The sequence below is a fragment of the Astyanax mexicanus genome, chromosome 17, assembly GCF_023375975.1.
Source record: "Astyanax mexicanus isolate ESR-SI-001 chromosome 17, AstMex3_surface, whole genome shotgun sequence".
NCBI classification, from domain to species: domain Eukaryota; kingdom Metazoa; phylum Chordata; class Actinopteri; order Characiformes; family Acestrorhamphidae; genus Astyanax; species Astyanax mexicanus.
This window is the reverse complement of record NC_064424.1, coordinates 9,931,028-10,174,820: the sequence shown is the minus strand read 5'-3', so window position 1 is coordinate 10,174,820 and position 243,793 is coordinate 9,931,028. Positions and strand designations below refer to the sequence as shown.

Sequence of the window (243,793 nt, the reverse complement as noted above, 5' to 3'; positions counted from 1 at the left end):
CCTTGAAGTGGCTGTGGATTCTCTGGGCGTGTGCGTGCTTTGCCTCTCTGATGGCTCTTGACAGGTCGGCTCTCGCTTTCCTCAGGGCCACCTTGTCACCCACTCTGAAGGCGGAGTCGCGGGTCCTCAGCAGCGCACGTACCTCAGCAGTCATCCAAGGCTTCTGGTTTGGGCGTGTGGTGATGGTCTTGGAGACAGTGACATCATCAATACACTTGCTGATGTAGCCAGTGACTGATGCTGCATACTCCTCCAAATCAACAGAATCGCCTTCAGTAGCAGCCTCCCTAAACATGTCCCATGCAGTGCACTCAAAACAGTCCTGAAGGGCAGAGATGGAGCCTGCCGGCCAGGTTTTCAACTGGTCTGGAGCGTCTGATGAGTGGTGTGTATGTTGGAGTCAGCCACACACACATGTGATCCGAGAAAGCGAGGTGGGGGCGGGGCTCCGCCCGGTACGCGCTGGGGATGTTTGTGTAAACAAGATCCAACGCGCTCGCTCCTCTCGTTGCAAAGTTCACATGTTGGTGGAATTTAGGGAGCACTGACTTGAGATTTGTGTGGTTGAAATCTCCGGCGATAATAAACAGTCCGTCTGGGTATTTGTTTTGCAGATCGCTGATAGTCCGATAGAGTTCACACAGAGCCTCTTTAGCATTAGCACCAATGCTAGCGCTGGGTGGAATGTAGACAGCAGCTATTAGCACGGCGGAGAACTCCCGTACTAAATAAAAAGGTCTGCACTTGACTATCAGGAACTCCACCAGCGGAGAGCAGTGTTTGGCGACAGTCACAGCGTTGTTACACCATTCCGTGTTGATGTAAACACACACGCCTCCACCGCGGGTCTTCCCGGATAGAGCCGCGCTCCTATCCGCTCTGAACGCGGTTAGCCCGGCTAGCTGAATGGCGCTATCCGGAATGTTGTCGTTAAGCCATGATTCCACAAAAACCAAAACACAGCAGTCTCTGAACTCACGCTGGGTAGTTCGCTGGAGTCGGATGTAGTCCAGTTTATTGTCAAGGGAACAGACGTTTGCAAGAAAGAGCGATGGTATAGCCGGCCGGCTAGGACTAGCCTTTAGCCTCGCACGGATCCCGGCTCTCTTTCCGCGCTTCCGCTTACGCTCGCACCGCTTGCGATGGCACTTCCGCTGGGCTCCGGCGTCAGGAAACACCGCGGGCTGGCGGCCTGGGTCTCTTAGCAGGCTAAGCTCAAGTAGCGTCTGCAGAACCACGTCCGGTAGCGTGTTTTCTGGCTGGTTTCTCCACTGTAGCAGGGTCTGGCGGTGGTAGAACATGTGCACGGGTGTTCCGATGCACATATTTGCAGGAAATAAACGGAAAAAACGACAAATAGTAACACAAAAGCACCATTTAACGGACCCGGAGCGGCCGCTGCGTGTTAACGCGCCGCCATCTTGGGCCATCCATAGTTTTTACCTGAAAGCTCCACATATGATCTGAACAGATGCAAATAAACATAAATACAGTAAAACGTAACAAGGAATTCTCATTTTAACTAAGTATGTTATATCCTGTGAGCTAAAGCTGTAGAACAAGGTGTAGAGGTTCCAGATTTCTCCTGGATGCTCCTCAGCCAGCATGTGTACATTATGTTCAGTTCCTTCAGCAGCTCACCTGATTTACCACATTTAGCAATTTAAGAAACCAGGTGTTGATTAATATGATGAGAACTAGAAATAACTCTATTAAACTCAGATGAAGAGATATTAGGAGATGTTTTAAGGAAAACAGGGCTGTAAAAGCTCTGCTTTTTGTAAAATAGCTGTTTTTATTTATTGTAATGCTAATGTTTTACTGAGCTAATAAACACTTAACTTCACAGATAAGAGGCTTTTTCTTTGCTACAATTTTCCACAGGTGCCTAAAACATTTGCACTGTACTGTATAAGTGTGGAAAACTAACCAGTTGGCCTGTGGATGGGTCTTTTGAATTAACCTCATCACTGATTAGGTTCTATGGAGAAGACAGAAAGAAAGATAAAGGTATGAGCCACATTTTCTGTGATAAAACTCCTACGGGTCCTTTCATTTTTCTTCAGCCAATCACTGCTCAGCAAACAGGTACTGCTAGAAACACCACACCCATGCTTGGGCCCATGCATGTGGGAGGAAGAGAGAGAGAGAGAGAGAGAGAGAGGGGGGGGGGGGGAAGACACATTGAGACAATTCATTTCTGGAATGTAGAAAAGAATTCCAGACTGCTTCACAAACACTTCATAAAGGGACACAGTTTAACTTGAACTCTTCTTGACTGAAAGAGTCATTAAAAGGAAAAGGAGTGAAGAAGTGAGGGAGGTGAGTTAAGCAGTTAGAGATAAGCAGTGGAGAATGGAAGGCTGGCTGAGTGACGTCCAGAAATGGCCAGCCCTGTACTTGGGCTGCAGCGTGCTGGCCTTCAGACTGATCCACAGACTGCTGAAGACGCTGCCCAGACCAAGAACACTGGACAATAACTCCTGGAAGAGCTGGAGATGGGAGAACCTGTCAGTGTCCCTTGTCCACTCCCTGCTGAGCGGAGCCTGGGCTGTCTTCTGGTGAGTGACCCTGAGCTGAATACTGTAAAATTGCCTTAAATATATATTCTGTGTCACTTTTACTAAACTCTAATCTTAAAGGTGCAGTATGTATTATTTCCTTCAGGTAAATGTTTTTGTTTACTGTTTTTTTGCAAACCATATGTCTTTTTATGAAAGAAAGGCATTTTACATCTAATAAATTGCATTGTAATACCTTTGTAATATGACCACTATATAAGATGATTTATCAGTGATTTATATTTCTCCATAATATTTTTGGTCACTTGATATTCATTATACAGGTATCTTAAAGAAAATAAATTACGTATTGTACCTTTAAAGCTTATTGTCCAATAACTCCTATAGAGATACATGAAATTGTACAAAGATACAAAGTTGCTTTCCCTAAAAATAAAACGCATGTTTAATTAATGTGAAATTATTCTAAAAAATAACGTGCAGATCTGGCAGGATCTTAAAGCATGTTCTCAAAGTGTCTTTAGGCTCTCAGGTTTGTATGTGTGTCAAAGAGAAAGGTACAGTGCCTTAGTCATGCACAGATTTCAGATCCAGACTCTACCATCTTGATAGTAAAACTCAACAAACAGACAAACCCGATGGTAAAACTGATTTCATACATGAGCATTCTGAAGCTGAGTAAGAGGGCAGTGAAAGTATTGCATGGTAAATTTTAAAAGAAGAAGGACAGGTAACTGGCTGATCATGCCTGAAACTTACTGCACAGTTGAAGATTGAAGTTTATAACAATAAAAACCCAGAAAAACCTGTCAGACAGGCACGAGTCACGAACATTGTGAAAGAAGGCTCATCTGAGGATACAAAAGCTCTGCACTGTTGATTTCATGTCATGTTTATCTCTAAGGTTTCAGAAGGTATCCAGACCTTATTTATAATTAGTTACTTCCACTGTTTTTGCTCTTATTGTGGAGCAAAGTTTTCAACTGCACATAAACACACTAAACTTATTATCTTCATAGAATGGAAAGGAAGAAGGAGATGAGGTTAGAATTAGTTAGTTTGTTAGAGGTGTTAGGAGAGTAAGTGCTCTTTGAAGAGCTCTGTCTTCAGGAGTTTCTTAAAGATAGCGAGAGATTCTTCTGATCTGGTAGTGGAAGGTAGTTTGTTCCACCATTGGGGAACTCTGTATGAGAACAGTCTGGATTGCTTTGTGTGAGTGTTTGGCAAAGCGCAGAGCAGGAGAATCTCTCGCTATCTTTAAGAAACTCCTGAAGACAGAGCTCTTCAAAGAGCACTTACTCTCCTAACACCTCTAACAAACTAACTAATTCTAACCTCATCTCCTTCTTCCTCTTCTCTACTCCTCTATCCCATTATTTCCCTCTGACCTCCTTAAGGCCCTATCTATAGATGCTTTATTTTTAATTTCTATTATTTTTGTACTTTACCTCTTCTATTATTTGCACTTCAATATTGTAAGTCGCTTTGGACAAAAGCGTCTGCCAAATGTAATGTAATGTAATGTAATGTAGAATAGGAGGCTCTGGAACAGCCACGCATATTGTTAAATGGGTGTGAATGGGTATAAAGCTGCTTAACATTGGGTGCCTTGTGTTGCCTTCAATGAAGTGATAAGTTCCATCTTCAGTACCTCCCCTCCTTACTGCTCTTGTGGCTAAATGCAATAAAATCCTAACAGCAAGGTTCTAATGTAAAGTCTTCATAGAAAAGAAATGGGGGGTTGGAAGGACTACAAACCTGTAAACAGGTGGTGTATTTGATTCTTATCATGCTGGCTTCTGACGTTTTTATCATTTACTACACCAATGTTAGACCTAAATAATGTGTTTTAATCTTGTTTTTTTTCTTGCTGGTCTCAGTGTACTTCAGTATCCATTGATGGTACATGACCTGCACTCATCCTTCACCCCATTAGCATACCTGCTTGTTGTCATCTCAACAGGTTAGTCATGTTCTTCTTCTTCTTTAGCTGCACATCACTCTAAAAAAACATACCCTCTACAGCCAACTTAACACTTATTTGCTGAAGTGAAAAACAATGTAATGAAACATATATAACATGTATGGTGGATTTATATATATATATATATATATATATATATATATGTTTTTGTTGCTGTCAATTCGTAATTTGTTATTAATATTTAGAATGTTAAATTGACTGGGGCAAAAAAAATATGTTATATGTGGTTTTATAAGCCTGTTTACAACCATGCTATTTTAACTCACACCACTTAACTGTTTTCCTTTTGTGAAGGTCTTTTGAAAAAAAATAGTAACGCTTTTATTGCCTGATTGACACCATCACAACATTTTACTTCCCCATAGCAACTCCATTGTGTTGCCATTTTCTATTTGTCTTTATGCTTCAATATTCTTCCCAAGAAGTCATTGCATTTCGCCTTACAATACTTGGTACTACTTTAAAATAAGACTACCTTTATGAAGGGTTTATAAATGGTTTACAATTAGTTTATTAATGGTTACTAATTAGATTGTAAATTCCTTAAAAATCATTAATAATCAGTTATAACACATACGTAGAAAGAGCAACATAGATCTTTTGTTTGTCAAATAGTGAACCCACAGCCATATGTTTTGTTGCCATGTCTACGTATGTGTTATAACTGATTATTAATGATTTTTAAGGCATTTACAACCTTATTAGTAACCATTCATAAACTAATTGTAAACCCTTTATAAACCCTTTATAAAGGTAGTCTTATTGTAAAGTGGTACCAAATACTTTCATAATATATTCAACAATCAGAGTCAAGACTGATACATAACAGTTGATGGGTTCTGGAATTGCCACATTTGAAAGCTGTTTAACTAATATGGGATTTTTGTATGTACCAAACTTTACTTATTTATTATTCAGCAATGCCTCATTATATACAGTTTGACAGTTGTATAATTGTACCAATGTATGGGGCAGTAATATGTAATAGTTTAGCACCATCACCCATTGAAGCAAATTTATCCAACCAGTTTAACAACCACGTGATTTTTTAAATATGGTTTAAACAAAGTGTTCCAACAGAAAATCAAACTGCACAGCTCTGTTTCTCCTTGCACTGACTTGTAGATAGGAGTGGTAGTAGTTAAGAGCCTGGGACTGTTTGCTTAGTGTTACCAGGGCTATAGTGGTAGACGTTGAGTAGCGCTGTTTGACAATAATTAACTCTATCAGTTCTAAGCAGTATTCTTTTAAACATGCTAAGATACTTTATGTAGTGTTTATTTAATGTTTTTCTTAACAGTTCTATTTTTAATGCCAGACAAGAGAAAATAGGGGTTTTATTTGCCAGATCAACTATAAAGCCTCACCTCAGAATATAAAACATTAAGGACAATGACATCAGTGTTTCAGGTGTTAGGAGTGGATTTTAAGTACACTACATTTTAAACACAGCACATTAGTATGCATGCTATCATTTGTATGTGATTTATATGTGACTTTTGACAAATAAAAAAAGAAAAAGAAAAAAGAAAATGAATAGAGTAAACTGAGTTTAACCATCTGGAATTCTGAACTTTCTCTTTTAGGGTACTTCATTCAAGATGCTGGTGACATCATCTTCAGTGGACATGCCAGGGAGTCATGGGAGTTCCTGATTCATCATGTTTTGGTAAACCAGACAAATCGTTTAGACTAGCTCGGTTTATAGACAACCCCTTAGTCAGATTCTGCTAATGAATGGAGAATTAGTAAATATGACTGTTGTATAGGAAGAAAATGTAGGACTGCAAATTCTGTACTGAGTTAGAAAGCTGGACCCACTTTAGTCACTGGATGTTGGCAAGACAGAACTGGCTTAAGGGGATGTTTGGAGTGATGATTGTGATCTTTATTGTAAGATGAATGATAGAGATGGTCATGAGGCGGGAGCATGATCCTCTGTACCAATATTTTACATTTAGAATGTCAGGATTAATAAAGTAAAAAGTAAAGTATCTGTACCTTCTGTATCTTTAACCCCTTTTCACAGTGGCCATTGTTCACTATTTGGTAAATTAAATAACCTCTTATTAATTATATATTTTGATAATCTTGTTGAGCTACCTATAATGGTTTTCATTTTATTAAAGATTAACCAAAGAGTTCCAAAAATGTCTCCAATTGTCCCAAACTGTATCCAAATGGCGCAAAGTTTCCCAATATCCCAAAACTTGCGGAAAGGTGAATTATTTTGTAGCCTTTTGATTTGGCACATGTGGAGTCCCACTGGGCTCTATTTTGGGGCCTTGAAAAATTATATTATTTATGGTGTTACAGGACTGACAGAATTGTGGGCTTACACTGAAGGTTGGTTGCCCTGACAGGGATTAAACCTAGTCATATATTTATATCTATAGTTTCCTATGAATTGAAATTCAATTTAAAATTATTTTTTTTATGCAAAACTAGGCCTAAGGTCTAACTAGGTCTAAGAAACTGATCCATGGGGCTTGAGGGGTTCATTCTAGGAAATCAATTGTAAAATAGCACTGTACCAATAAATCACCTCGGTTTCTGATGTATAAAACCAAAGAAATGTTTAATTTAATGTTTCAGGTTTAAAACAACACACATATAGGCCAGGATATATGCTGTGAACTGTGCCAATATTTAACATTTAAAATGTCAGTATTAACAAAGTTAACAAGTAAAATTATGTAAAGTAAAAGAAAATGAGATGAAGTTTGATTAAACAGCACATATTATGGAAAACTGACATTTTTATTATAGTATGTAAACACAGTTAAAAGAGTCACTTCTCAACAAAGTTTTTGTGACGTAACAAAAACCAAAAAAAAAATATTTTAGCTTGTAATATATTTGAATGAGGATTAACTCATTCGATGGGCACCTCTTCAGAACAGAGGTCCCTTATATATACAGCTCTGGGAAAAAATTAAGAGACCACTTTGGTTGCCCTGACAGGGATTATACCTAGTCATATATTTATATCTATAGTTTCCTATGAATTGAAAATCAATTTAAAATCCGTTTTTATGCAAAACTAGGCCTAATGCCTAACTAGGTCTAAGAAACTGACCCATAGGGCTTTAGGGGTTCATTCTAGGAGACCAATTGTAAAATAGCACTGCATCAATAAATCACTGCGGTTTCTGATGTATAAAACCAAAGAAATGTTTAATTTTTAAAGGTTTCAGGTTTAATACAACACAAATATAGGCCAGGATCTATCCTGTGAACTTAACAAGCTTTTTTGTTTCGCAGGTGATTTCAACGTTCATGTACGCTTTGATAACGAGTGTCTATGTGGCAGGGGCTGTGATAGCTCTCTTCGTTGAAGTAAACAGTGTATTTCTGCATCTACGACTACTGCTCAAACTGGCTGGAGTGCCCAGAGACTCTCTCCTCTACACAGTTAATAAGCTGATCAATGTAGCCACGTACATCAGCTTCCGGCTCGGGGCTCAGTTCTATCTCTCCTGGTACATCATCTACAACTACTCCTGGCTGGACCACGCCCTGTTTTTCCTGGTCTGCATGATGCTGATGAACATCATGATCCTTGTATATTTCTACCGTCTTCTGCGAACAGACTTCTTTACACCACGCAGTCACCAGAACGGAGTGAGGAAGTTTGCCAATGACTAGTTTCCTATAGAACACGGCCAGCAATCTTATCAGACATTCTAACGCAAACTGCACTGATAAACCTCACACTGGACAAGTGAACAGTTCTTCACTACAGTTACATCACACACTAAGTTTATGAATTCTGCACAGCTGTATTTCTCCACACAATGAAATACAAAACATTGTCCTGTATAATGGTGCTAACTTTTTACATATATATAGATTTAAGATGAATGTATTATGTTTACCATACAGTGCTCACAAACAAATGATTGTATGATTTGTGAAGTGGATTTTTTTTTTTGAGATTTTGATCCCAATGACAAGATCAGCTAGGCATGAGCATTAAAATATAAATGAATTCATGCCAACTTGCAAAACCCATGACATAGTAGCCCTTTATTAAAACGAATACATCTTCTAAAATCCGTTCTTGATAAAAGTTTTAAAAATGTATAAAAAGATTTTAAAGGCAAAGTCTGTTAGATGCATGTGTTTTAAACTTCAGAATTGTCTACAGTTCTGTTTTAATAAATCCCATTGTCCTGAAATAAAAAAAAAAACATTAGAAATAAGAAATATTGGAGGATGTCAATATTTAAGAAACTTGTGTTAAGTGGGTGGTGAATAAGTTTCAGAATATTTCGAGGTTTTAGCACAATTTCACACAACATACTGACCGGCAAGTATGACAAACATTTGTATACAATGATTAAAATAATTAGAAAGCACCTTTTTTTAGACCCATATCGGTTCATGTGAAAATTCTACCATTTTTAAGATTCTACAAAGTGATGCCCTTTAAATAATAGTCCCCTTATATTTTCCAGCGCTACTTTAGAGGTTATACACAGACAGCTGGAAGAAGAAAGCTCTGGCCTCCATTGAACAGCAGTGAGTTCGGTCTCTGCTGCCCTCTAGTGAAGTCATTTGTGTAAGTAGTGAATTCAACCAATCAATTTACAGTCATAAGCAGCTATTGTATGCTGTTCACTAACAAAATAAAATGCCATTCTATTGGTTACTTTAATTACAATGTGATCATTCGTGTGTATGTTTGTGAGATCTGGAACCAGGAAATTTATCTACAAATAGTATTGAGCTTAAAAAAAAAGGAAAACAGGACGTTTTTACATAAAAATACCTGAACAGTAAACAGAGTCAGGAATAGGATTGAACCATGTTTAAGAGAGGTGAGTGAGATCCCATTTAGAAAATATCTTTTTTCCCCAGTTTTCAAAACTAAAACTTAAACTAAATATTGAAGTTTTAGCACCTTTGGTGGCTGAGGAATTTGATTTACTACCACATACATGCTGTACCGTTTAAACTAAATATAGCTCAAAACACTTGGGTAAATCTGTTATTGATCACAGTTTAAAAAAAAAAAAATAGAATATATATCTGCCCGAACAATAATAAAAATAGGTAAATTTTTAATAATGCAACACTTTCAAAACAGCCAATCTATGAATCAAAGAAACTGACTTTGTCCAACATCTTTTGAACCGATATCATGGTTGAAGATTTGTTTTCTACTTGTTTACTTCCCAGGTCAATTAAACCAAATAATCCCTCTGTTAGAAGCCTATTCTACACAAAAATACGCTATATAAAGTACTTTACAGCCAGCCTTACATTTGGGCAATGTGAGATCTACAATACATTGTGTTCATCAGATCAAGAACTTTTTTGTTTTAGCCTTAGGCAGTAGCTTATTATTTAAATAACTGCTAAAAACTTGTTTTCAAGAGTGCAACTTGTCCAGAGTAATTGTGAAATAAATCAAATGGCAACATGCATGTTTTTACAAACATTTATTCTTCTGTACACTTCAAGAGCAGTTTAGATGATGCCAATCTGAAAGAGAGTAGAAGAAAGAAAAATTACACTCAAGAAACACTAAGTGAAAACAATGCATTGCAGAACTAGGATAGCATCAGTGGTTCCTTTGAATGCATCATTGATTCAGTCAGAAACATTTACATCATGTGCTCAAAATACTTCAACCTGTTTTGTTATTCATGCTGTACATTTATCCAGGTTCATAACAGAAAAGCTTACAAACTTGATAAACATAAGATGTACACATTTTTGCTGCTCAAAGCTCAAATACCCCAAAAATAATTAGTTGCTCAAGACTGCTTACCTTGTTTGCAACATCCAGCGCATCGTAATCTGGTGCCAGACGAACGTATGCCTTCTTTTCACCATCGGGCCTAAAAAGCACATTAAATACTTTAATATTCTACCCGTCATCGCATTCATCACATCTCTCAATTAAACTACACCATGTGAATCAGTGGTTCCTTTGAGAACATCATGAATCAGAGTTCACAAATAATTTACATCATTACACAGAAAGCACACATTTTCTACTACTATATTTTCCATTAAAAAAAAAAAAAAAAAAAAAAAAGTAATACCTGATGAGTGTGTTCACTTTAGCCACATCGATGTCGTACAGTTTCTTCACTGCATGTTTGATCTGATGCTTGTTGGCCTTGACGTCAACAATGAACACCAGAGTGTTGTTGTCCTCAATTTTTTTCATGGCTGACTCAGTGGTCAGGGGGAACTTGACAATGGCATAGTGGTCCAACCTGAAGAAATTAAATAAAAATAATTAGAACACTAAATCTAGGAAACATGTTGAGAAAACAAGAATTCAAAACATGTTACACAAGATGCATCAGCACTGAAAAAAGTGTAATCATAAATATCATGCTTTGATCGCAATTACCATCATGTGCATCCTGCTACTGTCCAACAAAATGTTTGGTCTCCAAGTAGGGCTGCATTTTGGTATTAATCTGTTGTCAATTAATCTGTAGATTATTATTGTACTTAAGTTTTGTACTCAATTATTTCTGCTATGCCCTCCAACTCTCCTTCCTGTGGGAATGGCTCCTTTTCCTCGCTTTTACTCTTACTTTAAAACAATATATTTGGCTGAAGGTGGGATTGAAATGCCCTGTCACAGAAGACATTTTTAAAAAGCCTAATTTGTTGTGTCACATTTGGGAGCACTGTGTAGTCCACTGCTGTTAAAAATTAATGAATTAGTTGACTTTTTATAACAGACATTGTCGACTATGTTAACCATTTGTTGCAGCCCTAACTACAAGCCAAACAATACTAAATAAGAACCACAAGGACCACTGTAAATAGCACTGACAATGGTAAACTTACTTGTTCCTGCGTGGCGCGCTCTTTCTGGGGTACTTGGGCTGCCTCCTCAGGCGCATAGTCTTGGGCCTGCGGAAAGTAGGGCTGGTCCTCATCTTCTTCTTCCTTTGGCTGTGGACACCTTTCAACACAGCCTTCTTAGCCTTCAGGGCCTTTGACTTGGCCTCTGTCTTGGCTGGGACAGCTGTGGGGACATGGACAACACTGTTAAGCTAAATGCAACAATAGTGATCACCAAGATGGCAAAGAACTGATAGTATAATAGTATATTACTGTGTGGCAGAACTTGTGTATAAAACCAACTTATCTGCAACAAATGCCTACAATTAAGCTAGTCACATTATTAGATCATCTTATCACAATACATGGACATAACCTCAACGTGTGTATCAATGTGAATGAAGCAGTATCATAGCTAACTTTTTATATAAAAATAAGTCTGTAAAATATCAGATAATTGTACAATTTATAGACTTTTTACATATCACTGATATCTGCATGGTTTTATTTATGATTCAGGTTCCGTAGGATATTTTTAAATGATGTTTTTCAATGTTTAAGTCTAAATATTTGTAATATAATTATAATTGAAACTTGATTACTCTTAGTATATTACATATGTAGTCGTATTATGCAATTACATTTATTATTTAAGAAGGGAAAATGATCTTAAACTGACTACCATTTACCTCAACTATCTATGGGACTATACCCTCAACACAAAAATATAGTTATAGTTACTACAAGTAGGACAGGGGCACCACTTACACATATTAAAGTCTTAAAACACAATAAGTGACAAAAAACACATTTTTCCAATCATTACGTCACACGTGAGACCCAACAAATACCCAAAATTACAGGTTAACAGGGACATTCACGTGTATGCTAGGGAGATACGTAAGTCAAACTTGGGTTTATAGCTTAAGATTCGAATCAAAGAACTTATCATGGAACTGGTTAAATTGGTAGGCCAGCTAATGATAACTACACATTCCATGTAGATGAACTGGGCCTGGGAAAATGTCTTATGCAGAGTCAACACACAGTTTAGCTAACTTGGCTAACGTTATAGCTCACAGGGCCAGTGAAGAAACCTTGTCTCTATTGCTAGCATAGCATTCACTAGCTAACTGTGCCCCAACGTTTTTTAAACTTTAAGGTATTCTAGTCAATAAACCACAATATTACACCGCTTTTAAAGCAAATTCAACGTTATAAAAGCTCACGTCTCTCTAGCTAGTACACTCGGCCTGACACTAGTCAGTTAAACTTGTAGCCTAGCTAGCTAATCCAACAGCCGGCTAGCTCTGAGACCCAGGCTCAGTAACGTGTGCGGGAGCAGTGTGGACATGTTTCAGCGCTGCGCCACTTTAACAGATTAATATCGTCTCCACAGACCCTTTTCCAACCTCAAAACCCCACATACACTACCACTACACCTTCAGACAACCTCACACCAAATATCCCGCGTCTATATTCAGTCTAACAGCGACTTTTAAACCAAAAATGTTGAAAACGAGCGCACCTTCCTTCTTCGCCTTCGGGGCCATGTTGAGAAAGGAAGAACAGAGGGGTTTCCTGCTCTATTTCGCAGGGGCTCGGTCGCGCGCTGTCCTCGCGAGAACACAGCGCGGTGCATAATGGCTCTTGTAGTTTCGGAAGCAATATAGCTAGATCATAGACTGTATATAGCTAGATTATAAATAATACTATCATACGTTATTTAATCATTCGTTATTTAAACTCAGGCTTACATTTCAATAGGAGAACATATTGCAAAAAAAAAATAAGACAAAAAATATCATAGATAGATAAAAAGAAAAAAGGATAAAACAATAACTACAAACAATTTCAAATAGTACTAAAATAAGTAGTAACATTTTAATTAATATTTTATATTTACTATAAATAATACTGTATTATATAAGCAAGAAAATGTCTACAAATATAAAATTAACATATATAAAAAAAATAACACTATCAATGCAGTGACAAATAAAAGAAATGTGCAAGAGGTGCAGGTATCAGCAGATAGTAAGAATACTATATAAAATGTGCATACATAGGTATTTAATAAAGTGTCTATAGTAGAATAAAGTATTTTACTAATAAACTAAAGAAAAATACCTGTTTATGTCCAAATTTCTACAGTAAAGGGGTAAAAGGTTTGGGGGAGTAAAGATGCTAGCATCACTGCTGCTGTGAGCTGACTGGTTGGTAAAATAATGCTGAAATTACAACCAGAGCAGGTTTAAAGGTTTTAAGGTTTAAAAAATGTGTCTTCGGTATTTAAATATTTGATACTGTTCTATATTTAGATAGGGACAATGTTTTGATATAGAAATGAACAAACATTAATAAATTATGTTTTTTTTTTTTCAATTGCTTCATATACAATTTTTCATTTGGGACTACAAAAGATTATTTAGTGGGTTTTTATTCTCCTGTCGAGAAGTTTTCTGGTTAAGCCATATCCATCCTCACTCAGAGAACTCACTCAGCAGCGCCCTGTAGCGTTTATTACTCTTTATTTGAGCTTTAATGTGAGGAATAAGAAGTGGCACTGTTGAGACTATTTATCACCAGTAGGAGGCAGAAATATGGGCGTTAAAACTCACAAGTCCAGCTGAAGACTGTCACAGATCTGATCCTGCTTTTACTGCTCAGGGAAATGAATGGGATTTCTTTAAAATCTTTTATTAATATAAATTTATGCTGTATAAGAAGAATGATCTGTTTCAGCCCTGCAGACTGAGAGAGTGTTCAGCCCTGTGAGGAGTGATTTCTGACTCTGAGGGAATGTAGGAAGCTGGATTTACTGAGGATAGATATTCTCTTGTGGTATGTACTGTTTCCCACAGCTCTACTGATTGCATGTAATAGTTTTGGGTGTTTTACCAAGATTTATATTTTTTCTGTTTAAAATTAAGAGTTAGATCACTTATTTACAGTATTTAATATGTTTCTAAGAAGTACTAACTCATACTTTAGCTCTATCGTTTAAAAGCTGCTTTCTGAAACATGTCTGGTGACTACAGAGCCATTACTATTAAATATGATACTGTGCTATGATACTGATTTATTTATTTAATAAATGTAGACTCTAAATAAAATGTACTTTTATATATTTGAAATTAAAAATGCAGAACAATGATACTAGGAAATAAACATACATTTTAGCATAACAGGTTTGTAGTGCCAAAGGTTTTGCTCTTACAGATTTGTAATATATAAATACATAATCAAATATCTGATCAAATGTAAACCTTTGAGTGATGCTGAATTTATACATATAGCAATTCTTTTTTGATAATGATTTTAGAATCATTGTGCTCATTTTTTTTTACATATCATATTATATGATATTATTTAAAAATATATAATAAGCTATTTGATGAGTAAAGCAATAAATAATACAGTTAGGTCATACGTTTTTTTTTATTATTTAGTCTTTTATTATAAAATTTGCCTTGTTGACACTTTTTGACAATCTGCAAACAGCTGAATTTGTGTTTGTGTGCTCTTCTGTTCGTTAGACAACTTCTCATAGATCCTAACTATGAGTTCTCTACCACCCATACGAGACGATAGGATCATCTGTGAGCTCCCACTGGTAACCCTCCAACATTTTAAAATGAATATTGATACTGTCCAGTAAAAAAAACACAAATCCCCTTATTTTTTAGTTTGTTTTAACCATAAGGATTTACATGCAAAGTAATGCAAACTCTATATGATATTCCTAAATTGTAATAAAGGGGAAGTTCAGAGAAGTTCCAGATATATTTAAGTATTAATAATATTTAAACACTGAAATGGGAAAAGATTTGACATACTGGCTCTTTTATGTCAATAAATTCCCTTGCTCAGTACCCACAATATGCAGCATTTAGGACAGCACATTATATTGTTATATAAGTTATCTCCATATATCATATACTAAATTGATAATGTGATTACGGTGACAGGCCTATTGGTAATCTGAACTAATAACTTATATTTGTATGATCAGGAAAAATACATTATACTGGATTTATGTTTAATACAGTACTTCACCAAGGATGCTGCTCTGCACACCAAAGACGGCTTTCACGTTACCGTCCAAAACGCATGTCAGACTCAGACATCAGACCCCATGGGGTAAGTCCTGTTCTCTGTCTGTTCATTGTGCAGTCTGGACTCTTCACTGGTCATTATATTTAGATTGAATTTTGTCTATTTTGTCCACAGATTTAATGTAGCCAAGGTAATAGTCGTGGGTGATGTTGGAGTAGGAAAAACATGTTTAATTAACAGGTGAGCACTGCATCCATTATACTGGGTTGCTATACAAATCATACTAATATAAAGTATAATGAAAAGCTCATTATACCAGCTGTCACTGACGGAGGAGGGGTTGTTAAAAAAGTTTAAAAATAAAGAATTTCACCTCGATTTAGGAGCTGAACGGAGCAAGATCATTCCATAGAACACATATTGCAGAAAGTCAAATGCATGTTTTTTTTTGTTTTTTTTCCATCACAAAAAATGCATAATTGTTTTATTGAGTTATTTACAGCTATAAAATGGTCTGTAATTGTATTATTATCATTACTACAAATGTGTTTTTTTTAGTTAAATATCTGAAGATATCTGACTTTGTTAGTTGCATTCAAATGTGTTTTGATGTAGAGTGAATTAGAGCTTCACAATATATCACCATATATTCACCATCACCATCGCAATGTATGATGCATGTGCAAATAGCTAAAAAAATGTGTCGCAAAATTAAAAAGCAAATTAAACCATGCACATCATTTACACTGTTCAAATATTTATAATTGTATAAATTTCACAATGCTCTGGAAACAAATAAGAGACCACTTAAAAATGAAGAGTTTCTTTGATTTTACCAAATTAAAAACCTATGGAATATAATCAGATAAAGAATATAAAGATGGATGATCACAAGCCATCAAATTAAGCTGAACTGCTAGAATTTGTGCACCAGAAGTGGCATAAAGTTATCCAAAAGCAGTGTGTAAGACTGGTGGAGAACATGCCAAGATGCATGAAAAAAACAGGGTTATTCCACAAAATATTGATTTTGGAACGCTTAAAACTTTATGAATATGAACTTGTTTTCTTTGCATTATTTGAGGTCTGAAGCTCTGCATCTTTTTTGTTATTTCAGCCAAATGTTGTCCGTAGTTTATAAAATAAAACTATGAAAAGAATGTTCATTTTACTCAAACTTAGACCTATAAAGAGCAAAATCAGAGAAACTGATTCAGAAACTGAAGTGGTCTATTTATTTTTTATAGCGATTTTACCATTAATCTAAAGTGTGCTAAATAATATCAATAATACTGTAACACTAACACTAATAATATGGTGCTGTATGCCATAAAACTGCTGTGTAGCACCTCGTATCGCATTTGGGACTTCTCAACAGAGATGTTTACATTTCTAATAGTTTTGAAATTAATTCCCTGAAGGTTTTGTAAGGATACTTTTGACAAAGGCTACAAAGCCACTATTGGAGTGGACTTTGAGATGGAGAGATTTAAGGTCCTAGGAGTGCCTTTCAACCTGCAGCTGTGAGTCATGATTCTCTATATAGAAGAATAAACAGAAATGAATGCTCTAATGAAATAAGTAGAGATGTAATAATAGTTACTATTGAATGGTTGTTCTTACTGCAGATGGGACACTGCAGGCCAGGAGAGGTTTAAATGCATTGCGTCCACCTATTACAGAGGGGCCCAAGGTAATAATACAGTAACATTCTGACTGACTGGTTTGGATGTGCCCAGAGGTGGACAGTAATGAATTACATTTACTCAAGTTACTGTAATTAAGTAGATTTTATGAGTAATTTGTAATTTTTTAAGTAGTTTTTAAAATAGGTACTTGTACTTTTACTCAAGTACATTTTGACACAAGTAATTTACGTTGCTACATTGGAAAACTCCCAATTACTGAGTAAAAATAAATAAATAAATAAATAAAAATTGTCTAAATAATAATAAAAAAAAATTGTCACGGATGCTTGCCCGTAGAATAACGAGGCAATAACGTCCTCATGCAATGCAAAATGTGCCTCGCCGCACAGAGCTGTCAGCTTTCAAAACTTCCACATCAAACCTGAGAAAGTATGTGGTGGTATATATTTTATCATTAAACAATCTGCTTAAATGTAAAGAAAAACATGTAAAAAGCAGTTAAAGCATAGCAATGGCAAGTTAATAAAAAAATAATAATGAAACTGTGAAACTATAAAAATACAGTTTATAGTCACCTATATGACCATAACTTTTTAATAGTAAAGAAAAAAATGGATCATAGAAACCTATACTACTTGTTCTTAAAAACAAAAAAAGTTTTATAGGGTGGTGTGAACAAATACTGCCTGAAAGGTCCAAATTATTATGTGGAATAATAGTTCATTAAAACCAATTTAATTTATGATTTGTTTTTAATTTTTTACATCGAATAATTAAAAGTAACTATGTAACTTTTACTCAAAGTACATTTTATATTCAGTACTTTTTACTTTTACTCAAGTAGATTGTTAGATGGGTACTTTTACTTTTACTTGAGTAGAATTGTAGCGAAGTAAAGGTACTTTTACTTAATTACAATTTTTCAGTACTTTTTCCACCTCTGGATGTGCCTGACTGTATTCATGCTAAAAACTGGCATTTTTTTGTTTACTCTTTTCTGAACTGCAGCCATCATAGTTGTATTTGATCTGAGCAACTACTACTCTTTGGTTAATGCAAGGTAAGTCATGCTGTTGTCACACATTCTTGTAGTTATCACGTTAGACACACCTAGATGCTGTTTGGAGCTTAATTTAATTCTGCTGTGTAAGCAGCCCTGTTTAATATCACTGGGATCTGCATGTTGGGTAACTTCACAGACAGTGGCTTGAAGATGCCATGATAGACAACGACCCTTCCAGTGTGCTTCTCTTCCTCGTGGGGACCAAGAAGGACCAGAGTGTGAGTTCATGTTCAGATGAATAAATCCTTTACAGTTGATTGGTGCACTCATGTTTACTGTATGTGTCAGCATCCAGACCTGCTGGCCCAGATGGAGGAGGAAGCCATTAAGTTGTCAGAGGAGATAAAAGCTGAGTACTGGGCTGTTTCTGCTCTGTCAGGTAGGACTGGTTAAAGTAGGTAGCTGGCATATGCTACAAACATGACATCATGACTTATTTTCTCTTGGCTTTAACTTCGTAACTGAAGGTAATGGTTCTGTCACAGCAATAGTACCACAGTGCAATGCCTCCATTTTCCTTGAACAGGAGAGAGCGTGAGGCAGCTGTTTCTCCGGGTTGCGTCACTTACCTTCGAGGCTTCTGTTTTAGCGGAACTGGAAAGGAAGAACACGAGACATGCAGACAATGTTGTTAGTAAGTAGCCTTTTAGTATTTTAGAAATTGGCACATCAGATTCTGAGATGCATCCAGTTTATCATGTGGGCAAAATGTGGCATTAATTTGCCTTCTAGTGGTTTTTAGAATTTAGCATAAAACATTCCCTTGTTCCTGCCATGCATGGCTCTAATACACTCAGTTCACCTCAGGAAGGCCTTTTAAATGCGTGTGGTATGGGTATGGCTTTTATTGGCAGATATGTTGACTTGGTGGTAGGAATGTTCACATTTCTTGCCCACGAGTCAAAGTCTGAATCATTTATCACCCATAATGCAGTGACAATGCAGTAAAAAAAGAAAGAACATATAAAAGTTGCCCCTTAAGTTAAAAAAAAAATCATCTTTAATTGGTATTGAAACAACAGTATCAGAACATACTTTTATTAATACTTATGTTTTATTAATACTTATGTTTTATAGAACGTACTATTATTATCACAAAATAAACACATATTAAATAGTATATAAACAATTTTCTTTTATAACAAGCGTCTTTTCTTAAATATCTCTGAGTTTCATCCCCTCGCATTTAATAAAATAGCTATTTGTCCACTGCCACGCACCATAATTACACTCCGTGTGCACGTTTCCATGAAGATCCACATAAACACGACAGCGAGTGGAAATGGAGGAGCTACTGAACGTGATGTCATGTGATAGAGAAAGCCAAAAAACTCACTGGTGCTCCTGTTTTTTTCAATTGCAGTCTGGTTTTATCACTGAGTAGAAGTGTGAAATATTTTTCTCAGAAGTTCCATTGAGATACTAATCCCGTCCAGATAGGACTTTATATTCCCCAAACATTACATGCTCATTATGAATGTAATGAACAGCTTGAAGCTTTGCCCTGGAATTAATTATATTTTTTTAATGCTTTCAACAAAAACACATTAATGCACACATTTCATCCTGAAACTTTGATGCATTATTTTTTTAATTTAACACAAAATAATTATTATTTTTTTAAGTTTGGCCCCAATATAATTAAGTTTGGCCCCAATTTTCTCCCAAATTAACTCTTTTTATGAACTTAAAAATGTCTAAAACAATCAAAAATCAGACAGAAATACCCTGTCACAAGTACACTGAGGAAGTCCTCAGAGTACACTAAGGAACTCAGTTTAAAAACAAAAAAACTCTTAACTTGCACTGTGCAAAATTTTGTTAAAAAAATATAGTGGCAGTGGACAAATAGCTAGGTGATGAAACTAAACTAAAATTTACCACGGAGTTCAGCGAAAAACAGTAGATAATTCAGCCTGTAATTTTGTCAGAAGATGTCTGAGAAAAACACATACATGGTCATTCCAGATGGGAATAAGATCACAAGAAAACCACCATAAAAGAGAAAAAATGACCCCAGGACTCCCTGAGAAACTAATCCTGTCCGGATATGGCTTTAGACAGCAGCTAAAAAAATACTGATTATGACAACTAATCTTATTTACCCGCTTCCTTACAGAAATCACTGGAGATCACAACGACTTCAGGAAGAAGAAGCAAAGCAACTGCTGCAATTAAGTGTTAAGTTGAGAAGTGTGATGTCAGCAAACAGTAACATCACGTAGTTCACCCGGCAGCACCGACTGCCCCTAAAGAACTCCAGCTGCACTGGACTGCCCAAACAGCTGACGTCAAAGCTGATGGCTGTGTGAGAACCTCAGAAATGCTCTTTAAACAATTAAACAGTGAAGAACAATGAAGGATCTTACTGCGCTTGTGCTCAGCGTCCCAGACACGCATCTGCAGGATAAAATGATATAATTGTGTTGCCAAAAGAGGCTTTATGGTGTATTTATCATGTGTTAATGATTGTGAAAATGTGTTAATATGTGTATTACATATTTAAAGGGATATAAAAAGGATAATATATAGAAAAGAAATTCCACATACAGCACCAGTCAAAAGTCTAGACACTCTACACACTTTCTCATTCAAGAAGGTTTTTTATTTAATTCCTACACTGTATAATAGTACTAAAGTCATCTATGAAGGAGCACATAAGAAAGCATGTAGTGACTTAAAAGTGTTAAGCAAACCAAAATACTCATAAATGTAATATATTATATTACGGTTTCTGAGGTTGGTAACTCTGATGAACTTATCCTGTGCAACAGAGGAAACTCTTGTTTTTCCCTTCCTGGGGCAGTCCTGATTAGAGCCAGTTTCATCATACCGTTTCATTGACTGACCTTCATTTCTTAAAGTATTTTTTCTTTACTTAGTTGAGTAGTTCTTACCATATAATGAATTAGAACATTACTCAAATATGTATATTCACTGTATACCAACTCTACCTCTTCACAACTTTACAACTATTGCTCTCAAACAGTTATCAGCACAGCTGTTAACTGAAATCTAGCCAAGATGTGCAAAACTGTCATCTAAGCAAGAGGTGCCTACTTTGATTAATCTAAAATATAAAACATATTCTGGTCAGTTTTTTATGTAGTAAATAATTCCATATGATTTTTCTTAATAGTTTGGATGACTTTAGTATTAATCCACAATGCAGACAACTTAAAAATAATGAAAAAACACTGAATTTATTTAATTCAAAAGATTATTTTATTTAATCTTTTGACAGGTACTGTATATCTTTATTGTCTCTGAAAAACCTTGTATCTCCAAAATACTAAGAAAAAAACATATGAACATATGAACAGCAAACATTTTCAATAATTTTGTAGCACCTCTACAGTTTCATTTATTGTGACATTTTGAAACGAAAAAAACCTGCCACTTTATTATTACATTATTATTATTAGATTATCATGAGAAGAAAAACAGCAAAATTGGAGGTACATGGTTTTTGAATTACTCTAGAATTCTGAACACAATTATGAAGGGGTTAATATGACTGTAGCAGTTGTGAATAGTGCCTTAAGAAATATTTTATTGAATAAGAGTCTATTTTATTGAACTTAAATGATTGACTGAACTTTAATTATTTAAGTGTGTGGAGACACTGTTCTGACACAAGCTTTTATTTACTTTTCTTATTCATGTGTTTACAAGTTTACAAGATGTTTGAGGTGCACTCACTTTTGTGTGTTACCTTGTTTTAGGAATTTTATGAAGGAAATCATTTTAGTGTTTTTTGGGGATTTATCTGAATATTGGTGCACCTACTAGCCTTATCCCTATCTTTATGTTTACTGCCTTGATTAATATAATTGCCCTCTATATTCCATAATCTTCTGCTGTAATAAAAGCATTTGTTTTAATGATCCAACATCCAGACTACTGTGATTATGTGCAGCCTGCCTAAGAGATCACACCGTTTTCCTCCCAAACCCTGCAGGCTTTTTTCTAGCGTTGATTCTTCTTAAGTGTAAGTGGAGTCTTTGTTCTTCCGCCTGCATCATGTGTTTCTACTGCTAATATGATACATATGCCAGCACCCATGACCAGAATCTGCATGGCCATCCGGATCACTGGATTCCCAGCCTGAGCAAAATGGTGGGATTGTTTTCCTGAGTGTGGAAGAAGAGTTTCATTCAGCCTGAAAACCAACCGAATTACAGTGAACTGCAGCACTGAGACAAGGATCTTCATTCATCTGTACAAATTCCCTCTCTGGAAACAGAGCCTCACATTCCCTTAACCCTCATTTCAAGTGTGACAGAGTAGTAATATCAGTGATTACAGGAAAAATCATATTACACAATTTACTACTAACCTGAACTGTCATTCGTTTCTTTACTGCAGTTCATTAGATTTGATCTGATGATTTGAACTCTTTACCAATTAATATTCATCAGGAATCGAGTGTTAGTAGGTTTAAAAGGCAGCTAAAAACCTTCCTGTTTAGTATAGCTTTCTACCACCTTTTGTTCTGCTTTTATATATATATATATATATATATATATATATATATATATATTATTTTTTTTCTTTTTTTGATTGATTTTATTTTTTATCATTTTTTAAATCTATTTTATTCTCTGTTTTATTTTAATATAAATGTATTTTATTTACTTCTATTTATTAAATTGTTATATTTTTATTATTTGTTTTATATTACTTTAACATTTTGCTTATTTTTATTTTATTTAATTTTATTGTATGAAAGGTGCTATATAAATAAGGTTTTATGGTATTTTGGAGATAATGATACTCGTCAATAAAAAAAAATATTTCTAGAATACCCTACTGCAACAAAATAAAACAAATATATATATATATATATATAAAAATTATGATATTATGATATGAGCACACCCCTGAGATATAAAAAAATACAAGAATTTTGTCAGATTTGTAACAGAAGTCAATGATCCAGAATATCATGATACTAATAATGCACTCCAAATATCTCCATATATCTAGAATGAAAGTAAAATAAATGATACTGGACAGATATAATCTGTCTCTAATAGATATATAACAGGAAATGAGAACAGTGTGATTTTTTCTTTTGCTAAAAACAGCAAAAAAGTAGTACCCTGATGTGATAATTAGAGGCAAGTGATATGGCACGATATTTAAAAATGTTGAAAATATTATTGTATACGACACAATATGGCGCTCCCCTACTTAACATACCAGCTCTTTACTTTTTGCTCTCTTTTAATGGGTTCTTTTTGTAGAACAAACTACCATAAATAGACAATAAGTCATCTGTATAAAGAGTTAATTTTCTCAAACATATATAGGTGTTTTTTTTTTTCAAAACATACCTTTAAATAAACTTTTCATTTATTGTATAATATTCCTGTATTGTAATTATTCTGGCAGGCCTAGTGTGGCATTACCTCACGTTCCTTATGCCTCTAGAAATGTTACTTACAATATATTAAAGAATGCAACATGTTTAATAACATGCTGTTTTACTGTTTGCTGTCACCTTCTGCTTTCAGACAACTGGAATAAAGACACTTGAGTCCACTGAGCTTTTGACAATTTTATCAAAGGAAAGAAATGAAAGCAATCTTAGCAGTGAATTACACTGAACAGCAATCACATTCTTTTGCATTTATATCCTGCCATCAAGGTCACACAACAGCCACTCAATATGACCCCCAGTACAAAAAAACACATGACTGGGCAAGTATACAATTCCCAGAATTCAACAACACAGTGTGAGGGAATGACTACGCTACTTGGCAGCTTTGGGGAATAAGGATAAAAACAAAACTATAAAAAAAGGCATTTTCACTATACGTGAATAAAGCATCAACAGTACCACGTTTAACACAAGGATTTGCAGGTGGTCACAGTATAAAAAGAACTTGTCACATCCGGACTCTGGATTCTGCTTTTGCTTTTATCCCAGTGTAAGGAGGGAGGGCACATTCTGTTATTACAGGAGTGTAGTGAAAATTAAACCAATGTGCTTTGTGTCTTGCCTAAAGAAAATGAATACATACATTTAGGTGCAATCACAAACAATATATTTGCTATTAACCAAAAGGTAAATATCTAGCTTAGATGAAGCAAGACAAAAAAATTAAGTCACATATTAGGAAAGAAAAAACAATGCAAATTCATCCTAATATGAAACAGAGGGGAGTCCACTTACAGACTAAATTAATTCTTTACTCAGATCAGAAACCCAAAACGAGATCAATGAAAACTTTCGAAAAAGCCTGCAAAAGCATAAAGAGCTCCTGATGTTGACGGGCTTCCTCAAAAATGCTCTTTACAGCCATTATTTGCTTCAGCAGGTTAGATAAAATACTGGTATAGAACCATTTACACTCTTATTTCCTAATAATTGATAGTTTTACTCAAGTCATCCAAAGACCCATTACTTATTTTTATGAAATGTGGATTGTATAATGAATAAAGCATTCTACAACATTGTCGATTTACATAGGGGGTCTCCTAAGTGCATTTTGAGCACGCTGTCTGAAAGTGGCAGGAAATGCAGAACATATTATTACACAGGATATGTAAAATACAGTGTTATGAGTCATACTGAAGTTCAGTTTTATTTATTATGACAGATGAATACTAAAAAGGTGAGCAAGTCTCTATTTACTGAACAAGATGGCCTGTCAGTAATAATCCACATTCAATAGACATACAGATTTTTACACAAGTTTAACAGAGTTCAACACCATCAGCAACGGCACAGAGACCATCAGGCATTTGCTTCCACCCCCCAGAGTCTCATCTTAATTTCTAGTTTTTTTTTTGTTAAAACCAAAAGAAAAAGATACTAAAATAAAATAAAGAGAACTCCGTTGGGACAAACTTCTCCAGAGGTCCATTTCCGTTTTTCGTCAGCTCATTTGTGTAGAGTCTGTCGCACATCACACAATGACCCATGATCTCAAAATTAAATACTTTGAGCAGTAAATGCGTGTGCAATAACGAGAGGGGAATTATGCAGCGGCCATTTTTATTCCATTTTCTTGGTGGGTTTGAAAGATGGTTAAAGCAAGCGATGATGACGTAACTGCTCTTCTGCTCACTCCTATCGGTCCATCTCATCCAGCAGTGGCGTGGCATCTCCAGGAATGGACATGGGCGTGCTCTCGATCATCGGGCTGGGTGATGGGCGGGGCGTCATTCGAGGGGTCTTCTGCTTCCTTCTTTCTGCCTCTTTCTCCTGCAGCCACTGTTCAGCCATCTTACCCCAATCCACAGCTGTGTGGGAACTTGTTCTGGTGGGGGAAATCATTCAGAGAGAGAGATTAGGGGAAAAAGAAAACAATGGCTCTTTAAAATCTGGTCTGGAACAAAGAAGGGAATTGGTAGTTAAAATTATCGCACTCCCGCCCCCCATAATTTTATTTCTATTTTTTAGACCATTTTCTCCCCAATTTACAAAGGCCAATTACACAACCCACTCATTAGGACTCCCCCTATCACAAGGAAGTTGAAGATTAACACATGACTCCACTGATACATGTGAAGTTATCCACCGCCTCTTTTCGAACTGCTGATGATGCAGCATTACCGAGTAGCATCACAGCGCTCTATAAGAAAAGCACAGCGACTCAGTTCTGATACAACAGCTCACAGATGCCTTCTGCTGATTGACATCACTATAGGAGTGATGAGGTGAGAGAGCACCATCTACCCACTCAGAGAGAACAAGGCTGATTGTGCTCTCTCAGGGCTCCGGCAGCTTATGGCAAAGCTACATGAACAGGATTCGAACCGGCAATCTTCTGACCACTCAGAGCCCACAACTGTCGCACTTTGAACGTGTGTAGCAGTGGTTAAAGCAGAGAAACCAATTAAGATGATACTTTTAAAAAGAAAGAAACTCCGCTTGGTTGTTTTAAAAGCTGTATTCTCGAGATCCTCATTCTAGTGATTTGGTCTGGTACTTACTTGGGCTGCGGCGTCCGAACCCTGGATGACGAAGAGGACGGTGTGGAAGAAGCGTGCTGGTGGTGTCCGTGGGACGACTGTGGCGTGCTGCTGGGATACTGTGGTGTGGTCATGGCCTGCTGCTGGCCTGGGGTGGTGTACGAGTAGCTTGGTGTCATCATGGGCGTGGCCATTGGCTGTTGTGGCGTAGCAAACACCTGCAGGTCAACAAACGAGGGTGAATAAAATCAGACTGCACTTCATTAATGAGGGATGTTTATTAATCACGGCTAAGCAAATATTGCTTCAGGGTGTGATTCACGTACGTGATAAGCGCTGCTGCTGCCGCCTCCTCCGGCACTGCTGCCACCACTATATCCATACTGGCTGGAGGCCCACTGAGCTGGAGTAGTGTTGGGATTCTGACTTTGACCTGTCACTGCAGCAATGGCATTAAACATCTGGGATGTCATGTTCCTGGGTAGAGCATTCACTGCTCGGGTTAAATCTAAAAGCAAGAAAAGAATAAACAAAAACAAAATGAGAAGAGAACATTGATGATTAAGAGAAACTGGCTCTGACCAAGGCTCTTTATATTTTAGTTTCTGGGTGCATGACTGACCTGCTATGTTAATGTTGGCTGGAGTTGCATTAACAGATGCTGGAGTTCGCGTTCTGCTACTGCTGCTTGGCGTGATGCCTTAAGACACAAAAAATTTAAAAGGTGAATAAAACAGCTCTAAAACATTAAGTAATGCTACAATTTTATCAGATTTAAAAATACTGGCATTAGTTTCAATGTAATGGCAAATGAGCGCTTCCACTGACCTGGCACAGGCTCTTGGTAGTGGTCCTTGAACCAACGGAAGAGGCCATTGACTGTCGGGAATATCTGAGAGCGGTACCTGAAGCCATCTGGGGTGATGGTTACATATTCTATCCTGCAGACACACAGGACAAAAGGGAGAAAAAAAAATCATGCATCTTCAAAAGGCCTTTTAAAAACAAGCATTAGTCGTTATAAAGAAAACCAATTACGGTGCTTTCCACCGGCATGGTGCTAGTGCTAGTATTTTCACCTAATTTTTACCTAAGAGCAGCAGAAGCAGTTAAAACACCCACATTCACATAAGTAGTGAGAGCATGTGCTGGTTCTTAAAGGGTTTGCAGGAACCAGCACTTTATTGGTGGAAAAGAGGTATTAAGAGTCTGTTTAATTGGAGCTAAGCTTACCTTGGCTTCCCTCTAGGCTGGTATCCCAGCAAGAACTTTCCCGGCAGGTCTCGGCAAGCAGACACGAAGTACGGGATAAATGTCGGCTTCTCTTTCTTGCACCTAACAAGAAGTTCCTCCATTTTCTTCGATACAAAACAACAAAAACATGTTACAAAATTAAATTTGACTAAAATAATACAAAAAAAAGCATAATAATATTCAGATAATGGACAAAAGATACCACACCTTTCTGTCTCCACCATTGCACTCCTGAAAATACTTGTGGCTGAGCAAATCACGAGCAAACGCTGCCATAGGCTGCACATAACGAGCTGTGATCTCATCAAGATCCTCAAATTCCTGCAGGTAGTATTGGATAAAAATTTAATTTCAGAAGATACCAATTATATAGCAGTACTCACCTGGCTTTTATAACTTGATATAGGACAATTATTAAAAGTCACAAAGAAATATATATGAAACTCTTGTCAGATGAAGACTAACCTCAGTGTTAATCCACAACGTGTGCCCAAGGCTGAAGGCGTTCTCCTTGCCTTCCTCCCGAACGTCCACATGCTGGTAGATCCCATCCGCTACCTTCCAGGTGACGGTGAGGTGGTTCTCCCCCTTACTGCTCGGTCTGATTACAACATCTCCCTGATCCATCGTCTCCATCATCTTCTCTGCTTGCTTGAAGTTAATATTGTGAAAGGATGGGTGAGCGATGACTCTCTTTATATAAGCTATAGAAACAGAACAGAGCAAAATGAAATAGAAAACGTTAATGAGAGAGATCTTCAAATTCAAATACATTTCAAATGTGTAATGTGTGGTTGTGAGGTTTGTGTACTCACTGGTTCTTTGCTGTTTTTTCTTCAGTTCCTCCTCCTGTTTGACATCGTCAGTCTCAGCATCGAAGTCGTAGTAGGTGTCCTTAGGAAGCTTCCACTCGTTGTTTTTGTCAGCCAAGTCCGACGACCTACAGGTGAGATCCACATTGAACTTCTCGATGTCAATCTTCATGATGCGACAGTGTACAGTCATGCCAACCTAGAGGGTAAAAACAGGAGCAATTATGATGAATACAGGTGTTAGCCAGGCTCATACAGCAATCAGTGTTGATACCTTCCTCTGGACATCTGTTACACTCTCTGCACCCTATTTTTATATATATTTTATTTCGTTTTATTATTATTTATGGCGTCTCATTGTGTGTTTAGTATCGTGAGCAAGCAAAAAAAAAATAATAATAAAAAAAAACAACGAGCTTTGCAATGTGCAGAGTGTAAAGGCCAATTTATACTTTTGTGTAGAACACACGCTGTGGCCTATGTGTATCCAGGCGATGAGTGTTTATACTTGTGTGTGCGCTTATCAGCGGCTCTCTGCAGTTGAAACCGAGGGAGTGGAAATGTGTGGGTGGGAACGCGAAGCCCAGTGGACCAATCAAAGCTGTGGCTGTCTGCGCTGCGTAGTTACATTTCCAGGGAGGTCCGCGTCGAGCTACGGAATAGGCTATTGTGTAGGCTATGACATAGGTTTAATGCAGAAGTATAAAATTGGCCTTAAGATAGGGCCTCTCTAAATCGCTAAATGTATTTAAAATGTTAAGAAGCCTCAAAGTCAACTGAGATCTTATTTAAATCCCAACTTTGCATGAAATAAAATAATGTTTAAAAACAGGGTGGTAAACAAATATATAACTGATGAAAGAGCTGCCTATATATACATATATATTAACTTTTAGATGATTAATGATTTGTTATTTTGTTTTTTGGTCTTTTTTTGTCACTACACTTTGTATAGTGACTTGGTATAGGTATTTTTACCCAACATATGTATTACTTAGGTGGTCAAAATAAACTTCAGCCTATACCTTTTTATTTTTTATTGATTTTTTATTATTGATTGCAAGACATTTAATTGCAAGACAATGTTTTTTTCCTTCCTTTTATTTATCTTTTTTTTAACCTTTTCTTATGTATATATATGTTTTGCAAAACCAAAATAACCTAAACTAAACTTAAAAAATAAAATAAATGATGACCTCACCTTGACCCTCTCTTCAGGGTGCTTTACCACTTTGTCTGAAAGAAATTTGGTGGGGATGAAACCCATGACAGCATTGTCCAGACGAGTTCTCACACCTATTGCCTGACCAGGACAGGAGCCGCTGTCAAAGTGGTTCCAGACCTGAGGAAATAAAAATAATAATTTTGATATAACATAACAACTACAACCAAAACTACAATAAAAGCGTCTGTATGCCTATTAAATAAATTACATTTAATATCTAAATATTAAACACCCTAGATATAGGCAAAACTGTATTTCTGTTACATGTTTCTGTTAAAAAGAAGAAGGATGTGTCTTACCTCACTGAGCTCAGGGAAGTTGTCCTGCTGACAGAAAGGACACTGCCACAGCCCAGTCTCATCATTGCGAATAGCCTGGTCATAACTCTCCCCCTGTGGCCTTCTGTGAGCTATGCCAGTTACAACACTGGTGATCAGCTTGCCTAGAAAGGGCAAAACGAAATAGGAAAAATATTTAATCAAAAAATATGACACTAGAAATAAATCATAAAATTCTAAAAATATGAGGAGGTTACACAAAAAGCCTACCGATATAGAAAGTCTCAGGGGTCTCCTTAGTAAGCAGATTAAACACCTCCTCTGTGTTGGGGGGTCTGTATGGGGCTCGGAGATCTTTGTACCGACAGCTGAGCTCCGCTCGAATGTCATACAAGGTGATCCCTTTATTACCATAACCCTGGTATAGAACAAAACAAAAATATAAGGTATGAAAATTCTAACACACTTATTTTACACACTGAACTGCAAATGATACGTAACATCTAAAACAGTATGCCAAATACAAATAAGTAAATCAATACAACAAATAAAACAGCTGTAGTGCAAAACACTCAGGCACAACTCAACTACAAGGTGCACCATGTCTGAATGATAAAGCAGGTCTGCTTAGTTGAGTAAAAACTCACCTGTCTTTCCAGCTCCTCAGCAAAAGCATCTAGATCAAGATCTTTCAGTCTCTCTGGATTCTCCAGGATCTCCTCCAGAGCTCCAGCAGGATTAGCATCCTCAGCTGACTCGTCATATTCCAAGGCATCCACTGCCATTTTACGTGCCCACTCGTAAGTTTCAGGATGCACACGAGAACCATCTAGAACCTCTATGTAAGAGTCAGTGCTGACAGAAAAAAAAAAAACACAGAAAAAAGGTATTAATTCAGATACTCTTTAAATCAACCAGGGAAAGACAAAAGATCAAGCAAATTCACAGCCATGTTATCGTCATTATCAGACTGCTCACCTGTCTCCAAGCGAGGCTGTGTCAATCTTGATGAATCCTGCACAGTTGATGAACACTTTGGGTCCCATGTGGCACATGGTGACCAACTGCGTCCGATTTTCCAGCCGAGTGTTGTTCTGTTTTAGGATCTGGTTGAAATTTTAAAGAGGAGTCATTTTAACCTCATTTTTTTTTCTTCTTTTATTAAAGAAGTCTGGCCCTGGACCATATTAAAACATAAATAAATATCTATCCATGGGCTGCATTCTGCCCCAGAGCCAGACTATGACCAAGTGTCTACATACCGTACAATACAGATATATTTTTCCTGTTGGTTCACATTTTGCACAAGTTTCCATATGTTTCGCATTTAAAATCCTTTAATTTTCCCAAAAATCCTGCGTCAGTGCGCCTTATAATCCGGTGCACCATGTGTATGAATTCTACCAGTCAGGTCTGAAGTACAGCGTTATACAGGAGTTTCAGTTTAGTTCTCCAGCATTGAGACTGGAGCAGCATTAGCATTAGCTGCTAACCGTGCTAAATGCTATCTCTCTTACAGTTTAGTAAGTAGTGAGTAGTATTGGCCTGTAGTCTGCTGCTAACCCCGGCTAGCACTGCTGGAGCGGGATTAGCATTAGCCACTAACCGTGCTAAGTGCTAGTTAGCTATTTTGCCGTTCATAGGGAGCATATCGGACTGTAGCCATCCCGTTTAGTGTGTTAAAACAAGCTATGTGTGATGACCCGCTAGCTAATATCACCCTAGGTTACCGGACACTTAGGCTAGCCAGACAGCGCTACACTGAGGAACCCTAAGTGGAAATCTGGAATCCTAAGCTTACCGCAAATAAACAAAAGCACATTACTCATTCAAATGAACAGATTTCAGGAGAGAAATCTGTGTAGATTAACATCCAGCACTCGCTTGACTCTAAACATAATGTGCTTTGTAATCCGGTGCAACTTGTGTATGAAAACAGACCAGAAAATAGACGCTTTTTGATAGTGTGCTTTATAATCTGGTGCACCTTATAGTTTTTTTAAGCTGGAGACAGTTATTTGACGATCTTGGTCAAATACAATCATATAAAAAACACGAACAAATTCAGTTAATATGGTGGAACTTTACAAATATGGTGGAAAATTTCATTATAAACAACATTTATAATTACATTAATTACACCTGCTAAATAATCTGTCGATGTCTTATAGAAGAGTCACAGGGAGGGCTGCTTACCTTTAGCAGATGTGAGCCTTTTCTTGGACCCAACCCACAGACATACTGGACCAGACTCTGGGTGTAAGGATGAGCAATGGCTCGATTCACATCCACGCCAACCTCATTCACTCTGTTAATGAACTCGCAGTAGAGAGCTCCTAGCAGCTCCTCCTTCACGACATGCTCCTGAAAATATACAAATTAATAAAAATGATTATGACCATAGACTAGACTGAACCTCTAAAAGCAGCACAAATAACTGAACTTGAGTGTGCCAATCTAAGAAATATACAAGAAAACAGGAGAGGGTATTGAGGAGGTATTGTACCTGTAGGGGGTGGAGTTTGAGGCAGAGGATATCCTCATCAGTGCTGCACACCTGGGCAAACTCAACCAGAGGGTCCTGGATTTTGCGGGCCACTGATACAGCCTGCCGGAGCAGAGGAGGGTAATCCCTGAAATCCGTCTGCAAAAGAGAAAAAAAATTGTTACTCCAGTAAAGAGCTCTTTCAGAGTTATTACAATAGCAGTTGTTTAATTTCTGAAGTTTTAACGGACATCTGCTATAAAGCAATATATTAATATATTACCTCAGACTTTTTGCTGTTCATGTACAGTGTTGCCAATTCATTGTCCACTAGTTCAACTCCCACTGCAGGAAGAGATGAATCTTGCTCAAGCTCAGCGACTGTACGCTTGATGTCCTCTATGAGCATGTGGGCGTCCCTACAGAGAATAAGGAAAGGTGTAACTAAGTGCAACAAAAGCATAAAAAATTTGCCATTTAAACATTTCCAAAATATAGTTTAATCACTAGTGATGTGCGATACGGCCCTAAAATAATGATATTTCATGGTATTTTCATGATAACGATACTCTTGGAAATATATATTTAAAAAAAAAAACAAGAATTTTATCTGATTCGTAACAGAAGTCAATGATATCTATTTTACCTTAATCCATATATCCAGGATTAAAGTAAAATAAAATGATAACAGACAGATGTAATCCTTCTCTATTAGATATATAAGTGGAAATGAGAACAGTTTAAATTTTTTTTTGTTAAGAATAGTAAAAAAAAAAAAAAAAAAAAAAAGTACCCTGATGTGATAATTAGGGGTGGGTGAAATGGCACAATATTTTAGGGTATATCGTACACCATATGCAAAAATTTTGGAAATATTATTGTGTACGATTGTGTACGTCACCTCTATTTAACAGCAAATATGACTTAAGGATCTGCCTGGTAAAAAGCCCTTAAAAAGCTTACCGATTTTCACCTGCAACAGCCACTACATGTGGTTTCTTACTGAGAAGAAACTTTTTCAGGTTCTCAATGTCTTGAAGCTGTAGAGAAACAAAAGAAAATTAATTAGTTTAAAACATGAAATTAATTGGTAAAGAATTGGGAAAAATGTAATTCTTATCGAGATTTTAATGTTTTTTTTTTTTTAACCTTCTTTTCTCGTTCTTCTTCCCTCCATGCATTCCTCCTTTTCAGGAAATAAGGAAGTCTAAGGAAGTCCACAACCTCTCCTTCACCATTGATGAGAGCACAGAACACAGGGGTGTCTCTATGGGAACACAAACGCAACACAAGCATGCATTTTAATTGAATTGTAAGGAACTCAAATACAAAATGCAGAACTGAGATATTAGTAGAAAAGTTGTATTAGTAGCACTTTATAAAAAAAAAGACTCTCAGTATTTCTAAAAGGGGTTTTACTTATGCATACCTGCCAGAGGCAAAAGCTACTCCCAGAACTCGGATGCCCTTGCCCTGAGACTCATCCATCAGGTCGTCGTCATCTTCTATCTGCTGGTCTGGACGATATGGAGCCACCTTCAGCCAGTTATACAGTTTCCTGCAGCATGACTGCACAAAGAAGCAGTAGCAGAAACATAAAACAATTTGAATGCCATTGTATTACTATATTAGCTACACAGCAAAAAGCAATAAATCATTTAAAATATTTTTTAAGTGTTTTTCTTTTTAAAAACTATGAAAATCTAACCTTGACAATATTGTCCTTGGCTTCGGCAACAAGCTTATTTTTGAGCTCTTTGGCCATCTGAGGGTACAGAAACTGCTGGAGGGCACGCTCAATAGCCAGCATTCGCTGCTTGTTCCATTCCTGCACCTGGTGGCTGAACTCATCTCTGTAATAGAACTGCTTGATCTCATCGAAGTATGTCTGATCACCACCATAACTGCACATGAAAGAAAAAAAAAGTTTTAACTAAATTATAAATTACTTTACTGTACAAGTACTAATTAAATCAACCCACTAAAGTAATCCACTCTTATTAGTCAATAGTGTAAGACTCAGATATGCAACATTTTACAGGATAGTTTTACCCTTTAACTCCAACCAGGTCAATACAGATGTCTATAGAAAGCAGTCCTTCATCCTCTGCCATGCAGATCTTCAAGAACTGATCTCCATTCAGTTCTTTCACAGGTTTGTTCTTCAGGTACTTGAAGGAATAGGCATAGTGTGCTTCATCAATGTCCTAGGGAACAAAAAGGTATTTAACCACAAACAAGCACAAACTGAACTGTCTGAACTAACTGAAACTAACTGAAGAAAAGCTGATATCAAAGCAATTATGCGAGAGCAAATGTAGCTCTTACATCTACCAAACAACAGAAGAACATAAGCAGAGCCTGCTATATTTACTAACGGTCTAGCAGAAACACTATGGCAAACAGGATCAACATCTAGAGGGGATCCAAATGGGACTTAAAATGTACTATGCTGCCAATACCCTTTCCTTCAGGACAGGCAAAGTTAAAATAGAACACAAAGCAGAATGAAAAGTTAGGTAAAGATCAAATTAGGACCAAAAAAAAAATGCCACTTAGGCTAAGTTCACATCACCAGGCTGAAGTGATTCAAATCAGATTTTTTGCTCAATGTGGCTCAGAACTGTTTTTTTTTTTGGGGCTGTGTGAATGTGCCAAATTCGATGTTTTTTAAATCAGATTTGAGTCACTTTTATATGTGGTCCTAAATCGGATACGTATTCAATCCACAGACATTTGACATAAATGTAAAGAGTCATATCTGAATTCATGTCATTTTTTTTCTTCTATGCATGCGCTACGTGCTTCTCCCTCGTACTCACAGATCTCTTGGTGCAGCTAAAGCTAAACCGCCTGGCCTTGTTTCACCTCCTCGACCTGAGCATGTACTTCAGACCAGCTGTTTGCAGTTTCTTCACTCCAGCAGAAGATGCTCCACATATGAGCTGCTAACGCATCCATTTTTCGTTTGAAAAGCTAAGAGTCGTCTCTCAATGACATATAACGTTTATAATTGTATCAATGTCAGCATGTAAGCCGTTTCAGGGACAGATTCGTTCACATTACACACAGAACTTACATTTGTGAATGTGAACCGTTAAGATCTGAGCAAAAAATCGGATTTGAGCAATGTGGCTTGTAATGTGAACGTAGCCTTAGAATTATTTCCTGTCCCTGACTTTAAGGTATCTCTGCACACTTACCTTCTTGCCCTTTTTAGTGGGTTTGATGTTGATCTTGGCCCTTTCCTGGAAGGTCTGTCTCAGCACATGCCTGACAAGAGGTTCACGGGCAATCTGCATGGCAACCATGTAGCGGGTGCCTTCCAGAACAGCTTCTGGAGTGCTGAACTGGCTGTAAAGCAAAATAAAAATCATCAGGATAGAAACCTTTATAGAATACAAAAGCAACCCTCACCCGTTCCATAAAAAAAACAGATTACAAGGATGTCCTTAGAATAATTTTATATCAGATTTGTCAAGAGTAACTCCAATAAGCACTCCATTACCTGCAAACATAGTCCTTAGCCAGCTCTAAGGGCTCTGCAGGAAACTGCTCGGTCTCGTGTCTCTGGTAACTGTCACGCAAGTTCTCACCAAACTGTTCAGGAGTGAGACCAAACTTCTTGGCCAGCCCATCTGTATGAGAAAAAATAAATCATCATAAGACAAAACCACATACTATGATGATGCTTATTGTGTTAACTGAATGGTGACATACCAAGTCCAGCACTCTGGCAGATGCTGTACATATCTCTGCGTGAAGCCTGTTTCAGATCTGGACCCTTCTGCTCCTCCTCCTCTTCTTCTTCCTCTTCTACTTCAGCTTCCTCACCTAGATGCATAAAATACAATACAAGGCATCAGATCACCTTCCTGTTCTAGTTATTAAACATAAGCCCTCTCCGGACAGGATTAGTTTATCAGGGAATCTCGGGGTTAATTTTCTCTGTGATTTTATTCCAGTCCGGAATGACCATGTATGTGTTTTTCCTCAGATGTCCTCTGAGAAAATTAAGGCTGAATGACTTACTGTTTTTTGCACGTTTAATAATAAAACAAAATTGTTCACTGCCATGCAAGTTTTCACAGAGATCCACGTAAACACAACACCGAGTGAAAATGGAGGAGCTACTGAACGTGATGTCACGTGACTAAGAAACCCAAAAAAACTCACTGGTTCTCTTGATTCTCCTGATATTTTCACAGACGTCCCCCTGAGAAACTAATCCCGTCCAGACAGAGATATAGAATTGAATGGGAAACCTTCCATAAAACATAAAACAAATTTACCATCTTCCTCAGAGACTTCCTTGATCTTTTTCAGCTTCTTTTTGGTGGGTTTGGCTGAATTTTGCATCCTGGGAATATCTCGTCCATAGTACAGCAGGAAGTGGTTGTAGACATCACTGAGCTCATCCATAGACTGGACGTCTTTCAGTCTGCCGTGACAAATATATCAGATTAATACAAATACAGTCTTTATACTTGTATACTTATCTGGTTTAAAGGCTTAAAATGAGAACAAAAATAATCAGTATTCTACAATTAGTAAATGCTTTATTACATTTCTGTCCCCAGTCCATTGTGTGGTGCATCGGTTACAAATTAACAATTACTCAATACTGAAATTCGGAGTCTACAAATATTTATATCCAGCATTGGAGTTTACAATGACAAATCGTTGCAGCCCTAAGCTTGAAGATAATATTTAATGTCCACAAATTAGGATAAAAATCAGAAAGAGAGTATCGCTCATGACCACTTCCATTCTTTTATCTTCTAGAAAATCACTAAAAACAAGGTTCTTTAATCCTTGTCCTGGAGCCCTCCTTTCCTTAGGAGTGAAGAACACTGACCTATAACATATCAAACATATAATAAATATCATATCATAAATAAGAAAGCTATCTTTAAAATATCCCATTTCCACCCATTCCACGCCACTCTACCTTTCCATATCAGCGGTGTCCAGCGGGCGGACAGCATCTGCAAGTGGCTTATCAGGGTCAGCAGAGATCTGTTCAAACTGATAGGACTGCATTTTCTGGAAAAGACGAGTCAAGTTCTGCTTGCGAGTTTTTAGCTGGGTCCACTAAAGGGTACAAATGGAAAAAGAAAAATATTGTTAGCAAGGCAGGTATGCTAAGCTGAACAATCAAGATTAAATATAATGATCACACCTCACCTTCTCATCCCACTGCCAGACCTTCCACAGATCATTAATGTTCAGCTCTGGCTCCACATATTCCTTCCTGTAGAAGGCAATGAATGGAACCTAAAGGGGAAAAGATGAGAGGAGAACAGAATACACACAGAAGAAGGTTACATTATGTGAATCTTCCTAGATATGCAAAAAAAGGTACAAGAGTTGACAACAGTATAGTGTAGGGGTGGGCGATATGGCTCTAAAATAATATCACGATATTTCATGGTATTTTCACGATAACGATACTTTTGGCGATATGACAAAACACTGAATATTTTTTTTTTATTATTTTCATATATATATATATATATATGGCTAACTGAGATATTTAAAAAAAAAAAAGTTTTTTTTTTGGATTTGTAACAGAAGTCAATGATCCAGAATGTCATGATACTAATAATAATGCGCTCCAAATTTCTCCATATATCCAGGATTAAAGTAAAATAAATGATACTGGACAGATATAATCTGTCTCTAGTAGATATATAATGAGAAATGAGAACAGTGTGATTTTTTCTTTTGATGAAAACAATAAAAAAGTAGCACCCTGATGTGATAATTAGGGATGGGTGATACGGCTCGATATTTCAGGGTATAATATCGTTCACGATATTCAAAATCTTTGGCGATATAATCATGTACGATACGATATGGCACACCCCTAGTATAGTGTAGTATAAAAGGAATGTACTGGACTACACAGTCACTGCCTTTCCATAAACAGGATTCATATCCTTTTTAACCAATATATTTCCAAGATTTTTTCATGGCTATTCCATGCCTTCGAGGCAAATTTTCATGACCATACAATTTTTTTAAATATCAGTGCATACATGGACAATAAAAGCAAAAAACAAATAAAACTAACCACTGATACACTGAAAATGAATCTGATACAAAATAATGACAATGTTTAATAATAAAATGTGTATCAGATCCTGAGAGCTCCATTGTGTAGGCTTAAATTACTGAATTAACTCTAATATATATTTGCTGATGTATGTTATCTCAAAATAGATTTTCTCCATCAATAAACTAAAACACAAAGATTTGTAGACCAAATTTCCATGACTTTTCCAAAACATTCTGGGTATTTTTATTTTTCCAAAGCTTATCCAGACCTGGAAATTGCGATTTTAAAAATTCAAGGACATTTGCAGGTTTTTCATGACCGTACAAACCCCGCATAAACAACATAATAGTTCATGCATATTCTTAAGTTACCTCAAAGTGCTGGTTCCTCATGAAGTTGAGGGCCTCTTTGATCTTTGCAATGGTGCTGGGGCCCCTTCTGCTGAAGTTAGTGGTGGTTCCACGGTCTAGGTAATCTGTGCTCTCCTGGAATAAAATGCAAAGGAAAGACAAACATGGTCATTTCAAAACATCCATGTAAAAAAGAATGTCCAATGCTTAAAGTAATCATTGGTAACATGCTAATACCTGCATTGAAATGGTTGGTGTGGAGAACGCATTCCTATAGATCCATTCTGCCTCTTCTTCCAGCTCATCATCCTCAGCAGGCTTCACAGGTATGGCACGCAACTAGAAACAACAATCATAGATGATAAACTTTAAGGGAGAAAAACTGACAGAACTTTGAGAGCTAACGGTCCAGCTCAACTCATGCCCCTGTAGGTTTTATTAAGGCCACAGTATTTCACACACACCTGGAACCTCTCAGGCATGTCTGTGCTGCGAATTTCGTTATCCTGGTCAGTCATGTGGCTGCTCTCCAGCTCACTGGGCTCATAGATCTCGAAGATGCTGCGGCGGCCCACTCTCCTCTTGGTCTGCTTCTTCGGGCGATCCCATGCTTCATCATCCTGGTCCTCCTCTTCCTCCTCAGCACGATCGTAAGCCTCAGTGTCAAACTCCGCAAAGTCAAAGTCTCCACCGAAAATCTCTTGAGCCTCTTGTAAAGCGCTATATGGGAAGCGATCACAGGAGATCAAAAACAGTTTAAAGCACTAAAGGAAGAGGTCTGCTTTAAGATTGCATAAAAGCGTTTTTTTTTAAGCAATTGTTTTTTTTTTTACTACAGAATCTGGGCGAAAGCTTTCTTTTAAAAATATATTATAAATATGATTACTCACGCATCAGTGTATCCAGTAAATTTCTTTCCCTTCTTTTTCGTGAGGGGTTGTCCATCATCATCCACAATGAAATCATCTATGTCTGTTGAGATGTAAAAACGTGGTCTATTGTGTGAACTTGACAATGTAACAATAATACAACTATGTCTTTCAAAGACCAACAATTGTTATGAAGTATAGTTTAAATGTCTCATCTCTCCTACCTGATTCCTCCTCCTCTTCCTCTTCCTCATCATCCCCTGGGTGAGGCCTTTCTACAGCTTCTCCTTCCTCCAACTCTCCATCACCATCTCCAGTGAAGATCTCATCAGCAATTAGATCTTTCTCATCATCTTCACCTTCATCATCCATGGTTTTCACTCTGGAGTACTTCTTTTTCTGTAGTGAAAGAACAGATCATTTGCACCATTCGTCTTGTCAATTAACAGCATGAAACAATAATGAGGGCATCTCCACTGACTGAGTAGGAAAAAGGCTTTAGCTGACTCACCCTCCTCTTAACTTTGACCCCCAAGTTTTCTTCAATAAGATCCAGATCATCATCATCCAGAACGTCGTCATAAGCTAACAGAGACAAACATATCATACAGATTTACCTTCTGGACAAAGCAATATAGAAGCACCAGCAAAAACGAGAGTTCAGGATTAATTTAACACTATTTCCGGCCATTGCAGACTATCAACACCAGAATCTTTGAGAAAAAAACAAACAAACAAAAAAAAAGCAATATATCCTTTCAAGCAAATCTGCCTCAGAATTCATACGGCACTTACCGCGCTTTCTGCGCCGATGTCGGACCTCATCTCCAGAATCACTGTCTCCACCTCCATCACCACCGCCACCGCCACCACCTTCACCTTCACTCCTGTTTTCATCTGCCTCCTCTTCATCCTCCACTTCTTCATCATCATCATCATCATTGCCATCATCAATCAGGCCCTTCAGGTTTCCATGTTCATCTTGGTCCTCAGTGTTCTCCTCTTCCTCTTCTAAAGACACAGTTTACAAATAAAATACCTAAAAACATACACAAATTGGGGCAGCAAGCCATTTATTTCCAATATGCCCTTTTTTGACAAATGCAAAACCCGATTGCTCACCATCTTCATCATCTTCCATAAATCTCTGAGTCTTTTTGGGTTTCAGATCCTTCTCCTCAAACTCCTCCTCAGACTCCTCAGCCTCGCTTTCAATGAAGTCAGACATGTCTGCAAGGGCTTTTGAAACAGATACAAATTGGCAGAGGTCATCCACTGGAAATTATTTTATCATCATCATTTTGTCAGCTCATTAAGAGTGGAAAATACAATACTACACATAACAGTGAACATTATTTAACCAGTCATGCAATGACCAATGCTTTAATAATTGTGACTCCAGATAATTGTGACACACAGTGTGAACTGCTATAGGTAAAGAAAGAAGTATATAAAAGGTTATAAAAATAACTATGCTTAATAAAAAAATTGTTTTCTTTAAAATGCCAATCTATTATTGTGTCTGTGGCATTTAACTATATGTTTTACTGCAATAATTTCTGGGACAATATATCATCCACAAAACTTGGGTCGTACTGATGATATCCTTAATATGCTTACCGACAATACAATAAGAAAAAAATCACAACAGCTAGAATAAAATACCTTCCAGCTAAAGGTGCACATTTTAACCCTGGAGAGACAAACTTCTAGCTAGCTAATCTAGCACTAGTAGAATTTAACTAATGCTCAAAGTAGTCTGTCCCCTGTAGATGATGTTCTTTGAATTAACCCATTATAGCATGAATTATACTTTCGGGAGAAAAACTGAGATTCCATGTGGATATAACAAACTAAATTTAAATGATCAGTTTGTTATCAAAGGTCAAAATCTAAAATTGTGTTTTAGAGCAAGGAAGCGTCTGAAACGTGAATGGCAGAAGTAGGTCTTCAGAATCAGAGATGAGAACCACTTCATCATGATTAATCTAACTGGAAGTCCAACTGCACAACAAACAGTTAACAGTAAGTTTACAACAAGAATGTAAGAAAATTGACAGACATATACTTCTTTTCATATTTATATTTTTGACCCACTTGCATGCATTGTGTATTGAAGGTAGATATGCCATGTAACATTATACAGACAGAAAGTTGTAGTAACCAAAAATGTTGTTTGTTGCCTAGGAGCAACACACTATGCCACAGGTCAAGACCATTTCTTTGTTAACCCATCTTTAATATTTAGCCAATACTTAGTCTACCTAGGTCTTACATAATGTCAATGTGGGACTGTTAATAGCTAACCTATCTAGCTAAGTTAACTAACTAGCTAACCGTGCAGCATTTATTAGGATCTACAACATTGGGATCTCCATAATACCAGTGCTAAATTAGTTAGATCATCTAGAAATCTGTCTCTCCAGGGTTACAATTATAGCGTAGCTAGTTATCTTATATAACCAGGTTAACCCCTACTGCTCCTTAACATGCCTTGCCCCATATACAGGCTACAGGTGTTGGTGATACACAACCCTTTTTCTGCAGTAAAATATCGTATTTACATTCTGAAAATTTGAGGGCATTGAAATCTCCTACAGGACAATTTGAGAAGCTGCCTGTTCACTTTCTACTCCACTTAATAATTCCAGATCAGTAACAGGAATCAACCCAAATTCTGCATGTTTGAAAATAGACATAAAAACTAGACAAACATAACGAAGACATGGACTGTTTGATTTGTAAGGAAAATATTAATTTTAAAATGAAGTTCAGGAAAGAGCCAATTTTATGATTTTATACTTTATATTTTGACACGAGATTTACCTAAATATTTTTTTAGATTTTCTATTACAATCACAATTCTGCTTTTTAATAACGTTCTTCATTAAACATGAAAGCTTTTTATGTAATACTTGAATAGAAATCCTCAAGATTTAGTGGTGTAACAACTGACAATAGACAAAAACCCTGGCCTGCTGAGAAGTTAAAGCCGAACCGGCGTTCTCTTTAAGTACTGATATTTATTTAGCACTATAGTATTTAGTTCCCAATATTAGCTAGCTAACATCCAATGCTGCAATAAGAGTCTTAACTAAATAGATAGCTAACCGTTAGATAGACCTGTAGCAGACGTTATATGGATTAAGAATAAATATATAGGACAAACAGCTCAAGCTTAAACATGAGATGAGGTAGTTAATTAGTTAAACAAGCTAAAACACTGCGTAGATGTAGTTAACCTATCTTTGATTAGCTTTGTGCTAGCATAGCGCTAGCGAGGTAAAGCCATCTAGCTTAGCTTAGCATAGCTAGCTAACATCCCCACATTGACATTATGTAGAAGCCAGCAACCCTAGCTCAACATTATAGCTAGCTAAACACGAAATATAAGCTAACAAATGAAAAACAACGCCAATTAAGCCTTTACCACAACTACCTGAATAAGCTATCTTAACTCTTAGCTATCTGCTATGAATGTAAAATACCGTTTTTGTGCGTTTGAGAGAGAGAGCTCTACTGAAAACAAGGCCTCCAGCGCTCAACGACAAGGCTAACGTTCACAAAGCTAGGCTAACGAGCTATTCAGCTTTTAAAAATTATACATTATAGATCTTAACTAACGAGTTATCCACCTCGCCTGACCCCTAAAAACTCAATACACGGCCACGCTTACCTCTTCCCGAGACGCCTCTCGATTAAACCCTGAGAAATCTCGTCAGCGATCCAGAACCGCTCCGTTCACAGCAGCTAACAACAAACCTGCTGCCCGAGCCCGGAGCGGGACTTTAATTCCGGTATGGAGTTAAAGCAACGTCCGGTCTGCACTGACAACTCCCAACCCAGCCGTGATTCAGAATAATTTACACCTAAAACAGAGGAAAAATAGAAATACACACCGACTCAGATGTATCTAATATAAAACGTGACTAAACGTGAGCGAAAAAATGGCGATCAGACCGTACTGTGTACCTGTTTTCCCTTCAGAAAAGTCCCCTCCGAGCCGCACGCAGGCGCTGCACTCCAGCCCGCCGCTACACTGCGCTCAGAGCATGCGCAGTACTCATAATGTTTATTATAGATGGATCATAGACTGTGTATATCTTTTTACAGTATCTGAGATAGATAGATAGATAGATAGATAGATAGATAGATAGATAGATAGATAGATAGATAGATATCAATGAATTTATCAAGAAAAGAGAGAAAGAAAGAAAGAAAGAAAGAAAAAAGAAAGAAAAAAAGGAAGAAGACAAATGTAGACTGTATTGACAGAGACAGACAGACAGACAGATCAACACAATTAACTATCTGACAAAATTATGACAGGAAGCCATTTGAAAAAATTAAGCAGAAACTGCCATGTAATAAAAACTATTAATTAAATGAATAAATAAACCAATAGGAATACAGTCATAGGAAATGTATTAACAGTTCAAAAAGATTTTTTTTCATAATCCTAACATCATAGTAAAACAAACAAACAAAAAAAAAACTCTAAACTGATGAAAACTCTTAAGATGATGTAAATGTTTTGCATACAATTATACTATTTTAACAATATGCATAATAGCATAATAAGCATTTTAGGCTCTCCATAAACCACACATGGAAGCTTTAATTAATTAATTAATTAAATTAAAAGTACTAAATAATACACATTAGGTAATAACTGAGAACACATAAAACATAAAATAACAGAATATATATAATAGAATAACATAAAACATCATAATCTTATGTTACACAGTATTTATCATATTTTGGCTTGCACTAGGGAAAGCATTCTTAAAAATTCCTTTAATGCAGAGTACAGTGATTTACATTTTTTGTTGTACATCTTTCCATTTAATAGGATTTTTATACTCTCTGTAATAAAATGTACAGTTGATTCTGTGTTACTTTTTTATGAAATTGAGAAATTTAGTTTAGAAACCGAACACCAAATATGAACATAGGAGAATATGTGTACCAGAAGAGCCCCTTCTCTAGAAGAGACTGCAGGACAGCAGGATTCGTTTAGGAAGAAGGACTCCGACCCACAGCGAGGCGCTGCGCTCCAGCAGAGCGGCCCTACGGCACTGTGGTGTTACGTAGCTCTTACCCTGCTGTGTTGGGTAAATCTGGCTGTATGAAAGCTACAATAATGGAGAACTGCGCTCTTTCTTTAGCCTCTCTCTGGGTTTCAGTCTTATTATCATCTATGTGTCATTTCTCTTTAGGCTCAGAAATACGCTTCGTCACCTGTGGCTCGGTTGTTAAGCTGCTCAACGTGAAGCACAACGTAAGACTACATTCACACGATGTTCGGTACGGCTCTGGTGAGTAAATCCCTTTCATTATTTTTTACACTTCTCATATCCATTATAAATAACATTGAAGACCGAGAAAAAGTATATTAATTCTCATTCAGTGTTTTTCCCTACATTGTAAAATAGTACTAAATTCACCCAGACTATAAAGGAACACATAAGGAATAATTTTAGCACATGTAAAAAAATATTAAACAAACCAAAATACTCTGTAAGGCAGCATGTATGTGCTCTTATCTGGGGTGCTGTTAATTTGTGGTTTCGGAGGCTGGTAACTCTAAAGAACTTATCCTGTACAACAGGAAACTCTTGCTCTTCCTTTCCTGGGGAAGTCCTGATGCGAGCCAGTTTCATCTTCCTGTTTTAGACTGACCTGTATTTCTTAAAGTATTTTTTCTTTGCTTAATTGAGTAGTTCTTGATATAATATGATATGGATTAAACATTACTCAAATAGAGCTCATCACTGTATACCAATTCTGCCTCTTTACAACTTTACAACGGATGCTCTCAAACACTTTAAGATGGGAAAGAAATTCAAGTAATTAACTCTTGACGAGTTAAGCACAGCTGAACATTCCAAGTGACTCTACCTCATAAAGCTGACTAAGAAAATCCAGCCAAGATGCGCAAAGCTGTCATCTAAGAATCTAAAATATAAAACATATTCTGGTTTGTTTAACACTTTTTTGTTTACTTATTGATAAGTGTGGATGACTTTATGATAAAACCACAAAATTTAAGACATGTCCAAACTCTTGACTGGTAATGTATTTCTTAATTTTGATTGATACAATATAATTCAAATATCAAGATAAACAAAAAGAAGCCAAAGAAAAACAACCAAGAACAACACCCACATTTAAATATCAATAGTGTGAATTGTGTAAAAGTCACTTTTTATTGTAATATATTGATCGTAAATGATTGGTTTAAGCATTTCTGTACCTGCTGATCTTCTGATCTTCAGCACTACATCCTCTAGACATTAAATGTTTTTATATATATATTAACTTTTTTGTATTTGCTACTCACAAATGTTGTTGTTATTATTATACCTCAGGTAGTGGTCAGCAGTCAGTGACTGGAGTGACCACAGTTGAAGACAGCAACAGCTACTGGAGTGTCCGTGGGACAAGTGGTGCAGTGTGTCACCGAGGGACCCCTGTAAAATGTGGCCAAAACATAAGGCTTACACATGTTAACACAGGACGAAATCTGCACAGTCACTACTTTGCATCTCCACTCTCTTCCAACCAGGTTTGCAAGCATTAACTTGTTAAGGATGCATTCCCTAATCTGAACCATGGGTAGTCTAACATGACTTTCTCATTTAGGAGGTCAGTGCCTTTGGAGAGGAAGGCGAGGGCGACAACCTTGATGAGTGGACTGTACTTTGTGGAGGATCTACGTGGCAAAGAGACGAGTCGGTGCGTTTCCGCCACACTGCCACAGACGCTCTGCTTTCAGTAACAGGTGAGCAGTATGGCAGACCCATCCACGGCCAGAGAGAAGTACATGCCATGACCAGCACCAGCCAACATAGCTACTGGAAGGCCATGGAGGGTATTTTCATGAAGCCCAGTGAGACAGGGCCCAGGGACTTCAGCAGTCTTCCACACACTGAGTTTTGAATGGTTTCTTCAACAATCAATTTGTTTGACAGCACAGTATTTTCTTCATTTGTAATGTTTTATTTCTGCTACAGAATACTTGTTCATTAAATTATACCTCATATCAAAACACTTGAAATACAAGAATTTCCTTGTGACAATTATTCTTAAAAATATATACATCAATATCACTACAGAATGCCTGGGTTACATTAACTCTGCAGTCTATGATTCGTTTTACCATGCCTCTGTTTCTGATTGCATCTACAAGGTGGACAGTGAGTGGACACAATTATCCGTGGAACTGGAAAATAAATAATGGTGTAGGAACAAGGAAAATATTATGCTTGAACTGTCTATTCCTGCTAAAAAAAACTTATTCTGCTAGGCTAACTGGTAAATTAGCTCTTTTCTTCTCTGGATGACCAGCTAGTCTTGAGCTGTTTTTTTTAGCAGTGATGATTGTATGAGAAAACTAGTGTCTGAAGCAACAAGCAACATGTTTTCACTGTGCTTGCAGTGGAACATCTGTTTGTAAAACATTATTCTGTGATAGTGTTCAAAGGAGGAGATGCATTAAGGTAACAGACAGTCCTGGCTGGACAAGGCAATATGTGGGAACTGCAAGTAATGTAGGATATTTTCTGTTATTAAGAATTTCACACAGATCATTTACAGGGTAAATACAGTGTTTGATGTTTAATTCATTGTGCTAATCAAGGCAACGAGAAAGCAGAAACATACATTTACAGATTTACAAATAGACTTAATAGAAATATGTAGTATAGACATGTAACATTTCCCATACATGTATCCCCATACAACAAAACTTACTACACAACTCCCAAAGAAAACCCTCAAACCCACAAAACATTTCAGTGCAAAAATGCAAATCAGTATGCATATTCATATCTATATATACTGTAGTAAATTCTTAAACAAAACAATTTTTTATTGAAAAATAAATCAGCATAATGCATGTTTTATAATCCATGATTAATCAATGTTCATACATTTGACCTAAGCTAATGAGTTGGAAAAAAACAAAACAAAATCCCAGTCTTTCCTTAACTGAAGGCAAAATGACCAACCTGCTGCTGCCTTCCTGCTGTCAACCTCCTACGCTAAGGGCTAAGAATTACAGTATTTGTTTTTATTTTAGATGTAAAAATGTATTTTATATCAAAATCTGAATGCTGACTATGTGGAAGGGACTAGCATTGGACACATTTGCTCATGTAAGTCTCCCTATCCCTTATTTAGACATGCTGCTTGCAACAACAGTTCATCGATAGCAACTGTATTTTAAATCAATGACAAATCTGAAGCTGTGCTACTGGTCAAAGGTTTAAAAATCCATGATTTAATGTGTTTTCTATAATTTTAATCATAGGCTTTTATCTTTTAATTTCGCATTATTTATTCATTGAGTTTTGTGCTGAAATGCTTAAAATGAGTTTGAAAGACATCCTCAGTTAATTTAAGTTCAGTAGTGCTCATCCAAGCACTCAGCAACAAGGTTGGTGTACCTGAACATTTGACCAGTAGTGTATATCTCGCATACAAAAAAAATGAAGAAAGCTCAGTATTTCTTTCTAAACATGTCTGTATACTTTGCTGTATCTTTCTATTGTTGGATTTTCAACCATTTAACATCAGTATTAAAATAAAATGATTTTTTTTTGCATTTGTGTTTTTGTGATGAATCAGTTACACTTCCAAATAAATCTATGTATTGCTATGCAATAGACAGAGGAAGACCCTTTCCATAAAATCCCTGCCTACTACATGGCCTAATTAAGAGGTGCCAAATGACAAACATCTAGGAAAAAAGAATGTAAAGTGTAAAATGAAACACTGTAGTGCAGTATATCTCAGTAATATGTGGAATCATTTGAAAGTTGAGAATAAACTGGTTTATTTTAAAGCAAGGCTTCATTGATTAATTGACAGATGCTATTAATCAGAACTCAGCATTGTACATAATCAGAAGTAGATTTTATGCTTGCAGTGATCTTCATTTACTCGTCATTTGGCCAGTTCCTACTGATCGGTTAGACCTGCGCTCACTTTGTCAATTGAAGACTTGATACTGTGAAAAAGGAAAAAAAGGAAATCAAAGCACTGGTTATTATGGGATGGGACAGTTAAAAATGCTTGAAAGGTGATGAACAAATGGTTTAATACATTTTTTAAATTAAAGGTATTTTGCTCTTAGGCACCCAACAAACACTCCGTTCAGAACACCATATATTAATGAATTTGTTTTCTTGTCAGCTAAGTGTATTGATATACTGGTCAGCAAATAAATATAGATGATGAAGTTGGAAAATGTTTTAAGCAAAAAAAGTGTGTTTAATGGTTATATACACTGACATGCCAAATGTCAAGGAACAGGAACTAGTTTCTGGTGTGTCCCATGAAAGCTAAATAATGCTGTCATGACCTGCAGAAAGTGTGTTTGGCCTCCTGCACTTATTGTGTGATTTCTGACAAAATTGCAGAAAGCTTTCTGTTTGCATGGACAGTTTTATTCTGACACCACCGTCACAAACATTACCACCCACTAGGGCTGGATGATACGGCTAGAATTTATATCATGATATATTTCTTCATTTTGGTTGATATAACAATTTTGATGTTGTTATGAACATTATAGCCAGCCATCACCCTTGGTGTACATAATCTTTCACTAATAGAGCTGAAGCTACTCTTTCATGTAAAGTATAGTGATTTACCTGTAATTTTTGCTGCAAATCTGATCCAATTTAACAGTATTTTTAGTCTCTGTAATGAAATGTTTGGTCAGTATTCTTTAAGCGCTGATGATATCCTCGATATTCTTATTAAAGCATATTGTTGATATGCTAAAATATAGATTTATTGCTTAGCACTACCACCCACTGTGCTGACCACTGCGAGGGGTAATTCCTATTATACCATATTTCCTGCAATATGTTAAAGTGTGGATCTAAAACACCTGCACAAATTTGGAAATGGGTACCAGCTGGATGGGACATTTATTCCACCATCACTTCACCTTCCCATGAGCATGGTGGCCACAGAACACCTTACAAGTTATACCGGTGAGGGCGCTTCCAAGCAGTCTCCTGAGGTACCACTTCATGGTTAACTTACATACTGTTATCCCATGATCTTTGGCATGTCCATGTATAGCATCTAATCATTTTCCTTTACCTCAGTTTTCATATGGAACACTCAATTGTATAATTGTAAAGATTGAATGATCTTCACTCACATATAAGAAAATATATATTATAATATAAGAACAGAACATATTACCGTTCCACTGGCACTTTCGCCTCAAGCAGGTTTGAAAAAAGATGCAGGTGTTGTAGTAATGTTTGATACTGTAAACAAATATGCCAACAAATGTTAAAAATGGTAATACCTAGTTGGAGTGAAAACATATGCCAATGAAAACGAGTAAGAGATTATCACCTTTGGATTATGCCAGTCAAGAGAGTGTTCTCTGAAGTATTCAAGAACTTCTTTATATTCCTTGGTGGAATAGGCAGTGCTTTTTGCATGTAGAACTTGCTCATATTCCTCAGGAGAGTCCGTGCTCTTCTCCACAATTTTGTGCATAACATCTCGGACTAATTCTCTTGACTTGAAGGAAAGACAGACCAAACACATAATTAGAGTGAAAACATTAACAAATTTCAGCAAGGGTTTCAGCTTGCACTGAATTGTTTCAGCAACCTCACATTAACAATTCCTGTGAAATTTATACAGTACATTAAAAGATTACCTGCATGAGTTCTGCCATTTCCTTCTCATATTTTGCTTTATCCTCTGCGCTTTTGGCTGAAAGAATCTTTTTCTGTAAAAGGGCCACTGCAACATCTTGATTGGCAACACAGTCCCGAGGCTCCATAATGGCTGGGAACAGAACATACCTTGGTAACAAGATTCACATACACCCTTTTGGACATTCTGTCAATTCTTCAGAAATCAAGGTTTGCTTGATTTTAGAGCATTGCTGTGATTATTTTTCTGCATTCAACAATAATTTTGGCGAGGTCAGAATGTCAGACATGACACCAAAAAGTTAATTGTTTATCTGCTTCAAAAGTCCAATTCTATGGCTTGTTCTTCTCAACAGGGACTAGACAAGTTGCATGTTGGATTTGCACATCTGTGTAAGCCTAGTCCTGGACTACAATGCATGAGTGTATAAGTGGATCAGACACTACAGCAGTGCTAATGGAGTTTTTAAACACTGTGTTCACTCACTATCCTCAACTTTATTACACACTCCTACGTATAGCTGTTTTACCTAGTAGGTGTAATCTGTTTTTGCGCAGTTTTTATTGGTCTCCCTTTAGTTCTTCATCAGTTTTGACTGTTGCTGGCTGGACCACTCTTCTCAGCATGTTGTGCTCCAGCAAGCCATGAGAGTTACCAGAGATGTGGTCTATGATGGCATCTTCACTCAGTTTTCACTCACTGATGCATATTTCGGAAATAACCAAAAGCTTTCTAACAAGGTCTTGTAGAGAACAAACCAAAAGTTTTCTGGCTCCCCATATGGTGGAGTAAGAGAAGGTCACGTCTTATTTGCAAAACTCATTCTACTTTTTAAAACTGCACAGCCCTGGGTTACCCATAATCCAAATCCATTCGCTTTATATATTTATATAGAGGCACTATATAACAGGAGTATTAAGCCTTGTTCAAACATCTTCAGCTTCTGGTACAGGTCGTTTTTCACAGTGTTCCTGCTGAGAGCCAGCAATTATATAAAACGTTTCTGGGAATGTTAAACATGTTCTGAGCTCAGTTCAAGGCTGGACAGGTCAAAGTATACTAAAAGACTAGATCCCTGCATTAGAGCAGTATGATAAATCATATGTTTAACAATGTGAATATCAGTAAACTTCAGCAGATCATACCTTAACAGAAGTTAATTGAAGCACTTCCTATCTGGCATCTCATTTGTTCACAAAGTGTGTGAGGATGTCCTAGTACCAGGGAGCTGGCAGAGGATTTGAGAGTTTAGTTTGTGTTGGATGACTGATTTAAATGTGCTGAGACTCAGGAGGACGCCCAGTGTCTCAAGCTGCCGAAGCGTCATGCTCTGATTACCTTTGTTGGGGTCTTATGACACCAACTGTCACTGTGCTGCATCTCTGATTGCTCTACATCCAGATATGATTCAGTGCCTAATTTAATACTCAGCGTTTTCACCTGGTTCATTAGTGCTGTAGCCTGGAAAACGCTTCCACCTTAATTTGGTTTATTATGAGGCAGCTATAGAATTCCTATAAGAATCTTAAAGTGAATCCAGATGATTAATTTACAAGTTCTATACTGCTCCAAATATACATTATGTCCAAATGCTTTATGAACCCCATTTTAGAATGCATTCGGCTATTATAAGTTGGATCAATTGTTGACAAAGATGTGCAACATGTTGTGTAGTCCCTGTAGAGATGTATTTCCCACTGAAAAGAACCCTCTGGAACAAGTAAACATGAATCGATTGGCACTATGCCTAATGCCAGGTATGGGCATGATACCCATGATACCTTTGGGATGAGTTGGGGAGTTGGGGACGTGGTGGGGAGGTAAGCATCCAACATCCTACCCCTGCCTGAACGCAACCAAATTCTTACAGCAATGCTCCAAAATCTAGTAGAAACTCTTCTCTGAACAGTAAAGACTCCAACAAAAGCAGAATAAATCAACTCTTTTTTAAATATCCTTGACTTTTTTATAGAGCTACACAGGGCTCAATATTAAGCATAGTATAGTATAGTAAGTTAAGTACAATACCAGTCAAAAGTTTGAACACACCTCTTCGCATTCAGTGTGTTTTCTTTCTTTTTAGGATTTTTTCCTTTAAGATTTTTATAAGTAGCCACATTAAGCTTTAATGCCAAATTTGCATTCTTGGTATTTCTTCAGTGTCTTCATGAGGAAAAGTCACCTGGAACAGCTTTCTTGAAAGAGTTTAACAATACAACAATAGTTGCTGTATTCCCTTTATGGAGGCCAAACACTTTTTTTATTTACTACACAATTCCATATGTGTCCCTAAATGGTTTTAAGAGAAAATTAAATAAAAAAAGAAAAATACTGAATGGAAAGGTGTGTCCACACTTTTGACTTGTACTGTACTCTGTACTCTCTCTCTCTCACAGCACATTTCCAGGTTGTTAAAGGTAAAATATACAGTCACACTTGTTTATTTAATTATTAAATCTATCGGTTAAACTCAGTGTTTCCCTCCCAAACATACAGGAAAATACCAGCATTAAAAGAAGAATAAAAAAATCATGATTTTAATTATGTTTAATCACAGAAAAATATTTGTGATTTGTGAAAAGTAATTTTGAAGTGACTGACACCTCTAATTGAGTGGATTTGTACTCATAATATTCAAGATTGGCAGGTCTGCAGGTGTCATTTAAGAAAACATTGTTTCTAGCTACTTGCATTTCGTTTTTTAAAGACAAAATATAGACAAACCTGCACAAATGCAGAAGAGCAGTGGTAGTGTGATCAAATATCGCATTTAACTGGACTCGAGAATCCGGTGTTCTGACAAGTTGTGCTAACTTGTCAAACCCTCAAAAATACAAAAAAGCACAACATTAGAAAATGCTCCCGGTCGAATTGGCTAATTGGAATAAAATAGGCTAAATCACTGTATCAGGGAAATGTAAAGTCATATAGGTGATTTAAATCTGTATTTTTTTTATTATTTTTTTATTTCCTTTTTTTAATTGTCATTTAGTTTTGCAACATTCAAGCAGGTTACTAAAAGCACTCAAGGAAAAGCACTGTCAATAGGTAGCATAACTTGGCACTGGCATGATGTACCAATCTTGATAATTACTTAGGTAGCTACACAAGATAGCTAGTTAACTATGCAGTGTAAAACAGACTCTTTCATTGGATTTGTGAATATGCATAAATTAACTCAATTACCCACTGTTACTTATGCCAAATTATGCTTTTTACCAGGTCCCTCATATAACTAACGGACACAAAGGCTGCATTCAAAACCCCCAAAACTACCTCCTTTTTCATACCAATCCTCCTCCTCTCCTTCGGGACTTAAAAAATTATTTAGTACTGCTATACATTTCTTCTAAAGCTTCTTCCAGCAGAAGATACACCAGAGTATCCTACCACAGAGCACACATTTGTTTAATTATTTATTTATTTATTGAATTGTGTGACACATTGTGTAGAAATAATAAAGCATTTTAAGCTAGAATTCCAAAACACTCTATGACTGTAGAACATATACAGCTCTGTAAAAAAATGAGACCACTTCGGTTTCTGGATCAGTTTCTCTGATTTTATTATTTATAGGTATGTTTGAGTAAAATTATCACTGTTGTTTTGTTCTATAAAGTACGGACAACATTTCTCCTAAATAAAAAAAAACTAATATTGTAATTTAGAGCATTTATTTGCAGAAAATGAGAAATGGCTGAAATAATAAAAAAAATATGCAGAGCTTCAGACCTCAAACAATGGAAAGAAAATAAGTTCATATTCATAAAGTTTTAAGAACTCAGTAATCAGTATTTGGTGCAATAATTCCGGTTTTAATCACAGTTTTCACGCATCTTGGCATGTTTTCCTCCAGCAGTCTTACACACTGCTTTTGAAAAATGTATGCCACTCCTGGTGCAAAAATCCAAGCAGTTCAGCTTGGTTTGATGGCTTGTGATGATCCATCTTCCTCTTGATTATATTCCAGAGGTTTTCAATTTGTTAAAATCGAAGAAACGTATAATTTTAGGCGATCTCTTATTTTTTTCCAGAGCTCTATTAAATCACCAAATAAAGAGATTTATAAAATAAACAACACACAAGGCTTCCACCTTTATCTGACTAGCAAATATTTCATAAAGCTTTAGAAATGTTGTGTTTAAACATCTGTTGGCTCAGTTTAAACATTGGTTAGGTTTATCAGTGGTCAACATTGTTCCTCCGCCTTCTTCTAGGGTAGGAGAGGAGGAGGAAGTGAAGAGGAGGAGTGGATGAGTAGCAGAAGTTTCTGGACGCAGCCAAAGTAGAAAAATAACTAAGGCAAGCTCTTTTGAGTAGAAGATACGGAGACGTTAGCATTTGGTCAAAATAACAAAGCAGTTGTAACATGGACAAAACCCGAATGATACCTCATTTTACCGTATAAATATGAAACACTGAGCCTATGGACACGCCTTCATGGAAAATAAACACATCATAAGGAAAGGTAGATGATTATATCAGCTTAAAAACTTTAGTAGGCTAACCTAGGTTAGCTTTAGGCTAGTTATCTTGATAGCTAAAGCTGTCGTTAACCGTTCTTCTAAAACAGTAGCCAAGCTAAGCTAACTAAACTTAGCTGTCTGTCAGTTAGTTAATTTGACCAGGGTTAGCAAACAGAGTTAGCTCGCTTTAGTGTTCGGTATTTTTGCCCAAGCTGCTGTCTCATACCTTTATCCGGATCACACGGGCCTCGGTTCAGTAGGTGTTGTTTTTGTTTTCGAGGTTCAGAGTGAAACTGAAAGCTGCTGTTCAGTCCGAGACCTCGCGCTGAGGCGGAGGCGTGGTCACACAATGCTGCTCCAGGATTGGATGGAATTTCGGGTTCACAGTTCGCTCCACCAATCAACGTCCTCACATGTCCCCAAGCTTTTATAATTTAAAAAATAGGATATTTTAATGGGATTTAAAGTCGCTATTTTAAATATACATACACATATATATACTGCGTTAACACAAATTCCAAATTTCAATTTCAGAACTAATTTATGTCTCAGTGAAAAATATAAAAATGCTGTTTTCTGTCTGCAATTCACACATAAGAACACTTATAGTCTAAAGCAGGGGTCACCAACCTTTTTGAACCTGAGAGCTACTTCTTGGGTACCAATTAATGCGAAGGGCTACCAGTTTGATACACACTCGTGAAATTACAAATTTTCTCAATTTACCTTTAATTATATGTTATTATTAATAATTAATGACATTCATCTATGTGAAGACACAGATATCAATAGGCAACACTATTATTATAAATCTCTGCAAGTGTTTACATTTTATATTATATTTTAATATAATATTACATATTATATTACATTATATTGTATAATAATATATAAACTATAGGCTCTAAGCTAATATTAATGTAATATAATCTAAAATTACATCAATGCAACTGTGATTTAAAAAAAAAAAGAATAGCAACAAAAATGCTATTTTTAGACCAGGCCTGCGGGCTACTCATAAGGTCCTTGCATTGACCACGACTTATTGAGGCTAACATAGAACCTAATGCATGGGAGCAAGATAATTAAGGCATGTGAATGAGAACCTAATGCTTGGCAATGAGATAATTAAGGTGTGGCAACGACTTATTAAGACGTGGGAATGAGTTAATTAAATCGCAGCCAATAAGACATGGCCACAAGGTCCTTTTGTTTCACAGCAAGCAGCTCTCAGGGGTTGTGCTCAATATGATTGCCTGAGGAAGGTAAACGAGTCTGCATCTGAGCCAATCAGCTTTTATTATGAGAATGAATTGTCTTTTACTTAGAATTATGCCGTGTCTCACTGCAAGAGACTTCAAAATATCACCATAATTCATTCAGAGATGAAAATAAAAAGAAACCAATTTTTCATAGGCATTGATTTACAGAAAAGCAAGCTAAATAATAAGAATAATACATTCTCTGTCTACGGTAATTATCTCATTCCCTTGCATTAGGATCTCGTTCTCGGGCCTTAATAAGTCATGGCCATGCCTTAGGATCTCATTCCCACACATTATTTTTTTTACCTAATGTCACCTTAGGGGCTCCGTGCTGCACTTCATCCATCAGACCTAATTCTTCTCTTCACTACTGAAACTGAGACTTGGGCCCAATCCCATTCCTCTTTTGTAACCCCGGCCCCTGCCATGTGGGTCAGCCAGACCTCTTCCTGTACCAGTTTTCTCCAGTTTCCAAGAGTCTTTTGAAGGTGTAGGAATCAGTACTCACCGCTCTCTGGCTTCATTTGTAATTTTTTGGAAGAAAATACTATTAATAGTTACAGAGTTCTCTGTGTTTTATCTGTATCTTTTTCTAGTTATTATGATGGAAGTGTGAATGTGCTGTGTGTAAGTGTGTAAATGCTGCAGTAGAAAGTTAAGAAACACCATCTGTTCCAGAGCTGCTTTACTACAGACAAAGGCTTTGAAAATAGACATTTTTAAAAATCAATTTCCAAGGCTCAGTTTATTTTAATTTCTACTTATCAGATGTAAGCTGTTAATCAGTGAATTGTTTGCTAATTGTTTCTTTTTAAACAATATAATAATAATTGATTTCCTTTAATATTGTGCAGATTTCTTAATTTATGAAAAACATAATAACATAAATAAGGACAAAATAAGTGATACATAATTATTCACTAATGCTAGGCAGACTAGTGTCACCTAACGGTCATCAATTCCATTAGGTGTGTTTCACATTTAGGTGTGTTTGGCATTTCATTCAACAATGTGTAGTCAGTGTTCACACTGTATTTGAGAAGCTTTCTTGCTTCATATGAATATCTGTGTTTAAATGTATTTTAGTTAGTGTATTATGTATATCATGGTACGGGAAAATGAAGGCAATGTAGGCCAGCCCCACCAACAAAAAGAATAAATAACAATATCAAATTAGAAAAATATAATAAAACAGTATGCCAGCTCTTCTATTACGTTTCAAATTGTGTTTAATAGTTTATAATCTACTAGTTTATCTGCTGTTGAGCACTTAAACACAGTATTAAAAAGACAAGTTTCTCTTTCAGCTGCTGGTCCTTAATTTCAACCAACTTCTAACCCCAGCTAGCTCTGAGGTTAACGTTTCTGTCAGCATGAAGAAAGTAATCGACCATAGCCTCATTGTGTGACACATATAAGATGTTTATTTCCACGTTCATCATAGCTAATATATTAAATATACAAATAAAACATTATTGATATTTTCTTCCAAGCTTTGTTTCTATTTAAAAATCATATTGCTATAATTTTACTGTCAATCCATACCCTGCATGCAAAGTGTATATTGTTTTGCATATCAGTAATCCTTCCATCTATACTTCATAGAAATATGTACATAAAAAAAAGTCTATAATTTCACTTGGCATGCTAAAGAGAGGATTCTGGATTGAGAGCAAATTCAATTCAAGACTCCATTGTTTTTTTCTTTTTTCGATAAAAAATAATTATAATAATTAATAAAAATAAAATAAAAACAATACGCATAATAGAAACAGTAGTAAAGAAAAATGTTCATGCAATCAAAAAACTCATGTAGTCACATATAGAAGTTTACAAATTTGAGACTGAAAACTGTGGTAGAAAGAAGTAGATTAATTAAGGTGATATAAACAGACATTAGAGTACAGAGCACAGTAGAATGAATAAACAAACAACAAACAAACAAACAAACATGTTGTTTATGGAGTTTTGGTGTTTCTGTCCAATACTTGGCCTGCTTGGCCGTTAGTGGGAAATCAGACAGAGGAAATGAATGGTACACTCCAAAAATTGCATATTTATGTTCATATGTTCTGCACTTCAATTGGGAGATATTATGCAGATTCTTAATTAGTTTATATCTTCTTTTTAATTCATTTAATCATTCTAAATGCGTGCACACACCCACACACCCAAACACCCACAAACACACACATTTCCAGTAGTTTCTGTTGATTGTAGGGTCTGTTACAAATTCTGTAGTGCAGATTAAAAAAGACTCACTAGATGGAGCCACAGACTGAAGACATATATATTTTTTAACTGTTTCCCACCATAAGCACTGAGAATGCTGGTGTAACCACATAGACAAGTCTGCAACAGCAGAACACACCTGTAATGGTCCAGTTCCTCCATGTGCTGTTACATCTTCCGTTTTTGTATGATTATGATACAAATACATCCTCTCATTCTTGTTCTTTTTTTTTTTTGCTGAAAAAAAAAAAGGTTCCCACAGAGAGACTGGGGGCGACAGACGTTTACGGTTTTATCAGCTCATAAAAAAAATAAAAATCAATCAATGCACTGTCTCACATATAAGTGTAGGATCAGTGTCTGGACATGCAGGGACAACACGGTCAGGTACACAGCCTTTAGACTCCTACAGGGAGTTACACAGATAAACATGCATGCAGTAGGCTATATGAGAGAACATGACATACAGCTACAGTTTTACACAGAAACACATGAAGAGTGAACACATGAAGGGACATCTGATGCTACTGACATGTTTGCTGACACCTGACGTGAACAGCTATGATATTTACAATACAGATTACAATGCAAGTTACACACAGTAACAGGAGATGGACAGACAAGGTTTTTTTAGTCTTAAAGGTTAGAAATGGCCCACCACCATGTTTAACAGAATCTTGAAATGGAAAGATCCCAACATCAGAAAGTAAAACATACAGTATTATGCAAATGTTTTAGGTACATGTGGGAATGTAAGTAAAGAGTAAAGTGTTTATTAGCTTAGTAAAACACTAACTAAGCATTACAATAAATACAAACAGCAATTTTACAAAATTGCTGTTTTCCTTAGAACATCTCCTAATCTCTCTTCATCTAAGTTTAATAGAGTTATTAATAGTTCTCATCATATTAATCAACACCTGGTTTGGTAAATTTGGTCAATTTAAATTTGGTCAGGTGAGCTGCTGACGGAACTGAACATATACACATGCTGGCTGAGGAGCATCCAGGAGAAATCTGGAATCTCTATACTTTGTTCTTCATGTGGTGCTTTTTTCAGGTAAAAACACTCATATTGCTGAGATTAATGGATTAGTGTAATTTGCTTTGGTGCCTAAAACTTTTGCACAGTACTGTATCACTATGGAAGCTGTACACCCAGGGCCGCCGCTCTGCATACGCAGACAACGCAGCCAGCGTTAGGCCTCAACCATTTTGCAGTTGCAGGGAGCCAAATTGACTGAGAATGAAATGTGTTGAAATTATAACATTATTAAATTTAAAACCCAATGTGAATTATTTATGATACGCTCATCTTTTTTGTCTTTAAACATTGCATGGGGCACCTACTCTACTACTTAAAAGCGGCACGTTATTATTTTTGCGCATAATATAATGCCCCCACCCCTATTGCCTGAAATGGCACGGCTCGGTTTGCTCTGTTGGTTGTAGCCAGATGTGACATTTTCCAGTCAAATAAATAATCAAAAAATGCATGGAGGCGCTAAATCTTGCGCATGTTTAACAATTTTTAAAGTGTATGTGGCCATTCTATACAAAAACTTGTCCAGTGCAATATTTGTGTAAGTTAAAAACTTAAAATAAAATAAACAAATAGGATGAAAAATCGTAACTTATCTGGCAACCTTAGTCCTAACCAAAGTAGCAACGCTACTTGAGTTTGGCAGGAGACAAGTTCACCGCGCGAAGTTGCTACTAAATGGTAATTCAACTATGAAGCGACGGTTTGAGTCTGGAGCTGAGAAGAAGAAAAAGAAGCAGAAAGATGAGGCCCATGCATCCCTTTCTGGTGAGTAACTTCGATGATAAAGGTTTAAATAGTTTTGATTACTTCATGTTCAGTGGTGTTGCCTGAGCTAGTTACGTTGGCTTTGCTGATTTGGTAGCTTTAAACGCTTAACTAGAAACTAATCTGGGTATTGCAAGGCACGTGGTACGTTTGCAAATAGTAGTAGTGTAGTTTGAAGATTTTTAGTGACTTTAATAAAAAATTAATAAACAGAGTAGCCTACCTATTGACTAATGCCGTCAGTGCACTATCCAAATGGTCTGTATGACAGCAGGATCAGACAGCTCTATAGATTTTGACAGGCTGATATAAATACACCACGAATATAAACGATAATTTCATAACCTTTAAGGCTGGCTTGTGTAAATGACGTGTCCACTGCTTAAAATAGACATGCATCGTTTCATTTATTATTTATACATTATAAATAGTACTCTTGTGCTGTTCTTCACTGTTATTGGCCTTACTTATAACGTTGTAAATATTCACAGTTACATGTGTAATTTTAATAAATAGTACAATTTTGCGTGAACCTTTTGTGTTTGTGTGTGTGTGTGTTTTTTTTTTTTTTTTTTGGGGGGGGGGGGGGGGGGGGGGGGCCTCCCTGACCAGTTATGCTTAGGGCCTCCAAAACCTTAGCAGCGGCCCTGTGTACACCAACAGGGTATGAGGATTATCATTAATTATGGGTCATTTTTGACTAATCTCTATCTGCTATACCTGTAGCCTGTGGTTGATTTATTTATTGTTGATACGCTGTATTTTCTGTAAATCTCTATACCTGCAGTAAAAAGAGCACTAAAGGCCAAAACCCATCCATTTGGAACACACTTACAATAGAAGTCAATGGACAGGTGCTGAATCATTTTCCCAATGGCTTTTATTAAAAGGGTGCTTTGAGGCAGCAGTGGGCTTTCTGTTCTTATTGTCTATTATGTGTCAGAACGACTGCCCGTGGTAATCGAGTCTACGCTGCAGCTGCAGCAGATCGAGATTGAGTTGGAAAATGCTGGAGTATTCCTTTAGGACACAGATTGGTTTATTCCAGGTGCACTAAAGCACCGAATGCTGCATTCGCTGGTTCTGAGCATGAACTGAAATGATCTTCAAAAGTGGACCAAAAAGTCCAATAATTCATCATAGACACTTCTGGAGAAGTTAGTCGCTAATGTTAGAGAATATTCATGCAATCACCTAATTAACATTACATATGCTTATTTTTAAAAAATAATTTTCTTCCCAATTTGCACGACCAAATACCCAACCCGCTCATTGGGATTCCCCCTATCACTAGTGATACCCCAACACCAGGAGGGTGAAGTCTAGCACATGCCTCCTCCAATAAATGTGAAGTCAGGCTCCGCCTCTTTTTGAACTTGCCAAGTATCATCACAGCACGCTCGGAGGAAAGCGCAGCGACTTAATTCCGATACATCAGCTCACAGATGCCTTGTGCTGTTGTGCTTGTGCTGATGTGGGGAGAGAGTGCCATCTACCCACCCAGAGAGAGAGCAAGGCCAATTGTGCTCTCTCAGGGCTCTGGCAGCTGACGGCAAGCTACATAAACAGGATTCAAATTATGCTAAATAAGGTGAGCAGGTGATGAATTGAAGACATAAATGCGCTGGCTGGGGTCTCAAAATACATTTGGATCTTAACTCTTGCTACTTGCAATTGTTCTAATGTGAGATGTTGGTTTTATAAGTAAAAACACTCTTATGATTGAAAGAAACGGTTTTAAATAATGTGCTTAATGCCTACAACCTTTGCACAGTACTGTAAATCTGGATGTTGGGATTCACATTATTTAACTGATATGCAGGTTGTGAGGCTCTGCAGGTTGTGAGTACATTTTCATGCTATAAAAAAGCAAGACATCAGGAATCCTGTCGTTAAGTGGAATTTTTCCCACTATTAAATTAAAATACTCCATGATCATGTATTTATCATGTTAAAAAATGGCTTGTTTGTGTTAATTACGCTCTCACCAAGTGCTGCGGTCTTGATTTGGACAAAAAAGTAAAGCAAAATGAATGCTGGCATTTCTTTCTTTACATATGTGTCAACAATGTATCACACCATGGTGCAGAAATCATGGAACACTGTATGTGTAATGTTACACATCGCTAACATGTACATATGCAAACATACTAGCAGTCTTAAAAAAATTGCTCATATTGTTTTTTTTTGTGGATGGGCTAAGGGGTGAGGAAAGTTCAGCAGATATCGCGCTTGAGGTTGAGTAGTTCTTACCATTATATACAGGGGTTGGACAATGAAACTGAAACACCTGGTTTTAGACCACAATCATTTATTGTGGTGACGGACAGTTCTGGTGGAAACAGGAGAGTTGAGGTGCACATTGAATTCTGTCATGATTTGATCAGCCGTGGTTTTATGTTTTTTGGATACAATCCGGGTAAGCACCCGAACATCCCTTTCAGACAGCTTCCTCTTGCGTCCACGGTTAATCCTGTTGGATGTGGTTCATACTTCTTGGTGGTATGCTGACATTACCCTGGATGCCGTGGCTCTTGATACATTACAAAGACTTGCTGTCTGTCTTGGTCACAGATGCACCAGCAAGATGTGCACCAACAATTTGTCCTCTTTTGAACTCTGGTATGTCACCCATTATGTTGTGTGCATTGCAATATTTTGAGCAAAACTGTGCTCTTACCCTGCTAATTGAACCTTTACAATCTGCTCTTACTGGTGCAATGTGCAATTGGCCACCATGCTGCTCAAATTTAGCCATGAAACCTCCCACACTAAAATGACAGGTGTTTCAGTTTCATTGTCCAACCCCTGTAGATTAAAACATTACTCAAATAGGGCTTAAATCTTCTTTCATTTTATTGTGTTTTTAACAATGACTATTACGTTTCTACATGTATACCATATAAAAGCACCACTTAAAAGCATATGCATATTTAAGCCTGATAATGTTTTGTAGCTTGTTTTTCATTTTTTTAATTTCCCTAGATATAATTTCAACGCAGGATTATTATTCTAACTTCTAGCTTGTGTATGTTAAAGTCAGATCTGCGTTAATATTATCCTAAAATGATTTAAGAAGGTAGCACAGACTTTTAAAGCACCATATTCAGCCTCTGAATGCACATATTAAAGCTCCTCCAGTGGATATTAAACACTTTCCAAATCTCTACACAACAATTTTCTAAAATAAAAAAGAAAATCAACTTGTGATTTTATTGCCATATGGATGTAAAAACTTGTTGAAGACATGTAAAATCTAATCCAATAGAAATGGGGCTTTAGTTGTCTTTTAGTCTGTTTGGCTTAGTTTGTTTTGGTGTTTAAGTGATCCTTACATACTTGAACAACACTTGAGCAATTCTTTCTGACTGCCAGTGTACTTGCACTGACATACTTTAGCTATATATATATATATATATATATATATATACTATTACTATACATTCCTAATTATAAATCAGTTTATTATTCAGTGTGCTTTAATACAGAGTTCCCTTTTCTTTCTTCAAACAGTGTGTTTTTTATTGTTACCAATCAGTTAGGATGAAATACTTACACAAGCATGCTCGTGCCTGATCACACAGAGACAATGAACTGAGCTCGATGGGAGATGTTCGCAGGAGGCCACTGCCAATCAGTCTCCTCCTCATTACTCACAGTTTGGATGATGTGGTGTCTGGTATCATCCAGACAGATGTCTTTGCTTTCACAGCTTGAAGAGACATGTAGAAATGTAGACACGAATGCAGGTATAGAGGCCCTGGGTCTTATTGCATTGAAGGGACACCAGGGAAGAGCCCTTGTGTCTCTCTGTCAGAGAGATAAAGGGAGGGTAAACACCTCTTAGGTGAAGTTTCATTAGGTCTTCTTTTTGTGTCTCATTTATCACATCCAAATGGTGGCTCCAGTAGAGTTGATAAAGTGGTACTTCGTCCATGCCTGAAAATCTGGAGGTTCTAGAGTTCAATAGAGTTCTTACCACTCAGTGCATTACATCCAAACGCTTCTTCTCCTCAAGCTCGCTCTCCGCGAGCCTGATTATGAACAGATTAATATAATAAAGTGTACTTTTCTTGAATGACTAGGTTAAGTAGAGCACAGGTAAGATTACCCAGAGTTCACAGTGGGCGGGGCTACTCCATACCATTACGCAACATCTGATTGGCCGCAATAAGCATGACGCTGATAATGAAGGCCATCGCAAAAGCGCAGATGAGGCTCTTGCGGACGCATGTCTGGCGATTCTTCTTTTTAGAGTGAACTGATTGATGGATTCACATAGAAGAGAAGAAGAGAAAAAACACAAATGTGAAGCTGCAAGCGGTTACTGAAAGAGAGCAGACAATTGGACATTGTGGCGGGAGCACACAGTATGCATAAGCGTAAGCCGTCGATCAGGCAGTGCCGCTCACTGCTGTGCATAATAAGCCTTTGAATATGTTGAACAATGGGTTCGAAGACATACAGTAATACACAATGGTCCACGGCATGGTCTCACTACACTCTATAAACATCACAATTTGATTATAATAACCATTTACCCTCTCCTTCTCCCCTGTGTATACATGAATATATTACTGTACGAGGAAGACGGCTGCACAATTCCTACGCCACTTTGCTCCATGAATTTGAATAAATTAATTACAAATAAATGCAAATGTGGATTGTAATAAACTGTATATTCTGAAACCCTGTCTATTTACCATAGCCACAGATTATTATTGCCTATTAACCCTTACCAGGCCAGGATTTTTGTCAATTTTTTGCTTGATATTACATACCTAAATCTTTAAGATTTCTATTTAAGAATTGCATAAAAAGGTTTCAAGTTTGACAATAAACATTACTACAAATTTTAATTGTAATTGTAATAAAAATTATTTAAAAAAATGTATGTAAATCTAGAACTTTAAAAATATAATGAATAACAATCATAAAATTGGCACTTTCCTAAACTTTATTTTAAAATCAGTTAATGTTCTCTAAACATTTCGTTTGTTATGTTTGTCTAGTTTTTATGTCTATTTTCAAACCTGTAGAATTTGGGTTGATTCCTGTTACTGATCTGGAATTATTAAATGGAGTAGAGAGAAAACAGGCAGCATCTCCAAGTGTCTTGTAGGAGATTTCAAAGCCCTAAAAAAAAAGTGAATAACCTATTTTACTGCAGAGAAAAAGGGTTTTATATCACCTAAACCTGTAGCACGTATATGGGACAAGGCATTTTAAGAAGTTAAATGGGCAAAAATATTCGGACACCTGCTCATTAATAGTTTCTTCTTCTGAAACTGTTCTTTATTTCTTCAATTTTTTTCCCATTTTCTCCCAAATTAGTTAGGCCAATTGCCCAAGGACGGTGAAGACTTGCACATGCCTTCTTCAACACATGTGAAGTCAGCCACCGCCTCTTTTCAAACTGCTGCTGAAAGCACATTAGGTCTTTCTAATATCAACCTAGGAGTGTTGAGGGGAAAAGGTGCCATCTACCCACCCAGACAGAGCAAGACCAATTGTGCTCTCTCAGGGCTCCGGCAGCTGGAGGCAAGCTGCATAACCAGGATTCGAACCAGCAATCTTCCAATCATAGTGGCAGTGATCAGCTCGCTTGACCATTTGGCTTTGTTCTGAAATCAAGGGTTAGTGAAACTTATCTCTACTGTCCAGGGAAGGCTGGAGCATTGCTGTGAGGATTTGATAGCATTCAGCGACATGAGTGTAAGTGTCAACTCATCCTCAACATCCCCAAATCTCCAGCTCATCCCAAAAGTTCTGGATGAAGCACCATCCTTCTACTGTTTGTGCTGGTGGGGATTATACTCATATATGCCACAGCTGATCCTACTTTATTGGAAATTGCACATTTCTATTGGTATATATGCTGGTCTTATTAATAGTTTATTAACAGTTTTGTACAATTTAATAATTTAATTTAATAAGCTACTCTGTGCTAGCAGCTTTTTATTAAAATGGGATAAAGGCACAGTAAGTGACGCAATGATAGCTCTAGGTCTTCACTGCTTACCTCCTTCAAATTCAGTCTGGCAGTTTCCTGAGTTCTCCTTTAGGCTCTCCTCCTCGTTCACAATGATGTTTTCTATGTCCTTCATGGTCAGGTGGTCCCGAAAAGCCTGGAACAGGACTTGTTTCAGCTCCTCCAGAGACATCTGCTGCATGTCAAACTGCGGGGAGCAAGCACAGGCGTACGACATTACAGCACTTCACAGCCAGGTGCTCTGTTTCCTGTGGAGGGGGCATCAACTCCACAGGAACACATGGAGAACACGATGCTGGTACACACCAACACACTCGTGGCCTTGCTGCTGTGTAGAAGAGTAGAAGAGTAACTTGCTACTATCTAATCCTAACCCTAATCTAATTAAGATTACTAATTTAGTGATCATTCTGACAAAGAAACTAAAGTCGTTTTACACAGTAAAAGTCTGGACCAGAGTTTGCACCAAGGTTTGTGTGTTTGATACGTTGTGAACATTTGAATAAATTAATTGAAAATAAAAGCAAATTTGGACTGTAATAAACTGTATATCCTGAGACCCTGACCATTTACCATATGTATAGATTATTATGTGATATGCTATATGGGAAAAGTGTTGGGACACCTGCTCATTAATTGTTTGTTCTGAAATCAGAGTTCAGTACTGCTCAGGGAAGGCTGGAGCATTGCTGTGAGGTTTTGATAGCATTCAGCGACATGAGCGTAAGTGTCATCTCAAGTGTCATCCTCAACGTACTGAATAGAGCTCCATTATTTGGAGCACCAAGGTTTGCGTGTTTATTACACTGTATATATTTACATTACATTACATTTGGCAGATGCTTTTGTCCAAAGCGACTTACAATAGTGAAGTACAAAAGTAATAGAAGTTAAAGGTAAAAACATCTTTAGATAGGGCCTAAAGGAGGTCAAAGGGAAATAATGGGATAGAGGAGTGAAGGAGGGGAAGAAGGAAATTAGGTTAGAAGTAGTTAGTGTGTTAGAGGTGTTAAGAGAGTAAGTGCTCTTTGAAGAGCTCTGTCTTCAGGAGTTTATTATTAAAGATAGTGAGAGATTCTCCTGAGTAGAAGGTAGTTAGTTAGAGGTGTTAAGAGAGTAAGTGCTCTTTGAAGAGCTCAGTCTTCAGGAGTTTATTAAAGATAGTGAGAGATTCTCCTGATCTGGTAGTAGAAGGTAGTTAGTTAGAGGTGTTAGGAGAGTAAGTGCTCTTTGAAGAGCTCAGTCTTCAGGAGTTTATTAAAGACAGCGAGAGATTCTCCTGATCTGGTAGTAGAAGGTAGTTAGTTAGAGGTGTTAGGAGAGTAAGTGCTCTTTGAAGAGCTCTGTCTTCAGGAGTTTATTAAAGGTAGCGAGAGATTCTCCTGATCTGGTAGTGGAAGGTAGTTTGTTCCACCTTTGGGGAACTCTGTATGAGAACAGTCTGGATTGCTTTGTGTGAATGTTTGTTTGGTAAAGCGAGGCGACGTTCATTGGAGGAGCGCAGCGGCCGGGAGGTAACGTAAGCCTTCAGGAGTGATCAGTGCAGGTAGGAAGGAGCTGTTCTGTCATCACCTTGTAGGCGATTGTAAGAGCTTTGAATTTAATGCGAGCATCAACTGGTAGCCAATGGAGCTCAATGAGCAGTGGGGTGACATGTGTCCGTTTTGGCTGGTTGAAGACCAGACGTGCTGTTGCTTTCTGGATCATTTGGAGTGGTTTTACTACACAGGCCGGGAGGCCAGTTAGCAGGGCATTGCAGTAGTCGAGGCGTGAGATGACGACTGCTTGTACCAGGAGTTGGGTGGCCTGTTGCGTCAGAAACGGTCAAATTTTTCTGATGTTATAAAGCGTGAAGCGGCAGGATCGAGCAACTGAGACCACATGGTGGACTGGTTTAGACTGGACTTGGACTGGTTAGTTTTGATTTCACACTGCAGTTTAGTAAGCAGACTAGAAAATTATTTCTTTATTTTTTTATTTAGAGCTTTATCAAGGACCCAAAGACAAACAGAAAACTAGCAAAGAAAACTTGACTTCATCCTGTCATCATTAGCTACGTGGGTGGAGTCTCTCTATACTTTATATTAATTGGTTTGTAGAATGTTAGTTATGAATTCAACAATTTGCTTTGCCAGGTGTTGTGACAAATTCTAGCTCTCTGTCAGAATCCGACTCCCCTTCAGAATTAGTGTAAAAGATTAGATTACATAATGATTACTCTGCTAGGCTGTTACAGTAAATAAATTAGTTCCCAGTCTAAGCATTTGTGTCCATACTGCTGCAACAACTACATACAGCTGAACAACAAAAAAAACACTCCCAAATCAGGACATTCAGGACATTCTGTGGGAACATAATAGGATTTACACGTGTTCTTTACAAGAAACTTCCCCTTGATTTTTCAGCAAATGCTATTTTTACATTCCCAAACATTTACTAACAAAATCCCAATTACATTACATGAGAAAATATGCTGTCTACACAGATAATCCCACTGTTTCTCTGAGTGTCTGTTCAGCTGATTTATGAGATCAGTCTAATTGGCATCACAAAAGAAACAGGAGACTCTACAGTCTGGCGTTTTATCACATTACACATTCACAGACATATTCCTCTGTACAACTGTCCTTCTCCCAACTTCTGCTTTGTCCTCTGATATTATACGCTATCACGGAGCAGCTGCCCCAGAAGAATAAAGTATTTATAGAAAAACGTCAGATACAGTGTCCTGCAGATCACAGAATAGAGATGGAGATGGTAAAAAATCAATTGGATTGGAGAGATAAAAAAAACAGAGAGTGGGAGGAAGAGGAACAACATAGGAGCAAATTAAAGAGGATTGTACAACAATTTAATAATTTAATACCACAGAAAAACAGACCTCAACCTCTATATCTCTTCAGCAATGTGATATCAAGGGATCTCACGAAATCCTTGAGCCAGCTTTTTGCACCGATTTCAATATGATGGCGTTAGTCTCTGCCCAGTCAATGAATTATTGAATTGCAAGAGACAGGGTGCACACACTGTGGGAAAGAGTGTCATGTCTTAAGTCTACATCATCCACTTCATCATCCACAAACAGAACCGTGGTACAGGAAACACTGCCAATGAAAAACATACAACATGCAGGAAAGCAGGGGTGGAAAATACTTGCACAGTTAATCATCACAGTATAGCACAAAGTCAGATAAACTTCAGAGACATCAATATGCTCAGTTAGGAAGCAGTTCAGAGACAAATAAGCATTGGCATGATGTCCAAAAATATCAAAAATATGCTTTAAACTTGCTAAAACAACATGTTTGATGTGTAGTTTAAATGTATAGTTTGCATTCCTGTTGATGTTATAGTATTGTATTAGACATTTCTACCATTTCTAACCAATTAAAGGTTCACTGTTCCTTTAAATTGTCAAATGGTGTAGCCACTAAAGCACGAAAAAATAAATAAATAAGTGAGATAAATAAATAAGTAATGCAGTGAGAAAACTGCTCCAGCTCATGAATGCAGTAAATGTTAATGCAAGCTAAAAACTAATATGAATACACTAATATTACATTGTTTTGTTCAATTTCAATTACTGTGTCAAAGTACACATTACAAATATCACTATCACAATAAGAGTAGCAAAAAGGGGTTAAAACAGAAATTCTTTTTGGTCTTTGTTAAATACAAAGTGATCTGCTGGGATAAAACCCCTTGGTTTTATTTTCCTCAAGTATATGTTTGCTTTAATACTAAATACTTACTTTTAATCAAGTACATTTTAACATAGTACTTATTCCCTCACCCCCAAAAGAGACCAATAGACTCTAATCCTTTAAGCACAACCCGCTTTGAATGTGCAGAGAAGTCAGAATGTTCCCAAGGCAGCTCTTCTTCCAGGATCTGTGAGGTAATTAACAAATATTACATGGCAGAAGTAATAGAGCAGTAAGCAGTAATATACACTGTTCTAGGGAAATTACAGCTTGTTATAATGAGACAATCAGTACATTAGCTCTCCCTTAACACACACACACACACACACTATAGATAATGTCTAATTCACATTACTGCAAATTTATACGCATTTCCCTTCAGTCCAAGCCTCTAATCTCCCATCATATTTTGCAAAATACAGTAATCATCCCAAAAGTAGGGATGAACTAAACAGTTACCAGACTGATTGTTTGATATAATGCCCAAGAGAATCTGAACATGAATATCATTAGAGTCATGTAAAACCTCTAAACTCCAAAATGTCAACTTAACTTTTAAAAGATGTGTGGGAACTTATTTTATTCATTTTGGAGTAATTCTGAAACATTCTTATTTATCTATTCATCATAGAATTTGTAGACAGAGTACAGAAAAACTCTGAAATGGCAAATTATTTAAATATATACAGTCATATGAAAAAGTTGGGGCACCCCGATTAATCTTAATCATTTTTAGCTGTAAATATTTGGGTGTTTGCAACAGCCATTTCAGTTTGATATATCTAATAACTGATGGACACAGTAATATTTCAGGATTGAAATGAGGTTTATTGTACTGATAACAGAAAATGTGCAATATGCATTAAACCAAAATTTGACCGGTGCAAAAGTATGGGCACCCTTATCATTTTATTGATTTGAATACTCCTAACTACTTTTTACTGACTTACTGAAGCACAAAATTGGTTTGTTAACCTCACTGAGCTTTGAACTTTATAGCCAGGTGTATCCAATCATGAGAAAAGGTATTTAAGGTGGCCAATTGCCAGTTGTTCTCCTATTTGAATCTCCTCTGAAGAGTTTCATCATGGGCTCATCAAAACAACTCTCAAATGATCTAAAAACAAAGACTGTTCAACATAGTTGTTCAGGGGAAGGATATAAAAAGTTGTCTCAGAGATTTAACCTGTCAGTTTCCACTGTGAGGAACATAGTAAGGAAATGGAAGACCATAGGGACAGTTCTTGTTAAGCCCAGAAGTGGCAGGCCAAGAAAAATATCAGAAAGGCAGCGAAGAAGAATGGTGAGAACAGTCAAGGACAATCCACAGACCACCTCCAAAGAGCTGCAGCATCATCTTACTGCAGATGGTGTCACCGGTCGACAATACAGCGCACTTTCAACAAGGAGAAGCTGTATGGGAGAGTGATGCGAAAGAAGCCATTTCTGCAAGCACGCCACAAACTGAGGTATATATATATATATATATAAAAACGCATATGCAATATTTTCTGCATGCTAAATGTTAATGTGATTTTAAGTATATGCAGGTAAATCACATTAACATTTAGTAATCAATATACCGGCAGTGTGTAGTGTGAGGATAGTATGAGATTGTGGATAAAAAATGCTTGGAACTAACTCGCAATATAAATTTACTCTAAAAGCAAATAGAATCCTTCTCTTTTAGAGCAGCACTATGCAGAACTGTTTTTCCTTCACCTGGGGAAGGTACTTTATAATTCACAAGGGAAGTATAAAGGTGGTCATACACTGGACACGACGTATTGCAAGTGTAATGGGCATAACAGACAACATTTTGCAAAATCAATATTATTTATTATCTAATAAGTACACATCTATGATCAGGCATCTCCCACAAATGAGTTTCTTGAGAGCAAGATGTGAAAATAGCCTGACTACTCCTGGTGAAAAGTGAAAGGACGCACATTTCTGGACAAGCTGAAAGATACACGACCTTTGCTGAAACCTGAAGAAGAATGTGGACTGGTAGAGTGGTAGAGGTAGGGTACAATTATGGGATTTTACACAAATATGACTTGGTTAGGTATCGTTACACAGTTCTTGTGAGCGTTTTCTTGTCTGCTTCACCAGAGTTACCAAGTGCAGGGTGCAGTGTGCCAAGCCTGGCTACCATACCTATTACAAGTCAGTGGAGCCCCACAATGATTTCGAAGGTAAAAATGCTACGTAATATTGCTTTAATGTTACCATTTGGAAATGGAGTTTCAATAAAGCAGTGATGAAACTCCCCTAAGGCTGTCTGTCTTTCAGGTGGGGGTATGGGAGGGGGGTTGGTTTGGGCAGTATTCAGGTTTTGTTTCTCGCCTCTGCCCCCTAGAGGCCAGCTGCTGAAGCAGTGGCAGTCTCTTATCACTGAGGGCTGACAGTGTCTGTCAGAAAGCAGGGCTCTGTGTCTCTGTGGAATAGTATCTGCGAGGCTGGCTCTCCGGAGCTGGGAGAACGGGCTGGAAGTGTCTGCTTCTTTTGTCCAGACAGAAATCAGACATCTGCCCCCCCACTTACTCTCACCCAGGGGACCCTCTTCCACTCCAGCCAGCTCCATTTGTTCTGAGCGCAGTGAAATATAGGAAAGCAAGAACTATTTATGTGTCCTTTGTGAAGGAAATTATTAAATTATATGTTTTCCCCTTTTTGTTCGTCATTCTTCTGTCTCTGTCTTCCCTCCATGTTTGACCTAGTTTGCTTTTTTATTATCTACTCCAGTGACCTTCAGAGAAAAAAGCAAGGGCGCATGTGATAAATTCAGCAGAGCTGACTGGTAGTGTAACAAGGAGGGATACAGGGAGTACACTGGAAAAACACTGACACTACATGCACTTAAATGTGCACATCATTTACAAATGTATAAATTCTATAACAAGATGATTTTGTCTTTTGGTTAACTTACATTTCCCAATGTAATGCAGTAATGTGTTTAGCAAGTGTTTTAGAAACATTTAAACCACCACAATTGCCATATTGTTCATTAAAGAATGCAGTGGACTAAGAATTGAAGAAATTAATATAATAATATAATATATTATAAAACAACTGTCCTTATATTGTTTCTCTCTTGTGTACTTGTTCAAGATATCACAGAACACCATTATATGTACACTACCAGTTTGGACACACCTTCCTATTCAATGTTTTTTTTATTTCTTTATTGAATTAATTTTTTACATTGTAGATTAATATTAATGCATAAAAATAATTAAGGGATATATGGAAATATGGAATTACGTAGTAATAAGTAAAAAAAAGAGTATGGCCTCCACAATCCCCTGATCTAAACCTGATCAACTGAGACAGTGATTTGAGGTGAGCTGAATCTTCACAGCATGAAGGAAAAGCAGTAACTATGGTTTAGCACCCCTAGGAACCCCTTCAAGTCTCTGAGATTAAAATACCAAGAGTGTGCAATAATGAATCTCTATTTGTACCATGAATCCCTATTTGTACAGAGTGGCATGGTAGCCTAAATTGGTCTGGTAGCCCCTTCAGCTTTAGTCTGACTGACAATTTCAATACTCTAATGCTCTAATATGTTCTTACAGGTTTCAAAAAGTTAAGTCAAGCACTGTTAAGTGAGAACCTAAAGCACAAAATTAATTTTCTTAGATTTTCCTGTGATTTTGTTTACAGTGTGTAATGTTGCATAGTAGTAGACTAGTTTAAAACAAATCCCTGAGTTTTGGGAAAGCCAGTCAGCAACAGCGGCTTGACAGATGAGATGCTGTGTGGGAGGAAATGAAAAAAAAAAGAAAACACTCTACAGTGAATTACAGTAACAACAGGGCATGATATGTTATCGTCGTTTCCAGGGGCCTGTGTGTACAAACAGCGCTAATCTTGGCACAGGAGGGATTTGATCTCTGAGTGCACTAAGATGTACTTCAGCATTCCTCCCAGCATTCTTAATACATTACTCATGGACTTACGCTCAGATTGCTTTTCACTCAGAGTGCTCTTGGGAAAAACTTTTCAGAAGTGAATATTTCTGCTGTTTAATTTGCTCCTCTTCGGGATGTCTCAGTGCTGTCAGTTCGAAAAGTTAATAATGTGTAGGTTTTTATTTTACTTGTGCTGAGAATTAACATGCTGAATAAGCAGAGAATATAGGCCATGCTTACTTTACCTTGAATTAATGATAAGCCTGTATTCCTCAGAACTGAATTCTGAATATGTTCAGACACTTAGTCACATACAATAAATCTGTCAGTGTATCCAACAATACAGGAACATCATGCTTATTTTACCTAGGTTCTTATATGGGTACACAATATACCTTTCATTTTAGTGTGGGAGGTTTCATGGCTAAATTGGAGCAGCCTGGTGGCCAATCTTCAGTAGCTGCACATTGCACCAGTAAGAGCAGAGTGTGAAGGTTCGATTAGCAGGGTAAGAGCACAGTTCTGCTCTAAATATTGCAATGCACACAATATTATGGGTGACATAACACAGTTCAAAAGAGGACAAATTGTTGGTGCACGTCTTGCTGGAGCATCTGTGACCAAGACAGCAAGTCTTTGAGATGTATCAAGAGCCATGCTATCCAGGGTAATGTCAGCATACCACCAAAAAGAACAAACCACATCCAACAGGATTAACTGTGGATGCTGTAAGAGGAAGCTGCCTGAAAGGGATGTTCGGGTGCTAACCCAGATTGTATCCAAAAAACATAAAACCACAGCTGCCCAAATCACTGGAGAATTCAATGTGCACCTCAACTCTCCTGTTTCCACCAGAACTGTCCGTCAGGACAATAAAATATTGTGGTCTAAAACCCGGTGTTTCAACGTCATTGTCCAACACCTGTATATATATATAATATATATTTTTTTAGAAATTGATAGCAGATCCGTAAAGCAGATCGCTTAAGACTCCAATCCAAGTAACGTTTGACCTTGAGGAATCAGAAGGATAATCCCATGACTGATATCTAGTCTTGTCTGACCTCTGTTTTGGATTAAGTGAGGCCCAAATCTCAGAGCAACACTTCAGACTCCTCTCTGCTAAAGTAACAGATGACCAATTCTGATGCATCAGACAAGACACTTTAGCCCCATCTGCTTCAGGGCTGCTGCTGCAGGATGGCTGACACTACATAATCTGTGCTTTAAACTACTTTAAAATTGGCTAGACCCCAAAGAAGAGTGCAAACAACAAACAACAACCAAACAGTGCTCAGCTTTAAAGAAAAGCTTGAATAGTTAGGGAAAGGTTGTCTGTGATGAATAGGCTAGTAGCATGACACAACTAGCATAATAATTAGCATTAGAATTGGCATAATATCGGCTACAACTGTATACTCCTTTTGATCATAGCAAACAACAGTTTGGATGTACTGTCCAGTACATAAAACTCTTTGCATAGTTGCTGATTTCTCCAGGTAATAAAATAAATATGCATTTTCATTAGCTGTTTCTGTATTTGCAAATCAAGATGCATCGTTTACAATACAGTATAATATTTTCAAATATGGGAGAAGAATTTTAGTGGGAACCTATCACTAACATATTAATAAATAGTAGGTCAACCTTTCTGAAAAATACAGCTCAAGACCAGCTTTTGCTGATTGCAAATAGTCTAAACTGGATTTTAATGGCCAAGGTAGCTGGAAAACCATAACATTTTATGTTAGTAGGTCTGTTGATTAACCAGATTAGCCTTTGACCAGTTTAGCATAGTATCATTTGAGTTTGCTGTCATCAAGATGATTATTTTGGATGACAACTCTTAAAAAAACAAATTATTGACTTAACAATTCATAATTATGTAATTTAAGTGTCAACATAAGCACTTGAGTTTTATCTGTACATATATACAGCAGAGACCACTTAAAAATGATGAGTTTCTTTTATTTTACCAAATTGAAAACCTCTGGAATATAATCAAGAGGAAGATGGATGATCACAAGCCATCAAACCAAACTGAACTGCTTGAATTTTTGCACCAGGAGTGGCATAAAGTTATCCAAAATCAGTGTGTAAGACTGGTGGAGAAGAACATGCCAAGATGAACGAAAACTGTGATTTAAACCAGGGTTATTCCACCCTAAAATATTGATTTCTGAACTCTTAAATATTTATGTTTTCTTTGCATTATTTGAGGTCTGAAAGCTCTGTTTTTTTTTTTTTGTTATATCAGCCATTCTTCATTTTCTGAAAAAAAAAAATGCTCTAAATGACAATATTTTTATTTGGAATTTGAGAGAATTGCCATGCTATCCGTAGTTTATAGAACAACAATGTTCATTTTACTCAAACATAAACCTATAAATAGCAAAATTAGAGAAACTGATTCAGAAACTTGAACACTCAGGTCATTCTGGTTGGCAATAACATTCAGGGCGGGTATGTTGGTCTAACTATGGTGCGATCCTGATGAGAGCCAGTTTCATCATAATGTTTGACGGTCTTTGCGACCGACTGTTCTTGAATTTTTTCAGATTGACCTTCATTTCCTTAAGTATTTTTTCTATAATTAGTTGATTAGTTTTGCCATAATATTGATTAGAACATTACTCAAATAAGTCTGAAAATCTTTGAAGTTCAGAGTCAGTGGGTTTTATTTTATTTATCTTTTCTCTGTGTCCACCAAATGTTAATCTCAGTGATGATCAGAAACATGGCTAAACAAGTGGATCTGACACAGTCCCCGTGAGCTAAAACAAACAACGGATAACCAGAATAAAAGCGTGATCTCATTAATAATCCTTTCACACGCTGTTTTCCCAGCACTTCTCCTGTCTGATCTTATGACAGCTGGTGTGATAAATAGGGGCCAGCTTACATGATATCATCAGTAAATGACACTGCAATAAAGGCTGTATGGTACACATTAAATCTGATAGACATCTGAGAGGCTCTTGTTAAGTAAAGATTTACAGATCTGACGTGTCACATGTAGTGCCAGAAATGCTGTATTGATTCTAGTCATGCGGCACCCCATCAATCCTGCAGAACACCTCAGCAGTGCAGCTGATTTACGCTTCAATTACTCGCATGCTTGCATGTTCTCGGTAGGTGGGAGATTAATGTGAGAATAGAAAGTCCTCTGCAAATTGATTTGGGAGCCCACATAGAGGGCACCAGATAAAAGACAATACAAAGACATGATAGAAAAATACAAGGAATACAAAACCCACCACAAATAGTACATATAACAGAGACCACTTTAGTCTCTGAATCAGTTTCTCTGATTTTGCTATTTATAGGTATATGTTTCAGTAAAATTAACATTGTTGTTTTATTCTATAAAGTTCGAACAACATTTCTCCCAAATTCCAAATTAAAATATTGTCATTTAGAGCATTTCTTTTAGCAGAAAATTAGGAATGGCTGATATAACAAAAAAAAAAAAAAAAACAGAGCTTTCAGACCTCAAATAATGCAAAGAAAACAAGTTTATATTTATAAAGTTTTAAGAGTTCAGGAATCAATATTTGGTGGAATAACCCTGGTTTTAAATCACAGTTTTCATGCATCTTGGCATGTTGTCCTCCACCAGTCTTACACACTGCTTTTGGATAACTTTATCAGTATCAGAATTGCCTTTATTGTCACATTGTCACAAGTACCAGCGAAATTAGCCATCAACCCATCCATGACAGGACAGGAAGACAGGGTAAGCCGCAGCGTGTGCACGCGCAGCCATCACCATGGTGCACAAATGTAAGCAGTTCAGCTTGGTTTGATGGCTTGTGATCATCCATCTACCTCTTGATTATATTCCAAAGTTTTTTAATTTGGTAAAATCAAAGAAACTCATTTTTTAAGTGGTCTATTATTTTTTTTCCAGAGCTGTATATTACACAGACTGCCCAATTTGGAAAAACTGCATGTTTATGTTTTTATATATATATAAAAAAATGTATTACAACTTTAAATATTTTGTTTCCAACTTGTAGTCTATCTTACGCATCTACAGTGTACAGTAAACTACCATGGAAAATAACGGTGACGCTTCTGTAAGCTTTTTAACATTTGTAATAGAAAGAAACCCCTTTGAGCAGCTGTTGGATGCAAATTTAAAAGAATGCATATAGTTTTTAAATTCCTGAATTAATTAAATGTTATACTCAACGGTACATGTATTTATTAAATTAAATTGAATCTACTTTATTTATCCCCCTAAGGCAATTCATATTAGGTTCACAAGACAACAACAAACAAAGAAAACAAATCAACAAAAATTAGCAAAGACTGTTTTACAGTTTTAGGATTAAAAAAAATAATGTGTTAAAAAGTTCAATTTTGCTTATACAGAGTTTCAGTTTTTCACATAAAAACAACACCTCCATGTTCCCAAACTCTTACTTACTTATTTTACTATGCCTAGATAAATACCGTTTTCCATGTAGTTAGAATGTAATCTAAATTTTCAGGGTCAACAGTTTTTTTCTGGTCTTTTTTCAGTACAAGGGAAAAAAAAGCATGACCATGCTGGTGACTGCTGCTACTCGACAGAAGAGGAGATAGGGATTCGGTTGAATAAGGTCAGAGGATTGCTTTAATGCACTGACATCAGCTTCCACAGCAGCCTGTAAACCTGTTTGTGATCCTAAATATCAACACTGTTTGAGACAGGCTCCTCCGCATGTAACGAGTCAGAGCAGATCTGACTGGGTGGAGAGATGGAGCGTGAAGAGAACTGTCAGAGGCAGATGTCTTTGGCTGACCTGCGGAACAGGGGATGAGTGCGGGAAGTGTCATGTTGAAGGTGTCCAGACACATTTATCAGCGGGAGATAGCCCTCACGGTCCTTCCCATCCATTCCTGCCTTTTCTTCCTCATAACTCAGCACCACACTCGAGCGTGGCCATGGACAGATACATAAAAACAGAAAGGGAGCGGTAGAAAATAGGATTGAAGCTCATGGAAACACATTATAATATATAGAATTTTTTTGTGTAATATTAAACTTGTTTGTTAAGTGAATTACTTAGTAAAGTTGCAAAGTACAAAGCATGAATATAATAAAACACTAATAAAATTGAATACTCTAAATTGATCTGGTGTGTATGTGTAAGTGTGTGGTGTGTATGTAAGTTTGTGTGTGTGTAAATGGACTGTATGTATTCCTGTGCCCTGATATGGATTAGCACTCTGTCCTGGGTTGACGGTTGTTTCCGGTTGAGAGTACGCTGTGCTCTATTGGCTGCCACTTCTCACCAGTGTGTGGATAAGTGCTGAGTATGAATTGTTGTGTTTAAAATGTGTAAATTGTAAAGTGTCCTTGGGTTTCCAGAAAGGCGCTATACAGTGATGTCAGTAACGCGTTACTCTAATCTGACCCTTTTTTCAGTAACGAGTAATCTAACGCGTTACTATTTCCAATCCAGTAATCAGATTACAGTTACTTATTTAAGTCACTGTGCGTTACTCTCTCTCTCTCTCCACCTCATCTCCTCCACACACACACACACACACACACGCTCCCTTACCCATTCCCCCTCCGCTCTTCCCCAATCACACGCGTCTCGCTTTCTCCCCTGTCACTCTCTCTCGCGCTCGGCGTGTCTTTAGTTTCCGCCCGTTTTCGTTTTCCGCCAGTTCTCGGCGCCCTATCTCTTTATTAAAGCGTTTTTCTTTTTGCGGCCGAGTCCCAATTCACTAGCCAGGGCAGCGGTCTGCCACAAATTTGATTGGCAGAGGAGAGCATTTAAAGATTTTACACCACACGTGATTGGAAGTTCACTGCGCGTATACCGTAAAGACAAGAAAAGTTCCGGTGCTTTAAATGAACACTGTCAGAATTAAATCCTTCTCAGTAGTTGGGTCCGGTATGGGTCCGTATTAGACAACGTCTGGGTCCGCACCCGGACCCGAGTCTGCAAATATGTGATCCCTGGTCTAGACCATATACACGGTTCTGTTTTATAAAACCACTCCTTGCTGCCCTGCTGAGAACAACAGGTTCAATGTTCAGTTTTACAGTGTTAAATATGTCAGGTCAAGAAAGACTTTCTTTATTTTATATATTTTTTATAAAAACAAGTATTTATGTTTAGTAAAATCAAGAAAGACCATATTTTATTTTTTATAAAAATATATATTTATGTTAATTTTTTTATTAAAAAAAAAAACGTATTTTTTTAGGAAATAGTTCAACATAACAGAGATAAATTGTTGATGTTAAAAATGCATTTTCCAATAAAGGGAGTATTGGCAAAACTGGTTATAATGTTAATGTTAAGGCGGCGGGAGGTGGTGTCTGCAGCTGCTGAAAATAACTAATAAAGTAACTTGTAAAGTAACTTAGTTACTTTTAAAATCAAGTAATCCATAAAGTAACTAAGTTACTTTTTAAAGGAGTAATCAGTAATCAGTAATCGGATTACTTTTTCAAAGTAACTATACCATCACTGGCGCTATATAAGTTGAACTTCATTCATTCATTAATTCATAATAAAAATCACTACAATTCACTTATCAGACCTTTTTTATACGGGTGTGGGTGTGTTTTTAATATTCTGCATTTTAAATGCATGTGCGTGATTGAACTGTGAATTGTGCTTTTGATTTGTATTACTTTTTGGGTAAAGCTCATACTCATGAGTGTTTATAAGTGAAGTAAGGAAAGATTTGGTTTAGTTAAACATGAACAGACCAGGATGCTCTTAGACAAACTTTAAAAATGGCTAGATAAATGAGATTTGCGTCCATTGATGCAGAAATCTAACAGGATCTCATTACAAACTTTACGCCATGTACATCCATACACAGTCAAGGTGAAACCTGTGAAATCTGTTCCCATAACACTACACTGGCAGCATGAGTCCCATCTCAAATGTCCCAAAATGTATCGTACAAATTACTGACACTCTGCACAAGGAAATAAGGTGCTCCACAAAAACACAATTAGCAAAAACATTTACTGCTGGAATTGCAACTGACCATTGGCTTCAATTATATGTGTTTTAGAGTCAGTGCTTTCTGTTCTTTTCTAAGCACAGAAAACCCATTAACAACATTGTTTGTGGTAACCGAACAAAGCTGCAAATGGAGCAAATAGAAATGATGCTTTTTTTAAATGCTGGAACGTTCCTTTAACCTTTTCATTTCTGCACTGCAACTATTTGGTAGAGCAGATTTAATTCACTAAATCTCATTAAAGAAGGTGTTGAACTTGAGTCAACCTGATTGTGCCGTATCTTCTAATGATCGGAGGAACAGTAGATCAGTACAATTTGCACAGTAAACTGGTTTCTTTGTCTTTTATTATCAATGATAGTATTAATATGTGGATTGTTTTCGGTGGAATTTTTAAAGGTCAACATATACGTTTCAGCGTTGTATAGTTTCATAGGATATGGTTACTGGAATTATGTAACTTTATACAACATACATCGTATTATATTACTATAGTATACTATACTATACTATGTATTTGTGGTTAGTGTTTCGATTTTTCTGTATTACCTCAAACATATAAAAAAATAAAGGGTTACAAATATATACTAAATTTACAATATTTTGATTAAACTGCTGAAAAACATCTAAACCATTTTCCCCTTAGGTCCACCTTCCATTCCTGACTATGAACACAAAGCACGCATTAAAAACACACTTATTAAGAAAGAATTATCATATAATCATCATGCTACATAGCTTCTCAGTATACTGGTGGAGCTTAGCCAGTGCAATCATCAAACTCCCATATCTGAGAGGTGTAATAGTGTTGGCATTTCACCCTGATATGTGATGCCGCTGCCCACTTTGACACGTTCTTGATAGTGGTTGAATTTGATTGAGTGTAAAAACTGTGATAAGAGAACTCTAAGAGAATAGTCACATGTATTTAATGTCTGAAATTTCTCTGCAATGGGCTCCCATGAGTTTATCACTCACTACCTGTGTTAGCTTGTATCATTATATGCTTGCAAATTAACTCTTCGCATACAGTTTTTCTCTGGAGAAGCTTTACCTAACTGGGTTTAAGTGTTAAAGGTTCATTAACTCTATTTGTCCATTTGCTTGTGTAGCCGCTACACTTGTCATAGTTTTCTCCATTTTGGAAAAGCACTTCCATTGTTAATTCACACTTTTCCTAACATGACAGTGTGTTATTTAACAACAGTATTACAGCGTTACAGTGCAATTACAGTTGCTTTAACCAATCAGACAGAGATGAAGATGGAGTAACTGGATGTTGAGGAGTTACATACAGTGACTGACAGAAGCTCAGTGTAAATGTAGACAAGGAGTCAGAACAGAACATGTTTTCTCAGGCACCTAATAAACATGCTCATATACATGTCATTGCATGTATAAAATACAATTAAGGTTCAGAAGTTATACTTATTTTTTGTCTTTTTTCATCCCTCTTTCCACTCATTCAGCTGCACAACCATTCTGTTACCGTTTTCTTTGGGAAATGCACTTTACTTTTCTTAGTTGTCATTTTAAGGTTCTACATATTTCAGAGTTTTTTTTTTTTGTATTTTGAGCAGTAAGAGAAACACAGCTTATTCTTCTTTAAAGACTCACTGTGTCCATTTTAGTAAATTTCACACTATGCAGTGTTTCAAGTTGACAATTGTACTCTATTTAAAGCCCCACTAGGTAGGATTGAGATTTTGTGCTCGTGGGCTCCCCCTACAGTTGTAGAGTGTAATAAATGTTTCAGGCTGATTAGTTTCTCTTTCTCGTTTTCTGGCTTTTACAGACATATATTCGGTCTCTTTCTTGCTTCTGCCAGATTGTCTGTAGGTTAGTTTGTAAAGAATGAACCAAGTAGTCTTTGTAGAACTGTTAGAACTAAAGGCCGAAAAGCAGGTTGCAGTTCTCGTGAGTGTTGGTTGCGGCCGCCTCGAAAAACTTAAAGAGTCTGATTTGAGCTGAGAGGAGCCCGGCACAGACACGAGAGCACCTCTATTCCTCCTATTACACCTCAAAGAAGCGCTGCAGTGAGTTTCAAGCTGTAATTTTATGTCTTTAAAAAGATTAAAAATCAAGACAATCCTACCTAATGCTGCATTAAATAGAAGCAGTTAGTCAGATAGCAGACAATAGATACAGTATCACCCCTCTGTACCTTTCTGTTCTTTGACAAAACTGTGGATTTTAGGTAGGACAGATTTTTAATTCAGTCTTCTATCGATACAGATAGAGCCAAACACAGATAAGGTAATATTGCATCAGATGTAGCAGTGGAGGATGGTGCAGAGCTCCTCATATAGAGAAGACTCTGCTCCTAATCTCATCAGACGATCAATACCACATTATTCCTTGACGATATCAGAGGGCACCAGCTAGAATAGGCTTATCAGAGACATTGACTCAATGAATGAATAGTTCATTTCCATGTGGTACCACACCGATATGTTCTGGCAATAACTTAATCTTTGACCTTGAAAAATACACACATACACACACTTATAGACACAAGCACATGCACACACACACACATACATAGGCACATTTTCTAGGAATCCATTTCCAAAGCCATAACAGCCTGTAACTCAGTCCCCAGTGCTTCAACTGTCACTTGGGGAAGTGTGAATTGGACAGATGGCGTTTCGCAGTGAATGGTGTGTCTGGGAGCAAGGCAATTATAGCAGGGAGTCTGGGGTTTATCGGGCCGCCATAACACTGCATATTCTCATTCTCATTCAGCGATACGCTCGTCATGACCATTATTACTTCCACTTTCTCCCAGTCAGATCTGCTCACTGCACCCTGACCTGACTGCTGGCTCCTGCTAACCGCTAACTAGTGATGGGCAGATGAAGCCTCATTGTGTGTATGGCACATTTCCCAAACTGTATCGACACTGTGTTGAAACTGTGTTGCTGTATCACTTAATGGCGACATCTGCTGGACTAAGAAAGTCATTGCAAGCAACTGCGCGAGGAAATGCATCGGTCACGTGGTTTTCCTTAAAATGATACGCGGCCCGACACAGGGGTTCGCCTTGTTTGCTCGGTGCATGCGCTGAAGTTTCAGTGTCGTCAGACCCATCGCTACCAAAGGACACAGGAAGTGTATCGGTCACGTGGTTTTCCTTAACTTGATACACGCACCGACACGGGGTTTCGCCTTGACAGCTCGGCGCATGTGTTGAGGTTTCAGGGTCGTCAGACCCATCACTACCGCTAACTATCTGACACCTGACACACTCCCACGTAGCCACGGCATTACGAGCGCGAACACCAATCGCTAACACATTAGCACGTACATGTAGGCACAGATGTACTGCAATGTTAATGTCACCATTATCATGCTCTGTTAATGAACCGCATGCATGTTTGTTGACTGAGAACATACTAGCCTATTTGCAACGTGTGCAACTGGAGGCTTCCACTAGAGGGCAGAATGTAAACATGGCAAATGACTTCCGGATTTAACCCTTGTGTGGTGTTCATATTTTTTGTTACTCGTTTACTTTGTTACTTGTATTTAATTCAGCAAAATTAAGCAATTTTACATTAAAATGCTTTCCACATGCTTGCTTCACCTAAATTGCAAGCAATATAAACAGCTTAATATTTGCCCTTTACCTTTCTTATGTTACATTTCTTTCAAAAAGTTCTACTCTTTTTTTTATTCGTTTTTTAATAAAATGTAAACGAAAATGAATTAAACTCAAGATATGAGTAGAAAATTTGTTTAGTTTCAAATTTACAAATGAAGCAATGTTTATTAGCCCTTGGCCAAACATACTGTATGTAATATAAATGTGTAGGGGGGGTGGTGGTCCGGAGCTGGATTTATTTACAGGACACGCGTTTAACCACAGAGAGCACTGAACTACAACTCTGCACATTTTTGTTGATGCCAGAAAAACTTTCTCGCTCTTTCAGGCGACACGCCCCAAAGCGGCGAGCGAATTGCGGAGAAAGCAAATGGTGGAGAAAGCTATTGGCTGCTACGCCGCAGTGCAAATGTTATGTAAGTAGACACCGTGTTTAAAAACTCCAGCAGCACTGCTGCATAGCACACACTAAGGACAGAAACATACTTCCTGTTTGCCCATGCGTTGGCATAGACAACCAGCTGCATTGTGAATGTGACTCTGAACATACTAGCCTATGAGCAACGTGTGTTGCTCAACTGGAGGATGATCATGATGATGATAATTCTTTATTCAGCCAGTTCTTCATCACATAATAAAAACACTACAAATATTGACAGCAAATTAATGAGTGAAAAGGCACAGGCGGAAGCACTATTCTTATAATTATGCCTTTCAAACATAGCTACCATAAATCTACCCCTCCGAATTCATACATTATAAAAAAATTATAAAAATGAAAGAGAATAAAGAAAAAAAGAAAAAAACAAAACAAAAACAATTAACACTTGTAACATTTAAAAATTGTCCTACATACCACTGGAGGGCAGAATGTAGAAAGGACACATCATACAGATGCAGTTAGCTCCGAACTTGGTCACACAACTGCTCCTCAAAACTTTCCGCCATTTTGATGCTGGTTAGCAGCTACACTGCCCCAAGCGGTTTTGTGTGTATTGCACCCCACGTACATGTTGCAAAAATACATTTTTGAAGGACGTGCATGACCTACACTCCAAACAGACGGGGGATAAGCGAAGCAGCCATGATGCTAGTTAACGCGTAGTTAACAGCAAGTATATCTCTAACTTAACACACTAATCGCCACCATGTCCGTGTCACTGCTGTGCTGAGAATGATCCACCACCCGAATAACAGCTGCTCTGTGGTGGTCTTCTATACAGTATACTCCAAATCTCTACATTTGACACCGCCCAGCCTTTGTTAGCTCTGCTTATTACTGCCACCACTAAATCTCCTGTGACACCATTTTCCTTTCGAGACGTTTTACAGACAGAATCAGTAATAGGCTTCTAATGATCTGCTTTTCGCTTTCAACCACGACTACAGCAGCCACCCTAATTGATCTGCTGAATTTACATAAAACTGAATGGCGTGTCTTTACTGTTTTATTAGACAGTGACGGTTGATATGAGTGTCTGTTGTTTGTAGCATAAGCTTCTGTATGCAGGGCTTGAATCCTCCGGTCATGCCCAGCGGTCTGTAATTACCCTGCTAATTGCATTCTTCTCCAACGTGTTTTACAACATCAAATGAAAAGAGAGTTAAAGTCGAGAGCTAGGCGAATACTTTTTTTCCAGGTCCTTCATTAGCATAAGTCCCTACAGCAGAGGTGTAATGAGAAAGAGAGAGTCTCGTTACAGTATTTCTCACCATTCATTCATAGCTGAGCTGAGTGAGGGAGCACAGGCTCACTGATCTGACTTACTGATTATTAAAGACAACTCATCACCGTAAAATCTGACTATAGTGTAAAAAAGGGTTTGGAAATTTGCATTTCTATTACTTAGATCAGGGGTGTCCAAACTTTTTTTGTTGGGGGCCAGAAGAAGAAATATATTTGAAGTCACGGGCCACAGACTCTGTAATAAAACAAATAATGTTATATATACCACTTTAAATAATACTTTTTTTCCTGATTATTTCATGTACACACCATTTTACTTGACTTACTATCTTTATCTATCTTTGACAGTGTTGTGTAAACTAAGATTTTTCAAATTGATGTTTAATTTCATGATGTCTCTTAATATTAAACTCCTTAATTACGGCAACTTTTAGACTCTGTTTTTCTGCGCTAGAAATGCGCACCCTCTCCGCTTTTAGACTCTTTGGCCCGATTTTCTGCGCTAGAAATGCGCACCCTCTCTGCTTTTAGACTCTTTGGCCCGATTTTCTGCGCTAGAAATGCGCAACCTCTCCGCTTTTAGAGCGTTGGCTCGTTTTTCACACCTATCGTTCAAACTTTGAATCTCACATTATAAAAACCTGCTTAACAGAGGGCCATATCAGTTTATACACAGTACATAAATTCAGTCCTATTGTACCTGGCATCTAGCATCAGATCCTTTACCCTGCTCTCAGATACGAAGTGAGTGCAGATGTGTGCAGAATGTTGAACAGCGCTGTTGAAGTTGCTTTAATGCAGGGGTATCAATCTCAATTGAGGTAATGAGCCACATTATATGTGGTCGTCAAGAGGATTGATCCAATATTTTATGTAGAAATCCAACACTGTGTCCATTGCTTGTAGAAAGAGCCTGGCAGTAAGGATTTATACACTAGTTTTACAATTTGGCAACATCTGGCAAGATTAGTGGGCCACTGTCTGACCAACTAACTAACTAAGTCTTTACTTTGCCTTTCCAAAAGGCGTGTTAGTTTTACACATTTTACAAAGCTCTGCTTGAGTTTAAGGCCCAATCCCATTTCACCCCTTAACTCTACCCTTCTGTTTTCCGGATCCTGATTTTTGTTCTGTTTTTGTTAGGCTTTAGGGGTTGGTTAAGGGAAGGGATAGGGCTTGTTTGCCCTTCAAACTGACTTTTTTCAGATGCATACTTGTGTCAAATGAAGGGGTATGAGAATCACTGGTAAAAAGACCACAAATAAAGTAAGTATTTTCCTTGTTAAAAGTGAAGATTAACATGATATTACCATAGTTTAATGTGTAGTTTCAACGTTTTATGGCCAAACTCTTTATAACAAGCATAAAAAAGATTGCTAGTAGTTTGTCTTAGTAGCTAGCTAACTAACTTTCCCATTCCACCTTAAATGGTGCAACAGATGGCAAGGGCTGCAGCATTTAAGGCGTAATGGAAAAATAAAATAAAAGCTAATCAAACCTAATTTCAGCTTCTCTTTATAGAGAAATTAATAAATACACAATAATAATTCATTTCTTTCCCCCGTCTCTCCCCTTTCTGAAGACATACAATAAAATACGCCCTAAAGTTAACTAGTTAACCAGCAGCAGTTAGGTTACTGAACTTTAGCGCTCCTGATGACGTATCAGGTGTTAAAGGATTGTCCCAGTTCTTAGTGGGAGGATTTCACCCCTTCTTCCTGTAACTCTGTTCCCAGGGGAAGGGTTACCCTCGAAAACAAGGGATAGGGCCAAGGGGTAAAATGGGATTGTGCCTAAATCATGTAGGATAAAAAGCTGAATGACTAATGACATATTTTAATCAGAACTACAGCAAAATTAAATACAGTGTTTCAGCAGCTGTCAGGCTCGACATTATGACAGCCCGTAACCATCCCATGACACTTATTTTACACAGAAGCAGCACACATGCAAAAGCGCTTACAGATGTCATTGAATGGCTTGATTGAACATTGTGAAAGACTGCAGCTTTCAAACTGTGTTCACTGTATTTCACATTATTGTGAACTATTTTCTGGTTATTAGACATGTTTGGGCTCCGTTATTGATGTTTTGGTCACTGCACTGCACTCATTTTCTACACAATAGACGTCACTGTTTGCTCACAGACTCACAGTCCTTTCCCCAGAGAGACAGAGAGCAAACCAAAAAGCGGACAGCTCGACTGACAAACATCAGCATCTCTATTAAAATACATGCAAATAAACACAATGAAAAACATATTTTAAAATATTTACTGGATTAGTGAGCTGCAGCAGTACTAACACATACAGTAGCAAGTGATTCTTGGGCACATATAGCCCAGTTAAGGCTCTTTTTTGTGATGGGCTGTGCTGCAACACGGGCTGCCAGCAGGGGGGTTGATAGACACAGGGGAAGAAATGGTAGAGTTGGATCTCAAAACTCCAACTCCCAGAATCCCCGGGTGATCAGTGTCAACCAGCTGCACCTGTGCACTACCCTATATAAACCTCAGTCAAACTAGACCTCACTGTTGCACCTTTGCAGAGGGGTGAGCGATAACAGGGTATACGAAAAGAAAAGAAAAGAAAAGAAGAGCAAAAACGAAAGAAAATGTGATCTCAAAAGGAAGAAGGAAAGAGATTTGAACAGAAAGTCACACAAAAAGAAAAGAGAGCATTAAGAGAGGACTGATCAGTGCTCAGACAGTTTTAAGTTTGGTTGTGTTTTAGTTTGGTTTATTTGAAGTTTAAAGCTGTCTTTTGTTGGTATATGCCATTTTGTAGCATTTCCTTTGTTCTGTTTCCCGCCTTTTTCACATCTCTTGTATGTTTTTTTCCCACTTATTCTCCAGTCTTTTTAAAGAAACAGTTGCTTAAGCACAACACCTGTAACATCATTATTTTAAAACCATTACTAGAACTGAATAATAAATAATAGGACTATATTCATATAAATATATAACTACATATATGCATTATATATTTATTATATACATCTCCCTATCTGCTCTGCACTTCGATCCCACACCTACCCCAGAAGTAACACTTACAAATAAGTGATTTTCTTTTATCTAACCCTAATCTAACTTTAAATCTAACCCTAAACCAAATGCTAACATGTTAAGATTAGAGTTTGGGATAGAGATGGATGTAGGTTTACATTCAATAGAGAATCATTTACTTTCACCTTTCAGTTCAAATGCATTAAATAGACATGCAGTTGAATGTTAGTTAAATGCCAGTTCAGCATCAAATGGACCATCCAAGTAAAGTGTTTCCAATAAAACACCTAAAGCATGCTTTACTGCCTAATGTAGAACATTTCAGTGTTATACTGTGCAAGTTATTGCAAGACAAAAGAACGTAAAATATGAATATCAGTGAGCAGTTTAAACGGTGAATGAGACACTAAAGCTTCCTGACGGTTTCTGCAGGTGCTGTGGAGTATAATGCCTGCAGTTGCGAGTGTCAAACAGCTCTGAATGTTCCTCCAATCAGTGCGCTGCCACCGCTCCCGCTCTGTTGATGCTGAGGGCTATGCGAGCGTGGGAGTGTGGCATTAGGAACTGGTGTCATTCGTCTGGGTGGGGCAGCGACGCAGAGAAGGGAGGCAGATATAGAGCAAAACTGACTTATTAGCTTTTCTGTAGCAACACAGGAGCAGAAATCAGATTTCTGCTGTCTCTTTTGAGATTTCTTTTTGATATATGTTACGACATCCTTTCTTTTCTCTCCCTCCCTTTTTTTCTCCACTTCACTTAGTGTGATTAGCTTTCTCAAAGGAAGACAGAAAAATATGTTCAGTACAAGTTCGGTATTTTGCCGGTTGTTATTAGGGTTACCGTGCACTGTAGCTAATACTATGCTAATATCAAGAATCAGTGGACAAGTGCAATAATTATCAGTATTATATATATATATATATATATATATATATATATATATATATATAATATTATAATTGCATAAATGCAGTTTCCAGTGGTGTAATAACATTTTCTGATTAGATATGGTGATTAGAGGTGTAGTGCATTTTGTCATATATATATAATTTAATAATCTATATGTGCAATGCAAAGAGTACTTTGGCACAGATAAATATTATATTTTTTATCTAAAAAAAAAACTTATTTAAAGCAACGATCCTTAAGATGTTGTCTTTTAAATTGAAAGTATTAGTGTTCTTGGGTGTGGGGAGGGAAAAATATTAAACAAAATTAAATCAGCTTGCTTTTGCTATCATTCCTGCCACTTCAGTTTCTGAATCAGTTTCTCAGATTTAGCTGTTTATAGGTATATGTTTGAGTGAATGTAATATTGTTGATTTATTCTGCATTTATTTGCAGAAAACGAGAAAAAGATGCAGAGCTTTCAGACTTCAAATAATGCAAAGGAAACAAGTTCATATTCAAGTTTAAGTTTAAGAGTTCAGAAATCAATATTTGGTGGAATAACCCTGGTTTTTAATCACAGTTTTCATGCATCTTGGCATGTTCTCCTCCACCAGTCTTACACACTGCTTTCAGATAACTTAATGCCACTCCTGATGCAAAAATTCAAGCAGTTCAGCTTGGTTTGATGGCTTGTGTTAAATGTAATGTGAAACCATAGAGCACAGGCCTAGAAAAAGCACAAAACTTGCTTTGCTTTCTCTTTCTCTCTCTTTCTCTCTCTCTCTCTCTCTCTCTCTCTCTCTCTCTCTCCTCTCACTCACTCACTCACTCACACACACACAAACTTATTAATAACTTATTGTGAAGAATTAGGTTGTCACACACAGAACCTGTACAATCTACTGACCCAACAGACAGTGAGAATTTTCCCCTCAGAATAAAGCATTTGGCAAATTCAGCGGATTTTCATTATTGTAAAATGTTCTTGTAGATTAATATGGAAACATATGGAATTATGCACACTAAGAAAAGTAAGTACAGATTTGTACTTAAAAGAGTACAAAGCTTGTCGCTGGGGCTGTACCTTATTTTGAGGTACAAAAAAGTACTTTTTAGTGAAAGTCCTTTTCTGTACCCATGTTTTTTTTTTGCCAGTAAAGATTATAAAGATTATAAACATTATCATCAACTAAATATGGCTCAAAAACTTGATGATTCAAAATTGTCTGGCTTTCAAATAAAAAATGTGCAATTAAAATATATATTGTTTATTAGTACAGTGATACAGAATACAGAATGTACCCTTTGGCTGGTTAAATGGTACAAATTTGTACTTTGGACCAATATTGTACCTTTGAGGGTACAATTATGAAGAGTGTACTCATATCATACCTCTGTTTTTTAGAGTGTGTGTTAAACAAACCAGAATATGTTTTATATTTTAGATTCTTCAAAGAGGTTATGATGAAACTGGCTCTCATCAGGACCATAAGGAACATCAAGAGTTCATCAGAGTTACCAGCCTCAGAAATTCCAAGTTAACAGCTCCTCAGATAAGAGCACCTAAATGCTTCACATATTATTTAGGTTTGTTTAACATGTAGAGTATTATTTTACAATTTAGTGAAAAAAGGAATATGTGGAAGTGTGTATATACAGTGTATATACAGTATACACCTCCCAGTCGAAGCTTAGCCAACTATTAATACAGCTCTAGTGATGTCCCTGGCAGGCAGGCAGAATGTTCCAGTGGTAAGCTGCTGCTGTTAGTTGGGTTTGTGCTGACCTGCATGTCTCCAGTCATTTCTGTTGTCAGAGAAGACCGCAGGAAAAGGCTGTACAGACCGGCTTTTCAGCGTGGGCAAAAGCAAGCCTGCTTATGTGTGTGTGTGTGTGTGTGTGTGTGTGAGAATGTTCCAAAAAGCCCTGATGACTGCCAGTAGCTGCTGGCTCTTCTCTCACTTCCCCTCTGACGAGCTTGTTAAGAACTTTTTGAAACCCCCCCCCATTAATAAGTGCTAAGTCTTTCATGTTCCGCGGAGTGTGTGAGGTGCCCCGGATCAAACATAATTTTTCCAGCACACACACATAAAGGTATAAAAAAATTATACCTGCCCAAGCACATGCATAAATATGAGGGCTTATACACACTGACATACTCATACACAACTGCGAATTACTGTATATATACAGCTCTGGAAAAAATAAGAGACCACTTCTGTTTCTGAATCAGTTTCTCTGATTTTGCTATTCATAAGTATATGTTTGAGTTTTATTCTATAAACTACAGACAACATTTCTCCCAAATTCCTAATAAAAATATTGTCATTTAAAGCATTTATTTGCAGAAAATGAGAAAAGGCTGAAATAATGAAAAAGATGCAGAGCAAAGAAAACAAGTTCATAATCATAAAGCTTTAAGAGCTCAGAAATTAATATTTGGTGGAATAACCCTGTTTTTAATCAAGGTTTTCATGCATCTTGGCATGTTCTCCTCCACCAGTCTTACACACTGCTTTTGGATAACTTTATGCCACTCCTGGCGCAGAAATTCAAGCATTTCAGCTTGGTTTAATGGCTTGAGATCATTTTTGTCATCAGTGGTCTCTTATTTTGTTTAGAGCTGTATACACACTTTTACACACACACATACATGCACATTTTGTGGGTTTGTCTGTCCATTGGGTGATATGAAATTAAAATACTGACAGGCTTGCAGAAACATATATGCACACATGCATATATGCATTCACATATTCACATAAAATATGCACTCCTGGTGAAATGTTTGTGCATGTGTGGTACTTGCAGATAGATATACAGTCATGAACACACACTCACACGCACACGCGCACACACACACACACACACACACACAAACACACAGACAGACAGACAGACAGACAGACACACAAATCTCAATATCAGTCATGCAGCCACATGCACTTAGCATATGGACAGATTTACAGCCAGACACACCCAAGGACACACACACACACACCTACACACACTCTGCAGAATTCATCCCATGTCTACCAGCATATCACGAGCCTATCAATGAGTTCATGTGTAAATTTCATATATTTCAGTGAAAGCTTTTGGTTCTAATGAATTTCAGCCTCACTAAATTGTTTATGACACTGTACTTTTAAGGAAGACTCAAAGTCAGAGTACAGTATCTGTTGAATAGAGTGGTTTAATAAAGAAAACAGCTCGTAATGTAATTCATTTGGTAGGAACCTCATGGGTCTCCAGCAGTCATGTCAGAACAGTCTGAATCTGTTATGGCGTATGACCTTGCCTGACTTTCTGTGATGACTATGAATGAGAGCTGGGCAGTATTCAGTCAATGTAGTGAGACTTGAGACTGCATTTTACGGTGTTCTGACTCCACAAACAAAAAACGCTAAGGAAAACTAAGTACATAAAAATAAATAAAGAAAAGAAATCGTAGTTCAATGTTTAATTAATAGTTCCTTTCATTAGTTTACACTAGATCTGGAACATATAGAAGAAATACAACCATACAAAGAATTAAAGTCACGTTGCCATGATATTCATACAGCTTTTTAAACGATTTTTTGTTATTTATTATAAATTATTTATTATTTATTTTATTATTTTACCCCATTTTATCCCCACTTTGGAAGGCCAATTGCCCAATCCCCATTCACATGAACTACCCCTATCATTAGTAATGCCTTCAACATTAGGAAGGTGAAGACTAGCATGCGCCTCCTGGGAGTGATGAGGAGAGAAAGCATCTTCTACCCACCCAAAGAAAGCAAGGCCAATTGTGCTCTCTCAGCCTCTTTTTAAACAGGTATACTTCTGTCTTATGCCAAGCTCAGACTACACAACATTTTTATCCCTCACAATATTCACTATGTCAGATTAAGCAGCTATCTTCGTTTTGCGTCGTTCTCAGGGGACTGGCAACACTACACGTTAGTCACAGACCAATCATTGTCCACGTCCTAATGTGAGTACGTAGGTCATCATGGGGGAGAAGCATAGAATCTGACAATCACGGCTATAGAAGCCCTTTGTGTGATGGAAGCGCTTTTGTGCTGAAGAAACTAAAAATGGAGGAAAAGCGACTGTGGGCTTATTTTTTGGGTGACCCAAAACATTACATGTTTTTTGTACTACAGAGAGAACTTAAGGTATGGTATGGTAAAAATCGTTTCACACAAAGCAATCCAGACTGTTCTCATTCAGAGTTCCCCAATGGTAGAACAAACTACCTTCTACTACCAGATCAGGAGAATCTCTCGCTATCTTTAATAAACTCCTGAAGACAGAGCTCTTCAAAGAGCACTTACTCTCCTAACACCTCTAACTAACTACCTTCTGCTACCAGATCAGGAGAATCTCTCACTATCTTTAATAAACTCCTGAAGACAGAGCTCTTCAAAGAGCACTTACTCTCCTAACACCTCTAACTACACTGTAAAAAGTGTAGCCCTGCTCAAATTAAAAAAATTGATGTCCATTTGTTGCATCTAAACTATTTGACTTCACTCAATCTAAATAAAGTCAATTGTTACAACCTGATTATTTTATTTTGACATAAACCATATTACTTCACTCGACCCAATATTAATTATTCACCTTGATCCAAGTTAAATTCTTTACATTTCAGTTTCGGAACCAAACTAATACATTTAAATTGAACCGAACTTTAAAAAAAAAACATGGCAGCATATTCAGAAGTTCCAGAAGTTACTGTGGCGTGGAAGAGGACAGATTACCAGCGAGATTCGTTTCAGTGCTCTCTTGCTCTTTTTATTTTGCTCTGAGGAGGACACTAAGAGCTGGTTTTACATGGGATTCCACTTTTGAAAGTAAAACTAACTACAGCTCCAACGCAGCTAACCCCACTCCCACACACAGAAAACACACAAAGGGTGAGGCACAAAACAACCACATAACTGATAACTACATGAATAATACTAGAACAGTGATAATAAATCATGAAACTCTGGGATAAACAGTAACATAAACACGCAGAAAAACACCCACTTCCCCCAACAGGGTGAGCTCCCATAATTCCTTCCGCCCCCCCTCCAGTCCCGACGCCACAATACCATAAGCATGCGTTGCTATCTCGCGAGCGCGTTCAGGCACTTTCTCCCTCTCTCATTCTCTCTCTCGCGAGCGCGTTCAGGCACTTTCTCCCTCTCTCCCTCAGTGCTCTGAAGCACTTCTCTACAACTTCTCCCGTGCTCCACAGTGCGCATGCGCAATTCATGTTTGATTCAAATTAAAAATATTACATCCTTATCTCTTTTCTTCGAGTATGATTTCAGTGGAACCAAAACATTTGGTTTATTTCCTTCAGAATTGTAATTAATTTAGTCTGAATCAAAATTGACACATCAAAATTCAAAAAGGTTGAGTTTCACAATAAAGTCAATAATTGTACTATGTGTTCAATCATATTTATTAGCTTGAATGAACAGCTCCATGCTTCACTTTTTACAGTGTAACTACCTTCTACTACCAGATCAGGAGCATCTCTCACTATCTTTAATAAACTCCTGAAGACAGAGCTCTTCAAAGAGCACTTACTCTCCTAACACCTCTAACTAACTACCTTCTACTACCAGATCAGGAGCGTCTCTCACTATCTTTAATAAACTCTCTTAACACCTCTAAAACATCAACTACTTCTAACCTCATTTCCTTCCTCCCCTCCTTCACTCCTCTATCCCATTATTTCCCTTCGACCTCCTTTAAGCCCTGTCTAAAGATGTTTTACCTTAAACTTCTATTACTTTTGTAATTCACTATTGTAAGTCGCTTTGGACAAAAGCGTCTGCCAAATGTAATGTAATGTAATGTAAAGATGTAGCTACTTAGGTTTCAGTGCCTGTAAACAGAATATCTCATGGATGAAATAGATTATAAGATGATTATTAGACTATTCATCTGTTTCTCTGGTCCGGAGAACTGCAGGAGCACCGTCCTGCTTTCTTTTCCCGTGTTTACATCTGTGCGCCACAGATATTGGTCAGAGTCAGGGAGCACGTCGCGGAGCATGTCAAACTAGGCAATAAAACTATGCAATAAAATACAAAAAATTCTAACATGTTAGTCTTTCCCTCGGATGCTCCGACGGCTCACGTCAAATTACTGATGTTTGACTGTGTCACACTACACGGATCTTTGTCGCTCGTCACAATGAAATTCGGATCCGACAAAATTGGGTCAAAACCGGGCTAAAATCGTGTAGTCTGATCCGGGCATTAGTAACATCACCTCACAGATATAGTTTCTGACTCATTTTATTGTGACTTTTGTTGCATACAAAAGGATTACTATTGCAATGCTGGAAGTAGATATGCAGAGATATATAGTAACAAAGTAGAACTACTTCGCCGTATTACAATTATAAAATGATAGAAATCATTCCAAACCCACATTATCATTAAAACCAGAATGGTAGATGATCTTTACTTTCACCGGGTTTGATGAAGCTGCTCATCATTGAGTGAATCAAGTTATAGAGCTGATCTTATAAGAAGATCTTTCTGCTCCCATTCTGCCTTTTGTACTTGTACTTCTACTTTCAGTTCTTTAAATACTTCCACCTAAGTGTGGTGAACTCTGTAACATCTACTCCTACTCAAATTTAACCTCAAGTCACTTTTTTGATGGAGCACTTGTACTTTTAATCAAGTCTGAGTCTCTAGTACACAGCACAAGGGGCATGGGGTTGTGGGTGCAATTTCCGCTCTGGTCACTTTCACCTAATAATTAGGGGTAAGTTACAGACACAGTGTAAACCTGTGTGTTCATGTATTGCCCCCTTAAAAACATGAAACATGTGACCTCATGTTTAATCATGTGACTTCACCTTCGTCCAATCTAAGGCATGGAAGCAACATGGAGGAGAACTGAAATACTAAGTGTAAATTGTAAAAAAGAAGCTTGTAAGAAAAACACAGTGTCCATTGCTTATTAAACGTAATCAAGTTAAAATGTTTAATTAATCATCACAATATAATTTGAGGTCAAATTGTCCTGCATTAACTTTGGCTTTCCCGACAAATCATATAAACTGACATATCTTAATTACCAAACTTTTAGAATTGACGGTTCACCAGGGTTTAACATTCAACAGAGGCGCAGCTCTGCTGTAAATTCTGAAGGGAGAAAATCTTAATCAGGGAATATTTCCTTCCACAAAAAGCCTATAATACTTGTCAGTTTGATGTTATTAAACCCATATGGGAGCTTAAGCAGCAATAAAAGATGCTGTGTGTTTGTGTAAGAGTGTTGGTGTGTGTGTGAGAGAGAGAGAGAGTGTGTGTGCGTGAGCTGTGGCCGCTGGGTGATTGGTATGCCACTCAGTGGTTGTGATGATATTCACAGAATTACGCTTCCATTCATGAGTCATTGTGTCCCACTAGAGGTGCGCTGGGGTGAGCATCTAAATTACCCTGGAGACACACGGTGTCTGCGACCTTGCTGAAGCTATGAGGCTATCCACCCGTTATCACCGGTTATAACTCTTTAGTTACATGACCTACTCCACCTGCCTAATTACCAGACATTTGCCTCAATAGTTTTAAACAGACTTTCCTGTGATTTTTCCATTTTTACAAGTAAAAGTTTCATACACACATGCACTGGTGTAGGAACCGGGAGAGATATAAATGGATAGGTCAGAAATAATCAGATATAATCAGATATAATCTGTCTCTAGTAGATATATAATGGGAAATGAGAACAAACTGATTTTTTCTTTTGCTAAAAACAGCAAAAAGTCGTACCATGATGTGATAATTAGGGGTGGGCGATATGGCACGATATTTTAGGGTATAATATCGTTCACAATATAAAAAATCTTGACAATATTATCACGTACGATACGATATGGCACACCCTTGGTCGCAATAATGTCAATCTGGATCAGAATCACGTAGGAATGTTTTTAACGTATAGTGAAATTTATGCCATGAAGAAGAGAGGCTGGTTTTTTTCAGAGCAAAAGAAAGCTCTACCCAGTTTTAATATAATGGTCCTAATAACGTGTGATGTAAAATAAGTTGTAGCAGTTAGAGCTTAGATCGGGCCCAAAAAATCCGACCCGACCCGGCCCGTCCCGTGCACTTTCTGCAGGAGCTGCGTGATTATAACATTCTAACTGGTGCAACTTTCTTTAAACAGTTTAACTTGTGACTTACAAGGTTATAATAGTATTATTATATTAATTCGTTTTTATAGTGGGTTTGCTAGTTTTTATTAGTTTTTACACATCACATCAGAGAGCTCAATCTGAGAAACACTCAAAAACTCAATAAACTTTACAGGTTTCACTCATTTTTACCTAAATTATTAACTATGAATAAGTAAGAGAGAGAGAGAGAGAGAAAGAGAGAGAAAAAGAGAGAAGAAGAGATTTATCAGTTCATCCTTCCATGTGGGGTGTTCAGGTGTATGAGCTACTCACAGGTACTTATAGTTGTGTGGTGTTTATTCCACTGTATCTCCTGTTTTATTACAGAACACCTGCTTTTTCTCCCTCATGCTCAGGGTTTTCTGTTGTTATTTCGCGGATAGCGCAAGGTGCCTCGCGCTGCAGCTGTTGTGCCGAATCTGACTCCCCGCAGAATCCAGCTTCGCGTGCACGTGTGGCACAACACCGCGCGCAGTAAAACTGCTTGAGTGGAAACAGCGCTTATTGATAAATTCACAGACATGAAAACGAAGGGTATTCTATCAGTAATTTCAATTTGTTTTAGTTAGTTTGGTAACACTTTACTTGGATGGTCCATTTTATGGCCTTGTTGATGCTCAACTGACATTCAACTAACACTGAATTGAATGTCCATTAAATTTAACTTAACCCTATGTTGAATGTAAATGGCTACACCTATCCCTAACCTTAACCCTAAATCAACCATAAAATCAAACCCTACACCTAACCCTTACCCTAACCTAAACCTAAACATAAAATCTAACCCTAAACCCAATCCTAAAATATTAAGATAAGCGTTTTAATTAGAGTTGAATGTAGGGTTACATTCAATAGAGAATTATTTACTTTCACCTTTTAGTTCATTTGCATTTAATAGACATGTAGTTGAATGTTAGTTGAATGTCAGTTGAGCAACAAAGAGGCCATCAAATGGACCATCCAAGTAAAGAGTTACCGTTAGTTTTATAAACACACAACACAGTTCCAGTTAGTTTTGTTTTTTCCTTTCATTACTGTTTTTATTAGTTTCAGATAACAAAATAGTTTTTTCACTTTCAGTTTTCGTTATTTCGTTCGTTTTCGTTAACGATAATAATTGGTTACTTAGCTACATTGTGATTATCATGCTAGAGCTTTATATAAAATAAAAATATAACTAAAAAACAGATGCCTACATCTCAGACTATTTTCTGGAGCCCGACCCGACCCGACCCGGCCCGAGGAATGAGGTGGGAAATCTCGGCCTGACCCGAAGCCTGATCCGGACTCCGGTCGGGTTCGGGCAGAGAATCTAAGCTCTAGTAGCGGTGGGATAGCTGCCACAACAATAATAATAATAATGACTAGATTAAAACTACTATGGAGTCTTTGTGAATGCAAATCTAGAGGAGGGAAACTATTGCCTTTAATCACAAAAAAATAGACCACTGATCAAAGCCAACCTGAAATCCAAACCCAGATTTAGAAGCTACAGCTGAATCCTATTTAAAATGCAGTGTGCTTTCCTTTTAAGTAACAACACACACTCAATTAATACGCCTTCCTCAAACCATTGAAGCTCACTCTAAAGAATTCTTGGCATTGAAACAGACAATCTATATCTAGATGAACTTCTTTCTACTCTGTAATGGTGCACTCTGTCAAGGCCTCTCTCACTTTGAAGCCCACAGTCAGGAGAAGAATCCGTTTGGCTGGCCATCACGAGACGGCGGCGGCAGGTAGCAGGGCCAGAGGGTGTGCCATAATCCGGAGAAAACAGGCTTTTAGGGAGGAGTGATCTCCTCCACGTGCCCAGAATGCAAAGGCATGCCCCAATAAAGGAAGAGGCAGAAAAGGAGGGAGAGGCAGAGGATGATAAAAAGGAGAAGGATACAATGATGAGAGAGGAGGGGATGAGAAAACATAGGACAGAATGAATAAAGGGTCAAGGTTAAGATGGAAGGGATGTAATGTATGGAACAAGAAGAGAAGAAAGGTATTAAAGGTGTAGTGGGAGTGTAAAAATCTTGTCAAATCATTTTAATTAAATGCAGTGTCATGGAATTATGTTCAGATAACTGACAACAGGTTAAATTAACTTGACATATTTAAATTCACCTTTCTTAACCAACTTTTATAAAACCAACTTAACAATATTATGTAAAACCAACATTACATTCACTAAACTGCTAATAAACTGATATAATCTTGCAGTAATGCAAGTTGAGTGAACACTGCCGTACTTAGATGCCCCAGAGTCACATTAAGTAAAACAAAAATGGCAACTTTTATATTTAATTCTATACATATATAATGTTTTAGCAGGCAGTCTACCATTATATAATGTAAAGCTAAATATCTGAGGGAATGTAGTCTTGAGGAACCGACTACACACTGATGGTGAGACATTTGCGACAATATATTTTTCATAATAAATTCATTATATTTTAGTTAAAATACATATTCCAGCTGTTCCCCTGGGCTTTACTTAGTCCTGTTACCGTAACACATTACCCCATCTAAAACATCTGGAACATTCTACAAGTGACACCTACAACAGGAAGTGACATCAGTTGGTTCTTCTAAAGAGCATGGGAAGACCAAAATTAATTAGCTTATTTTTTTTATCTGTAAATTTGATCTTATTGTAACTATGACTGAGGAGGAATCTCAACACTCCTAAATTAATTCTTAGATCTCATTTGTTAATTTATAAAATACAAATTTTGGGAAAACCACTAGAATGTGCTCAGTGTCCTCATGCTATTAGCATAGCTGTCATTTAGCAATTTTTCATGTTTTTGCTAAGTCTTTGCTAAAAACTCATTCCTGTTACTCAAAACATAAAAAGTAACATGAATGAAAGTCAGTAACAGGAGTGAGTCTCAGTAACAGGAGTTACTGCCAGAAACAGGAGTGATTATTTGTCATAAATATCAATTATTTGAACATGCAGTCAACCATTTCTTTAAAATAAAGACTTTTTCACATGAGTTTTGTAACCATCTTTAGCTTAGAAACTTTGTAAAAAATTAAGTAAAGCTGCTTGAGTTTGCCAAGTACATGTTTAGAATAGGTAAATACACGTTATTAGATTCAAGAAGAAAAGATAAAAAAATAAGATTAATTCAATTGAATTGGCCCAGATATGTGTTTTGAGAAAAAAGTAGAATAGTATAGAATAGAATAGAAGAGAAGAGTGAAGTGGAGAAGTGAGAAGCAGACAAAAAGGAAAGAAGAAAAGTAGAGAAGACCAGAAGGACATGAAAACATGGATGAGAAAAGATGAAAAGAGACTAAAGCCTAAACAAGAAAGGTAGGAGGGAGGGAGAGAAGAACAGAAGGCAGGAAAGGAAATAAGAAAAAAAAAAGAGTTGATTTATCCTCACCTGCCAGAAGATGCTGTCTATAGTGCTGCCCAGGAAGCCTTCTCTGGTCTCGTTTGATAGAAGCTTAGGTCCCAGTATTGTCATGAACTCATCAAAGTCCACCTGTCCATCACCTGCAGTGTAGAGGGAGCATTGTGATGAACCCTGGTAAATAATGTTAAAGGGTTTTATTCTGATGGTTTAGGCTGTAGATGAGTATTTAAAAACCTCAGAAATCCACACGTTTCACACGCTTCGTTCTTTCGAGACGGTTGTTTGCTACAGAGAGTGTTGTATAACCTAAAAGCATCTTTCACGTGGCTTTTAATATTTCAGCACAACTCTGACACCACAACGGTTTTCTCCTTAATACAGCTTGTTATTTCAGACTCCAGCATACAGACGCACATCACGATCCCATCAAACCCTTGAACCCAGTGTTTACCACACACTTCTAGTGTAGAACTTTATCCGTATATGAAGCTTCTCTAAGCTTTAAGAGGGTTGTTCACATTTACACACATACAGTTGCAAGGAAAAGTATGTGAGGCCTTTGGGATTACTTGGATTTCTGCATAAATTGGTCATTAAATGTGTTCTGATCTTCATCTACAGCACATCAATAGACAAACACAGTCTGCTTAAACTAATACCACACAAAAATTATATGTTTGCATGGTTTTATTGAACACAACATGTTAACATTCACAGTGAGGAGGAAAAAGTATCCAAGAACCTTTGGATCTAATAACTGGTTGACCCACCTTTGGCAGCAAAAACCTAAACCAAACGTTTCCTGAAGTTACAGATCAGTTCTGCACAACAGTCAGGAGGACATGAAAGTTTCATCTGTCCGCTATGGGTGTGACGAGACACTAATATCCTGAGATGAGACAAGACACAATACTGGGTTCACGAGAACGAGACGAGATTTAAAAATAAAATTTTAAAGAAAACTTCAAAAATGAAACATGGCTAAAAATCTAGAGTTTTATTTGACAAAATCATATAACGCACTCTTAACAGACTGGTTTCTCTCTCACATTGATTCTATAAGAAATAGAAATAAGAATAAAAAATAAAAATAAAACTTTTCTAGGTCTTATATAGTGCAAACAATAAGTGCAAACTACAACCAGCCATATTAAGCCTATGGTTTGTGTTTTTTTCTCCTAAATCTCTTGTAATTTAACTATGCATAACCATAACCAGTCATATTAAGACTATGCTTAAGTGCAAACAGAGACAAAACATTTTTTAAAATAAGCTTTTTAACTGTACCGCGGAGCTCAGCTACTGTCGCGCAGAGCTTTTTAACTGTACCACGGAGCTCACCTACTGTCGCGCGGAGCTTTTTAACTGTACCACGGAGCTCACTTACTGTTTTTTTTTCACGCGACAGGTTTAAGCTTGATGAGAAATATTGTCATGTTTTAATCTCGAGAGGGTCTCGTCACACCCCTACTGTCCACAGTATATTTTGCCAGTGCTGCTGTGGAACATCCATGTGCTCTTTTGCAAACTTCAAAAGTGCAGTAATGTTTTGTTTTGGACATCAGTGGCTTCCTTTGTAGTGTCCTCCCAAGAGCTCTGAAATTCTTGTTTGATGTTTTCCTTACTGTAGATGCACATGCCAGAGATTTCTTTAAGTCTTCAGCTGACACTCTAGGATTCTTCCTCACCTCATTGATCATTCTGTGCTGTGCTCTTGCAGTCATCTTTACAAGACGACCACACCTAGGAAGAGTAGCAACAGTGCTGAACTTTCTCCTTTTGTAGACCGTCTGTCTTATCGTGGACATATGAGGCACATCAAGGCTTTTAGAGATGCTTTTGTAACCCTTTCCAGCTTCATGCAAGTCAACAATTCTTGCACGTGGGTCTTCTGAAAGCTCTTTTGTGCAAGGCATGATTCACATCAAGCAATGCTTCTTAAGAACAGCAAACTCAAAACTGATGTGTGTTTTTTATAGGGCAGGGAAGATTAAACCAACACATCCAATCTCATCTTATTGATTAGACTCCAGGTTGGCTGACTCTTTTTTGTGTGTGGTATTAGTTTAATCAGACTGTGTTTGTCTATTGCCATGCCATAGATGAAAATCAGAACACATTTAATGACCAATTTATGCAGAAAGGTAAGTAATCCCAAATGGTTCACATACTTTTTCTTGAAACTGTATACACATACAAATAGCTAGAAAAAGTACATATCCTAAAGAAAATGACGAATGGTTATGCAGCTAAATAAAGGGTGGAACAAGGGATTAAAAAATGATAAACAGACGAGTGCAGATCAGAATGGCTGTGGGTTTGCAGCTTGGGGACCTGCCCTAAAGGTGTACATGAGGTTTGCTGGCTGTCAGGCAAATTGGCATTAGCCTCTAGGCATTGGCATTAGCCATGAACAAAATAATGAATGGGAGGGAATGGGAAGAACATGGGATTAAAAATGAAGTAATGGGGTGGGGAGCAGTAGCTCTCCAGCTCAGAAGGTTGTAGGACCCAAGTGCAGAGCAGCAGATCTCAAAGCAGGTAAACCCAAGAAAAAATAAAAAATAAAAATTGTAATAATAAATAATCAGTAGTATATATAAATATATATATATTTATATTATATATATATATATATATATATATATATGTATATATATTAACAGGATATATAATAATACTATATAACTATATGTATATATATATCTATATATATATATATGTATAATTTTTATAATTTAACCCCACCCTACGTGGGGATCGAACCCGGGCTGCCGTGGTCACGGCCCAATGCTCTAACCACTGCACCAGCGAGCGGATTGGGACGCGGCCGCTTTAATCACCCTTTAGAACAGCCGCTGAAAGGGGCGGAGCAACAAAAACGGGCGGAGAATAAAAACGAGCGTAAAACAAAACCCGGAAACGGGCGTAAAACAAAACAAACCCAAGAACGGGCGGACAAACACAAAATGGCGCCGAGCGCGAGTGAGGGAGAACCGAGGATCGCCTGGGAAGCGAGGCTGCCCCTTACTGCTCTACACAGCCACACCAAACTCGAAAGAAAAAGGGATAGAAGAAAATACTTTGGCGGGAGAGGCACGCCAGCGATGCTGAACAATGCTCTCTCCAAAGGGAAAGGCAGGAAACCGGCTGTTGCCATAGATAGAGCAGGGAGGAAAAGAAAGAGCCGAGGCTCGCTCAAGAAACCGGCATAGATTCGCTCTGATAGCATCAAAGATCCAGCACCGAGTGGCTGGTTGGCGTTGCTTTTAAGGTGTAGATAGCAGGTGTTGGTAATTAAATTACTGTAAATTATAACAGTTTGGTGATTGTTATAAAAAAGAAGACATTAGAATTGGGTAAGTGCAATAATTAATGTGAGACAATTATAATTATTAAGCAACAAGAGTAAAAAGAAAATGAAAAATAAAAGATTATGGGTCAAAACAACAGTGAATCTGTTCTTGGGAGCCTGTTTTGAAATATAACATCTGAAATAGTGTGTATTGATTGAGCAGAGGTACAGTGGATAGGGAGGCACGGTTGCACTCGATTCATTCTTAATGAGAAAAAAAAAAGACATTTTTGTTATAGAAACATTGATTTTTACCAATTTTTATAGGAAAACTGCGTGACCAATCAAAAATCTGTGTACAAATGTGTGCCTTTATCACACAATCAGATTGAAAAACTATAGGATCAATAGGAAGTAGAAAATAAATCAGATAAAAAATGTGCAGTTCCCAATACACAACCACAACCCATTAATTAAAATATGCATTGTTCATCACTGGTTCAAGTCCTGTTTATGTAGCTTGCCATCGGCTGCCGGAGCCCCGAGAGAGCACAATTGACCGTACTCTCTTTGGGTGGGTAGATGGTGCTCTCTCCCCCCACATCACTCCAAAGGGTGATGCCAATCAGAATAAGGCATCTGTGAGCTGATGTATCGAAAACTGAGTCGATGCGCTTTCTTCAGAGTGCACTGTGATGTTATTTGGCAATGTTACATCAGCAGCAGTTCAAAAGAGGCGGTGGCTGACTTCACATGTGCTGATGTACACCCTCCTAGTGATAGGGGGGGTCCTAATGACTGGGTTGGGTAATTGGCCGTGTAAATTGGGAGAAAATGGGAAGAAAATGGGAAATAAAATTATTAAAAATATGCATTGTTGTGTGGATGAACTTGGCAATTTTAGTGAGGACTCTGCTGAACTCTTTTAGCTTGCCAGCTATTTCTATTTCTAATTATGCATGAATAAGCAGAAAAAGACAAAAGTTGCCTTCCTGATAACTCCATGTTCGCAGTAGCTACTGTCTCAGTGCCATTAGCAGCACTGCAGTTGCTCAGGGAGCCAGTAAAAAAAAAAATGTCATTTTTAAATTTAAAAGTGAAATTGTGTACACTCTTTAGGAACTGAAGAATGGGTCCACATACAGATCTTTCAGATAGATTTTCTGTACAAGGATTACACCTACTCTAGGACTTCATAGCTCTAAAAAAAGCTGATTCCTCACTGAAAAGGAAATGTAGTCAATAATTTAGTTTAATCAATGTCTTGGAAACTGAACTTTACTCTTTAAGGTTAAACACTTTCCAACCAGCCAATCGCTTATCCTCTCAGTCCTGTACTTCCAGAGGAAGAGTCATGGCTCCAGGATGAACTTGCCTTGGGTAAGGCCTAAAGAAAAAACCCAACCTCTGACTGACAGCCGAACCTAATAAAATCAACCAGATATAACAATTTCTGCACTAGAAGGTCCTCACCAAAACCTCAGTGTAACCTCCAGTCCTCTCCCTGCCTTCACTGAATACTTATTACTTCTGCTACATCTGAATTTGACACCACGACTGCATGAGCAGAATCCAGAAACATTTACAAGAGAGAGCAGATATTTATATATTTTTAAAGATTAATATTTTAAAGACATTTTAATGGTGAAATTCTTATGATTTGGAAAGTGTATTTGAGATACACTACATTATGAATTACAGCAGACCACCACAACACAGTAAAATCAGTATAACTTTAAAGAAACATTCAATGACAGGTGAAATTAAGGCAGTGATGCAATAAATGCAGATTCCACCTCAGAACTTTCACAGGATTTACTAGCACGTCTCCTAATATCTCTGATCTAGATACAACAGAACACGGATGAGATGAGTTTCTGATGGCAGGAAGGGGATCTAAACAATATTAGCTTTTTTGTTGGTTTTACTGTGATTTAATGTGATTTTGTGTATAAAATGCACTAAAATGAAGGTTCTTAAATGATTCTTGGCTTTGGCCATATAAATAACCTAAAATTGGTGTAGAAGATATGTTTATGTATTTTCTGTGTATTAATCTCATACCTTTAGAAGTCTCAAAAGTGTTTCCCCCCGTTGGTTTGGTTTTATACAGGTGAAACAAAACACAACGGCAACAAAATAATGTCACAGCGAACTACTCTGCTTATTGGCTCATAGGCCCCGCTTAAAAGCTCTTTAGCTTCCTAGGGTGTCCCTTTTCCCATTACTTAAATGTCATAAAACATTAAACATTATAAAATTAAAATTAATTAAAAAAAAATAAAATAAAAATTATACATTTTGTTTAAATAGATATGTGAATAAATGATGATGATGATGATGATGATGATGATGATGATGATAGTTTCTATGATGATAGTAAATACAGGAAGAAGTTCCTGTGTTCCGGTAGATATTTAAGTGCAGTTTAACAAGGTGTAGCAGCAGAGATGGAATTACCTAATAGCTCTAGTAATAAATCAGGTTAAACTGCACCTGAACAGCTGTTAAGCTTTTACATGAGGAGTATATTTAATAGTTGGTTCAAATTCAGGTCGGATCACATTCTGGCCACAATCAAACGTCTCCAGAGTCTGTTTGAGATCGGACTGGGACCACCTCCTTTCACGGGTCCCGGTGCAGTCGTTTTAGTTTTTAGTCCTCACTGTTTTCACACCTGCTGAACCAAACTGCACCAAAAGTGTCTGAGAAAACGACTCTTTTAGATTTAGGATTTAAGATGTTTTTTACATCTTAATCTTTTACGCACTTCCAGTGTGTGCTAGTAATAAACAGCATATCCTGTGGTCTATTTTAGTGTCTTCCAGGCTGCTTTCTTTCTGTCCCATGTTCTAACACAGCAGCTGGGCAGTGTGCAGTGTGCCGAAACCACCATCCATCTCTGCTGTCAAGAATGATCACCTGCTTTATTGAGTGACAAGACGAATCAATGCACTTTCCATTCATGGTGTCCACATTGATCTGCCCTTGTTAAAGCCAGGAGCTCGATACACACTTTCTCAGGTCTTCCGGAGTTGACCTTGGCAAGTGCTGCTGATAATGATAATGAATGCAGCTGCAAGCAATCATGTTTAAAATGAGTGTTAACCTGTAGAATTGAACAGATACTTGTACTGAACTGTCCTCGTCCAAGGCCACAGTGTTAATAGCAGAGGTGGAAAGTAATGAATTACAAGTTATTGTAATTAAGTAGATTTTTTTAAAGTAGTTTTTGTGAGTAATTTGTAATTTTTAAAGTAGTTTTTAAAATAGGTAATTTTACTTTTACTCAAGTACATTTTGACTTGTAATTTACTTTGCTACATTGGAAAACTCCCCGTTACTAAGTAAAAAATAAAATGCTGGGGGAAAAAACAATTGTCTGAATAAAAAAAATAAAAATTGACACGGATGCTCGTGCATGGAATAACGAGGCAATAATGGCCTAATGCAATACAAAATGTGCCCCGCCAGACAGAGCTGTCAGCTTTCAAAACTTCCACATCAAACATGAGAAAGCATGTAAATAGCAGTTAAACATAGCAATTGCAAGTTAAAAAATAATAATGAACTGTAAAACTATAAAAATACAGTTTTAAGTCACTTATATTACCATAAATATTTAACAGTAAAGAAAAAAATGGATCATAGAAACCTATACCACTTTTTTTTTAATGTTTTATGGGGTGGTCTGAACAAATACTGCCTGAAAGGTCCAAATTATTATGTGGAATAATAGTTCATTAAAAAAGATTTAATTTATGATTTGTTTTTAGTTTTTTACATCAAATAATTAAAAGTAACTATGTAACTTTTACTCAAAGTACATTTTATATTGAGTACTTTTTTACTTTTACTCAAGTATATTTTTAGATGGGTATTTTTTACTTTTACTTGAGTACAATTTTAGCAAAGTAAAGGTACTTTTACTCAATTACAATTTTTCAGTACTTTTTCCACCTCTGGCTAATAGTGAGGAGACATAAGAATAAGAACAGAATAAGGCTAGATATAACAGTGGTGGTTAGATGGATGGGACATTCCAATTCTGAAGTTATGAAGTTGTGTGGGCATTTAATATTCCTCGATCCAGAATGTTGTGTTTGTTTTTATGTATGGTTGGTAATGATTGTGACTGGCAGCATCTGGCTAGTATTGTCCATGCAAACTGAAAAGGCAATCTGGTACCAGTGGTGTTCAGTTAATATAGTGGGTATCCCTTCTGCAACACCCCACCCCCACCCCCGTCCACCTACACATAGATGAATATTACAATAACTACATATTCTCTGTCTTGACTTAATTATATGAACTTAATACACAATAAGATCACAATAGACCACAACAATCAATGCTTAATTTTCCTACAAGTAGTAAAGCCATTCAACAAAGATTTAATATTTATCACTCATTTATATGCCTACAGTATGTCAGAGCAGCCAAAACATTAAGTACACACTAAAACTCACCAGTCAGACGGTCTATAATTGTGAGTTAGTTTCACATTGATGTGCATACTGAAAAAAGCTTTTTAATTAGATACGACACAATACCTGCCTTATTTGCGGTCGCAGTTCTATGATAGTTCGCTGATTTGCGACTAACCAATGCGTAGCCCCTTTATCAGAACGCTGAGAAGAGGTTAGACAGCCATGGCCCCGCCCTGTAGTGAAAATCATGAATCTGATTGGTTAGATTAATTGGTTAGATCTTACGACTATGCTAATAGCCTCATTACCACACCCTTCACAAATTCAGTAAAGGGGCACGCAGAAGCCATTTTAAAAAGCAGTTTTGATTGGTTAGCACCGCTGTCAGTCAGATATGAGTCTTATAGCAACTGAAAAACGCAGACTTATGCTTTGAATTAGTTGCTGTTTTTTTATTTTAGTTAATTCATGAAATATATGCTTACAATTTACAATTATAATTTACAATAACTATAATATATATATTTCCTTATTAAATATTATGTAATGATTTACATGCACCTGCACCTATTGTCCCCCCTTCTTTAAAGGGTTGGAAGGGCTTCACTGCACACCACTGTCAGGTACGTTGTAGCTGAACTAGTGTGTTTAAAGATTAAAAAGAAGATATTTGTTTAAATAATGTGGTTTAAAAAAATGAATTGTTGCGGCGCTCTTGCCCTTTTGGAAAGAAAAATGTATTATCTTAGCGTAATAAACAATTAGCGTAATTGTAGCATTTGGCTCAGTAATGATGTTATTATGTTAAATATCTCTAGACTTCTGAGAGGATTATATTAAACTATGTTTCAACAGTTGCATAATGGCTTTCTAATGGATTTCCAGCACATTTTGTGGGCAGACACGGTCTGGCTGCTAAAGCACGTTGTAGAACATGCAGTATGATTTAACCAAAATGTGTAAAAAGACACCCAAAAGGGTCATACTTCCTGCTATATTTGTAGCTCAGTAGTCTCAAGACTTCCGCTGAGATATTAATACGATAAATGTAGTCCGTAGCGTACTGTGAGCGAACACAGATCAGAGGGAAGTATTGGCTGAAGTGAATATACTGAATGTGTGTATTATAGCAGAGCAGGCCAGTAACAGTACTGGTACTGATAAAAGCCTCTGTGTGTGTGTGTGTGTGTGTGTGTGTGTGTGTATGTGTGTGTGTTTGTGCGAGGATAGAAAAGAGAGTGGGAGGGCCTCAGAGAAACAGAAGAGAGAGAGTTTGAAAAAGGATTAGAGAGAGAAAAAGAAAGAGAGAAATTCACCGTCCATGTCCAGCCTCTGCATAATGATGGCCAGCTCCACCTCACTGGGCATGTAGCCCAGCGAACGCATAGCCATGCCCAGCTCCTGCTTGGAGATGAAACCGTTCCCATCCCTGTCCAGCACCCGGAACGCCTCCCGGATCTCTGCATGAGAAATGAGAATATATAGAATATTTATTCCAGATCTTTAACAATATTTAACTCTAAGAAACATACTGTCACTGATAACCCATATATGTCCAAAACTGGCCAGCATGCTCATGGCAAGGAGATGAATCATGAATCGTGAGAGTTGAAGCGAGGCCAGACTACAATATTATTTTGAAATCTCAGTCCATTAGATTATGTAATAATTACATTTTTGTGACCCTGTCAAGGGAGTACGTCCCAATTGTGTTCTACTAATTACTAAAACTAATACTAACTAAAAGTGTAAAAGCTGAGTATACTCAAATATCCACTATACATACTAAGAACCATTTGTTTTTGAAAAGTATTAGAGATGAATGGACACTATTATCCCACAATGCAATGCAAAACATATACAATACCAGTCAAAAGTTTGGACAGAGCTTCTCTTATTCAATGGGCCCTATATTACCCCCTACGCATAGTGTGTCACAATGCTTGTTGCTATCTTACACCCTCTCAACAGTCTATTTTCACACCATCTGCCCCTGCTGTTAAAATAGAGTTTGAGCTTAGGAATATATTTACAGAAATGGGTGTCATAGTCTGGAAGTGAGGTGTGTTCAGGTAAGTATCCGGCGTGTTTCTATCTTGGCAGCAGGAAATACAGGTGCGCTACTGATTGCTTAAAACCCTGACAACAGTCAAAAGGCAGCCGCCCAATCCTATTTTCTCCATGCATGAGCGCTGTGCGCACTCTGCGCCCTCATCTGTACACTCTTGGTATTTTAATCTCAGTGTCTTCATGAGGGAGAGTCACCTAGAATAGTTTTCTCAGTATCTTAAAGGAGTTCCTGAAGGTGCTGAAGAATAGTTGCTGCTTTTCCTTCACGCTGTGAAGCTCCAGCTCATCCCAAATCACCTTAAATCACCATCTCAGTTCAACAGGTTTAGTTCAGGGGATTAATGTGGAGGACTAACACTTTTTTTGTGTGTCCCTTAATTTTTTAATAATAATAATAATAATAATCTACAATGTAGAAAATAAATTACATAAAGAATTTAAGAAAAACACTGAATGAATGAATGCGTGTAGTTCAAACTTATGACTGGTAGTGTATCTTACGGTATTATTTGTATGTAGTGCACAACTGGAATGCATTCTAAGTCTCAGCTTGAGACACTTTCAACCCATTCCCAACTAATGATCAGTAATTACCAATTACATGTAAAATGCCTTTAGATAGTAACACTTAATTTGCAGAATATTTGCTGGCTGTACTCGTCCTCACACAGCATACGGCTGTTAAATTTAAGTTTAGTGCAGGAAGTGTTGGGACTCATTTTTCAGCAGACTCTCTAAGTGCCACCCACAAGGCCACACACATCTCCATTTCTTTTCCTTACTTCCAGAAAGCATTACTCTTTTTTTAGGGCCTCTTAAAGAAGCCCTACGGGGTGCTTGTGCAAGTAGAGCAGCAGTGACACTGTGTGCTATGAGATGTGATTATGAGAGCACTTCCTGCTGTTAACAAAGCCCACGGGCCGCTCGCCCCGGCTCAGACGCAGCCGCAATTAGAGGCGGCCGTGAGGTGAACTCATCACCCTCTACTACTCCTCCAACTTCCCATAAGCCTCTCTGCCCAGGACTTAATGAACTGTCAATCATCGGAGAACAGTTGACCACTTTTTATTATACTTGGGTTGGGGATGTTTGAACATCTGGTGAAATTTAGTGCATTATTCAGCACCACTTTAAAATAATAGTACGCTTTTAAAGTGTATATGAATGGTCTGATGTTTCTTTAATACTGGTTCTTACTTGGGTCATAAATGTACCTGTAAAAAAAAATGTGGAAGTCATTTATAAGAGAAGAAGGGAAGACAGAATAAGATAACCAGCAGTAACCAGCAAGCTCTGAGCTTTCTATTAGATTCAATCAGGGTGGTCTCATAATATGAAACACGCAGGACCTAGTTGTCCCTTTAATTTAAGTGTTATGCATTGGAATAATCTTATTTTACAGTTAAAGTCTTTACTATAACGTGTGTTCACTCAGTGGTCGTCTTGGTAATGTCTCCAGACAGTTATCACCAGCTGTATGAATCTATTGTTTTACATTACCAAATGTGACAATAAGTCCAAGGGTAATACAAAATAGGTCAATATTCTAGAGGGCAGGCAAAAATCAGGGTAGAAAAATACAAAAACAGGGTTGGATACACGAGAGCTAACACAGGCCATGGACAAGCGCTATAGCCATATATATAGTGATCGTACCAGGTGAAATCAATAGTCAAGTGATTTGCGTCTTTGGGTTTTAGAAAAGCGCTATATAAAAATAAAGTATTATTATTATTATTTAGGTGATTCAGCTTCCTGGTTGTGCCATGCGATTATGAACGGGAGTGAAGTTAGTATGGTGCATTCTGGGTACTGTAGTACGGAGACTATCGCAGCTAGGGTTGAGTGTGGTAGAGACAGGAGTGCCTTTGGCGCCAGGCATGACACATTTTGTGGGTTTTTTCAGTGCTTTCACTGCCATTTCAGTTTCAGTAAAATGCAGAACACATTCAAGTCTTGAAAAGTCTTAAATAGTCTTGAATGAAAAATATAAACACTTCAGAATAAGTGTGACAGGTAACAGTACAGAACTCAGACAGGCGCAGATGAAAAAATCAAGACAAAGGCAAAGAGAAAACGTGTTGTAATGCTAGACGAACCGAAACAACAGTCTTAAATACCTGGCTCACCAAGTGTTAATACTCAGGCGAATTACTTCCTAAAGGCATCACTTGAACGTAGAAGCCACTGAATGGTGTTACAATGGTGAACAATAATTTTTGAAACAGTTATTAATTGACACTATTTAAAACATTATTAAACATAACTAAAATGTAATACTTCAGAATGTTGTAAATAATAATAAATTGAGACATGAGATAAAAAATGTGTAATGATTAAAAATATGTCTAGTGTCACTAGTGTCAATTAATAATTCGTTGGGACATTCTGACCAACATACTGTGTAATTAATATGTCCTTATTTTAAAGTGTTACCAATAATATTAAATATTGTGATAATTATTTTGTATCATGCAGGAGTCTTTAAATACTTTAAGAATATTTTACTGCTACTTTTTCCTGTTTGGATCTAAACTGAATTCTTCTATGTCAGAAACAAATATGATTCCAAACTTGATTGAAACTTTTGCCTGAATTGTCTCAGCATTTCTCTTGAATGCTACACCAAAACCTCTCAATTACAAGTCTGATAAAGAGCCAAAAATAGGCTAACGCTCCTGAGCATTACACTGCAGTCAGCTGAGAGAGCTGAGTATGAAACTTTTAACACTGTTATATAATACCAGCCACCTAAAATGTACTCCACAACTGCCAAAGAAACTTAACTGACCTCATTTATCAAATCTTTTGGGGCTTGTTTGGGGAATTTTCTTCAGGTTGTCAGTGTTTTAATGTCAGCTCGGTGTGCATCAGTTTTAGCTCACATATACACAATAATTTACCAGTGTTACGTCAAAACCTTTAGGGTTAAATTAACACTAATTAACTCTTAATAAAAACAAAATCTCCTTAATGTCTCTGTAGTTTTTTGTTCGTAGAAAACAATACGATCATATGGAAAATCAAAGAGACTTTAGCATTGAGTGTGTCTATGTCTCCAGCTGCTTAAATGTAACTCCTGAGATGAACAGCTCAGTAATCTTACATGTATCTCCTCTGTTTCTTATGCAAAACACCTAATGCAATGATATTACCAGTTGAATCATTATCAGTATTATCTAATTGGGTAAACACAAATCCTAGTGGCTTCCTAATTGTTATATGATGCACATTCACACATCACAAAGATAACACCTCCACATGTAACACTCTTTTTGCAGACGGATGTTTTTTGTTCTTTTCTGCATAATATGATAAAGCCCTTTCACACAGGCATTTACATATGAAGTGTAGGTTGCTTTATCTCTGTCTCCCGAGGACTGGCTTATAGGCCTTCAAATACATCTCTGAGACAAGCTTTATCCTGTGGTCTTTCCACTAGTGCCAGTTGGCTAATTTAGGACATCTGTCTTCCCTTTGTGTGCCCCTAGGCATCTCTGTGTTAAATGGCTGGGGATAGATATCAAATAAAATGAGATTTATGATTTCAAAAAGTGGAGAAAAGCAAAAGCTGTGCAAAGAAGTTTCATGCAATATCATGCAATATTCCAGTCACCCAATCCAGTGTCAGTGCTGGAAATAGCTTTACATATTCATACAGATCCTCACTGACAGTGTTTTCTCATCTGTCTTCTGATGTTTTAGGGTCTTTTTACACCAAAACTTAGGTTTGTAGGTTTGTGTGTTTGTTAGATTGTATTCTATACTGTAAATCTTGAAGAGTTAGTTTTGGTTTCACGCTGCAGTTTAGTGAGCAGACTAAAGAACTGTTATACATACATATAGATGTATAACAGTATAACAATGTATAAGATAGATAGATAGATAGATAGATAGATAGATAGATAGATAGATAGATAGATAGATAGATAGATAGATAGATAGATAGATAGATAGATCGATAGATAGATAGATCTACATGTGCTGCGTTTGCAGGGTTACTCTGGGATTCCTTTTTTTTTATTAAGGGTTAATCTACAGTTAGAGTAGATACAGGAATCACTGGTATAAATGTTTGTGTCTATTCTGCTGTAAGACTCCAGAGTCCTATTTAAACGGGACAATACTTGAGATTGCCTTAAAAACGCAGATGCTATGCCATCGCCAGCCACATCACCAGTCCTGTATCTTCTAATTAGAAGGCATACGCTATCAACACTCTACTATTTATATAGTGTATATATATTTTAACATTTTTGTTTCTGGTAACTTTTATCACTTTTAGCACTGCAATTTGACATTATTTATGTCATAATGGGTGTATATACAGTACCAGTCAAAAGCTTGGACACACCTTCTCAATAAAAAATATTTTTTTCCCCTACATTGTAAATAAATACTGAGTCACTCAAACTATGAAGATAAACACAAGGAACTATGTAGTCAATTTAAAAGTGTTAAACAAATCAAAATACTCTGTGAAGCTTTTATGTGCTCTTATCTGGGGAGCTGTTAACTTTCTGAGGTTTCTGAGGCTGGTAACTCTGATGATATTCTGTGCAACATAGGAAACTCTTGGTCTTTCTTGATCTTGATGAGAGCCAGTTTCATCATAACGTTTTTGTTGGTCCTTGCGACTGCACTTGATACTTACAAATGTATGGATTATGGATTAGAACATTACTCAAATAGGCTAATAGCAGTATACCAACTCTACCTCTTCACAACTTTACAACTGATGCTCTCAAACACAATAAAAGGATTGTTGATAGGAACACAAGCTGTTCTGAGCTGCTAATAGAGTATAAACTCTCCATTATCTTTTTAATGTTCACCTTATTCTTAAGTGAGAAAAATATTTTGGTTTAAAGGTGTAATCAGGATTATTTGTAACACTATTATTGACCTCATTTGCCAGAGCCATTTTTTAATTGGCCTGTGGACTCTGTAGACCAGGGGTCAGCAATTAAGTTCACTACATACTAGTAGCTCTCCAGCCCAGAGGGTTGTTGAACCCAGTTGCAGAACAGTTGATCACAAAGCAGGTAAACCCAAGGATAAAGAAAAAAAAACAAATAAATACACACAACGCTCCTCACGCAGGATCGAATCAGTGTCGTCAGGGTCGCAGTCCAATACAGTATTGCAGCCCAGGCTAGCGAATTGGGACATGGCTGGGAAAACGCCCTTATAAGGAGATAGGGAGCCCAAAATCAAAAAACAAGAGAAAGGGCGGAAACTAAAATCACGACAGAGAGACAAGGGAGGGATGTAAACAAAAGCTCGGCAGAGAAGAATTTTTACTTTTAATTTTTTTCATTATTGTTCATTATAATTCAAACAATCTCACAGGCCAGATGTTTCATACTTGCCGACCCCTGCTGTAGACCCCCGGCAGAATGTCAGTGACCTCTGGGGTTACACAGACACCACTTTGAGTGTACAGCACCTGTTTTATTCTGACTGTGTAAAATGGATCATCATTTCTGGTGCACAATTTCAGTTTTTATCATAGGACCATTTACTGTTGGCTGGACATTTTTAGGAAGGACTATTCTCAAACCAGCAGTAAACCACGGCCTAAAAACACCAGCAACACTACTGAGCCTGAAACACTTACACCAACGCAACACACACTAACCATGCTGCCATCACTGCTGTGCTGAGAGTGCTCCATCACAGCAATAATACAGAACACGGTCAGCAGCAGTCCTGCAGCGGTCCTGTTCCACTGATTTGTGCAGCAACAGATGACCTAAAGTCAGTAATGGTACATCAACAAAGTGCTCTTACAACTGCCCTCTCTGAAAAGGAAAAAACACACACACAAACACACACACACACACACACACACACACACACACACACACACACACACTAGCACTCACCACCCAGCTCTTCAGTGGAGATGCTGGCGAGCTGCTCCTCGCTGATTTCATCGAGCGAGTGGGTCAGGAAGTTGTCCGTGTAAAGCAACCCTGCTCTCACATGATGAAAAGGCATCTTCTCTCTAAAAAACAAACAGATAATTTCAAGGAATGGACTACAAACACCTGCCCGAGCCCCGCACAAACACAGATGCACACCCACATGCTGTGCCAAAGAACATAAGAACACAGACGGTGCCAGAGCCACGGTGCCTCATTTGAAGCTTCCAAGCCGAGTGCTGGACTTACCACCGCTTTCAGAAAAACAAAAGCAAACCACTTCAGGCCATTGACACAGTGAAGCAGTAAGCTGTCAAAAGGCATTTAAAAACAAGGTTGCTGTATTGTTTCAAAATTTCTTTTATTTTACCAAATTGAAAACCTCTGGAATATAATCAAGAGGAAGATGGATGATCACAAGCCATTAAACCAAGCTGAACTGCTTGAATTATTGCACCAGGAGTAAAGGCATAAAGTTATTCAAAAGCAGTGTGTAAGACTGGTGGAGGAAACATGTCAAGATGCATGAAAACTGTGATTAAAAAACAGGGTTATTCCACCAAATATTGATTTCTGAACTCTTAAAACTTTATGAATATGAACTTGTTTTCTTTGCATTATTTGAGTTCTAAAAGCGCTGCATCATTATTTCAGCCATTTCTCATTTTATGCAAATAAATGCTCAAAATGACAATTTTTTTTTTGGAATTTGGGAGAAATGTTGTCCATAGTTTATAGAATAAAACCTCAATGCTCATTTTATTCAACATATACCTATAAATAGCAAAATCGGAGAAACTGATTCAGAAACTGAAGTGATCTCTTAATTTGTTTGTTTGTGTATATATATATATATATATATATATATATATATATATATATATATATATATATATATATATATATATATATATATATATACACATTCCTTCTTCTTTTATTAAAATGTAAATTAAAGAATCAACCAATATTCCATCTTCAACAACTTGGAAAGGAATGGTGTGAGTGTGTGTGTCTGTGCTTGTGGAATTTATTCCATATATCAGCATAAATAAAAAGTAATCTACCTTATGAACTCAGCAGTATTAAACAACGTCACTTAATACCACTAATCACCAGTCTCTGTCAAATGAGTAAATTATAGAAGGAGGATGCATCCAAACTTGGTAATTAATCTGTGTTAAAAAAAACATCAACACACTAAAGTTTTGCTATTAATCACACACGGTCATGTCTAATTGACAGCACTAATTATAACTTTAAGCAACTCCAACTTTAACAGCAGCTCAACTAGCAGCTACATTATATAACGTTACTAACACCAGAGAAAAAATTACACCTGTAATCATACCTCAACATTTCCTACAGTCATTAGCCCAACATGAGCAAAGAAACTGGCTTTTTTGGTGATATATTTCTATTGATCCATTACTTACAAAATTTGAAACGTTTACTCCATCAATAATGTTTCAATGACCAACAGATGACTATATTTAGCCTATATTTAGATCTTTTCAAAGTAAACTGGAAGAATCTAAACAAAGGTCCCATTTACGCCTGATCACTTCATGCCTACTTAAGAATCTCTCTCAAGTGAGTCCAAAATGAATGATTGGAGCAACTGATCTAAATTATTTGTTTATAAAAGTTTAATCATGTTTATACTGAAAGTTGTACTAATTTTTTAATCTCAAAACAAGACATGACTTGTTACTAAACTGTTAAACTCCAAGTAAAAGCCTCTTAAATGTGTTCTGTCTGTATGTCCAGCAGCAGCTCATTAACCAGCTCACAGTAGCAGTGATGCTACAGACTTTACTGCCTAAAACCTATTTGCTGCAGAAAAATGGAAATTTACATAGAAAATATACATTAATTCAGCTCTGGAAAAAATTAAGAGACCACTTCAGTTTCTGAATCAGTCTCTCTGTTTTTTTTATATTTATAGGTAGATGTTTGAATAAAATGGACATTGTTGTTTTATTCTAAAAACTACGGACAACATTTCTCCTATTATATTTCAGAGGTTTTCAATTTGGTAAAATCAAGGAAAAACATCATCATTAACTGTTCTCTTATTTTTTCCAGAGCTGTATATTAGTTTTCTTACATTTTTTAGCAAAATATTTAATTCTATATTCCCAAATTTAATGAAATATCTAGTTAGTTACTATTTCAATTTGAGTTTTAGCTGTTAAGCTTCATTTTCACCTATTTATTGAGGACTCATTTTAAAAAAAAAATCTTTTTAGCTTTATCTAATTAAACAGGGGAAATGGGAGGAGAGTAGTCTCTCCATAAACCGGTTCTGAATTCAATACCAAGTGTAAATGTCATTAAAATCTAATCAGGATACAATCCAGATACTACTCAAACAATAGGAACTAATAAATAACTAATTAGCTAATGCTAACCCAAACAGCATTCCAAACGCTAGCACAGTAGCTAGCTAGCTAATCTGTCCATCTCTCTTTTACACCACCATTCATCCATCCAGTGCTTCATCTAGCTGTACTCAGCTGTACCTGAATTTCATGTATGAATTCACCAGAGGTGAATAAGAATGTTGCCTTCTTTTAAGCCTCTCCACACAAAAGCTGAATAATATTTTCAGTCAGTGAACACAGCAGGGCGTCCAACCCACCTGTATAATATCTACAGCCCATTTCAATCATTTCACCCTGTCTGGGTTTAGGTCTGCTGCCTAGCAGGCTGGACATGTTGGACAGAGGGATGAAAATCTAGTTACATTTATTATTAGAATTTTAGGACCATGATCTAATTTATGATTATTAAGAGTTTTATTAGTTTTCTATCTAAATTTTGATCTATATTGAGGTGGAAGGTGGGACAACAGAGAGTAAAACTCAGGCAGAACCCATCAGAATCTTTATTGTAGAAATGGGCAGAATTCGTAAGGGAGAACTTAACACAAATGCAGTCAAAGCTAATTAATCCAGTAAACATTTTTTTACCACAATGTACAAAATAGTAATACTACACTGTGTGGAATTTAATAAATGTCAACCACAGTATTTTGTTACAGCTACTTCACAAATGTTAGCTAGAAGTATCAGAGCACTATGTAAATTGACAGACTGACAGACTGACTGTCTGTTAGGGGTGCAACAATTAGTCGATATAATTGGCAACGTCGATTATTTAAAATTTATTGTCGACTACTCGTTAATTTGTAACAGTACCACATTACACAAAGTGCTGGGGACAGAAGCACAATGGGAGATGGGTAAATGGTTCCTTCACACATGTTACATTCATTTTAGTCCGTGCCTCCAAAAGTGCCCAAATACAACAGATTAGATATTTACTCACTAATTAATCAGTACTTTCCACATTTAAACAACGTCAAGACATTTTAATGCCTTTTTAAATGTCATGTTCAGCTCTTTCTATTGTTTTTAGATATGGAGGACAGGGCAGAAATAATAGTTGATTAACTGACTACCAAAATAATCATTAGTTGCAGCCCTACTCTCTGTGTATGAACACATTTATTGGGACATCATAGGGGAGACCAGGAGAGTTACACCATTTTATGGTTGTAACACTTTGAATTCCTCTAATTATAAATAAGCGAGAGTGATTACCCTTACTGTGAACATGCTCAGTTTGGCTAACAAAAAACAAAGAAAAAGTGTCCCATTTGAAACACCTGGAGAAAAATAGCACCAAAGAAGAGTTTTTTGGGTAAAATTTTTAACTTTTCTATTAGATGTATTGTCCTGAGATCAAATGTCAAATTTGATTGATTCATTATGCATATATAAGACATGTTACAACCTTCCCTGGCATGTGTTACAAAGGTGGGAGCATTAGAGTGACTGTGTTTAAATCAGTTTTGCAACCTGTACATATTTCATAAAACCACTTTCTATACATTGTTTCAGTAGTTGACACACTGAAATTTATACTATAGCAAACTTGCTATTATAGTGTGAATGTTTTTTAATTTATTGGAAAAAAAAATCAGTGTTAAAAAGTGTTACACCTGTCCCTGGTCTCCCCTACTGTAAATGATAATATGGCTTAGGTAGGTTCTGTAGGTAGAACTGAAAGTTAGCGTTGGTCTTATCACCAATAAATATTGGACTGTGTGTAATGTGGCACATTTGCTAAGGTTCAAAACCCCTGGTCTAGATGTTCTGTTACTATTTGTAATGCCCTCTATTACTTCTATTACTAACATCCTGTATTTTCTGTCATTATCTTTCACAGTTTACCAGTGTTGTTTGTATGTGTATATTAGCGTGTGTGTATATATGTCTGCTTTTTTGTCTCTATACAAAGGATGTGTGTGTGTGTGTGTGTGTGTATTTCAGCCAGAATTTATTTTCACGGTTACGTCTCTGGAGACTCCAGCCGAGCGTCTTCCTCCTACCCGCTTTACAGCACAGCATAAATTCACAACGCTGCTTAACAAAGCCTTCCGAGCAGCTACTGTAAAGATGCCTCACAGATGATTAGGAGACTGCCAAGCTAGCAATAAAAGCATGTGCAACAATAGAGCTTGTTTAACACACACACACATTAAACACACACACACACACACACATCAAACACACTTCTCACAGTAGCTGGCATACTGGCCAAGAAAGAGGGGAAATAAATAAAGAACAATAGCCCTGTCACTCTGATTTATTCAGCCACAGCGGAGGAGTGTTTCATTGAGTGACTCTAAACTCTTGTCTCGAATGTCGATAGTCCAGACAGAAGGCTTAAGAGATCTCTCTTACTGAGAGCGAAAGATAAATGTGAGCCTTTTCTTTGCACTGCTTTTCTTCCCTGAAAAACACAGAGTGTAAAGTCAGTTTTTCTTCATTTATTTTAAAGCTTGCAAACATAACGCTTAGACACTTTGGCGATCAAGTAAGAAAATGTAGACGTTAAAAAAAAAGAAGATTGTTCCCTGCACTATGACACTTTCTAAAAATAATTTATTTCTCTGATTGTTTCCCTTTTCTTCTCCCCAATTTGAAAAGCCAATTACCCCACCCATTAATAGCAATACTCCCAACACTGGAAGGCAGAAGATACGTAAATGTCTCCTCCAATACTGGACAGGCTCAGAGATACAGAGTTGACATTACAAGTAGAAAAAAGTATTTTGACTGACATTGTACAATAATTATTATTATTACAGGATTTTACACAAATACAACTCGAGTTATGCAGCATTATGCAGTTCTTGTGAGCACTGTCCTGGATGATTTACCAAAGCTACATAGTGCAGTAAGAAGCACTAATAATAGCAAAGAGACATGCTACTCCCTTTTACACATCAGTGGAGCATAAAACCCCAAATATTGTTGCTTTACAAGAGCTCTGTTCTGATTAACTTCAACATTGATGGACAGAAATGAACTGCCATTGGCTGAATACAACAAGACCAAAAAATATGCATCCACCCACATCTTTCACAGTTGGCAAGATATAGTACAATTTCATGAAAAGCTTCGTTTTTCTCCAGACGTACCAAATATATATTTTTTTGACTAAATAACTTCATAGTACTTGTGTGTAGAATCCATCTGGCCAGTTTTATTTGTCATTTTAAAAACAGTTTAATTTGAGAAATGCTACTTATAACTGAAGCATAAAGCATAACAGAACTTCCCTGCAGTATGAAGAAAAGGCAAATGTTGGATATATGAAGTCAGCCACCACCATTACTGAACTTCCCCTGATGAAGCATCACTAGGTAAGGCCAGTGCGCTTGGAGGAAAGCGCAGCTCCCCAGCTCTGATAAATCAGCTAACAGAAGCCTGTGATAGGTAGAGAGAGATAGAGTGCCATCTACACACCCAGAGAGAGCGAATAACCAATTGTGCTCTCTCTGACTCCGGCTGCTGATGGTCACACGACCTTAGAATATTTGCTGTACTCACAAGAATATAAATAAATAAATCTTGTTTTTGTCTTTAGTATTTAAAACCTATTTATTTATTTCTTTAGTATTTCTTTAGAACCTGAATGCAAGTCCACATTTCAGTACTTCACCCTCTCAACTACAATACTCTAATTATTAACATCAGTTTTATAGGCCCTAGAATACAATCCTGTGGGACACCACAATTGTCCCAAAAGTTCCTGCATTATGATTAATAGCTGAATAATTAGCATACAGTTCACGGGGATGCCATGTAGTCTCTGTAGTCATGTAGTGCACTAGATCATCTCTCACTTCTTTTATTGTCCACAGGCCAGTAGGCATTGCTGCATTGACCATAAACAATAATCAATCATTTTCAGAATAAAAAAGTGGGCAAGGCCCCACTGTAGACCCGGTAAGAGGTACTAAGAGGTTTTAGTTTGACCGTGGGTCGTATACGGTCTAAAAGGTTTAAAATCCATTGCTCCAAAGTTATCAACAAAAGCACATTTGTGCCCTATGATTTGTTCACACACACACAGAGACACAAAAAGCCGTCTGCTCCAAAAACGTTCCTTCAAAGCCCTTTCACATCTGAAAGAAAGGAATGTGAATCAGCTTGTGCCAATTCAGCCAGCTCCCCACATTCAATCTAAAACTAGGATGTGACGGAGAATTACTGAATAAAACTGCTTTGAAAGGCACAAGCCTCTGTGGAGCTTCTGTATACATCAAAGAACCATTAAGAGATGCTGACAGAGACTCTGCTAATTTCTGGTGATGTTCACCAAGGACACACTGTACAAATGTAATTACCATAGATATTAACAGCCCTGCAGGCATGTAATGTTAGCTTTAAGTTTGATTGATACAGAGCTCAGTCATGGCCTCTTCTGTTTCAATATGGAAACTCTTCCCCAGAAGTCCACTTATGATCTCACCCACTATGTGGGTTTCTACACTAAAATCAGTCAGAATGATCTTTCACACCATTTCAACTACTATTTTGTTGTTATCATAAAATCTCCATTGCTGGACATGCTCAGAGGTACAGAACTTACTTATTGTCTGACACTGTACAGTAATTATTATTATTACAGGATTTTACACAAATATGACTTGAGGTATGCAGCATTATGCAGTTCTTGTGAGCACTGTCCTGCATGAATTACAAAAGCTACATTGTAAACCTACAGCAAAGAGACATTATACTTCCTTATATAAATCAGTGGAGCATCAAAACGATTTTGAAGTTGTTATATCAAACCCTATCAGGATTCTCTCAGGGGTTCTGGGGTAATTCTCTCTTTTATGGGGGGTCCTCTGTGATTTTATTCCAATCAGACGTCCTCTGAGAAAATTACAGGCTGAATTATCTACTGTTTTACGCTGAACTCTTTCCCAACCTCTCGTTTATTAAAATAGCTATTTGTCCACTGCCACACACTGTAATTACACTTTGGGCGAGTGTTTCCACGGAAATCCACGTAAACCCAACAGTGAGTGGAAATGGAGGAGCTACTGAACATGAGGTCACGTGACCGAGAAAGCCAAAAAACTCACTGGTCCTCCTGTTTTTTCAATTGCAGTCTGGATGCAAGAGTTTTATCACTAAGTAGAAGTGTGAAATATTTTCCCAGCCATCCCCATGAGAAGCTAATCCCGTCCGGATAGGGCTTTAGGGGCAAAATGCAAAGATGTGTTGCTTTACATAGGCTCTGTTCTGATTGATAGGTGTATACTGCATGTCATTCTTAAAAAAAAACATAGTCCAGACTGAAACACTGCTTATAACTTCAACATTAATGGACAAAACTGAACTGCCATTGGCTAAATACAACAAAGCCAAATGTTTCACAATTGGGAAGATGTTGTATCTTTTCATGAGAAGCACTGTTTTTCTCCAGATGTATGAATGTATGAATGCTGAATAAGACCAAATTTGTTTTTATGATTTAATAACTTCATAGTACTGGTGTGCAGAATCCATCTGACCTGTAATTTTAATCAGGAAACACTGCTTATATCTTAAAGTGGCAGTCTGTATTATTTTGTTTCTAATGCATGCGGCTGGTGGAGCAATGGAGACTGCAGAAGGGGAAACTCAGGCCTTAGTAGCTCATTCACTCATAGCAAAAACAAAGTGTATAGTTGAGGTGAAGTTTCTGACTGAGGGTGCTCTCTATCTCTCTCTCTCTCTGACTGAACATAACCTGGAATCGAATTTATCTGCTCTGAAAGAAGACCGCATCACACCCGCCCAGTTTAAAATGATTCTTCCGCATGCTTGGTGCAATTACCCATTCTCACCAGAGAGGCTAAATCCCAAAACTTACAGACATCAGCTTAACAGAACTTTCCCTGCTGTAGGATAAAAAGGCAAATACAGACAATGCAAACTTAATATATGTTTTTGAAATAGGATAATTTGATGACTTCCGAACAGAACAGGGACTGGATATTCTCAAAAAAAAAATTGAAGGTGTATGGCAGGTCTGACGATTGGTGAGCTGGGACTTTCTAGTGCTGAGTAATCAGTACCCTCACCAATGACAAGGTGCATGTGGCTTTATCATGCACAAATTAAATTTGTTTATCCGAGTGAAAGCTACTGTAACTACAGACTGAAGTCTATCTAGCAAAAACTAAAGCTTACCCAACCAAGCAGAGTTAAACCTAGCTCTTTTTCATCTGTCCTCCATTAGTTCATCCAACCAGTCAGAAAAAAACAGCATTCTGTGAATTCATGTGAATTCAGTGGAGGTTTATCCAGCAGTAAAGTGAATAAGAATGTTGCACCTCCGCACAAAAGCTGAACAATATTTTCAGTGTGTGAACACAGCAGGGGGTCCAACCCACCTGTGTAATATCTACAGCCCATTTCATTTAGTATTTCTCCTGTCTGCACAGTTGTGCTCAGCTCTAACTCCACAGCAGGTTTGGAGTGTTGGATAGAGGGATGTAAATAAAGTGAAACAAAGTGTACTTTGAAATATTAGGGCCCTATTCTCAGCCAGATCTATCTAATTTTTTTTTTTATCCAATCTCTTGTAGTATTTTTAAAATGAATTTTTAAAAGACTGAGCTAAGCGCTGCTAATATGATCAGGAGATTGCCAGTTCGAATCCTGTTCATGTAGCTTGCCATCAGCTGCCGGAGCCCTGAGAGAGCACAATTGGCCTTGCTCTCTCCGGGTGGGTAGATGGCACTCTTTCCCCTCAACACATCAAAGGGTGATGCCGCTCAGCACATGGCGTCTGTGAGCTGATGTATCAGAACCGAGTCGCTGCGCTTTCCTCCGAGTGCGCTGTAATGCTACTCGGAAATGCTGCATCAGCAGCAGTTCAAAATGAGGTGGTGGCTGACTTCACATGTATTGGAGGAGGCATGTGCTAGTGATTGGGGCATCACTAGTGATAGGGGGAGTTCTAAGGAGTGGGTTGGGTAATAAGCCATGTACATTGGGAGAAAATTAACAACAAATAAAAGACTGATTGAAGGACTGAGGCACATTACGCTAAATAAAATACAATGTTAATTTTATAAAAATATGTGTAAATGTGTACATTTCTGAACTTACAATGATTTAAGTCTGTAGAACTGTGTAGAATTAAGTGCCTCATGTTTTTTTTCACCAGGATTTAAGAAGAATATCTTGTGATATAAGCCACTGGATTATAAATCAAACTGTTTATTAAAACAAAATGCAACATACAATGCTGTTCCTTTTTTTTTTTTAGCAGATTAATGACTAAGGACTTATTCTCCACCAATCAGAGATGCTTCCTATGGTTTCAAGTCACCTGACCTTAAAGCTCTACGCCTGTTAGCCCTTTGTATAAATACACCGCTCTGTTATTTAGCTGTTATTTCATGCAATAACAGTCTCTTGTGTACTGATTGACCATTGTCCTGTCGGTTGGTTTACATGTTTGTTAAAAGGATTAATGTCTGTTTGCTCCTTTACATCAATTTGCTTTTTTGTTTGTATTGTCTGGTTTTAAACTCTCTGTTCAGCTCACAATTATGTTTGTATGTCTTGCCCTTGTCTGGACTTAATAAAGCTCATTTTATAATATCTATAATATCTGAGAGTCTGGCCTGTGTCACAGCTATTCAGTAGCCTTCGGCCAAAGTAATGCACTGTTTACTATTATAGCTGTAATCAATTGTAATAACACAGTCCATGCAGTTAAATTCCCCCCTTCAGATCCATGTACTTAGTTGCAGCCAATGATTTTCACACACTTACTTATTACGTTATTGGTGTGACTTGGCATCATTATCAATATGGTGAATTCCTAGTTAAAATAAAACTGATACAAATACACTGCCTGGATAAAAAAAAATTGCCGCCTGAAAGAATGAGGTCAGCTGACTACCTAAAAATACTGAATATAGACCAGGTTGTTCCATCAATGGATTTTTTCTTCCCTGATGACACAGGCATATTCCAAGATGGCAATGCCAGGATTTATGGGGCTGGAATTGTGAAAGAGTGATTCAGGGAGTGATTCTTTCCTTTCTGTTTTCTCTATCTATCTCTTTTACATGTATGGAGATGCCCTGTTCCTGATGTTCCCAGCCTGGCTCTCCACTGCCCGCTGTGTTTTACTCCGGCTCTGCAACCCTGCACTGATTAACATTAACACACTCAGTATCTGTTTCTGTATTAGCCATAGCGCCATAGTTTGTGCCCATCACATTTTTTCATTCATAAATTAGTACCTGTTATATTAGCCATAGTTCACATTAATTCTCTGTACTGTTGTTTTGTTCTGTTATTTGTTTGTTGTTTGTTATTTGTTTGTACTGAGCGGGTCAACCCGAGTAGGATGGGTTCCTAGGACTGAGTCTTGGTTCCTTCCAAGGTTTCTTCCTCTTAAAGGGAGTTTTTTGCCACTGTGTCACCATAAAATTGGCATCTCTGTGGTGCTGCTCATAAGAGGCGTGGACCTGTTTTTCCTGTAAAGCGGCTTTGTGACAACCTTTGAGTAAAAAGCGCTATATAAATAAAATTTAATTGAAATGAAAGAACATGAATTGTACACCACAGAGTCCAGATCTAAACCTCATTGAGAATCTTTGGGATGTGCTGGAGAAGGCTTTATGGTTTGCGGTTGGTCAGACTCTACCATCATCAATGCTGCTGCAAGATCTTGGTGAAAAATTAATGCAACACTGGATTGAAAGAAATCTTGTGACATTGCAGAAGCTTATCGAAACAATGCCACGAAACAATGTATCGAAACATGTATCACACTGCTCTCTTAAAACCTTTAAACTCATGCAGAGATTATTCATTTCAGAACCTGGATCCTTAAAGAAAAAAAAAACCTCTGTGCAAGATGCACCACATGATTGGCAAGCTACACTTACTTGGTGACAGCAGCCAGAGTAACTGCACTCTTCCCCTCTTTCTCCTCCTCCTCCTCCTATTCCTCCTCCTTCCAAAAACCTACTTTCCAGTGAGCAGGCACTCTTACTGGAGTGAAGGAGCAGACAGGCTCTGCTGAGTGTGCAGCCTTAATCCATGACTATTTTCATGCTTTAGAAACCATGACCAGCCCAGAGACTCATATGAGTTCTGTCACACTCTGCGTTCTCTCAGCCATCCATTAATCAAGTCCATGGATAACCTCTCAATGCCAGATTTCATCAGTGCCGACAGGGACAGGGACCATCACAGATGAAGGCTGAGCTCAGTCTGTATCTTTGAGACTGAACCCTAATAATTATTTGAGCTGATCTCTTGCGACATTTCTTTGACACGGCTTTTACAAAGTCGTGAACATTGCCTTGTTACTTCAGTATGTTTCCCCCCTGTATCAGTGACCTACTTTTTGAGTTTGATAGAGAATTGAGCCTTTAACAAAATAAAAGATGAGACGTCATGTAGTGGAAGTTTGGGTAAGAGTAAAATAAAGTAAAAATAAGAGTAAAAACAATCTGGTGTCAGAAGTATAGATAAGAAAATATACTCATATTAAAGTATTACAATAATATGTTTTGCATTACTGTATCAATTATCCAATACACAGTGTTTTAAATTAATAGTTTACATGCAAAGATTGGTTTTTAATTTTGTGGGTTTTTTTTGGCTCATTTTCTCCCTAGTGCATGCCTCCTCCCATACATTTGTGCCATATTCTCCATCTATAAATATAAATGGTAGGATCAGCTGAACATAATATTTAAAATGAAGTTTAACTTTTATAGCGTCTTTCTAGAAACCCAAGGACGCTTTACAGTTAACAAGTTTTTACACACAAGCACATTACACATTAACACTCATCCACACACTGGTGAGAAGCGGCAGCCAATAGCGCACAGCGTACTCTCAACCAGAAACAACCGTCCACCTGGAGGACTGCATCGGGCACTACAGCATTTACCCAGGACAGAGTGCCATTCCATATCTGGGCACAGTCATACATACATTTACACACACAAACTTACATACATACCACACCCATACACACCAGATCAATTTAGAGTATCCAATTTACCTGACCTCCATGTTTTTGGACTGTGGGAGGAAACCGGAGTCCCCGGAGGAAACCCACGCAGACACGGGGAGAACATGGAAACTCCACCCAGATAGGGACTTGAACCCAAGACCTCAGTGCTGGGAGGCGAACGTGCTAACCACTAAGCCACCGTGCCGCCAAAAGGCATTTAAACATTCAGATGTTGTTTAAATTAGGAAATTGCTGCTAATTACTGAGTAAATATGTAATCTGTTGTGTTTGGGCACTTTTGGAGACACAGACTAAGTTGTGTTATTGAGCCATTTACCCATCTCCCATTGCGCTTCCATCCCCAGCACTTTGTGTAACACAGTAATGTTACAGATTACTGATTAGTCGACAATAAAATTTAAATAATCAACATTGTACAACAATTTATTAACTTTTTAAAAACAAAATAAGTATAAAATAATTTTCTGAGGCCCCTGAAGGCCCTTAATTACCTGCACCAGGTGATTAAATTAGAGTTGTGTTTGTGTATAACCTCAATGCTCATTCTTTTACTGCTCAACACTCAGAATATGAGTTATAAAGCTGAAACTGTGAGCTGACTCTGATATGAAGCTCAGGTGTTTGTGAGTTCCTGAGCCGGTGGTTCCGTTCTGTTTGGACCAGCACATCTGCTCTTGGCTCTGGTCCAGGATCAGTAGCAGAGCTGTGGGTGGCATTTGGGTCACAGGCACTGCTCCTACCTGCCACAGCTGTTAGACAGCTCATTAAACGAGCCCCCAAAAAAAGGCACATGTGCTCATCATGATAATGACCCCCAACAACAAGGCTGCACCTCGGCAAGGTTAATTGCGGCGCTCGTCCTGACAACCAGCCTACACTGCATCAAAGTCACTCAGGTCAGTGTGTGACATTGAACGCTGCTGTTCTAAAATAAAAAAGAACCGGTGATGAACTTTACATGAAAGACCCCCCAAGGGGAGGAAACATACTCACATCACATTTACAGAGCTGCTGCAGAGAAAAGACACTGATGAAAAAGTAATGAAAAGTTTGTTATGACTAAAGGGAGCTAGAGTGAAGAAGGGGGTGGGGTTGTATAAGTGAATATAAGAAAGTGAGAGAGAGAATATAAGGGACTGAGATGGAGAGCTTTGGTGGACTCAGGCTGTTCAAGGATTACATAAAAAAACTTAAAAGTTTGATAAGGAACATTACTGAAAATCATACTTGTATTTGTAATAGAAAATATAAAAAAGAGTAAATCTGCTTTCCTGAACTATATTTTAAAATCTATTTTCATCTGAATACAAATCAAACAGTTCATGTCCTCCAAACCTTTAGTTTTATTATATTTGTCTAGTTTTTACTGTTCTCAAACATGCAGAATTTGGGTTGATTCCTGTTACTGATCTGGAATTATTAAGTGGAGTAGAAAGAAAACAGGCAGCTTCTCTAAGTGTCCTGTAGGAGATGTAAATAAGATATTTTACTGCAGAAAAAGGGTTTTGTATCACCTACACCTGTAGCCTGTATAGGGGTCAAGGAATGATAAGGGGGTTAAAGGTCAGTGAATATGGAAAAAAACATGTTATGAAAGTTAATGATTATTTGTATTAACTATAAAATAATACAAATAATGTAAAAAGCAAAAGTTTCTTTACTCCCTCTTTGTGTAAAAAGCTTTTTCTCAATACATGAGTCCAAACATGATTAGTGAGATGTTTGTAAATTTGTGTACAAAAAGCTATAAAATAAGCTATAAAATAAGTATATAGGGTCATTTTTGAAAGTGTTAATAATTTTTATTTTATTTTCTTTACTGTAAGAGTGCTAAAGATTAACTTCATTAGTTTGCTCTGCTTTACACATGGTTAGTATTGCTTTTTCCTCTTCATTTTTCATTACTTACATATTATTTTAATTATAATGTCTTGTATTTTTCTTTTTACATTGTTCTTAAAATATTTGTTCAAATTACAATTATTCTTTACATGTTTTTAATTTGACTTCTCTTCTTTTTTAATCATGTTTTATCCATGCTTTCTTCTTATTTTATTCTTTTGTTTCCATTTTTATTGTTACACGTTTTTGTAATTTGACTTTGTTTGTATTTTTTTAATTTGTAAAGCACTTTGAATGATCGTTGTGTATGAAAGGTGCTGTATAAATACACTTTCCTCAACATTTAATATAGATGAATAAAATATATATCTAAAAAGAAAAAAATAGAAGATTCTAAAAGACCATAAAAATAAACTGACAAATAAAAAGTGAAAAATTATAAAAGAAAAAGATAATAATATGAAAAGTAAAGTAAAATGATGAGAATGCTAAAATGAGTAATAATGAACTAAGAACATAGAAATCAAAATAAAAAACAACAAAAACGCTTTCCATTTTCTCTATTAGACAGGGCACCCATTGGAACACAGTCTAGTGTCTAGAACGGGTGGCATAGAAGGCACTTCCTAACTGCACCTAAAGATGGGCACCCATTGAGACACATTATCAAAATAGCTTGGTCTAGAGGGCACAGCATAACGTCTTTTAAGAAGGGTCATCCTAGTGGGCACTCAGTCACTTTTCTTCCCACACAAAGGGCAGCCAATAAATAACTTTGTCTATTTTTGCCATTGTAGAAGCTTTAGCAACACTTTCTAAACCAGCGTTCTCAACTGGTGGGTTTGGGACATTTTTTGAGCTTGTAAAAAAATACTTAAAAAAAAACATTAAAAATAATTAGTATCTGTTTTTTCTTTGTCTTTATAATTGAGGACAAAAAGAGACGAATAATAATGAACTTAGAACATAGAAATCAAAATAAAAAAATATTCTGAATGCAGAGAGCGAAATATCTAATTTTGTGGCCTTATTTTTAGTTTTGACATTTAATTTAATTCTGGTAACTTTTCTACATGTAACTGTCATGTTCCTCCTCAGTTTCTTAAAAAAATGCTCTTAAATGTACTTTGTCTGGTGCGAATCCTGTTCATGCAGCTTGCCATCAGCTACTGGAGCCCTGAGGGAGCACAGTTGGTCTTGCCCTCTCTGGGTGGGTAGATGGCGCTCTCTCTCTCCCCTCATCACTCCAAAGGGTGAAAATCACTTTTCATGCATTTGTATGTTTAAATGGGTTTTTGAAGACTATTTTTCACAAAGAAGTTCCTATAAAAATGGGTCGCGACTTAATGACCATGAGAAAATGTGGGTCCCAGACTGACAACCCCCAGTCTAAACCATGGGGGCACCTGCTCAAACCCCTCTTTAGTCAGCCAGTGATGGAGAGCAAGAGAAAAAGTGGAGTGTGAGGGATAGAGAGAGCAATAGAATGACAGATGGCGAGAGAAAAACCAAAGAGAAGGGAAAAATGATAGATGGATAGAGAGACTGAGTGAGTGAAAGACTAGTAGATAGTGAGATGGAGGACAGAGAGAGATGCATGCTCTAAGTTGAACACGTTTTGTCACACTCTGTGATGAATTTTGCTGTAGATGTGTCAGAAATGTCAGCGGAGCTCCAGGGACTCGTGGACCTCACACCATAAAGCACTTAGCACTTCACCTAATGTGTGTCTAGAACTGCCCGGCACTGTAGAAGAGTCAGAGCTGTGCAGCACAGTCATAAACGCAGTGTTAGAGCTAGGCAGTGAGATAAACGTGATACAAATATTGTATCATGATATGGAAAGACATTTTCACCATGTACAATATTTATTGTGATCAAATTCATCAGCAGTGAAAGACTTTTAAAAATGGCTATCCAATTACTCTTTCATTAAAAGTACAGCGATTTTAATTAGGTTTTTGCTGCACATCATCCAATTAAATTAATGATATCATGAGTCTGTAATACTCCTTTTTACCAAATTGAAAACCTCTGGAATATAATCAAGCAGAAAATGGATGATCATGAAGCCATCAAACCAAGCTGAACTACTTGAATTTTTGCACCAGGAGTGGCATAGAAATATCCAAAAGCAGTGTGTAAGACTGGTGGAGTAGAACATGCATGAAAACTGTGATTAAAAAACAGGGTTATTCCACCTCATATTTATTTCTGAACTCCAAAAACTTTATAATATTAAAAGGTTTGAGGACAATATTTTAGTTTGGAACTTGGGAGAAATGTTGAAGCAGTAACTTTAGTAAGTTAAATGTATTAGCAATATTGATAATTGATGCCCTGTATCAATAATGTATTGGAAATGAAAATTATACAATATATTGAAATTTCAATGTATTGGCCCACCCCTACTACTTGCCCTTTGTAATTACATAAATGTACAGTGAGGTTAGTGTAGTTGTGCACGGATAATATAGCTGATATGTTTAAAAGTAATAATATTGTTAATACAATACAATAAAATACACAGTGTTTTAATAGTTTTTGGTGTGATGCTACACAAGCGCTGGTGAAGTGAATTTTATTATTTATTACTTATAGACAGAATTAGAAGCATTTCAGTGAACATGTCTACTAAACTCAGTCGTTACAGTCTGTCTGTCTGTCTGTCTGTCTATCTATCTATCTATCTATCCATCCATCCATCCATCTCTCTATAAAAAAAACAGAGAAAGAGCCAAACCATTAATACTCCTTTCATTAATACAACTTATAAATGCACTGAAACCCAATATTAAACCCAAACAATACATAACTACTGAAATTTAGTCCAGATGTGGAAAGGTGTGTGAAAAGATGACAGGGTTAGAATGAGGGCAGAGCTGGAGGCACACAGGCCCAATTCCAGAACCATACCAATTCCTGTATCTAACATTTTAAAAGCAGTCTGATATTTTTTCCTGCTGAAATATGACATAGATAATGACTCCTAACAGCAATGTTAACTGTGCAATTCATAAAATATAATATATTTTAATATACATGTAAAATAACTCAACCCGATGTGTGTGCATGTGTAAGGTTTTTAATGCCTATAAAAATCATTATAACAATAATTGTACTTACAATCAAAGAACCAGATTGTGAATTATATGTATCACAAGTAAAAAAAAAACATCTTCTTAAATCTTTTACATCTTCTTTTGGGTCACAGATAGCTAGCAGCCCCTCTTTATCAGAAAAGCTTGTTTGGAATCTGATCTGATATCTGATGTGAGAAGTCATTGCATCTAATAATAATAATGTCTTCTCCAAATTCATTTGACCCAGCATAATGTGCATGCCATCTTGAGTGTGATTCTGAGCTGATGAGCAATGCACCTGCGCTGCTAAACAGCAAACATGACTCAGGAAATGAGAAATCCTTAATCCGTTAACCCACAAACATAAATAATCCACATATTCACCTTGAGATTAGTCTGAAACACCAGCAGAGGATGATCAGAGTTCATTTGTGAATATAAGTGTAGGACAACTCATCAAGAAAAAAAGAAAAAAATTAACCGAATAGTAGAAAAACATTTGAACATTTTTTAATCACTATACTCACTAAGAAAAGTAAGTATAGATTTGTACTTAAAAAGTACAAAGCATATTGCTGGGGCTGTACCATATAGTGAAAGTCTTTTTTTTTTGTAACCATGTTTTTTTTTGTACCAGTAAAGTTTATTTCGATTATAAACAATGTCATCAATTGAATATGCTTCAAGAACGTGATGATCCACATTTGTCTGGTTCCCAAATGAAAAATGTATAATTAAAATACATATATATATATATATATATATATATATATATATATATATATATATATATATATATATATATATATAGTTTATTAGTACAGTACGGTGATACAGAATACTGAATATACCTTTTGGCTGGTTAAACGATTCAAATCTATACTTCCTGCTGTAGGAAAGACTTTGTACTTCAGAGGGAATACATCTGATCCTCTAAAGATCAATATTATACATTCATGGGTACAATTAGTACAATTTAGTGAGTATTGATTGGTTGATATTCAAGATTCTTGACATCCCAGACATAATGGCAAAACACCACAATACATTAAAGACTTCCCTATCCAAATTGTACTTCAGCATGCTTTACACATAACCCAGCTGGCATTTCAATGTTGAATCAACGTTGATCAACCTTGATGTTATGGTTGAATCAACATTGAATTTGGTGTTGATTTTGAAAAGTGAATCAAGGTTGACATAGCAACGTTGTTTCAACGTCATATGTCAACCTTTAATAAACCATAGCTCACTAAAATAAAAAAATAGCTCACTAAAAGTAGAAAATCTTATGATTAACAGAGTGTTAGCAATAAACTTACATCAGTGCAGTAAATCTGAGTATAAAGAAAGTTAACCACCACTACCAACCTGATTACTGAACATTTGATCTCAAAAACACTAAAACAGTAAAACTAATATAACATGGTGTTAAATTAAAAAAGAAGTTACTGTAAACAGAAATAAAACACTGTTTCATACCTCCATCCAACCGTTTTTAGAAATTATATGGTGATGAAATGTAAAATGCTGATTCAAAAGGCAGAAGGTTGAGGACATTATGTTGATTCAATGTTAAAATTGCAACGTTTGCACAACCATTTAACATTAAATGTTGTTGAAATAACAACAGACATTAGGTTAGTCATATTTAATCACATTTCAACGTTGAAGGTCGGTTGTGTGCCAGCTGGGAAGCAAAAAATAATTAATTCACAGTTAAAACGAAATGAATTCAGAGTTAAGAGTTGAAACAGGAAAATTTTAAATCTCAGACACAAAATTTCCAGACAGACATAAAATTCCAGTAGTTTAACCTTCAAGTGGGCAAAACCACAAGTTCACCTTGTCCTAAAACTGAAGGACTGGAATCCTCCACGAAATGTAAGCTAATGAGGCTTAAATGAATTATAGGCGGCTACAGAAAACCGCTAACGGCTGTCAGCGATTGAGTTAACGGCGTTACTCGTGGTCTCTGTGTCGTAATGACCAGAAAAAAAGCTCGGCTTCTCCTGCTTACCCGTAAAACGAGGCAACACCGGGCAGCTGCGACCACAGCGAGACTCCCGGGTCTCCATCCAGCCCCCCGACAGGACCCGAGATCCCCAGAGCGCTCAGCGGCAGCTCCGCTCCTGACCCGTCCGGACTCATCATTCCCAAAACACAGCGCGCGGTGAAGAGCAGCGTTTACAAGGCACTGGAGGAATGACCAGGCTCTGGACCGAGCTTCAGGACAGGGACGGGCTGTCGACAACCCCCCCCACAACAATGAATGAAGTGACAAGCAGTCCATCACAAATCACTAAGCTGCCACACGTCACCCAAATGAGCCCCCAGGAGATTTTTATTATTCAATTATATTTTAATTAATATTGTTTTAATTATGTGGGAAACTGTTGAATTTTATGTTTTGAATGAGTCTGATATGCGTGGAAGTATGCAGAAAAAAATAAGATTGTACTTAAAAAAAAAAGTTGTTCCTATATTTCTATATAGAAATATTTTTCTGATTTTGCTATGTATAGGTAAATGTTTGTGTAAAATGAACATTGTTGTTTTATTCTATAAACTATGGACAAACTTATCGCAAATTCCTAATAAAAGTATCGTCAATTACCGCATTTATTTGCAGAAAATGAAAAATGAAATAGCAAAAAAGATGCAGAGAAAACAAGTTCATATTCATAATAATGCAAAGAATGCAAAGAAAACAAGTTCATATTCATAAAGTTTTAAGAGTACAGAAATCAATATTTGGTGGAATAACCCTGTTTTTTATCACAGTTTTCATGCATCTTGGCACCAGACTTACATGCTGCTTTTGGATAACTTTATGCCACTCCTGGTGCAAAAAATCGAGCAGTTCAGGTTTGATGGCAGTGATCATCCATATTCCAGAGGTTTTCAATTTGTTAAATCAAGAAAAAAAAATCATCATTAAGTGGTCTCTTGTTTTTTCCAAAGATATATATATGGCAACAACTTAGGTAAATATGTCCAAAGTACTTACATTCAATCCTCAGGTAGAAGTATAGATAATAGGGTATAAAACACCTCTGCAAACAACATAGTTTATAGTGCACTACCCCACCTCCCCAAAACACATTTTTCTAAAAGACAGAATAACTAAGTTATTTTGAAATGTTGATATAAATTAAATGTTGATAAATTTGCGATGCACCTAGCTCCCTGTTTCAGCTGCATATATGCCTATTGAAAATCAATGCATTTTAGTATTATGCAAATATATTGTAAATATGTAAAGTCTCTGCATGGATCACCTTCATACTAGGCTACATAAGCATGCTATGTTCTTGCTGGAGCATGGGCGTGACGTGTGCAGGTGCGTGGATCGTATAAACCAATAGGGTGTCGGAATGGTATATGTTTATATTTCTCATCCAACCATAATCAAATTCATTCTATCCAGATTAGGCGATTTGTAGGACTAACGAGGCTATTTTTAATGTAAGGAGTAGAAAGTACAGATAATAAAGTGGGAAAAATTATATAAAAAATATTACTCCAATTAAGTATAGATAACCAAATTTCTACTTAAGTAAGGTAACGAGGTATCTGTACTTATTTATTTGACACCGCTGAACTTCTCAGGCCACGTGCAAGCACTGATATCTGATGGCGCTGATATCTGCCATTAAAAATTGCCTATGGTTTGATTTTATGTATTGCGAACAAATATAGACCACAGCAAGTTAAAATTTAAATATTATACGTATCTGTTCAAATCTGTTTTTTAGGCAACAGTTGTGTTTAAGTGTTAGTTAATGTTTTTTCACGTGCACTTGCCTGGTATAGCATATAGCATATAGCATATCATTTCAGTGCACGGTTTGTTTCAGTGTACAGCGTATGGGTTCGCTTATTATTAATTAACACAATGTCTGTAGAGTTGTAGAGTAACTAAATCAAGCTAATCTGATGGTGAAACAGGTCCTCCAGCGCCCGGTAGGAGACCCGGGCTATTTTTGGGACAGTTTGTGCGCCGCCCCGCCCCTCTCCACACCAACTCCCATCATTTCCAAAATCCCGACAGTTCTCGCTACAGGTCTCTCCTCTCGCCCGCCCTCAAAAAAAACAACAGGTGCCCAACACTCACTCTCTTTACAGCACACTGCATCCGACCACGAGCACCTGAAATACCCTCTAAAGACCTACCTGTTTTGAAGGTCTGGTCCTGATGCAGGTGAGGTCTCAGTCCGGTTAGGATATCCAGTAAGAATTGGGAGGAATTCCTGTCATGTGTAGTTCTGTTAAATTAAAGCTTCTGTTAAACCATTACAGAAGAATCGTGAGAGAATCGTGGGAGAAAAAAAAATCAATCCAGTTGTCGCGTCTTAGTGCCACTGTTGAGTGAAAATTCCACAGCCACTGCAGCAGATACAGATAGTTCCTTCAGATCATCAGCTCCTCCATCAGTCCGCATCTCCATATTGCGAAGTTCTGAAGAGGAACAGTTGGGTTCAAGCAGCCCCCCACCCGCGACACTTTGCGCCCCCAGCAGCTGTGCCGCAAGCCAAGCCAATGCCCACCTGCCATCCGAGGAAATTCACACCATTCACAATAATCTTCCAAACTGTTGACGCATCTTCTCCGCGGGAAGGATGCTGAGCGCCTGAGACGCGCCGGAGAGACAGCTCCCCTCTCGCGCGCTGGCCGCAAATCTTCGCTGTGACCGCGTTAACCCACCCATCCCTCCCTCCCGCTCCGTGGAAGAGAAAGCTGCCCAGCAGCGATTTCACGGGTGAACTGGTGCAGCCGATCTGGTCCAGGGTGTTTTCCCTCCTTCTGAAACATGGCAGGTGTGTGTGTGTGTGAGTGTGAGTGAAAGTGGTGGGGGTGGAGCCAGAAATAGCGTCAAGGATCAAAATCCTCCAATTATTAAGAAATGCACACAGACACACAGATCTTACCAGTGAATTTCATTTCTGTAAATCACATTTCAGCAAACCCTGGGAATACATCACATTTAAAAACGGGCTGTTCGTGGGATTTCACAGCGAGCTGTGCTGACAATAAACAGCTCTACACCACATTTAAGGCATGCTATGTAGGTCATGAGATTTGTTGGGAGAAATGATATTCTACCAGCACAGCACTGGAGTATGTGACTTCATGAAAAAAACTGCAACACTGAAGACAGCTGACTTTATACATGTTGTGCATTCTAGGATCAGAGCTTTATAAGGGCTGCTGAGCACCAGAAGTCTATAATGAAGTAAAACAACTTCACTCCTGTACTTAAGTACTAGAATGCTGTATCTGTATCTACCAAGTATTATTTTTCAAGATCAAGAAAGATGAAGATATTTTTTGTTGTCACATCACAGAGTACAGGTGTACAGGTGAGTGAAAAAACTTGGGTGCAGGTTCCCACTATTATACACAATACACACAATAATTGGATTAAAGACATATGGTATTGCACTGTAGATATACGTTAATATGACTGGATAGTATTAAACGTATACAATGCTATTATATACATGAGCTCATATCTGAGAGTGTAAGTGGAAGTGCAGAGTAACTATGAATAAAGTGCAGGTACAGAATGAGTTGTGTGGGAAGTACAGGATGCAAAATACTGTATTATTGGATAAGTATGGGAAAGTCACATAGATGCATTGTGAAGTAAAGTGAAGTAAAGTGCAGAGTTTTAGTATAAGATGGCAGTGGGGTGGGTTGTGCAGAACTTCTCCTACATTACACAATTTCATTGAGTTTGATACTCTTACTCCTGACCCGTCACACATTGTTTATGGGGTATATCATTACTCATTATAATTATAAAAATGTTAGAAATCATTATCACCAAACCCACATTCTCACTAAAGCCAGAGTGGTAGATGATCTGCTCCGTCTCCCAAAGCCCAAAGAGTTCTTAAAAAAATCTCTCCTCTCTTACCATTTTCCTCCTGAATAATCACAAGCTGACGGCTTGTTGTAAAAAATACCAAACCACTTGTTTGAGTAATCCTGCTTGGTGTTCAAGGCTGTAGGGTTCATTTCTTTACATTTCCCCAACAAGGGCACACATTACAATCCTCTCTTAGGATTTGATGCACCCCTTTCTTTTTTGTTTCTATCAGATCACACTTTCCTTAAGGTAATTACCCAAACATAGAGAATATACTCAGTGGAATATTTTATCTCCTTCTTTATCAAGGTTCGGTGCCAACAACCACTCAACAATCCATTTCAGCAGCAGCACACTAAAAACAATGGCAGCAACTGTTAAACCCGGAATTGAGGCAACTGTAGTAGTTGAGGTTTTAGCAGCAGAGTCATATACAGGTAAGGGGGTTGTGAAGAGAAGTGTCCCTATTCTGCTCTAAACTCTTTGATGCCTTCAAAACACACACACCCTCATTCCCTGTCCTTTCACAAGTTCAGAAAATTGCAATTCAAGGCAGGGCTTTGGGCCGGGGGTGAGATTTGGGATGGAGCCTGTGTGTGTTTTTGAGAGGCGGGAGGAATCCAAAGCGCCTGGAGATAACCCTCATAGAAACAGAGAAATCATCAACCTGATTACAGACAGAGACTGGAGACAGGATCGCAAGAACCCACAACCCCAGGCCTCCAGAGCTGTGGAACACACACACCTGAGGTGCCACTGTGCTGCCTACAATCAACCAATTAACCAAGCTGAATGTATAATGTGATTCAGCTGAATGAATAGAGCCAGCCACTAAATGTTCTGGATTGTTGCCAGTGGTTTTCATTTTAAAGTAAACCTTCTGTATTTACACACATGGATATATTGACCACAAAATCATTGAAAAAAGATTATTGGTACAGATGATACAGTGATACAGAGAGTTTTTTAATAAGAGACATCTCTTTGTTCACAGATGCAAAAAAGAAGGATTCAAAGAAAAGAACATTGTGTCTACTGTGAAACATAAAGGAGGTTTGGTTATGTTTTGGGGCTGCTTTGCTCCTCCTAGTACAGGGTGTTTTTAATATGTGCAGGATACAATAAAATCTCAACATTATCAAGGCATTCGGGAGCGAAATGTACTGCCCAGAGTCAAAAAGCTTGGTCCCACAGTAAAATTTGGTGTTGGTTCCATCATGCTGTGGGGCTGTGTGGCAAATGCAAGCACTGGGAATCTTGTTAAAGTTGAGGGCCGCATGGATTCCAATCAATATCAGCAGATTCTTAAGTTCAATGTTAAGGAATCGGAGAGAAAGTTGAAGTTAAAGCACCAGGGCTGGATACTTCAACAAGACAACGACCCTAAACATAAACACTGCTCAAAATCTACTAAAGCATTAATGCAGAAGAACAAGTACAACGTTCTGGAATGATCATCTCAGTCTCCAGAACTGAATATTATTGAAAATATGTGGTGTGATTTAAATCAGGCTGTTCATGCTCAGAAACCATCAAACCTGACTGAACTGGAAATGATTTGTAAAGAAGAATGATCCAAAATACCTTTAACCAGAAGCCAGACTCTTATTGGAAGCTTTATAATACATTTGGAGGCTGTTATTTCTGCAAAAGAAGGATCTACTAAATATTGATGTAAGTTTTCTGTTGGGATGCCCAACTTTATGCACTTGCCTAAATATTTATTCACCTAAACATTGACTTCACCTGTTACACGCACTATATATACCCCTTCACTTCAGTCACTAGTTGATGAGTTTTTCATCTGAGTGTCACTTACTATGTTTCTGTTTATTCTGTGTATGACCCTTTTTATTATTACGATTTTGCCTTGCCTTCTGATACTGCCTTGCCATGTTATTGACCTAGGTTGTCTCACCCTCTGTAGTATGTTTACTGGCTTTCCCTTTTGCCTTTTGGTTCTGACCCTGCTGGTTGTTGACTACAAATTTGGATTGTCCTTTTTCAATAAAGCCTCTTTATTTTATATCTGTGCTTGTCTCATCCCTGCCTGTCCATGACATATATGAATCTCTGTGAAGGTGTCCCTTGATTGTAGATATTAAAAATGATATGCCTACCGCCTTAAGAGTGTTCTAAGGAGTGACCTCTCAGACAGGTTTGTATTGTTTTTTTTTTGAGGCCATTGATGGCCTCCTTCACTTGTATCATCACCTCTTTGGACCGAAAAATTTGGCCTGAAGATCTTCCATGAACTGTTACCAAATGCAGATTCAACTCCTGACCTTTTATCTCTTTAATTTGTCATGAAATAATGAGGGAACAGGCACACTTGCTTATCAGTTAATTGTCCAATTACTTTTGAGCCTGTGAAAATGGAGGGACTGTGTAAGAAAGGCTGTAATTCTCAAACAGTGAATACAACATTCTTGCTAAACCTTTCTTGAATACAAGCTGTATAAAGTCTTTAAATCAATCATATCTTGATTCTTTAATCTCAAATCCAGTGGGGGGGGGGATACAGAGGGAAAAATGTGTGCGCATATGAAAGCATAATAAAATGCCATTGTCAAGCTATTGTGTATATATCGCACATATCAAAACTTTAAAAAATTCATGATTTTGAATGTTTAAAATATCAATCTATATTAACATGTCCACACATTCCTTGTCCACCCTGTTATCCATGGATAACCCCATTTCTTTTAGAAAGTAACCTATTTCAAGGCATTTAAGACACCTTTTGCTGCATGTTTAGCCATGAATAAAATCAATTTCAATATAATTTCAATTAATATTTTGTCTAAACTTAGCTAAGGTAATGCTTAACCCTTTTAGACCCTGTGTTAATTATAATGGACATCATGTAGTTTCTTTTTTTCCAAATGTTTGTTGCACAGAACACTAATTGAGATGTGTTGTCCATCAGAATAGATCATAAACTAGCCAATAAAACAGTAGCTTAGCCCCGCCCACCGCACTAGACAAAAAAAAAAAAAAAAAAAAATTCAGCTACTCAGACATTAGGGTATGCCAGCACTACAAAATAAATGAGGCAAATGAAGGAACACAAGCTCATTTTTACCAATTCTGTGATTTAGAACACTCTTTTTATCATGTTTAAGAATATAAAAAATAAGTTTGTTGTATTTATTTTATATAGATTTTATATTAGGATAGTAGTGTCTTATTTTGTGTGCACTACAGACAGCATTCTTATAGTTTTCCATCACTGGAACATAATTCATGTCACGTCTTAGCCCTGTCTCATGTCTCTGTGTGTCTTCCCCATGTGACCTGTGCCTCTCTGTGTCTCCTGTCAGTAGATTTCCACCATGTGTTTCTCATTTGTAGCTCCGCCCCTTCCCCAGGTGTTTCCAATTCTAGTGTGTTTTATGTTACTATAAATAGCCCTCCTCTGCCACCTTGTCCTCCGTCGGTCTTTGCACCTTCACCTGTCGTTCGTCTCTGTGTGTTTTCATAACGTTTCTCAGTGTCTCTCTTAGCCTTGGTTCCTTGTTTATTGTTTATTTCTTGTTTTCTCGTTTATAGTTTATTTCCTTGTTTATTTCTAGTTTCTTGTTTTATTTCTTGTTCCCTATCTCCCTGTTTATACCCTGCTTGTGTTGATTCCTAGTTTAGTTCCTTGTATATATTCCCTGTTTGTTTATTTATTATCTCTAGTTGGTTTAGTTTAGGTTCTTTGATTTGTTTTGGTTATTGGTTATTTGTGTATCTTTGTTTCATGTTACTTGTTCCTTGTTTTTCTTGCTATTTATTTATTAAATTATTATTTATTTTCACCCTACCTGCACTTGTGTCCGCCTCCTCGTCTCCCTGCCTGGGTCTACGTGACAATTCAGGTCTGAAAGGGTTAAACTGTCCACTGTCATGGTTAAATACAGTAATTAATTTTAATTAAATAATTACTTGTTTTAAATAAAATATCTGAATATTTGAAACAGAACAAGGTCACAATTAACTATTCATATATAACTCTAACTCTAAATTACATATTTTAACTACCAAATTACATTTTTTTCTAAAATTGTCCACCCTGTCCTACAGGTTGTTGTTACATTGTGATCACATGCATGACAGGAAATAAAAAGTGGAAGTAGATAGTGATTAAACTGGAAAAATATAATTTCTGTTTCGTTAAACTCTAATAAATATAATGAAAAGCCAAAAGAGTTACACATTTTAGGGTATTTTTTGGTGAAGTTCTAAGGATCAAAAGCACAAGACTCTGATAATGACCTAATTAAACCAGGTTACCACTGATTCGACTACCGATTATCTTAGACGTCTTTTGATTTAAATTATAAATAATATTTAAAAGATATTTTTAGTTTTATCTTGACCTTCAGATAAAGTTCCAGTTCTTGTTCGTGCCATTCTGCATGTTGCACTGTAATTTCCTCTCAAAGACAATCTCAACAACAGGCTAAAGAAAGCACTCAGAAAGATAATGAACTCTACAGGTTGGTGAAATCACACATCGCATCATCCGTCTTACAGCCGAGTCCCACAAGCAGCAGTGCAGCAAGCGAGGGCAAGGAGGCACTTTAATCATCAGTGCAGACACACTTACAGCAGTGTGGCATAACAGTCATAACTGTGTGAGTGGCCTATTAAACAGCTTCCAGTTAAGAGACACTCAGAGACGGTGGAATGAATACTGACTCAGAATATCTTCTCAGCTACACGTATTTAATAATGATATTACATCTGCTGAACTGCATTCATAAAGGAATCTCTTTTATGTCCTATTTTCACTTTTATTCTTATTATAAATGTTGGTGACAGAATCTGTACTGAATACTGAATGATTTTACAGTAAACATTTAATTAAAATTAATTTAACTATGCGTGCTATTGTGCCTTAATAATAAAGATATCTGCAGTCCTGTAAATGTTACATATGATATGATAGTACATCTTAGAAATATGTTTTCATTCATACTTTTACTTTTTATTTTTTGTTATTATTTTTGTATTTTACTAATGCACAATTATTATTTTTTAAAATTACTTAATGTAAAATATACCATAACCATTGTACGTTTAACAATTTATATTTTATGTTTATTTATTTTTTCAAAGAATGTAAATTTTGCAATTTGTATTTTTTTGCGTTTCTAATTAAAGTTAACTAAAGCAATTATCTCCACTTTTATCAAGAAGACGTGGGTGCACGCTCCCGAGAGGGGGTGCTTTTCCTGTCGGGGGTGCTGAATTCGGCACAACAGCGGCTTAGGTTGTTTAGGTTGTAAAGTCACCTTTAGTTGGATTTAACTAATAATAAACAGAAGTACAGAAAAAAAAAATATATATATATATATATATATATATATTGTAATTAACTGTAATTCCGCAAATGTTGTTCTAAGTTAGTAGATGGTGGGCTTTGATTCATTTTAGCAAATGTGCCCCCCCCCCCATGTCAAACCCGCTTTTATGCCTTTGCCTATTTAAGTAATGTTCTAATCCATGTTATGACAAGAACTACTCAACTAAGTTAAAAAAAAAACTTTAAGAAACGCAGGTCAGTCAATCTATAACATTTTAAGAACTTTGAAAGTATCCTCAAGTCGCTAAGACCATCAAATAAGTTATGATGAAACTGGCACTCATCAGTACTGCCCCAGGAAAGGAAGAGCAAGAGTTTTCTCTGTTGTACAGGATAAGTTAATCAGAGTTACCATCTTTAGAAACCACAAATTAAAAGCACCACATATAGGAGCACTTAAATGCTTTTTAGTAGTATTTTGATATGTTTAACAGTCTTTAATTTCATTGCATGGATGGGTTAAATGTGTAGCCCAACAGTTTTTGATTTTATATTTAAAAAAAATAATATAAGTGTTGCATTTTCAGTAGAAATGGTAAAGCACAGTCATGCATGAACTGATAAATGTCTTGCACAGAAGCCCTGAATCATTACTGCCTTTGGTATTACTTCTCCCAAAGGTTTAATCTACTGCTAATCTACTGTAAATCTACTGAAACATTGCCAGTGGACAATTTAGCACCTCTGCCATTTAGACTAACACTTACATCTTAATACATCCACCAGTGAATTAGCTTTTCCTTGATTAAGGGAATTAGCTTTTCATTTGATTGCTACCAAAATCTACACACTCTCATCAGCAATTAATGCTACTGAGAAGCTCAGACTCTGTTCTGCTGTGGTGTTGGGAGACATCTCCTTTAAGCATGAGATGAGGAGGTGCTCAAGGGACAGAATCCACTATGTGTTTTAATTAAGAAGATAATGAGATAAAAAGAGGAAGCCCATCACCTTGCACAATTGGCTTTATATTGTAATTACCTGCTCAGTGTGTGGTGCTGAATTACCCTGGATTAGGATTAAAGATCTCGATCATAAGTAAAGAAGAGGAGGAAGCAAATGTTCTTTCTTTGATATTAAAACCAAGTAATTCTCTGGCAAAGCTTTTTTGAAGCTTTTTGTGATCAAAAGTTATCCAGCGCTGATTAATGTCTGATACAAGTGGGAATTTATGTTAAAACATTTTGTTAAAATAGTAGAATGAGAAATTAACATAATCCTGATTAAAAGCGATGGGTGATCACCTAGCTTTAGGATGATAAGCTTGTTTTATCAGTAAAATGAATGCAGATCTGAAAGCAAATGCTCTTAAATGCCCTCATATGCCAAACCAGTGAGAAAATCTATGTATGTTAGAATGTCCAGGATTCAGCTTTACTTTTGAATATACAGTACATGCCAAAAGATTGGACACACCTTCTCATTCAATGCATTTTCTTTATTTTCATGACTATTTACATTGTAGATTCTCACTGAGGGCATCAAAACTATGAATGAACACATGTTGAGTTTTAAAATGAGCTGAACCTCCACAGTCACCGGACCTGAACCCAATCCAGATGGTTTGTGGTGAGCTGAACCACAGAGTGAAGAAGGCAAAGGGGCAACAAGTGCTAATAAACACCTCTGGGAACTCCTTCCTTCAAGACTGTTGGAAAACCATTTCAGGTGACCACCTATTGAAGCTCACTGAGAGAATGATGCCAAGAGTGTGCAAAGCAGTAATCAGAGCAAAGGGTGGCTATTTTAAATATTTTATTTTTCTTGTACATAAAAGTACATAAAACTAAAATAAAGAAAACACAATAAAAAAGAGGTGTGCCAAACTTTTGGCCTGTCTTGTAATAAATAAGATTCATCACTGAATACATCAGCATGATGCAACTACAGCTGCTGAAAAAGGTTAAGATGGTTGACCAACCAAGATTTTAACCAGCATAGGGTTTGGTTTTGTTGGAGTTTGATGGTTTATCTGGTCTACAAGAAAAAAATGAATATCATTGTAAAGATACTTCAGTAATTTGGTTCAAAATGTGAAACACATATATTATATAGATGTATTACACACAGAGTGATCTATTTTAAGCATTTATTTCTTCTATTGTTGATGATTGATTATGGCTTACAGCCAATAAAAACCCAAATATCAGTGTCTCAAAAAATGTGAATATGATATAAGACCAATTGGTACTTTTGTCAGTGTGGGCAGTGTGCCAAGTCCTGCTGGAAAATGAAATCTGCACCTTCATAAAAGTTGTAAGTAGCAGAGGGAAGCATGAAGTGCTGTAAGATCTTACGGGAAAACAAAACTGCACTGACTTTAGACTTGATAATAAAACACAGTGGATCAACACCAGCAGATGACATGTCTCTCCAAACCATCACTGATTGTGGAAACTTCACACTAGACCTCGAGCAGTTTGGACTGTGTGTCTCTCCACTCTTCCTCCAGACTCTGATCTCTTGATTTACAAATAAAATGCAAAATGTACTGATGATCAGTGATGGTTTGGAGAGTCATGTCATCTGCTGCTGTTCTAAACATAACGCTTTTCTACATGGCAGCACCTGTCACCAAAGAATCATTCAAAATACTTATTTAACACTTATATATTTAAAAGTCACAAGAACGAAACCAAACTTAATCCATTTTTCCACATAGTTCCTTTACGTAAAGAGCTGAGGACACTTGATTGAGAGTGCTTTTACCCAATAAAGGCATAGCATCTCCATATTTGGCTAATAAAAGCGACAGGCGGAAATATAAATGCACAAAGTGAGAAAATTGAAGTAGCCTGTGAAGGTTACTGTGAGTAGATGAATAATGCAACGCGGTGTGAATATAACATGAGACCTTCATTGAGGTCGAACACACTCTTCATGCTATACTGCCTTGCATGTATACCAGGTTTGTCAACAACAATTACTGGAACAAAAACCGGACTGTACTTTTTTTTTCCATATCTGTGAGGCGGAGTATGTAGACGCCGTGCTGTTAATAGAGTGTTGCGTGAGCCATCAGAAAAAAAACTAGAACTTTTCAGCCTCAACAAATTAATTTCCAGTCCAGTTAATCTGACGTTAAACACACTTTATAAGACACATGCTGTATGTTGGTAAACATCCTTTAAAGAAGTGGGACGTGAACATCATATATGAACATCAGCGAAGAATAAGGGACATTATAATTACAGTTTAACCACGGCAGATTCAGCTGAATGGAGACAGAACAGACGAAAGACATGTCAGCAAATGTGGATCAGTGGAAAGTAGAAAAGATAAATCTGTGGAAACGGCTCAATCCCTTGACAACTGACTGAATAAGACAAAAGGGCAATGGGGAATTTCACACACTAACGCATTAAGCTCTCATTTGAATGCAAATCGTGGCATGTGTGGAGAGCCTTCTGGGGTTCACGGCTCTATGAAGAACTGTGGCGCTGGAATCAGTAACATATGTTTCATATGAACGTTCTGTACTTTTTTTTTCTTTTCATATTTAAGGTGCCTTGTTTTCATGTGCTACTATTGATCCGAACGAGTGACTGAAGTTCCAGTTCTGCTCCAACCTTCAGCAGATCATGTGCAAAGTCACTGAATATTATGAGGGTGTAATCCTCCAGTGTCAGCCCGGTCTCATCCCGAGCCGTGATGCAACTCTGAAGGCCTGTTCTCTCCCTCGTCACTACCCCGCTCACGCTCTCGCCAAACTCCATCTGTTTATTTACTTCCACTGCCACCGTTTAAATGGATCTGTTTGGACTCAACATGGGGGAAAGTCTTCTTCTGCGGCCGCTTCTTTGCCCTTGAGCGAGGTAATTCAATTAACTGCTTCCAACACATGTACATACTGCATAAATGAATTATGTATCAAATGATTAGCTTTGCAAAGAGGCAGCGTGGCAAAGAAATCTGTCCTCATCTGGGAAGCTTAATATATGAAACTAAGAGGCCGAAAGCAGCGTTTTTTTTTTTGCTTAAAAGCAGGCCAGTTATCCTTAATGCAAGGAGACTGCTTTCCGAAGAGGGCGAGCGAACTGGAAGCATGGAAGTAAACAACATGAAGGAGCTCCTATTCCTTCGCGTCTCAAAGTGATCCAATACATCTACAATCTCTTGTAGCGCCTCCACCCTCTTCGACCGATTCATCAAAACATTCTCGTAACTTGCGCCCTAAACCGCAAGAAGCAAAGATCAATAAAGCTCTACACGGCCATGTGAGGGTCTACTTGATTAAATTCACAATAGACCCCAGCGAGACTACAGGGAAGCCGTCGAATGAAGGCATATCAATATAAATCCAATTGGGTTCAGGTCATATCGCTGCGTGTAGAGAGTGTAGCTGTGTGAAAATGCATTCCTGTTGGAAATATTGCACCTGAAATACAGGCAGAGAAAAATGGCAATTGCTACACTCAGAGTGACCTAGAAGAGGCAGACTCAAGGCCACATGCATGTAAATGTAGAGCAACAGCCTCCGCAGAGAAAAGAACATGCCTCTTCACTGAGACTGAACACAAAGCGAAGGTTAGCAGACTCTTAATCATTTGGAGTTTACTGTGATTAAGTGCGGAATATGTTCATTGTAGCAGTGTAGCCAACAGCCATAAAACACAGCAAATAATGGAATTCCAATTTCCCATTCTGGCAAAAGAAAGAACCACACAAATCTCCCCATCCAATAAAGCGATTAAGAAAACATATGCCTCTGCTATCATTACAATGAAAGACTAATTCATTTTCTCAGGCAGAAGACCTGCTCTCCATCTCACTCCACCGCTCAGTCTACACCCCGTCAAAACACAAAACTGCAACCTTTCCCTGAGGAAAACTAACCAAGCAATTTGAAGCATGTTATCGACCGTTTTGCGCTTCAAGGGCTCATGGAAATCCCAGGCTGCTGTAACCAAGTAGCCAATAGGTTGAAGGTTAAACCCATTCACTGAGAGTGAATTGACAATGAATCCATTACGTTGTCCTCAAATAAGAATTTGTTAGCATTCCATTTACTTTACTTACCAGTCTGAGAAAGATGAATCACCTTTCATTGTCTTAATCACTCGATAAATGCTTTCTCAATAAGATAAACAGAGACAAACTAGAGACAATCAGGCAGTGAAAATCACTCAACATGTAACTGGACATAACGAAATAAAAAAATGATGAAAGACCACTACTATACATTGTCCAGTGTTATCCTGTGATCAACTGAAGCAGGAGCACATTCAGCATTCTTTATAACAAAAAAAAAAGAATAGCACTTAAATTTTAAACCCTACACAAGAAGGTAAAGATACTATATCAATTAAAGGTGATTTCAAGGCTCTGAGGGGTCCAGCAGTCTAAGCGCTGCCACTATGATCGGGAGATATCTGGTTCAAATCCTGTACATGTAGCTTGCCCTCGGCTGCCGGAGCCCTGAGAGAGCACAATCGAGGCCCTGCTCTTTCTGGGTGGGTAGATAGCGCTCTCTCTGTCTCCCCACATCACTCCAAAGGGTGATGTCGATCAGCACAAGGCGTCTGTGAGCTGATGTATCTGAACCGAGTCGCTGCACTTTCCTCTGACTGCGCTGTGATGCTACTTGTCAATGTTGTTTGAAAAAAGGCAGTGGCTGACTACACATGTATTAGAGGAGGCATGTGCTAGTCTTCTCCCTGTTGGGGCATCACTAGTTTTAGGGTTAAGAGAGTTGCCAGTCATGAGTGAGTTGGGTAATCAGCCTTGTAAATTGGGAATGTTAACATTAGTAACACCACCACCAACGTTGGGTTTACACTGTATAAAAAGTTTTGAAACGCTTCTTAATTTTACAACATACAACATCACATAAAATAAAATACCATGGGTACCATGGATGACCCTATAAAAAAGCAGGAAAAATGATTGGAAAATCAGGTAATCCAGGTAATGTCGTAACAAAAAAGTAGTGCTGATGGGAACTTGGTCTTTGGTCCACCCAATTCCCTGGGACATGTGAGTGCCTGATTTAAACACACAAACACTAGATTCAGGTAAATCACACCCATAAAATATGCCTCTTAAAAAAACATAGATGAAAGAAGGGAATTAACCATAACATTAATGACATCAATTTATTTTTGCTCATGGCTGTATATCCAAAAAAATAACCATTAGGAACTTTTAGCTTGAACATTGCAGGAGCAGAGGGAGCAGGATATCGTCTGCTTTGTCAAGAGACAGTTGTGAAGTGCACAGAGCAGCAAACAGCCCCAAAGTGGGCCATCAATTCAGCATCTCCATGTGTTGAGCTGAGACACGAGTAAAGGAGGAAGCAGCGGTGGAACGCAATGACACGCGGCTCTCTCTCTCCTGAATCAAAGTAACACGCTTTCACATTTCAAACAGTATCCGCCGCCTCTGTAGCCCCAGCTGTCTGGATAAATAATGCTCCCCACTCAGTATTTGCTTATTTGAGGTGGCAGATGAAGACAAATGCAGACAACAGAATGAAATGCCATGGCTGTCAGCTTAACATCTGGCAATTCCTGTGAGGCTGTCCTATGTCATCATCCCCTTAAATTAATGATGGGATACTCTCTTAGTACCAGTCGCACGTCAACAGGACTGCGTGGATGATGAAGTCCTGTTCTTACAGTAGGGGAGGTAAGGACATAGAGATTCTCATTACTCGAGTAAATAAGCATGATGATTTTCATTAACTGACCATTAAATCAGAATAAATTCTGCCTCATTTAGCTTGTATTGCTATGCCCATCAAACTTTCAGCTCAGGCTACTTCTTCAGATCCTGTGTCTTCAGATCCTTGCGCTAGCAGACCAAAAGTCTCAGGAAAATATCATTTATTAATACACCTCTTCGCATTCAATGAGTTTCTTTCCTTCTATGATTTTTTACATTGTACATTTAATATTGAAGGCTGTATTAAAGCTATTGAAGCAGGGACATGTGGATTTTTTTGTATACAAAAAGTGTTACGAAAAAAACAGAATATGTTTTTACCTCAGATTCTTCTTAAAGCAGCATATTTAGCTTTGAGGACAGATCTGCACAAAGGAGTTCCTGGAGGTGCTGAATAGCTGCTGCTTTTCCTTCATGCTGTGAAGCAAATCACCATATCCCTTAATTGTCTCTTAATTGTTTATATCACAGATGAGTAGGACAGACTTAGGTGCAGATATAAGATTTATTTAAACAAACGTTAAGAAAACAGACACAGCCTAGAGGTATGGCATGATGAGTTTTCATGTGCTTAACATTAATCTACAATGTAGAAAATAAATTAAATTAAGAAAAGATTTGAATGGGAAGGTGTCCAAACGTTTGACTGGGACTGTATATCATGTTTAAAAAAGGGAATCAGTAAAAAAAAAAAAAAGCTAGCACAGTTTCAGAAACTATATGTCCCATCCATCTGGACTTTTTTAACCCTCCTTTTATGTTTGTTGGTCAGGAACAGCAATAGTGATTTTTAGGGGTGCCACAATTCTCTAAATACTTGATTTTATTTTATTTCAGATTTTAGGGTCACGATTCGATTCGATTCTCAATTTTCTTTTTTCTTTTTTACAGCAGAGAGGCCTATGCCAGTTTTAGATTAGTCTCTGGTCAGTCATTGGTTTGATTCATCAAATTTACAATATCTTATTTCAAAAGGTGGGCTGGATATAAGTGATGCAAAGTGATACAAGTGATCTGTAATACACCACATTAGGCACTAATGGTCAAATTTAAATAATTTAATTAAGATATAATGTAATGCCATCTAGTGACTTTTTTGCTAGCAGCAGTGTGCACTATTAAAACAGCTTTTTGTACAGTCATGTACAAAATAATAGAACAATTAGAGCCTTAACAAACTGAACTCTATCCTACTATAACAGTTAAACGTGAATAATAAGACTCAGTCCCTGAGAATGACAAGTTTATTTCTTTAATAAAGATATATTATTAACTTTATCTGAGAGAAAGATGCTCCTTAAGGTACCAAAACTATTAACATATTTGAGGCTAGACAAAACGAATATTACTTTTATATTTTCAAGTTTTTCTTTTAAAAAAAAAAGAGAATGTCCACATTCTCTGCAGAGAATGTCCGTGTCGTCGGCTACAGTGTGCTGTGCCATTTGCGTAGCGCCAGCGCGTGTGCTTGCGTAGCTTAGAGGGACTTCAAACTTTAGAATGGGTCAATTTGACCTGTAACATAACAGAAGGGTTAAAAAAAATCAGCATTAAACCTTTTACTTGCTGCCCTCATCCACAGATGGTCCCTGAAACAGTCTCCCTGAATTAAAATACATTTAAATTATAAGTTTAATTTATAAGAAGAAAATTACAACTATGTAAAGCATATTTTCAAGCAATGACCAACAACAGGATTACAGTTGTAAAAGAGTGAGAGCAAATCTAGGAAACAACTGTGTGAGCGTGGAAAGCCTGCAATCTCTGAAGGAACAAGGTTCCCTACAAGGTGAGCGGATGCTGTAAAATGAGGTCAAGCCTGGCCCAGCGGGTGTTCTCTGATCTCTGGTATCAACCAGTGGAATTGATGATCCTGATCAGCCAGTGGAGAGGCCTTCAGAATAATGATCACACACTGAAGCTCTCTGATAAATCACTGTGGACTGGGGAGAGTGGGAGCTTGCTGATTGTGTGCAGGCTATGAGGAATCATAATACGTCCCCAGTGAGGCAATGTTCACTTTCTGTTCGCCTGCTGTCCAGCAACCCATCATCTGACTGAGACACATTCCTAGAAACCAGACAGGCTAAGAGAGGGATGGACAACCAATGCTGATAAAATGGAAATTAAGTAGGACAACAACATGATACATATACAGCTCTGAAAAAAAAATAGAGACCACTTCAGTTTCTGAATCAGTTTCTCTGATTTTGCTATTTATAGGGTTATGTTTAAGTAAAACGAACATGGTGTTTTATTCTATAAACTACGAACAACATTTCTCCCAAATTCCAAATAAAAATATTATTATTTAGAACATTTATGTGCAGAAAATGAGAAATGGCTGAAATAACAAGAAAAGATGAAGAGCTTTCAGACCTCAAATAATGCAAAAAATACAAGTTCATATTCATAAAGTTTCAAGAGTCCAGAAATCAATATTTGGTAGAATAACCCTGGTTTTTAATCACAACTTTCATGAATCTTGGGATGTTCCCCTCCACCAGTCTTACACACTGCTTTTGGACAATTGTATGCCATTCCTAGTGCAAAATTGTGTGGAGGATGGATAAGGGTATCTATAAATGGGACTCCCTTTTAAGAGTCTCTATCCTTATTAAATGAAGCTGCTGATTGGGATTATGGCTTGGCCTTGTTACTCTGCCCCCGGTTACATTACAATATAAAGTACCAACTTAAACCTTAAATTCAGTGTTTTTTTTTTATTTTACATATAGAATTGGTAATTAGTAAGTAAGAAAGTGTCAAACAAACCAGAACATCTTTTAAGTGTATGGTTTCTTCAGAGTAGCAGCTCTTGCTTAGATTAGACAGTTTTGCACAGCTTGGCTGGATTTTCTCAGTCAGTTTTATGAGGTAGAGTCACCTGGAATTCAGGCTTTCAGTTAACAGCTGTGCTTAACTCATCAAGAGTTAATTACTTGAATTTCTTGTCTCTTAATGTGTTTGAGAGCATCAGTTGTAAAGTTGTGAAGAGGTAGAGTTGGTCTACAGTAAATAGCTCTATTTGAGTAAAGTTATAATCAATATTATGGCAGAAACTTCTCAACTAAGTAAAGAACAAAATATTTTAGCAAATGAAGGTCCGTCAATCTGAACCTTTTCAATTTTGAAAGGACTGTATCCTCAAGTGCAGTCGCAAAAACAGTCAAAATTGTTATGATGAAACTGGCTCTCATCAGGACTGCCCCAGGAAAGGAAGAGCAAAAGTTACCTCTGTTGCATAAGATAAGATTATCAGAGTTACCAGCCTCAGAAACCACAAGATAAGATAAGATAGGAGATAAGAGCCACCTAAATGCTACACAGAGTATTTTGGTTTGTATTTCACTTTTAAGTTACTACATGATTCCTTATGTGTTCCTTCATAATCTGAATGACTTCAGTATTCATTTACAATATAGGAAAAAAAAAAAAACGAAAATGAAAAAGTGTGTCTAAATGTTTGACTGGTACTTTTTATATATTATAAAATATAATTATCTGGGACGCTGAGTGGTCCAGCGGTCTAAAGCGCTGCCACTATAAGCGGAAGGTTGCAGGTTTGAATCCACGCTAACGCAGCTTTGCTATCAGCTGCTGGCGCTCAGAGGGAGCAAAATTGGCCCTGCTCCCTCTGGGTGGGTAGGTGGCGCTCTCTCCCCACATCACTCCTAGGGTGATGTCTGCAGCACAGGGCGTCTGTGAGCTGATGTATCAGAACCGAGTCGCTGCGCTTTCCTCCAAACCTTCACCCTCCTGGTGTGTTGGGGCATTACTAGTGATAGGGGGAGTCATAACGATATATATATATATATATATATATATATATATATATATATATATATATATATATATATATATAAAATTATCTAAACGTTAAGAGTGCTTGCAACCATAAACATCTTTAAATATATATGGTATGTACTATGACATTGCAGTTATAATGAAGAAAATAATTATATAGGAAGAGAAACATACATATTTTGTTCAGTCATAGATGTGTGGCGTCTTTTCTCTGTACCTGTCATTTCTTGGTCACTTTTTAATAAGCTAATATAAAAAAAACGGACTGTCCTTGACCAACCAGTGGAAAGGCAGAGTTGACAAGTAACGTTCAAAAGAGAGTGTGATGATGTAAAATTTGCTGGTGAGTTATAATACCCCGAAAATACTGAGGTGGAGGATTCTAGAAGATAAGGTAAGAGGTTCAGACAGGTAAGACATGTGCTCTGAATCTAAATGTTTAAAAACATGTTCAATAAAATGAGAAGAATTAAATCTAAAGAATAAAATAAGAATATCTGGGACTACTAACTTTAAATATGACCTTGGATCTAGTCACTGGATTTGGATAAAGTAGAACTACTGCAAGTGCTGAAACTACAAGAAAGTGATGACTAGTTCCAGAATGAGGAGGATCTGACAACCTGACAAAGCTTTCTTTGTCAATGTGACACATTTCCTGTCCATTCTGATAAATGTCCAACAGATTGATGAACAACTCATAATCCTGCTAGAGCTGAGAAGAGAAAAATTACACCCTGTTCTCGCTTGGCTCGAAATCAAGCAATACATCTGCAGCCAAGATTACAGAGTGAACAGCTCTCACTTAAAGAAAGATTGCTTTTTAAATTTATCTGCATGGTTTGTATCAGCGCTGAATTTCTGAGCAGATAAATCCTATAAAATGTCTGATATACACACAGAGACGTCACAAACATCAATAAAACTATTATGGAAATAAATAAACATCTCTATGAAATAACCATTAATTAGTAATAGTAATGTTGTTTGCAGCCATAGGCTATTGTTACTGAACTGTGCTGATTAGTCTGTGGATCAATCTAGCTCAGGACCTTTTAGATGGTCTAATCTGGTCTTGGATGGGCAAAGAGTTTAAAAAACATCCAAGTAAAAACATATCACAAGCTGGTTAATGCTAGTTAACCACTTTATCTCTTGACAAGGATGAGTGAGTTTTCAACAGGCTTTTTCAAATCATTTCTACAGGATGTTCCTTGTATTTTATTTAACAAATAAACTGTGGTAACACTTTTTAACATTAACTTTCATTAATATATTTTTAACTAATGATCAGTAGATGTGAACAAAGCAGTAGTTCATCAGAATTTAAATATTAATAAACTTATTAATATTAACTTATTAATTAGCATGAATATTCATATTAAAAATGTTAGCAAATCATTAGCTCATCAGAATTTGAACATTAATAAATCGCTAGTAAATACGAATTTTAAACTAGGCAAATGTTTATCAATTGCAGTTTATGTTGCCAAAGCGTTCATTAGTATTTACATATATGATAGCAACTTTTTAGTTTTTTAAAATATGTGAAAATAACAGTTTTTAATCATTAGTTAATGGTATATTAATTAAAGTTATTATAAAGTGTTACCTAAACCGTTAATAAAATGTGTCGTTTTTAGAAGGAAATTCAAAAATAACTAACATACAATCATAAAGCTATTTGTACAATTCGTAATTTTAGAAAATATTTAAAAAAAAGAATTGTCAAACATAAATGGTAATTTTCTGCCACCATTGCTGCCAAAAAGTTTTGATTTTTACAGTGATTTTTTAATTTTACCATAAAAAAATCTGTTTCTTTTTACAATGTTTTTTTTATTTTAACATTGCATCTTGGTCAGATTAGTCATTCTGGTCAACAAGTTTTGTAATAATTTGTCTGTGACATAGGCGTCTGTTTTTAATGCTATATATATATTATGTAACGCTATGACATGATAATCAAAATATAGCTAAGAACATTTTAAAATAAAAGTTACACAAGTTAGAATGTTATAATCACGCAGCTCTACTTGTCTGCAGTATCCACTTGACCTGCAGCGTTGTGTGTAGCTGTTCTTAATAAACATTGTTATTAAATAATAGGTCTATGCTTCTTCAGTGTTGCAATGTTAATTGTCATCATTCTGAACGGATTTTGCTCATTCAAACAGCCCAATTTATTTTTTTTAAAAAGCTCAGTTTTAACACTCTGCTTACTAAAAATTTTTTTTCCCCCTTATGACAGTTTATGGGGTGGGTTGGGTCATGCTCGGGCAGAACATGCAAAGACTCGGGCCGGGTCGAGCCGGATTTTTTGGGCCCGATCTAAGCTCTCGTGGTCATGCTGGTCAATCATTTGGTCATAAGCTCATTGATTTGCTCATCAGGTCATTGATATCATATTTAGATCTTTCACATTATGCTGCAGCTTATCTGTCTTGCCCAGCTTGAATAGGATATACATTGTGTCTTATAAGACACATGCTTTACTACTATACCTAACAGTGAGGTAAAAGCACTCTCCTCTCTTTATTTACTGTGGTAAACACACTGCCTCTCCTGCATTATTGCTTTATTTGTAACTGTCTAATGCTTCCTCAACAACCAGCAGCTAAAAGAAAATCTGCTTCACCTTTTCCTTTTATAGGCTTTTCCATAATGGGGGAGGATTATCTGCAGCAATCTTACAGCAAAAGAGATTTCACAGTGCTTTCACAGACATTCAGGCTGATAAAACAAGCCTGCTGGAGTTCTAACAGGCGGAAGCATTTTAGATTTCATTAGTATCAAGATATAGGATAAGCTACTTAATCCACACTCATGCTCAACAAGTTTGTTTCTTACAGATTTTAAACTGAGATCAGGATAATATGCTGTGTAATATACTGTTATTATATTAAAACACTGTTCTTTTAAGTGATGTCATGAAAGAACTATTTTAGAGGTGGCCATAAGAATCAGGTTTGTAAATGGGATTTATTGGTTGTAAGAATGTCCACCATATTAACCCTTTCAGACACATTGAGAGAGTTTATTTTAAAATGTCAGATTTACTTATATGGACCAATTATAAAACATTGAACTAAAACAGATTTGGAGTGTGATTTTTAGGTACAGGTTGGAACAAATTAAAATGTGTTCTTTTTATTGTATTTATTAAACTTAAAAAATGTAAGTTCGAATAGTCACGATAGTGTGTTGAAACCAGTCTGTCACCAGGGGCTAAGCGCTGCCACTATGATCAGGAGATTGCCGGTTCGAATCCTGTTTATATAGCTTGCCATTGGCTGCCGGAGCCCTGAGAGAGCACAATTGGCCCTGCTCTCTCTGGGTGGGTAGATGCCACTCTTTCTCCTCATCACTCCAAAGGGTGATGTCGATCAGCACGAGGCGCCTGTGAGCTGATGTATCGGAACCGAGTTGCTGCGCTTTCCTTCGAGAGCACTATGATGGGACTTGGCAATGCTGCATCAGCAGCAGTTCTTAAAGAGGCGGTGGCTGACTTCACATGTTTTGAAGGAGGCATGTGTTAGTCTAGTCTTCACCCTCCTGGTGTGTTGGGGTGTCATTAGTGATAGGGGATTTCTAATGAGAGGGTTGGGGAATTGGCTGTGTAAATTGTGGAGAAAATGGGGAAAAAATTGAAATAAAATTATTTTTTAAAAAAAATCACTGTAGTATGTGCATTAAGGTATTGGCAAAAGGCCATCTGACACAGTGTTTTTACAGTGTAATGTCACAAGATGGCTTTAGCTAATAAAACAGACAAAGCCAAGGTATGATAACACTGAGGAACATGGGACTGGTGTCCCATGAGAGAGAAGGCATTATTCAGAGCAAAACACAGCAGGGTATCTAGTGCACTTACACATACACATGAATTTGGTTCATAGATAAGCGTGCACACACACATACAGACACACACACAGACCACATATACCTGTACCATTCATTCACACGAACAAAGAAAAAAGACAACATCACAAGTATGAGACAATCTACTACCATACAGAGCCACTCTCTACTGCTCTACTGCTCCAGTGTGTGTACCTGAGTCACCTGTTCTGAAAGCTCAGCTCCTCTGTCTCAGCTGCACACACTGACTGAAGCACTGATGGGACACGTCTCAATTAACTTCCAGCCGGGCCCAGTACACAGTTAAACTGGTACAACAGACGACAATAAAGAAAGAGAGGGGGGCGCTATTTTAGGACAAGGTCACCTTGATGTCTGGGAGTTAGACTGGTCCAGGTTTTGACAGTGTTGATTAGCCTGGACAAGGGCTGGGCTATATTTAGAAAATATTAATATATTGACATATTAAAAACTATTATCCATCCACTTACCCACAAACCCAGGTTTAGAAGTAGTTGGTTCTGTAGTTGGTTGCTGTTATTCTAGGTTGCTGCTATGCTATGCTAGGTGGTTGCTACATGGTTGTTAACTATGTTGTTGCAAGGTGGGTACCATGGTTATTTTAAAAAAAGGATGCTGTAGTATCCTAAGCATTGCTAAGTAGTTGCTATGGTGTTGCTATGCAGTTGCTATATATGTTTATGCCAAAACCTATGAAGTCTCAGGTGGTTGCTCAGGTGCTGGCAAGTGGTTGCTGTTATACTAGTATACTAGCCCAAATCAAACAATCTGGAGTTAAAAATAGGGCTGCACAATATTGGAAAATTTTATTCTGCGATATATATCGCGATATTAAACAATGCAGGGCCCATGACATCACCAGCCCCGCCCCCTACCCAAGTGCTGTATCACGTCTGAACCTATTAGGAGCTGAGTCAACGCCGAGCACTCAAAACCCAAGAAAAACAGCAAAACAACAGTAATCTGACCTTTAATCAGGCATTTAAATAGCTTTTTAAAAGGTAAATAGGAGCATTTTTCTGGGATTAAAAGCGTGAATTCAGCTGTAACTGGAAATATCTGCTCCAAACTGTGCTAAACTGAGGTGAGCTTTCGACATGTGCCCACGTTTACAAGCACGTGTCCAGCCATGTGGATGGAGGTCATGCGGTTACCTCATGTTTACTCCTGCTCCCTCCCCCTCCCCCTCCTGCTTCTCAGGCAGCAGCAGCCTGTCACTCACACAGACACAGAGACAGCACTGTGTATCTACTTCTTGTGTCAAGAATCAAAGCATTGCAACATGACGTATTTGATTTAGTTGCGTCTATTAAATGTGACTATTGCGCATGTGCACATCGCAATGAAAATGCTTAAACGATATATCGTGTAGCCCTAGTTAAAATGGTGTCAATAACTATTCTGGGTGAATATTCTGTCTAATTACTCCATTTATTACAAAGTATTCAGTTGGCTAGCTTCTTGAGAGCAGAGGTACTCAGGCTGGCCTTTTGAACCGCATTGCAATTGAACGAGCGCCCTGGGGATTAAAGACAGCCATTCAATTCACTTTTACACCAATTATTAGGTCAGCTTCTCACAGCAGTCAGCCCCAGGCATGACCTTAACCGTGGAAGACCTATTACAGACTACATAAATCAGGCCGAAGCACTGGAGTATTGACTATTGAGTTTAGATTAAATGTTTGTGCAGTCTCTGGGAGACGATAAGCGCAGGGGGAAATTAAACTCTCATTAATGGAGGCAGTTATAGTCCAGGCACTTCTTCACCTCAGTCTTTTCATCTAACCAGCCTTTCCTTTATTCTGTTAAGAGAAAAGAACAGAGAGGGGCAAGCCGCTTTGATTTTTAGAACAATGAAGAAAGACTGAGTGGGATCAAAGCTCTGGGTTTTGATTTTGGCGGGAGTGGGATAAGAAAATCTGGACACGCACCTTATTTATGCAACAATAGTGGGACTGGACAAAGATGAGCACACACCAACAGCAAAGAGAGGGAGAGAGAGAGAGAGAGAGAGAGATGGGGAAAGCATTATTACACTTACTAGTTCATCTAAAAAAATAGAATATCATTGAAAAGTTAAAACTATATATGTGATGTATAGATGTATTACATACAGGGTGATCAATTGTAAGTGTTTATTTCTTTTATTGTTGTTTCATTATTATATTATTATGGCTTACAGCCAATGAAAGCCCAAAAGTCAGTATCTCAGAAAATTAGAATATTATATAATACTAATTGGTACTTTTCGCAGTCTGGGCAGTGTGCTAAGTCCTGCTGGAAAATGAAATCTGCATCTCCATAAAAGTTGTCAGCAGATGGAAGCATAAGGTGCTGTAAGATTTTGTGGGAAAACAAAACTGCACTGACTTTAGACTTGATAATAAAACACAGTGGATCAACACCAGCAGATGACATGTCTCTCCAAACCGTCGCTGATCATCAGTACATTTTACATTTTTATTTGGAAATCAAGGGAGCAGAGTCTGGAGGAAGAGTGGAGAGACACACAGTCCAAAGTGCTCGAGGTCTAGTGTGAAGTTTCTACAATCAGTGATATTTGGTTTGGAGAGACGTGTCATGTCCAGCAGTTCATGCTGGTGGCAAAACGTTGGCTCATTATTTCCAGTCAGTCATCTGTTTTGGGAGCAATGTATGCAGAAGAATTTTGAGTGATATCTATTTAAATGTGATGTGCCATTTTTTTAATATAGAAAAGCGACTAAACTCATGCATATGCTAATGATTTTTTAATATATGCACATATTAAATCAGTGTTGTGTGTAATATAAATATGTGCATATTTTTCAATATGTTATAAGTATATAAAAATACATATTGTGTACATATACATGAAGGTATAACTGTATAGTTTCATATACAATTACACTATATAGTAAAATATAAATATGTATTTGTATATGGGTGGGTTGGTGTAGAACAGTGCAGAACAGTGACTGCATTGTTCAGAATCACAGAATAAATTATCTGAAAAACTACACAGAAAAAATAAGATGAGAGCCAGTGAAAGAGCAGAGAGATTGACTGAGCATATAGGAGCACTCAATTCATTACTATGGGAAACAAATCTGTAAAAATATGTTGGTAAATGGAAATCATCCTGACCAATAAGAAAGCTGTATACAAGCCCAGAATCACACAATCAGACCAAATATGTGTTTTAATTAACCTTCTGTGTGGCCTGGTGCCCTATAAACATAATGTACATTTAGAATAAACCTTACAAAGTTCACTGTCTTTTAAAAATAAATGTTCCTAAATGGTTCTTGGGTTGTATGTAATATATTTACATTATATAGTGTTTCTACACATACTCATTTCGTGGACCATTTATCGTCAAAACTCTCAAGACAACCAGAAGTTGGCAGCCAAACTAGAGACATATATAGTATATTCGAAGACTTTTGATAAAGTATGGTTGACGCAGATTTGATAACTCATATATTTTTATGAAATCAAATATGTGCTGATGTGTGTGATATTTAAAGTCAGCCAAAGCCTTTAGGTGATTTTTTCAGTCATCTCTCTCTCGCTCTGTCTCACAAACACATTCTCTCTCTCCCAGCAGCTATGTTCACTAATTACAGGGACGGGAGGTTCGGTAGGAAGTGAAAACAGAGAGCCAGCCCAAGGCTCTGGAGGACCTATGGGTCCCCAGCTTTAATCAGATCGGCACTACCTGCCGCCTCACGTGGGTTGCCTGGAAATAGGCCACAAGTAGAAGGGGTCGCCTCGGAGGTCAGCGCTAAATACAGCCTGCCCACAATGGGAAATGAGGTGTACACACACAAACACACACACACACACTATACTCATACACTCAGCAAGCACATTAGTGTGCCAACACCTTTATGCAGTTATTATCTACACAGGCAATCGTGGGGAAGCAGTGAAATATGAAGAATGAAATCATGAAGAAAGAAGTCAGAAGCTACAGATAAGATTTACTTCAATCATCAGAATAGGGAAAATGAGAGTATTATGCACAGATTTGAAAATTTAAAAAATGTAAATTGAAAAAAAAGGCCTTGTTAAGGAAGAGAGGTTAGCCGGACTGGTTAGAGCTGACAGAAAGGCTACAGTAACTCAGATACAGATGTCCCAAGTCTCCCAGAGGTCACGGGAGTCTTTTTCAGGGAGGTACATATATACTGGATATATACAGGTCCAGGGTACCTCCCTGAAATTAATTTTTGCAACTTGGGATGTCTGCTTAATTTAGTGGGTAGAACAGCATCTCAATGCAAACAGTATCTGAATCTTGGTGTATTCAGAATGAGCTCAGTCCTGTTCTAATCTTAAACCAACAGAACATCTTTCACATCATGAAAGTGCTCCTAAAAAATCTACAGAAATGGGGTTTTCAACATCCTGTTGAGTCCATCCCTTAAATATCTGAAGTTGTTTTGAGAGCAACAGGAGGTCGTACCCATCTCTCTCTCTCTCTCTCTCTCTCTCTCTCTCTCTCTCTCTCTTAATCACAGTTTTCATGCAATCTTGACATGTTCTCCTCCACCAGTCTAACACATTGCTTTTGGATAACTTTAGGCCACTCCTGGTGCAAAACTTCAAGCAGTTCAGCTTGGTTTGATAGCTTGTGATCATCCATTTTCCAGAGGTTTTTGATTAGGTAAAGTCAAAGAAACTTATAATTTCAAAGTGGTCTCTTATTTTTTTCTAGAGCTGTATTTGAGATTGTTTGACTGTATATTGTCTTTAATGCCAGGACTACACATTGTTACATGTTATGTTTTATATGGTTTGAGTCCTTTGCCAGGCATGGCCACATAAACATGGCACTTAAAAATAGTAAAAATAGTATAAAAATAGTCATACTTTATACCACAGAACCTTTTTTGAGAAAGAAAAAAAAATCTGTATTTTGATCTGAAAGTTTCCATTGTTCTTCAAAACACAATTGACGCATTTATAAAGCTACTAACTGTTTTTTGCTTGTTCCTATCTGCTTTTTAATGTGAACATTATCTGAATCTTGGTGTATTCAGAACAAGCTCAGTCCTGTTCTGATCTCAACCTAACAGAACATCTTTCACAGCATGAAATTGCTCCAGATAAAAACAGCAGGAATGGTGTTTTCGACATCCTGTTGAATCCATGCCTTGAAGATCAGAAGCTGTTTTGAGAGCAACAGGAGGCCTAACCCAGTATGCGAGTCTGCATGTGAACGCTGTGTGAGATGTGAAATGCATTTATAACTGTGCAGTTTGCACATTTCTGTGCCTTAAAGTGTTTTAAGGAAATAACAAAATTTTGGGAGGAGGAACATGACCAGGAACATTTCCAATCTAGCATCCTATAACCCCCCTGGGACTTTCTCTTACATGTCATGATGAGTTTTGCAACCATACACCACCTCACCTACTCCTTTTAACTCAGTTATTTCTCTTTTTCTTGACTTTACTGTATAGGAGAGGGGGGTTTCTTCCTAGGACAAGCTGAAGTTCCCTCCTGATTGGTGATAAACCGATATGGGTTTTTTGATGGCCGATGCCGATGATGATATTTAGACAGCAGTAGTGGCTGATGACCGATATGTAAAGACGATATTCCCATTTTTTGGGAACTAAAAAAATACAATAATAATAATAATTAGCACAGTCTACTCTTATTTGCCAATTATGTAAAAATGTAAAAAATCTACTGATTAATCGGCTGGCCAATATATCGGTTGATCACTAGTTCTCTTCCCTTTTGTCTTTTTTTATTATTTTTTTAAATACAGGGAGCAAAATATCACTTTGAATCAACGATATGTCATTGTAAATTAAAATACTTAATTTATGGGTTTATATTATGTATATTTAGAGATGTTTATATTGGACACATACTCTTCTGGTCAGGCTGACCCTGTACTGACAATAAAGGCTTCAAAGAGTGAAAAAGTATACTTGATTTTTTTATATATATAAATAATAATTGTGCATTATCAAACCATAATCTGAAAACACATTTCACACAAATAATGCTTATATTTATCTTTATTAATGTAGCTTAAGGTAATGTTAATAGAGAAAAATACTCTTATTATATATTTGGATTGTCATCAATTTGACCTGTGATCATTTCTGGTGTTCAGTAATGGACAGGAGCATTAATAGCATACATAGTGCTTTTCCACCAGTGTGTCCACACACCTAATATTGAGCCATATTGCACATTTTTACACCAAAACAAAAAGGTTCTAAAGCACAAAAAGTTATTTTCCAGCTGAAATAAAATCTGTGGGTGTCTATTTGTACAAGAGCAATAATGCAATGCCCTCTGTTGATGACATACTCTGTGATGTATCCTCAGTTTCACTTAAACTGGTATAAACACTGGTTTGTTCGCTGAAAAGCACTATGGATATCATAAGCCTGAACAAAACATATTTTAGTTATAAAGCATTGATCAGGGTTTCTGCAGGTCCTTAAAAAGTCTTAAATTAAAATCTGTGTATTTAAGGTCTTAAATTTTCTTAAATGTACTATAAATTTGCTGTAGATATAAAATTTTCAGATGGTGCGTTTAATGCTGGTGAGAAAACAAGTGGCCCATTGTATACATCTAATCTGGGGAGAGAACTAAGGTTAGCAGAGATAGCTAACATTAGTGGCGTGTTAGCTAACATATTAACTTTCGTGGCAAGCTAGCTAACATACTAACTTTAGCTAGCTAAAGTGAGCTAGCTAACGTTACCAGGGATAGAACTAAAGTTAACATGCTAACGTTGGTAGTGAGTTAGCTAACATATTAACTTTAGCAGCAAGCTAGCTAACATACTAACTTTAGCTAGCTAAAGCGAGCTAGATAACGTTACCAGGGATAGAAGTAAGGTTAGTGGAAAGCTAGTTTACATTAGTGGTAAATTAGCTAACATACTTACATTAGCAGCAAGCTAGCTAACATACTAACTTAGGTTGCTTAAATGAGCTAGCTAATGTTATCAGGGATAGAACTGAGGTTAGCAGAAAACTAGCTAAAATTAACGGAGAGTTAGCTAACATACTAACGTCAGCAGAAAGTTAGCTAACGTTACCGGGGAGAGAACTAAAGAAATTATAACTACATTTTTGGGTCTTGAATTATATTTATTGAGGTCTTAAAAAGGGTTTAAAAAGTATTAAATTTGACCTTTAAAATGGTGCAAGAATCCTGTTGATAGCTGGTGTGTATGTTCACTTTCCCAAAATAAGGATTCCTAAACAGTTCTTGGCTCGAATGTATGGATGTATAGAAAAAGAAAATATGCAAAGAAGCCTTTTGATATAAAACCAAACAACATTCTTTATACCCACAAATCCCTTTTAGAAAAATAAAGGTTCTCCAAGGAACCAAAAGTGCGTCACTCCACCGAAAGCTTTCTCACACCTTTCTTTCTAAGAGCGTAATTCCAAAACAGGGTCTTTTTCTGCCCTTTCAAACGTCATAGTTCAGCCTCTGAAGAATTCCCACCATAAGGACAATGAGAGCAGCAGCATCTGGCTCCATGTTGTTTTCTGTAATCGGCAAACATGACGAAGCGACCAAAGCCGAGATGATATGCTAAGCCCTCAGCTGTGTGAGGATTTGGAAGGATTGTGCATAAAAAACAAAAGCATAGAGGCCCAGAGAAACCCTCAGAAACATCACAAAGCAAGTTCAACCAAAGAAAGATAAGAGGATGAGGAGGAGAAGTGATGATGAAGCAGACGCAGCAGGACGGACAGATAGATGTGGTCATTTTTAATCCTGTTTGGAATCAATCTGGAAAACAATTATAATTAACTGAAAGTAGAAAATGTATTATTGAATATGAAGTGGCATCTGTTGTGCTGTAGCACATTTTCATTAAATCAAACAGCAGAGTCAGCAAATGCACACTTCATCATAAATCCATCTGTGGAATGTGGAAGTGGAATTTATTTACATGTTGTTGAATGGATTTTTTTGCTACAACAGATATAATAAAGGGGGGGGGGGGAGGGGGGGAGGGGTTGGCTGGGTATTGTTCCGGTAATGCCTCAGTTTAGCAGCTGGTAAGACTTGGCCTCAGTATTGGTGTACACTGCTGTTAGTATAAAGACCCCCCTGACATGTCTAGTCAAATGGTTAATCAGTAGTCATGGCTAGATGTGGGTGATATGGCCCTACAGTAATTTCACAATATTTCAGTATATACTTCATATATATTCTTGGTGATATATTTAAATACTTAATAAAGAGTTTGACTTTCAGGAATTTAAATGTATAACTATTTAACCACTCAACCATTACGTAGAAACAAAAACACTGTAAACAACAGTGACGTAACCATTGTATCAATACCTATTGTTTAAAATACTTCTACTACTACTACTGCTACTACTACTACTACTACTACTACTACTACTACTAACAATAATAATAATAATAATAATAATAATAATAATAATAATAATAATACTCCACCACAGCTACCACAACAGTAATATAAAATTAAATAGAAATAGTAAAAGGCACACTATTTAGTTTATGCATATAAACTGCAGACATACTAAATAGTACCCATAAAAATACCCTGAAAGCTTCGTAGTAAATAGCAAAACAAATACAGTATGCTACTATTATAACAATATGGATTTTTTTTTATCCTTATACACAATATTATTATGTACAATACCAAACTAGCTATCAACAAAGAACACTCCATACAACTGAAAGGAAATGTGATTGAAGAATATTTATCAGAGGATGGATACAAAATATTTCAAGTCTGTGAACATCTCCTACATTAGTTAAATTCATCAATAACAACAGCACACATAATTTCTGTTTTCATGACCTGCAGACTAAAGCCTAAGCTGCAGCCGAGGTGGGCAGCATTTCATGGCAGTAAAGGCCCCTTCATATATAGTCAAGTAACAGCAGATGTTTGGCACAATGTAGAGGACCCAGATGATGTATTCTTCCTGGGCTTCTATTACCCACAATTCTCAGTGCATGTACTACATGTACTTATTAGGGCAGTCCTACTGAGAACCAGCGATACTGAAGACTGCAGTATTTGGCTTTGGAACAATGCTGTGTTTTATTTGTTGCCAGGAATACTGATCAATCAGTGACTGGACTGTCCGAACAGGTGTCTTTATATTACACTATCACTTGAGATACATACTTTATTGCCGCAATCATGTGATCTCCAGTGGGATCTAACTGTAAGAATACTAGCACCTGTTGCTTGGACCTCAACTTAATTAGACCGTTCACTCTAAAGAGGTGAATAATTATGCAATCTTAGTTTATATATAATTATTTTATTGGTTAATTTAATTACTTTTGCTTTCACTTTTACATTCAAAGACTTTCGTTTGTACATTTTTTGTACATTTATAAAAGCAACAGGAGAAAGAGTTGGAAAGAGAGGGGAAACATATCCAAGAGAATGTGAGAATCCAAGGTGAGAATGCATTTTATAGGCACTGTAATAAATGTAAGTAAATCTAAAGTTTGGAGCATTCTGACTGGCCTGTTTACCATGAAATTCTGGTACAATTATATAGATAATAGATCCGATTAGTCAAATTAAAAATCCAGACTTATTTGATGCAAATTTAACTTCTTCAAAAACATTTTTTTTGTTTTTTTCTAATTCTCTTCACTGAGATGCATATTGTGGAGTAATTAGATTTGTTTGTGCTTTTAGATTCTGGCAATATTATAATATATCTACAAGTACTTACTCTGGATGCTATTAATGCAATATATTGTTCTGTCTGAAAATCTATGGCAATGTGTTTCAACCCAGAACCCTGGAGCAGACTAACAGCAAGCGGCTTAATAAATTTTGAAGAGCTCATATAATACATTTTCCCCCGGAGGTTCACTTATAACGTGCGGTTTTATGAACCAAAGCAGCCGTTATTTATTTTTAGACCAATATTTTCCAACCTCTCTTTTTCTCTAAGACTTACACAGACTGTTTTTTTACTGTGCCTTTAAGGCTGGTATATGTGTTAAATGACATCTGATCTTATTGGCTGCCCTGCAGAGCCTTGCAGTGATTCTTAGTCATTAAGCAATGATACTGTTATAGTTGTAAGATCATTATATGCCATGAATATAATATGTATAATCACATAACAATGCAGTTATTATGTGCAGTTATCAGTTAAAGAGCAATGGAATTTTAATTACTTGGAATATTCAGCCAATAGATTTGTAATTTAAAAGATTTTGAAATATCCTAAATAAATAAAACTAATGTTTTTAAACAGTGTGGACATACGGACACACAGTGGCTTGCAAAAGTATTCATTCCCCTTGAACGTTTCCGTATTTTGTCACATTAGAACCACACACATACATTTTAACACATAAGTTTACAATTGTGAAGTGGAAAGAAAATGATGCATGATTCAAACATTTTTTTACAAATAAAAAAAATGTAAAGTGTGGAGTGCAAAAAGTTTTCTCTATGTGCAACTAATTGCATTCAGAAGTTGCCTGATGACTGCTAATGACTAAAAATATTAGTACAAATACAGCTGTTAAGTGACGGCCTCAGAGGTTGGTTAAGAGAATATTGAGGAGTAAACAGCATCAGGAAGTCCAAAGAAATGAAAATAGAACAGCACAACTGTAAACCTACTAAGACAAGGCTGTCCAACTAAACTTACAGGCAAAACAAGGAGAGCACTGATCAGAGATGCAGCCAAGAGGCCCATGGTGACTCTGGATGAAATGCAGAGATCCACAGCTTAGGTTGTGCACTGCACAAATGTGGTCTTTATGGAAGAGTGGCAAGAAGAAAGCCATTGTTAAAAGAAAACCAGAAGCCAGAAGCCATGTTGGGGACACATCTAACATGTGGAACAAGGTGCTTTGGTCAGATGAGACCACAATAGAATTTTTGCCCAAAATGCAAAACGATGGATTGATGGATGGATGGATGGATTGATACTTTATTGAACCCAGAGGGAAATTCTGGAAATAATATTGACTGCAGTGGGGAGAGAACAGCATGTTTTATAAAGTTAACAGTGTTAGCAATCCAACTCCAATCCAATTTTCCCTAATATGGATCCTTTAACAGAAGTGTTGTGCACTAATTTGGTTGTTTGCAGCTTGTTGATTGTGCAGGAAACTTCTTTCCCAGGCTGGACCTGGACTGATCTCTTCATTCCAATGCTGCCACTAATGAGGGTCCACTTTTAAAGGCCCACTAAAGGCTCGACTCAGTAGTCCCAGCTAGCATCATTAGGTAATTGCTCCACACATCAGCAAGCTGACGATCCACCTTCAGCAGCTGCTGCAGGAAGCTCATTTAGTGGGCATTTCCCACTCAATACAGTCCCCTGCGATACTGTAGACTAATGTGTGTGTCCCAGCCATGAGGATCACATCATAATCAAACTCTGCTGGAGAGATTAATAGATGTGTTGGGTGGATGGTTGCCAAACACGCTTTGCTGCATCACATCATCAGAGATACTTCACATCAGCTACTAATCACCTCCATCTGCTTCAGCGTGACAGCTCAACCACCACAATGCCAAAGGCATATAAAGGACCCTGGATGTAAAAGGAGAATAGAATAGTACAACTAGGTGCTTGGTAATAAAATCATGTGACCTAAAAACAAAAATAAAAATGACCAGCAAAACCTGTTGACTGATATTTGCTGTTTTATTAAAATCCAGGGTCTTTTTTAGTCATCTTTAGGCGAGCAGTCATTCATGCACTGCACAGCTTGTTTGGTGTGTCTTTGTTATCATAACCATGGAATAAGTAAGCCTTGTGCGGCGAAACGTGCAAAAGGCATTTAGAAAGGGCCTTCGCCTTCATCAAGCCAACTTTTTCTGTTTAAATTTAGCATGATACAAAGCAAAAGCCAAGCGAAGCAAACAGGAATCCATGCTAGGCTAAAAGGTAACAGGCATTGTCAGCAGGCTTTTCACTTTCTGGATGGTTCATTTCTTTTTTTATCCTGAGCATAAAGTATAACAATGTAAATGCAATAGCACCTTTAACCAAAAGCGTTTTTTTTAATATCTTATATATCTAGTTCTTTGTGAAATACAATAGGTATCTCTGAGTTGTATATGGATGCTGCACATGAAACTCTTCCTCAACAGTTTGTTCCTGTGTTATTTGTGAAAATAACACATCAGTGTTATATGCTTTGCCCAGTAATTCAAACGGTTAAAATTTGTCTATGGAACACCACCAGCGAAGTACAATTGAGACAGGTATGTGTTTGTTTAAAACAGTTCTCTTTACACTAGTTAAAAGTAAAAAATCCATTAGATTTGGACCTGGACTACCCATCTGTGTGTTTATGTAGGATCTCTGGTGGATTTCACATTTTACGGAGACTCTAAGACTAGGACAGTGGCTGAACTGTACTTAACAGGGCATTACACATGTTGTAAAGTAACATATGACAAAGATTGTTTTTAGTGTAAAAATGTCTTTATTTTAAAACGTTTCTAACTGTTGTCCGTCTAGCTGGCATTACAGTGCTGTTAGCCAATCAGAGGCGATATGTTTGCATGCATGAAAATTCAAATTCACCATTATACCGGATCATTGGAGGACATTTTTCCACAAAAACAGTTCACAGGGCATTCATTCATACTAGTAGTACTACTAGTACTAGAGTAGACTTTGTTTTTTAATCTGACAGTGAAAGTGTGTAATTACATTTATGACTTTAATCACATTCTATCATAACTGAGAAGCATCCTGGGTTGATATGAACATAATTTGATAGAAATTTGAATAATTTCTAACACAATCTTTGCAAAAATGCATTTATCTCTTTGATGTGATAACCCAAACTGACAGACAGCCCCTAGACAGCTTCACTCCTCCATCTCCTCCCTCACCTTCTAACACTCCCAGATTATTCATTCTCCCTTTGGATCATAATATCATTTGGTGGAAGTGCATGGTTTTCACAATACAGTCCCTGGAATGCTGGTGAAGGTAGAGGGTAAAATGAATTATAGTGAAATACTGGAGGATAATCTGATTCAATCTGCAGAGAGAAGCACAACTTCAGCAAAGATTTATATTATTCCAGCAACTAAGACCAAACTCATACAGAGAAAGCAACACAAGACAACAAGGTGAAAAATTTGTGGAGTTGTGGAGTGGCCGAGGCAAAGCCCAGACCTTAATCCATTAGAGAATTTGTGACTGGACTTAAAAAGGGCTGTCCATGTCCGATCCCTGTGCAGCCGGACACAGCCTGAGCAGTTATACAAGGAGGAATGGAGTAAAATTGGAGAGTCCACATCTGAGACCGATTCACACAGTGCTGCTGTCTTGAAGGGGGTAAATATTTATGCAATCACCAAAATGCATCACTAAATCCAAATAAAAATGGTTGTTTTAATTTATTTAGACGTAGACTTTCTGCAAGAATGCAACAGATATAATGTTTAAATGTTTAAATCCAGATATGTTATAAAATATTAATATACTCCCCAAAAAGAATATTTAATTATTAACCTCAGTATATTGGGGGAAACATTTTGAGCATATCTGAATATTAAAGGGGGGCATATTGTGAATACACTGTTGTCACAATAAAGCCACAGACCACTGTAATACTTTATAGTTTTATTTAACTGATATTACTTTGTAGAAATCTGTTCTTGTCAAAAAACTTTATGTTGATTCTGTTTAAAAAAGGAATAAAAAGAGGATAAAAATAAGAGACCATTTAAAAATGATGAGTTTCCTTGATTTTACTCAATTGAAAACCTCTGGAATATAATCAAGAGGAATATAGATTATCACAAGCCATCACACCAAGCTGAACTGCTTGAATTTTTGCCCAAAAGCAGTGTGTAAGACTGGTGATGGAGAACATGCCAAGGTGATTTCTGAACTCAAAACTTTATGAATATGAACTTGTTTTTTTGCAATATGTGGGATCTGAAAGCTTTCTATCTTTTTTGTTATTTCAGACATTTCTCCTTTTCTGCAAATAAATGCTGTTAATGTTGCGGTTGATGATGTTTGAAATGGTGGAATAAATTTGTCAGGCTGTTCCTTTAATTATGAAATGTCTATGATATGATTTACACAAAGGCTTCCCAACAAAAAAACAATACATGTACTTTTGAGTAATGTGTAAAACACAAACAGGTGGTAACTTGTGTAGTAGGTGTGATATTATAAATGTATCACCTTTAAAAATCTTGTATAAGACTGTTTTTAATATATTACATTTATGATATATTGTCCAGCTTATTCCAGCTCTATTTACTACATATTGTTTCTTCAGTTGTGTGGTTTTAAAAGTGTGTAAAGAACGTTTCACTAAGAGGTTCTTAAAGAGAATATCAGTCATTTTCCAAATAACCTTTTGTTGGCTCCATTTGTGAAAGAGTGTGTGTGGGTGTGTGTGACCGAGAAAGACTCAGTATGCTGGTCAGGGAGGCAAACACAAACACTTTGCAGCTGACCTACCATTTGCAACGCCACATTACACCCGTCACAACATTGGCCAGTGAAGAACAGCAGCATGTTCACCCTTTATTCAGAATATTATTTCTCTTCTATTCACGCTAAAATAAAAGAGTAAAAAAAACAAGGGAGGTGAAACTGAATTACAACTACCGTAACTGAGATGAAGCAAAAACTTTCATAGTCTTAGTAAAACCAGTGGATGGTCTGCCAGTGGCCCATAAGCCCTCTGTGAAACATCCTAAATACAACTCCAATCCTAATTCCCCTCCTGTAGGTGCCATTCATTACTGTCTCGCCCCTAATCAGGACACTGATTTATCCATTGACCATCCTCTTATCCTGGTAAGTGCATCTAAAAGGAGGCTGGGTATCTCTCCTCGGATCCTCCTTGCAGGGCCGTCTGTGAGGATGTAGGGGTGAATCTGTGCTCTGACAGCAGGCTTCAGCGTGATGAATGTTCTCCTGCTGATGGAGGCTGGTATCTAGCAGCAGCAGAGAGGACCTCATGGCCTCTGTTTCCTTTCACGTTCTAAAGCTGAGTCTGTAGGAGGCCTTACTGGGAACTAAATACACACTGGGTGTCAGATAGGAACGTATGGAAACATACGTAGGAGTGTGAACCACATGCAATAACGTTAAAGAAAAACATGCATTTTAAGGCATTTTCATAAAAACCATAACATTTTTTCCAATGGAAATGAGGAACAGAATTTTGACAATGTATAGTTGCTGTTTCAATTCACATGATTTCAACCCAAATCATAAAAAAGATAATGTATCCGCTACCTTGTGGATTAGATGTATTGTCAAGAAGAAACAGTAGATAAACAGCCAAAAAGGGAATAAAACAAAAGCTTAAAAAAAATTCTTAAATCAGGCAAGGGTGAAGTCTCATGTAGGCATTTTTAGCACTATCCGTACAAGATTATTTCCTCAGGGGGTCCTGGGGTCATTTTCTTTTTTATGGTGGGGTTCTCTGTGATTTAATTTCCATCCAGAACAACCATGTTTTTTTTTTTTTTTAGAATAATCTCCTCTGAGAAAATTACAGGCTAAATTATCCACTGTTTTTCGCTGAACTCCATGGTCCTCCAGTAATTTTAGTCCCATCTGGATGCAAATCTCTGAGTTTTGTCTCCTCACATTTCATAAAATAGATACTTGTCCACTGCGACACACCGTAAAATTACACTTTAGGCGTGCATTTCCATGGAGATCCACATAAACACAACAGTGAGTGGAAATGAAGGAGCTACTGAACGCGATGTCATGTGACCGAGAAAGCCAAAAAACTCACTGGTCCTCCTGTTTTTTCAATTGCAGTCCGGATGCATTAGTTTTATCACTGAGTAGAAACGTATAATATTTTTCACAGACGTCCCCCTGAGAAACTATTCCCATCCGAATAGGGCTATTGTTGAGGCTTTTGGACAAATGAGAGAGCTCCATCCTTTGAAAGGCATGGAAAAGGATAAGGATATTGCTCTATTACTATTACAATTTATTACCTAGTCATCCCTCACACGGACTCGTCGCTCTGATGCCATCCGGCAGAAGATACAGGAGCATCTGAGCCTCCACTACTATGCCTGTGTGAAACCAAACCAAACAGAGGGAGAAACGCTTCAAATAAAGAACTCATCAACTGATCCAGACCATAGAAACTTTCACAACTTAAGGTGTGAAAACGCTCTTTTATACTCAACAAATTAAGTTTTAATTCAGAAATACTTACAACCAAGCTGAGATGTTGCCAATAATGTAAAAACGTTTCCTCTATCAAATTTATCATGCATTCTTTATTGCAGCAAAATGTTGGCTTTATCTCCCCTCAAATATACAAGTATATACTAGTATTTTAAATAACACAACTAATATAGATATAATTGCATTTTACATTGCTTACATTCATTCTTTTATTTACATAAAAAAAACTATAAAAACGTGTGTCTTAAGAAAATGTAATTAAAATAATTGATTGACACCACTAACATTAACACATCTCTATTACTAACAAGAGGTTCCATAAGGAATGAAATGTGGTTGTTCTATGGCGTTGTTTATACAACAGATTGAAGCTAGTTTATATTTAGAAGTGTAGGCCCTTCCAGTAAATTAGTTAAAAGCCCATTTCCATGATTTGCCTGGAAGACTGGGTAAATGAATTTCTTGCGATTTGGCACAGTGCAGATAAAAGGGAAGAGCTCTGTAATGCGAGTGAAGAATGATATCCGGATCTGTCCATTAAATTTGCAAAGGAGCGTTGCAGACGTCTCCGTGTGAAGGGCGTAGCTGTGCAGTGTAGTCAGATTGATTAAAGCTAAGTGGAAAGTTTAACGAGAGTTTATGCTCTGTGAGTCACAGACATCTAAGGCAAAGATCAATGAGTCATTTTAGCTATTGTTTAGTTGAGCTGCTGTCTGGCAAAAATAAAGCTAAAAAACATGAATAATTCTGAAATCCCAGAGCAGGAGGACACAGAGGGAAGATCAAGGAGACCCAAATTGAACCTGTCTGGACCAGACTGACCCAGATTCACCCCGTCAGACTTAAACAGACACATAAAACGTAGAGCAACTTACTATTCACTGTTATCACACACACACTTTCACACGACAGACATTTATATTGCCTAAGGGTTGTTGTAAAAGACCTTTCTAAGATATTAGAATTCATTAAAACATTATAATTACCACTTAAAACAACAACAACAACCAATCAATATGCAGCTAAAAAGAGCTACTTTGGAATTCAAATCGAATAACAAGCTAATCCCCTAAAACCTGTTTCAAATCTGCTCCTAAGACCTAGATATAATTTCCACAACTTAAGAGAGGCATAAATCTTAGAGCTTATGAACTCTCATGTATAACAGATCCATGAGTCATTTGCCATGTTGCTGTCAGGCAAAAACACAAAAACATGAATTATTCAGATCCAAATTTCTACACGCAGAAAGAGATGCAGACAAAATTAAGGAGACCTAAAACGAACCTGCCTGGACCACAGAGAGCCACATAAAACTGCCTTAATATAAAAACTCGATCATTATTTTGTATAGTGATGCAAGACTGTATGGCAGAACGTAACAATGATTCAAGGACTAATAATAATTGCTGTATAGAATAAACAGAGGCATAAAAATGTGTTGCTTTTTTGTCATAATGATTTTTTTTTCTAATTATTGAACAAACTTTAATGTTAGAAAAAGATAACCTGAGTAAATATAAGAATCAATCTAGCCCTGTGTAATGTATATATATATATACATATACACCCAAGCCATTAGTGGTGCTATTATACTCCTGAATATATAAAACCTATGTGGATGTATTAAAGCCGTTTGACCAGTGGTAGGATGGTCCCCCCTTAAATGTGAGTCTTGGTCCTCCCACGGTTTCTTCCTCCTCCTGCAGCTCTGAGGGAGTTTTTCCTTGCCTCCGCGCTCACTGGTGGTTCTGTATTCTGTATTTTGTATGTTTAATGTTTTTACCTGATTCTTTGTCCTGTAATCATGTTTCTGTAAAGCTGCTTTGTGCCAACACCAGTTGTAAAAAGCGCTATACAAATAAATTTGATTTGATTCAAAATGATTTTTTTTTAATTATATATATAATGTAATATATATATCATATGATATATATAATATAATGTATATATATATATATATATATATATATATATATATATATATATATATATATATATATATATACCCTGAATATCCTATACATTTTTTAATTAGAGGTTCGCAAATAATGCTCTGCTCATATATACAGGAAGAAACATTAAATTGATATGACTGAGAGGGGGATGATTTATTTTTTTAAAAAGGGTTCTTTATACCTGTGTTACATTTGCAAAAACAGTTCTTTCAAAGATCTTACACTGGAAGGATTTTTAAGGCAAAAAACCTAAATAACTAATTAAGTTAGTTTGCTGTGCACAATTTCCACAAATGCATGCAACTAAACATGTTAAACATGTAAACAGTCCTTTTCTATTTCTAAAAGTCATCATCAAACAGAAGATAACTGTGCATTAATGTTTTATAATAATAGTGTGCTGCAAAAATATTGTTTATTTCTCTTTTCACTTCAGAAAACTATTCAGATAAATATGTAATACTGCCTGGAGCGCCCAACATTATTCAAACCTTCATCTCATTTCGAAAAAAAATCAGAGACCTTGAACAGGCTCCCAACACGGCTATAACAACACACAGCATACTGTAAACCTCTCACCTGTGACAGATTGAACATTTTTGCAGGTGTAAAAAATCCTGCTTTAGCATTCTGACAAATATAGCTCTGAGATTTGCGGGCGCTCTGGCTCCAGCAGCCTGGCTATTTATTTATTTATTTATTTATTGTAATCGACTGTTTCGAGATGCTCCTGATCTGCATCACAATGAACCTGTCCCTTACTGGTCCAGCGTGCTCGTTGTTTATAGTGCATTACAACAGTGGCTGTCTGAAGGACAAAAAATAATAAAAAAATAAAAATAAAAGGATATCTAGTGCAGAACCTATAGGACAAATAGTACATTCTATAGGGGGTGTAGCTAAATAAAAAAAACATAAATGGATTAAATAGAAGTTTAACAATGGTAAGAATTTTAAACTTTAACTTTGTTTTATTATTCACAACAAATTCCTTTTTCTTGTGCCATTAAATACAGTTTTGGTATGCAACCCCTGTTTTAATACTTAAAATATTTGTATGAACGTATGACATTGACTCTTTCTCATAATTTATATAATCAGTTCAACTGAAGTTTCAATTTAAAATTATGAAAAACTAAACAAAAAAAAAACCTCAACCTATCTTTTAGATTTGACAGTATTTACTGAACATTGCTTTTATTTTACTAAACTTAAATTTTATATGATTATATTTGACCAATATTGCTGTGTGCACATTATGGGCTGCAGAAGAAATACTGGAAAAAATGATTTATTAATAAATCTATCAAAATGTGTCTTTATGATGTTACACCAACAGTAAAATACAGTAAAAAATGTACACACACATTTTACAGTTGGTTTGACATGATAATGGAACATTTTGCGAAAGCTAAATAGATTTATTTATTACTCATTTTGTCCGATATTTTTCCTACGTTCTCTTCAGTGCTGCTCAGCACTAAAGACATGGGAGCGTGGCAGGATTTAGCCTCATACTTTGTCAGATATAACCATATATCTAAGTTAAGTTAAGTAAAACAAAAGTTTAATACACATTCAGTAAAGATAGTGATTATAGTATATTTTAAATATTATATTTGTAAATCATGATTCTAATTATTTTACACAGACTTGCAACCTTCCTGCTTTCTACATCAGCCTGCATGCTGTTGTTATTCCATAATTTGCTGGAAATTGATGTGGCCATTGTTTTCCATTGAACACTGTCAATATTGTTTATATTTATTTTTTTATATAATTTATGTTTTTATTTGATTGACTTTGTTGTTCTTATTTTTATTTTCTGTTTTTTTTCCTACAATTTCTTTTAATATTTAATGCTTTTTTATTTATTTATTTAATATTATTTCATTAAACCTGTACTTTTTGCTTTTGAACTGTTTGCATTTGTTTAATGTTACTTATTGTTTTGCATATTTCTGTTTTATTTAATTTCATTGTTAAGCACCATGAGCTGCATTTTTATGTATGAAATGGGCTATATAAATATAGTTATTATTATTATTATTGTTATTATTATTATTATTATTATTATTATTATTATTAATATGAACAAATTGCAAGGGCAAAAGCTGTTTGTGTTAGATGTGTTAAGTCCTCTGGTTTATCTCTTTGTGAATGCACCTTTTGGAGAACCCTATTACATTTTGGACACTGTCTAATAACTGCACTGTGCAGAAGCACTGCCAGTGCCTTCCAATGATCTAAAAAGTGTCCAAAATAACGCTCTGGCCTTTAAATGTTCAGTGACTGGTGATGATAATCCCTTTAACCCCCTACCGAAGACCATCAACCATGATATGTAACAAAGGCTGAGCAAAGACACTCAGTTTTCCCCTTAGTGTTAAAAAGTGTGGTACAATCTGAAGCAACACAACACAAGGTCATGGGCTGGAGCCTAACTGCAGCATGCAGATAGAGCTTCAAGTAAGAGCCCGGGGGGCTGTGCTGAGCCCACCAGTACTTATCAACTCTGAGCAGTAGAACAATATGGGAATGAGGCACTTTTTATTTTCATATTCTTAGAGTCTCTGTTCTGCTCCATGTGATGCAGGGGGCTTTATATGTACTGCCAACCAGGGGTGTTGTTTTTTAATGCACCTTTTCAATAACACCTAAAAGCTTCCAAACATGCATTTTAACTAGTGAATCCAGAGACTTTTAAACAAGGCATGTATAATCTTCATATAAAGGCATCAACAATGTAAGAATGTAATGTCTGTTCTTAAACAAGTGTTGCTGGGTAATACAGTTTTGTGCTGGGACATCAATATGTTCTTATTCAGGACACATAACTCTTTAATAAAATAACATTTTAAAGATTTTTTTTTTCAGCTACTTACAGCATATTTTATACTAGGCGAATAGTACAAATCTGTGGATTTCAGAGGTTTGACTGTCCTGAAACTTGTGTTGCTGGGTAATACAGATTTGTGCTGGCACTTTACCAATATATTCTGACTCAGGACACATAACTCTTAAATAAAAGTAACATTAGAAAGAAAAATATATTTTTCCGGCTACTGATAGTATGTTTTTTATACTAGGCGAATAGTAAAACTCAGTGGATTTCAGTGGTTTGACTGTAATATGTGTACTAAAACTAGTGTCTCTTCTATTTAAAGTAGCAAATCCAGCAACCTTAAGATGCAACTGACATAATATAGTTGTTCAGTTGTTCACACAAGGCATGTATAATCTGCAAATAAAGGCATCAACAATAGAATGGAACACTGTGGATTAGCTGAATGAGCCTAAGATCACTGTGCCCTATAACTCCACCAGCATTAGGATTTAAAGCTCTAGACTGCTTTCTCTGGAGTGATGGAGCTCCACTGAATACCTATAGAATGAGCTGGAGCAGAGTCTGTGCTCCAGACCTGATCATTCAGTATCAGTACATTACCCTACTGATGCTCATGTGATTAAATAGAATCAAATTCTTTTACCACAGCAATAGTTCCAGCATCTAGTGTAAAGCCTTCTGAGAAGAGAAGAGGTTGTTCTGCAGTAAAGAGCAAACAAACCCGCTGCTAAAAGCTTTCATATAAGATAAAACATGTGTCTACCAAGTTTTAGACATGTAGGGCCCTATCATACATCCTATTCACAAAGTGCCACGCTGTTAAGATAAGAACGCACCAAAGTCAGAGCACACCTGGCTCCTAAAAGGAATGGCAAGTGGCACACTGATTGGTTTATTTCACGTTACACCCAAAACACAGCCATGATTAGTTAAGAGAATTAGTACATGCCTTTTGCGCATTTTGAGCCACGCAAGGCGTATTTGTTGCACCCTCATGATACCTAAGGCACCCTAACACGCCCTAAATCCAGTTGCACAATGCATAATTGACTGATGCATTATAGATTGCTAAAATAGGGCCCGTATTGTATAGTTGTATTTATTTTTAGTTATGGTTTACCATTTGTGGCAGGCTTGTTATATTTTTACTTGCTACATGAAATGTAAAATGAAATTTCTAAGCCCATGTGATTCTTGGTATGAACACATGGCAATACGATAAGATACGTAAAATACATACAAGACTAAAGTGCACCCTAAGAAATCTTTTATACATATTTTAAGAAGCTCCTGCCCACTAGTGGATTTGTTTTACTCAATACACCCATCAAAATCTGCTATCATATATACTGTACTTGAAGAAGAATTGATAAAACAGTGTCAAATTTCCAGATTCTGTGGTTATGTACAGAGTCATGGTTTGTGTTCTGGTTAGGTGAAGTTTAGTCTAGGCCGGCCAGCTCATGCTGGACCAGTTGGTCAAACTGGTTGAGCTTATGACCAGTTTGATGGTCTACATGCATGATCAACTTGACCAAGCTAGATAGCATATATGACCAACAGGATTATACCAATGTATGGCCAACATTAAGAGCAAGACTACCGATATGCAGGTAGGTTTTAAGCTTGGTATTCAATTCTCCAAACGTCTTAAATCATCAACACCAATATAGGACATCCGAAACATCTAAAATAAGCTACTAAAATCTTGTTTACGGTAAAAACCTTTCAATTAAGGGTGGTTATTCAATGGCATTACTTCAAAAAAACACTTTTTACCACTATTGTTGCATAAATGTACAGAACTGCCTGACTAAATTCCACTTGATTCATGAGCCTAATGCTTATTTACTGGCCAATATCTCACACTTGTTGCAGGGTGCTTTTTTTGAACCTTGTAATTCATCATATTTATTAAATGTGATCAATTCAAAACTCCACTGCTGATACTCTAACTGGGTCTAAGCATCAGAATTCTTCCTGTGTAATGATAAAGGCTCCTCTGCGATGCAGCGCACGGCAAATGACTCACAAACAGTGGTGCTGGGCTGTCGCATGACTGGGTGTGCTGGAATGATTCAGCAATCAGACCTACAATCACAGCTCAGTCTCCCAGCCTCAACAAGCACTCTACAAGCTATCAGCTGCTCTGTCTTGTACTGTTTTTCTTATCATATGCGTTGTTATTTCTTTGTGTATATGCTTGATGTTTGCTACTATTAATCCTGGAACTCTAAACAATCCAACTCACTGCTATCTCCAAAAACTACTCTGTGCTCAGGAGAGCTTTAAAAAAGAGCATTTTTGTTTCTTTTTAGCTTCTTGAGTGAGAGAAACTTCAAATTTATATTGTGCATTTTGACTGTATAGGCAACAAATGCTTTGCTTGTCAAGAGCTAGAATACCAACATACAGGTATGTTTTAAGCTTAGTACTCAATTTTTCAAACATATAAAACCATTAAACACCAATATAGGGCACCTGAAACATCTGAAACTTCTGAAACCAGCTACTAAAATCATGTTTACTGTAAAGATACATTTCATAAAGGGTGGTTATTCAATGGCATCACTCCAAAAAAAAGCTCTTCTTAGCACCATTGTTGCATATACAGTACATACAGCACTGCCTAACTAACTTGATTCACTAGATTCATGCTCTCTGAGAGAAACCTCAATATTTATATCGCGCATTTTTAACTAGGGGTCACATAATGCCACATTCTATGTCCAATAACAATATCAATAAGATAAATGAATGTCTGAATGCTTCAAACCAACCTTGTTTGGTCTAGACTTTTCAGTTTGGTCCGAGCAAAAATAGCAGGTTCAAAAGGTGCCGTGGACAACGGTCCGGACCAAAAGACCAAAATAAAGTCTGTCCAAAAAGAGGTGGTCTCTGTTCAGATAAACTCAACCTTTGTTTGGAGAGTTTGCGGGGTTAAAGCACTTTTCGGATTGTCAATCATTCTGTAATCCTTTAAAAAGTAATCACTTAAAATCCTTTAATTTTCCCAAAAATCGTCAATGCGACTTTAAATACAGTACATCTTATTTAATGAATTTTACCAGTCAGGTTGTAGCTAAGGAGCAGCAAAACCACTCTGCTTAAGTACAGCGTTTCAGTACAGAGTTTCAGTTTTGTTCTCCAGCACCAGGACTGGAGTACTATTAGCGTTAGCAGCTAACCGCTATTTCCCCGTTCAGAGGTGAGTATTATCAGCCTGTAACCTGCTGCTAACTCCGGCTAGCACTGTTGGAGCAGCATTAGCATTACCCTCTAACGGTTAGCCGCTAATGCTAATGCTCCAGCCTTATTCGGGAAACTAAGCTTACTGTAAATAAACGGAGCGCTTTACTCAACCTAATAAACAGTTTTCAGGAGAGAAATCTGTGTAGATTAACATCCAGCGCTTGATTGACTTTAAAAGAAAGTTGTTTTTTTTTTTTTACAGTTTTGTTTACTTAGCTTAGTTTTACTTAACTTAGTTAGCTATCCCCCCACCACCACCCAGCGGCAAGACCTGCTGAATTAGAAGTTCCTTATAGTGTCTCTTAAAATGCGCCTTATATTCCAGTTGGCTTTATGTATGAAAATATACAATAAAATAGATGTTCACTGATAGTGAGCCTTATAATACGGTGCACCTTATGGTGTGAAAAATACGATAAACTTAAAAATATATATATATAATTATCTGTTGAATTATTCCATTGAGCTTTTGAAAATGTTTAAAAGTGACCAGGTACGACTCTGTATATGACCTTTACAATGCATAACCTATAAAAATGTGTGTTTGCTTCATGCCATGTCTTACTGAACCTAAGGTCACCGTGCCTAATAATAAACTTCAGTTAGAGGAGAACAAAGACCCCCAGCAGTGGACTGTGGAGCAGTGGACAGCTTTCTCTGGAGTGATGGAGCACCGCTGAATACCTCTGAGATGAGCCGAGGTGTCATTTAGGTTACATAACTGATCATTCAACATCAGTACCTGACCTCACTAATCAAATCCTTCCCACTGCAACGTTCCAGTATCTGGAGTAAAGCTTTCTCGGAGGAGTTGAAGGAGTTACTGCAGCAATCTATTAACCCTTGTGTGGTGTTCATATTTTTGTTACTCGTTTACTTTGTTACTTGTATTTAATTCAGCAAAATTAAGCAATTTTACATTAAAATGCTTTACACATGCTTGCTTCACCTAAATTGCAAGCAATATAAACAGCTCACATGGTTAATATTTGCCCTTTACCTTTCTTATGTTACATTTCTTTCAAAAAGTGCTACTCTTTTTTTATTAGTTTTTTAATAAAATGTAAAAGAAAATGAATTAAACTCAAGATATGAGTAGAAAATTTGTTTAGTTTCAAATTTACAAATGAAGCAAAGTTTATTAGCCCTTGGCCAAACATACTGTATGTAATATAAATGTGTGTGTGTGTGGGGGGGGGGGGGTTGTACAGTGTGTGTTTATCGAAAATGTGTTTTGATATATGTTTTTCACAAAATATATATATATAAAATATATTTTTAGTATCATTTAATGAAAAATGAAAACGGGTCCCACAGACCCAAACACCACACAAGGGTTAAAACTGCAGCAATTTATTAAAATCATTCATTTTAGAAGAAACACTAGATTACGTTACATTAGTTTAACCTATAACTTGAATCTGTCTTTTAAAAATGGACAGACTCTGTAATGTAAATATGCTTTTCTGATACTTTACATGCTGTACATCAAAGTTCAGAGTTAGAACAGATAACATTGCTCTGTAAAAGTAAGGTAAATATTTCACTTTTTTCCAAGTTCCATTATTCTGCTTTGCTATATCAACAGTCATATACAAAAAAAAAAAATCTTTTATCTCCCTCAAAACCACCAAACACAACCGTAACTCTTCCTCTAGTCACACTTTCTCCTCTCTGCCTCAAGACACTTAAAGTCAAGACATGAGAAATGAGTGGTAATTAACAAATACACTGGCAGATGTTATGCTAATCACTACGGATAGCTAAAGTATAGTTAAATTTATTACAAGTTCCAATTACATCTCACACTTTTGTAAACACAATTGAAGAAAGAGACATTGTTCTGATTCTATTTTCTTTTAAATGTGATATTCTAAATGGATTAAATATATATATATATATATATATATATATATATATATATATATATATATATATATATATATATATATATATATGGTGAAAGGAGGCTGTATCAGGATTATATAGCTCTGGAAAAAAATAAGTTTCTCTGATTTTGCTATTGTTATTTTGATATTGATATTGTTATTTTGAACATTTATTTGCAGAAAATGAGGAATGGCTGAAAAAAAAAAGATGCAGAGCTTTCAGATCTCAAATAATGCAAAGAAAACAAGTTCATATTCATAAAGTTTTAAGAGTTCAGAAATCAATATTTGGTGAATTAACCCTGGTTTTTCAAAATTCAAGCAGTTCAGTTTGGTTTGATGGCTTGTGATCATCCATCTTTCTCTTGATTATATTCCAGAGGTTTTCAATTAGGTAAAATGAAAAAAAAAAAATCTTTTTTAAAGTGGTCTCTTTTATATATTAGATAAGGTGAATTCAGGAGGTGATCTGAGACACATTTAACTAGACATGTTATAACAGCGCATAACATATCCATCTCTCTAAAACACATTGAACAACCCAAACTCCTCCTAATACAAACAAATACCCTCCTTATACAACCAAATCTTAAATGTATCTGCTGTGCAACAAAAACACAAGCAAATTTGCATATTTCACCCCACACTTAACAATCAGGAGACACGTTTGACTACTGTTGCGTCTGCACAGCAAAGCAGTAGGTGAGATGACTGCCCACTCATCTGACAGACTAGAAAAAAGAAAGCAATTAATATATTTTCAGCCAGACTAGTCTAAAACTTGTTTGGTGAAAACCTCTTATAATTCATACTAACTGATCCAACCAATCACATGTGGGTAAAGACATAAACCATGCCACAGTACTCCAGAGAGAAAATTAAATAACATACAGGACATAATAACAGGACTTAACACTACAAAGTGTAAATACTTGTGACTAAAATCTTATCAGGATACAATCCAAATACGGATTCACATTGAGTGACCAGGTGTAAACGGTAATAGGAAAATTAGCTTGTTGTGCAGCAATTATTACCAGTGTTTCAATTTATATTGGGAGAAATTTAGGTTGTTAAATGCATCTTGGAGAGATTATTTTTTTGTAATTAACTGCGATTAACCGCACTTGTTCTTCTTAAGAAGCAGCTTTTTATAGTGTAGAACTGTAGAACTTTATATTCTACATTTAATTATAGAATTGAGTTGAGAATAAGGTATCTGATGGCAGTTATGTGGAATTCTCTGTAGGCTTATATTGTATTAGTATCAGGATTATATCTGATTAAAACTTAAACACACAAAGATGCATTTATTATATTAGGGCTGTCAATGTTACAACACACACATTTTTATGGAGTAGTTTGCTTTGTGGTGAGAATGTGATCTGATCTCTATCCGACCCAGCTATTAAATATACTTCTTTTTAATTGAGCTGAACTGCTGATAAGGTGTGGTTTAATCTAATATATATGCCAGATAATATACAAATTGTTCTTCTTAAAACGCAACTTTTTATAGTGGATATTTAAACTTACATAAAAGAATGAATGTAAGAAATGTAAAATGCTATTATATTTATATTAGTCGTGTCAATTAAAATACTAGTATACTATGTTTTACTTTGTAGATGTGTAACGTCAGAGACAGATGCTCTGAATGTATTGCTGCACTGATTGTGTTTCTCTAGAAATACTAGAATATTATATGATTCATAATGTAACTACATTTTATATTTAATACTTAAGTAGATTTAAAAGCAAGAGTGTTTTTATTTTATCTTAGGCAGAAAAATACAAAATAAATCAGTACTTTTTCTATCGAAGAATACTTGTGCCAATCACTGAATTTCTAATGATTTAAATGAACCATCAGAAGAACACATACAACTTCTGAGTAATTAATAGACATAATAATACATCATGAACATTGTCTCAGTTCGTTCAGCTCTCTCAGTGTTCTTCTTTTGTATTCAGAGACATAAAAGCTCCTCCTGCTTTTTGATGTGCTGGTTATGGGCTAGAAGAATGAAATAGCAGGAGCAGAATCTCAGCCAGGCTGTTTTTCCCCACAGCCTTGAAGATGCTCTTAGCATTCACACTGTGCAAGTTCCATCTTCCCATGAATGGAAGTGAAGGAGATAAGGCACAGGAGGGAGCAGATGGACTCCGGTAAACCTTCACGTTGCTCTTGCCTTATGAAAGGTCTGTTTGACCTTTTTGATGTCCTTGCTGTTAACTCTGAAGGACAGACGTATTATCTAGGCTGCGTGTGTTGTCCTCTCTCCATCAATGCACATTTCTGTTTTTAGGGTGAAAGAGACACAAAAAACACAGGAAACAAAGTAGAAAACGAAAAATTTTTGATGGTAAAGTTCCGTCGCTGCTTCTGGTGCTTCCTGAGCCAAAGTTCCTTTGAGAGTGTCTGGAAAAATGAGGACGTTTTGCATCATATTCATGCTGCTGTCAAAAATATACATGATGACACAATGATACATTTAATCATAGAATTAGAGTTGAGAATAAGATCATTGAAGGCAGTTATGTGGAATTCTCTGTAGACCTATTTTGTATTAGTATCAGGACTACAGTCAATGCGTTTTCTTTTGTTTCCATGACTATTTACATTGTAGATTGGAGGCATCAAAACTATGAATGAACACATGTGGAGTTTTATGTACTTAACAAAAAAAAAAATATATTCTAGTTTCTTCAAAATAGCCACCCTTTGCTCTGATTACTGTTTTGCACACTCTTGGCATCATTCTCTCAATGAGCTTCAAGTGGCCACCTGAAATGGTTTTCCAACAAGGAAGGAGTTCCCAGAGGTGTTTATTAGCACTTGTTGCCCCTTTGCCTTCTTCACTCTGTGCTCCAGCTCACCCCAAACCATCTGGATTGGGTTCAGGTCCGGTGACTGTGGAGGACAGGTCATTTTTTGTTAAGTACATAAAACTCCACATGTGTTCATTCATAGTTTTGATGCCTTCAGTGAGAATCTACAATGTAAATAGTCATGAAAATAAAGAAACCGCATTGAAAAAGAGAAGGTGTGTCCAAACTTTTGGCCTGTATTGTATATCTGAAATCTGAATAAAACTAAACCACATAAAACTTCAGGCATAAACACACAAAGATGCATTTATATTAGGGCTGTCAACCATAAATCGTTAATGCACTCGATTAATTTGAAATCATTAACGCATTATTATTCTTATGCAATTAGAATGCTATTATTAATGCAATTAATTATGCCACCAAGTTTTTTTTTTTTTTATAATTTTATTTCTAATCTTTCCCATTTTCTCCCCAATTTACACAGCCAATTACCCCACCCATTCATTAGGACTCCCCCTATCACCAGTGATACCTCCACACACCAGGAGGGTGAAGACTAACACATGCTTCCTCTGATACATGTGAAGTCAGCCACTGCTTCTTTTCGAGCTGCTGCTGATGCAGCTTTGCATCAGCTCACAGACACCCCGTGCTGCAGACATCACCATAGGAGTGATGTGGGGAAAGAGTGCCATCTACACACCCAGAGGGAGCAGGGCCAATTTTGCTCCCTCTAACGATGGCAGCTTGATGGCAAAGCTGCATGAGCGGGGGTTCGAACCGGCAACCTCCTGCTCATAGTGGCAGCGCTTTAGACCGCTGGACCACTCGGCACCCGATTATGCCACCAAGTTTGACTCCAATTTCTGCTGTAATCTGCCCTGTCCAACGCACAGATTTTTCTTCTGGAGCAGTTTGCTTTGTGGTGAGAATGTGATCTGGTCTCTTTACAACCCAGCTATTAAATATACTTCGTTGTAATTGTGGTAAACTGCTGACAAGGCGCAGTTTAATCTGATATCTTAGCCAGATAATATACTGCTAAGAACCAATGCTGCATTGCATTAAATAATGCATTAAAGTTTCCAGATTAAATATGTGCATTAACATGTTTAGTAGAGAGAATAAAAAAATAGAAAGAAGTTTCAGGGTAAAGCTTCAAGATACTCAATACACTCTTCATGAGTTTGTGCCAACACTCTCCGCTACATTAGTACAGTCAGGTGCAGTTTAGTAATGTCCATCACTGGTCAAAACATCCCTAGATTAAGCTTCTGTTTTGTAATAACAGAAGAAAAAACATCCATATGAGCAAGTTATTGACTTTGGTATATATGAAAATACAGCTCTGGAAAAAAAGAGACCACTTAAAAATGATGAGTTTCTTTGATTTTACTAAATTGAAAACCTCTGGAAAATAATTAAGAGGGAGATTGATGATCACAAGCAATCAAACCAAGCTGAACTGCTTGAAAATTTGCACCAGAAGTGGCATAAACCTATACAAAAACAGTGTGTAAGACTGGTGGAGGAGAACATGATGCCAAGATGCATGAAAACTGTGATTAAAAACCAGGGTTATTCCACCAAAAACCAAAAACTGATTTCTGAACTTCTAAAACTTTATAAATATGAACTTGTTTTCTTTGCATTATTTGACGTCTGAAAGCTCTGCATCTTTCTGCAAACAAAATTATCTAAATTTTATTTTCTACTTTTTTTGACAATTTGGGAGAAATGTTGTCCGTAGTTTATATAATAAAACAACAATGTTAATTTTACTCAAACATATACCTATAAATAGCAAAATCAGACAAAGATTTAAGATTTAAAATTTCTTAATTTTTTCCAGAGCTGTATATGGATGTATTTTGGAGTTCTCTGGTCTCCAAATCGATGCCTATAAGGTTCCTGTAATTAATCACTGATAGAAACAGTGAAAAAGCAGATGGTTTCAGGACTGGAGAAATGGGAAAATTAATGAGGGTTTATTGGTTCAACTCCCAGGATGCTTCACACCAAATCTCTCCATGATTAGTTACTCAAGATGTGAGTCTGCAGAGTATATACACTAGCTTGAGTGAGCGTTAGTTACGGTCATGCTGAACAGCTTTACTTTAACTCGATCAAGTGATGTTAATTAGGCTGATAATTAACATGTCATTATGTTCTCTGCTAAAACACCTGCAGATCTTCTCTTTAAACAGAGAACATGAGTCATTTAGGGCTGAGAATCAGCTCATCTCAGTGTCTATAGTTAAAAAAAACAGTGTTACATTATAAGGAACAACACAGTCTCCTGGATATGCATTAAGAGGGTGCATCACTCTCTCACTCTCACATTTATTTTTACACTCACCGTTCCTCCAAGCTGCTTCAGTAGCTGCTATCTCCACCTGCTCTGCCTCAGAAAATAAATGATAATTGCACGTCCCTGGTGGGGAAGGTCTATTTAAAAAGGCATCGTAACACTGCAGGAGTGACAGCAGTGCTGCTGGTGTTTAACAAGCCGTCAGAGGCGAAGAACGACCCAGGGCACATCAGTGCAGGAGCTAGGACAAAGATCTGCATACAGTTCAGACCGACAAGCATCGAGACAGCTAGAGGAGGAACGCTGACCATCTGTCTCAGGAAAGGAGAGCAAACAAACACACAAGTCACTGTTTATCTACACTTATCTGAAAGTTATCTCAGGCTATGCTCACGTTACCAGACTGGTATGTTTGCCCTAATGTGATTTGGGGTGTAAGAAAACATTGATATACAGTACAGGCTAAAAGTTTGGACACACCTTCTCATTCAATGCATTTTCTTTTTTTTCATGACTATTTACATTGTAGATTCTCACTGAAGGCATCAAAACTATGAATGAACACATGTGGAGTTTTATGTACTTAACAAAAATGACCTGACCTCCACAGTCACCGGACCTGAACCCAATCCAGATAGTTTGGGGTGAGCTGGAGCACAGAGTGAAGAAGGCAAAGGGGCAACAAGTGCTAATAAACACCTCTGGGAACTCCTTCCTTCAAGACTGTTGGAAAACCATTTCACGTGGCCACCTCTTGAAGCTCATTGAGAGAATGATGCCAAGAGTGTGCAAAGCAGTAATCAGAGCAAAGGGTGGCTACTTTGAAGGAACTAGAATAAATATATATATATTTTTGTTATTTCACCTTTTTTTGTTAAGTACATAAAACTCCACGTGTTCATTCATAGTTTTTATGCCTTCAGTGAGAATATACAATGTAGATATATGTATATAGTAGTCATGAAAATAAAGAAAACGCATTGAAAAAGAGGTGTGTCCAAACTTTTGGCCTGTACTGTACATAACTATCATTGTATACAGATTGCAATATTTCAATTTTTTCATTTTTATTGCAATTTTTTCACCTTACAACCACAAACTTAAATGTGTTTTATTGAGATTTTAAGTGACAGACAAACACAAAGTATTGCATAAGTGTGAAGTGGAACGAAAATGATACATGGTTTTAATTAATTTTTCAAAAAATGCTGTTCACAGGCGCTCTCCATCCAACCTGGCTGAGCTTCAGCTGTTTTATAAAGAAGAATGAGCAAAACTCTCAGTCACTAGATGCGCAAAGCTGGTAGAGACAAACCCCAAAGCACTTACAGTTGTAATTGCAGAGAATGGTGGCTCTACTAAGTTTTGATATAGGGGGGCTGAGTACTTTTGCACAATTTTAAAAACCTTATATCATTTTCATTCCACTTTAATACTTTGTGTTTGTCTATCATTTAAAATCTCAATAAAATACATTTAAGTTTGTGGCTGTAAGTTGACAAAATGTGGAAAAGTTCAAGGGGTATGATTATTTTTGCAAGCCACTTCAGAAGCCACTGTTCTGATTGCATAAAAAATAAAGGCTTCATTTACTCAGATTCTATAAGTATGATAATGTGCTTTTATATTATGAAAGTTGTCCTAAAATTTGCTTGCTTACAGGATCACAATTAGGTGTGAGGATACTATAAATTAAAACTTTCTGCTTTCAGGACCTATTGTTATATGTATTTTTATGTATGTATTATATTACATTTTTATGCAATGCAATAACCGTAACCGTAACGGACTGAGGGGACAGTTGTTGGAGTCAGTTTTAAAAAAAAAAACTAAATTGGGGCTCTGAGTGGTCCAGCGTGCTAAGCGCTGCCACCATGATCAGGAGATTGGCAGTTCGAATCCTGTTCATGTAACTTGCCATCAGCTACCGGAGCCCTGAGAGAGCACAATTGGCCTTGCTCTCTCTGGGTGTGTAGATGGCGCTCTCTCCCCACATCACTTCAGAGGGTGATGTCCGCAGCACAAGGCGTCTGTGAGCTGATGTACCTCCTTAAATAATGCACAACTCAAACTGTACAATATAATAATATATTATTACCAATTAGAACCGACTTTGTGGTTTACATGCTTCAAATATTCTAAAGACAAAAAGTCCACAATAACAGTTTTCTGAGGTTCCATTAAACAGCAGCGATTTCAACATGTTTAAATCATGTTAATGCTTAGTGTATGAACTTAAAACCCCCCAAAATAAAATAAAAAGACATAAGTAAAGTGTGAACACATTAAACAAAGCTTAACAAAGTTTTAAACTATATAACTAATCAAGCATTCATTGCTTGCAGTTCATCAGATGACCCTGAAAGAGGGTAATGAATGATAATGTATGATCAAAATAATACACACCTCTGAACCCACCCATTTCGCTTTAACAGGCAGTTGTAAAGGCCTTGTTTAATAGATTATTGCTGTATTTGCATATTCATTAAACACCCATCTATAAAAAAAAAGCCTCCACTGCTACTTAAAAATTCACAACACCCCTAAGCACCATTACTGGGATAAACTATCCTCACTCACAAGCAAGTGAACAGCACCCTGTGGATTTATGTGTGAGTGAAGGAATTAATAAATTAATTGCAAAATCAAAAAGACTTTCTGAATCCTCACCTACAGTTCAACTTTACAATATAATATAACTGGTATTGGGTCCCATGACTTTTGTCATGACCCATGAAAGTTAAAGAATGCAGCACTGACCTGTGGAATATGAACATGTGAGCCTCCTGCACTGAAGGTGGATGTGATTTCTGATGTAAGTCACTGATCTGGATGCATGGAGAATAGAATGTCCCATCCATATGACATCCACAATCAGACCTCACTCCACCTGTAGTAATTCACATCGCCTTGTCATGAGCATACTGGCCACTAAGATAACACCTCACAATGTATATAGATGTGCCTGTTCCCAAGCTGCACATAGATTAGGGCTGTAACGATTAGTCAATATAATCGAAAATGTCAATTAATTAAATTTATCGACTACAAATTACACTGTTGTCTAATCGTTAAATAGTTAAAGTAACAGTACTGCATTACACAAAGTGTACAGTGTCTCTGGGCACAGAAGCACAATGAGAGATGGGTAAAATGACTCACTCAGTTTATACTTAATTTAGTCTGTGTCCAAAAGTGCCCAAACACAACAGATTACATATTTACTTATTAAATATAAGCACTTTTCACATTTAAACAATATCTAGACATTTAAATGCATTTTAAATCTCAGTTCATGTTCAGTTGTTACTTTGTTTTTAGAGATAGAGAACATGGCTGAAATAATCGTTGACTAATTAATCAAAAAAAAAAGAAAGAAAATCATCATATTGTTTCGACTACCAAAATAATCATTAGTTGCAGCCCTAGCATAGATATAGCATAATTGTGACCGACCAACTTACATGCCATCCCATGACTTTTGGCAAGTCAGTGTAATTACTGGTTCTGCATTTTATAGCGTATAAGTGATGTATTTCATTATTTCACACGATGAATTGGTAGGAAGCAAATTCGTTTACATGGTCAGAGTATCTGTTGCACTTTGAAACAGTTTTAAATCAATTTAAATCAAACACACATTTTAGTGTGACTTAAAAAACTATAATCAGTTATTATTCCACCACAGAGATATGGATTTTTTGTCCGCCTTTTGAAGTCATGCCCTTTGTGAAATGTTTATTGATACAACAGATAATGCAGATATGTGGATTAATTTTATTGTCAATATTTATTATTTTTATCGCACAATATCATTTTGTGCCCCATTGATGATTACTGTTCAAATGAACTAAAGGCACTATGAAATCTCTGCACTAACGCTCTGCCGGCATAAGTGGCCAAACTCTGCCCTCTTTGGGTGCAAAGGAGAACTGTTAAACCTCACTGCATTTCAAAAAGTGTTTGCATATCATATTATGGAGCCAAATGTTGACTAGAGTGTACTACCAGAGGGATTCTCAATCACAAAGGATTTGCGAGGAGCACTAGCACTCAGAGAACAGCCTGCACTCCACTGCTCCAAATACCAACCAATTCCAGGGGAGGTTTATATTCCTGAAGCCAAATCTTGGTATTGGGCTTGATTATCTTATAGGCTAAATAAGCAGCTGTTCCAAATCACCCCATTCCATTAGATTTTTTTTTTTTACTTTTGGGGGCTTCAGGTGGTGCGGCGGAATAAGGCAAGGCCATGTTGATGAGAGGACTGTCGATCCGAATCTTGGGTCATGCTGCTTGCACCAGCAGCCAGAGTCAGAGAGAGCACAATTGGCTTTGCTCTCTGGGTTGATATGCTTTCCTGAGTGCTCTGGTTTCCCAGAGATGCTGCATTAGCAGCAGCTGGGAAAGATGTCTCTTCACATGCGTCAGAGGAGGCTTGTGCTAGTCTTCACCCTCCTAGTGTTGGGAGCATTTCTAGTGATAGGATTCCTAATGAGTAGGTGAGGAAAGGGGTGAAGGGCTTTTAAATTTGGAAGTAACCGCTGTGACTCGACTCCCTCCATTACTTCCTAAGACGAGGAATCACATGGCTCTTCTGATTATGTTTCTTAGCAAAGAGAGCACACCAACATGAACAAGGAGATGGTAACATTGTTCAAAAACAGCCATTTTACTTAATTTGTGTTTTATTTCTCTATTATATATACCTAAAACAAATAAAACGTATACAGCTCTGGAATAAATTAAGAGACTTTAAGTGGTCTCTTCTTTTTTTCCCAGAGCTGTACTTTGAAATTCAACATTTAAATATTCTTAAGACGTTTCTTGTACTTTAAGAGGACTATTTACTATTATTATCAGTGGTATAAAATTGAATTAAAAATGACAATAACACTGTTTAAAGCAAATTCTTAGAAAATACTTTGTGCAAATAAAAACAAGTTAATTATTGTAACAGACCCCCCCCCCCAGTTTTTATACATTAGTCAATAATAGACACACAAAATAAATTAATTAAAATTAAGAAAAAAACAAATGAATTGTAAAAAGGCATATTTGCATTTTATTTGCAAAATAGTGTAGATTTCACAATTAATAAGAGGTCTCTGTGTCAGCAGGTGTAACTGGCACAGATTCAAAACAAAACTCGTAATACTGTAACTCACTTCTAATATATAAAGTCTTGCATGGAGTGTCACTCAATCTCTACTAACATGCTTAGTGTTCACAAGGTTAAAGATGTTCATATTTCCCCAAAAACAAGGCACTTAGTGAGCAACAAAGAAGCAAACAAAGAAGCTTGACAATATGCATGAGGGCAGTTAGCATTTGGTACAAGGTCAGAGTTTGGCAGGTTTCATTAAAACATGAATAAGTCGCCTTCTGCCGCAAAATGCTTTTAAGACGTCTACAGCTAGTGTGCATAGTGTGAACAGAGGAATATACAACTAATACAGGAATGTTTCTCACTACCACTAACTAATACTTGATCATTCTGACAACATGGACAGTGTCAACAATGAAGAACTGTCCAAAGTTCAAAACCAATTCTTGACTTCAGAAATAGACAACAGTTTATCTGTTACTAAAGACCAAACACGTCATGTCCATTTGATCAATAACCACATTTACACACCCAGGAATATTCTGCCATTGCATCAAAACAACTCCATACTACCAAGGTAAACAGCAAACCAATATGACATGTTTAATGTTTCTAACATTCTGAAATGTAAGTACCTCGCATATATCGCAGTGTTCAAATGCATACCTTCAGCGAGTCGTTTATTATAACAAAATAGACATGTTGTACTGGCAGATGAAAGATTTGTTATGTGACGGGTTTTAGCAGAGTATTTAGCCAACCGCTTAAACAGTAAATAGAATGGTACATTTGATTATTACAAAAACTGTGTCCAAACTGTAATAAGTTGTAAAAAAGTACTGAAAACTGCATTGAAGTAAACATGGTAATTTGTATCTAGGCCTGTGCTGGTAACAGGATGCTTTTATTTTGATTACTTTATTGAAAATAACTGATGGAAATAAGGTTAAATAGGATTTAAGAAGAGGGTGGCTAGTGACTCTCTAAAAATGTCCAAAAACATCAATTACTGAATAAGGTTTTGATAATAATAACTTATTCCTGTAATTTCCTGTTTTTGTGCCGACTTTTTAAAGACATAAGATCTACAGGTTGGGCTTCTATAACAATAATACCTATTCTAAATAAATTAAATTAAATTAAATCAGTACTACCCAACCTGTTAAAAGTTCATTTTAACGGTGTAGCAATCCAAACATATTGTATCCATACAAATGAATACATTAATTGATGTTTTCTTCTTCTAATCTGTAGTAAAATTGATTTTAGATTCATATAGGATTATTTTTATGCACTCTTAAAAACACTCACCAGGATACTTATCGAGCTTCTATCCATCCCTTTTACACAGTAAAACAAAATTACTGCCTTTTTTATATTTAAATGTACCTGAATTAATCTTAGTTCATGAAATAGTACAGTTTATGTCTAACATCTTCTGAAACTCAAGTTCACAATTGGCATGCTAAGGTACGGTATGGTTACAGGGTAAAATGACAGGGCCTGAAATGTTACATAAAGTTCTCTCGTTGTACTGTACTGTGCACCATAAAATATCTTCTTTTTTTTTGTTTGATACACCAAGCAGAATGCTGAAATATAAAACACAGTTGGCAGGCAGAGTATCAAAGAGAGTCTGTCTATAAACACAAACTCATAACTGGGTCAGACGGCTCGGTTATGTCAGAGCAGTATTACCGCAACAGCAAAATGTAAAAATAAACCATAAAGAAGCACTCAGGGGTGTTTGAATGTTTGAAACATAACGTTTATAAGTGTGAAATAAGATTGCTTAGTGTATTGGGATCTGTTTTCTTTTCTGAGAGCAGTGCTTTATGTGCCCTCTGAGTGAGGTATCTGAAAAGTAAAGAAGGATATGAGCTGCCAAAATAGTACTGCATTAGGACACCAGGAACACAGTAAGCATTTTAAGTATTTTCACAAACGAAAGTTACTGTCACTAGTTTGTCCCAAACACAAGCTAGTTTTAAAATGACACAAACATCATCCTTACTTAAGCATGAACCATAAAGAAGAAAGAAGCCCCAATCAAGAATGTGAGGACTTTTTTGGGTGAAATATTCCAAGAAATGAACACATCTAATAAACAAAAAAACATGCATGCTGTGATAATGACTTGAAATGCATCCAGTGTTGATTATGATCCTAGTAACAGTCCTGAAATGAGAATTTATATAAGGAGCATTGAGTCTAATATAGAAGAAGCAGTTTCTTCGACTGCCCTCACATATTTTAAACCATCCCTTTTCTCAACAAATCTAAACAGCATTACAGAAATAACACATTTGGCAAAGCAAAAAATGAGATTACTGTTTAAAGGCACAAGCCACTGAAGGCTACAGTAAAACCTGTCTTCATCTGTGCATTTTCTTTCCATTCGCTCCTATTGTTAAACCTGCCAGCAACATATTGTTAATAGCACTTGTTTGCAAAGCCTTTCGTGCAAGGGGGTGTGCTTAATATTGCTGAGTTACGTGCCCCGATTATGGCTTCACACTGTAGTGATGATTCCCGCTCCCTCCTGCTCCTCCAACAGTAGTTGTTCTGTCTTTTCACACCTCCTCAAAGAAGGCCATCTGAGCCATGTAGGCAGAGTTCCGCTGCAAAAAGACCAAACACAATCAGAACATTGTTACAGTCTCCTGTGATATTCAGTAATGAAGTGAAGAGGAAACAGACACTTCCTTTAACCTACTGTTCACCCAGTTTCTAAAATGTAATATAATATCATGTAAAAATAGCCACTTAGATATTTTGGTTTATTATTTAGCCCAAGAATATTGAGCTGAGTGATTCTTGATATTACGATGTTTAGTTCCTACATAACAAATTCAGTTATTTTTTATTTGTAAACAGACAGCACCATTTAAAGTGATGAACAAACTATGAATTTCTTTACATTTAATTTCCATACATATTTTTTTCTTTTTAAAGAATAGCAAGCAGCCCTATTGTACATGGTGCAAACATAACCTCCTTTTATTACAGTTAAGGAAAATGTAAAATGTGAACATCACTGCCACATTTACAGGTTTCTGATTTTTTTTTTAATTTGATCTACAGAGTTTCCTCTTGCAGCTTTTACTTTGTAAAGATGTACAAGCATAATCACATTTTGAAAATTGCATTACAAAGTCACTTTATTAATAAAATGAATTCTATTAACCTCTCAGTACTAAATCATGTAGCATTTGGATGGCCACTATATTCAGTATACATGATGTGTACACTGCCTCATATGCTTCCCTTCTTAGCCTGACACGCCCATCACTCTGCAATAAGGTAAATCCAGACTCATCCTCAAACTGGACTGGGAGTCCAATTTCAATAATTTCAGCAATGTTCTTTGCTTTGTTTGCGTGATTCTGGTCAATAACTGAACTCTTGTCAAAATAGTGAAAAAATAAAAATAAAAAAATAAATCACAATCATGGCATATGCTGACTAAAGAAATGAGAGGCTAACAGTCAGTTAGGGTTAAAAGAACTGTTCTGTAACTGCTCAAACATTAAATACTAATAGTCTTTAATCAAAGGTTTTTAAATATTTGCTAATTTAAATACAAATGAAAACTTTTTAAATGGTCAAGTAATGTATATGCCTGATTATTGTACACTTTACAAACAATGTAAAACAATTTTAATAGTTTTTGTGCTGTTTACTGTTGCAGAAACATTAACAGTTAATGATATATATGATATATTCAAAAACAGTCAAGAGCATGGACACACCTCTTCTCTTTTAATGTGTGTTTTTTCTTTTTATGATTTTTATGATTTTTTACATTAACATTTTATATTGAAGACATTATAGCTATGCAGGAACATGTGGAATTATTTCATAAACAAAAAGTGTTAAATCAGATTTTGTTAGGTTTAGGTCAGGAGATAGAGGACAAACTTTTTGTTGTTTAGTAAGAAACAAAGAAAACCACTGCAGGAGAAGGTGTGTCCAAACTTTTGACTGGTACTGTAGATAAATAAACACACTACAAGCAAATATTGCACAATTTCACAACAAAACAGTTCCGCCCTGCAGACATTTAATAAGCTTCTGAAAACAAGCCTCACTGCTCCGCTTGGTAATTACTTGTGTAAGATGCAATATAATATGTAATATAAAGCATTACATTTGTACAGCAGTATGTAATAGACTTCTGAAGACCGACATTCATATAAACCACCTCAGCAAATAACATTACAACCTTTTAAAATTCTATTTCACTACATTTTTCTGAGATAGCATTTGTAGTAAAACAGATGGTTCAGAGGGCTTGTGTGTGTCTTACGTTGCTATGGGGGGCTACATAGGGGGGCTCTGCGTATCCCCTCATGTTGTAGGGGCCTATCTGCTGCTGCTCCTCCAGCTTCAGAGACTCAATCTCAGACTTCAGCTCCTTCAGCTGATCCTGCAGGTGCTTGCTCTTCTCCATGTACTCCAGCCTGGGGCACACACAAAAGCACACCCACACATTTGAGCTCAAATATATGGCGATATGACAATCCATTATTACTGAAGCCTCTACCCCCCAGCCGTGTCATCTATCACAAATATATGATAACACTACAATCCATAATGATCTTATTTCAGCCCTGCGCCAAAAGCAAGGCTGTGTATTAAAATGAGATGCGGGATCTGACATTCCAGAGAAATAAAAATAACAGATTTAATAATGTGTATGGTATGCTATTGCACAAAAGCAAACACATACCATTAAATAGAAGTGTAATTAATTTAAAGTATTGTAAAAACAAATTTAAAGTTTAAATTGTATAATTGATGTGTCTCTGACTCTTTTTCAAGGGTCTCTTCATCATCTGTGTATAGCAGTAAAATAGGCAGGCCTCTCAAAATCTATGGATATGATTCAATCATTTTTGCTGATCTCAATAATTCCCTATATGTTTACTTAGCAGACACAGCCAATTAACTAGACTCAGCCAGTCTTCCAACTATTTTGAAATAATGTTTATATTTAATTCAGGTTCATTTAATTTAGAGTGTTTTTTATTCAGCTCGCTAACTGGTAAATCTCTCATCTAAATACTATTAAACCACAGTTACTTCTGACTCAGCAATGTGATTGGCTGAGAGGCATTCTATAAGTGCCATTATCAGCCGGTAATTCTCTGTAATTGAATCTCTCCGTGTATTACTCCGCCACATAGAGGCAAACTAGCAACGATGCAGCTCTTACAAGCCAAACAGTGCAGCTACAAACAGAGCAGTAATAGAACTATTTCAACTCGCTGAGTTTTTTTATAACCAAACAGATTGTATATTCTCGTCCTTTTTAACTCAAAATCTTTAAATAAACAGTGATAATAAAACTGTGGTATAATCACAATAATACATTTCAGGTTCATGCAATAATGTGTAATAAATGCCAATTTTGCAATGCCAATATTACATGTTATAGCACTCTCTCTCTCTCCTGTATTATTGATTAATTATTACCTAAAAGTAGGAGTATTATCATCAGATTTATGTTCAAACATATTTACATGAAACCAACCAATCTGTGTACTATATAAGTGAACTGGTTATATAGTTCTTTTTAACAAATAAGATATATATGGAGTTTAATATTATTTAGAATATTCAGAAATACATATTTAATACATTTCTATATATTTAGTATGCTTCTTAAAAAAAAAGGAGTATTGAATGAACTGTATTTTTGAACTGAATGCATTCTTGCACCCCTACCGTTCACGTTCTATCTCCATGGACAGTCTCTTCATGTCAGGATCTTTAAAGTCCAGTCGATGTGGTGCGGGCATCTCCATCTGCACATCCACATTTTCAGGACCAGGTGGTGGAGGGGGGTTGGAGTATGCAGCTATTAACTAGGCAAACAATCCAGTGTCATTTTAATTAATGAGCATTTGCTAAGCAATATGGGTGCAATGAATCACTTTAATTGATTATGTTCATTTAATAGCATCAGTTTTTGGATATTATAATAATCCATATTACTATTTAAAGTGTGCCTGCAGGAAATCATAATTTCTACTAAAAACCTGGTGATCTAATGGCATCTATTTTTTTTTACATAGTTTACATGCAAACAGTGTTTTTAAGCTCAATTCTAGATTAAGATTTTTAGTTCTTATAACAACTTCAACTTTCTTTTTATTTGCAAACAAACAGCAACATTTCAAACAAATAGTAAGTATATGCAGCTTTTATATGCAAACATAACATTTGTATTTCAGTTAAGGAAAAATGGAAAATATGAAAAGCAAATGTCTATCTGCTGAGATTCATGCATGCCTACTTAATACTACAGTGACGTTTATTCAGTTTTGCTGCACATTATTTAATAAAAATTAATGAAATAGATCTAATTCCATTCTTTATAGTTCAATATAAAGTTGAATCAGGGTTCTTTCAGCACAACTGATATCCTCATAATGCTTAAAAATTATATTTTCGATACAATAAGAAAATGATCACAATACAAGTAAACACCATCATATTGCCCAGCTTCAATTTTTATATATAATTTTCTCTTACACCTTCTAAATATAAATGAGCATACAAGTGAGCATCAATGGAAGTCTTACTGGGTACGTTGTTTTGGTGATCTCAATGAGCTTCTGTTTGGCTCTGCGTTCTGCATCTTTGGCCTCATTCAGGTCCTGTTTTAGGTGGTCTGCCTCTTTTGACCTGGAAGGAACAATCATTTAGCACAAGGACAAACTGTGCCATTCACATCAATGTACCTTCTAGATCAGAAAGGCACCACTTTTAGAGACAGTCCCCAATTCAAACCTTCGCTCAGACTGCTCCACCAGCTTGACAGCAAGCTGCTCTGCCTCCCTCATTTTCTGCTCCATCAGCCTGTGCTCCTCTTTGGTCTTGAGGGCTGTAACCTCCAGCCTCTGCCTCTCCTGCTCAGCTTCGGCTGCTTTGTGAGCCAGCAGCTTGGCTTCCTCCTCTGCAATCTGGGCTTTCTCAGCCAGCAAGTCAGCAGTCTCCTCAGATCGCAGCTGGAGATATAGACTGCGTTACCTCAATATACTCTCACACACTTACAGATATAGATTTTAGAGATAAAAGAGCTGAAAAGATGTTTCTGAAGGAGTAAAATCTGAAGAGAGGGATTACAGCTGTATATGGAGAGACACTTCACAGTTTAAGAGATTAATTGAGTATTTCTCTTTTTCATCACACAAGTTTCTCACCAGTGCTTCATTAGCCATGCGGGCCTCATCCTGCAGCTGAAACATCCGCCGCTCCATCTCTTCTTTTGCTCTCTCAGCCTCCTCCCTCATCTGCTTCTCCCGTGACAGAATCTGACGTTCCATCTGAAGAACACACACAAACCCCAAAGGAAAAGGTAAAAGAGCAGCAAAGAAAACAACAAGAAAAAGCCAATTTATTCCAAAAGTGCAGAGTGAAATTTAAGTATTTCTATAACAGCAAACCTTTTTCCTGGCCTTTTCCTCTTTGGCTTGAGCCTTCATCTGCTGCACCTCGATAGAGTCTACTTTCCTCCGCCTCATGAAAAGGTCATGGTTTCCAATACACAGCTGTAAGATCTAACATACACAGATGGAATAATGATTTAATACACCATTCTAATAGTAAATCTTCTCTGAAAGAATGGAATGCATTATATTTTCTGGGAAACCAACTTACCAGCTTATTTACTCTGAGTTGTGAGGAATAGAATTTGAATACGTCCTTCTTTTTGTCCAATGGCTTGATAGTAAACTGTTAACAGAAACACAAGGAAAACAAAAAACAGTTGTAAACATTTAGCTAATATGTGCATTTCCATTAACTTTCCTTTAAAAGGAGATCTTCAGGGGTTTCTGAAGAGACAAAGATTTTATACTGGACCAGGACAGTTCAAAGATCCATCTAGATGCTTAAATGGTTCCACTTATGGCATTTCCACATTAACAGTTTTCATGCAGATGTAGAAGCACTTTATAATTACTATATTACTATAATATAGTATAGTACACACTGGCTGCTTCCGCTGTATCTTTTTTTTAAACGTCAATGTGGTCATGATCTTCAAACAAAAGTTAATTAGATAATTGTAGAAATGTAAAAATTGTATAATTTGCACATAGAATGTGACTGTTTTAAGTACCTCTTTCTCACTGTAGGAGATATTACGGATGCCGCTCCAGGGGAAGGACTTGTTGGGGTTTAGCTTGCTACTGGGGCTGTAGATATGAAGCCCCTGTGCATCGACTCCCAGCAGGAGCTCCTTGTCTCTCTTATTTTGCTACAAAACAGCACCACATATTCACTCTCAAATTAATAATATGCTAAAAACAACAGTAAGATAAAAATAAATAGAAAGTTAACCTACCGTGATGGAGAAGTAGCTAACCCCATACATGTCAAGATCCTGCGCTATTTTCAGATACTCCATCTCAGCTTCATCTCTGAAAAAACAAAAACCTCAATTAGAAACTAGTGTGAAAGACACAGACACAAAAAGTAGAATTCTGTGGTTTAGAGCTGAGACTGTTAATATATATGAGAAATTAAGAAAATATGAAGCAAATACTATCTAGGTAAATCAAATGATTTTACCTTGCTATGTTTCTGTGTTCAGCATACCAAGCAGTGATCTTCTCCTCCCACATCTCTGGTGTCATCTGGTACTGCATCAGCACCTATAGAGAGGGAGAATTCAGAATTATGGTAAATACAAGATTAATTTGAATGTCAACTGTTATAATGAACCCATCTAGATAGTCACAACTTACTCTTTTAGGTAAGAGTTCATCTTGAGCCAAGAAGCCTGGCTTGTGGAAATTTGGGTCATAGTCCCCATACTGCAGAAAAACAAATATGAAGCAGAAGGTCACTCACTGTGAAGCTGGATGAGCTGTACAACAGTGGGATTGATTCACAGTGTGACATTAAGTGACAGTCACAGCAGAGCTATTTTTATCACGGAGTTATGAAAACTGACCTTGGCTTGCACAGCATATGATGCCAGAAGTACTGAGGCTTCAGGAGAACAAAATATCTCTTCATCTAGTATCTGTTTCTTTACCTAGGCAAGACAAAGACCATTGTGGAACATTATTAATACACACAGAGGGCAGTAGCCAGACAACATTTATGGGTGCAGAGTCAGAGCTTAAAAACCAAAAACAGCTAAATAATATCCATCCAACTCCCCCTCACTTGTAAGAAGAAAAGGTGCTGAGTAATTTCCTGAACCAGCTCCTCCTCCACTTTTTCTGGGAAGAATTTGGCAAGAAAATGAAATGTTATAGGAGAGTCCTTCGGAACTTCTTGATCCAAAACCTAGACAAAAGGAGAGAGCAAGAAACTACTTAATGTCTCGAATCAAATTTGCCTTTTTGTCCAATCAAATCAAATGTCCAATTAAATATAAAAGCTCTAGTATTTACTGCAGTCTAACCATTTGCTGAAATATGTGCCAGAGCATTATCGATTCTGACACTCAGTCCAACTGTCTAAAGTAAGTCTAAAATGAATTATTGATTATGTTGTCTACATAAACAGATCAATGGGAGACTTACCCGTTTCTCATGCTTAAGCCAAGCATGAGTGTCTTTCACTGTGTATCTGAGGCCAAAGAACCAAGTTTCCCTTAGGCCAATAGTCCGGCACACCAAATCAAACAAGTCCTTTCCTTTCCATTTCACCTGTTTTAATAACAATGGATTAGCAAATCTAACAACACAAAAACTACATAAAATAATAGAAGATAATATGCCATTATATTTTATTACAGGAAAATAACTATTAAACAAACAATAACAACCTCACAGCTGAACTCCATTTCAGCATCCATGGTGATGACTTTGACTTTAAAAGTCTTCGGCTGTTTCTTTTTAAGCCCCAAAATCGACATTTTCAGCTCTGATTAACCTAAGAACAAAGAGTGAGCCTCAGTTACAAATCAGAACAGAGCAAACATTAGTAACTGATAAATATTATTCAGTAGAAGATATCAAAACTACGTTAAATCAATGTTCAATCATTTTTAAATCTCTAATGCATTCATTAGGCATGGCTTTATATGCACTGTTTGTATTAAACTTTACTTACAATAAATATGCATTTCCTGTTTGTATTCTTGCAGTTTGTATTGTGTTCTAACAATGCAGAAATTGAGATTAACAAAAATAATGACTACTACTACCACTGCTCCTGTTGTTTTTGTTATTACAACAACAACATCATAAATATTATTATTATTTGTGGAAAGCACCTTTCTTCTTAAAGCATTGTGAGTGGATAAACAGAAGCCTTACAGAGCATGTTAAATAAACTTTGACTCAATGTCAGAACTTAGGCAATATTAAATATAAACCTTTATTTAATCGTCCCTGCTATCTGGGTTGTTCACCAAGTAAAACATTGGCAAAGTAGCTAAATGTTTAAAAATGTGTAAGAAACATAGATAACGCAGATAAAATTCTAAGTTAACAAGCTGTCTGGCATTAGAAATGAACTGCAATGGATACAACCACAGGTATGTGCACTGACTTGCGTGAATTCTCAGAACATATAGGTTTCAGTATATATATATATATTTATATTTAATACACATATAGAAATATATAACTATGTTATCACATCTAACTTAGTTAGCTAGGTTAACTGACGGACTGTCAAGCTAGTTTTAACCAAGGTAAATCAGTAGCGTAACAAACTCAGTTAGATTGCCAAAGCTTGATTAGCACAACACATACTATTTAGGTTTACCTACTACTCAGTACGCGGGCCTGAAGTTAGTTTTAGTCGGGATAACACTATATAAAGTAGTTTAAGTTTAAATTGTGTTGTTTTTCCTCATTAAATTTCGAACAGAGCTTAGAAAGACGGCTAAATTTACGATCTAATGTTAGCTAGCTATAGTAGGATAGGTTAACTACCATAGCAACAACATAGGCTAATCGATAGCTAAGCTAACTAGCTAAGCTAACTAGCTAGCTAACGCCAGCCGAATATGTGCCAAGCTAGGTTGGCTAACTAGCTGGCTAAACATTTGCGCCTCGTCTGTTATTTTAACAAGCTACCTAGCTAATAATGTACACCAAATTCGTGGCATATTATTAAGAAAACAATAACCCAAATACCTCTGTTCTCCAGATGAAGTTAAACCAGGCCGAAGCACCGGAGAAAAGTTTCCAACTTCTCCTCAAACAGACAACAATGAAAGTTGTATTCTCCTCCTGAAGTTCCTCCACCAGCTGTAACTTATCTCTTCTGTCCTTCCTCACCGTCGAATCAGCATAAATAAATGTCAGGTAAATGTATGTGTCAGAAACTGTGCCTGCTATTACCACAACGGTACAGTAAAAACATTGTGTCTGTTTTAAACGCCGCCGTGATTTAACGCTAAAGTGTTTAGCTAAATTGCTAAAGTAGTCAGACAGCTAATGTTAGTAGAAGGTCAGCAGCGCTCCACAGGAGAACCTGAGAATAACAGGCTCAGAGTGTCAAAGATACAGAACATACTAGTGCTTCTCAAAACATTAGAATATCATTGAAATGTTGCTTTATTTTAGTATTTCAGTTCAAAATGTGAAACTCATATATTATATATAGATGTATGACACACAGAGTGATCTATTTTAAGCGTTTATTTCTTTTATTATAGCTAGAGTATACTAGTGCATCTCAAAAAAAATTGCAAAGTTGCTTTATTTCAGTAATTTATTTCAAAATGTGAAACTCAAATATTATGTAGATGTATAACACAAATTATTGATGATTATGGCTTACAGCCAATAGAAACCCAAAAATCAGTGTCTCAAAAAATGTTAATATTATATAAGATCAACTGGTACTTTTGGCAGTGTGGCCAGTGTGCCAAGTCCTGCTGGAACAAATCATCAATAATTTGTGTTATACATCTATATAATATTTGAGTTTCACATGTTTGAAATAAATTACTGACATAAAGCAACTTTGCATTTTTTTTTAGATGCACTATAATAATAATAATAATAATTATAATAATAATAAATTAACATGAAGTGTACAAATAAATGATATAATATATTATAAATGACTATAGTGTATATATACCATTCCTTTTAAGATCTGGGAAGATCTGACCCCAGTTTTAGTTCTTATTCTTGTCTCTTAAAGGCAAACCAGTGACAGTCTTGTTCTTCCTCACAGGAATGGCAAACGTCAGGAGCTTTGCAGACATAAGAAATGAAATCCTTTCAGCTCACAAAAACACTGGACCCCAGGATAAAGTCAGCTTCTACAACACCTGGGCTGAGAACTATGAACAGGTAACAAATGACAGAATGAAGTTCCAGAACCAGTACAGGGACTGGGATGTTCATGTTCATCATTACAGCTGCTTCACTTCACCATACTATGAACTTGTTGATTACAAAATATAGTGTAATTTTTTGTTTCTAAAACTGTTTTTAAAGGATGTGGCTCTATTGGACTACCGTGCTCCTCTTTTAGCTGCAGAATGCATCACTTCACACTTTAAGGGTGATAAAGAAAGAGCCATTATTCTAGATGTGGCATGTGGGACAGGATTAGTCTCTGCACATGTGAGTATAACATTTAGATCACACGATTTAATGTTATAGTTGTCCTTTATGTAACATAAACATCAACCAGGCTAACATAAGGTGTGAATTTGTTGCTGTATTTGTTAAAGCTGAAAAGGATGGGGTTCTGTCAGTTTATTGGAGTGGATGGAAGCGAGGGAATGCTGGATCTGGCCAGAAAAACAGGACTATATTTGGAGCTAATGCAGTGCATGCTGGGACAGGATCCGTTTCCAGTTCAGAATGGTAATACATTTCTATTTTAGTATTTTTATGACTATTATTATGTAAGGAATTAATGTGGCTTTAAATGTTGTACATCATGATGCTGTACGATTTTAGCTTAAAATTAAAATCTGTGTAAATAAGTTGACACAGATATTCAGATGCACACACAGTGTAGTCCATTCCTTTTAGAGATGTATTGCCAATAGAACAAAACTTTTAGACTATTTCTATGCTCTTGATTTCCAAAGAAACAATCAATGAGCTGGTGTCTCAATACTTTTGTCTGTGTAGTGTATCTATATCTAAATTCAGTATAAGAATCTAGCTATATAGTATAAAGTCTCTAGTCCCTTTTGATACTTTTAAAAGTACATTTTGCCCTATTGAAGCCAGTTTACACCACATAAAATGTTGAACACAGTCACTGATAGAAGTAATATTGTTTTTAGGTTTGTGTGATGGAATTGAATAGTGATCTATTAAATCTGTGTAAACGAGTCTACAACCCCATCACAATTATTATGTTATTCTCGATAACACATTCTCTCACATGTTCTGTTTCTGTAAAGTGTAAGCACCCTTCTACATCATCAACCTTTCTACACTATTATATGACCAGAGGTATAACACTATATGTGGATCATTCAGCCCACTGTGAACGGTTATGTAAGGGTAAATCAACCTCACAATTTTGTTGTTTTTTTTCAGAGACATATGACATTGTTGTAATTGTTGGTGCTCTAAGTGTTGGTCAGGTGCCGGTGGCAGTCCTTAGAGAGCTCTGGCAAGTTACAAAGCCAGGTAGGTCGTTCCTGCATGCTCTGATCATTAGATAATGCATGCTAAAATACAGAAAATATAATATATGTGGTTGTGTGTTGATTAATCCATATTGTATGTTTTATATCATTCTCTGAGATTTGTGTTAAACTGTATTGTTTCCTGTATTGGTACAGGGGGTTATGTGTGCATGACTACACGAGGTAATGCAGATAACCAAGAGTACAAGACAGAGCTGGAACACATGATGCGAACTATGAAAGAAGAAAAGAGGTGGAGTTGTGTAACAGTCACCGAGGTGAAGGAGTGGGAGAGGGCTGTATCTGAGAATGAGAGTGGCTATATTCCTGGAGCTGTCTATCTATATCAGCGGAATTAAGGACACTCCAGTCTCAGAAATGCTCTAAAGCAAAACTGATTTAAAACACTCATACCTAAAGGGACCTTTAAGTAACAGGTGTGATATAGGAATATTTGCACGAATATTATGCATTTTATTGTTGATATACTGGAACAGGTTCAAGGCTATTATGGTGTCCTTTCTTCAAGTTCTGATTGAAGCTTCATCATTGGCATTTCAACATTTATTCACAGTGGAATCAATGTCACATTAAGTTTAAATCAACATTGAAATATGTTTTGATTTGAAAATATTAATCAACGTTAATATTGTGATGTTTTTTTCAACATCTAACTTATCAGGGTGTAATAAACAAAAAAATCCATTCTCTTTTCTTTCTACATTGTACTCTTTTAAAACATATGGTTTAATTAAGACAATGCTAAGGTAACACAACTTAAACACACCTAAAGTTTGTTCACAAACTCTCTACTTTTTTATGTTTTCTGTTTTTTTTAACACAGAAATTTAAATATTTAAAGTGCTCTATGATTAAAATGGAATAAAATCATGATGATTTTTGTAAAACAAAAACATTATGTCGATAGTAAGTTCAATATTTGACGTTTATTTATAAGTGTTTTGTTAACTTTTTTACAACAATTTAATGTTAAACAACATTTCCAAAACATATTTTAACATTGAAACTACGACTGACATTATTTCAACCACATTTCAACGTTGGTCATGGTCAGTAATGTGCCGGCTGGGTTTAAGTACAGCTTTCAGAACTTGCAGAGATTGGACACAAACATTGATTAAAAACAAATACTAGTAGAAAAATCAGTGTGGAAATGTGTTAATTGTTTTCCTATGAATTTAATAGTAATACCATTATTTGTTGTATGAGAGCTGCATATCCTGTCCTTATATACTATTACTATAGAGGCAAGCACAGGTAGTTAAGTTTAATAGACACATTTTAACTTACATTAACTTCCTATAGATGTATTTACACTAATATTAGACTAATATTAGGTCCCATGACTGTTGCCATGTCCTATAGAAGTTAAAGGAAGCTACACGGACCTGTGGGATGTGTGGATTTTTCTAAACTGAATGTGAATATAATTTCTGCCAAAGAAAGCTTGCCTGTATGCACTGACAATTCTAGCCAAATGGTGCTAGTCAAAATTATCACCACCCTCTGTGCTGTCCTCAGTGGATGTATTCCCTCTATACATGTGACACTGTAGATCGAGGAATGTTAAATGTTCGCATCATGTATGTGGCATACAATATCATACCTAGCTCGAATTCTGATAGTTCACATAGCCTTGCCATGAGCATGTTGACCAACGTTTAAGCTTGATTACAAGATATCTCCTCACAACATACAGAGGTGCGAGCATTTCTAAGCCAACAGTTTGGCATTGAATCTGAGGAAAAAAACCCAGAAAGCTTTGCTTAGAAGCACACATGATTTGTCGAAATAAAATAGCTTGTAGAACTACTACTGTAAAAAAGAAAGTATTACAGCTAAATAAGCCATATTTCATGCTTACTTCTACATCTTAAAGAGCCTTTCTGATCTGTGGAATCCAAAGAAAGCCCTCATCTCACATTGCTTACTAGCAGCAGAGAAATGTAGCAGTCAGTGCATCTTAAACAGTTAAATATCCCACAAGAAAACCATTAAAGTTTACATAACAGCATTCCATAAAAATATAAAACCTTATGTTCATCCTTCCATCACTTTGTAGATGTGTAAATGTTTTAAATCAGTAATTGAATTCTAATGTATCTAGAATGTGTTGTATGTGTACATGTGACTTAAATATTGCACTGAGTCACAAAGAAAGATCATAAATAGCTTATAAATCAGTGCTTGAATTCTAATATATCTAGAATGTGTATATGTATATGTGACTAAAATATTAGATCAGATAGAGAGATTAGATAGAGAGACCAAAAAGAAAGATCATAAATAGCTTATTTGATAAAAAAATCTACAGGACTGTGGGTTGGGAGCATTTTTGCTTTCAGCACTAGTCCACCACTAGATGGTAGCATTAGTTCAAATTACGTTTCTTAAAGAGTTTATTTTGCCATTGTGTTCATTTTAGTCATTCTAAATCAGCAAAATGTGATCATGATTTTAGTATAAATAATGGAGATGGAGGTTAGAAAGTTTCTCATAACTCATAACTGAGGCTACACTTTCTGTTTTTTTATTGTATAGAGTTTAATTTATAACCCTTATTACATGATACATTATTATCAAATCTAAATTCTACAAAAGTATTGTCTTAATGATGGAACAAAAAGAACAAAGATGTGCTTAAAAGTATTTTATTAGTTTTGTTTTCAGACAAGAAACATTTAGCATATTCATAGGTTTATTTAAGGTACAAGTACAGAATTGCAGAAGTAAAGAATATGCATCACGTTTTAAACTCCCAAACAATGCAGCGAAACTCTGAAACATTTTGGATCATCAACATCCACACGAAACGCAAACCACTTCCGTGAGTTCAGTCTCTGTTGAACCGGTTTGGCCTACGACTCTCTTTCACTCCTGAGGCCCTGCTTATCATGAAAGGGTAATAGAAGAGGATGAAGACAAAGGGGCTTTTCAGTCCAAATATTGTCCATCTTAACATTTCAAGCAGCCAGTGGCCAGTGAGAGCATTTTATTATTCTTTCAGAGTGACAATTACACTGTGTAAAGGCAGGAATTGTAAGTCATTTATGAGGTATATACTGTATCTACTTGAGCTTAATTCAAAAGTAATATGTAAACAAAATGACAACTAAAGAACTTACAGATATCAAACACAAATAAAAAGGTGACTATTATATACATATATATATATAATTAATATATAATTTTATATATAATTATTTAAAGCGTAGACAACATTACACTCACTCCCTGATTGATATATATATATTTATTTTATATTTATTTATTTTATATATTTTATATTATATTTATATATTTATTTTATATTTACCATTATTCATCTACAGTAAGACAGAACTGATTTGGCTTGACAACACAAAAAAACAATAACTACAATATATTCTAACATATTCTAACTTCATTATTACTACATCTGCTATGCATGGAGCACTACTTTCTATCACAGTGCAATGGACTGAAATGTTGTCTAAATAACAGTAAAAAGTCATTGACTCTGTTGGAAGTCTGTTGTTACCTTTTTGTACATTACTTAAATTATAATAATAAATTAAATGATTCACAATAATTGTACTAAAATTGCATGTTAAAGGCAATCCATCTCTGTGCACCAATCCCAGCATTGCATAAAAATTGCATTAAATGTTATCTAAAAAGTGCCTAGTGCACAAAAACAGTACTACATAGTTCCTAATTTGTATATTTTATTTCAGAATATTGCTAAATCAAGACGAAATTCCAGATGTGGAATTAATTCACAGTGCTTGTTATAAAGAATGTCAAAGTGCATGATTATCCCCTCACACTAGAACCAAACATGTCCAATATGCATCCTACAAAGTCTTAGTGCTTCAATATCTTCTTAGTGCATCTTTTGACCTCAGGTGTAACTCAGATGTAGGTCTGTTCAGGATTTGTTTCAGAAGGAGTCAAGCTTGGATCAGAGCCAGTGTGAAACATCTGGGACTTCTGGGTTGTCGGCCCCTCACTCTGGTCCGACTCTAATGCTGACTTTTCCAAATCAAGTTGTGATTTGGTTGTTGAAGGCTTGCTGGGCTTGGATCCTGCTGAAGCCGGTCTCTCCTGCTGCTGATTGGTTAGTCCTCCATTACTCCACTGAGACCTCATTGATGGTGCGCCATTCTGCATTGCTGACTTGGTGATCCAGACTCGCTGTGAACTTGCAGTGGTAGAACCAGCACGGGACGAGCGTACGATCATGTACTTGACTGATGGACTCTCGTACTCTGGCTTTTGACCACAGGAGGTGCTACAGAGCATGCCCCCACCTAGGAACAGCAACATGGAAGCACCACAGCCGATGTAGACGGCCGCTCCAATCTCCCTGCGCTGGGCATCCAACATCAGAGGGTTGTAAAATGCCTGGACCACGTAGATAGCAGACCAAGACACTGGAATCAAGCAGAGCAGGCCGGCGATGATGAGAACCACACCAGCAGCAGTGGCGACCCGGGCTTTCCTCGCTTCTCCGCTGTGGTCCATGAAGCGAGTGCACTTCCCTCCGATGAAGGCCAGGTTGAGGCCTAGTGCTCCAGTCAAGATGGATGCCACCGTGAGGATCTGAGCAGCCTTCAGGTCAGTGCCGAGTGCCAGCATGGATTCGTAAGGTTTGCACTGAAGATAACCTGTGCTCTGTAATATACAGGTCATCCAGATGCCCTCCCACATGATCTCGGAGGTGACGATGGTCATGCCCACGAAGGCAGTCACTCGCCACATCGGCATGATGCAGCTCAGAATAACCCCGACCCAGCCAAGTAGGGCGAGGGCACTACCCAACATCTGCAAGCGCACTGAAGCCATTTCTCTCTGGATCTCTCTATGCAAACTATAGCAGATGTCCTCAGAGTTATTTGCACTCCGCTTTGCCTATCTACTCTACTGAGCAGCAGTTACACAGAACCTTATATACCTTCCTTCCTCGTACTGTGACGCCTTTCTATCTGCTACACCATTCTTTTCCCCCTCTCTCTTTCTCTTTCCCTCTCTCTCTCTCTCTCTCTCTCTCTCTCTCTCGCTTTCTCTCTAACCCTATCTATCACACAGACACGCTCCTACTGAAGCTGTGCATCTTCTTCACTGGGTAATTCTAGTTCCATCTGTGTTCTCTAAAACACACCCTTTCCTGTCACCAGCAGAGTGTCCAGGTGGGTTTAAGCTGATTAAGCACTTACACCAAACTGCAGAGAAAAGGAATGAGAGAGGAGGTGCATGCTCCTAAACAAACCAAGCCTCCATCAGTCTAAACTTACACATTACCAGCCAAACCAGATTTTTGTTCAAGCTGTGGACAATGCCAGTGGGTCGTGTAGACTTGAGGGGGGGAGGGTCATTGTTTTTTCTCTTCATACAGCAGTTGTAGTTGTTGTCAGTTCCCACACTTATTATCCAGTAGTCATATAAATTGAACTTTAATTGTTAGTATAATCAGTATTACCAGTATTACTTTAAGATACATCTTGGGATACATACTGTTTCTCTAAAATGGTGTAGTGTTTTTCATTCTGTTTGTCACCTTTCCAGAAGGGAGTTAATGTAAAGAAAGTTACATGTATAAACAGGGTATCTGCAGTTTGTTAAAAAGTGTCTTAAATTTCTTAAAAAAACACCTCAGTTCTCCCAAAGTTTATAAAAATGTCAAACACATTAACATTAGATAAAATTCTATTTTATTTTCCCTAAAATTTAATATATTAATCTAAACTTAGCTAGTTCACTGGTGATTTAATGGCAAAACTAAATTAGGACAATACTATAGACATAGGTAAGTGTAAATTTGATTAAACCGGTTGGATAACCCCAATTTTCATTGTAAGAACAGTTGGTTAAAATATTGGTAAAGTCTGTAAACTTAGTGATATTTTGATATTAAAATCTTACATTTTCATTAAAATGCCTTATATTTAATTCCCCGATACCTGCAGATATTCGGGCAAAGAAATGTATTAATTTAATCTAAACTTATTGAAACATTGTTGCAGTTTTTTTTTGACAAGGACTAAACCAACCTAGTCTCAGACTATTCATTATTTTGAATGGAGATTTTCAATTGGAAGAAAAAAAATGTATACGACTAAATGTAACCCCTGTCGAGAAACCAGATGAACAATGTAATCTACAGATGAGTTTTCACTGATAAATTAATAGATACCTTTAAATGAATCTGTACAAGCTTTGAGATATTATCTTGTGAGTGAGGCTAAGCTTTGGCCAGAGTTCCCATGGCAACGCGACATGAATAATCAGATTTCAAGCAAGACCTGATAGTGGGAGCCGGATGGAAAAGATATACCATTTCTGATATTTAAATGCAGGCATTTAAACTTTTTTTTGGTCCACAGTGTCACGTTGGTACTGGGAATACATCACAGAAGGCATTACCACCCACAGTGGACGGCGGCGTGGGTGTTAATGATGGCTTGATTTCTCTGTGTGAGTTCTCTAGCTGTTAGAGGATATAACAAAATTCTAACAAAAAACTAAATGGGAGTTTCTGTCCCATTTAGCATGTCACTGTATTAAAGGATCATGCTAACCTACATTACATATTACAGTTGGATAATGAATAAAATAAAGAGGCAAACATCAGACTACCTATGCATTCTACCTATGTAGCATGTGAAGAATGTGAAGAAAACAAAAGAGAGAGAGAAAGAAAGAGGGTGTGGTCTCTCACATCTGGGTTTTTTTTTCTGAGTTCAACTGAGAGATTCTGTCCTTTTATCTTTTTTCTGTACAAATTGTTATCTTTTAGCTTTTACACAAGAGCTGATCTCATCAGAGACGGTGGTCTAACCAGCAAATCCAGTGTGCCCTATGTTAACCTTCCCTGACGTAAGGGGTTAAACAGGGCAGATACATTTTAAACCAAGTGACAGAATGCAAAGATTTATTTTATTTCATAAATTCACCTACAACTCTAGCTTTCTTTTAATATGTACTTATTTTGGAACATTTCTCTTGATCAGTTCATCCTAAAATGACACAATGCAAAGAACATCTACCAGATTGTAATGATTTCAGATTAAATGTAAATGCAAATTCTGCTCTAAGGTCACAAACACGGCCCTGTTCTCTTAGGGAAGCGTCTTAGATCAGTGATAATTATAATTTATTTTTTGCATAAGCTGCATTATTAGCCCAACCAATATACTGTAGATACAAGCTTCCAGTTTCCTTTTCTGTGCATCAGTGAGAGTCTGGTTATAAAAGTTCCTCACGATGACGTCTGTGGTCCATACTGTACAAACTTACTGTACAACAGAAAAGCACCAGCCTCTACACTCTAAAAAAACAGAGGTACGATATGAGTACTTTTTTGTACTCAAAGGTACACTCTTTATAACTGTACCCTCAAAGGTACAATATTGGTCTTTACAGGGTCAGATTTGTTCCCTTTGAAGCACAAAGTAATTTCTAACAGCAATAAGTACAGATTTGTACCATTTAACCTGCAGCCAAAAGGTACATTCAGTATTCTGTATCACTGCACTAATAAACAAGATATATTCTAATTGCACATTTTTCATTTGAAAACCAGACAATTTTGGATCATCAAGTTTTTGACACATATTTAGTTGACGATAATGTTTATAATCTTTACTGGCACAAAAACAAAGGTACAAAAAACGACTGAAAGGTACTTTTTTGTACCTCAATATAAGGTACAGCCCCAGCGACAAGCTTTGTACTCTTTTAGATACAAATCTGTACTTACTTTTCTTAGTGTTTTGAACTGGATCGGCTGCTATCAGATCAGAGATAAAGATTCTGACCGTTGTCCAACCCTGACGTGGAAAATATTTTATCATATTATGTCACCAGTGTCCCATATCTTCGTGAGCCTCGTCATGTGAAAAGCAGAAAATGTTGAAGATTGATAAAAGAAAGTACAAAGAGGGGTTCACAATTATGCTTTAATGATTGTCATAATTACTGTTAAGATAATAGCTTAGTGATTCCTGTAGATATCAGAAGATACAATGATTTAAAGCATATTTCAGTACACTTTTACATTTCCATCTCATTTAGACAAAGAATGTAGTATGTGTTTAAAAACAATGATTCAGTTTAACAAAAAAAAATCGTATTTCGTATAATCGTAAAATTACAGTATGTGCATTTATGTGCACTTGACAAAAGCATCTTTGCAGACAGCAATTTAGTAATTAAACACATACATATTGTCACTCTCCAAAGAAAACATATATCACCAAAACTTTCAGTAACTTTCAGTGCAAGTTAATGTCCATGTACATTTTGTATTCAACTTTCAGTAACTTTCAGTGCAAGTTAATGTCCATGTACATTTTGTATTCAACTTCATTTCTATAAAAATAATTTCCATATAAAATAATGTGTAGCAAATTAATAAACACTAAATATTCTTTGGACAGTGACACTGCACAAACATATGCAAACATATACAGTTTTTGAACACCCCTATTCAAATTAGTCATTGTGTAAATAGGTTAACAATCTTATACAAGAAAAAACAAACTTAAATATAATGTTTTATTCTGTAAATTTCTGTTTACTTCATAAATGTATCATATTGGTAAAACAAATAAACAAGAACACATGAAAATGTACTATAAAATAATTTTTTTAAATGTTACATTTTATGTTTCACATTTCATTTTATATTTTATATTATTCCAACATCTTACGCATATATGTGTCACAGAGAATCATCAAAGCTGACCAGGGATGCTCAAATATTTTCGATAGATTAAACATGTACATGTAAAACACGTATCAAAAATGATAGATTTTAATATAAATAGCTTCAAAGTAAATGCTTCCCTTCTCCTCTGTTCCTTCTTGGCCAGCAAGACATCCAAGTCATTTAAGCTTACTCACAAGTGACAGACTTAAATATCAGACATCGGACAGTCATAAATTCTTCTTTGATTAAACTGTCCTCTGCTTAAATCAGTATACTTCTTCAGCCCAGTGGCCAAATGTTACACAGATATCCTCTTCATACGTAGGCTTTGCTGCTGTCCACAGATCTGGCGGTCTTGGCTGGAGTATATCTTACATTATAGGCTGCATTAGGATCTTCTTCATTTGGTGGGCACGAACTGCAGAGAAGACCTCCACCGATGAAGAGTGCGGCAGCACTCGCCCAACCGATGTAGATACAAGCTCCCAGTTCCCTTCTCTGAGCATCGATGAGAGTCGGGTTGTAAAAATTCCTGATGATGACGTCGGTGGTCCAGCACACTGGAACTAGAATAAGAAAGCCTGAGATGATGAAAATGATGCCACTCGTGATAGCAACCTTAGCCTTGGAGTTTTCGTCCTCTATGAAGTTGGTACACTTCCCGCCACATGTTGAAAGGATGATTCCAAAGATTCCAACGACCAAGGAGATGACCACCAGGGCACGAGCTGCTTGTAGATCCTGAGGAAGAGCGAGGAGGGAGTCATAGACCTTACACTGCATCTGGCCTGTGCTTTGAGCCACACAGTCCATCCACAAGCCTTCCCAGTACACCTGGGAAGTCACAATGTTGGAGCCAATGAAAGCTGACATCTTCCACATTGGCAAACCGCAGACGACAGCAGTTCCGATAAACCCAATCATGGCCAGAATGATGCCCAACATCTGGCGTTTGGTTGACACCATTTTCAGGCTTGCTTTGCGAGAGTAACCTTAAGCAGAAACCAAAGCTTGTTTGCTCTCTGTGTGTCTCAGTCAGAGAATGACAGAGAGTGACAATCCTATACTTACTGACCCCACTTTATATTCTCTAGGTCAAAAAACAATAGGGAGGAGTCTGTGTCCTCATCCTTGTCTGAAACACTGAAACCAGTTTTACGTTTTTCAAGTCCGACCTGATTCTTGTAACAACTGACCAAGAGCCCAGTTGTTACAAGAAAAAAAAAAGGCTCACCGGAAATGCCAAACAAGTTTAAGAAGAAAAGAAAAAAAAATGCATACTGCAACCTTTAGCCTGAATGTTGCTACTGCAGAGATTTGCCAACAGATTACAAATTACGGATTACAGATTGGGGCAGTTTCACTTTATAGGTTGTACTTTTTTCTTTTTTCATTTTATCAAATTGAAATAATATGTCCAGTTTTTCACATATTCATTAAATTGACTTGATTTCTATTTTTGCATAATGTTCATATAAGCAAAATACAATACAATACAGAATATTACATTAACATAATCACTGGCAAGAGTACATGCTTAAAATCAAGCTTATTCAAAAACTCTTTTGTCTGTAAATAGAAGCACGAAGACTCAAAGAACCTTGTGAATCCCATTTTGCTGGGGGCAAACGGAGGTGGAGTGGGTTGTTATTATGTTTCACTACATCTCTTCTAAAGGGGTGAGTGTAGGTTCAGGAGTTAACTTTAGGACGTCTTTCTTGCTTTCAGGTAAAAGCAGAAAACCGAAGTTGCCATGGCTACAGACAGGCACTTTCCACACATTCCATTACTTTCTTTAAAACACTGAAGATAAATGATATAACTTAATATAAAATATTACTGGATTATTTTGCAGTTGAGTAGACTTTTTTGCTAACTCCCTAAATTGCTTGGTTTTATTGGCCACCGCCCCCTTCATCCTAATTACAGTGGGACAGGAAGTGGGGAGTAGGGAGTGGAATGAGATTGGGTGTGTATGTGAAACAAAATCTCCGGGTGCGTTTGAGATTTCTAGTTCTGGATTTGCCACCATTGATATAAAAATGATAAATGTAGTATAAACTGCCTGGCCAAAAAAGGTCACAAACTCTAAATTTTAATTGGACCGCTTTTAGCTTTGATTGCAGCACACATTCACTGTGGCATTGTTACGATAAGCTTCTGCAACGTCACAAGATTCATTTCAATCCAGTATTGCATTAATTTTTCCACCAAGATCTTGCAGCAGCATTGATGATGGTAGAGTCTGTCCATCCAGCACATCCCAAAGATTCTCAATGAGGTTAAGATCTGGACTCTGTGGTAAACAATCCATGTGTGAAAATGATGATCTCATGCTCCCTGAATCACTCTTTCACAATTCCAGCCCCATGAATCCTGACATTGTCATCTTGGAATATGGCCGCGTCATCAGGGAAGAAAAAATCCATTGATGGAATAACCTGGTCTATATTCAGTATATTCAGATAGTCAGCTGACCTCATTCTTTCAGCACATACTGTTGCTCTACCTAAACCTGCAGACCAACTGCAGCATCAACCCCACATCATTTACTTACTTAAATCCAGGTGGCTTGTCCAGGCAGTGTATTTGTCATTGTACTCCTTGCATAGTTGTAGTTGAATGGAAGAAGGCAATTAAACACCTGTTTTTATTTCATTATTAATAAAATTGAATTTTATCTTGTAAAACAGGACTGGGAACATGGTCTGATCATGGTCTGTAATCATGTGTCCTGTGTAAAGCAACCCTCTTGGTAATGATGCATGATATGTTTTTGTACCCACACTCACAAAAATATTTTGCATTTAACATCCAGCTTGTTTAGGACGATACTGATGTAAACAGATTGGGGCAGTTTCATAGAAAAATCTAGTTTTAGAAACAATATCCCTTTCAGACCTGAGATATGTGCCAGTAAAGGAAGAACATAACTAATAACACTGTTTTCTGTCTGTTATGCAAACAAAAGAAAGACTCAAATATTCAAATATAAAATCTATATTAATATTAAATCCAATTAACTAAAATATGTAACTATTTTTTACATCTATTGGACTGGAACCCTGTGCTTAACATTTTTATTTTAGATTTAATATTGACCTTTTTGTGAATATTACATCTAAAATAAAAATGTTCAGCATAGGTTTCCAATCCAATAGATCCCTAAACACTAAAATAAAAATGATAAAAAGATTAAAAATTGCATACAATTAGTAAAATTTAGCTCTTTTAATTTACCACTTTGGCTCTAGTGCAGTTTTTTTTTCCAGTGCAGTAGGCGGGGCTAAGCTATTGTTTAATTGGCTTAGAAACCTTTTAATTGGCTTGTTATTAGTCTATTCTGATTAACAACAAGTCTTAATTAGTGTTATGTGCAACAAAACATTTGAAAAAATAAGTAAATACATCATGTCTATTGTAATGGACACAGAGTCTGAAAGGGATATTTTCTGTTCAATATAAAGCCCTATTCAAAAGGCTGTGTAGTTCAAAAATAGGCTTAAGTCCTGCTATAACTGTCTAAAAAACTTTAAACAACGATTACATCCTATTAAAAAATAGATCAAGTGTGATATGGCAAATTCTACTCTTGATCATTCTCAGAATTTGGTAGGATCTGGTTTTGCTGGTTTGACAAAACTGGTTTAGCTGAGTTTGGCAGCTTCAATCCAACTAGCAGAATACGTTTATATGTGTTAATTTATTTATAACACTGTATCATATATTGCCATTTCTCTCTATGATATGAGAGTGAAATATGTGTTTTTGGGCTGTGGCTCTTCTTATATATTGTGTTAACAGCTGAATAACTGACAAACTGCAGACATAAATTGATAAACATTTTAGTTGTTCATTGTAAATATTTGGTTTTTATTGTACATTCAAAAAATTACAACAATTACAAGCGATTCCAGATATAAAGAACATAGTCAAGTACATTAATATATAGTGCTGATCATACAAAACAGTGTATTTAGTTTTGTTGTTCACAGCAAAGAGGGTCAATCTCCCTATATATATTTTTTTCAAAATGCAAATGCTTATTTGGCATTTGGCAAAATACAGTGCCTCTTTATACAGAGACCTTGTAGGTTATAATAAATTGCATAAGTGGATGACTGTTCATTTGTTGTATTTTTCTAGCTAGGACATAGAAAATATTACAACCCCCTAAGATTTTGGCTTATTTTATCTTAAAAACTTTTTATGTTTTAAACTCTTAGAATTTATATTGCATCATGTTGAAAGGTTGAAGGTCACCTCTACTCTGGAAGTTTTCAATTACAAATTTGTGGGGTATTTATATATAATTTCTAAGTTACGAGCTTCTTTTAGCCACAATTCTAACAGCTCTAAGCACAATGTGTATTTTTATTGACTGTCAAACACTGACATTCATGTATTAACAAAGAATACAAAATAGATATTTAGTCCACATAAAATACATCTATTTATAACATTTATAAAAAATATATCTAAATGTTCAGTCCTTGGCAATATTTTGCACTATATACACTAACATAGTCATCATGGAGCGTCAAAAGTGAAAAATATTTTTGAATCTGAATTTGTATATATAATTGCATTCACACAGCATTTAGTCATTTTGAAATATTTTAAGGTGTAATTCATTTTTTGGGAAGCCAGAAAATTTTACATTTGGCCTAAATGTATATTTCTTAATTCTGAATCAAAGAGATTTGAATTTAAAAATTATGAATGATACCATAAAATATGTCAAATTTACTTAAATGCCCTGTCATTTCAATTCAAATATACAAAGTTACATTTTAAGCTCCATAAATAAGTTTCCTTCAGTGCAATATCAACATTCTGAAACTGCAAATCTTCACAGTTTTTCTGTTCTTCCATAATCCATCCAGGTCTGCAGGGAAGAACATCCCTCTGCATCCACAGCTTGAAGAACCTCCCTCTGTTCTAGTATTATCAGCAGCTGCTCGAATATGAGCTGATGAATATGCTGCCGCCCACGACCAGGAGGAAACCTGCTGCCCATCCCACGTAGATGGAGGCCCCCAGCTCTCCTTTAGTGGCCAGTGTAGCTAGAGGACTGTAGAAGTTCACGATGATGGTGTACGCTGACCAGCTCACAGCTATCAGGCACACCAGCCCCGCAATGATGTAGCCCACCCCGGCTACTATTCCGATCTTTGCTTTGGAGTGGTGGTCCTCGCGGTAGAAGTTAGTACAGCTGGCTCCAACCACGGTTAAAGCGATGGCGACCACAGCAACGGCAATGGAGACGCAGATCAAGGCTCGAGCTGCCTGGAGGTTCTGAGGCAGAGCCAGAATAGAGTCATACACCTTGCACTGCATCTGCCCGGTGCTCTGCATCACACAGTTCATCCACAAGCCCTCCCAGAACACCTGGGCTGTCACGATGTTGGCTCCCACGAACGCTGACACCTTCCACATGGGCAGGGCGCAGATCAGGATGGTGCCCAGGAAGCCGATAACGGCCAGGAAGACTGCCAAGAGTTGTCTTCCCATGCTTTACCAAAGGCTCAGCCCAAGTCCAAAACCATACCAGATCAATACGAGCAGCGGTGCAAGTCAAACGCAGGAAAAATCATTTGAAAAGTCAACATGCTGCGATGCAAATATGTTTTGAAGAGCGGTAGAGAAGGAAGGGGTGGAGATTACCTTTTACAGGACTCAGGTTTCCTGCTTGGCTTGATTCTTTGTTTTCTTTGAGAAGGAGAGAGAGCGCAAATGACTGAGAGTGTGGAAGAGAAAGAGAGAGAGAGGGAAAGAGAAAGAAAGAGAGAGAGAGTGTGAGAGAGAGAGAGAGAGAGAGAGAGAGAGAGAGAGATAGTGGTCAAGCAAGTATGTGTGCACTAGAAAGAGTGATCAGTAGAGCAGCACTGTGAGGGGTGGTTACGGCTCAGAAAGAAAAGACCTCATTGTTCTGCTGCAGAACAGGTATCAAAATTCCTCTTGCAGTGTTACTGAGAACCCAAAATCACAAAACTGGGTTAGGAGTTGCCTACAACACAAAGACAACACAACTACGAAGACAGTTTAGCCCGTACATTTTGTACAAAAGCAAACACACTCAAATACTGCTCCTTCAACCATTGATTAATCCAGTAGACATGTTGCCACAGCACTGACGGTAAACTGTGTCCTGGTGACTGATAAGGAAAAGCATTCATGTTTGTTCAAATTAGCTCAAACAAACATGGACTTTCATTTATGGCAACATTTGGCTACGTTTTACATCAACGTGTGATTTTACCACTTGGTACAACAACATTTCTTGAAGTTTTCCCAACAGAAATTAACAAATCAAATACTCAGACAATAAAGAAAAAAAAGAAAAAAAGATGGTTAAATGTGGTTCAATCATTTTATTTAGAATGTCTAGAGCATTCAGGCTCAAAAAAAGTTAACAACACAGCTATCCTTCATAGCATTTTTTATAGCACTAACGCATTAAAAAACCCAAAGGTCAACAATTCATTACAGGCTGAGTCCTTAAGTCCTTAAGGCTCGGAAATCCTTAATTAGCTGAACAAGGTAGAACTCTAGAGTAATTGTTGGTGGCTTTGTACTGTAGAATCATGATTGACTACTAGTAGTCAATTCTCATATACATCAGACAGCAATGAGCTTAACAGTGTGTGAACCAAGGACAACTGTCAGATGTTAAAGATGCCAGCACTAAAAACCATAGACATTATGTAGGAAGTTATACTTCTGAACATTTTATTTAGCAATTTGAGCATTTTCTGGTTGAAAATTTAAGTGTTGTGTTTATTAAACCTCCTTAAAGGTCACCTTCTGCGAAAATCCGATTTTTCTTGTTTTTTGTGGAATACAGTAGGTCTCTCAGAGTTGAATGTGTACACCTGCACATTAAACTGTTTTGCAGCCCCCATTGTCTGCAGGAGCTAAGCAAAGAAATCCCCCCTCCCCCCCTCCGAAAAACGGGTGAATTTTGAATGATCTTTCTGCCTACGTAGGCAGAAACTCACAGACCAGCCCACCTTGGCTCGAGAAACTCCCAGAGGCGGAGCTGAAGCGACGCAACATCACCGCTCATCAGTTAGGAGGTGGGAGGCAGTGAGCGGCAGAGCGGTGGAGGGGCGTCGCAGTGCTCCTAGCCAATCAGAGGAGAGATATTTGCATTCTGTTTGCATGTATGAATATTCATGAGCAAAGCTTATGAATATATCATTTTGGACACACCCCTAAAACAGTCCATTAAAAAAGAGCTATACAGAGACACCTGAGCACTTTTTTTTACAAAAACGGCTCACATGTCATTCATTCATACTAGAGACCACAACTAGACATTTTAAAATGAAAGAAAAAACGACGGAAGGTGACCTTTAAGTTTCAGATTTAGCAGTTTGCATTGTAATGTTTCTTATTAGTGGCAAACTAAGTAGATTCCATGCTTTAACAAACCCACTGCAAATTTAAAAGGGCTTGTTAGCTGAATCAGCTGTGTTCGGAGAAAGATAAGCAAGGTTCCTACAGGAGCGTTTTTAAGCAACACCACTGCATATTGAGATGTACACAGAGATGATTAGTGTTTTGTGTATTTTAGTGCTTTTCCTGCTTTAAACACACCCACTAACTCTATAATGGGCTGTTGAGATGATTAGTTAAATCAGGTGTGGTGGGAGCAGGCAAACTCCAAATAATGAGAGCAATGGGCTTTCAGGACACACTTTTCAATTTGTCTCAAACTGACTGGTGTTTAAAAGGTCAACAGTACTCCAATAATACAGTTCCTCATTTAGACTTTTTTTTTTTAAATGCTTGCATCTATAAAGCACAAGACAAAACCGACATGTTAAGTGTCAGAGTAAGCAAGAGAGACCATGGACCAGCTATGTTTGCCAATTACCCTGCTCCAACTTACCTACTAAACCAATCCATTAAAACAGGTAACACTGAATTGGGTGTGCCAGACAGACAAGGCACCAGGAAACTTGCTCTCCCAGGACCTTATGTAAAATACTTCATACCTTCCCCAATCAGTTTGTTTGGAACAGAAGTTTAAAAATGTTAAAGCTGACGTTATTGCAATAGTAAAATTTACCCGCTTATTTAGACTTAATATACTCTTTAAAAGCATTTATGAACAAGGCAAACACCAATGCAATTTTTTTTTTGCATTTTTTTTTAATGCAGGTGTTGGTAAGAGAAGCAAAATTTGCCAGTTTCCCCTGCCCTAAGCAGATCTAGATCTGTCCATCAGACACATCAAGTCAGGTGTGCTGAGTGGGGAAAAAAAGCACTACTAAAAATTCAACCACATCAGTTGGTTTGGAATTTCCTGAAACCTTACTGAAAAATACTGCAATAGTGCTTACATTTAACAAGGGGAGAATCCCTCAAATGAATGAGCGGGCAGAAAGAACCAGAGATCAAACATATGTTAATTTCCCCTTTAAATAGACCTACTCAGCCAAATCTGTTAAAACACCTTGAATCAGGTGAATCGCAGTACCTGCCCCATCTGGTCCAACTGAACTAAAAAGATCACGAGAAATTACTTTTTAAAATCATAATTTATTACATAAAACAAGTCAAAAATTTAAAAATAAAGACTTAAGTCTACAAATCAGCAAATAAGGATTGAGAGAGTCTGTTCGGTCACTGGGTTAATCGCAGTTCATCGTTGTTCAGTCTATAAGGTCTAGCCTACACGTAGGCTCCGGTGCTGGGCGCTGCGGATCTGGGCGCGGTGTATTTGGCGGTGTAGCGGCGGTTCTCGTTCTGCGGGCAGCGGCAGCAGTGCAGCGCGCCTCCCAGGAGCAGCAGGGCCGCGGCCCCCCAGCCGATGAAGAGCGACGCCCCCAGCTCGCGCCTCTGCGCGTCCGTCACCTGCGGGTTGTAGAAGTCGGTGATGACGGTGTTGGCCGACCAGGAGACCGGGATGAGGCACAGCACGCCGGCCACCACCAGGCACACGCCGGCCGTCACGGACACCCGCGCCTTGGCCGTGTCGTCCTCCACGCAGTTGGTGCAGTCCCCGCCGGCGGCCGCGAGCGCGAGCCCCACCAGCGCCACCAGGATAGCGATCACCACCAGAGCGCGCGCGGCCTGCAGGTCCCGTGGCAGCGCGAGCATGGAGTCGTAGACCTTGCACTGCGCCTGGCCCGTACTCTGCATCACGCAGTTCATCCACAAGCCCTCCCAGAAGGTCTGCGCGGTCACGATGTTCTGCCCGATGAACGCCGTCACCTTCCACATGGGGAGCGCGCACGCCGTGATCACTCCGATCCAGCCGAGCAGCGCGAGCGCGAAACCAAGGATCTGCATGCCTGAGCCAGCCATAGCTTCTTCAACCGGTACACTGCGGGATACTACACGAGCAACCAAACAGACGCATAAACACAAGGCTACCTGAAGCCGCTTTTATACACCTCACGATCACTTACACCTGCAGACTGATCGTTAGGCCTAATTGCAACACGTGCCTTCAATTAGCAACAATCGGAGCATATTGTCTGGCCCAAACTCATTTCTCTTTTGCACCCTTACCCCTTGTTTTCTAAGTTAACCGTTCCCCTTGGAACAGAGTTACAAGGAGAAGGGGCGAAGTCCTCACCCATAGAATTGGGAAAAGCCTTCAAACACAGCTCTGGGAAAAAAATTAAGAGAACACCTCAGTTTCTCTGATTGTGCTATTTATGATATGTTTGAGTAAAATGAACATTGTTGTTTTATTCTATAAACTCCAAACAACATTTCTCCCAAATTCCAAATAAAATATTGTCATTTAGAGCATTTATTTGCAGAAAATGAGAAATGGCTGAATTAACAAAACAAAGACACAGAGCTTTCAGACCTCAAATAAGGCAAAGAAAACAAGTTCATATTCACAAAGTTTTAATAGTTCTTAAATCAATGTTTGGTGGAATAACCCTGTTTTTTTAATCACAGTGTTTATGCTTCTTGCCATGTTCTCCTTCACCAGTCTTACACACTGCTTTTGGTTTACTTCATGCCACTGCTACCAGTCCATGAACCTGATCTCACAATGGTGTGAATGAACAGTGTGCATGTACAAATCATTGCTTTAATTCTCCTCATTGGTATGCAAAATCCTCCAGGAGTTTAACAAGGTGATCCAAGCCATTCCTCAGTAGCAACTTCAGATTTTGTATACAAATAATTGAATGCATTTTGCCTGATCTGTAGACAATAATACACTCACTATATTTACTGGTAATTTTACGTGGAAATCAGATATGGGAAAAACTGCATGTTTTTCCCAAAGGAGAATGTAAGAAACTTTACAAGCAAATTTATATATACACCTCAGGATAAAATAAGAGATCACTTAAAAAGGATTAGTTTCTTTGATTTTACCACATTAAGAAACCTCTGGAATATAATCAAGAGGAAGATGGATGATCACAAGCCATCAAATCAAGCTGACCTGCTTGAATTTTTACACCAGGAGTGGCATAAAGTTACCCAAAAGCAGTGTGTAAGACTGGTGGAGGAGAACATGCCAAGATGCATGAAAACTCTGATTAAAAACCAGGGTTCTTCCATCAAATTTTGATTTCTGAACTCTTAAAACTTGTTTTCTTTGCATTATTTGAGGTCTAAAGGCTCTGCATTTTTTTGGAATTTTGGGAGAAATGTTGTCTGTAGTTTATAAAATAAAACAACAATGTTCATTTTACTCAAACATAAATAGCAAAATCATAGAAACTGATTCAGAAACTGAAGTGGTCTCTTTATTTTTTCCAGAGATGTGTATACATGGTTTGATGCACATATGTGAGTATTGAAGCCTGCAGTTTGTACAGTGTAGAGCTAAGTTTTATATCGTTATTCATGTTGTTTGTTTTAATTACCTTTCATTTATTTTTTAGCAGCTTAGCTAGCTTTGTGGTAAAACTGAACACATTGCACACCTAGCATGTCTCGCTCAATCTAAACTAGTTTTAGAGAATTAGAGCTTAAATTTCAGATGTTCAAGCATTTACACAAAAAGAGAACACAAAACCATCCAAAATGGACTCTTTCTGTTAGCACTCTATAGTTATTAGCGTGCCTCAGTGGGTTTCATTCTTCGGGTCGGATCGTTCAGAAAAGTTCAGTAGGTAATTTATTTAGCAGTTTTATTTATTTAAATATATATATTTCTTAATAAAATGTAAAAATCAGTATCTTAGCTTTACCCTAGCCTGTACGTTTGCATTAACACCACATTATTTATCATTTTTTCTGGCTTTTAAACTGAACTCAGTTACGTTTTCACATAAAATTCACACAAAAAAGCTTTTAGTTATTCCTTATGGTTACTATTACTATTAGCCTCTGCTGTGCTCCTGTTGCACTTCACAAGGGTGACCATCTGCACCAAACTGTGTGTATTTCTATACTTTTAAATTTTTGCAAAGCTTTTCAACACATTAAACACTAATGTGAGTGATAATTTGTAGTTTAGCGCCTAAACATCTGTAGTAAAAAATATTTTTTTAGCAAATGTGCATGTTAAAGATTAAGTCCATGTTTTCAAAAACAGAATGCGGTCACGTGGTATGCTTGCAGTTACAGATAAGCAACATAAATAACATGAAAAATACATTTACCACAGCTTTAGTCTGTCTGAGCGGAAGCTCCATCCACAACACGCTTGGTTTAGAAACCTGGCTGTATAATCTACAGCTGCAGATCTTTGGTAACATCCTTTTTTTCATATTTCCTCTGAGACCTTTAGAAAAAATACAGAATGTTTTTTTCCGGCAGTTTGTGTTTCCTATAAGCGAAACACACAGTTTATAGAATTACTGTATTTACATCACTTTCTTAAAGAAAAATAAAGCAAAAAATGACTTAATTATGAGTAAACTGTCAATTCATAAGAAATATAGATCCTTAATATTAATATTTCCAAGTACTGTTGTTATAAATGTACTGTTGTTTTCTACTTATTCACACATTCTTTTTGACAAACACATTCAATATTTTAGTATAAAATATGTAACTACTGCTCACAATCAAGCAAGTTGTTTTTTTTATTATTTACAACATAGTCAAGAATAACTGAGCCACATTTACTCTTTTTGGATTTGAATTTTTAATGATTTTCAATCATTTCAATCAACAGGATTTGATCAATGTACAGTATTGGATCATTCACATATATTCAGCAGATCAAAGTTCTTACAATGATCAAAATCAATGATCATGTAATATAAAAAATATATATAGTATATATATTTATACTGAAAAGAAATGAAAAAAAAAAAAACATGCCTTTTTGGACACAGTTCAGAGTTCACACTTTGTTAATGAATTGCTGCCTCAGTTCTTGTAGTCCCATCCAATTGCTCACACGTAATTCATTGGTGGAGATGTTGACCTGGCAGGGGCAAACTTGGCTGCTATGTAGGGTCGAGGCTCTTTGGGTGGGCAGCTCCCACATAGAAGCCCACCACCCAGCATCAGCAGAGCCGCAGATCCCCAACCAATGTAGAGCGCGGCTCCGAGCTCCCGGCGCTGAGCTTCATAAACCAGCGGGTTGTAGAAGTCCCGGATTACAGTGTTGGCAGACCAGCTGACAGGGACGAGGATGAGGAAACCAGCAATGATGAAGATCACACCTGCAACAATGCAGGCTTTGGCCTTGGCTGCCTCGTCCTCCATGCAGTTGGTACACTTTCCTCCAACCACGGCCATCAGCACGCCAAATACCCCCACCAGGGAAGAGATGATGACCATGGCTCGGGCTGCCTGCAGGTCCTGAGGAAGAGCCAGCATGGAGTCGTAGACTTTACACTGCATTTGTCCGGTACTCTGTACCACACAGTTCATCCACAAGCCCTCCCAGATGATCTGGGCTGTAACAATGTTGGCACCAACAAAAGCCGTGACCCTCCACATCGGCATAGCGCAGGCCATGACCGTCCCCAGCCAACCTACTATAGCCAGCATAACACCCAGGATCTGGAGGCCTTGGGATGCCATTGTTTTCGTCGGTCTGGCGATCAGACTGACCTCAGTTCTTCATGGGAAGGTTTAAGAAACGAGTCTGTTGAGTGGTACGAACAGACGTTTTATAGCTTTCACTGGAAGGGCGGGGTTCTTCTGCACATTCAGGCAAAAAGAAAAGCTGGTCATCTGATATTGGAGCAGCTCTGTTCTATCCATTGTTCTGAGACTCCTATTTAGTGGTACAGGCTGAGCGACCTCTAGCAGAATCACAGACACAAGCAGAACTGTGAAAAATGTGTTCATTTATTAAATGGGCAGACGCTGAATTAGGGTTGGTTATCAGTCAGGTATCACTCAAAAATTAACATCAGGTTGATGTCAAGCTCCAATGTTATATAGATGTAAAACTTTAGTTGGAAATGAAAATCGGGTTGACGCCAAAACCAAATGTCAGGTTGACATCAAGATCCAATGTTGGGCAGACACTGAATTAGGGTTGGTTATCAGTCAGGTATCACTCAAAAATTAACGTCAGGTTGACGTCAAGCTCCAATGTTATATACACCTAAAACTTTAGTTGGAAATGAAAATCGGGTTGACGCCAAATCCAAATGTCAGGTTGACATCAAGATCACATTGGTGTGGAACATTGGTTAAATTAGAGTTGTTTATGAAAGTCAGATATCACTCAAAATTAATTTTAAGCTCAAATGTTACAGATATTTAGTTGTAGTTTAAATGAAAATTAAAATTGGGTTGATGCCAAATCCTGAAATTGCCTTGACATCAAGCTCCAACCATAGACAGATGTTGAATTAGGTTAAAAATCAAAGTCAAGGATCTGTCAAAAAAAATCATTATTGAATTTAAGATGGAAATAAAAAAATAATATCCATCAAAACCGGACATTAGCAATCAGATTTCTTAAAATCCATATTAAAAATGCGACATTCTAAGCAAAAAATTGGATTTTCAATATCAGACCGAAGTTATTCATTTTTAAGAACAGTTAAACTTTACCAATGTGTGGATTAAATGGCTTATACAACATCAGGATATGAAAACCGTTTTATTAAAATGTTAAGTAATGTGCTTGCCTTGTTTTCAAAGCGGTATATTCACAAAATAAAATTAATCCAACAGTACTTAATGCAATAATGGGAACTCCATTAACTCCACAACATTTCTTCCAAATTAGCTTTCAGACCTCAAATAATGCAAATAAGTTCACAAATCAATATTTGGTGGAATAACCCTGTTTTTTAATCACAGTTTTCATGCATTTTGGCATGTTCTCCTCCACCAGGCTCACACACTGCTTTTGGATGGCTGTATGTCACTCCTGGTGCAAAAATTCAAGCAGTTCAGCTTGGTTTAATGGCTTGTGATCATCCATCTTCCTCTTAATTGTATTCCAGAGGTTATATATATATACAGTGAGTCCAAGAAGTATTTGATCCCTTGTTGATTTTCTTCGTTGGCCCACTAATAAAGACATGATCATTCTATACTTTTAATGGTAGATGTATTCTTACATGGAGAGACAGAAAATCCAGAAAATAAATCTAAGGAATATATATTAATTGATTTGTATTTCATGGAGTGAAATAAGTATTTGATCCCTTAGTATTCATTAGCAGTTCTGGCTTTTACAGACCAGTTAGACACTCCCAATCAACTTGTTACCTGACCTGAAGCCACCTGTTCTCACTAATCACTGTGTGAAAAACTGTGTGAAAAACACCTGTCCACAGAATCAGACCGATCACACAGATTTCAAGTCTCCAACATGGGTAAAACCAAAGAGCTGTCACAGGACCTCAGAGTCAGAATTGTTGACCTTCCAAAGCTGGAATGGGCTACAAAAAGATTAGTAAGGTGTTAGATGTGAAAGTAACAACTATTGGTGCAATTATCAGAAAGTTTAAAGAGTATAACATGACAATCAACAGACCTCGGCCCGGTGCTCCAAAGAAGATTTCGCCTCGTGGGGTGGCAATGATGCTGAGAACGGTCAGAAATCGTCCTGCAACCACTCGGCAGGAGTTAGCAAATGACCTGAAGGCAGCTGGGACCACAGTTTGCAAGGAAACAATTGGCAACACTTTGCGCAACAATGGATTCACATCCTGCAGTGCCCGAAAGGTACCCCTGCTGAAGAGAGCACATGTGGAGGCGCGCCTCAAGTATGCCAATGATCATTTGAAAGATGAACCAAGTTATTGGGAGAAGGTTTTGTGGTCAGACGAGACCAAAATTGAACTTTTTGGCCTCAACTCCACCCGCCATGTGTGGAGGAAGAAAAATGCTGCCTATGACTCCAAGAACACTCTGCCCACCGTCAAGCATGGAGGTGGAAGCATAATGTTTTGAGGGTGTTTCTCTGCCAAGGGTACAGGGCTACTTCACCGCATCACTGGGAAGATGGATGGAGCCATGTACCGCACAATCCTGAGGGACAACCTCCTCCCCTCTGCCAGGGATCTGAAAATGGGCCGTGGTTGGGTCTTCCAACATGATAACGACCCTAAACATACAGCAAAGGATTGGCTCAAGAAAAATCACATTAAGGTCATGGAGTGGCCCAGCCAGTCACCAGACCTCAATCCGATCGAAAATCTATGGAGGGAGCTGAAGGTCAGAGTTGCCAAGCGACAGCCCACCAACCTTCATGATTTAGAGAGGATCTGCAAAGAAGAGTGGGCCAAACTTCCCCCTGGTGTGTGTGCTAAACTTGTGGTTAACTACAACAAACGTCTCACCGCTGTGCTTGCAAACAAAGGCTTTGCCACTAAGTATTGAGTGTGTTTGGCAAGAGGGATCAAATACTTATTTTCCTCATTGAAATACAAATTAATTAAAATATATTCTTTAAAATTATATTCTGGATTTTTGTCTTGATATTCTGTCTCTCCATGTTAGAATATATCTACCATTAAAAGTGCAGAAGGATAGTGTCTTTATTAGTGGGCAAACAAAGAAAATCAGCAAGGGATCAAATACTTCTTGGACTCACTGTATATATATATATATATATATATATATATATATATATATATATATATATATATATATATATATATATATTGTTATGGCCAGCTCCTTCACACAAAACGCAATAATCAAATAATATAATTTATTAAATAAATAAAGTCTAGGCTGTATTTTACGTCAATTTGACGTAGGGATGAGATGTTTGGATGATGTTGGATTTTGGTTACTTAAAATTACGACAAAAAAACAACCAAATATCAATGTCATATGTCGTCCCTATTCCACGTCAATTTGGCGTTAGTATTAAACATTATCTTGACATTGAATTTTTGTCACCTGACGTCATGACCCATATTCAACCAGAAATTTACGTCTGTTGTCATTGGTGGCCAGCTGGGAAGTAGTCTGTCAAGTTGACATGGTTATCCAGATATCCCAACTCTATAATATTTTTATTTATATCAGTTTTGACACGCCTTAGATAATTTATATTATTTTATAAGTGGTTTAATTATTCACAAATTAGTTTTTGCAACAAAATATTTTAGTAACCCTCTTCAAGAACAATGATCTAGTTCTTTTTCTTATAAACAAATCACATTACTAATAGAGGAGCATTCATGCCAGTTGCGTTTCGACACTGATTTACTTAAAAAATAATGATTTACTCTATAATAATATTTAATTTAGGAAACAGTGTGGTACTTTCAAAGTAGCTTCATGTGAAATGTCCATTTCATAATACCATTGTAAATAATAAAAGAAAATCCTTTTTGTAAATACATCAGGAAGTCCAGATATGCAACTTCCTGTTAAACAGGTGAGGTTTAGAACAGTCTAAATACTTCTTAGGAGTGATTGTGCTCATGTAATAGAGCTGAGTAAGTGAGGAGGGAGGCTAAACTACATTGGTACCTATCGTGGATTAGTTAAATTGATTTAAAACTATTTTACATTAATCAATAATATTATGCAGATTATGTTGTCTGTCTGTAGATTATCATAATTATTCATTCATCATAAATGGATCTGTTTGGCTCTATTATCTTTTACTGTTTTTCTACTTAGTTTTATTAGTACTCTTTATTAGTACTCTTTAAGTATCTAAGTTCTACCCTACTGTTGTGTGAATCATATAGATTATTTTAAAGATAAAAAAACAAAGCATTAACTATTTAATGTAATGAACATGTAAATGAAAAATATCTATATACTGTATGTTTATACTACATACATACTGTTCCAACTAATTGCCACAATAAAAGCTTTATATAGTAAAAATATAGACAAAAAATGAAGCCATTTGTTTTTGAATGGGAACCATGATAAATGTAGGCTGAAATTTATCCTTTGTCCTTGTGTTTGAAACAGCCAATATATTATATAAAACTCACCTTACATTAAATTTTACATTGTACTTATTAATAAGTGTACTACCATTAAGGCTTATACTTACCATTTGACTGGAAAGTAAGTGACTGAATGATGGTTTCCTACTTACTTTTTAGTTGATCTGACAGTTTCACATCTTTTTTTTTTCATGCTTATCGAGTAAGAAAACAAATATATACATATTTGCATATTTCCTGCTAAATCCATATGCTTTTATAAAAAGGAAAAACTTGTTTGTATTTGTTTGAATAAATGCTTAGTCTTTTCTGTAAGTTTGAATGTCTCATGCATTTTCAATTACATGACGTGACCTGCCTGTGGCGTTTTTTTTTTTTTTCGAGCCACGCCTGAACTGGATTGTCAAGATACGGAGACACCTTCTTAAAAACTTTTTCCTAACGGCCTTCAGGTAGAGTCATGTATGAAAACTGAACATTTTAGCGCCACCAGTCGAACACATCTATAAAGTTATTCATATTTGCATCAGAACAGCAGAAACAAAAGCCAGTATTAGTTGTAACAGCTGTGGATTTATTCTTTTTTTTTTCATTGTTTTGATACTTAACAAGTACAATAAGAATGAGGTAAACTGTACAAAACAATATTTATTTACATTAAAAAAATCATTAGAAAATGCAAGTTAAATCAGTTAAATTGACACAGCGCTTAGACACAATGCTTTGACAATATAAGGTAACCATACTTTTACTTTCACACCAGAAAAAAAAAAAAAAACACATTCAGTTAAGGCAGTTAAGACAGTTAAGGCGGAAGGCTTTCATTGTGGTTCCTTGACGTTTTCTGTATGTTATGTATATAGAAATCAGAAACCAGGAACATTTACAAAAACTTGTAATTGTCCATCAAGTCCTCATGAAACCTGCTCAAAGTATTTAGTGAGACAGTACTTGCTGGACACAAGACAGTAAACATGGGCACAGAATCAATCCTTGAAGCGATTTAGAAGGTTTAGAAGGTTTCAGACGTAGTCCTTGGTGGATGGGGCGGAGGCTTGAGAGCGAGCAGCACTGTACTTGGCGGCTGTGTACTTCTCTTTGGGTGGGCAGCTGGAGCACAGCAGACCTCCCCCGATGATCAGCAGGGCAGCTGCACCCCAGCCGATGAACAGCGAGGCCCCCAGCTCCCTCTTCTGAGCCTGGTTAAGCATGGGGTTGTAGAAATCCTGGATGATGGTCTGGGCAGTCCAGCACACAGGGATCAAGCACAGCAGTCCAGAAACGATGAAGATCACGCCCGCAGTCACAGCAACCTTCGCCTTGGATGTCTCGTCCTCCACACAGTTGGTGCACTTTCCTCCAGCCATGGCCAGGAAGATGCCCATGATGCCCACGATGATGGAGATGATGGTGAGAGCTCTTGCGGCCTGGAGGTCCGAAGACAGGGCCAGCATGGAGTCGTAGACCTTGCACTGCATCTGCCCGGTACTCTGCACCACACAGCTCATCCAGATGCCTTCCCATGATGTCTGCGAAGTCACGATGTTACTGCCAATGAAGGCTGTAACCCTCCACATAGGAAGAGCACAGGTGATGATAACGCCAATCCATCCCAGGACGCCCAGAAAGGCACCCAGCATCTGTATCCCGGCAGACACCATCTTGTTGCTCTGTAGGTCTTTGTTAGCTCTCTTGCTGCTGAACTGGAACCCTGTGGTCTCTGTGAGCAAATATGGCACACAAGGCTGAAAGCAGATACTATAAGAGAGAACCTGGTTGGGGGGTGGGGTTTGTGACACAGGCTCTCTACCTCATAACCCGCTCTGCTGGTTTGGCTGTTTCGCCCTTGTTCCTCTCGAGAGATTTGGAACTGTTCTCTGGGAGTTTGTGACTCACCAGGTTTACACCTTTACATCTACCTCCCAAACAACAACACATTTGGCCTTATATAGTCAGTATATAGTCACATCCTGCTTAACTAAAGATTATTTTACCTCAGAAATTCAGTTTAAGAGTTGTTATGAGTCATAAATTGGAGGTCATTATAGCAGTATAGATTGGATGCACATATAGTACATGCTGATTTTAGCTCCCTTTTAATCAGTTAATTGATGAAAAATATATAATAATGCCTTCAGGACACACAACGACAAATAAGTCATCAAGGGAAGGAGTATTTTGAGGGGTCTGAGGAGAAAGAAATAACAAAACAATGCAAGACTGCCACCAAATCAGGGGTTGAACATCTTTTAACAAACACATAATACACAACAGTTGATTTTAGTGATCATTTCCCTTTCCCTTTCAATGCAGAAAACCATGTCATTACAGTGAAATCATAGCTATTTCAGAGTTTTTTCCAGCCCAAATCCTCCAAAATCTTAGGTATATCTAGATTATATCTGATTCAGATCAAGTTTTGTAGTCTGAACAGCACATGAAATCACATTGCCCAGAAATATCAGGGTTTGAAATGCGATTACCCTGCTTGCAGTCTGAACATAGCCTAAAGCTATTAATAAAGTTAATAAATGATTCAAAAGTAGCTTAAAAGAGAAGGTTATACAGGATGACTGCACATAATGTTTAGAGGACTGGGAAAGTCAGACAGTATAGGCAATGACACTCAGCAAACTTTTTTATATAGTTGAGACACTGATGAAAACACAAGCCAAACTGTACTGTACTTGTTGCCCAATAAGCAATAGATTTCAGCAATCCGACTCAGACCGGCCTGTGAGGAATGTTCAGTTTCTGTCGCTCCATAAAGCTCACCGATGACTTAAAATGTAATGATTCACAGAGCGGCAAGGAATTCAGGGACTATTTGAGCACACTCAGGAAATTAGAACCCCCACACACATAGCAACTGAACCATTTCCTCTGTGTCCCTTCAAGCGTGTGATGGACTTTGTGGGGGGAGGGACAGGTACACGGCACGCCTGAACTGGTTCAACCGGTTTGCAAATGTGCGACAGGTGAAATGTTGACTCACACTGCGTTCAGAACTAAACATCTAACTTCATCCTGGAAACAGATCATCCTGCAGTGGGAGTGGCTGTTCAGTGCTTCTGCTGCTTTTGTTGATGTTCAAAATTCGTTGATACAAAAGCATGTGATTCTTTGCAGGGTTTCAGTGTAAATACTGATAAACATGTTTAACATCAATTTAACACACATTTTCAGTTGTGAATTACATTATATTTTATTGACAATGCAGAAAATGTTGTTAATTGACAATATTTGGTTCCACATTTACTTCATTTAGTTCAAAGTCAACATGAAATCTGATGTTAGAAAGAAATAATACATCATTATGTCTATACTTATGACATATTTAACAGTGTTCCTTTAGACTTTAGCATTTTCACATCTATATTTTGATTGTCCTTACTTTACCCAGTTAACAGGTTTTAAAATTGTTTACTTTGTAATTTAGGTAACTATATATTTTTTTAGTGTACCAGGTTAAAACTGCACCAAACTGCAAATCTGTTTAACTCAAACCTGTGGAATCCAGTTTAAACCTGTGGAATATAGCTTAAACCTGTGAAATACAGCTTAAATCTGTGGAGTATAGCTTAAACATGTGGAATACAGCTTAAATCTGTGGAATATAGCTTAAACCTGTGGAATATAGCTTAAACATGTGGAATATAGCTTAAACATGTGGAATATAGCTTAAACATGTGGAATATAGCTTAAACATGTGGAATACAGCTTAAACCTGTGGAATACAGCTTAAATCTGTGAAATACAGCTTAAATCTGTGGAGTATAGCTTAAACATGTGGAATATAGCTTAAACATGTGGAATACAGCTTAAATCTGTGAAATACAGCTTAAATCTGTGGAGTATAGCTTAAACATGTGGAATATAGCTTAAACATGTGGAATACAGCTTAAATCTGTGGAGTATAGCTTAAACATGTGGAATATAGCTTAAACCAGTGGAATATAGCTTAAACATGTGGAATATAGCTTAAACATGTGGAATACAGCTTAAACCTGTGGAATATACAGTTTAAACATGTGGAATATAGCTTAAACATGTGGAATATAGCTTAAACCAGTGGAATATAGCTTAAACCTGTGGAATATAGCTTAAACCTGTGAAATACAGCGTAAACATATGGAATATAGCCTAAACCTGTGGAATATACAGTTTAAACATGTGGAATATAGCTTAAACATGTGGAATATAGCTTAAACATGTGGAATATAGCTTAAATCTGTGGAGTATAGCTTAAATCAGTGGAATATAGCTTAAATCTGTGGAATATAGCTTAAACATGTGGAATATAGCTTAAATCTGTGGAATATATTATAAACCTGTGGAATATACAGCTTAAATCTGTGGAATATAGCTTAAATCTTTGGAATATCTTAAATCTGTGGAATATATTATAAACCTGTGGAATATACAGCTTAAACCTGTGGAATAAATGGCATCGAATTTAAATAAAAAAAGTGTAGCCCAAGTTTCATAATGGCTCCATTTCTAACTTTCTCTTCGGTGCTCCAACATTAACAGAGCTTGGCTACATACAGACTCCCAAAGACTCCACCATACACAATTCTAATGACAGAAATGTCTGTTATACATATATAATTTATAATACTGATACTGTGCAGGCCCCCATTCCTAACCCTAAACAATTCTGACCCATCAAGGTGTGGACTCCACAAGACTTAAAATGTCCTGTGGTTTCAGGCAAGGTGTTAAAAGCAGAAGTTTCCATAAAGACTCGATCAGCTTAACATCTAGGAAATTCCAAGGCCAATTGTTGGTGGGTATTGATCACTGCATTCTGGGAACGACCCAAAAGGCCTTCCTATTGTCGCTGAGAAAGCCCAACACACTGCAAATTGAAATGAGCTGCAAAAGCACAAAACACATTCATCAAAATAACAACACAGGCACTGCAAATACAGAAACGTGCTGCAAATACAACCACAAAACAACAGAAATGAGTCACAACTCAACAGAATTTCCTTGGGAGACCCTAAAAGATTCTGTATCCACGGGCGTAGCAGCAAATTCTGGGACCTGTACACTCTCAATGTCAGTGGACCCATGCCAGTACACAAGGAACGTGAGAAAAAAAAAATCTGGATTTTCATGGGCCCCTCTCCGTACTCAGGCCCTGGGTAATCTGGTCCAATTTTCCCCCCACTACCACGCCCATGGCTGTATCTCTAAACTACATCTTCAGTAACGTCTCGGACTTCACTGTATGTAAAGACAGGGGCGCAACTACATACTTTTTGGGGTGTATGCAAACGTAGTATCTGCGCCCCTGGGGGGAGAGAAAATCATGGGGGGGGGGGGGGGGGTCCTGTCATTGTGTAAAGAGAACTATTAGTGGCAACCAAACTTTTTAGTAAGTTATGTTTGTTAACTGTGATTACGACAGTTGTACGAATATTAAAAGTGCTGCTTCACCAAACTTTTCTAAAGACGTTGTTTAGGGGTACAGCATCTTTTATAGTCCCCCGGCAAAATTCTGTTGTGTTGTGACTCACTTTTGTTGTGGCTGTATTTGCAGCGCATTTCTGTATTTGCAGCTCTCGTGCTTTGTGCTTTTGCAGCTCTTTTCAATTTGTGGTGTGTTGGGCTTTCTCTGCCATCCTACTTTCCGTTTTAAAGTTACTGTATGTTGCTTTTGTCAAAGTGTCTCAGATTCGTACGCTCAGATTCGTTGCCTCTTCTATCTTATTCACGTTACTGGTCAGTGATACAAATGTTATTAAAATACGTTACATGGGCAAACGTATTGGAATACCTGCTCATAATTTTTTTCTTCCTAAATCACTGATATTTGTGGGAATCACTGTGTCTAATGTCCAGGGAAGTCTTTTTACTAAATCTTGGAGCATTTTTGTGAATATTTGATTGTGTTCAGTGCCCAAAGTCTTTGTGATGTCAGGATGTTAGATGATAACCCCACCATCTTCAATCAGCCCCATCATTCCAGAGAACATGCTTTATACTTTATACCTATTTAGCCTATGACTGGCATTAGGCATGATGTCAATAGTTTATGTTAATCTGCTCTGGAGAGTCATATTCATTTCGACCTACTGTGCATGTTAAAGGTTTAGGTGTGCTTATTGGGGGATGTTTATCCATTGTTTTATTTGTTTAAATTTCTTCTGGACTTGGATTGGCATAATGACCAGAACAACTTGGTCCTGTGTGTAATTTTTACAAGGAACTTACTTCATCAGAATTGTGCATAACGCAGAAGTCAAACTCCAAACAAACTCCACATTTCAGAGGAGTATTTAGGAGCAGGTGTAGACCCATCAATCTGGCAGTGCCGAGCCAACAGCTAGGCACATTCTTCTGCAGTAATTTAGTGGTGTGACAGGTGGAACAGTTTACTTTACATGTCTGAACTGGTATTAGTATCTTCAAATCAAAGCTATTTTCTCTTACTGCACTGTTGCAACGATTGTGTAAGTGTTAGACTGTGACAAAACACCCACAACTTCACCTTTTTCATAGTTAAATAACACTTATTGTGCTATTGAGTAACTGATTGTATACTTCTAATGCATTTACTCAGTGACAACTTGTTTGCAGGTGGCAAAAAGACATATCAAAAATAATAATTTATGTAAAGAGTATTACAATTACTTCCGATTAACATAAACCTATATGTAGGAATAGGGCTGCAGAATAAATCTTTTAGCATAATTGCAATATGCAATATGGGCCTTCACAATAATCATATCACAGGGCATATCACATATCATTTTTCTCATGTTCCATAAATATATTTTTTAAAATACAGCTCTGGAAGAAATAAAATGATGAGTTTCTTTGATTTTACCAAATTGAAAACCTCTGAAATATATTTGAAAAGAAGATGGATGATCACAAGCCATAAAACCAAGCTGAACTGCTTGAATTTTGTGCACCAGTAGTGGCATAAAATTATCCAAAAGCAGTGTGTAAGACTGGTGGAGGAGAACATGCCAAAATGCATGAAAACTGTGTTTAAAAACCAGGGTTATTCCACCAAATATTGATTTCTGAACTCTTAAAACTTTATAAATATGAACTTGTTTTCTTTGCATTATTTGAGGTATGAGCAGCTCTGCTTTTTTTTTGTTATTTCAGCCATTTCTCATTTTCTGCAAACAAAAACCTCTTAATGACAATATTTCTATTTGGAATTTGGGAGAAATGTTGTCCGTAGTTTATAGAATAAATCAACAATGTTCATTTTACTCAAACATAAACCTATAAATAGCAAAATCAGAGAAACTGATTCAGAAACTGAAGTGATCTCTTAATTTTTTCAAAGCTGTATATTAAACTTCACTCCAATATATTTTTTTCCATTATTATGCAGCCCCATTTAAGGCTAAATCTCATATCTTTTCCATTGCAGGTGCTTTGATACTGAATATATTGAACCAGATGTGTTTGAAGAGAAAGAAAACAGTGAACCTAGAATAAGGAGTGGGAACTTATTAAAGCGGGACCACTGCTGTAGTGATTCTCAGTGAGTTCAAATACTTGCAAAACAGTTCAATGGTCCTTTGTAGCTCCACTCAGGTGTGCAAGGCTGTGATATTTGGGGGAAGGGAGGGCGGTGCTGCGTGTGACGCCTAGTCCTGATCCCTGTAATGAGAAGTACAGCTCAGGAGAGATTTTAAATTAACAGTCATTGCTTTTCTTCTAAAACATTGTTTTTGTGAATCACACAAACTGGGAGCAGCGCAAGGTTTATGTTTCTTTTTTTTGTAAATATGTGCTTCTAAACATACAAAACAATAAGAATTACCCCCTATAAGCCATGTTCCTATAAGGCAGACTTCTACACCTTCTACATCTAAAGACACCTGTCCAAAAGAAATCCTGTACAGCTGCCATCATAAGCATGAGCACATCAACATCAGCATGTCTTTAGATTATGGGAAATATGCTCAAAAGAGTACCTTAACATTCACTAAACGTCTGGCATGCTTCTGGTTATCTTGCTTCACTGACTGCATTCCTGCAGCTGAGAGCAAATGAAGTGGAACATGATGACATACTGAAACATATCAGGCATACCTGCAGTAAA

General features: G+C 37.0%; 12 protein-coding genes and 2 non-coding genes across 17 annotated transcripts; 4 read left to right on the top strand and 10 right to left on the bottom strand.

The window, feature by feature from the left end:
- Positions 1–2,158: 2,158 nt before the first annotated feature.
- tlcd1 (TLC domain containing 1) lies at positions 2,159–9,172 on the top strand. Its single transcript, XM_007254163.4, has 4 exons — positions 2,159–2,561; positions 4,403–4,485; positions 6,093–6,175; positions 7,771–9,172. The coding sequence occupies exons 1-4, from the start codon at positions 2,356–2,358 to the stop codon at positions 8,152–8,154; spliced, it is 756 nt and encodes a 251-aa protein (XP_007254225.3). The 5' UTR covers positions 2,159–2,355; the 3' UTR covers positions 8,155–9,172.
- A 766-nt stretch (positions 9,173–9,938) lies between these two features.
- On the bottom strand, positions 9,939–12,958 carry rpl23a (ribosomal protein L23a). Its single transcript, XM_007254164.4, has 5 exons — positions 12,854–12,958; positions 11,329–11,509; positions 10,563–10,739; positions 10,286–10,355; positions 9,939–9,996 (listed from the first exon to the last, which is right to left on the bottom strand). The coding sequence occupies exons 1-5, from the start codon at positions 12,876–12,878 to the stop codon at positions 9,982–9,984; spliced, it is 468 nt and encodes a 155-aa protein (XP_007254226.1). The 5' UTR covers positions 12,879–12,958; the 3' UTR covers positions 9,939–9,981.
- LOC125782515 (small nucleolar RNA SNORD42) lies at positions 10,071–10,133 on the bottom strand. The gene has a single exon (XR_007425222.1). It is a non-coding gene; the product is annotated as a small nucleolar RNA SNORD42 (small nucleolar RNA).
- Positions 10,823–10,892, bottom strand: LOC125782521 (small nucleolar RNA Z17). Its single transcript, XR_007425228.1, has one exon. It is a non-coding gene; the product is annotated as a small nucleolar RNA Z17 (small nucleolar RNA).
- Positions 12,959–13,926: 968 nt separating the features above from the next.
- On the top strand, positions 13,927–21,972 carry rab34b (RAB34, member RAS oncogene family b). Of its 2 annotated transcripts, XR_007425156.1 has the most exons (12): positions 13,927–14,169; positions 14,865–14,941; positions 15,377–15,468; positions 15,559–15,624; positions 16,806–16,907; positions 17,013–17,077; positions 18,042–18,093; positions 18,233–18,314; positions 18,385–18,475; positions 18,623–18,730; positions 20,216–20,781; positions 21,316–21,972. XR_007425156.1 is itself a non-coding variant. In XM_049466682.1 (11 exons), exons 2-11 carry the CDS (start codon positions 14,888–14,890, stop codon positions 20,272–20,274), a joined length of 771 nt encoding a protein of 256 aa, XP_049322639.1. In that variant the 5' UTR covers positions 13,927–14,169; positions 14,865–14,887; the 3' UTR covers positions 20,275–21,296. The 2 variants fall into 2 exon arrangements, 1 of the variants encoding a protein (XP_049322639.1); XM_049466682.1 differs by lacking the exon at positions 21,316–21,972 and having other exon boundaries at positions 20,216–21,296.
- A 1,672-nt stretch (positions 21,973–23,644) lies between these two features.
- Positions 23,645–43,371, bottom strand: supt6h (SPT6 homolog, histone chaperone and transcription elongation factor). 2 transcript variants are annotated; one of them, XM_022676074.2, is made up of 38 exons: positions 43,329–43,371; positions 43,033–43,225; positions 40,479–40,595; positions 40,152–40,367; positions 39,868–39,941; positions 39,581–39,755; positions 39,378–39,459; positions 38,952–39,207; positions 38,725–38,826; positions 38,509–38,622; positions 37,264–37,353; positions 37,028–37,170; positions 36,369–36,517; positions 35,797–35,910; positions 35,585–35,714; positions 35,280–35,430; positions 34,129–34,283; positions 33,785–33,980; positions 33,506–33,645; positions 33,226–33,343; positions 33,040–33,116; positions 32,360–32,495; positions 32,098–32,235; positions 31,788–31,955; positions 30,570–30,697; positions 30,239–30,446; positions 29,862–30,009; positions 29,613–29,755; positions 29,290–29,430; positions 28,092–28,287; positions 27,742–27,980; positions 27,484–27,597; positions 27,256–27,380; positions 26,851–26,963; positions 26,645–26,722; positions 26,349–26,530; positions 26,044–26,240; positions 23,645–25,367 (listed from the first exon to the last, which is right to left on the bottom strand). In XM_022676074.2, exons 3-38 carry the CDS (start codon positions 40,582–40,584, stop codon positions 25,178–25,180), a joined length of 5,232 nt encoding a protein of 1,743 aa, XP_022531795.2. In that variant the 5' UTR covers positions 40,585–40,595; positions 43,033–43,225; positions 43,329–43,371; the 3' UTR covers positions 23,645–25,177. The 2 variants fall into 2 exon arrangements, with proteins under 2 accessions (XP_022531795.2, XP_049322638.1); XM_049466681.1 differs by having other exon boundaries at positions 43,033–43,341.
- A 1,002-nt stretch (positions 43,372–44,373) lies between these two features.
- Positions 44,374–47,967, top strand: sdf2 (stromal cell-derived factor 2). The gene is made up of 3 exons (XM_007254168.4): positions 44,374–44,677; positions 45,731–45,927; positions 46,005–47,967. Exons 1-3 carry the CDS (start codon positions 44,488–44,490, stop codon positions 46,299–46,301), a joined length of 684 nt encoding a protein of 227 aa, XP_007254230.3. The 5' UTR covers positions 44,374–44,487; the 3' UTR covers positions 46,302–47,967.
- On the bottom strand, positions 46,965–54,932 carry LOC103045274 (legumain). The gene is made up of 5 exons (XM_007254167.4): positions 54,747–54,932; positions 50,056–50,186; positions 49,743–49,913; positions 49,584–49,651; positions 46,965–48,372 (listed from the first exon to the last, which is right to left on the bottom strand). The coding sequence occupies exons 2-5, from the start codon at positions 50,179–50,181 to the stop codon at positions 48,324–48,326; spliced, it is 414 nt and encodes a 137-aa protein (XP_007254229.1). The 5' UTR covers positions 50,182–50,186; positions 54,747–54,932; the 3' UTR covers positions 46,965–48,323.
- A 5,551-nt stretch (positions 54,933–60,483) lies between these two features.
- On the bottom strand, positions 60,484–138,985 carry caln2 (calneuron 2). The gene is made up of 6 exons (XM_007254166.4): positions 138,356–138,985; positions 116,844–116,965; positions 110,202–110,345; positions 101,188–101,300; positions 65,850–66,006; positions 60,484–64,088 (listed from the first exon to the last, which is right to left on the bottom strand). Exons 2-6 carry the CDS (start codon positions 116,956–116,958, stop codon positions 63,961–63,963), a joined length of 657 nt encoding a protein of 218 aa, XP_007254228.3. The 5' UTR covers positions 116,959–116,965; positions 138,356–138,985; the 3' UTR covers positions 60,484–63,960.
- Positions 138,986–196,065: 57,080 nt separating this feature from the next.
- nf2b (NF2, moesin-ezrin-radixin like (MERLIN) tumor suppressor b) lies at positions 196,066–207,381 on the bottom strand. 2 transcript variants are annotated; one of them, XM_007254172.4, is made up of 17 exons: positions 207,245–207,381; positions 205,924–206,030; positions 205,679–205,804; positions 205,317–205,439; positions 205,099–205,182; positions 204,890–204,958; positions 204,714–204,796; positions 204,487–204,562; positions 204,262–204,399; positions 203,799–203,873; positions 203,585–203,698; positions 203,342–203,464; positions 202,929–203,146; positions 202,721–202,823; positions 201,861–202,000; positions 200,440–200,593; positions 196,066–198,751 (listed from the first exon to the last, which is right to left on the bottom strand). In XM_007254172.4, the coding sequence occupies exons 2-17, from the start codon at positions 206,011–206,013 to the stop codon at positions 198,704–198,706; spliced, it is 1,764 nt and encodes a 587-aa protein (XP_007254234.2). In that variant the 5' UTR covers positions 206,014–206,030; positions 207,245–207,381; the 3' UTR covers positions 196,066–198,703. The 2 variants fall into 2 exon arrangements, with proteins under 2 accessions (XP_007254234.2, XP_022531793.1); XM_022676072.2 differs by lacking the exon at positions 207,245–207,381 and adding an exon at positions 206,211–206,230.
- Positions 207,277–210,881, top strand: mettl27 (methyltransferase like 27). The gene is made up of 6 exons (XM_015607096.3): positions 207,277–207,415; positions 208,296–208,414; positions 208,562–208,690; positions 208,801–208,936; positions 209,627–209,719; positions 209,875–210,881. The coding sequence occupies exons 1-6, from the start codon at positions 207,409–207,411 to the stop codon at positions 210,075–210,077; spliced, it is 687 nt and encodes a 228-aa protein (XP_015462582.1). The 5' UTR covers positions 207,277–207,408; the 3' UTR covers positions 210,078–210,881.
- A 1,493-nt stretch (positions 210,882–212,374) lies between these two features.
- LOC103046999 (claudin-18-like) lies at positions 212,375–219,397 on the bottom strand. The gene is made up of 2 exons (XM_049466717.1): positions 218,911–219,397; positions 212,375–214,556 (listed from the first exon to the last, which is right to left on the bottom strand). Exons 1-2 carry the CDS (start codon positions 219,395–219,397, stop codon positions 213,634–213,636), a joined length of 1,410 nt encoding a protein of 469 aa, XP_049322674.1. The 3' UTR covers positions 212,375–213,633.
- A 2,877-nt stretch (positions 219,398–222,274) lies between these two features.
- LOC103047609 (claudin-like protein ZF-A89) lies at positions 222,275–227,820 on the bottom strand. Its single transcript, XM_049466718.1, has 2 exons — positions 227,265–227,820; positions 222,275–223,946 (listed from the first exon to the last, which is right to left on the bottom strand). Exons 1-2 carry the CDS (start codon positions 227,747–227,749, stop codon positions 223,382–223,384), a joined length of 1,050 nt encoding a protein of 349 aa, XP_049322675.1. The 5' UTR covers positions 227,750–227,820; the 3' UTR covers positions 222,275–223,381.
- Positions 227,821–230,489: 2,669 nt separating this feature from the next.
- LOC103022279 (claudin-4-like) lies at positions 230,490–237,468 on the bottom strand. The gene is made up of 2 exons (XM_007254179.4): positions 236,876–237,468; positions 230,490–231,390 (listed from the first exon to the last, which is right to left on the bottom strand). The coding sequence occupies exons 1-2, from the start codon at positions 237,372–237,374 to the stop codon at positions 230,768–230,770; spliced, it is 1,122 nt and encodes a 373-aa protein (XP_007254241.3). The 5' UTR covers positions 237,375–237,468; the 3' UTR covers positions 230,490–230,767.
- Between the last annotated feature and the right edge of the window lie 6,325 nt (positions 237,469–243,793).

Excerpts from the sequence above, each read along its gene's own strand:
- LOC103046999 (XM_049466717.1), bottom strand. The coding sequence starts at position 219,397 with ATGGTGTCAACCAAACGCCAGATGTTGGGCATCATTCTGGCCATGATT. Across the intron at positions 214,557-218,910 it reads GAGAAGGGAACTGGGAGCTT|TGCGCTTGCAGATGTTGGGT; the intron begins GTATCTACATCG and ends AAATGGCTTCAG.
- LOC103022279 (XM_007254179.4), bottom strand. The coding sequence starts at position 237,374 with ATGGTGTCTGCCGGGATACAGATGCTGGGTGCCTTTCTGGGCGTCCTG. Across the intron at positions 231,391-236,875 it reads GGGGGCCTCGCTGTTCATCG|GCCTCCAGATCCTGGGTGTT; the intron begins GCTGGGGTGCAG and ends TGGCATCCCAAG.
- nf2b (XM_007254172.4), bottom strand. The coding sequence starts at position 206,013 with ATGTCGATTTTGGGGCTTAAAAAGAAACAGCCGAAGACTTTTAAAGTC. Across the intron at positions 204,400-204,486 it reads TTAGCTACTTCTCCATCACG|CAAAATAAGAGAGACAAGGA; the intron begins GTAGGTTAACTT and ends GCTGTTTTGTAG. Across the intron at positions 203,699-203,798 it reads AACTCAGAGTAAATAAGCTG|ATCTTACAGCTGTGTATTGG; the intron begins GTAAGTTGGTTT and ends TGTGTATGTTAG.
- LOC103047609 (XM_049466718.1), bottom strand. The coding sequence starts at position 227,749 with ATGGCTGGCTCAGGCATGCAGATCCTTGGTTTCGCGCTCGCGCTGCTC. Across the intron at positions 223,947-227,264 it reads CAGAGGCGCGAGCTGGGGGC|CATGGGAAGACAACTCTTGG; the intron begins GTCGCTCTTCAT and ends CCTTTGGTAAAG.
- supt6h (XM_022676074.2), bottom strand. The coding sequence starts at position 40,584 with ATGTCTGACTTCATTGAAAGCGAGGCTGAGGAGTCTGAGGAGGAGTTT. Across the intron at positions 37,171-37,263 it reads TCTGGCAGTGGGATGAGAAG|TGGACCCAGCTAAAAACTCG; the intron begins GTGAGGTGTGAT and ends TGTACCCTTTAG. Across the intron at positions 26,531-26,644 it reads AGCCAACATTAACATAGCAG|ATTTAACCCGAGCAGTGAAT; the intron begins GTCAGTCATGCA and ends TCTTGCTTTTAG.
- caln2 (XM_007254166.4), bottom strand. The coding sequence starts at position 116,958 with ATGCCTTTTCATCATGTGAGAGCAGGGTTGCTTTACACGGACAACTTC. Across the intron at positions 101,301-110,201 it reads GCAGAGGCTGGACATGGACG|GTGATGGACAGGTGGACTTT; the intron begins GTGAATTTCTCT and ends TCTACACTGCAG. Across the intron at positions 66,007-101,187 it reads TAGACAGCATCTTCTGGCAG|TTTGACATGCAGCAGATGTC; the intron begins GTGAGGATAAAT and ends TGCTCCCCGCAG.
- rab34b (XM_049466682.1), top strand. The coding sequence starts at position 14,888 with ATGAGTTCTCTACCACCCATACGAGACGATAGGATCATCTGTGAGCTC. Across the intron at positions 17,078-18,041 it reads CTATTACAGAGGGGCCCAAG|CCATCATAGTTGTATTTGAT; the intron begins GTAATAATACAG and ends TCTGAACTGCAG. Across the intron at positions 18,476-18,622 it reads GGCTGTTTCTGCTCTGTCAG|GAGAGAGCGTGAGGCAGCTG; the intron begins GTAGGACTGGTT and ends TTCCTTGAACAG.
- LOC103045274 (XM_007254167.4), bottom strand. The coding sequence starts at position 50,181 with ATGGAGCCTCGGGACTGTGTTGCCAATCAAGATGTTGCAGTGGCCCTT. Across the intron at positions 49,914-50,055 it reads AAATGGCAGAACTCATGCAG|TCAAGAGAATTAGTCCGAGA; the intron begins GTAATCTTTTAA and ends CTTTCCTTCAAG. Across the intron at positions 49,652-49,742 it reads TTGACTGGCATAATCCAAAG|TATCAAACATTACTACAACA; the intron begins GTGATAATCTCT and ends ATTTGTTTACAG.
- sdf2 (XM_007254168.4), top strand. The coding sequence starts at position 44,488 with ATGAAAGCTACAATAATGGAGAACTGCGCTCTTTCTTTAGCCTCTCTC. Across the intron at positions 44,678-45,730 it reads CGATGTTCGGTACGGCTCTG|GTAGTGGTCAGCAGTCAGTG; the intron begins GTGAGTAAATCC and ends ATTATACCTCAG. Across the intron at positions 45,928-46,004 it reads CTCCACTCTCTTCCAACCAG|GAGGTCAGTGCCTTTGGAGA; the intron begins GTTTGCAAGCAT and ends TTTCTCATTTAG.
- mettl27 (XM_015607096.3), top strand. Across the intron at positions 208,691-208,800 it reads CAGGATTAGTCTCTGCACAT|CTGAAAAGGATGGGGTTCTG; the intron begins GTGAGTATAACA and ends TATTTGTTAAAG. Across the intron at positions 208,937-209,626 it reads TCCGTTTCCAGTTCAGAATG|AGACATATGACATTGTTGTA; the intron begins GTAATACATTTC and ends GTTTTTTTTCAG.
- tlcd1 (XM_007254163.4), top strand. The coding sequence starts at position 2,356 with ATGGAAGGCTGGCTGAGTGACGTCCAGAAATGGCCAGCCCTGTACTTG. Across the intron at positions 2,562-4,402 it reads GGAGCCTGGGCTGTCTTCTG|TGTACTTCAGTATCCATTGA; the intron begins GTGAGTGACCCT and ends TGCTGGTCTCAG. Across the intron at positions 4,486-6,092 it reads GCTTGTTGTCATCTCAACAG|GGTACTTCATTCAAGATGCT; the intron begins GTTAGTCATGTT and ends TTTCTCTTTTAG.
- rpl23a (XM_007254164.4), bottom strand. The coding sequence starts at position 12,878 with ATGGCCCCGAAGGCGAAGAAGGAAG. Across the intron at positions 11,510-12,853 it reads CCCGAAGGCGAAGAAGGAAG|CTGTCCCAGCCAAGACAGAG; the intron begins GTGCGCTCGTTT and ends ATGTCCCCACAG. Across the intron at positions 10,356-10,562 it reads AAAGTGAACACACTCATCAG|GCCCGATGGTGAAAAGAAGG; the intron begins GTATTACTTTTT and ends TGTGCTTTTTAG.